General features: G+C 42.7%; 3 protein-coding genes across 4 annotated transcripts; 2 read left to right on the forward strand and 1 right to left on the reverse strand.

Annotated features, from left to right (window-relative positions):
* The first annotated feature begins 8,516 nt into the window (after positions 1-8,516).
* Positions 8,517-158,046, forward strand: rgs11 (regulator of G protein signaling 11). The gene is made up of 18 exons (XM_041206915.1): positions 8,517-8,576; positions 9,105-9,201; positions 31,009-31,059; positions 52,556-52,662; positions 58,541-58,592; positions 60,506-60,564; positions 63,682-63,758; positions 74,415-74,496; positions 99,018-99,086; positions 116,407-116,411; positions 118,110-118,137; positions 121,997-122,058; positions 126,116-126,229; positions 128,461-128,576; positions 130,766-130,853; positions 143,014-143,152; positions 157,300-157,382; positions 157,929-158,046. Exons 1-18 carry the CDS (start codon positions 8,517-8,519, stop codon positions 158,044-158,046), a joined length of 1,407 nt encoding a protein of 468 aa, XP_041062849.1.
* A 43,536-nt stretch (positions 158,047-201,582) lies between these two features.
* On the reverse strand, positions 201,583-249,263 carry pgap6 (post-glycosylphosphatidylinositol attachment to proteins 6). 2 transcript variants are annotated; one of them, XM_041206809.1, is made up of 14 exons: positions 248,973-249,104; positions 239,946-240,120; positions 230,738-230,915; positions 230,214-230,421; positions 229,174-229,307; positions 228,820-229,088; positions 226,827-227,149; positions 224,721-224,817; positions 215,579-215,702; positions 212,890-213,032; positions 211,318-211,496; positions 209,362-209,508; positions 208,031-208,147; positions 201,583-205,802 (listed from the first exon to the last, which is right to left on the reverse strand). In XM_041206809.1, the coding sequence occupies exons 2-14, from the start codon at positions 239,962-239,964 to the stop codon at positions 205,506-205,508; spliced, it is 2,235 nt and encodes a 744-aa protein (XP_041062743.1). In that variant the 5' UTR covers positions 239,965-240,120; positions 248,973-249,104; the 3' UTR covers positions 201,583-205,505. The 2 variants fall into 2 exon arrangements, with proteins under 2 accessions (XP_041062743.1, XP_041062742.1); XM_041206808.1 differs by lacking the exon at positions 239,946-240,120 and having other exon boundaries at positions 248,973-249,263.
* Positions 249,264-273,684: 24,421 nt separating this feature from the next.
* LOC121288363 (protein PERCC1) lies at positions 273,685-281,701 on the forward strand. Its single transcript, XM_041206917.1, has 4 exons — positions 273,685-273,757; positions 274,745-274,860; positions 274,919-275,117; positions 280,812-281,701. Exons 1-4 carry the CDS (start codon positions 273,685-273,687, stop codon positions 281,699-281,701), a joined length of 1,278 nt encoding a protein of 425 aa, XP_041062851.1.
* The last annotated feature ends 6,657 nt before the right edge of the window (positions 281,702-288,358 follow it).

The raw sequence follows: 288,358 nt of genomic DNA on the forward strand, positions 1-288,358 counted from the left end.
GGGAAAAGGAAAATCTTTATAATTTATTGGAAAAAAAAAGGAAGGGGGAAACAGAAAGGGGGTGGGGATGGGGGAGGGAGCTCACGACCTAAAGTTTTTGAATTCAATATTCAGTCCGGAAGGCTGTAAAGTCCCTAGTCGGAAGATGAGGTGTTGTTCCTCCAGTTTGCGTTGGGCTTCACTGGAACAATGCAGCAAGCCAAGGACAGACATGTGGGTAAGAGAGCAGGGTGGAGTGTTAAAATGGCAAGCGACAGGGAGGTTTGGGTCATTCTTGCGGACAGACCGCAGGTGTTCTGCAAAGCGGTCGCCCAGTTTACGTTTGGTCTCTCCAATGTAGAGAAGACCACATTGGGAGCAACTAATGCAGTAGACTAAGTTGGGGGAAATGCAAGTGAAATGCTGCTTCACTTGAAAGGAGTGTTTGGGTCCTTGGACGGTGAGGAGAGAGGAAGTGAAGGGGCAGGTGTTGCATCTTTTGCGTGGGCATGGGGTGGTGCCATAGGAGGGGGTTGAGGAGTAGGGGGTGATGGAGGAGTGGACCAGGGTGTCCCGGAGGGAGCGATCCCTACGGAATGCCGATAAGGGGGGTGAAGGGAAGATGTGTTTGGTGGTGGCATCATGCTGGAGTTGGCGGAAATGGCGGAGGATGATCCTTTGAATGCGGAGGCTGGTGGGGTGATAAGTGAGGACAAGGGGGACCCTATCATGTTTCTGGGAGGGAGGAGAAGGCATGAGGGCGGATGCGCGGGAGATGGGCCGGACACGGTTGAGGGCCCTGTCAACGACCGTGGGTGGAAAACCTCGGTTAAGGAAGAAGGAGGACATGTCAGAGGAACTGTTTTTGAATGTAGCATCATCGGAACAGATGCGACGGAGGCGAAGGAACTGAGAGAATGGGATGGAGTCCTTACAGGAAGCGGGGTGTGAGGAGCTGTAGTCGAGATAGCTGTGGGAGTCGGTGGGTTTGTAATGGATATCGGTGGACAGTCTATCACCAGAGATTGAGACAGAGAGGTCAAGGAAGGGAAGGGGAGTGTCAGAGATGGACCACATGAAAATGATGGAGGGGTGGAGATTGGAAGCAAAATTAATAAATTTTTCCAAGTCCCGACGAGAGCATGAAGCGGCACCGAAGTAATCATCGATGTACCGGAGAAAGAGTTGTGGAAGGGGGCCGGAGTAGGACTGCAACAAGGAATGTTCCACATACCCCATAAAGAGACAGGCATAGCTGGGGCCCATGCGGGTACCCATAGCCACACCTTTTATTTGGAGGAAGTGAGAGGAGTTGAAGGAGAAATTGTTCAGCGTGAGAACACGTTCAGCCAGACGGAGGAGGGTAGTGGTGGATGGGGATTGTTCGGGCCTCTGTTCGAGTAAGAAGCTAAGGGCCCTCAGACCATCCTGGTGGGGGATGGAGGTGTAGAGGGATTGCACGTCCATGGTGTTTAGGAAGCGGTTGGGGCCAGGGAACTGGAAATTGTTGATGTGACGTAAGGTGTCAGAGGAATCACGGATGTAGGTGGGAAGGGACTGGACAAGGGGAGAGAGAAGGGAGTCAAGATAACGAGAAATGAGTTCTGTGGGGCAGGAGCAAACTGAGACGATCGGTCTACCGGGGCAGTTCTGTTTGTGGATTTTGGGTAGGAGATAGAAGCAGGCCGTCCGAGGTTGGGCGACTATCAGGTTGGAAGCTGTGGGAGGGAGATCCCCAGAGGAGATAAGGTCAGTGACAGTCCTGGAAACAATGGCTTGATGTTCAGTGGTGGGGTCATGGTCCAGGGAGAGGTAGGAGGAAGTGTCTGCGAGTTGACGCTCAGCCTCCGCGAGGTAGAGGTCAGTGCGCCAGACAACAACAGCACCACCCTTGTCAGCGGGTTTGATGACAATGTCAGGGTTGGACCTGAGAGAATGGAGTGCAGTAAGTTCAGAGAGACACAGGTTAGAATGGGTGAGAGGAGCAGAGAAATTGAGACGACTAATGTCGCGCTGACAGTTCTCAATGAAAAGATCGAGAGAAGGTAAGAATCCAGAGGGAGGGGTCCAGGTGGAGGGAGAATATTGGAGATGGGTAAAAGGATCCGTTGAACTGGGAGAGGACTCCTGCCCAAAGAAGTGAGCCCAGAGACGAAGACGGCGGAAGAAGAGTTCAGTATCATGCCGAGCCCGAAATTCATTGAGGTGAGGGAGTAAGGGTATGAAACTAAGTCCTTTGCTGAGCACATTTTGTCATTGCTGGAGGGGACCAGGTGCCTGTTTCTGTCAATTCCCACCTGCTCGTTCCATCCTTTATAGAACAGGGTCAGTCTATTTTTCTCCCTCCTTTGCTATAGTGATTCCCATTCCAAATCTTTGTTCAAGGGTGTGACACTGGTGTATTTCCCATACTAATTCATGCAACACATCTTTGGATCGCTTCACGCTCATTTATATCTCTTGTTCCATAAGGATCCCACACGCAACTTGAACATTCCAGGATTGGATGAGTAAATATTTGGTAAGCTATAACTCTGATATTTTTGTTGCAACACCCAAGATTCCTCCTCAGAAATCCAAGAACCCACTTTACTTTGGATGTTATCTGCTGTATGTGAAATCCTTATTGAAGATTGTTTTTAATTTGAACCTGCAGGTATGGTTGTGTATTTACCTGTTGGGGAACTTAATCACAAACATAAAGCCATCAGGTAGATATTTTTTGTTGATAATGCACATGATCTAGCATTTTTTGGCATTCATTGCCACCCCCCATTGGCCCTGATATTTTTGCAATTCCAGAAGATCATCGTCCAGTGAACTGATATGATCTTAAGCTTTCCCTGATGCGTAAACCACCCAGTCAGCTGCAAATAGTCACAGCCTGTTTTTTAACTTGTTAGGAAGCTTGTTTATGTAAGTCAAGAACAGTAAAGGTCTCGACACTGTTACAAGTAAAAAAGGGGGTGTTTGTTCCAATTTAACTGTGCACTGCCTAATACTGGAACCCCAATTGCCCTTTTAAACTGTTAGAACTCAACAGAGGTAAAACAATCAGGCAAAGACTCAGACACCATACCAGTAAATAATATTCAAGTTTATTGATTATAAGTAAGTTTTAGAAACTTATCAACTAACTAACAGAGGCAGAATATAGGTAAAGTATACTTACCAATGAAACTCTACCAACTCCACGTCTTCAAATGGGTGATCAATCAAAGAGAAGTGGACAACAGCTCCTCACGCCAACAGAGAAACAGTTACTGCCTCGGAGAAGCACTACACCTTCCTGGGATTTCTACTGGCAGGGAATCCATCACTGAACCAGTCCCAGTATTAACCACTCATCTGTCCTGAAGTTTATTGGAAACGACCTTTGCACTGATACAATATTCAACTATCCCCGAAGATCTGAACTAGTTCTTCCACACTTGATGTGCACACAGATGATTCCCACAACCCCTATTTTTATACTCAAAATATACTCTAAGCCCACCTTAGCCAAGTTGTTGGAAATGGATAATTGGTCTATAATTTGTGATAAGAGTTAACTCCATTGGTTCTAGCTAATTACGCACATTGTCTTAAACTTAGGACAATGCCTTCCTTCAAGATGTCTCTTATCCTGATGTTTTTACAGGAGCTCCATTCGTTAAGACAGACTCAACAATCAAGGGCAGTGCGTGTTCCAGATAGGGTAGGAGTCCAAGGCATGTGTCATTTGTTCCCCAGCTCTTACAGCGCTTTAATTTTCTCAAAAGAAAAGCTAATGGAGAAGTACAGAAATAACAAAGTGACTTCTACTTAACTACTGATTATTAATTACTTATCTTTCAATTGTAACTTAATTGAGGTACACTATTTGGTCAATCATCTGTTGCTAGTCAGTGACTGCTTCATAATACTGTTTTGGGTTAGCTGGAAAAGGTTAACAACAACAAAATAGCTTTTTATCCTTGTTAGCACAAAATGGTGTTTAACCTTGTTATAAAAACAAAAATAAAAACAAAAAAACTGCGGATGCTGGAAATCCAAAACAAAAACAGAATTACCTGGAAAAACTCAGCAGGTCTGGCAGCATCGGCGGAGAAGAAAAGAGTTGACGTTTCGAGTCCTCATGACCCTTCGACAGAACTTGCAAGTTCTGTCGAAGGGTCATGAGGACTCGAAACGTCAACTCTTTTCTTCTCCGCCGATGCTGCCAGACCTGCTGAGTTTTTCCAGGTAATTCTGTTTTTGTTTTAACCTTGTTAGCTTATTACAATGAATATTACTTAAATTAATCTGAAAATGGTTGGGTTACACTAAAACCTATTACCCAGACTTATTTACAACACAGTTCCTTGGGGCATTCCAAAGAGAGCATCTCTAGGAGTGGGTGATTCCCCATTACATACCACTCTTTGTCTTCTGTTGGTAAGGAAGTGCTGGATCCAATTTAGTAACGTCCCCCGATTCCATAGTAATGAACTTTGGACAAGAGCTCTTCATGAAGAACTTTGTCAAAAGCTTTTGAGAAATCTAGTATTGCCATGTGAGTACTTTAATCTCTTTTGAGACTTGAAGCTAGGTCATCAGCAGTCTGTAAAAGCTATGTTTTGGTAGATCTTTTCAACCAAAACCATGCTGACTATCTACCAGGATGCTGTGAACTTCAAAGTGCTTCGTGACATGATAACGAACACTATGTTCACGCATATCTCCTCTTCATCTTCTCTTCTCCAAGGAGAATAGTCCCAGCTTCTCCAATCTATTCATATAACTGAAATCCCTCATTTCCCTGGAACCATTCTTGTGAATCTTTTCTAGTACCCTTTCTAATGCCTTCACATCCTTCCTAAAGTGTGGTGCCCAGAACTGGGCACAATTCAACAGTTGAGGCTGAACCTGTGTTTTATATGGGTTTATCATAACTTCCTTACTGGTGTACCCTACTCCCTTATTTATAAAGCCCAGAATTCAATGTGCTTTTTCAACCCGCCCTGTCACTTTCAACGATTTGTAACCACTATGGTGTCTTTATCTCTATTTTCTTCTGGGCTTCTTTTAACAATGACTACAAACATCCCAAGACATTTCACAGGGTACGGGAGAAATAATAAATGTCTAAGCAAATCATATATTGGAGGGTTGTCCAGAAGCTTAGTGTAAAAGGGATGTTTTAAGGAGGGCCTCAAAATGGGAGTAGGAGGTGGACATGTAATCATGAGGGAATTCCACTTTGTGATGCCTGGAGCAAAGAGAGCATGCATTAGAGGCAGGAATCAGAAGAGGGAATTCTGGAAGGAGGGTTGAGGGACTGGAGGAGGTTACAGAAATGAAGGACTATGATGAGTTTTAAATGTGAAAAATGAGAGCTAAATTTGGGAGGAAACACATGTGAGTCAGCAAGGACAGGTGTGTTGGATGAGCTAAATATGCAGGATAGGATGCTGGTAGCTGAATTTTGCTTGTAGTTACACATGGTGTCAGTAGAGAGACTGGGCAGGAGAACACTGGAATAGTATTATAAAGAGGTGCAAAGGTATAAATGAGGGTTTCAGCATCAGATGAGCAGAGGTCAGGGATGAGGGAGACGATGTTACACAAGTCGTTTTAATGTTGGAGTTGCAAACAATCTCAGTCAGTCTGAGACAATGGTCGGGAGGGGAAATTGAAGCTGATGGTGGGGGTACAGAGTTTGTGACCAGGATCAAAGACATTGGCTTCAGTCTTCCCAATGTTTAGCTGGAGGAAATTGTGGCTCAACCATAACCGAAGTTGGACAAAGGCTAACAGCGCGAAGGCAGTGAAGGGATCAAGACAGGTGGTGGAGTACTGGAACGCATGTGTACAAATGAAAGCTGACCCTTTGTTGTGAATAAATTTGTCAAGGAGCAGCATGTTTATAAGAAGAGGTGGATCAATGATGGAGGCTAGAGAATCTCCTGAGATGACAATGAGGGCAGGGGGTGAGGTTGGAGTAGTGGCATGGCAAGAGAGCTATAATAGAGATACTCTGGTGACAATTGAAGAGATAAGAATGAAACCAAGTGAGGCAGTCAGAATGAGTTGGACAATGGAAGGGAAAATTTTCAAGAGGGTGATGTGGTCAGTTATACCAAAGACTCCATTTGTTATGGCTGATTCTGTACTACGGGAAATGCAGAAACTTAATTGGAGGGATTCAGTCAGGGAGATGTAATAGAGATACACAAGAATCTGGGAGGTGGCAACTCATTTAAGGACTTGAAGAGGAAGGGAAGATTAGAGATAGGCAGTACTTTGCGAGGACAGAATGATCATGGTGGGGATGTTTGAGAAGGTTGGTTTAAAAAGGGAGCAGAACAAAGGCTGAGGTGAAGGAATTATTTAAAATGTCAGTTACCCTTGGAGCCAGCTTGGCTAAAACCTAATCACTACCTAGTTTTACTCATTCCACTTTTCAACACTGAAGCTATCCTGCATTATGGCTATGCCCTTTAACCAGGTTTCTCAATAAAAATAATAGTGTATCTGTATTTATCTCAAAATTTACACTGTATATAACAATAAAACTTCATTTCTGAGAATAGAAAAAGAAAAATGAATGAGTTTATGTAATGCTTTCATGTCCTCAGGACATCTGAAAGCTCTTCACAGCCAATGAATTGATTTCATAGTGTAATCACTGTAGGCAAGAGTCTGACAACTCACACACTTAAAATTCAGATATTACCCAAAAGGGAAAGGAAGTCCTGGGAAATATTTTTAGCTGAATGCATTTCCCTTCTAAGTAAAGAAAATAAAGCTTATCAGAAACTTCTTTGGCCTTTTTAATAAAAAGGCCAATTTTCTTGCTGACAAGCAGCCTGTTAGGCTTCTTCATTGGTGTCAATTGCAGGAATGCCCAGGCGAGTCCCAAAGTGTATTCCTAACCAACATGCTGGCCTCCCAGTATTGGTAATTCGGGAGCATTTCTCAGACTGGTTTGAAGTTCATAAAATAATGAGAAGAATTATTTATAATATATCCTCCCAGAAAGAACTCACCTGGTTTTCTATTTTATTGATTTCAATCAAAAAGAAAATTGAGTGAGCTATAAAACAGGTTTGCTATCATCTGTTTACCATCTGGTGCTAAAAGTTAGAATTAACTCTTTGTGCTTGAATTAACTTTCATCTCCTTTATTTTGTTCAATTTATTCAGTAACTTCTGAGCCCTCTCCTCAGATTCCCCTGTCCTTCCCAGTTTGGTATCAACTGCAAATCTGACCACTTCCATTGAGCATCTGAATCCAAATCACTTATGTGAATTAGAAACAATGGCTATGACAACATCAAGCTGAGGCACAAATTCAGTACTTCCACCCACACTTGCATAACTTCTGAGTATTTGTTGCTTTCTATTAAACACCCTCATACTTATAAGTTTATCTTGGCTCCTGGTTAAATAACTCCTCTATTTTAAAATTCTCACCATAATTTCAAATCCCTCATAGCCTTGCCCCTCCCATCTCTATAATCTACTCTACAAACTACGTTCATCTGAGATATCTGAGCTTCTTCAAATCTAGCCTCTTGAGTCTCCTCAATTTTAACGGCTCCACCATTAGTGGCCATGTCTTCAGCTGCCAAGTTAGTAGGCTCTGGAATTCCTTCCTTAAATCTCTCCTCCCCTCTATCTCTCATTTCTGCCTAAAGATGCTCCTTAAAACCTAACCCTTTGACAAAGGTTTTGGTCATCTGTCCTAATATCTCCTTAAGTGGCTCGGTGTCAAACTTTCTCTGATAACCCTCCCGTCAAGCACCTTGGGATATTTTCTTATGTTAAATGCAAGTTGTCATTGTTAGCAAAACTGTCAACTTTCAAATTTGCTGTATCCATAAAACACTTCAATGAAAAAATGAAGTTGGGCAGGGTGGATAACAGGCAGTGGTCCATTACCTAGTTCTGTTGAAGGGTCATGAGGACTCGAAACGTCAACTCTTCTTCTCCGCCGATGCTGCCAGAACTGCTGCGTTTTTCCAGGTAATTCTGTTTTTGTTTTGGATTTCCAGCATCCTCAGTTTTTTGTTTTTATCATAGTGGTCAATTACTGCCAGTTTCTCACGTAGGCCAAAGTAGAAGGTCTTTATCAACTGTCTTTTGAAGCCTTTTATATATAGCTCACCTGGGTTATTATTTCTGGAGGTGGGTAAAAGCCCTCCTATCCTCCTCACTGCTAGTTGCCGTGGCCTGATTCCCCTAATAAAAGAATACATTTTTTCAACAATAGCACACATTTCTGAAAATAGTTTTTAAATATAGAAACAAAGAAGCCCTTTGGACAAAAAATATCGCCCTTGGACTTTGTGGCGTTCAGAATGATTGACCACAAGGGCGCCCACTTTTTGTCAGCAATAGCTGAGTGACACTTACTGATGCAAACCGGCCGAGTCACCGAGAGGTAGAGGCGGGGTTGCCAGCTGCTGAGCGCTTTGGCAGGAGGTGCTGGAATATCCCGGGGTGAATCGGAGGGAGTCGCTGCGGAGCAGGCAGGGAAAGCCGAGAGGTGTTGATCCAGTCCCGCTCTTACTATGACAATACACACCACTCGAACTCACACAGCCAAAATACAGATGGCATGTCTGGCCAAGGTAAGGGTTTGCAGAACAGGCTATAATGGACTTGGGCTTAATTAAGAATAAAGGTACTTTCTGAGCAGTAGAGAGAGAGAGAGAACCGTTTGCAATTGATTTCTATTAATGCATCGGGAAATTCTTTACCCAGCAAGAAAATTAAAAGGATCTGGATGATTTTCATTTTATGTAACTACAATAAATCAGTAAAAGTTGTTTAAATGCAACAATCTGACCATTTAAGCGATGCAGTGAAAGGTGGGGGGGGGGGGGGAATTTGGTGATTTAAAATTAGAGATTAGATTCGAGCTAACAAGGAAACCCACGGAGAAAATGAGTTACTCTTAGGTCGATGTGCACGACTCTGTCCGTAGAATTCACCCTATCCCGTTGTGGATTGACCTGGAGCAGAGAACTGCTTGCGTAGGAAAACAAATTGATGTCGTGTAATATTCGCACAAGGGTAAAGCTGTATCAGATTTCGACTTTGCCATTTAAAGATTCATTTTTCTTGTCTCTATGTTGTTATTTGCTATTACCTTGCAGATGGAGAAAGTGATAGTAACAATGCAAGACCCGGACATAGGCATTAAGATGAAATACCAAAAACTTCTCATTACTGCTATCCCCCACGCAGTGACTGGTAAGAACTTCTGCAAATATGGCATTAACTGTATGGGTTCATTAATGTGCACCAAGGCTCACCTATGATGGTCCTTAAATGTGGTTTGAATTATACCGCTCTCTTGAAGAATGAGAAACACAGCCATATCTCATAAATGCCTGGAACCGTTCCAAAATCTATACCCGTGTCTAGGTTCTTGGGGAGAATTCTCACCTTCACCACTTAAGGAAAATTTGCATTTACATAGCGCCTTTCCAGACTGCCGGATGTCTCAACGCGCTTCACAGCCAATGAAGTATTTTTGAATGTAATCACTGTGGTAATGTGGGAAACACATCAGCCAGTTCACACAGAGCAAACTCCCACAAATAGCAATGGGATAATGACAACATAATTTGTATTTTGTGTTCTTGAATGAGCAATAAATATTGGCCAGGATACCAAGAATAACTTACCTCTTCTTCTTTGAAATTGTGTCAAGGGACCTATTACATCCATTTAAGTAGAAAAATGAGGCCTTGAATTAATGTCTCACCTGTGACAGCATCTCTGACAGTGCAGTGCTCCCTTAGTACTGGGTTGGAATGTCAGCCTTGAGCTTTGTACTCAAGACCTGGAGGGGAAGTTGAACCAAGAATCTTGTGATTCAGAAACAAGAGTACTAGGATCTGAGCCATGGCTGGTAATTTGATAAAGTGGACCTCCTCCCCATGTTCACTTTCCCTCGCCCCCTTAATTGTAGAACCTGTCTGATTTTCATCCCTTTAATTTCAATGAGAATTAAAATTGGGCTGGTCCTATATTGGACTGCTGATTCGCTAGACCAGTTTAATGCCTAAACCAGAAAGGCAAAATTACACCCTTATGTTTTATATGACAGACAAAATGACTTCTGCAGATTCTTATCAACTTATTTAATTTTATTTCATTCTATCAATAAACTGAATTATGAATTACTGTTGGAATTGACATAAACCATTTTTAAGTGAATGTTTGTGCTTATTAAAATGAGGAATGAAACACCTTATATTGTCAACATTAAGCTCTCCCAGGTCAGGTGCAGCACAATTACCAGGCATTTTTATGCTATGAGTGTTGGTGCAAAAAAGCTTAGACGTCAAATTTGCTTTTCACTCGTGGGCAGAATTTCACAATGTCCTGCACCAGGCTGGGCCATACATTCAGCCAATGGCTTTTCAAAGAATTGATGGTGTCTCATCCAAAATTTTCTACCTAATAATGCCTGCAGACAAAAGATGGCAAACAGCACACCTACAATTTTCTGATAAGCCATCCGATGTACATGTGACTCAGAGTCTCGCAAACTCTGTCCTTGCAGAATAAATTGAGTGTTAAAGTTGAACTGCAGGAACTCTCAAATGACAACTGAAAATGATGGAAAAACTCAACAGGTCTGGCAGCATCTTTAGAGAGAGGAAATAACTTTTCAAGTCATTGATCTTTCATCAGGCACGCACACTCTGCTTTGCTCCCAGTATCAGATTGGGTCCTAAGTTCACATTTTAGGTTGGATTCCAGTGCTACAGGAACACATGAGGGGTTATATTGAATAAACCCTGCAAACAGCCACAGGAATCACAACATGTAATTAACCAATGACCGTAGATTGAAATGCAGGAAGGAGGCAAACTTTGTGGTCCCTGAACAGTTGCATTATTTCTGTGTGTGTCAGTGGTCCCTACACTGATCATTGACTCCATTCTTTAACAGGAGCCCAATATCTTGAGTGCCTAGCACTACTTAAAGCTAGCCTACACCTCCTGAAGGGGAGGCACATTGAGGCTGCTGGTGCTACTGAGGTAATTCTGAATATTGCGCTGTGGAAAACTTAATACTGGTTGACCTTCAGAACATGCACCATGGTTTTCAGATGCTGTACTAGAAGTTTTGGTTGAAGGATTGGGAAGAAGAAGAGATATTATTATGTATCTTTACAGAGGCCCAGCAGACAATTGCTCAGAAGTTAGTGACAAGCGATAGCAGTGGATGTTAATGCTAGGACTGTAGTGCCAAGAAGCTGCATACATTGAATGAAAAAGTTTAATGCTCCCATGTGAGTTGTTAAAGTCAGGACTGTCAATGCCATACCCTAACAACTGCAGCACTAGTCTCATGCACTGCTCAATTAATTACACCCAAATCACTCACCTACCAACAACCTCTATCAACCAGGACTCAAATCTAACATTCATACTGCCCATTCTCACAGTCTTAGCACTGTTGCAAGCCACATCTCACAACTTGCACACACTGATAGTTATTTAACCATAACAGCTACATCATCCAAATATCACAACCCCCATTGACACACTTCCCTCCTTGTTGCAGGAGAAGATGGCAACAACAGGAGGCAGCAGGAATTAATGTGAGGGGGCAAAAGGCACACCTGCATGCTTTAACCCCCAAGGAGGAGACAATACTGGCCATTATGGGAAGGGTCATTGCTGAGAGTCTTTCTTCCCCCTCCCCTCCTTCCTTGTCCTGCTCTTTATGGCCTCTTCTTGTTCTCCCAGTCATCCTCAATGCCAAGAGGAAGGCCTGTTAAGGCACCCATATCTGGGACCAATTGACTTGTACTGATTTAAATCACCAAAAAAGTACTTCATTACCAGTTTATACACTATTGAAACTTTAAGTAAGTATGGAAAAGCACCCAAAATGGATAGAATTGCAGCAACAGCCAGAAGAAGAAATCCTGCAACCAACCTGCAAGTAGTTGATAACCCTTAAGTAGCACTGGTGGGGTGTCCTTCATGTCATTGAGTGTGTGATCAGCCATGCAAAGTTAAGTTTAGGCTGGAATATGGAACTCCAAAGTAGCAGTATTGACATTAAATCAGCATTGTACCCAGATTAGCATCATGATCTACCTGCTCTGCATGCATTAGGTTGTGCACACGCAAGCCCTTTTAACAAATATAGCATCCTGCACACTTCCCATCAGGAGTAAGCATATATGTAAGGGATGCCATTTTGGTAGTTTAAGAGCACCCAAAACAATACAAAGCTCAGTTTCACTTCCTATAAATCCCAAATCTACGTTTCAGCCCAAAACTCTGAAGAACATTCCATATTGTAGCAGTGCGACACTTTTCCTTTCACCACAATAGTCAGTGCCTTCTGTGCATGTGATTAGGTCGTCTTAAACTGTGACCCATGCCTGCTGGGAAAAGGATTGAAACTATCAAACCCATTTCACCATAGGACATTTGCACCCACCAGACAGAGGAGATTTTCACTGGGCTGATTTTGGTCTCTGTAACCCAGAAATCTTTTTTAAAAATTATTTAACAAAAAATTACAGAAGCCCTCAAAAACTTAATCTATGATTTTATGTGAATAGAAAACTATTACATCTTGCTGATAGCTTTACATATAGGTATAACTGGAGGAGAGCCATGTAACATTCTTGTGGAGTACAGTTGTACTGTACCGTTTAGAAGTGTTAAGTGGATCCAAGCCAGATGGTGAAGTATGAAACTATATACAGATCCTTTTCTTGATAGTTGGTTTATTCGCAGAACAAGCATTACATATAAATAAAAGCAAAATGCTGAAGATGCTAGAATTCTGAAATGAAAACAGAAAATGCTGGAAGAACTCAGCAGGTGTGACAACATTTGTGGGAGAGGAACAGAGTTAACGTTTTTAGTCTAGTATGACTTTTCATCAGAACACATCCTGATGAAAACTCATATTAGACTCGAAACGTTAACCTTGTTTCTTTTCCTACAGATGCTACCAGACCTGCTGAGTGTTTACAGCGTTTCCTGTTTTTATTGCAGCATTACATATGTCCCAATGCCCAGCAGCCCCTTTTTATGAACTCTTTTGAAAAACAAAATCAATAAACTAAACTAAAAATCTGAAGGAGGTGTTGGGGGGGTGGGGTGGTGACAGCCGCTGGTGGGGCACTGTAACTAAAACAAAAACATGAAAGGAAACTTACAAAATCAAATCAAATCAAAATGTCATTTGCTGGGATGCACCCCAGCCCCTGCGGTGCCCACCAATCGCGGAAAGCCTCTAGCGTACCAGCGGGCACTGCTGCAGTTCCTTTTTATATGTGCTCAAGACATTTAATCAATCAATACCCTGCATCTGTTTATCCTTAACCTTAACAATGTAATTAACATAGCATTAACAAAAAACAGTGTTAAATTCGAGGGTTGCAGGAACCTGAACCAGTTTATTTGTACTGTAATTGAACCAAGAATGTGATACTAACATAAAAACAAAAAAACTGCGGATGCTGGAAATCCAAAACAACAATATTGTTGTTGACATCTTTTGATGATCTGCTTCTATCACTGCTTGTTTGTCCCTACAACCACACCCTCCCTCCACTTCTCTCTCTCTCTCTCTCTCTCTCCGCCCCCCCCACACACCTTAAACCAGCTTATATTTCAACTCTTTCTTGGACTCGAACTCAAGTTCTGTCGAAGGGTCATGAGGACTCGAAACGTCAACTCTTTTCTTCTCCGCCGATGCTGCCAGACCTGCTGAGTTTTTCCAGGTAATTCTGTTTTTGTCAAGAATGTGATACTGTTGTTTCAGTGACACCATTTTCTACAACAACAAACCAGTGGCAGAAATTATCACCAAGAGTAAATTGGCGTTTGTGCATTCCATTTAATGCTTCCTGTAGGGTTATATAATGAAATATTCTAATTTAGAGATGACTATCTTATATTTTAGAAAATATAAAATCCACCTGTAACTGTGAATTCATTCCTTTTCTATGTTAGGGAACTTTTTATCCTCTAGTCTTTTCTCTGCCCTTTGTTTACACCAGTGACTCATCATGTTAAGGTGCAGTTCCACAGATGGCTGTGGCCCATGTGTCTTGATGAGTATTGTTTATGCATGAATCTGCACTGAATGTCAACAGAATAGAGGAGAGGGAGAGGGAGGAGGAAAATTTGTCACAGCTAATCCTAATCCTCTCCTTCAATCAATATCGAAATGCGAGCCCAGAGCCCAGAACCATAGGGATCACTGATAGCTATCAGGAGCAGGAGCTTGAATTTATTCTTCAGTTTCCTATTCTGAGAGTTCTCAGGCCACTTATAGAAGCCATCACTTCTACACTAGCTGAGGCTAACTCAAAAACTCAGATCAAGTCTGGACTTTCTTTGGCTGTGAAAGCTTAGTGCATTTATTTAGTGAGTCATGGAAGGAGGAGATCTTTCAAACTGTAAGGCTAAATAATGCTTATAATTGTGTGCTGTGGATTACTTTCCACCTAATAGCTATCTTTTACTTAACAATCCCGATTTTTAAAAACAGGCTGAAAGCATGATGGCAATTTAATTTACTTTCATCACAACATGGAAGAACCAGAAATAATATCAGAGGCTTAAAATATTTTACAGAATAGAATTAATAACGTGATTATTTTTGTATTTTAACAAATTTTAACAAAGTCTTTTTCATAAGTTTGAGGTAATATGCTATCCTGCAACATGGCCTATGAGCAGAACTCAGTGGCGGCAACATGGGTCGTGCTCACTGGTTGGAGAACTGGTGGGAGCCCCACATCGCCTTTCCACAGAAGGCCCGACATTAGCCCAAGGAAATCAGGAACTTGCCTGGACAGTGTTGGGTTCTCCCACTGAATCAATGCCCCAGTAGGGTGGATAGCCCGTCCACGAGAGCTGCTGGCCAATCAGAGGCTGGTTGTTCTGTAGTACTGTCAGTGCCTCTGGGAGGAATGGTCACTGCCAGTATTGCACTGGGGCCTGTATACCCAGAGCGTTGGCGATGGATCCTATGGGGACAGGTAAGTGGGATGGGGTTCCCAGGGAAGGGGTTTGTGGGGGGTGCCAGCCAGATTGAGGGAGGGGGGCACCAGCTGGATGGGGACAGAGTTTACTGGGCAGTGTGTGGGGGGGTGGGGGGAGGTGTTGGTGGTGAGGGGTAGTTGGCAATGGTGCATTACTTGATATTCACTCCTGTTGTTGGAAAATTCGACTAAGTTACCAGGCTTCTAGAATTAATGAAAAAACTTCTCCCCTCCTCTCACTAAAACGGTCTTGGTACTGCAGCCATGTGGCCATTGTGTGAGTCTTGACAGTGGATATCAGCAAACTATTTGCCCAGGAGGATATTGTAGCCAAACCCAGCATTCAATCATATGTACTTCCCTACTTCCAGTAGGGGTCACTAGATAGCAATCAGAAACAGCTTGGCTGGAGCATTTTCCCCCTTCACTAACCAAGGCAGACAAAACCAATTGTAGTGCTCCAACCACTTTGTACACTGAGATCAGCTAACTCACATTAAGGATTCAATCTGCGGCCTTCAGTTATATATGACCAAACTACTCGCTAGATAAATTCACTTATTGCCAATGAGCCTCAAGGATTTACATATGCCATATATAGGAGAGACTTTTACTCTAATATCTGGTGTTCTATTTTATTGTAAGCAAGTACAGTGAGTATACAGGGGTGATCTTTCTCAGATTGGAACAATTCTCATATTTTATGCCATTTAATGGAGCTAACATGATTTCCCAATATTCACACTTTGCCAGACGAGGCTGTATGCTAAGAGGGCACATTTGGAAAATACGCCCAATAGTCGCCACATTGCCATATATTTGAATATATTTCATGCAGAACAAATTCTTGAAGTCATGTCAGTTTAATTAAAAGCTGTTGGATTAGCACGCTGAACATGGGTAACAATGGTGAGCAACAGGAGAGACATTAGAAAATTGGGAAATATTTATGCTAAATGTTTCCTCTTTGGATTATGTAATCTCAGCTAGGATCTCTCTGGGTAGATGAATTAATATGGGCCGAATGGCCTTCCTGATCTTTAATTATCTTGTGATCATGACATCACAAACAACAAACTTTAAATTTAAATAAAAACTGCCCAGGTAAACTATTCATGTGTTTTATGAAATTATAGAGGAGAAAGTATTGGGGACCAACTTTCAAATGTGAGAAAGAAGAATATGTATTTTTAGTGATAATCCCTTCATTTTATATCATCCTCTACGTCAAATGCTTATCAGTTCTTCCTTTAAAAATGCTCTCAGTTTTTGTGTTTGTTTTAATACTGAACATTTATTTAGTTCAGCCTCATCGATACCATATGCAAGTGAAAAATGTGAACCTTGCAATCTGAATTGCACTTTTTTTGTACACTATCTAAAGAAATAATAGCATAAGCCACCACTTTACCAAAGGAGAGGAACTTATGGTGAAGACAGATGCAAGTTATTCATTTAGTACCACAGCCATGCCCTCTGCCTCCAGGCATAGATCTCCTTTCTGGTCCCTAATTGCAGCCCCTCCCCACCCCAACTTGCTACACTTTCACTACTGATATGACTTTGGATTCCCGTTTATGTTAGCTGCCAGTATCCTCTCATACTCTCTCTTTGCCTCTCATTTCTACTTCCCCTCTCAACTTTCTATATTCAACCTGGTTCTCACTTGCCTTATCAACCTGACATCTGTCAGGTGCACCCTTTTTAAGTTTCTTTGTCATCCAGTGGGGTCTGGCTTTGGTTGTCCTACCTTTCCTCCTTGTGGGAATGCACCTTGACTCTACCTGAGTAATCTCCTCTTTAAAGACAGCCCATTGTTCTGTTACAGTTTTGCCCACCAATTTTTGATTCTAATATACGTGGGTTTTAATTTACCTGGGATTCCAATTTATTAGATCTGTTCTCACCCCACTGAAATTGACCCTTCTCCAATTGAGTACTTTTACTCAGGATTTCTCCTTTTTCTTTTCAGTTGCCAACCTAAATTTTATGATACTGTGATCACTGTTCCACAAATATTCCCCTGCTCACATTTGATCCACTGGCACTCCCCAGTACCAGATTCAACAATGCCAATTTCCCCATTGGACTGGAAACATGCTGATCAACAAAATTCTCCTGAATACACTTCAGAAACTTTTCCCCCTCTCTGTCTTCTACACTGGTACTATCGTAATCTATATTAAAAGAATTAAAGTCCCCTATTATCACTACTCGATTGTTTTTGCTCTTTTCTATAATTGCCATGCAGAATTGCTCCTCTATATCATTTCCACTAGCATATGGCCTTTAGACCACATCAAGCAGTTTTTCTCTTGTTTCTTAACACTAATCGAATAGATTCCGTCATTGCCCTCCACCATCACCATCGTCCCCAACACACAGACACAGACACACAGACACACAGACGCAAACAGGACATCCTCTCTCCAGCACTGTAATACTCTCTTTAATCAATACCGCCAGCCCTCCTCCTTTCTTTCCTCCCCTATCTTTCTTGAAACCTTGTATCCAGGAATATTTAGTACCCAGTCCTGTCTTTTTTTGACCTAGATCTCTATTATCACTATGATATCATATTCCCACTATGCTACCTGCACCTGCAACTCAGCAATCTTATTTACTATGCTCTATGTGTTTATATACATGTACTGCAAATCTAATTTAGACTTTCTTGCATTCTTTCTTAATACCTGAAACCTTACTATTTCTTACTCTAGTGCTATCAGTCTCTCCCAACCCTTTGTGCACCTTGTTTCTCCTTTATGATGCTACATCCTACCATCCACTTGCCAGGTTTGTTTGAACCCTCACCAATAGCACCAGCAAACTTCCAGGATATTGTTCTCCGTTCTGTTGAGGCACAACCCACCTGGCCTGTATAGGTCCCAGCTCCCGCAGAACTAGTCCCAATGTCTCAGGAATTGTATTCTTATTTATTCATTCGAGGGATGTGGACGTCACTGGCTAGACCAGCATTTATTTCCCATCCCTAATTGCCCTTGAGAAGGTTATGGTGAGCCGCCTTCTTGAACTGCTACAGTCTATGTGGTGCAAGTACACCCGCAGCGCTGTTAGGAAGGGAGTTCCAGGATTTTGACCCAGCAACAGTGAAGGTATGGCGATATATTCCCAAGTCAGGATGGTGTGTGGCTTGAAGGGAAATTTGCAGATGGTGGTGTTCCCAAGTGTCTGCTGCCCTTGTCCTTCCAGGTGGTAGAGGTCTCGGGTTTGGAAGGTGCTGTTAAAGGAATCTAAAGACCTTCCCCCTTGCACCAGTCCTCCAGCCATGCTCCTGTTCTATGCTCCTATTTCTATGTTCACTAATTTGTGGCACTGGGAGTAATCAATTACTACCTTTGAGGTCCTGCTTGTTAGCCTCCTTCAGAGCTCCCCAAAATCTGCCTGCCAGACTTCATCCCTCTTTCTACCTACGTTATTGATAGCGATATGGCTGTTCACCCTCCCGCCTCCAAGTTCTTTGTAGCTGCTCAATGAAATCCATGATCCAGGCACCATGGAAGCAGCATGCCATCCTGGAATCATATCTGAAGTAGCAGAAATGCCTGTCTGTAATCCTAACTATAAAATCCACTATCGCTATTGCTTTTTTAATCTTCCTCCTGCTCCCCAACTCCCCAACCCCATACAGCTGAGCCAGCCATGGTGCTGTGGACTTGGCTCCAGGCTGACCAGGTCTCCCAGAGAAAATTAAAGGACACTCTGTCATAGGGATCCATTAGAGTGGGGGTGGGGGGAGAGGGGATGGTTACTGCCAAGGCTGTGAAAGCGTGCTAACAGGAGGAGAGCGGGTACTGTGCCTGCATTATTTAAAGCACCGAATTATGGGAATGACAATGTCCTGGGAGCATTCGACCCAGGATATGGGACAGTGGCCTTAAATATGGGACAATTCCATAAAATAAGATATGATTGTCACTCTGCTTGGCTTTGGCTACACTCCTCCAAGTGTCCTTCTTTCTTAACTGTTCATTTTCTTAACTGCCTTATCAACTTGTCCTGCACCTTCAAAGGTTTGTAAATGTGCAGCCCCGGATCTCTCTGCTTTTGCACTCTGCTCAAAATCATCCATTTAAATTATATAGCCTCTCTATTTTGGATCTTCCAAAGTTCAACTTGCACACTTATCCGGACTAAGTTGCATCTGCCAAGCGTCTGCCAATCTGTCTGGGTCCTCCTGAATACACTATTCAATTTTTACTATGTTGCCAAGTTTTGTTATCATCTGCAAACTTCAAAATTCTACTCCCCATAGCAAAGTCTAGGTCATTTATATCTAACAAGAAAAACACTGTCTCTAATAATTATCTCTGGGGGAATTGCACTTTATACTTCTCTCCAATCAGGAAAACATCTGTTCACCACTGCTCTCTGCATCCTATACATTACCCAAATATGTTGCAAATTACCATTGTTCCTTTAATGCCATGTGATTCCATTTTCCTAATAAGTAGGGAATCTATCAAATACCTTTCGAAAGTCCACATATATAACATCTACAACATTACCTTCATCAATCCTCCTTGTTACTTCATCAAAGAAGTTAATCAGATTAGTCGAAATGATTTACCTTTAACAAATCCATGCTGGCTGTTCCTGATTAACCCATGTTTCTCAATGAGAATTAATCTTGTTCTTGACAAAGGTCTCTAGTAATTTTCCCATTACTGATGTTTGACTGATTGGCCCGTAGTTGCTGTGGTTCGCCATTCCTTTTTTGAACAGGGTTGTAACATTTACAATCATCCAGTCTCTGGCATTATGCCCATATCCAAGGACATTGAAAAATTATGGTTAGAACTTCTGCTTTCTGCACCCTAGCTCCCTTCAGCCTAGGATGCATCCCATCTGAACAAGGTGACTTGTTAACTTTGGGTGATGCCAACCTATTTAGCACCTCCTTTCTACTATTTTTATCAGATCCAATATCCCTACTTCCCCCCTCCTCCATTGCAACATTAACTTCAACCTCTTCTTTTGATGAAGAAACTCATCCAGTCATGCCCTTGCTCCCTACAAGAAAATTTCCTTTGTTATCCCTAATCAGACCAACCATTCATTTAACTATCCTTTTACTTTTCATGCATTTATCAAAGATTTTTGGTTTCTATTTATGTCACCCATTATGTTTTCTCACACTTTCCCTTTGTTTTCAATTCCTGCCTGGTTTTTGACTGTATCCTGTACAACATTTGTCTTCTTCAAATGCACAAGCTGGTTATGGAGGCATATTTAGCAGCCCATTATGCTCAATGCCTCTTTCTTGTGGGGGAGAAGTTCCACTCCCATTATCCTCATGTTGTATTTCTTTCACGAAATGGCCCATCTCGTGCAAAGTAGATACAGTGTATATGACATGACAGTCCCACTCAACTTATCAGAGAAGTGGAAATTATACTCATTTTCTGCATACAGATGCTAAAATTAATAACTGACTCTTGAGTTGGCAGAGGGTTTAAATGGGTTCATGTAGAGTGCCCTTTATCATATATTACCCAGTTGGGATGCCATATATGTACAGAAACAGGGCCACGGACACATCCACATCCATGCAGTTCCATTATGAGATATGATGATTATGCTAAGATATATGCTGTATGGCTATATGTTAGCTGTACAATATTTACTAGGGTAGGTGAGGTACTTACCTTGATTCTCTGATCAAATCATTAATTGTTTTCCTGCCCTTTATTGCTGAGTTGTACAAGTGGAACTAACTTCAGCATCTCCTTCTACTGTGCCTTCAGAACGGCCGAAGATGACCTCTTAATTGTCCTCATAATTTCCAGTTAAACACCCATTGCTGCTCCTCTGAAATTAGAAGCTCTGTTCCTGGAGACTTTTTGACTGCCACTCTGTTCCTCTCCCATGCTGCAACTACTGACATACCCCCTTCAAGATGCTCCAGGCCCTTAAATCCTGTAGCACTTTTGCAATTTCTGACAAATAACTACATGGATCCAATTATTGGCAGTTCTGAAATGGGAGACCATTGTTCAAGGAAACCCGCCATGCTATGCAGCAGCTCCAAAGATTTGGTCAGAAATGCACACCTCCTGCACTTTAGGCGATACCAACGCACACCAGGAAAGCCAGGGTGAGGTTATTTTGTTTAGTTTTGCTTTGGTGCCTGTTTCTTTAAATGAAGCCACAGTACAAAACCTAATTTGAAGAAAAACACTTGACTGCAATTTGTATTCATGTTCCTCAATCCAATAAAATATTGCATTCATTGGTCACAGGCTGGAGAGAGGAATCACTTAAAGTTATACCATGTTGCCTGACTGGATCAGTTTGTATAACATCTTGGCTGAATGCTCAGAAAGTCAAAATTCAAGAAGTCCTAATAACTCTCTTCTGAGATGTTATAAAATGTGATTGAGGCTAATCTTGACATTGGGTGCTTATGTAAATTGTGCAATATTGGAGCGGTCACACCTCTCCTGTTAAACACCTCTCCTGTTTTTTGTTTGCAATGGCTACCATGGAAATGCAAATAAGGAGAGGCGCATCTGGCTGAACCAATATCACTTTTTGACGTATTATCAAAAATCAGAATAACTCCCATTGTGTCTGAATTCAGGAGTCAATCTGAAAATTCTGAGAGGAGGAACCAGTTCTGAGAGTGAGATTTTACATTAACACAAACTCCTGCAGTGGTTAAAAAAAATGTGAAGAAACACTGTTTAAATACAGGAATTAATACAGAGCTTTTACTGAGGAGTGCATAGCAAAATGTCTACTCTAAATGTGTAACTGTTACATCACTTATTCATTTGGTTTTCTTCGTTAAATAATTTTGCTCGCTAGCTTTAAAATTAAAACAAGGCCTGAAGATATGATGCACTATTTACATGGAGTTAGATCTCTGTGGAAAGATCCAGTAGCTAAAAATAATTAACAGACAGTATTATACTATTCATTTCCTGAGTATGTTACTGAAAACTTCAGTCGATCTCAGAAATAGGAAGGATTCTTTCAAAGGTACAGGGAGTTAGCAGTTCTCCATGAGAGTTATCTAAGGTACAAGCATTGATAGAATCTAAAATAGGAAGAGTGAAATGTGAATGCCTCCATGCTAAAGCACAGGCAGCAAAGAATCATCTTCAGATGTGCCCAAGCAGTCAGTTGTAACATATTTATGAAGCTTGGGGAAGGAAGAAGGGATGGGTAGCTGTACTAATTACAGACAACATAATGGTAAATGGTAATTTTAAAAAAAGAACATAACTAACAATAAGATAGAAGCAGCTTCAATGTACATTGATATAAAGGATAAGAAAGGATTGATCACACTAATTGGATATTCGACAGACCAGCTAATAGTAGAACAGAAGTGGAAGATGAAATACGTAAGCAAATCTAAGAAAGCACTACATTACTTAGAAAAATATTCATAGAAAATTTCAAATAACATGGCAAGAAGAAGTAGGGAAAAGGAAATTACTTTTCAAGTGTGTGCAGGACTCCTTTGTCAACCAGAGTGTAAGAAGTCCAGCAAAAATGCTGGATGTAGTAATAGGAAATAGAGCAGATAATACAATAAAGTGTGGTGGAACATCAAGGCAGTGGCATTCACAACATATTAAGATAATGATTGAGAAAGACATGAGGAAAAAAATAGCTTTAAGGGGATTGGAATCCAGAAAAAAATTTGACAAATGAAGTAATAAAATGGGAGAAATGTTTAAAATGGTGATCAATAGAGTTCAGGAGGAATAGATTCAGCTAAATAAACAATCTCGACAACAATGGAACACCACGGATGAATAAAGAGTTAAGATCAAAACTGAAGCTAAAGAAAAAGCAAAACTTACAGAAGATAACCTTGCCCACTCCCCACCCTACTCCACTCTGCATGGATTGCATTTGTGCATATTAAAAGAAACAAGGGAAGAGGTAGCACAAGTCCAGTGAATTTGGACCAGCTAGATTAACATTAGTGCTGGGAAAAATAAAGATAATTAGATCTTCACTTAAAAATCATAGCACCAATGAATGACACAGAAGGAAGTCATTCAGCCCATTGTGGCTGTGCTGACTCTTCAGTGGAATTACCCACTTAGTTCCACATCTCTGCTCTTTCCCCATAGTCCTTCAATGCATTTACCCAAATCTCTTTTGAAAGTTACACTTGAATCTGCTTTCACCACTCTTTCAAGCATGACATTCCAGATCATAACAACTCTGCATGTAACAGAAAAGCATCTGGAAACTGAAAATATAAAGAATAATCTGCACAGATTCCAAAAGTAAAGGTCATATTCGACCAATCTTATTGAAACCTTTCAAGAAGCAACAGAAAGGCTAAATAAGGTTAATATAGTATATGTAATAGGACAGGTTTTGTGGCGCAGTGGTAATGTCCCTTCTTGTGGGCCAGAAACTCCAGGTTCAAGTCCCACATTGGAACTTGATGGCCATGGAAAGTGTGTCATAAGATGACCAAACATGTTGATTATCAATCTTTAATTCCCTCTAATACATCGATGGCAATGGTAGGTGATGGGTGGAAGAGTTTTCTGGTCAGAAGGAACTGCAAACCACTGCAGTACCTTGCCAAGTATACCCATGAACCAATCACAGAAGTGCACGGTACTTGAAGAAAGGGAGAGTATACGTTAAACAGTGGGATTTTCATTATGCCTTTGATAAAATAACACTTGGCACAATTATGACTAAGATCAAAGCAAGTGGAGTCAGTGGACAAGTAGAAGAATTGTATATAACCTGGTTACAAACTGTAAACAAAGTGTAGGGGTTAAAGGTATTTACTCAAACTGACAAGATAGAAAGTGGTGTTTCATTGGGACCACTTTGTTCACCATTTAGATAAATGACCTAGACTTGGAAATTGGAAGTACAAACTCAAAATTTGAGAATGATAAAGAATTGGATACAGTTAATACCAAGGAAAACTGCAACAAAATACTAACAAATATTAATAAACTTGCAGAATGGGTATGCAAGAAAGAGTTGATGCATATTTTTATTTATTCATTCATATGATGTGGGCATTGCTGACAAGGTCAGTATTTATTGCCCATCCCTTAGTGCCATTGAGAAGCTGGTCATTAGTCATTTCCTTGAACCACTGCAGTCAGTATGTTGCAGGTACACCCACAGTACTGTTAGGGAGGGAGTTCCAGGGTTTTGGCCCAGCGACAGTGAAGGAATGGCGATATAGTTCCAAGTCAGGATAGTGTTTTGCTTGAGGAGAACTTGCAGGTTGCAGTGTTCCCATGTGCCTGTTGCCCTTGATCTTCTAGGTGGTAGAGGTCATGGGTGGGAAATGCTGCCAAAGAAGCCTTGCCATGTACTCCAGAGCATCTTGTAGATGGTACTCACTGCTGCCACTGTGCTCCAGTGTGGAAGGAATGAATGTTTAAGATGGCAGATGGGATGCCAATCAAGCTGTTTTTTTTAATTCATTCATGGGATGTGGGCATCGCTGGCTAGGCCAGTATTTATTGCCCATCCTTAATTGCCCTTGAGAAGGTGGTGGTGAGCTGCCTTCTTGAACTGCTGCAGCCCATGTGGTATAGGTATACCCACAGTGCTGTTAGGGAGGGAGTTCCAGGATTTTGACCCAGCGACTGTGAAGGATTGGTACTCAGGATGGTGAGTAGCTTGGAGGAGAACTTCCAGGTGGTGGTGTCCCCATCTATCTGCTGCCCGTGTCCTTCCAGATGGTAGTGGTTGAGAGTTCGAAAGGTGCTGTCTAAGGAGCCTTGGTGAATTTCCACAGTGCATCTTATAGATAGTACACACTGCTGCTACTGTGCGTCAGTGGTGGAGGGAATCAGTGTTTGTGAATGGGTGCCAATCAAGCGGGCTGCTTTGTCCTGGATGGAGCTGCACTCATCCAGGCAAGGGGAGAATATTTCATCAAACTCCTGACTTGTGCCTTGCAGATGGTGGACAGCCTTTGGGGAGTCAGGAGGTGAGTTACTCAGTGTAGGATTCCTAATCTCTGACCTACTTATGTAGCCACTGTATTTATATGGCTAGTCCAGTTCAGTTTCTGGTCAGTGGTGAACCCTAGAATGTTGATGGTGGGGATTTGACAATGCTAATCCCAATGAAAGTTAAAGTGAGGTGATTAGACTCTGTATTCTTGGAGATTGTCATTGCCTGGCACTTGCATGACACAAGTATTAGTTGCCAATTATCCTTATGGAGGTTGCCCAGATCTTTCTGCATGTAGGTATAGACTACTTCATTATTTTGGTGGCAGGAATAAGGAGGCCACATACTCCTTGGAAAATAAGAGGTCTAAAAAATATAAAAGAGCAAAGGGATTTATTTATAAATCATGTAGAAGTAGCAATGCAAGTTAACAAGACCATCAAAAGTGCAAACAGGGAGCTGAGGTTCATTTCTAGAGAAATAAAATTGAAAAGCAGAGAACATATATAGAAACTTTGCTAGACTGCGCTTAGGCCAGAACATAATGCTCTTCAGGCGGGTGCCCAACCCCACCAAATGTAAAATGATGCGCGAAGATGTATGACGAGCATCCCGAAGTCATTGCGCACAGGCGCGATATTTCGGTCAGTGGGCACATGCAGGAGTTGGCAGTGCGCCCACCGGCTATTAAAAGGCCTAATAAGGCCATTAAAGTTAAATTGAAAGAAATTTTTCGCTGCCGGTCCAACCTTATGATTGACGGGCAGGCAAAAAGGCCAAGCAGCTTTTACATTGTTTAGGAAACCTCATCCACGGGTGGGATAAGGTTTCCAACAGCAAATAAAAATAAAATAAAAATTTTAATATTTCATTAATAACGTGTCCCTGCTCATGTGACAGAGTCACATGAGGGCACATGTTTTATAACATTTTAAAAATCTTTATTTTTAATGTTCTAAACTCTTCATCTCACTGAGGCAGCTCTGTGCCTCAGGGAGCTTTTCTCAGCGTGCACCTGCGCTCATGCGCAAAGTTGCGCTCTTGCCCTCCTCCCCTCACACAGGCAGCGCTGAGCACTGCCACATGCTTTACACGCTGGGCTGGTCTTAATTGGTCCACAAGCATGAAATCGCGGCCTGGCCCCGATCACAGGTGGCAGTCAGCTTCCCAACAGGGGAAAAATTCCTCTCCTTAGAGCACTGTGCACAGTTCTGGGCTCAATATTGCAAGAAGGATACAGAGGTACTGGGGAAGGTGCGAAACAGATTTAAAAGGATGGTACCAGAATTGAAGGGCCAAAATGGACAGAAAATATTGAACAGGCTGCGGTTCTCTTTTTTTTCTCTCCAGAAAAGCAAAGCCTGAGCAGGACTTAATAGAGGTCTTTAAAACTCTGAAGAGACTTGATAGGGTAGACATGGAGAAGATGTTTTCACTGGTGACTGAGGTCATAAATGCACCCCCAGAACAAAGGCAGGTGTCTCCTGAATAGAGCCTTGGTCTAACAGCGTCACATGAACCCTGAAGGGATTTTAACTGGGCTGGTAGCTGTATTTAATGGGGCACTCGCCTGAAGGCACTTGACATTAGGAGCTATGTGCATTCTATGTATTGCACTTCAAAGCCAGCTATGGGTTTCCAGTTTGCTTCATTTGATTTATTCCCTCTTATCCACCTTCATTAAACATTCACTGCTTACTGAAGGGATAAACTCCCTTCATTCCTTTGGATTAATGAACAGTTGGAGAAAGAACAGCAACAGCTGCCAAGATGAGCTGTAGATTAAGCTCTTAAAAGGTCTTACCCAACCCACAAGGCCTACAGGGCAAGATCAAGCTTCTTGAATATTTCTGAGGAGCAGAACAATAAGGCTGAGCTTCACCAAGGCAGGCAGTTGCTGATCTGCTGGACCACCAGCTCTGAAAGTGACCACCGCCGTTAACTTTTCCATCACAGGCTCCTTCCAGGTTGCTGCAGAACACAACTGTTTCACACAGATTACCAGTGCCCTTCTTGCCTGAGCAAACCAATTACTTAGCTTGGCATTGGATGCCCCCAGCAAAGATGAGGGAGCTCTGTGATTTGCAGCAGTGGCCACTTCCCTTGTGTCCAAGGTATAATAGTCTGTACTCAGGTCATTATTGGGGCACTAGGAAATGAATCATCCGCTGAAGTGATCAGGAAAGACTTCTGCTCCATCAGCGTTCAACTGGTATGTGATTATCACATTGCAATGCTGCACCAGTTTCATTGGCTGCTGGTATAATGCTTTAATTCTGCAACACCCATTCATCACTCATGTTCAGGATGTTGGAGTCTGACTGCTAAGGGACAAGAAAGTTGGAGGATGCACAAGAAGAAGAGACAGCATCGGACTGGGAAAAATTAAATGCAGATAAGAGAGAACCACAAAAAGGAGGAGCATCATTGGAGTTAGACAGGCCAGGGAGCAGTTGATAGAGCGACACTTTTGATGACCTTCTCAATCCTCTTATTTCACAAATCAGCAAAAAGCCCATCAGTATTAACTACCATTGTTATATCTTCACTATTCCCTTCATTCTGCACATTCTGCATTAGAACATTGAAACCATTCATCCAGTCACTATGCTAATGAAATTGTAGTAAAGCTGTAATGACAGGAAACTATAGACCAAAGCTGCAAATGTGATAAAGGTGCTGATGTGAATTCCAAACAGATTATTGTTTTGAATTATTTTCTCATCCAAGTAGTTAATCCTTAATTATTTTCTTAAAAGAAGATTTACTAAATCTACTACTGTTATGGAGTGCTTCCTCAGTGACTCCAGCTGAGCTGGTTAAAGGCTGCTGTTGCTTATGTGGGGACCCATGAAATGTCTGTGACTTCTGGGAGCAGCAGCCTCTCAGGGCCTGGATACAGACTGCAGCACTTCAGCTGCTGCTGGGGCAGTCTGGACCTTCCAACTTTCTAGTACCATGATTGGTATTGGTTGAGGGAATTGTAAGGAAGCTGACATGCTGGCACCTCGGACAAGGACAAAACATGCTGCTTCCAGTGTACCACTATCACTCCCATGGGGCTGGGTCTCAATGCTCCACTGATCTATGGGAGAACAGATTGCAGATGGCTTGAAAGGCGCCAATCATTTGCTGCAACAATTTGCCCAAGTTAGAGATAGATTTCCCTTCACAAGGTGGATGCCTGCCTCTCCAAGGCAGAGCATAGCTTTGAACCCACAGTTTGCAAGCTTCCACTTGAGCAGTGAAGGCTGTGACCGTGGACTCTTGAGGTCAGGGCTTAGCTACAATATCCTAGAGATGGCCACGCTCCCCATAGATTACAAAGTGATGATGCCATGCGAGGTGAGGCCATACAGCCTGGAAATGGACTCCTCCACACTTTGTGCCATAGTGTTGAAACCCTGGCAGCCCTTGATATAACTGCTACCTGATGTAACTGCTTTTGTGGAGCAAGCAGTTTTTTTTTTCTATTGCTGGGCCCGGAAGTCACCATCTCTATCCTGTTCATCAGAGCATGGGGAGAACCTTGCCCTTTGACAAGCTATCTCCTGGGCTGCACATGCCACCAGTTCTTACTGCTTTCACTAGTGTAACATGTTCCACCACACGCAGAGCATTCTACATCACTCTCTAACCCATTGTTGCCCAATCAAAATTGCTGACTATCCAGAGGTGTCATTGTTTTCTCAATGTGTAATTATTTCAGTAAAAAACACCTTATATGCAATTCAGGTAAGTACTTCATCTTTATATTTACTGAGTGAACATCTACTACTGTTCAGTGCATAAACTTCATTCTTCCTCGGCAAAGTTAAATTCTGGCACAAATTGATTGGACAGAGCAGGGCAGGATTTTCAAATCATGGTCTGAAACCTGACACCAGATGAATTCTGTGTCATAACCCTGCCCATGCGACGATATTTTTCAGTAATTGGTCAGGTCCAGTTAGTGGCACTGAGCATCCCCAGATGGTAGGTGGTGCCTGCCTGATGCCAGCAGCAAAGGCAAGTGGCAGTCATAATAGCCTGCGTTACCTTGCCAAAGAGAGCAGGCAGCTCCTCAGAGGGCCATTAGCAAAAAGGCATAAGTCTAAGCGCAAACGTGCGAAAGCGAAGTAATGTGCACGATCCGGCACAGGATAACTAAGGGACCTTTCATTTTAAACATCAGAAAAAAACCTTTCCTTTCGCTCTGCAGTGAACCCAACAGCCTTACACTAATATGCACCAGACTGTTCGAACCCATCAAAATCTCAGTTGAAATTTACAGTTCTAACCTCTCCAGTCCATCAACAAGCCCCTAAAGGAGCTGAGTGAACTGTTCATTGGAGATGAATGGATTTCCCATCCTCCCCCCCACCCAACTTTGAAAATTACAGACCATTCCCTGAGGCCTCGGCATCCAGAGAACACCTCTGGGTCCACAGTTTTTAAATTGTGTCTGCACCGGGTCCCAATCTCACAGCCAATTGAAAATCCAGCCTAGCGTGTCTTAGTGTAGCTTCTAGGGGCTGCATCTTCCAGTCAGCGAGCAGGGGTGGGGCCCGCTCGCCAACACATAAAATAATGTGGGGTGATGTCAGTCGAGCGTCCCAACGTCACCCCGCGTCATTTCCATTCTCAGGTCGGCGGGCACGCAGCCAACTTGGCTGCATGTATGCCAACCTGTCAACGGTTTATTAAGGCCATTAAAAAAGTAATTAAAATCATTAATGGACCTGCCTGTCCAACCTTAAAGTTGGCAGGCAGGCCAAGAGCCCTGGCAGGTGGGATGAGGTTTCATGAGGGTTTTAAACATTTCAGAATATTTTAAAATATAAGTTATGGACCTGTCCCAATTCATGTGACAGTGTCACAGAGTGGTTGCTGAGAGTGTTAACTCTCACACCATGTGCAAGACATGCTCCTGCTTTCCATTCAGAAAATGGTTGGATGTTGTTTGCCCTTTGCCATGACAAGCCTTTTTTGAGATCCTTGTTATTGGTTGGTTTGCCTTCTGCCAGCTTGGAGTGATTATTCTGATTTGTTGAGTTGACCACAATGACAGCTCCCCTCTCCATATGGTGTTGTTGGTAATTCTGTGCCCTATAGCCTAATGTTTTGACCCATGTTACACATAATTTTTGTCAGATAACCAATAAGCAATAACCAATGAAGTAAAGTGCGCACAAGAATCAAAAAGCCTACACAAAATTTGTTTTTTATCTTACCATTTTACCAACAAATGCACAAAATGGTTACAGTGCACATGCCTACACTGTGTAAAAATATTTATTTTTAAAAATTTAACTGATCATCAAAAAAGCTACCATGGTGACCATGCAGCTACAGGATTGTTGTAAAATCCCAGCTGGTTCACTAATGTCTTTTAGGAAAGGAAATCTGCTATCCTTCCCCAGTCTGGTCTATATGTGACCCCAGCCTCACGGCAATGTGGTTGACTCTTAACTGCCCTCTGATATGGTCTATTAAGTCACCCAATTGTAAAGGAGTGGGCAATAAATGCAGATATCTTCTTCTGGTCTCTTGCTATTGAAATGACATAAAGGAGACAGAGAAAAAAGACAAGACTGGTTTGGAGTTAAAATTGGACCACCAAATGTCAAAAATTAAGTAAACTATCTGTAATTTGTAGGGTTATGGAGTGACCAGCCTGGAGTCTTCCCAACACTCATTTTAGATGGGCACAAAACAAATTGGCTGCATAAACCTACAGTCCCCTTGGCGTCAGGAGTTGGGTGTTGGGTATATTCAGGATTATTGCCAATTCCACTGGTCTTGCATGCTGCCAGTTGCAGAGCCAATCTCTGAGGTTAGCTTTGAGAAGTTGGCTGGTAAATAGTACGAATAATAGATAATGCTCCAGGAATGCTCCAGTGTAAGTAAAATGTTACTTTTTGTAACACTGTGATTGTTAAAATGCATGTTACGTAAAAAAAATGTATTAAAAATAATCGCATTGAAATAAACTGATCAAAAATATATGCAATCATTTTTATAAACTATAAATGTAATATTTTGATCTGCTTTTGGAAATTTTTAATGTTTGCAGTGAAAATATTTCATTTCCATTCATTTTTTTCCAGGCAACGATATTGTTGAATGGCTTCTTCAAAATTTTTCTATATCTGAAGAAGGTAAGGGAAATTGCTTTTCTGAATTTGATTCATCAATTTTTTTTTGAAAGATTGGACAGGAAATCATTTTTTTAGGTTGAATGTAAACTATTGTTCCATTAACTTCCATTTCATGTTCATTAAAATAACTTGTCTACTGCTACACATTACAAGTCACAAAATGACATTTTAATGGGGTTGCCCAAGTGCTTACTGGTTCACTGTGCAAGGCAATGGAAAATGAAGGTCTGCAGCTGCAGTTCCCCTCCTAATGAGTTTCTGATCTCAGTTGGATCACTGAGGCAGATGAGGTACTTCCCAATAAAAAAGGAAAGGAAACTGGAATCCTATCCCCATATGCTGCTCTTCAGAGAGCTGGCAATAGAGAGTGGCTCATGGATTGGGGTATATAAAAATCTAATAAAACAAAAGCCAGATGGGTGTACCACTTTGAATACATCTTAAAAATTGTTATTTTTTTCTGTGACGCATTATAACCAAGTCAGTTTTCTCTAAAATTTCTGGAGGTTGATTTTTATAGTTTATGCAGTGAATATGCAGATAAACCAGTGCTCATTTTCTTTACTCATCCCCTTTCTATAATTACGAACAACTTTGTAACATTGTCTATTGGTAAATTACGGCCGTGAATTTCTTCAGATTTTGTTCCTGCACATCCATAGTTTGTTGGAAGCTCTTCCCATGAAAGAATGGTGACGTAGTGGCCGAAAGTCGAATAATAATAGGGGTGAGAGTGGTATAGTGGTAATGTCACTAGGCTAGTGATCAAGGGGGCCCAGGCTAATCCCCTGTGGGCGTGGGTTCAAATCCCAGCATGGTAGCTTGGTGAAATTTAAATTCAATTAGTTAATAAACCCTGGAATTGAACACTAGTCTTAGTAATTGTAACCATGAAACTATCATTGATTTTCATAAAAACCCATTTGGTTCACTGGTTCCCTTTAGTGAAGTAAATCTGCCATCCTTACCTAGTCTGGCCTACATGTGATTCCAGATCCACAGCAATGTGATTGACTCTTAACTGCCCTCTGAAATAGTCTAGCAAGCCACTCAGCAAATAGGGAATGGGCAACAAATGCTGGCTTTGCCAGTGATGTCGATACATTGCTAAATTCACCATGAGACAGAGTTAACATAACATTGTAATAAGATTGTTTTGAAGATTGGCTCTGCGGTGAATAAAGTCATTTGTAATGTTGATAAGATTTTACATTGAAAGCGTGCTGGTAATCAAAATGTTTTATAAACCTCCCTGAGAAAGCTGGCAGTTTCTGCAATTGATATAGAGTGCTGAATTTTATGCTGATCAGGCGGGCACATGCCCATCTCGATCGGGCATGAAATCACGCAAGATGGTGTTAGGCGAGTGTCTTGACATCATCCCGCACTCGCATGATATTTCAGTTGGCTGGCGCGTGTGGGTGTCGGAGCTGCATCAGTTAAAAAGCCTCTTAAGGCCATTAAAAAGGTAATTGACCAAATTTCATGTTGCCCGTGCGATTTCGTGCTTGTCACACGGGCAAAACAGGCAGGCGGCCATCTGACATTTTGCAAAATCCTTATCCAAGGGCAGGATAAAAAGGATCAGTAGCATTGCCATTGTGAATAATGAGGAGTTTTGGAAATAGTTTGCTGCTGGTTGCTTATTGGTACTTGGCAGCTTCATCTCTGTTCGGGGCTTCATTCTTAGCATTTCCAGGCTACATGTGAGGACTCATTGGTGTCTCCAGGATCCCAGGAGGATTTTGACCATGTGGACCCTTCCACGTATCAGACAGCCTTTTGTAACCCTGGTAATGGGGATTGTGGTCTCCGCTGGTGCACCTCCCCTGAGGAGGAAGAGGAGGGCAGAAGGGAGAGGAGGTCAGGTAGGTGTCCCAATGCAGCTTTCAGGGGAGGGACCTGTGGGAGGAGAGGAGCAGGCACAGGCACAACGGACGCAGGGCCAGCAGGTAGTCTAAAGCGGAAGGGGCTGCAGAAGACACCACTATCCTGCTGCCAAGGTTTACAGGCAGCGATGCAGCTACCTCAACATGTCTGAGGTGCGATGCCAAAGGTGGCTCTGCCTCTCAAGGGAGACTGTCACCTCCATTTGTGATATGATTGGGTAACAGCGGCCCTCAGCTTCTATGCCTCCGGCTCTTTCCAGGGCTCAGTGGGGGATCTTTGTGGAGTCTCCCAATCAGCTGTCCACAGTTGCATCAAGCTGGTGACAGTAGCTCTGTTCCTGCAGGTCATGACATTTATTCATTTCCGTATGTACGGGGCCAGCCAGGCTGAGCGAGCCAAAGGCTTTGCAGCCATTGCTGGCTTCCCCCATGTCCAGGATACAATAGACTGTACACATGTGGCTATCAAGGCACCAGCAGGTGAGCCCAGTGCCTTCGTCAACAGGAAGGGATTCCACTTCATGAACGTGCAGATTGTGTGTGATCACAAGATGCAGCTTCTGCAAGTCTTTGCAAGGTACCCAAGCAGCTCACATGACGCTTACATCCTGAGACACTCCCAGATGCCAAGGCTCTTCAGTGCTCTAACTCAGCTGGATGGATGGCTGCTGGGCGACAAGGGCTATCCGTTGAAAAGATGGCTTATGGTGCCTCTCTGCCAAGAACAGAGGCAGAGCAGCATTATAATAGAAGTCATAGGTCTTCTGAAGATGCACTTCCAATGCCTGGGCCATTCAGGGGGAGCACCACAATACCCCCGAGAGCGGGTGTCACTGATACTGGTTGCATGCTGCGCTGTCCACAATCTGCCACTGGCAAGAGGGGACCCACTGGAGGAAGAGGATCTTGAGGCAGCTGCACAGGCCACTGAGGATGAATCCAGTAGTGAATCAGAAGAGGAGTATGGTGAGAAGAACGCTGGGGTCATGGAGGCAGACCTCTGTAACCTTCAAGGAGGCAGGTGCACCAGGGACGCCTTATCCAACGCTCCTTCAGCTAGGCTGCCAAAAATTCACTGCTACCTCATTCCAGGGCTGCTGCCTCCATCCAGGATGTCTGAAATGCCCCTGTCACATAAACCCAAAGTCCACTCAGTACCTGTGCAATAAACTTTAGAGCCGCTCACATCCGGCATTACATACTGGTGTACCCTGCACCAAAAATAAAAGGTGAAGCATACTCACAACAACAAATTTAATGTTATCGTCACATTCAACTCACACTGACATGACCATTACTGGTGTTGATGCCCATATCATTAGATATATAAACCAAAATAACTGATCAGAAGATCACTCGTGAACAATCCCTCTTGTGTTCATGGTACCTTAAACTGACATTTACAAGTGCTCTGTCTTGGTGCTCCCTCTTCACTGGCACCGGCATTGGAGACAGCCTGCTGACTCTGCTGTCTTGTTGGCTTTGATGACCTTGGCAGTCGTCCCCTGGCCAGTGGAGCCTGTGCTGGCCCCGCCAAGGAGGGAGCTGGCATCTCTCCAGTCATCGCAGTCTCATCAGATGCCACAGTCACTGGCAGAGGGGCGGAGGAGCTGTTGCCCTCATTAGGAGTGCCTGAGAGGAGCCCACAGAGGTGGCAAGCAAGTTGTGCACCAATGTGAGGTCAGTCTGGAATCCCCTGCTCGCCATTGATGGACAGGCACCTAGCTGGGATACTGGGTGCCTCATCCATCTCCCACACTGGCACAGACCACCTGAGGTCATCGCCTGTGTGAGGGCTTGCAGGTCTGAGAGCAACACCAGGAATCCCCGATTCTGTCTCTGTAGTTGCCTCTCCATGAAAGTCACCACTCTCTCAGTGGAGGAGGCAGTGCACTCAGCTGTGAGGGTCAACGCAGTGCTTATGATCGACATGGACTCCTCCATAACAGAGACCATGGCACACATATCTTCATGGATCTCCGCCAGATCCTCCCGCACATCCCACTGGACATCCAGGATCTGCTGCCTAATGAATAACAACAGAGGCTCATCATCTGCCTTCGATCCAGCATCGTCCTGGTCTCCAACTGCTGTCGCCCTGAGCACTCTCTGTCTCCACCTGCATCTCAAGTGACTGTGAAGTGCCCTCATCAATGTGCACCGACAATATAGCCGACAATCTAATGCCCACCAAGATGCTGGTATCTGCGCTGGTGCCTGGTCAGAGTGCAGGTGTGACGCAGGTGCAGATGAAGTCCGGCAGTCCTCTGGTGTCAGGGGTAGCCTCCTGGGTCCTGAGAATGAGTGTGTGCTGCCGAATCTAAGGAAGAACAAGGACATGTCATTAGTTAAAGTCATCACTCTGTCACTGTGCGTGCCAGGCACCTTGTTGGGACAGTGGACATCTGCATCACGGTACCATTGTCTTTCAATGATCAATGGGGCATTCAGGTTTGAGGCTCCCATCAATGAAGAGACTACACTAGAATGGTTGCACATGCCAAAACTCTCACCTCTGTGCACTGCACTCTTACCTTCGTCTGACACCCCTGCCTCTCCATGACTGGTTGCACGGGTGTGTGCCAGCTCTCTAGCTCCAGGGCATCCTGCTTGAACCTGGTTAGCAGCAGCAGGTTGGGCAGGCCTCTGCCTTTCCGTGATCTTTCCAATTGGTTATGGCTTGTCTTCTCCTGAAAAGACAGAGGAGCATTGATTAGTCCACTCTCTACCTGCAGCGCCATTGCAGTCTGGCCAACCCCACCTGAGGAACACCTTGCAAGGCACATTCGAGTCGTGGCCCTTGAGCCGCAAGGCACTCAGTCCAAGATGCCAAGGATCACCCCCTCGGCCAGCAACATTGATGGTTGCTACTCAGACTCTAACACCCCTGAGATCCACGGGGGTGGGGACAGCCAGCCCTTAATACTTCACCATGCTGATCCATGCCAACATGGTACTCACCCTGCCTGAGCACAGCAGGTCATTGAACCTCTTGCGGCACTGCATCCATGTGCGCCGCGCAACATCGTGACTGCTGAGCTGCGCTACCACCTCCTCCCACGCTTTCTTCATGAGGTGTCGTGACCTCCTCCTTCGGTCCCTTGGTACAAGGGTGTGTCTCCTGGCAGCCACCTCCTCCATGAGGGCCGCGAGGCACTCATCCGAAAAGCCGTTGGCCGAGTGCCCACCCGACCTACCCTCCCACCTGGCGTTTCCAGCCGCTGCCGAGGCCAATGTACCTTCTCTGTAACGCAGACTGTATGCTTCTTCACCAGCAGCCTTCATTGGACCCAGCGGCTGACAGGCCCCCGCCTTGCCTTGCGCTTACCGACCATTGGGAAGCCGTGTTTCACGTTGGGCGGGTCTTAATTGGCCAGTCAGCATGAAATCGTGGTCGTGGGCCAATCGTGGTCAGGAGCCTGTTTCCCGGCTGCTCCCAGGCCTGCCGGTCATGCCCACCTACCGAGCTGAAGATTCAGCCAGAGTGTTTTGGCTCTACTTGAATTTTAACCTTTCTTACTTTGTGGGTGACCTTTTTAACTGGAGTAACAATAATTTGGAGGCTGACAGAGTGAATTTTAAGGAATGAATGTTTCTGGATTCTGCAATTCACTTGTATATTGCCTGTGGTTATTCACAAAAAAGAGGTGCTAAGAGTTATAATGGGCCAAATATTTCTATTGGATTTATACATTAATACCACAGTGCGGCATAAACATGCCATTATTTTGCCAGCAAGGTTTAGCCCAATATTTTTTTAATCTTCTAATTGCTTGCACAAGTGCGTACATTCAGTGATTTTATTAAGGGCACAAGGCCATGGACAGGATTTTCCCCCCATCGGGGGCAAAGTTGAATGGCGGTCCGATCGGCGCCCCCAATTGGGGCGCGGTGCCATTTTATGTGGGCAGGCCAATTAAGGCCCGCCCAGTGCGACGTCCGCAGGGAAGTGCTGTGCGCTCCCTGTGCGGGAGGGGGGGAAAATCCCTAAATCGAGAGTCCGCTTTTTTGCGCATGCACATGAAAGAGCACGCTCGTCTCCCTGAAGCTAAGTGCTGCCTCAGGGGAATCGGCTGTTCTGTGACAAATATTAAAAATAGGAAAATAAGAAATTCCTGACATGTCACCACTGTCACATGAGTTGGGACATGTCCATAATTTTTACAAAAACTGTAATAAAATTTTTAAAAACCTACATGGAACCTCATCCTGCCCATGGATGAGATTTCATGCTTTTTCTAATTCCCTTGAGGTTGGACGGGCAGGTCCATTAATTAGCCAAATGACTCTGTCAATGGCCTCAGTTGGCCATTGACTGGTCGGTGGGCGCACAGCTGATTTTGCTGCGCTTCCACCTACCGGAAAATTTAAACCGTGCCCCATTTAAATTTTCCGGTTGGGCAACTATCAGACGCCCCGGACGGCCCGCTTCTACTTCCTACCCAAAATCCACAAACAGAACTGTCCCGGTAGACCGATCGTGTCAGCTTGCTCCTGCCCCACAGAACTCATTTCTCGTTATCTTGACTCCCTTCTCTCTCCCCTTGTCCAGTCCCTTCCCACCTACATCCATGATTCCTCTGACACCTTATGTCACATCAACAATTTCCAGTTCCCTGGCCCCAACCGCTTCCTCTTCACCATGGACGTCCAATCCCTCTACACCTCCATCCCCCACCAGGACAGTCTGAGGGCCCTTAGCTTCTTCCTCGAACAGAGGCCCGAACAATCCCCATCCACCACTACTCTCCTCCGTCTGGCTGAACTTGTTCTCACACTGAACAATTTTTCCTTCAACTCCTCTCACTTCCTCCAAATAAAAGGTGTGGCTATGGGTACCCGCATGGGCCCCAGCTATGCCTGTCTCTTTATGGGGTATGTGGAACGTTCCTTGTTCCAGTCCTACTCCGGCCCCCTTCCACAACTCTTTCTCCAGTACATCGATGATTACTTCGGTGCTGCTTCATGCTGTCGTCGGGACTTGGAAAAATTTATTAATTTTGCTTCCAATCTCCACCCCTCCATCATTTTCATGTGGTCCATCTCTGACACTTCCCTTCCCTTCCTTGACCTCTCTGTCTCAATCTCTGGTGATAGACTGTCCACCAATATCCATTAAACCTACCGACTCCCACAGCTACCTCGACTACAGCTCCTCACACCCCGCTTCCTGTAAGGACTCCATCCCATTCTCTCAGTTCCTTCGCCTCCGTTGCATCTGTTCTGATGATGCTACCTTCAAAAACAGTTCCTCTGACATGTCCTCCTTCTTCCTTAACCGAGGTTTTCCACCCATGGTCGTTGACAGGGCCCTCAACCGTGTCCAGCCCATCTCCCGCGCATCTGCTCTCACACCTTCTCCTCCCTCCCAGAAACATGATAGGGTCCCCCTTGTCCTCACTTATCACCCCACCAGCCTCCGCATTCAAAGGATCATCCTCCGCCATTTCCGCCAACTCCAGCATGATGCCACCACCAAACACATCTTCCCTTCACCCTGCCTGTCGACATTCCGTAGTCCACTCCTGGTCCACTCCTCCATCACCCCCTACTCCTCAACCCCCTCCTATGGCACCACCCCATGCCCAAGCAAAAGATGTAACACCTGCCCCTTCACTTCCTCTCTCCTCACCGTCCAAGGGCCCAAACACTCCTTTCAAGTGAAGCAACATTTCACTTGCATTTCTCCCAACTTAGTCTACTGCATTCGTTGCTCCCAATGTGGTCTCCTCTACATTGGAGAGACCAAACATAAACTGGGCGACCGCTTTGCAGAGCACCTGCGGTCTGTCCGCAAGAATGACCCAAACCTCCCTGTCGCTTGCCATTTTAACACTTCACCCTGCTCTCTTGCCCACATGTCTGTCCTTGGCTTGCTGCATTGTTCCAGTGAAGCCCAATGCAAACTGGAGGAACAGCACCTCATCTTCCGACTAGGCACTTTACAGCCTTCCGGACTGAATATTAAATTCAACAACTTTAGGTCTTGAGCTCCCTCCTCCATCCCCACCCCCTTTCTGTTTCTTCCCCCTTCCTTTTGTTTTTTCCAATAAATTATATAGATTTTTCTTTTCCCACCTATTTCCATTAATTTTAAATCTTTTATGCTCCCCCCACCCCCACTAGAGCTATACCTTGAGTGCCCTACCATCCATTCTTAATTAGCACATTCGTTTAGATAATATCACCAACTTTAACACCTATGTGTTCTTTTGTTCTGTTGTCTGTGACATCTTTTGATGATCTGCTTCTATCACTGCTTGTTTGACCCTACAACCACACCGCCCCCCTCCACTTCTCTCCCCCCACCTAAACCACCCGCCACCGCCCCCCCCACACACCTTAAACCAGCTTATATTTCACGCCTTCCTTGGATTCACCTAGTTCTGTTGAAGGGTCATGAGGACTCGAAACGTCAACTCTTTTCTTCTCCGCCGATGCTGCCAGACCTGCTGAGTTTTTCCAGGTAATTCTGTTTTTGTTTTGGATTTCCAGCAACCGCAGTTTTTTTGTTTTTATCTATGTTTTTGCCTTCAGATGATGTCACCAAGGGGCAGCACGTAGCTGAAAAATAGGAGGGGGGCCAAGTATAGTTCCGGAGGAGTCTCCAGATGTAACAGTGCAGAAGCTGGAAGAGAAACTATTGCTGGAGATTCCCTAGCTAAGAGTGGAACCAGCTTAGGACAGTTCCACTCAGCTGGATAATAATGGGCAGGCACTGGATCTCTGCCATGTGGTGCTTAGTTGTTTCTTTATCATGCTTGTCACTGATATCTCATTATACAAGATTTCCCCTTTAAATACTGTGTGCCTTATGTTAGTGTGTGCAATAAACGATAAATTAACATTTCACTCTTTTTCAAACAAAATGTACACTGAGACAATAAGGTGAATTTCCAAAGGGTCCTCCTGCTTATCCATCATAACTTAAGTGGGGGATCTGCAGAAACTGCAGAAAAATGACATCTTCTGCCAACAGAGATGAGTGGAACTCCTGCAGAAATTCATTTTTTACCTTTAACATCCAATTATCTTGTCAATTTACTCTGTTCCTCCTGCCTCCCATTCTTTATCTTTTCCATCAATTTTTCCCTTCCGCTTGTTAATGTGTTGACTCCTTGCTTGGGGTATGATTGCACAGGCACTTGTAAACCTCTGAGACTTCATTATGCTGAGTATTATATTTACATGTGGTTCATCTGCAAAAATATTGCAGCTCAGCATGATTTTGTCTAGAGCAGGAGCCCTAATTGATTTCCCTCCTCCATTACGCAGCAGTACTGCGGCCAACTGTGGTATCTCTACTCCTGCACTGGCTGTAAAGTGCTAACTCACTATAGGCCAGGGTTCAGATCTGTGTGTGAGTTCAGCTACTCTCCAGTTGAGCCACCTTATCATCACTTTTAATTAGTGGTTGTGGCCTCTTTCCAGCTCTCTCACTTACTTGTCTCCCTCTTGTCTCCAATTGTCTGTCAGTAAGACCAAGTATATAATATTCAGTGGGTGCATAGCAATATACCTCAAAGAGGATGGCCAGAATAACTGCGGAGTGCTGCAGAATACTGCAGTGGATTGGGGCCTCACCTTGGAAGATGTTGAGGAGCTGCCACAAGCATCAGCAGGAGTGGGAGGTTGTTGCCTTGTAACCACCATCAGCCAGAAGGCTGAATTGTGAAGCTTCAGTTGTACAGTGTCCATGCTCTTTTAAATAAAAACATACGAACAGAAAAAATAAGAGCAGGAGTAAACCATTTTGCCTCTCTCCTGCTCCACCATTCAATAAGATCGTGGCTGATCTGATTGTGGCTTGAACTCCACCTTCCTGTCTGCCCCCTGTAACACTTGACTCCCTAGTAGCTCAAAAAATCTATCTAACTCGGCCTTGAATATATTCAATGTCCCAGCCTCCAGTGCTCTCTGAGGTAGAGAATTTTAAAGATTAATGACCCTCTAAGAGAAGAAATTTCTTCTCATCTCTGTCTTAATGGAGGGACCCCTTATTTTGAAACTGTGCCCCCTAGTTCTAGATTTCCCCATGTGCATCTCAGCATCTACCTTGTCAAGCCCCCTCAGAATCTTAAATGTTTTACAATGAGATGGTTTAGTACGCTAATTGAAGCTTGGGCTCTCAGCCAAGAATACATAGTGAAGCTTGGCTGAGAGCCCAGAAATCCATTAGGCTGTTGAAACAACTGAGCCTCAAGAAAAACACTGCTTGATTGAGAGCTCTGGCTCCCTGATCTATGCTGTCAATTTCACAATGTTTATTTATACAAGATGAAGTGGTGTCAAGTGGTTGTGCTTTCAACTATTGAAACTTTAAAGGGTCTGGACCATTGACACTCTTGTTGCCTTGCAGTAAAAAGTTTTTTAAGCAAGTGCAAAGTTATAAATGAATGACCTTTTTTTTAAATGTGTTGACTCCTTGCTTTTTTACATATCCTACTGTCCCTATAAGGTTCATTAGTTCTATATAGTGTATGTAGGTGAATAGGTGTGTAAGTGTCATAATTTGGCATAGGGGTTGTTGAGGGACATATTTTGGCATGGGGGCATGAGGAGCCATATGGGGTGGGTGGGGGGCATGAGGTTGCATGCAAGGGGCATGGGAGGTGAGGGGTGAGGGCTGGGGGCTCTTTCTGTTTTTATTTTAACACCAAGGTCGACCTTTTAAACAGCTTGTCCCAGCACCTGGCAGCCCCTGAGGCTGCCTCTAAACTTTTCACCAGCCCGCACCTACCCTGCCCCCCTGACTCCCCGCCCACCCCCCACCCACGCACACACACACACACACACACACACACAGTGAAAATGCCAACCCTGTGGATACTCCCTCCTGAGGCAGGTGGGCCGAGGCAGGAATTTTCCTGACCTGCTACCCATCTTGAGGATGCAAATGCAGACCTAAGTCTCCCAAAGTCTCAGAAAGGTGTTGAAGGTACCTGGTTGTAAACAATTATGCTGTAAGCTGTCAATTTAGTTCTAAGATGAAAGAAAGTCATGGTTTAAGATAGAAAATTAACAGTTCTACCAGAATGCAAGGTTACTGTGTTTCACATTGCCATTTTGGAATGAAGCCATTTTGAGATCAGGTTACAGGCTTCCCCACAAATCCAATGATTATCACAGACAGACAGCAGAGGCTTTGTCTGGTCTGCAAAGAGAAGAGGCTGCTTGGCTTTTGAGCTACCACAGCCAGATGCAGAAGGGAGGTGTCTCTAGTTGAAGAGATGCATCCTACAGCCATTTAAGGATTTCAGGAGATTTCGTCCTGGCATGGCCATGGGAAAAAGAATCATTGGAACAGACTTTGCTGCTGGTGGCAGATTTAAAGAACTCTTCAAAAACTGAGGAAAGCACCTGGAGATTGTCATTCAAAGTTACCTCTCGGTAGAATGGGGATATGGAAACCCATTGAAAACTGGGCGCAACTGTGGACTGTTTGCTACAAGGACTGTAATTCCGTGGAGAGTGCTGCAGGTGATAAGTATACAAGGGGAATGTTCGCTCTGTAGTTTAAAATGTAAGTTGCCTAAGGAAAGTAAAATACTGTTTAATTGGTCATTTATTACATTAAAAGTTTTAAAACATTAAACCTTATGTCATTATTTCAGCTAATAACTGGAAGTTTGAATCTCTTTATAAATTATTGGTCCCTGTGGAGATCGTAACATATGTTTCAATAAGATCACAGCTCATTCTTCTAAACTCCAATGAGTAAAGGCCCAAACTGTTTCATCTTTCTTCATAAGCGAACACCTTCATCCCAGAAATCATCCCAGTGAACCTTCTCTGGACTGCCTCCATTGCGAGTATATCCCTTCTTAAATAGGGAGACCAAAAATGTACTCATGGCGTGGACTCACCAATATCTTGTACAGCCAAAGCAAATCTTCCACAATACAAATTAACCGACTAGGACTACCTATGCAATATCACAAAGTTGTTGTGCGATGACGTTAGAATGTTTCAGCACATAACTACAGAAAAGGATTGTTCAAAGGTCAGTAATTGGGTATCTTTATTTGTATAATAGTGTGTGTCATCATTTGGATTATCATGTAACACCGCTGTGCTGATCCCTCATGTATCGTAGGTACCTCTGAAAATCTGTGAGCCAGTCCTAAGTGGATTCTGAATGCAAGAAAAAGTATATTAGATGGCTGTAAACTCCTGGAATTGGGATGACCTGTACTTCAGATCCAGAATATCTAGTATTTGCACATTTGTGCTTTGCCTGTAGGTTTCCTGTCACCTATCTTCCCTTTCTCAGAGACAGATGATGCCATACAATTGGCATTCATAAAGTCTATTATTATTACATCCAAACATGATGTTTAATAGTGATGTATCACCAGTACCTTTGGCCTTGTATGATTTTTAGAATCTTGTCTGAGGCTCTTATTTGCAAAAGCCTTCTTTTATAGAGCTGCATGGGCACTGATGTCAATCTAAGTATTGATTTGTTTCTCTACATGAGCAATTATTCTAATAAATCAAGCTGGCAATGTTTGACTAATTTATGATACCACCACACTGGGTTAATCCTACAGGCAAACTGAAAATTAAATTTATCCTAGAGTGCTATACCCCATTTATCTAGAGTATTACAAATAGCCTTTTGTGGCCTGATTAAGCTTTGATTCTAAAGTGGAGATAACTGTTCACTGTACCAATATAAACATTATCGCCCGTTCCTGGAGCAATTTCTCCAGAAGTGATTGTTGGTGGTTTTCCGAATTGTTTCAGTTAGATCAGGGATTAAACAGGAATCAAATGAGATCGCCTCCTTCAAGAGGCAGCACATGCTACTTATCCCTGAAGAAGATTAATTAGTGAGCAGTGCTTTTCTTCGCTAATTAGGATTCCAATCATCAGCCTGAAGGGCCCTACTGCCCCTTCTGACTCTACAAATAAATCAAGATAAATTTAAACTTCCCTCTTGGGGCTTCCCCTGGTCCCAGTCCAGTTTCTTGCTGGGTAGGCTTCGTGTGAAGCTCGGTGCCATTTCATGATTAGGCCGACTGGCAAACATCTTAGTCAGGTCATGATGAGGTTGCAGGATATCGATTTGGCCAAGCTTGAGTGTCCTTTCCCCCAAGCAGTGAAAACCCTGTTAGGCCTGTTTCCAGCAGCAATAACTGGTCGAGGAGATTATAAATGCTTGCCTGCCTAATTTCCATTGAGCAGGTAGGATTAAATCACCCCCACCATGCTCAGAGTGTTCTTATTCAAGTCAGATGAATTAGTAGCCAGCTTTAAATTTGCATTGATATTTCCTTTTTGAAGAATTGCCTTTGGGGGTTGGTGAGAAATTTCCAAGATTTTTTTTCGCCATTTCACAGAATCACAGAATTGTGGTGGTGCAGAAGGAGGCCATTTGGCCCACCATTTTACACTGGCTCTCCGAATGAGCATTATTACCCTGCCTTTTCCTCGTAATCCTGTGCATTGTTTCTATTTAAATAATCATCTAATGCCTTCTTGAATGCCTCAATTGAAGCCTCTACCACACAGTGCATTCCAGACCCGAAACACTCGCTGTGTGAAAGAATTTTTTCTCACTTGCATTTGCTTCTTTTGCACATTACTTTAAATCTGTGCTCTCTCATTTTCAATTCCTTTTACGAGTGGGAACAGTTTCTCCTTATCTACTTTGTCCAGCCCCCTCATGATTTTGAATACCTCTATCAAAATGTCTCTTAGCCTTCTACTTTCCAAGGAGAACAGTCCCAACCTCTCCAATGTACCTTCATAACTGAAGTTTCTCATTCCTGGAACCATTTTTATAAACCTCTCCTGCACTCTCTCCAATGCTTTCACACTCTTTCAATAATGTGGCATCCAGAACTGTACACAGTACTCCAGCTGAGGTCTAACTAGTGTCCTATACAATGACCTCTTGTACTCTGTGCCCCTATTAATAAAGCCAAGGACACTGTATGCTTTATTAACTGCTCCTTCCACCTGTCCTGCCACCTTTAGTGACTTTAACAATTGAAATTTATGATGTTTATGTCCACAACCTTCCTATGCTCTCTGGATATGAGGCTGATTCCAGAGGACCGGAGGATTTCAAATGTTACACTCTGCTAAAAATAGGGAGTGGGATCAATCTGACAATTACAGGCTAGTCAGCCTAACATCAGTGGTGGAGAAATTTTTAGAGCCAATAATCCTGGTTAAAAAAATCATTGATGCTTGGAAAATTATGGGCAAATGACTGAAAATCAGCATGGAATTGTTAAAGGCCATTTGTGTTTGACTAACTTAATGGTGTTTATTGATTATGTAACGGGAAGAGTTATGAGAGGCATGCGGTTGAAGTTATGTATATGGACTTTCATAAGGCATTTGACAAAGTACCACATCATATGCATGTCAGCAAAGTTAAAGCCCCTGGAATTAAAGAGACAGTGACAGCTCAATACAAAATTGGTTAAGAAGGAGGGAGGAGAGAGTGGTGCTGAACAGACTGCAGGGAATTGTACAGCGATGCTTCAAAAGATTTGGTATTAAGACCACTACTCTTTTTGATATATATTAATGACCTGAACTTGTGATATACTGGGCAGAATATCATAATTTGCAGGTTGGACAAGATTCGGAAGTGTAATAATCAATAAGGAGGATAGAAACAGACTTCAGGAGGACATAGGCAGACTGGTGAAATGGGCAGACACGTGGCTGATGAGGTTTAATGCAGTGGAATGTGAAGTGATACATTTCAGTAGGAGGAATGAGCCGGGATAATAGAAAATAAATGGTACAATTTTAAAGGGAGTGCAGGAACCTTTGAAGTTGGCAGGACAAGTTGAGAAGGCTGTTTGTGGGATCCTTGGTGTTTTTAAAAGTGGCATGGCAAGTAAAAACAAGCAGTAAACTATCAGTCTATAAAACACTGGTTAATCCTCAACTGGAGTGTTATGCTGAATTCTGGATGCCACACTTTATATCAAGACCTTGGAGAGGATGCAAAAGAGATTTACTAGAATGGTATCTGAGATGAGGGACTTCAGTTATGTGGAGAAGCTGGGGTTGTTCTCCTCAGAACAGAGATGGTTAAGAGAATATTTACTAGAGATGTTCAAAATAAGGAGAATCTGTTTCCTGTAATGGAAAGGTCGGTAACCAGGGGACAGAGATTATGGGATAGGCAAAAGAATTATGGACAACGAGGAAAATTTCTGTTGACACAAAGAATTGATCTAGAATATACCAATGCGCTGCCTGAAAGGATGCTGAATTGGGGGAGGTTGGAGGGGGAATGAAAGCAGATTCTGTAATAACTTTCAAAAGCAAATTGGATAAATACTTAGAGGGAAAACATTTGTCGGGGTATGGGGTAAGGGCAGGGGAGTAGGACTAGTTAGATAACTCTTTCAGTGAACTGGCACAGTCCTGATGAGCTGAATGGCTTCCTTTGGTGCTGTATATTTTTGTGATCCTATGGACTGTATTTTACACTCCCTACCGGTGGGTTTGAGGGAGGGGCGGCATGTAAAATCCAGCAGGTAGTTTTCCCACTACCTACATGCCCACCCTCAACCTGCCTGAAATTTCATGAGGGGATGGTGGGAGCCCAATGGCCACTTAAGGGCCTCATCCTGCTGCCACCAGTATTTTACCCTCAGTGTAGGGAGGCTCACTCTATGTGGGATGTCTGGCAACTTTAGTTGCCTCCGGGTGTTGTAGGGTAAGGATGGGGAGACCTCCTTTGTGGGCCACCTGGAGGCAGCACCCCCAAGGTCACTCACCTCTTTAACCCTCCCCCCGGCCACTTGAACTCAGCCCCCCACCTCCCTCACCCCTCTCACTGAGATCCCCTGGACTTATCTGGACTTCTTGGCATGGTGGGACTGCCTGTAGTTCCAGCAGTGGCCATCACTCCTGGCTGGCACTGTGGAATTACTGCCATTACCTAGAGGCAGTCTTCCAGTGGCAGACAAAGGGGCCATCAATGCTCCTTTAAATCCCCTCCTTTTGGGGCTGCAGACATGAGGGGACCACAACCACAGCTACAGGCCCCCCTCTGGAGGTGTCTCCTTCCATAATGATGGCCTGGCAGCTGTGGCCACACTTACTTTCAACAGTTTTAGAAACCCTAAGAGGGTGCCTCCATGCTGAAGCTCTCTAAGTCGCCCACCTACATCAACAGCACCCACCTCTCTCAGAGTAGGTGCCGGCCATCCATAACCTTAGGCTTTCCGATCGGCTCTCCACCCACGCAGCCCATTCCCTGTCTTCAGTTGGACGGAGCTGCTGGAAACGGAATGTTAACCAGCCACCTCCGGGAAGATCGTGCAGGCAGATGGGACTCAGACACCATCAAGGTGAGGGTCCCAACACACACAAGAAAATTCAGATCAAAGGACTTCCTTAACAATTCCTGCCTTTTCATTAGGACTAAATGGCAGTTCAGGGAGCTGTGGGCCAGTGTTTGCACCTGTCCCTGTTGGATGAAATTTGCATGTAGTATCATAGGACACAATTTGCATGTACTTCACACTGCTGTTTTTCTTTAATGCATCTACCAGAAATGGTATAGAGGAAGTTTTGATGCAGTGCTATCTAGGAAGTGAATTGGAAACATGGGCCGGGATTTTCTATTCCGGGCCTAAGTCCCGTGGTGGGGGCAGGAACTGGGATTGTTTCCCTCCATGGAGCCTGGCGGGAATTCACACCGAATCACATGATACTGGGCTCAGTAATTATGCAGTTGTGGTCTCCTGCCTCCACCCCTGCTGCAGATGTTGGGGCAGTACCTAGAAGAAGTGGTAGGGATTGCAAGATTAAGGAGATATGATTTCACATGTGGTTGCACGGCTGCACTATAATTGTTAATGTTCATACACTTTTGTAAATAGTCTACACTTGCACTTTAATGAGGTTTGATGTGGTTTAATTGCGATTCGTAGTCTTTAAGCCTGTGTGCTGCCACCCTCGCCCAACCCCCCCTGCACCATGCCACCTTCAGGGGGACACCCCGGGCTGTGACCATGTCCCCCAGAATCAGGCATGTGCAGGGAGGCAAGAATCTTTGCCAAGGCCCTTGTGAGCCATGTGCACACTGAGCCTTTGCTCTCCATGAGCTCATCTGTTGAAATGCCTTAGAATTGTCAGTGCTGTGCATTGGGGTTGCCCTTCAATTGTCCAGTTGAGTTGACCTGCTGCTCTGCCCACTCCCATACAGCATCTCGAGATCTCCACCTCGAGGCTCTCAATAGTTGCAAGCGGCCATGGTGCATGTGACTTTTCAGGTTGAGTCCAACACCTTCCAACTTCCCCGCGTGACCCACACCCACCCCCAATAACTATTGACGCTCCTGGTGTGAATTTGACCTCCCCACAGTCACCCTACAACCCTCCCCTATCCCCCTCCGTCCCATGCAGGTGAATGTCCATGTTCCCTACCTTCCTGAGGAGCCAACCCCCCGTGACAATAGACATGGTCCTCCTCATACTCCAGTTTTACTTCTGTGTCCCCTCCAGCAACGGTCAGTGGCCCTTCACCCATCATTGAAGGACCCTCACCCTCCCACCCTACCGGCTCCCACTGCTCCTTTTAACCCTGAACATCCCTTCTTATCTACAGTTTCCTCTGTATGTCCCCCAGGATGCATCAGTTGACACCACAGACCCCTCCCTCTGAACATCTCTTCCCCCCCTGCATGCCCGTTCATAGCTGCACCCAATCCCATGCCCGTTCACACCTGCACACCATCGCGCGCTCCCCTGCCTGCCCTCCAGCACAGCCTGTCTCACCTTCTCGCTACATACCACCTCACCCATTCAATGACCCCTGCATCATCTCTCTCTCTTTCCCCTACCACCCACAACCTTCCCTGCCCCCCTCTAGGCCTCCATACCCACCTCACCTCTTTACTCTTCTCCTCCCTAGCTAATCCCCGCCCGCACAGAGCATCACCACCCAACAGTACCTCAAGCAGCCGACCATTTTGTGAAGATCTACATCCTGGAAGCTCCTGCAGGGCAGTGATCAACATGGTTGATGCTCCACCCTCCCACTGCCGCACGTGGTATTCCAGGGTTCACAGTCGCTGGAGGCCTCCACCTTCCAGTCTCCGCAAGCTGCCCAAGGTGCTCTTCCAAATGAGTCCTGACATGTAGCACCATGTTGGTCCGGACATGTTCTGGACCAGCGTGATATCCTGCTGGCAGTGTGGATTACTTGACAGTGGGGAACAATTCTGGTCAGACCTTCAGCTGCATCCATTAATGGGATGGAAAATGGCCCTTGATGGGAATGACTACCTGCCATGACGGGCAGGAGCGCACATTCCCACCGTCATGTCACATCACGGGAACTTTTTATCAGCTCCCTCTGCACTCCCCCGCCCCCCCCCGCCCCAAACACCAGCCCTCCCAACACCTGTCTTTATACCTGTCATGTTGGGACTGCAAAACCCCGGCCATGGATTAACACCAACATTTTCTCTGGATGCAGCCACTTTCAGGTACTATTTGGGAGCAGAAGAGAAAAAATATCTGAACAAAATAGGAAGTGTGTCTACCAACTACCTAATTTCCTCAATAAATAGGGAGGGAAAAGGTGAGTCATCCCATTGTAATTCCTTCTTCTGCCTGATGAGCCTTGTGAACTACCGTGTTTTGGAGAAACAGTCATCCCCTGAGTTCCAATAATGAACACTGAGCAGCACTTTAATGAACAGCTCTGTTCCTGCTAGGAAATAATCATCAGACAGGCAGGCTCGGTACCTCCTGAAGGAACAACATCGCTGGAGCTCAGGTGACTTTTACATCTCATTTACCCAAGATGCTTAATCTACTTTGGATTTAATATTACCATAAAACTCCCCATACTCGTTTAAAAATACTTACAAAAGTCCTTCGAATTGCTGTTACAAGATATGTATTGTGCAAAATAAGGAATCCACCATTCCTGTAGATTTCTTTGTATATAGCAGCAGCAGAAAACTGGAACTGCAATTTTAACTTTATGAACGTCAACTATACAGTGTACATTAGGCAGCTTTGAGCAAGAAATACATTGATATAATGGAAACATTGTAGATATTTCACTCCTGCTAGCCCTTTGTGACCCAGGCACAGGCTTGAGCAGCAGAGCATGCTGTCAAGTGCAGGGAGATTTGATGCAACGTTTTACACTGGATCTGACGGAAACTGATTAAACTGTTCCAATGTTCTGGAGTATGTTTAAAAACGGACATTTAATCTACCTGTATATAACTTTCTACCCTAAAGGGAGTGGAAATTACTGAGCCAGAATTGATGTTTATTTTGTCATTGTGCACATTTGAGATTTCTATATTAATTGGAAGATGTTTGACTGCAATGACTGGTTCCTTTATGGTTCCACAGAAGTGATTAATTTTCTACAGCAAACATCTTGTAAACTTTATTCTGGCTCAAGGAGAAGCATTTGCAACCATCTTCAGCCAGAAGTGTCGAGTGGATGTCCCATCTCGGGCTCCTTCTGAGGTCCCCAGCATCACAGATGCCAGTCTTCAGCCAACTTGATTCATTCCACGTGATATCAAGAAATGGCTGAAGGCACTGGACACTGCAAAAGCTAAAGGACCTGACAAAATCGTGGCAATAGCACTGAAGCTCCAGAACGAGTCACGCCCCTAGCCAAGCTGTCCTAGTGTAGCTACAATATTGGCTTCTACCCGACAATGTGGAAAATTGCCCAGGTGTGTCCTGTCTACCAAAAGCACGACAAATCCACCTCCTCTCAATCATCAACAAAGTAATGGAAGGTGCTGTCAGTAGTGCAATCAGGCGGCACTTACTCAGCAATAATTTGTGTTCTGCCAGAACCACTCAGCTCCTGACCTAATTACAGCCTTGGTCCAAACATGACCATAAGAGCTGAAGTCAAGAGGTGAGGTGAGAGTGACTGCCCTTGACATCAAGGCAGCACTTGACCAAGTGTGGCATCAAGGAGCCCTAACAAAACTGGAGTCAGTGGGAATTGAGGGGAAAATTCTCTGCTGGTCGGAGTCATACCTAACATAAAGGAAGGTGGTTGTGGTTTCTGGAGGCCAATCAGTTCAGTACCAGGACATCACTGCAGGAGTTCCTCAGGTTAGTGTCCTAGGCCCAACTATCTTTGGTTGCTTCATCAATGACCTTCCGTCCATTTAGGGTTAGAAGTGGGGATGTTTGCTGATTATTACACAATGTACAGCAGTATTCGCATGTCCTTGGATACTGAAGCAATCCATGTTCATATGCAGCAAGACCTGGACAATATCCAGGCTTGGACTAATAAGTGGGAAAGATCTGGTGGTGCAGTAGGTAGCATCCTTGTCTCTGAGCCAGAAGTTCTGGATTCAAGTCCCACCCCAGGACTTGATGACCATGGAAGGTGCATTCATAATGTTGCCAAAAAGATTGATTATCAACCTGTAAATCCTTCCATTACACCTATGGTGTGTGGCAAAAGCAAAATAGTTTCCTGGTCAGCCATGCGTGATGCAGAATGGCGCCCTTAAGCTGTAGCCTCTAGTGACAGGCTGGAGACCTGTCCCAGAAAAACTAGCTACAGAAACAGATATAAGCATCTGCTTTGTCTGCCTCATGCGTCACTAGATGCGGGAAGCTTCTATCCCTAAGTCTGGTAAGTGGCAAGTAACATTCACACCACACAAAATCTAACCATCTTCCCTTGACATTCAATGGCATTACTATCACTGAATCCCCCACTATCAATATCCTGGGCATTCCCATTGACCAGAAACGGAGCTGGACTAACCATATAAATACTGTGGCTACAAGAGCAGGTCAGAGACTGGGATTTCTAAGGTGAATAACTCATCTCCTGACTCCCCAAAGCCTGTCCACAAGCTCCAAGGCACAAGTCAGGTGTGTGATGGAATACTCTCCACTTGCCTGGATGAGTGCAGCTCCAACAACGTTCAAGAAGCTCGACACCATCCAGGACAAAGCAGCCCCTTCTACGCGTTTCACCAGCTCAACTACTCGGGCAAAGTTAAAATTGACCTCAATATCGTTTTACTTTGAATGGTAGTTGCAAATAACTTAAACTTCAGGCTCATGTCTTTACGTTGATTTAGTAGAAAACTTGCCTTTGTCCAATGCTGCTTTGTGTTTTTATGTTATGGTATATTCAGAACCGTTATCCAGTGTTTAATTTTAAAAAAAAGAGACAGGTACTATTTTCCTCAGTAAATAAAAAGTCTTGCTATCCTTAAAAGATGAAATAAAATATATCATTAATTATAATTTATGAAGCATTCAAAAGATAAACACAGTTTTCTTCACAGTCAATTCTTAAGAACTGTATTGAAATGACATGACAATTGTGAAATCATAATTAAAGCCTAGAAATTACTGTGCACAATGTTATCATACAAATTCTCATGCATTCATATCAATTCCTCTTTCAACCATTTTAATAAATGTATTAATTCATTTAAAATAAACAAGTCCTTGCCTGTGCTTAAATCACAGGCCATGGAGTTTGATACCAATTTACTGTGATTATACGGTAATATGGTAATGAGTAACATCAGGGCCAATCGTTTGTATCACTAATGACCTGTAATTAATTAGGAAGTTCCGTTTCTCTACTACAGAATCTCTTCATCTTGGTGACTTAATAGTAAAGTATGGCTACATTTACCCACTGAAGGATCCAAAGAATTTAGTTCTCCGGGCAGATGATTCTCCTTATCGTTTTCAGGTAAGACCATGTGAAGCTAATAATTTTACATTAAGAGAAATTGTGCCATTATCTTTACCTGTTGGGTAATGAATGTATGCTGATGTAGGATGATTTCTGCTTTTTACATATGAAACCCTTTCCTGTATAATGATGGGAATCTAGTTTACAAGTTGCAGCTTTAATCTGTCATAATGTAAAATCCTGAATTTCAACATCCTCAACAGATGTAAATATTTATCAAACTAAATAATGTTCAGTGAAAAACTGAAAAATGTGATTTATTTTAATATTCAGGGTTTACTTTTCAGTTGTATGTTACTCTGTACTATTTAAATAAAAGATACAGCAGAACGTACATTTAAACATAGATTGGACATGTGAGTTACGTACACTCCTTAGCCTAACCTGGGTGGGAAATTTAAGTGCCACTAATCTCCCTGTTTGATGATGCTGCTTCTGAATTTTCATTCTGGAAATGGCAGGGGGTGAACCGTATGTGTGTCAATTTGGTGATGATATTATAATAATATGCAGATAACTGAAATACATCACTTGCACCCCTTGTTGTTCTGGATGCTTGGGATAATGTAAACTTTCAGTGCCCCAAAAACCGATGTCTGATCAATTGCATAGTTGGCCCACGTCCAAAGAAATGCAAACAACCTATGGGATAGAAGTCCTGCTAAATAAAACCTTGTGGGATTGGCTTTGCAAGCTGACTGATATGACTGGAAACCAGATTTAAAGGGGCACTCAAGCTTCAGAAGCACAGCTCATTAGACTTGAGTGCTATTATGATTAATGGATTTCCAAGAGAGTTCTGAGCTTAGAGACTGCTTTTTTCTGTCTTTTTTCTCTTACCCTGATTAACACTGTTTATCACTTGAGCTATTTTTGAATCCTTGCTTTGAGTGGGGGAACAGTTGGAAAAAGTAAAGGAGTAGCAACTGTTTTATCAATGAGCAGAAGCTGTGCCTGTGAAGAACACTGCGGTAAAGAGAACTACTCGTAGAGGGCTATACCCATTGCCCAAAACTTACTTTCAGGGATCCTGGGGTGTTCTCTGCCACCAGCTCAGAGGATGCCATACTTCAGCACGCAGACAGATGCTGGTCTATACACCACACCATTGGTATATTGAAGCAAAGGAGTCAGTGACTCCTTAACCCATGTCCATTGCTCCTGATGTAGGCAGCATGCCAGCTTTGTGCCAGCTGCTAATTTGTGCAGACCTGTGTGTGAAGTGAAAGCCACCATGGTTCTAGAGGACCATAAGCTACTCCTTCATTAAAGAGAGACAACTGGTGGTGAGTTTAACCTGAGAGTCACTACACCTCAGGCAGGGGGCAAATTTGAGAAGGCAAGGTCTTCATGGATGACCTCAGCCAATATAGGAATTGAACCCACACTGTTGGCATAACTCTGCATCACAAACCAGCTATCCAGCCGACTGAGCTAGGCAAAGGTACACAGAAACCAAGGAAATGCACAAAGGTGATTTGTTTGTATGCAACATGGAATGATTTAATTTATAAATTTGGTATGGAATTAGTTTTCATTTTAGCATTGTGGCCAAGCAGATGAGGTGACAGTTAGTGACAGGGCAGGTAAGGCACAGAACTATTGGTGAACAGGGAACTGGGGTTGAATTTACTGGTATCATAGTTGTATGAGTCAATCATGTACAGCCTAGGCAAAAAGGGACTCCTCTTCCTCATCCTCTTTCCTCTCCTCCTCCTCCTCCTCAGCTGATCCATATAGCTGGTGGCAAGAAATGTGTCCTCACGATAGCAGTGTGGGCAGCATGCAGCAGATCATAAAAAATCTTGAGGTGTATACTGCCAAGTTTTATAGGGTTCCTCCAGCTTGGTCCAGTCAGTGGAAGCATTGCTTCAGGAATCTAGCGGGTTCACGCTACCACATCTTGTTTAAAAGCATGCCTTTCATTGTATGCATGCTGCCTATGTGTATGGACCGGATAACCCTTGTCACCCAGTAGCCACCCCCCATGTTGCCTTGGTCATCCAAATGCAGACGACACAGACTGCTACAGAAGAAAGGAATCATGACTGCTGCCAGGCTACCAGTCATGGAGCCACATGATTCGCTGCCTCTGGTTGCATCCCAACTGGACATTGAGGTAGTAGAATCCTTTCTGGCTGCAGTACATCTGCGAGTTGACATGCGGCACCCACAAAGCGGCATGCATGCAGTCAGTGGTGCCCTGCGCCATGGGGAAGCTTGCAATCCTCATGAAGCCACGCACTCAATCCTTCTACTGCACTCTGACAAGAGAAAATGAAATATGTTCAATTCTGTTTGCAAACTGGGCCTCAGTGACCCCTCCTTCTGCAACACTAGATTGCAAACTAGGAGATGATGCAAATGTTGCCTGCTCCAACCTGGAAGACACCACCACATAAAAAACCCATGGCCACAGTTACCTTCATAACCACTGGCAATGCTACCCTCACCTTACTCTGAGGATGCAGCTGTGGCAGCAGCAGATGGCAGGTTTCAATGAGGACAGCTTTAATGAAGCAGAAATGTGGGCACACTGTTCCTTGCTGAGGTTCAAGTAGGAGAATTGATACCTGAACACACTGGGCAGATATGGCTTCCTTTGGAGTGCCCTTCTCCCCCTCCTCCCTCTTCCAGCAGCATGTCCTGTTCTGTGTGACCTCTTTTCCTTCTCTCTGTCATGCTGCATACCAAGGGGAATTCATACAACAGCACCCATGTCTGGTAGAAAATAGTTTGTGCAGAATGCTTGAAGTCAGTAGAAAGTCCTTCAGCACCGGCCACCCCACTCACTATAGACTTCAGCAGCTTTAAAAGAACTCTAAAAACCACCAAACATTTCTAACAAATGCAGCAACACCCAGCAGAAATTAATCAACAACTGACCTGTAAGTAGTTAATGACCTCTTTAAATAGCACTGGAGCTGGGGTTCTTCCTGCTGCTGAACACATGTTCAGTTATGTATGTTTAACAGACAGTACTAGCTGGAGTGTTGAGCTGCAAAATGGCAGCACTGGCCTCAAATCAGCATTATACACTAATTGAATCACCATTTCCCTGATCTGCAATTTCCAGTGGATGCTTCCTGCGCATGCGCTCGTGCCCTCACCAAAATAGTGTCTGCCATGGCTTGCACCATGAGCGCGTACACACAAACTGCAGATGGCATTATTTGAAGTCAAAACAGCACTCGTAAAGCTGATAAAATTGGGAGCTGGTGAGCCAAACTTTGTGGCTCTGTGTGACCTTATTGCTTTGGGAGCCCAGGCAAACCAGACTGATTCATGCAGCACAACTCACCAGTTCAAAAGTATTTTGAGTCAGAGGAGAACAACAATAAGAAAGGGCATCATCAGACAAGGATTAAAGTGAGGGAAAAGGAGGAGAAGCACAATACATTACTGCTAAAGAGACCAGGGAGAAGTTGCTGGAGCAGCCCTTTTCATGACCTGTTCAATGCTCTTTCCTGAAAAGTAACAAAGGTACCATTTACATTAACAATCCCTGCTGCCTTTTTTGTTACAACTTTCTTGATTTTGTTAGAGAGCATTAAAATCACTCACCCAGCTTGAATCATATTCAGACAGTGCAGACTAGCAAACTACATTGAAAATAAACTACAGATCAAAGTCCCAAAAGCAATAAAACTGATGAATATAAATCAAAACACAATATTAAAGTGAATTGTTTTGTTGCCTAAGTAATGAACCCATACTGCTTTTCTTAAAAGAATGTATACTAATTCTACTGCTCCTACAAGCAATAGTTTCAGCAGAATCTCCTTAGTCCATATGGTTCAGTACCATGCTGGCCATTGTGTTTATCCACTAAGTCATCACAGAAGCTTGTTTATTTGTGTTATTTTGGAATAACGCTAGTGTGCCTTTGCACGAAAATCCACTTCTCTGAGGAATAGCAACAGGGCAAAATTAGCACCAGCTCCTACTGTAGTTCGTGAATGATGGTGCTCCCTAAGGATAAAAGCATTCCAAAACAAAATGATTCAATTAAGACAACTGCATTGTATTTTACTAGTTAAAAAAGTGTTACATCACACTGTGCCAATATCAGATGGCGCCAGCTAGGAGTTACTAAAAAAGCATCAATCTGCAGTATATCCAAATATTTAGCTGTAATTTTCCTGGCTTGTTTTTAGTTGAAAGTCAATGGACTGTAATCAATTAAAGAAAAGCCCATGTGTGTCTGTTCCTGAACTACACTACAGGAAGTGTACTATAGCACAATCCCTTTCACTAGATCTAATGTCTTATCTCGAGCTATAGATTTGACTGAGATACTGTTTTAGATGTTTAAGGTCACCAACTGTTGGCAAAATGGTGCAGTTTTGATGTTGGTAGTGATTATATGATTAGTGTCTATTTTACTAACCAAAAAAACTAAATGAGTTGTGCCTGCCACCAGCTTTATATTGTAATGAAACAGTATATTGTATTGTATTCTGTGCTACTGTCACCCTTTTATACACACAATAACTCACATTGTGCTATAATAATGCACTAAAGCTTCCTTTTTATTTATATTATTACAATGATAGTGAATTTATTCTTTACTTGTGTTAAAAAAATGAAATAGTGGGTGAGCTAGCCATTACTTGGAAATGTGGTTTACTGGTCGCAAGAAAACTAATAAACATTTTAATATCTAGTACATGGTCCAACTGAAATATGATCTAGTCGTTTGGTAGTTCAGAACTTGAGTATTGCTGAAAAAAGACATGGAGCTGCCTCAGGGAGATTAAGCTGATTAAAAAATTTTGTTAAAAATAAAGTACAAAATTATTTAAAATGTCCTCTCATGTGATAGTGTCACATGAGCTGGGACATGTTTTTATATTTAGGAAAATTTTTTACTTTAATTAATAAAAGCTTTCGGAAACCTCATCCCGCTCATGGATGATGTTTCCTAAAAGATGTGAAGGCTTGGGCTCTTCACCTTAAGGTTGGACGGGCAGCATTGCAAACAACTTTAATTGGTTTTTTTATGGCCGTTGACAGTTCAGCTGGCGCACAACCACCTCTGGCACTCACCTGCCGAATGAAATATCTAAATGACACATGATGATGTCAGGACACACGCCCGACGTCATTGCGTGTCATTTTGCACATCGGCATTTCAGGCCCCGCCCCTGCACGCCGACGGCAATATTCTGGCCATGTTGTCGAAACTTTTCCATCTTGCACTCATCAGGACAATTCGCAAGAATGCAAAGGGAACAACAATTTATACTGTATGAGAAGAGAGTGCTGAATGGTTGGCAAATGGACTCTGATTAGTAGAGGCATTGCCATGGAGAATGCACCAGTTAACTGATTACTGACAGTTGAAATTCAAACCAGTGTTTCAACAACATTTTTTTTTCAGCAATACTGAAATATCATCATATGTAATGCAAGACAATAGTGCTGTGGTGCTGTCTCCAGAAGTGCAGTGTTTCTGTAATTTGATTACTTTGATTTATAATAGAGCAATATTTCTACATCTAAACCATTTATGCACTAATTAAGGGATAACACTGGTGCATATTGGCTTGTACTTTGACCACTGCCTCCGCAGATATAAGATAAACCATCGTATATATCATAAAAAAAAATGATTTTATTTGAATTTCTTTATTTTTCAAACTATATTAAGGGCAACCACAGATACCCATGTTAAGGTTTTTTAGCACTACATCACTAAACATGTGGTAAAATACCACAAGCTATTGGATATTGGCATAGGCGCCATCAAGCCAAATTGTCATTTGGGAGGAAACAAAGGATGTCTGAACATGAAAACACCCAATAGTTTAAACCCACATGAGATTACTGTGAAAGTCATTATAAATAATCTCTTTCCTTTCCATCTTTCTAGACCCCTTACTTCTGGACTTCATATAAATGGCCTGCGAGAGAGCTTGATTATGGTAAGTGTGCATTCAATTTGTAACTATATATAATAGAATTACATTTTTTTTTAAGTTTAAGGTATATATTTTCAGGTAAAGTGTTTAATTGTTACAATTTTTAAACATGTTTTCAACAACAGCTTGCATTTATATGACAGTCTTCATTTAAATAAAGGAGGTGCTTTACTTGGACTGGAGAAAAACATGAAAGCATAAGGAACAAAGGACTTAGGAACAGGAGTAGGCCATTCAGCCATTCGAATCTTCTGTGCCATTCAATAAGATCATGATTGATCTGTGGTTTCAACTCCACTTTCCTGTCTGCCTCACACAGCCCTTGACTCACTTGCCTATCAAAAAGCTGTCTAACAGTGCCTTGAACAAATTTACTGGGCAGAATCTTCGGCTCGGCGAGCAGGGGCGGGGCCCGCTCGCTGAGGCATAAAATGATGCACGGTAACATCGGGCGTGCGACCCAACATCACTGCGCATCATTCAGATTTTCAGTTCGGCAGGCACGCCGAACTGTCAAAGGCCCATTAAGGCCAGTTAACTTTCAATTGAAACAATTAACTGAGCTGCCCGTCCAAAGTTGGCGGGCAGGCGAAGAGCCCAGGCGGCCTTCCACGAGCGGGATGAGGTTTCTGGAAGGCTTTTAAAGTCTTGTTAAAATTTTTAATAAAATTAATAGACATGTCCCAGCTCATGTGACAGTTTCACATGAGGGGACATGTATTAAAATTTATTTTTTCTTTATTAAATTTTTTTGAACTTAAACTAATCTCCCTATGGCAGCTCTGTGCCTCAGGGAGATTTCAGCACAGGCCCCGACTCAGGCAATTTACCCCCACCTGCACATACTAACTACCCTAGAAGGAGACGTTAATAGGAAATGAGAGAACTTTGGGGGAGGAAATTTTCAGAGTCAAAGTAATTTTCAGTGACAAGGATTTAAAGGGTAAAGACCAACTTTAACAATGCAGCAGCAGTACAAGGAACAAGGGATAAGGGTTAAACTGAGAAATGGGCAGCACTGGTTGAGGTAAATGGTTGCCCCAGAGGTTTGAAGTGGACGAACTAGAAACCATTTCAATACAGTTTTCAAGAGACATGTATTTTCTGTTATGAGATGGTACATCTTTTATTGAGTGTCCAAAGTATAACATAAAATTGAACGTGAAAAGCCTAGTCAATTTCTAAAATAAATACTCTTATCATAAAGGGCCTTTCAATTAAAATAAGATATTTTAACATTTGAGTAACGTATATTAAATAGTTATCTATTGAAGGACAAGGGCTATCGCTGCATGGGAAAACCATTACCTCCAAGTTCCCCTCCAAGTTGTACACTAATCCATCGCTTGGTTAAAATTCTGAACTCCTGCCCAACAGCAATGTGGGAGCACCTTCACCACGCAGGCTGCAGTGGATCAAGAAGGTGGCTGCTCACCTTCACAAGGGCAACTAGGGATGCAAATTAAATGTCAGTCTTGCAAGTGACTCAAACATGTTGCGAAGGAATAAAAAAAAAATTGCCTCTTAACACTGGGGTAAGGGAACGTATAAACAAGTTACTCTGGAGGTACATTTTAACAATTTTCTTTTAACAGTTTCTTAAGTGTATTTAAGTAGGAAAAATGTTTCCTAGTTCAGGTATTTGTATTTTCTAGAGCCTTCCTGTGCGACCTATATTTGTGTTAAATCCTTCTGAACATAGTTCCTCATGTGATGTGATGTTCACGCACTTTCAAAGTTTTGGAAAGCCACACTTTGCAGTGGGTTGTTATGGAAAAATAGATCTATTGGGCAGATGTTCTGATACATAATAGATCTTGTATTTTTATTTTTGCGGAACATGACATCAGTGGGAATGTAACATCTGCAACCCTCAAAGCTACTACATTGTATCTTATGAATCTTTTGCTCTTTAGCCATTTATTTGGCAAAGAAGAACATAACGAGGCAGGGAGGCTTGCTTGACTACGAAAAGGTAAGATAACTCTTTCCTTAACTTGAATTTGAGCAGAGTCATTTTGTCTGTCACAAGTACTTGTGTCTTTTGTATGTGTGTGGCTGCTGTTGGGTGTCGCAATTTTATTAACAGTCCAACAAACTTCAAAAAGTGTGAAATAAATGTAGCCCTCTTAAGACATAAATGAGTATTGAAATTGCCTATCAAAAATGCATGTCATTTAAAATATTGCTTGTAACTAGTTGGGGTTTAGTTGAAACAGAAATGCAGTTAACCTGCTCTGTTCTAAATTGAAATTTTACAGGGAAAATGGGTACTGCTAACAGATGTTATCCTGAAAGCAGGTCACTAAAATCAGAATGTACAACTATTGCATTACCATTCTACTGCCTTTATCTAAAAGCCATTCTTTCCCGCTTTGGGCATTGTATGTTCCTAAAGAACTGTCCGGTTCCTGCTCAGTCAGGCACATATAAACTAAAGGCTGAAGTTTTCCAGCCTGCAGGAGGGAGAAGCAGCTTCCTTTGAGCTCACCAGACGTTAACTCTACTGCCACTTATTTTTGGGACTATTTTTAACACTTCTGCAAAGAGTATTGCACCTCAAACTCCTAGATCATGTATTTAGTTTATACCTCAGAGATCTGTTAGTGACTACCCTTGATAAAGCAGTCTTATGCTAATAAGTCTAGCCATTTCTTCCAGCCAGATTTAATTTATTTGTAATTGAAGTGCCCTGTTGTGGTAGATATGTTGGAGAACCAAGATTTGTTTTAAAGCTTATTGTATGTTTAATTGGACCTTGCTCTACCATTCATTAAGTTTTACTTTTCTGATGCAAAATATTCACAGGTGAGTATAAAAATAATTACTGATTTTAAAAATAGCACATATCACCATGTGGAGAGGTGGGGGAGAGGTTCAAGTGGGAGTGCACCCCCACATCAAACATATGACTGAAGCACATGTGAGCCCTGTATGAATCAGAATAAGTAATGCTTCACCTCTGCCTAGCTCTGAAGAGACACTAGTCAGCCTGGGGACCAACTGGGAAGAATCAATCTGCATGCACTACCCCCGTCCCAACACAGTAGACATTCAGTGTCACAAAGGGCAGCCCCGTCAATCAACATGACCATAATTATGCTGCATCTTTTCCCACACTACCTTCCCTCCCTCCCACACATGATTAATTTCCAGAAACCAAGACAAAATGACTGCTCCAAACCACACTGCACCTAATGCAAGCACAGTCATACTAGGAATCTGTATGTATCCCACAGGCAGTTTGTAATCGGCTAAAGTCTATATTCTGCAATATTTTATTACTTATTAGTGCATTATCATTATTTCCCTGAAATATTACTAGGGAATCAGATTTATCTGCAATATATTGATAAACTCAAATAGCCATAAATATTGGTAATCTGCTAGAATTTACATCAAAATGTAAATATTAAGTACTTGAGAAATAATGAGGTAAACTCCAAAGCAACTGTCAGAACGATTCTGTTAAGAACAGAATTTTATAGTAGTCACTTTTTATAATGTATTTCTTTACGTTGATATAATTTTCCATAGCCTTATCTCCAACAATGATTTTACCATTGTCCATCCCTGTTTTTGTCACGGGAATGGCCCCCGTGTTTCACTGCCTCAAGTCTGAGAGGTATAAAAGTACCTAGTGAGCACTGGCTCAGCCATCCATCATCACACCCTACATGAGGGCATAAAGCCTTGTTCAGCTCTTCCAGAAATGCTCACAACACTAATATTATCCTGGAAAACTCCTTTTCTCAATAACCAACCACCTTGCTTAAACTCGTCTTCCCTCCCCCTTTCGTCCTCAACTCTAACGGCAAGGAGTACATCACTGTGAAGTAGATGTGGCAGCATATTCAATAAATGTCTGCACAGAACTGCCTCTCAGTTGATCTAATTTACAAGGTAATCATTGTGTTTTTGTTGCTAATTGAATATTGGAATTGGGTGCTGTTCTGGCATTGGATGTCAGTTTAATAGATAATGGCCATTAATGCATAGCTTTTCCGCATAGTCAGGGCTATTTTTTTTATAATATATGTTCAGTCATGGATTGTGGGTGTCACTGGCTAGGCCAGCATTTATTACCCATCCCTAATTGCCCCTGAGAAGGTGGTGATGTGCTTCTTCTTGAACCGCAGTCTGTATGTTGTAGGAACATCCACAGTGCCATTAGGAAGGAAGTTCCAGGATTTTGACCCAGCAGCGGTGAAGGAATGCTGATACAGTGACAAGTCAGGATGGTGTGTCACCTGGAGGGGAACTTGCAGCTGCTGGTGTTCCTATGCATCTGCTGCCCTTGTCCCTTTTAGGTGGTAGCCGTCACAGGCTTGGAAGATGTGAGTGACTAAATACTCAGAAATACCTGTGTCTTAATTATTACTGAACATAGTAATACAGCTGCAGCTGATTATGTAACCTGAACTAATAGGGGTAATTTTCCAATGAAGTATTACTTGTCTGTTGTGTATCTCGGAAATTTGGGCACATGGTACACAAGAAATTGGGTATAGTAGGCACCTGAATTTCCGATCTGTGCTCAGTGCCAATAGCACAATGGTGTAAATTTACCTTAAGTATGTTTATCAAAAGCTGAATTGAATATTAAAGTATATTAAAACCAAGTTTGAGGAAATTGCAGACTCCTGGAATTTCCCATCAATAAACTGAACAACTATTTGTTTCTCTGATTACATATTTATTATGCATTTTACTTCAGTAATGAGGAGGCAGTCACATGAAAAAGAAAATAGGTCATTCCATCTTTTGTCGACTGTTTTATCACCTCTAGAGAGTACTCATTATCTTTTTAACTGCACCTTGCCCTCTGGAAACAAGCTGCAAACCTATCCTAAGCTCTCTGGAGAAGGACGTGTTCATAATGTTGAGTAACCTCCGTTTGCATTCTAGTTGTATAGTATAATTGGGCACATGTTCACAGAGGATCATGCTGTTAGCTATAACAGCACTATTTCATATATTTTGAAAGCAGTACATACAGACGACATCACTGCATATGCATCTTTATTTTCAAACTGGCTGTGCTTTAGAAAAAATGTTTTTAAATCCCTTTCAAAATGTTTAATTCCTACAGGACAGTTACAATCTACTGCACAAGAGGATCAATCATACTTGGGATTTTGTGGTAATGCAAGCCAGAGAACAGCTCAGGTTAGTTCGATGCTTATTCTTTATACTATTCCTGTTTGCACTGTACTTATAGTTCTAAATAATTATGTTTTTATTAATTCTATCTACTTATATGTTTTTGGAATAAATTTTGTGAAAAACACTAATAGAAAAGCTTAGTAACTGTATTTTATCAGTATAAAAGTACATTGTCTTAATGCGTACAGAATAGTTTAACCTGAAATTGTTACAAATTTATTGTACTGCTAATATAGTTGCAGGTTCAGCATGTCATTGCTATGAATAATTAAGGAACATATGGTAATCCATAGCACTATAAATAGAAACGGAACTATAGAAATGTAACTCAAAAACAAAATATTGTATGTTTATATCAACCACTTTCTTTTGTATGACTTGTATTATATAAATGTAATTTACATCTATAATGATATAGATTAAAGAAAAAATATGAAGTCCTAGTATAATTCAGACACATTTAAATTATTATTGTGATAAGATGATATTTTCTTTTTAATATTTCACTGACTAGATGTATTTCTAACACTATTAATAACTGAAAAACTTGAATTTTCAATTTTTTGTAATTCAGAATGAATTGATTTCAGTTGAAGATTAGAGTTTTTTTGAATGTATGCTTGCGTACGGTGAAGGATAGGAAAATGCATTCAGATGTGACACATTTTCACAATTCCCTGCTCTACCCAACTACTTTGTGTCAAAATTGACAAATACTTTTCACTTTTTTCCTGTATCTACTAAGGAGGGTGAAAGGGAAAGAGAACTGGAACCAGGGGGGACCTGTGTGGTTGCAAATATCACACTGCAGGATTTTAATTGAGAAGCTCTGCTTTGGAACATCATTGCACAAGTGTGATTGCAATATGTGATCCAAGCAAGCAAGATACATTTAGTCAGCAAATCCTGTTTCCAGGGGGATTATTCTTAAGAGTAATGCAAATTGTTCCTGAAAAATAAAGTGTAGATTTGTCTGCTATGGTATTGTTAACATTTAAATTATTAAATGTTTCATATTAATGCAGTACAGAGTCAGAAATCAGGCCTTTTTTTTTGCACCCTTACACCCAAATAAAAAATGTGTTAGCCAGCTACCGTGTCTTGTTTGCTAGATCTGGGACTTTGTATTATTAAACTGTTGTGTAGTTGTTACACCTAAAACAAGAGGCAGTGGACTCGCTGGCTCGCAAATCAGTATACTTGCTGTTCTTGCTGGGTAGTAGTCGTTTTGCAGTTTTGTATGTAAATATAGCTGCTTTGGAGACTTCTATGTGTTGCGGACTTTAGCTCAAATCACAGTTAAAGGAATGTGATTCTTGTTATACCTAGGAGAATACAGAATCTGATACATAATTCAGGGCAAGAACACACATATCCTGTAATGATATTGCTGTTGGCATTTACAAGCATTTACAAGCTTAAACCCAAGAAATGCCTCAGAGTTCTTGATATTGCAGAGTGACTTTTCCTGTTTTGTTGCTGTTTACTGCTTTGAGCCTGGATTTTTTTGGCTAGTGAGACGTGAGGGCAGATAGTGACAGATGGCCGGATCCAGCCTGTGTATCACATGGTTAGAATAGAAGTGAAATCAGCATTTATTTTATTTGCTGAGGCAGGGAATATACCAGCTTTATTTCCGATGGGCAGAATATTTGTTATTTAGTGGAGTTTTTTAAAAAAAAGTGAGCAGCAGCTACATCACCACAGCAGTGATATAAAAGCCCAAATTACTAAATTCCCATTTATAGCTGCGCTGCTTTGGGGAGGAATTGAAGGGAAGGTTTCACTGTAAGCGAAATTCAGACGAGGATACATCAACATAATTAGATATCTTCTGCATTCTGAAAAGGCGCAGAATAGTTTAATGGCACGGTGAAAGCAAAGCAAAACTGAAAAGATGGCTGCAAACTTTACAGCAAATAAAAAGATGCGGCAAAAAAGCTCCAATTTCAGCAGCTATGAAAGATCACAAAAATTGGACATGGGGATAAATTGGACAGTCCCCAAAAACAGAAGCAGGAATTGTCATGCACAATTAATCCACATCCGTTCAATGCAATACAGGCCGTGTGCCAGCTTGGTGCTTCCTGAATGATTTCTGCATGCAGCCAGTGCTAACCACATTGTTCATTGACTGCATGAATCACCAAGCAATTCAAAATTGTGCCTTGCAAGCATCAATTAAAGCTAGCCTGCACAGCTTAAGGCCAGCATGCAACCCAAGCTGCAACATCAGCCATCAGACACCAGACAGTGCATCATGGTTGAGTCCGCAAGTGTGGCACGTGGAGTCGACCACTACTTCCATGCTGGAATGGATGGACTTCAAGCTCTGCGCATAGCCAGTGTCATGTTGGTGCTGGATTCCTCCATGCTCCTCGACATTTGTTGCAGGGCTTCTGGCAGGTCTTAAAGGGTAGACAAATTGTGGCTGGTGCTGGAAGTCATACAGGAAGTGAACCTGACCTGGAATACAGTGAAAAATAGAGCAGTATGGGAGACAGTCGGCTCCAAGGTTTTAGGTAGAATGGGTGGAAGTAGGAGAGGTGATGGGAACTTCCTGCAAACCTCTCACAAGTGTTTATAGTCCTTTTTTATAGTCACAGACGATTTGAACATTCAACAAGCGGAAGCTGCTTCTATTCAGAAACTTGAGGGGGTTTACAGTAGCAACTCATAATGATGTCTCCATGCTATATAAAGCATCCTGTACTTCGTGGGCTCAGCAATAGAATAAAACTATCATGCTGCTGTTTAACTGAATGAGGTCCCTAGCTGTGGGATAAGTGACTTAAGTTAGCCAATGAATACATGCCCAGACACTCAGGTTGCCAACCCTCCAGGATTGGCCTGGGGTCTCCAGGAATTGAAGATCAACCTCCAGGACACTGCTGTGTGCAACCCTGGAGAAAAATCATTGGGACATTAAAAAATATCATTATTTTGCCATTTTCTTTGAATATTTCTCTTTATCAGATATAAAAACATTGAAAATGGGGAACAAAAGCCATTTGTCAAGCATCATCCAATTGGATAATGAGTCTTTTTGCTTTCTATTTGGAGTAGGAAGACACTAGGATGGATGTGTTAGCCGACTAATAGTAAGAGTTTGGTGTCAAGTCATGTGATGAAACTTTCAGGAATCCATTTAATCACAGTTGGCAACCATGCCAGACACACTGGGTGATAGTAAAAAATGCCTCATGGCTACGCAAATCAACCACTGGCAGAATTGAGTGGTAATAACTTTCACAGTCACAGGTGGAGCTGTTTGGGAAAATGATCGTGAATGCAGGACATCATGCTGGCTCATCTGACCGATTGGCTTTTTGATGTAGCTCAAGCAAGGCTCCTTCTTGAGATTTTCATAGCATCTGCAGAGCCTGTAAATCCTTTGAAGGGCTGCTTAATGCCTTTGATGCCCATCCTTCTCAAATGCTGTTAACAGTCTCCTTTCCTCCAACCTGCACTGTCTCCTTCTGCTACCTTAAAATTGTAGACAAGGGGATGCCCATTGAGAATCTGACTCCTGTGCTCAGAGCCTCATACCGTGGACAGAGGGACAGATTTCCCAGTGACCTCAGAGGCCCTCAGTCTTTCGGAGCTATCTCTGTCCAGGTGAAAGGCAAGATAATCTAGTTTAAAAGTTCTTCTGTAGCTTCAGCAATTTTGCATGAAAGTTTCCTCAGACAATGTGTTGCAATGAGTCTCAGCTCCCCACAATCTTAACTTACCTGAATTCACACAAGGCAAGGCCAGCGGCCCACTCCATAGCAAGGAGTACCTAAGTTGGTAGTCACATCACTGGAACATCAGTGGTTTGCATACACCTTCTAAATGTAGACCCAACAAAGTCTACACAGTCTGAAAAGCAAAATACTGCAGATGCTGGAAATCTGAAATAATAACAGAAAATGCAGGAAATATTCAGCAGGGCAGGAAGCATCTTTGGCGGGAAACAGAGTTAACGTTTCAGGTCGACGGTGACCCAGCATGTTCGATTTTTATTCCGCACTGACTCAAATTTGTCAGTGGCAGCTGTTATCCAGCAGAATCCAGGACACAGCTGGCCCAGATAATTTTAATATATTTTAAGCTTTTAAATGTTTGTACAAGGATCCCTTGAGCCTCCCCTGCCCATGCCCGCCACCTGCCTCCCCCTCTGCCCCTCACCTCTAAACGTGAACTTTACTGATATGTCCAGACCACCTCCACTTACATTTCAGCAGACTGTCCCTGGTGGTGGACTGATCCCTCTCAATTATCAACTTGTGTCCACGGGCAGTGGTGTCATTCCTGCTGGTCTCAGGATGGAGTCAGTATCTGAGGTCAGATAAAGCACCGCCTGCTTGGACCCTGTAATCTTAATTCCAACCCGGAATTAAACTGTGTCTCCTGATGGCAGGGCCCGGTAATTAAGAGAAAGGCAAATTGGATACACAGGCCTAGAAATTTGTTGGCACCATGCCTCTTTTACAGGCATACAATGGAAGTCTAAGCATTCAGTCCAATGGACAGTGTGCAGGCACACATTTTGTGCCCGATATGCATCACCTGTCATATTGACAAAGACCCTTATATAGACATCCAGGCATTAGGTGCTTTCTACATTCAAATAGTGGGGACACACCCTATTCGAGACTCCCTTTGCAAATTCTTTGGACTGTATTTTATACGGTGTAATGGTCCCCAACTCCCAAGTAAAATGACGGTTGGGAGCCCATCCATGAAAAAGTGGCTGCCTTGGTGCCATTTTATTCTGCTTAGGGTGTTAATTGGCTCAGGGCAAACTTCTGCCTTTATCTGGGGAGTTAGTCCCACCTTAGAGAGCTGCCAGCCAATCGGATTGGCTAACAGCTCCGTGGCCCCACAGCACTAGGTTCAAGTAACAGCCATTGCTGGGACTACAGCAGTCCCTGAGGAAGAGCTGGTTATGGAGGCTGGACACCAAGGTAACTCCAGGTATTGGTGTACCCAGCTAGGGGAGTGAGTGGCATGGACGCCAGGTTTGAGAGCCTGCGCTGTAATGTTAAAGGGGGAAGGATGACCTGGGGGAGGGAGAATACTTCCGATGGGCAAATGGACCCCCCAAAAGAGGTCCCCCCTCCCTTGGCCAACACCAAACTGCACAGTAAAAGCTGCCAGGCTACCTGTTTGGCAGAGGCCTCCTCCTGCCATGGGCACAATAGTGTTGTTGGGGCCAGCGGGGGCGGGGGGGGGGGGGGGGTGGTAGATGAGGCACTGAGGTGGCCATTAATTGGCCACAAGGGTCTCAATAAGCCCAAAGGTGAGTCATGGGCTGGATTTTACGATCCCCCCACCCTGCCACCTTCAAATATGCCAGTGGAGGAGTGTAAAATCCAGCCAGTTAGTGCCTGGCTGTGGGACGTGCCCTTACTTGCCACTTGCCATCCAAGCTTGGACATCCCTTAAATCCTACTTTAGGCTTGCATTTGTTGCTTCATTATAAGAGGAGTTGAAAATGGAACTGAAAGCTGCAGAATTGTCACCATACTGCTCAATTTCTGGCCTTAAGATGGAGGAAAGATCATTGATGACATAGCTGAAGATAGTTGGACAGACTTTCCCCAGGGGAAATCGTATCCCTCTTTGGAAACCACTGGAGTACACCTTTATAAGGGGTAATTATCAAACAGCTCAAGTGCAGAGAGAAATGATATGGGCTGATTATTGACTCTTTTGAAAGAAAAATCTGTCTTCCGCTACCTGCTGTGACAACATTAAATAATCTGCTAGCAATTTGCAGCTAGAAAGTAATCTCCTAAAGCTTCAGTAACACTTGAATAATACACAAGAACATCAATAACTTTCAATACATTGTAGCCCTCTTGGTCAGGTACTAAGGACAAAAACTGTGATATTAGCAGAACTGCAGGTGGCCCAAGACTATCCATTGAAAACCTGACCCATTCTTGTGTATGTTTAACAGTGAATTACACTTCAAGGAGTCCTTGAAGTGATGTCCTGGAACTGTGATGATTGGCCTCCAACAAACACAGCCATCTTCCTTTGTGTCAGCTATGACTGCCACCATGGGAGGATTTTCTGCTTAGATTTGCAATAAAATGCTCTGGACAAGTAACCAATGACCTGACGTGCCTTGTTAACAGCCTCATGTTGACTTAATACTTCTAGAGTAATGCTAGGGAAATCCATGGACGAAGAATATCCAATGAAAAGATTTAACAAAATCCCACATCTGAAGCTTTTAAGGAAGCTATATGCACATGGAATTACAAGTAAAAAGTTAAAAGTGATGACAATGGGAAATGCATTTTTCGGGACAATGACCATTGGAATTTCATTAGTACCTCATTTGGGTTCTACCTTGCTTGCATTGTACATAAATAGTATAGAGATAGATACTTCTGGTAATGTTATATTTGCAGATGATACCAAGCTAAATTAAGGGAGACTGAAAATTTTCGAATGGCTGCAGACAAATTAGGACCAATATCATTGGAAATTTGTGGACCAACACTTCATGGCTTCCTGTCAGCAATCTTGTTAGGCTGGAAGTGTGGTATTATAAAATTGGCCCTTTTAAGCAGATAGGTCACAGAAAGGCAAACAGAATTTAAAGAAGCAAAATGTGATGCCATGGTGGAAATGAGAGAAAAAATGTAATTCACTGTTGAACATACACAAGAATGGGTCAGGTTTTCAATGGATAGTCTTGGGCCACCTGCAGTTCTGCTAATATCACAGTTTTTGTCCTTAGTACCTGACCAAGAGGGCTACAATGTATTGAAAGTTATTGATGTTCTTGTGTATTATTCAAGTGTTACTGAAGCTTTAGGAGATTACTTTCTAGCTGCAAATTGCTAGCAGATTATTTAATGTTGTCACAGCAGGTAGCGGAAGACAGATTTTTCTTTCAAAAGAGTCAATAATCAGCCCATATCATTTCTCTCTGCACTTGAGCTGTTTGATAATTACCCCTTATAAAAGTGTACTCCAGTGGTTTCCAAAGAGGGATACGATTTCCCCTGGGGGTGCAGCAGATGTCTCTATATTGTCTTTATTCATTGGTGGGATGTGAGCGTCGCTGGCGAGGCCGGCATTTATTGCCCATCCTTAATTGCTCTTGAGAAAATGGTGGTGAGCTGCCTTCTTGAACCGCTGCAGTCCCTGTGGTGTAGGTGCACCCACAGTGCTGTTAGGGAGGGAGTTCCAGGATTTTGACCCAGCAACAATGAAGGAACGACGATATATTTCCAAGTCAGGATGGTGAGTGGCTTGGAGGGGAACTTCCAGGTGGTGGTGTTCCCATCTATCTGCTATCCTTGTCCTTCTAGATTGTAGTGGTTGTGGGTTTGGAAGGTGCTGCCTAAGAGGGTTTGGTAAGTTCCTGCAGTGCATCTTGTAGATGGTACACACTGCTGCTACTGTGCGTCGGTGATGGAGGGGATGAATGTTTGTGGATGTGGTGCCAATCAAGCAGGCTGCTTTGTCCTGGATGGTGTCAAGCTTCTAGGGTCTCTCGGTGGTAATTTTCTCTTAATTATGCAATGGCAGATTTACAGGGATGAGTCTTTTTTCCCAACCTCCATTTCCCCCTCTCTGGTGGTCATGTTAATGTGCCGCCACTCACCTTCCTGCAGCTTGCTGCTCCTCCAGTCACTGGTTGTTTCTCTCCCACGCTTGCTGCCAATAGACACACTAGTCAGATGCAGCTGATATATTTCTCCCAACTTCAAGTGCTTATGGTCCAACAAGCAAACTCATCCATCACGTTAATGGTAAGTAAAGAATTATTACAGGCATATGTTTTCCTGTAATGTGTAATTATAATGATTTACAAAACGTGTGTTCATTAGAGGTGTAGGTAAAAATAGAAACTTAGTGTACGGCATATGCAAAAAGTTGGTAAACCTGAATAGGGGGGGTACATGACCAAAAATGTTTGGGAACCATTGGTGTATACTACTTCTAATGTTCATCCAATTACTTGCAAAGTAAAAACAATATATAATGCCAATATATAGATTTTCATAGGCTTTCCTTGAAGCCAGTTTGCTTGGTTATCTATAGGGAGGAAGGAAACTTCCCTCATTGTTCAAGTATGTCTTATTAGTGGGAGTGGAAAGATTACAAAGAAAAGCATTGACAGAGGCTGCATTATCCCATCAACAGGTGTCAACAGTATAGAATAAACGGGGAAAATATTACACATGTTGAACAGTCAGCACTGCCTACAACGAAGCATTGCATGGATCCCAATTCTGGAGATCTTGTTACTTATCTTGACATTTGTTGGCTACTTACTCTAGAAGAGATCTTGTTGGAGGCAATGGACTTTTGTTCAAAACATTTACTTACATGCTAACTATTTTCAAAGATTTAATAAGATCAAGACATAGCTGGAGCTACTCTCTGAGATGCGTCACACTCATCTCCTCTATTGAATGACATCACTATGACATTGTTTCTTTTGCACATGCTTCGTAGCTATCATTAGAGTTAGCCTTTTGCTCTACACCTCCCCTGAGTCTTTATCCCATACTATTATACACATCCCCCACACCTTCCTCTCACAGTCTCTGTTCTGTGGCATCAATCTCCAACTGTGCTCTCGCCTCTCTCTGAGGATGTACAGGACGTATGCTGCCCAGAGGCTTCTCCTTGGAAGGCACCGACCTCCTCAGACAGAGATTTCTGCTTCTGGTCCTCAATATAAGGCTGATGAGCAGAGAATTCCCTTTCCTTCTCTTTTATCTTCCCCTTCTTCTTCATACTTTGGGAAAAGTTGCTCTTGCTTGAAAGAATGAAGCTCATCCAGCTCCTGTGAAGACTTGTACACTGTAGAGGGTCTACAAACTTCCACTGCTGCAAAGAACAAGGTATTATGTAATGCCTCATCCATGAACGAATCAGACGGATGAAGAGAAGGACGAAGAATATTCGGAAGAAAAATTATGATTGTCCTTGCTAATACTGTAGGAATTTATTTTTCTGAAGGCAGTGGTTGAGCTTGCAAACTTTGTTCGGTGTGAGTTTGTTCCTCAGTGGGCCTGAACAGCTCTGGAACTTCATCAGAATGTATGCTGTCTTCAAAAAGTAAAGCAAGGTTCAGGATCTCCTCTTGTGTCAAATCATCGATACTAGCGGCATCTTGGTTATCATCCTCTTCCACTCTTTCCCGAAAGAGCAAATTAATGTCTAGAATGTCATCTTATGGCTGGTCACCTTCACCCTTGGTGCAACCGTCTCCCACTGTATTTAGCCTCACCTTGAAAAGAATTGAAAGACCTACAATATCCTCCTGTGGTTGTAGGGATGGGGTTTTGTTTATGAAGACGGATTCACAGCATTCTGAGGGAATGAATTGAGTTTTTTGAACGGAGGTTCCTTTAATAGATTTCTCCTTCTGTCATGTAAACACGGAGTTCCTGGAATGGTGGACCACTTTAAAATGGCCTAACTTGCCACACCCAATTCAGGCAGGGCTTTGTTCCCATCTGTGAACCTTTTTCCCGCCACATTGTGGACATTGGAAAATGGTGGTTGGCATGTTTGCAGGCGTTTCCTGATTGCCACCTTGTCTTATTTTTGGTTTTACAACTCACAAACTGAACAACTTCATTGGACTGTTCTCGGGAAATTTCCCTTGCATCTCTGACAAAAGCCTTATTCTATCTCAACTCTTTGCCCAATTGTATAGCTGGTCTTTATTCAAAAACATTTATTTACATGCTAAGACCAAGACATAGCTTGAGCTACTTTCTGAGATGCTTCACACTCATTTCCTTTCAGTGAGTGACATCACTGTGACACAGCTCCTTATGCACATGCTCAGTAGATATCATTAGAGTTAACCCTTTACTCTACAGAGAGGAGACCAGAGGAGAAGGATCGGAGGGTGGGAGGCTGGGGTGGGACTCGGGGAGGATAGAGGGGAGGGGAAAAGATCGGGGCTAGGACTTTACGGCCCCTCCCATGAGATGGAATATTATGGTCCTGCCGAGTTGAATGGAGATTTAAATGGCTCGCCTCATCCGCTGAGGGGAGACATGCTGTTGTGGGGCATAAAATCCTGACCCAGGAGTCTGGAGAGGAATCCAGGATTGGTAGTGATCAGTGGTGGTGGGGTAGAAGCAGTGGCATTGAGCTTTCTTTTATATGTGAGACTGGGGCGAGCACTCCACCTCTGGACGCACCATTTGGCTATGTCATTGTGAAAAGCTGATTTTGCAAGGACTAAGCAATCCCAAGGTTTGGCTTTACTGAGTGCAGCCAGTGGTGGCGGCCATTTTCAGGGCAAACCATTCTTGAAGTGGGGGCCTCAGACAGACTTTGGGACCCTTATTTTCATATGCAGGGGGTCTAGTGCCTGTTCCAGCCATGGGATACTTTTCTTTCCTTTTCTAATATACAGAGCATGTGCTTCCTGCTTGCTGTTTTAGCTAATAGCAGAGATACATTTTAGGGGAAGCTTAATAATTACTTGAAAGGGAAAAGGATGGAAAGATTAGGTGAAGAAGGGTAGGAGGAAGCTCAAGTGGAGCATAAACACTGCTACATACTGGCTGGGCTGAATGGCTTGTTTATATGCTGTAAAGTCTAGGTAACCGATGTACTCAGATATAGCCAAGTTGTTAAATTGATTCATTTCTTCCTATCTATGTTAATCAACAGGGCAGCTAAGCAACGGAGAAAGTCAGACCGTATTGTACTGGATTGCCAGGAGCAGGCCTATTGGTTTGTCAACAGACCTCCAGTAAGTCATATTACTCACCAGCTATAAAGTTATTTTAAAGACCATTAATTGATGATGGTAAGATGGCTGAGATTTTCATGGACATTCGCATTGCTGATTGACCTGTTGCTGATTGGACAATGTTTCTTCCCAGTGGATTAGAGCTAACATTTCCACATGCTCTTGGGAGCTTGTTGGTAGGGTAAGGGTATGGAAAATTGTCTATATTGTATGTCAATGTTCTTAGCATCCAGTGTTTGCTGAGACAATGAAGACAGGAAATGGAGCCTATGCCGTCAATCTTATCACTTCATTTAATTGTGCCTTTATCTGGGTGGGTGCTTTCAATCTCCAGCAGCAGTGACATCAGAAAACTGGAACAGATGTGAAAGTAGACAATGATCTAGCATAAGGAGACCCTGCCCAATTTTTTCCTCTCTAGTACTGTCATTAAACTGGTAGAAAGGCAGCCTGATAAGTCAAATCTTGGTCTTATTACTTGTAGTTCTGAGATGTCTTTGTTTTTGGAATCCATGATCCCATCCATTTTTCTGTGAAGACAGAACACCAGTCACTACTTTAAATTTGGAAAGGTTTGATATGTATTAACACCCTCCTCACCCAAACCACTCCCTCTCATTTTGGGGGGAAATTCAGATTCTGTACATCCCCAGTGCCTGGTGCTAACAAAATGCACTAAGCTCTGTAAAAACTCTCTCTGTAACTGCAAATATCCTGTTTACCACAAGTATGTGGACATAACAAAAAGCCCTCCTCAAAAATTTGGAATACTGGGTTTATCATTTAGTCATTAACTTGCTTAGTATAAACTGTGTAACCTTTGCCGTTGATTGAATTTTGTTCAGGTGGGAACTGATCCCCATAAATCTGAATGTTGCTTCATTTAAATTTTGCACTCTTTTTCCATTCTGCAATGCATTGTTTGAATTGACCCAGTGAACATGACCTGATCTGCACCTCTTGACCTGTCTGAAATGAGAAACGCATTGAATGTAGTAACTGTCTTTACCTAATGTTTGCACATTGCAGAGCTCTGCAGGTTGCCCACTGGAACTGCAGCCCTGAAAGTGGGCAAGTTGCCCATCACCAATGTGATTAATTGGACAAGCCACCAATTATAAAATGATAAGGCCCAATAATTAAAACCAGTCAGGCCTTACGCTGATACCTGCCCCAACACTCATTCGATTGGTCCCAGTTAATATCTACAGTACAATGTGGGTGCCACATGTTTTGCCCGGGACAGAAACCAAATTTGCAACAATAATCGGCATCTTATTCTTGCCATTGTAGGCAAGTGATCAGAGGCCCATCATTAGGACTCTTTCACACTTTCATCGGAACAATGTTGGCAAAGGACCTTGCAAGGCACCCTCTTGATTAGCAACGGTAACTGGCAGTGGGTGACCCAAGAAGCAAGAGGAGAAAATACTATTAAGAAGACATTGGTTTGGAAGTTCATGTGGGCTTTCCTGATAGCCGTTCTAATTTCAGCAGGTGACTGACTGGCAGAGCACCCAGGAAATGGCATAAAAGGTGATTTGAGGCACTTACACAGTTTCTGCAGAGGTTCCACTGGAATCCCAGAAAGATTACGATAAGGGACTGGAAAAATCCCATGAAATTTCAAGGCCAATGCCTAAATTTTGTAGAATTCTATCAGTATGAGTTTCTTTAACAAAAAAATGCATTACCAGTGTAATTGCACGGATAGCTGTTCAATTATATTACAATGAGGCAGTCTATAGAGCTTTATCAGGATGAGTTTCTTCAAAAATATATACAAGCTATTTAAAATGTATTGTTATCTGAAGTTTACCTCTTTCAAGAGGTTTAATTGTTCTGTTAATATAAGCATAGGGCAGGATTTTATGTCCCGCAGGTGGGCGAGCACCCGATCCAAATGGGCATAAAATAGCGCGAGTGTCCCGACGTCATCGCGCACTCAAGCGATATTGCATTCGGCAGGCACGTGTGAGAGTCGGTAGCGTGCCTGCCGACAATTAATAGGCCGATAAAGGCCAGTAATCCATTAATTAAAAGCTATTTTCGCTGCCCATCCAACCTTACGGTTGGCGGGTGGGAAAATCGGCCAGACGGCCTTTGAATTTTTTAGGAAACCTCATCCACAGGCAGGATTAGGTTTCCACAATTAAATTTAAAAAATATATGCATTTTTGGGCAGAATTTTTAATCTGTTGATGTTATTGCGAGTGAATCCCATGTCAAGACATTTTTTTCAGATTTTAACATTCTTTATTTTTGTTTTTAAATTCCTTCAGCTTCCGGAGGCAGCTCCCCGCCATCAGGGAGCTGTCAGTGCGCTCTCCCCCGCGCACGCGCAGACTCTTGCGCTCGCACTCCTCCCGCCCCCACCCTGGCATCGCTGAGCTTCTCAGCGCATCTCTCACCAGCCAGTGTGAAATCGCGATCGGGGGCTGTTCGCGGGCGGTGAATTGTTTCCCAGCCACTCCCAGGCCTGCGCGCTGTGCCCACCTGACGACCCGAAAATCCTGCCCATAAAAAAATTAAGGAAAGCGAAACGTTGACTGGTTCAAACGCTGAGCAATGACACTAAAGCAATTTGTTTGCTTTTACCCCTAATTTGGAAGCATGAATGTTGTATTAGCAGCCACGATGTCCTGTGGAAATCAAATTCTGTGGGAGGCATCTCAGTTTAGTACGGCATTACATTGTCTGACCTGGAGCAGATTAACCAAAACTCCCATTCTGGGCAGGGAGGAGCTTCATTATGGTTATAATTAACTTCATTATAACTTGATTATAGAGGATGCTTAAAAATGTGCCCTGAAATTCCTTGGGATTTTCTCAGTCTCCCATCGTAACATATGAACAAGGAGCAGGAGTAGGCCATTTGGCCCCTCAAGCCTACTCTGCCACTTGATGAGATCATAGCTGATCTGATAGTAGCCTCAAATCTGCACCCCGCCTACCCCTGATAACCTATCGCCAAGATTCTATGCACCTCTGCCTTAAAAATATTCAAAGACTCTGCTTCCACTGCCTTTTCAGGAAGAGAGGTTCAAAGACTCACAACCCTCTGAGAGAAAGAATTTCACCTCATCTCCATTTTAGATGGGCCACACCTTATTTTTAAACAGTGACTCCTAGCTCTAGATTCTCTCACATGAGGAAACATCCTCTCCACATCCACCCCGTCAAGACCCCTCAGGATCTTATATGATTCAATCAAGTCACCTCTTACTCTTCTAAACTCCAGTGGATACAAGCCTAGCCTGTCCAGCCTTTCCTCATAAGACAACCCGCCCATTCCAGGCATTAGTCTGGTAAACCTTCTCTGAACTGCTACCAACGCATTTACATTCTTGCTTAAATAAGGTGACCAGTATTGTGCACGGTACTCCAGATGTGGTCTCACTAGTGCTCTGTATAACTGAAGCATAACATCCCTACTTTTGTATTCAATTATCCTCGCAATAAATGATTACATTCTATTGGCTTTCCTAATTACTTGCTGTAACCTTTTGCGATCCATGCATTAAGACACCCAGATCCCTCTGCATCTTAGAGCTCTGCAATCTCTCACCATTTAGATAATATGCTTCTCTTTTATTCTTCCTGCCAAAATGGCCAATTTTGCATTTTCCCACATTATACTCCGTTTGCTAGATCTTTGCCCACTCACTTAATCTATCTATATCTTTTTGTAGCTTCCATTTGTCCTCTTCACAACTTACTTTCGTACCTATCTTTGTGTCATCAGCAAATTTGGCAATCATTCCATCCATCCCTTCATTCAAGTTATTTATATAAATTGTAAGCACTGGACCCTGTGGCACACCACTTGTTTCACCTTGCCAACCTGAAAAAGACCAATTTATGCCTACTCTCTGCTTCCTGTTAGCCAGCCAATCTTCTATCCATGTCAATATGTTTCCCCCTGTACCATGAGCTTTTATTTTCCGCAATATCCTTTAATGTGGCACTTTATCCAATGCCTTCTAGAAATCTAAGTACAGTACATCCACCAGTTCCCCTTCATCCACAGCACCGTTACTTCCTCAAAGAACTCCAATAAGTTGGTTAAGTATGATTTCTTTTTCACAAAACCATGTCGACTCTGCCTGATTCTCTTGAATTTATCTCAAATGCCCTGCTACAGCTTCTTTAATAATAGTTTCTAACATTTTCCCTATGACAGATATTAAGCTAAGCCTATAGTTTCCTGGTTTCTGTCTCCCTCCCTTTTTGAATAATGGAGTTACATTTGCTATCTTCCAATCTAATTGAACCTTCCCCAAATCTAGGGAGTTTCAGAAAATTAAAACCAATGCTTCAACTATCTCACTAGATACTTCTTTTGAGGCCCTAGGATGAAGTCCATCAGAAGCCCTGCAGAAACAATGTAAGTGGCTGAAATCACCTTTTATGCCATTTCCTGGGTCGGAATTTTCCGTGCCCGTTGGCATCTTATGTGCTTGGCAGCATTAGCGGACAATATGGTGTAAAGACCGAAAATCGGTTTCACAATACTATAAAACCAGTTTGCTCAGCCCGTTGATGGCAGGCCACATTCCCCACCATTGGATGTCGAGAATCTTATTGTAATATATCTGAATATCATTATAAAGCCAACCCGCCAGATTCATCCCCTCCCGCTGGATCATCCATCCATGTCGGCGTGCTTGCACACCGGTGCAGAACATGTCTTGACAAGTGTGATATGCAGAAGTCGGGACTTACTGCACATCTGCGGAGCAGAAGATGCTGGAGCCCTACACCAACAGCACTCTGGAGGAACGTCCATGGCATGCTGGGGGGATTCTCATAGACATGCTCTGCTGCAAAGCTGCCCATGGAATTTGGAAAGGCACCATTGAGGGTCTGCTCACAGCAGATGATGGTTGAGGGGGAGGAGAGGAAAGTCCAGCTGTGTTTTGAAGAGGAAGATGTACCCAGGCTTGGGAGAGGAAGGTCTATGATTGACTAAGAGAGGAAAAGGTGTCAGCATGGGGTGAGATTGGGGGGAGGGAACGAAGGAGTCAAGATAGGGTGAAGTTCGGAGTGGGGAATGAAGGTGTCAGGATGTATGAGGTTGGGAGAGGGAGTAAAGGTGTCGAGGGGAAGTTGGGGTGGGGAGTGAGTGCGGGGGAGGAGGGGGTAACAGAGGAGCAGGCAACAACTGGGGAGGTAGGTGTAATGGGGACGGAAGGTGTAAGAGAAGGAGTTCAGAGGAGGAAGGAGTGTGGAGAGGTGAGGGAGTAAGGCTGGAGGAAGATGCAAGGATAGAGGAAAGAGTCGGGAGGGGGAAGGACTAAGGGTGGCAGAAGAAGCAAGGGTATCTGAAGGAGTCAGGAATGGGGAAGGACTAACCGGGGCTGGACTCTAAGGGGTGTGGGGGGGTTGCCAAGGGTGAGGGAGTCCGGGGGGGTGGGGTTGGGGGTGGGGGTGGGGGGGGGGGGGGGGGGGGGGCGGGTGGAGGGCAAGGGGTCCAGAGGGGGGAAGGGGTTCCAAGGGGGGAAGGGGCCTGGAGGGAGGGATGTCCAGGTGAACGTGTGAGGGAGGGGTCTAATGAGTCCATGACTGCCTCCTGAGGAGCAAATTGAGTATGGTCATGGAATGAGAGAATGGTGAGAATGACCGAGGGCAGAGTGAGGCGGTCGAGCAGGTGGGTGAGGGATCAATGGTAGTGGTAGAAGGGATAGCAAGGGGGATTGGTGGAGACTCAAGAAGCAGACATGGATCCTGGGGGTGGGAAGGAGGAGGTCGGGGAGATGAATGTCAATATGGGTGGGATTTTCGGGAAGGAAGGGAATGTGCATGTTCACCAGGACATCCCTGAAGAAAAAGGGTTGTGGCTGTTGGTCATGGAGGGAGGTAGAAGCAAGCACTGTGACAGATCTTCCTGGCTGCTTATTTCCATCTCTTCAATGGAGAACGTGTCCTCTTGGCTGGAGGTGAAGACCTGGATGGAGCTGAGGACTGGCTGGTTGAGGGTGTCAGTTGCTTGGCAGAGCTCCCTGTGAATAAAAGTAGAGATAATTAGTGCATAGCAGCAGGGTCAAAAGCAGGAGAGAGAGCACTCACATTTGCATTAAGAGAGGGATGATGTGCTGCAGGATCCTCACAAGGGTGTTCATCGCTAACCTCACCGTCATCACAGGCATGGCCCATGTCCTCACCAGTCAGCGCGATGGCACACTCCTCAAAGTGAGTGAGGGGCCTAATGTGGGCCACTCCACTCCCAGTCTAGGACCTCTCCCTACAGATGTCAACAGGCTTCTCCTGTGTGGAAACAGAAGGAGAGAGTGTGAGCGCACGTGGCACTGTGTGGAATGCTTGTGAGGTGAGCAGAGCCATGGACACGATGAGGACATGAGCTCCAGAGGATATGAGCCTGATGGAGTTGTGAGGGTATGTGTGAGAGTTAGTGGTGTTGTCCCTTGAGGTGTGAGATCCCTGTGGGTGTGTGATGGGTTTGTGAGTGTGTGAATTGAGAGTGATGAGAAGACTGAGTTACCCCAGCAGAATGAATGAGACCATTCATCCTCTTTCTGCACTGAGTGGCTGCCCTCTTTTACAGGGCATTGGCGCTGACCATCGCTGCCATGCTGGATCAGTGATGCAGTTGCCCCTCCTGTGGCTAGAGCAGGGGTAGAGGACATCATGGCGGGCCTCCACGGTGTTCAAAAGGCACTCAAGGAATGCGCCACTGAAGCGGGGGGCTGTATTCTTTTTGCCTTTCAAGGCCATCCTGTCTCCTGTGTGGCGTCCTGGGCTGGAAGCACTGAGAGGTGTGCGCGTGGCTGCACTTTAAATGTGGCGCCTGGCGTAATGAAGCAGCGAGGTGATGGCGTGGCGGTCAAATGAGACCCCGCCTGCCATGGAAACGGCGTCTTTCCCTGGAATGCATAATGAATGCAGAGGGATTGGGACGATACAAGGTGAGAAACCCCCATTGTGGCCGATGGGTAAAGCATCATTTTACTCGCCTGCTACTGCACTTAGTGCAAATCTGGGACAATTCCACATCTGGGTGCTCTGCCAGTCAGTCACTTATTGAAATTAGAGCGGCTGATCAGGAAAGCCCACATGAACTTCTAAAGCAATGTCTTTTTAAGCACATCTTTCAGCACATCTGGTGGGAAAGAAGCTCTGTGCAGGCCCCAGGCCTTTAAAAGTTGTACAGATTTCTCAAATAAGTATTTCAGAGCTTTAAAAGGCTCTTCTTGTAACTTTTTTCTGTTTTCTTTTCGACTGTGGTATTTAGGTATTCATGGATCTTTTATTCCAGTTGTCACTATTTATTTATTTTTGCCCCTTATGCCCTTATTGGGATGGACAGTGGGGATCTGCCAAGCTCCTATGTTCAGAGAAAGGTGAGGAGCCTAATGGAGGGGTACCACTGAGGTCAGGCTGCCTGAAGGAGCTTTCACTCCCTCTTCCCTCTGGATCTACAGAGGTTGCTTTGACAGAAACTATGTTGCTGGGTGTTCAAATTATTTTCAGACAAACCACAATCACAGCAGGTTGTGCTCGATGCTCCTCTGCTTGACAGATGATGAGCAAATTACATCCTTGACCACGTCCAGCGAGACGCTATCAACTATTTCTGTAAACGTAATCAGAAATGAACTGGAGATCTGTCTTCTTGGGATCTGCGTTAGCAGAGAGGCAGTTGCCCAGGTGTACCATGTGCTTGTAAGGATTTGTGCATGTGTGGGGGTGATACAGTCAGCTATGGCCTGAAACTAAGCTATACCTTCTTACAGATACACTGTAGTGCTGACCCATACAATGGTGCTGTGGGGTGGCACAGACGGTAACTTTCTCCACAAGCAGCTCTTGCTGCAAAACTTCAATATTATCAACCATTAAACTGAGGATAATATGCTGAGCTCTTCTGTCACGTGTCTGTGGACTCATTCCTCTGCATCTAGCGTTCCATTTCTATTAATTGTTTTCCTGCCACGCCTTAATTGCCTGTCCCTTCAGCTTTGGCAAAGTTTGCTTGTATGTCGAGTTAACCTTTAAAGTTCTCCACAAGTTTTCTGAAAGTTTGCCCCTGCATTATGACACTGGCCTTTAATTTAACCTTTAAATTTCACTTACACATAGGGCTGGATTTTTGCGGAGTTGGGAAGACTGGGTGGACCAATGCACCATTAAAAATGGTGGGCGGGGCCCAGATGTGGAAGTCCCATCCCCATTTCTGACACACCCAATTTTTGCCATCAGGGGAAAAGGGTCAGTGCATGTGTCAAATAGGCGGGAAACCCAAACTCAGCAGGGCCGTTTGAACTCACTGCTGAGTTCAGACAGACCACATTTTGGCTGTTACAAGGGCTTTAACCCACAATGTGAGGGCCACAAATTGATGCAGCAGGTGGAAATGCTCTTGAGCAATGGTTAAGCTCTGTTTAAGTGTCATGACCTGAAGGTTTTTAAATCCCCCACTTTTTAAACATGAAAAAAACAGATTTAAGTTGTCAGTGAGAATTTAAAAAAAAAACCCTCTGCTGGACTGCTTTAATTCACAGGACATCTTGGGTAGGTTAGGAAAAAAGAACTAACATCTGGTCAAAAACGAAAACAGAATTACCTGGAAAAACTCAGCAGGTCTGGCAGCATCGGCGGAGAAGAAAAGAGTTGACGTTTCAAGTCCTCATGACCCTTTGACAGAACTTGAGTTCGAGTCCAAGAAAGAGTTGAAATATAAGCAGTTGAAATTAAAGCTTATATTTCAACTCTTTCCTGGACTCGAACTCAAGCTCTGTCGAAGGGTCATGAGGACTCAAAACGTCAACTCTTTTCTTCTCCGCCAATGCTGCCAGACCTGCTGAGTTTTTCCAGGTAATTCTGTTTTTGTTTTTGTTTTGGATTTCCAGCATCCGCAGTTTTTTTGTTTTTAACATCTGGTCATGCAATTTCAATAATTTGCTGTTGACATTTCTTCAAGGATTATTGTTGAGGTGAATTTTACACCCCCTTCCCCAATGGGTGTGTTTTCAGTGGGGCGGTGGGGTGGTGTGTGCAAGTAAAATAGGCCAGGTGATTAGCCCACTGCTTTCCCACCAACCCCTGACCCTTTTCCCAATTAAAGTGGTGGGTAAGGCACCCACTAGGACACCCACCCTTAGCTCCAATTAAGTAGAAATTAAGGGTCTCATTCCGCATCCACTGTCATAATGCGCTGGTCGATGGAAGGCGGATAAGAGTGGAAGCCTGCTCTTCACCATCTGAGGTGAAAAAGCTGGAAAAAAGAGGGGGTTACCTCCCCTGGGGAGGGTACCCTGTGTGCATCAGGGACAGCCTCCAAAAGCCCCCTCTTTGTGTCTCCCTCCAAAACCCAACCTCTCCCTCCCATCCCTCCTTAGAGTGCCTGAGCCCTCTCCACCCAAAAGGTCCGGACTCAACTCACTCCGGTGGCCATGCTATCTTCATCCAGATTTGCCTGCAGCACTTGAGAGTGGGACTTCCTTCCACTGAGGGCCAGAAGTCCCATCCTCAGCTTGTTAAGGCCACCTGCAGCATAATATTTTTGCAGGGCAGCCTTTTTTAAAGTTGTTCAGTTTGTGACCGACTTTTCTACTGGAGGGGACAAGCAATACGCCCCCCCCTCCCCCACCAAAATTCACCCCATTAAGCCTTGACGAAGTGGAGAAATCTGCCAGGGGGCTCTCCACCACGTTGTATTTCAAGTCTGCCCTCACTGGTCAATATATGCATTGGATTCTTACATTTCCACACGCTATAAGCTTGGTCTTATTGGCAACCTTGTAAATAGGGCCCGAACCATTTGCTCACCATATAAGGTTAATGCTGAAATAAGGCACATCAAAGGCATCATGCAGGATAATAGCTACCCTGATCAGATCATTTTATGTTCTATATCACACAAACTCATGAATGAGCCTAAGGCCCTCACTTTTGGCCCTGAAAAGTGTCCAGTCTACCGCTACCTTGAAGGCTAAGGTATCTCAAAAATTTGAGCAACAGGTGAAGCTAGCTGTTCACACTGCTACTATGCAGTAGCAACACGAGTGGTGTTTGCAACTAACAGGATGCTGCTGTCAAGCCAAAAAGACATTCTGCCTGTCACACAAATGAGTAATGTGGTATATGAATTTCCGTGCCAGTGTGATGCTAGGTATGTAGGCCATATGTCTCAAAGACTGGCGGATCATACCAAAAGCATGTGCTCGCCGCTGTTCGCAATGGGCAAGGTGCAGACTCTGCCAGCCAACCTGTGCTTGCAAAACTCAAAACACAGTGTCCGACATTAGATGTGATTCCATGATGGGACAACATTTGCTAAATAATCCTCAGTGTGCTAAGAATTACACTGACAACCAATTTAATATTGTCATTCGGACTCACAGTGTGGTGCATTTGCCTGTACTGGAAGCTACATATATACACAGGGCCCTGTTCTTTGCAGACAGAAAGAACATGTATGCACATTGCACTTGTTTCAACAAAACAAAATAAGTGACAGCCATTCACTGACTTATTCCTCAGGGCAATGTCTTGACTAATCACAGTCAAGCTGCCTAGTTTAAATTTCAAAAAATACTTGGCAGTTAACTGTAATTCACCATAAATTGGTGCATGCTCCATGGCAACAACTCTACCATTCAGACTTCACCTGCCAACCAATCAGCACTCTCTTCTCATAGAGTAAATTGTTGTTTTCCCGTTATATTGGTATCCTTGTAATTGGTATCCTTGTAAAGTGTCCTGATGAGTGCAAGATGAAAAGCTTTGACATGTCTCTTTTTTCAGCAATACTCAAGCTCTGTACTACAAAACGACTAAAAGATTAATTTTTATGTTGATTTAAAAAACTCCATTTTGAACCTCACAAATATAATATGGTAATATACTGGTATACTGATCAAATCTGTAGTACCAGAGATGTTTTCTTGCATAAAACTAAGCACCTGTTACCCTTACATTTCAAATCCCAGGAACAGAGGTGATACAAAGGAACAGAAAATATAGACATCACCATGCTCTCGGATCAATATGGTTTCCTCTGTGGTTATTCACAGAACTGAATAAGGGTACTGAGGGTCATGTCCTTAATACAGTGCTTCCTAGTTTCAGGCCAAAAAACTGAAAGCATTAAAACAGCTTTTATCCAGAGCTAAATAGGTTACATTGCCCAATGGGCGGTAATGGATCAAGAGCCACCAGATTAACAGCCTGAATGTGCTGGCAGAAAAACATAGAGCTGTCCCTGGAGGTAACAAAGTAAGCTGCTTTCATGCTGAAAGCTAAAGCTTTTATTGATTGACTGAAAATATAAGTGATATATCCAGATAAATCTGCAACTTAGGCTCTGTTGTAGATAAAGCTGTAATTTAGTGCAGTAGCTAAAACATTGTGTTTTTTATGCTTATTGAAAAAGGACAGATGGACAAAATAAAATTCATATTGCTTTGTGCATTAGTAAATGACCTTTCTCTATTTTGTCAAAACGTGTTAGGTAAATTGCACAATGAATTACAATAGTACATTTCATGCCTCATGAAACCGCATACAAGAAACATACTTTGATTTCAATTGTATCATATCTGTAAGAGCTTTGTACGCAGAATCTAAAGAGAAAATGTACTATACATTAACAGAGTATAATTGTTACTGTGAACATTGATACAATCATAGAATGCCACAGGTGGAAATAAGCCATACAGCCCATAGAGCTCCTGCCAGTGCTTTTTTCTGCACATACACGAAATACATAAAAGTTATAACATGGAAACATTCAACCCAAGCACTCCGTGTTGGCATTTACCCTCCTTGCAAGCAAAGAGTTCTCAGACATTTACCCACACCTTTCCCACATCTCTTCATCCCTTTTTTCTCTAGTTCACCTATCTCATCTTGAACATTGGCATACTTTCTTCCTCAACTGCAGATCCGAGAAGTAAAATCCACAGCCTGGCAATTTTCTGTGCAAAGATGTTTGTCTTGATCTCCATTCTAAATCTCTTACAATTAACTCTTGTATATTTGGTCCTTTGTTCGATTGCTCTCACAGCCATTTGCTTCTATCCTCCCTGCCGAATCGTTTCACAATTTTAAGCACTCTCAACCCCTCACCCCATAATCTGCATTTTTCTCTAATGAAAAGACAACGGAATTTTCCAGATCCCCCTCCCGGCCCCGCGACAGGTCCAATGGTGGGCACGGGGACAATGCCACGGGAACCGAAAAGTCGGTTTCTCGCCGGCGGGAACATGCGCCAATCCCGCCAGATGCCAGTGTGAAACTGTCTTACATTCCGCCAATGGGATGCAGACGTAGGCCAGACTGGAATCACCCCCCCGTACAACGCACACCGCCCACCTCCAACCCCCTGGCCCCGCCTGCCACATCATCCATGCTGGCTGCCAGTGGGAAATCATGCCAATCCAGCAGACATCTGAAGAAGACCTGGGCCAGCCTGCAGAGATCGGATGGTGGCCTCCAGCGACCGTGGACCCTGGAATACGGTGTGCAGCTGTGGGTGGGTGGAGATTCAACCACATGGATCCTCTAACTACAGCAACTTCTGGAAAGTGGATCTCCAAGCTGCAGGTGGATGGCTGCAGGAGGTACTGTTGGACGGCTTTGGTCTGTGCTGGTTGGGATGGGGTGGTTGGGGGGGGTGGAATTTGACAGGAAGGAGAGGAATGAAGAGATGGGGTGAGTGTGGAGGTCCAGAAAGGAGTGGGGGAGGTTGAGGGTGTTAGGGGAAAGAGAGAGATGCTGCGGCGGCAGTCAAATGGGTGAGGTGGTATGGAATAGGAGGGTGGTAAGGGCCATGCTGGAATGTGGGTTGGGGGGAAGGTTGGATGTGTGTGCAGGTGTGAACAAGCATGGGGAGGGGGGGGTGGGGGGGTACACGTGTGAATGGGGATGGGGTGGTGTGCAGGAATGAATGGGCAAAGGGGATGTGCAGGTTTGAATGGGCATAGGGGATGTGCAGGTATGAATGGGCACAGGGGATGTGCAGGTTTGAATGGGCAAAGGGGATGTGCAGGTGTGAACCGGGATGGGGGAGGGGAATGCAGGTGTGAATGGAGATGGTGGGGGCTGGGGGAGAGGGGAAAGAGTTTCAGAGGGAAAGGCCTGTAGGGTCAATTGAGGAGTCCTGAGCAGCAAACTCAGGCAATCAGCGATAGAAAGGAATAGTGAGGGTTAAAGAGGGCAGTGAGAGCTAATAGGGTGGGAAGGAGAGGGTTCAGCGATAGCATGTGAAGGAGCACTGAGGGTTGTTGGAAGGGATGCAGAATGAGAGGCAGGTTTACGGGGTCAGCAGAATGAGTTGGGGCTGATCTGTCACCGGGTTGGGTTCTTCAAGAAGGTAGGGGGCTTCACCTGTACCTGAGGGTGATGGGAGAAGGTTGAAGGGTACCCATCAGAAGGCTAAATGTTGCACCGGAGAGGGGTGCAGGGGAGTCAGTGGTTATAGGTGGGGGGAGGTGTGGGTTACATGGACGGGGTAAAGTTTTTTGACTCGTGATGAAGGTCACAAAAACCATGCCTGCTCCAAACTATGCAGAGCCTTGTGGAGATCTCAAGATGCTGTATGGAAGTTGGGTCATCAGGGGTTGGCGGAGTGGAGGTCCCAGGGGTGTCCAACAGCCACTCCTTCTCCCTTTGGGTACCCGAGGGCCCCTGCCTCACTCCTTGAGGGGAAGGGGCACCTGGAGGGAGGTCAAGGTTCCCCTTCCCCCTTTCATGTAGCCACAGCAAAAGTTCACCCGCAATTACAGTGATGGAGTGCAGGTCTGCGCGCATCTCCAGCAGAAACTGGGCATTCTGCTGAACCAAGTTCTCCACGGCGTCTGCCACCCTCCCTATGGAGACCTCAATGCGCACACATTCGGTGCCACTTATCAGAGAACAGACAGGCAGAATCCTCTATCTCACTTGCCACTCTGCCTGGTATTCCCCTGCCTCTTGTAGCATCCCCAGCATCGCATGGGCATCGCAGATGCCTTTTCTCCAGCAGTCCCCGGAGTGCCAGTGAGCTTGGCTGACCCTGCTGCCTCCTGCTGCAGACACGTTTCTGTGCGGTGACCACCAGAATGTGAGACCCGGGCTGAACTACATCTAGTACCCACCAAGGCGTGTGTCTGCGCTGGTAGAGGGTGGAGGTGACTGCTGTGATGGTTCTACAGGTGCACTTGCTTCCTCCTCCCCAAGGTCCTCGGTCCTCTGTGGGCTGGACGAGCTGCTAGTTAGGGTCTCCTCTTATTCCCTTCCCCTCTTCCTGCTGGCACCAGTAAGTGAGAGAAGAGAGTGCGAGCGACTGCATGAGCTGATTATGACATGAAGGAACGCATGAAGCTTAGGTTTCTGTACGACATGCATAGATCCTTACTGGATGGAGGCCGCCTACTGACCAGGCCTTGGGCACTGACCTCCTTGGAGATTTTCTTCCATGCTGGGTTGGTCTGATGGCTCGGTCCCCACCTTCCACCTTCTGGGTAGGGAACAGACGTCCTGGCCTCCACTGCATTGAAAAGGACCTCCAAGGATGCATTACTGAATCTGGGAGTCAGAGTTCCCTGTGATTGGCGGACCATCTCCTCCTTCAATGGCGGGTAAGTGTGATGTCCAGTGCTTTTTAAATATGGCACCCAGATATGATGCCGGGGCATGCCATCCAACCTGCTCCACTGTGAGAAGCGTTGGGAAACCCCTGACTGCATAATTAATAAAGCCGGCATCACGTGATATGGCGCAAATTCCCACCAGCCTCCACAGCGGGAAACACTCCCGGTTCCCACCTCCGCCATCGGATATAGCCCTGGAATTGCAAATTCCTACCCACCATTTTTGAAATCCCTATATTTATACTTTCTAATATCAGCTAACATGCTAGTGAATCTATCCTGTTAACTCTCAAGCTTTAATGTCCTTTCTATAGCGTGGACCCCAATACCACACGTAGTTCTCTAATTGAGGTCTGAATAAGGTCTTATACACACTTTTCTTTTTCTTCTGTTTTTCATATTCTACACCTCTTGTGATAAAATTTAGAAATCTGTTAGCTTTATTATGATCTAATCAACCTGAGATCCTGTCTTTCAGGTCCTGTGGACCTGAACCCCAGAACCTCAGCTCTTCTGCAGCATCAAGGTACATCCATTCATAGTAAAATTCCTGTTTCTTTTCAGCAAAATATATCATCTCACGCTTACTGACATTAAATTCCATTTACCACTTTCTATCCCATTCCTTAGCTGATCAATGAATTCACTGTAACTCCTATTTTGATGTAATCTGTGAATGTCAACATCACTTCCTGTAGGTCCAAATCCAAATCATTGATATATACAGTTCCGTTTCCCTCTACCATGTCTGTTCCTTCCCAAAGAATGCTAAGAAGTTTGTCCAACGTAATTGCTCCTTTTGAAATCTATGCTGGATACTTCTAGGTATTTGCTCTATCTAGATTCACGGTCATTTTCACCCTTAATGAGTTCATTAGAGTAATCCCACCCTCCTACTCACACCCACGGTCTTTAATATTGCTGTTTTTTACACAAATTTCCTTTGAAAAGCATTTATGGGCTCTGTTTCGACAGCAGTTTTGGCAGAGAATTCCAACAGAAATATCCGTGGCAAAAATATGAGGTTTGTTTGCCAATGTGTTCAGGACTATTTTTTTTTAGATTCATATCCTGCCACTTCAACGAGATTCACCACTTGAAATAAAAATAAAAGGTGCTGAAAAAATCGAGCAGGCCTGGCAACTGTTAAAACAGTTCAGAAGAAGAGTCACATTGGACTTGAAACATGAACTCTGTTTCTCTCTCCACAGAAGCTGCTGAGTTTTTCTGGTACTTTGTGTTTTAATTTCGGATCTCCAGCATCCACAGTATTTTGCTTTTGTTTGAGATCCATTACTTCACCTGGTTCTGAGTAAGGAAGCAGAGCAAGTAGACAATTTAAAAGTTGGGCAACATTAAGAAATCAGAGCTATAGTGTCATCAGATTCAGTGTAAGAATAGAAAAAGGAAGATTGAAGGCAGGAATAATTGACTGAGATAGATCAAATAACAGTCATAAAAAAAGCATTAGCTAGATTAAGTAGAAGGCAAAATAGTAAATAAAGCCACAAATCAACAATGGGAAATATTTAAACAATAAGTGGAAAGAATACAAAACAAGCACATTTCATTGCGGAAGAATGGGAATAGTAAAGGATGGGGGTTTCATGGATTTAGATCCAATTTGAAACTGACATGTCGAATAAAGAAAGAAAATCAGGATGAATGAAGGAAGGAAGGACACACTAAAGCATATTAAAAATTTAAGAGCTAAGAGAGAAAGTTAGTAAAAATACATAAGAGCAATAAAACACTTTCTATAAGCATGATAGTAGAGAGAAGATAATCAAGGCAAGGATGAAGGAGGCAAGTTTGTAATGGAGATGGAGAGAATGATGGAGAGAATATTAGGTAAGTGTTTTGTCTCAGTTTTGTCAGAGAAGGTAAATATTGAAATTTTAGAACAACCAAAGGTGGTCATTATTAATGGAGGCAATTCAAAGGGAAATAGCACTATAGAAATTGTTTAAACTTAAGGTACATAAATTACAAAGATCTAATGGATTATGTCAAAGGATCCTGGGGGAAAAGTGGAAGAAATAACAGAACGTTTGACTACAATTTTCCAAAATTTTGCAGAGAGGAAACCTGCTTAGAGAGCTGTAGAGTGGCTTTTTTTTATTCGTTCATGGGATGTGGGCGACACTGGCTAGGCCAGCATTTATTCCCCATCCCTAATTGCCCTTGAGAAGGTGGTGGTGAGCTGTAACTATGTTTTTTGTTTTAAAAAAGACAGAAAAACATCGCGCAAAAAGGGCCAATCAGTTACTTCAAATTACTGCAGTAATAATATGGCAAGCAATTACTAAGCCCTTAGAGAAATAGGAGTAAATCAGAGACAGTCAGCATGGACTTCTAAACAGAAGGATGTAGGTATGGGATGTAGCTTACACGGATTTGAAATGATACATTTGATAGGGTACTTAAGTAAGAGATTTATGGCAAGTATAACACACACACAGGTATGTGGCCATATAGATAGAGAAATGGTTGGAAAATGGAAAGTTAAAAGGCAAGAACAAAATAGATTTTCAACAACTGAAAAGATTTGGTGAATGGTAATTTACAGAGGTTTGTGTTGGTGTCTCTGTTATTTACTGCAACATAAATGCCCTGGACTTACAAAATAAGGCACCAATGTTGAAATTTGCTGAAGTTACCAAATTGTGTCAAGGACAGTGAAAGCCTGTAGCATGGTTTTATGCCAGTGGGAACAGAGAGATAAAGTTTTTACAGTAATTTTAATCGCACACCGTTCATATTTTATTTCACTGGAGCCAAGAAGGTGGTTTGATAGACGTAAGTAAGGGTTATGAAAAGGTCACAGGTTGTGTCTATTAGTTGAAAAGACTGGGAAGCAACAACTTGTATTAAGTAGCACCTTGAACACAGTGAAACATTGTAAGATGCCTCACAGCAGCATTATCAAATGAACATTTGACACCAAATCAAGGAATGAGATATTAGGACACTGATCAAAAGCTTGGTCAAAGAAGTAGGTTTTAAGGAGAGTCTTAAAGGTGGAGAGAGAAATAGGCTGGGATTTCCCGGCCTCATCACAGGTGGGACCTGCCTCGGGCGAGGCGGCGCCCCAGCCAGAAGTCCATTGACCTACGGTGGGACCGGAAGATCCCGGCGGCGGGCAGGTGCGGAAAATCCCGCCCATAGAAAGGCAGTGAGGTTCAGGAAAGGAATTCTAGAGCTTAGGGGCTGGGCAGCTGAAGGCACAGCCTTCAGTCCAATGGTGGAACAATTAAAATTGGGGATGCGCAAGAGGTCAGAATTGGAGAAGTGCAATGGTCTCTGTTGGGCTGGAGGAGGCTACACAGGTTGGGAGGGGTGAGGCCATGAAGGGATTCGAAAAGAAGGAGAACTTTAAAATTAAGTACAGGGTTGATAGGCGAACAGGATTTAGTGAGAGCAGGAGAGTTCTGCATAATTTCAAGTTTTTGGAACATAGTAGATAGGAGGCTGACCAGAAGAGTATTAAAATAGTTAAGCCTAGTGGTAACAAAGGCACTGGTGAGGGTTTCAGCAGCAAATGGGCTAAGGCAGAGATGGTCAATGCTATGGAAGTTAAGTCTTGGTGATGTAATTGCTAGTTCATCTATGAGTTAAGGTTGCGAATGGTCTAGCCCAGGTTCAGACAGTTGACAGGGAGAGGCATGGAATCGGTGGCTAGGGAGTGAAGTTTGTGTTAGGGATTGAAAGCAGTGGATCTGGTTTCACACTATTTAGTTGGGGGAAACCTTTACTCATCCAGTACTATATGTCAAATAAGCAGTGTTATGAATCAGAGATAATGGACGGGTCAAGACAAGTGATGGTGAGGAGATAGGGTGTCATCAGCCTGATGCTGTGGATTGGAACATGCATTTTATGTTGCCTTTTATTTTTGTGAAGTTGGAAAGATGGTAAGTGATAAAGAAAGACAAAGGAGCTTGGGACTGTTGGTGAATGAGGAGGTATGGTTGAGTTTGCTAGTATCACTCATTAACTATTTCACCATGCAGAGGCAGAAAGGAGTTGTCTACAAGGAAGCTTTCATTTCTCGTTCTGATTCTCCACTTCCTGTTGCTCTTCCTCCTCTTCCACTTCCTCTTCCTCCTTTTTCTCCTCTCCCTCATAAACCTGCTCCTCAGCTTCTCAGCTGATAGGTGGAGGCAGAGGCTGTTACATGGTCGCCCAGGCAGCAGAGGTGTTGCTCAAAGATGCCAATGGTGTGCTCCATAATGTGCCTTGTGGCAGCAGGACTCACATTATAGACTTGCTGTACACGTGACCATGGGTTCCAGACCAGAATCATGAGCCCTATCATGAGTAGATAACCCTTGTCTGCCAATAGCCAACATTTGACTTGCTCTGGTGGGTCAAATAGGGTGGCATTGAGAATTGTCACAGGATGAAGGAATCATGTACTGCCAGAATAGTGGGCATTCACCTGCATGAACATGATGTACTGCCTGCGTCCGTACATCAACTGCATATTGAGATATTGGAACCCCTTTCAATTCACACAAAGTAATGAGCAAGTAGGCAATGGCACCCTGAGCATGGAGATGTCAGCAATCGGATCAAACCCTTAAGCTCTCTGTGCCTGCTTGTCTCTAGGAAGAGGGAATGAGATGAATCTGTCTCGTTTTGAATAGATAGCCTCAGCCTCACTGCAGTGTATTGCAAATTGCAAGATTGTTATGACACAGCAGTTTGTAAAGACTGAGTCATTTAAAATCCCAGAGAGAAACTTTAAACAACTGTCATAACCTATATTTTCAATTGGTATATTTTGAGCTGCAGCTCTAAATTCAGGAATAAGATCACCAGTTCTCGAAAGGTGTTTATATCAAACTAAATGAAACATTTATCAACATACAACCAATTAAACACATGCACATGGCTACAAATTACTACTATCATAACTTTTAACAAGTACCCAAATTAATCTCCACGAAGGCAACACATCTCAAGCATTGGTCGTTGTTGAAGTTAAGAAGATTGCTTCCGAGAGATCTTTGGTAGATATGGTCACCTGTTGAGACCCCCTCTCAGAATTGAATCAGAGAATTGCTACAGCACTGAAGGAGGCCATTTGGCCCATTGTGTTGCACCGGCTCTCCAAATGAGCAATTCCCTTAGTGCTACCCTCCAACCTTCTCCTCGTAACCTTGCACATTCTTCCTTTTCAGAAAACATTCTAACTCCCTTTTGAGTGCTTCAATTGAACCTACCTCCACCACACTCTCAGGCAGTGCAATCCAGACCTTAACCATTTGCTGTGTGAAGAAGTTTTTTCTCATATCACTTTTGCCTTTTTGCTAATTACTTTAAATCTGTGCCCTCTCCTTGACCCTTTCACAAGTGGGAACAGTTTCTCCCTATCTACTCTATCCGGATCCCTCATGATTTTGAATACCTTTATCAAATCTTCTCTCAGCCTTCTCTTCTCCAAGGAAAACATTCCTACCTTCTCCAACCTATTTTCATAACTGAAGTTCTTCATCTCTGGAATCATTCTCCTGAATCTTTTCTGCACTCTCTCTAATTACTTCACATCTTTCCTAAAGTGCATTGCCCAGAACTGAACGCAGTACTCCAGCTGAAGCTGAATAAGTGTCTTATACAAGTTCAACATAACCTCCTTGCTCTTGTACTCTGTGTACTCTACGCAAAGTGTATTTTTTCTGTTAACAAAGCCCACTTACATGGATAGAAATAGCACATTATGCAGGTGAATTGGTTGGTGCTAATTGCAGCAAGGTTTTGCATTTTTAAAGTTGGAACTGAAACCAGGAGTCATGCACCAATAGAATATATCACTGTTAGTTCAAGATATTTTCACTTGTACAAAGGAATGTTGTTTGCGGTGCTTGAGGTTCAAGTGTTTTGGATATTACTGTCTAGTTATTAAATAGGGCCAGGTTCAAACAAGCAGAACTGGTTGCATAAATATGAACAATCAAGTTGTGTGTAATTGTCTGTCAAAGCCTTGGTTGTAAAGTACTGAAACCTGAGCTTTCTATGAGATTTATAAATAGAGGCATAGAGTACAAAAAACACGGAGTTTTGCTAAACCTTTATAAAACAATTCAACCCCAATGTAACCATGATTCCCAATTCTGGGCACCTGAAGGATGTGAGGGAGAGGGTTAAAGGTGGTGGGGGGAAAGATAAAGGGCCCAGAAACAGGAGAAGTGCCAGGGCCCATGATTTCTCTCCCCGGCCCTGCCATTAACCACTACTTTGTGTTTCCTGTCACTCAGCCAATTTCATATACATTCTTATTCTCCTCCACCCTCTTCTGGTAGCTTGCCTACTCTGCATAGCCTATCTTCCTTCTACCAGTCATGCACAATTGGAAGAGGAAGGCCTACCAGGTCACCCATGTCTGGAGAAACTTATTTCAGCACAAATCTTTTAGCCACAAAAATCATACCATGCCACCAGCCAGACCACTCCCCGCAGACTATTGAAACTTTAGACGAGTATAGAAGAGCTCCAAGAAGCACTGGATTGCTCCAATAGCCAGAAGAATTAATGAAGCACCCCACCTTTAAGTGGTTCATAAACTCTGCAAGTAATGAATGTGGCAAGCACTTCATAGTGTATATTGATATCATGATCTGCTGGTTTTTTATGCCGCCAAAGATCGTCTGCATGCTTACAAGCCTCTTTGCCAATAGAGCGTCCAGCACACTTCCCACTGGAAATATGCAGACACATCTTGGAGGCTATTTTCAAAGATTGGAAGGCTGATTAGGCCTAAAAAAAAGGATGCTTCTGAACCCAGTTTATCACCCTATAAGTATTAAAGAATTCAATAGTTCCTTCAAGAAGGGAAGTATTGAAAACTGAGGAGTAAATCATGCAAGGGGATGAGATTAATTGGTGCATTTGGAGAATTATGCAGAAAGATTTAAAAGGCTCAACAGTTTGTTTTTGGTTTAAGAATACATGATTCTAATTTTACATTCTAAATTTAGTCAGTGTAAGTAAATGCAGATTTAAAATTTAAAATGCAGATTTCAGGTTACTATCAGATCAGCCATGATCTTATTAAATGGCAGAGCAGGCTCGAGGGGCTGAATGTCCTACTCCTGCTCCTTGTTAGGTGTGTTCGTATAAATCTTCCCTAACTTTCTCTTTTGGTCCCATTTTGATTGTTAAACTTGTGCCCACTCATTACTGTCTCCCCAACCAATGACAATTAGCTTCAATCTATCATAGTCTGATCTCTACCAATTTACTGCTTTCTGAGCACCAGTGAAAAATGGCCTAGCTAGAATTACAAATCTATGGTACATTCCTATTATTTGGGTACAAAGCCTTATTATTTTGACCTTCCAGATCCTTTCCTGGAGCATTAATGTTGCTCTGCTTTGCCTAAATGACTTACTGGATAAAGGTACGACCCATTGTGCACAAAGGTTACAGATCCCATTTCTGTGGATCTCAGACAGGATAGCAGTTGGAACACTGTAGTTGGCCTCAGTACCATTGAACTGGGAGGGGGCTAAGGATGAGGGGGTGGGGGAGGGGGGATTCAGCCAATGCCTCATCTTCTGCTTGCTGTCCCTTAACCCTCCATTTGGAAATGTGCATGTGGGTGCCTGGTGATCAGCTCAAATAAATAACCTGCTGACTCTTGTCATCTAAATATAAACTCCTATTCAGGAATGGCTACTTGAAAGAGCTGCCAGAGAATTGCTAGGTTTTGACAAGTTGCTACTGTATTCCAGCAAGAGCCAGGGCTCAGAAGAGGAAAGGGGATAATCGGAGTAAAGAGTAGTTTCTCATTTGTGAATAATGTCTTGTGAAATTTTGAAGAACTGAATGGCTTCTTGCTCTAGATTTGTCAGGAAAGACAACAAAAATGATTCCACAATATAATTTGGATTCTTGATAGAGTACTTTGATGAGTGAAAAAATATAATTCCTGTTGTTGCAGTGTTTTATTTGTTAATAACAACATTAATGTTCAAATCACCTTAAAAACATTGTTTATGATGTTTACTGTCTCACACCCGACAGTCATGTACTCCTGGCTCACACCTTCATTCCGAACAATTCCCATCTCAGTGCCACCATCTGTCTGAATCACTCTCAAAACTTTGAATGGATTATTCATGTGGAATGGAAATGTGGAAACTAAAACATGGAATGGAATAACTTTGTAATATTTATTGGCAGGGGAATATTACACACCACCGGAGAATACACATCATGCAACAGGTCATAAATTAATCTCTTCATTTGTGCCTCAAACCAGAGATCCATTGCCTATGTACTGTAGGGAATAATTTATATGGTAATAATTAATCCCTTCTGTGAAAAACATCTCATCTGCCTCAAAGCACCGATCAGCGATAGCATTCATTTAAGAGTCCCTGGGCCACAGACACTCGTTAAACCAACAAAACATACCTTTTTTTTACTGATCAGGTTTGTCAGAAAGTTATCTGTGTTATGAAGTTCATCATTTGAGTGTAGCTATGCTTTTTACTGATCTGACATCAAAGCCCATTTGAGGACTGTTATGCCAAAAAGAGCCCCATTTAAAAAGATATATTTGAACAGTATTGTTTCTTGCAACTATGCCAGTTCATTCACGCCACCAGTGTACAGATTGATGAGCATTAATTTTGCCTCATTTTTTTGCCTGTCTTTCATCAGCCAGTTTCCATAATATATTGTCAGCCATAATATATTGTTTAGCAATAAGTTTACCTCAATTTTAAATTTAAAGTCAAATTATTTTCTAGTTTTCAGGTTTCTCTGCAAAGGAAACATGGCTGATCAACTAAAAAGATTTTGGAGTTCAGTGACATCATACTGACATCAGGGACAGAAATTTTATGTTGGGACCCCTGCATCGGGGTCAAATGGGGGTAACAACCCTGGAATGTGTCAGGAACAGTCACCTGACAGTGAGTTTCCCTGAATTAGCCAATTAATGGCCAGAGGACATATTTGCCATCCTTAAGGATGATGGATGGACTCTCAAAGCTGGAGGGCTAATAGGAGGCCCTTCAGCCTTGGAGCAACTGTAAACTGCCATTACAGGTAAGGGAGAGAGAGGGGGCCTCCATCTTCAGGCTTCCTTTCAGCATCTTTAAAATAAATTGAAATACAAAATGGCCACAGCGAGGCCTGCAGCCATAGATGTAATCAGGTAGGCATGAAGAGCCTCAATGGAACACAGACTGCCACCCTGGTCTGCCATCTGGAGGCTGCCTCCAGGCAGCTGATCTGTCTCAATACTGGGGGGGGGCCCGCAGGCCAACTGGAAGATGCCAGTCAGCCCCTGATATTTGGCCTTAATTGGCCCTTAATTTACCTTAACTTGCTACTCACCTCTTTCAGGCAGGTAGCTCTTTTGCCCCCAATCCCGCCTCTGGGGAAAAAAGCCCGGGAGTGCGATGGTACTGGCAAACAAACACACTGGTGGCACAAAATTTTGCACCACCTGCCTCTCTTCTGATCCCCATATCAGACAAAATTTCAGCTCCAGTTATGTTGTGACTGACCAACATATGGTCATTGGTAGCGATAGATTGCAAAGGTGGAAAACTAAGCTTGGAGCTTGATCAATATGAAATTAAGAACTGATATTGGAGCTTAGGGTCTGGCAAAGAGGTGATCTTCTACGTGCTTTCAAACCTCAAAACAGTGGATTACTACTATCCAGATTTTCCATTCTAAAATGCCAAAATTAAGTCCAGCTCATGATTTTGAACAACTTCAGCTTCGCTGTTGTGGTTTGCAAAATCCCATGAACCCCTTTCTTTTACTTTTGTCCAATATCTCCCAGATACACATATGATGTTCACATTACTAAGCTAGTAGTTTCGATGTTGAAAGAACAAATGTGCTATTTAGTGTTGTATTTAAATTGGTTTTCTAAAGACACTTTTATATGTGTATTTCTAGCCTGGAGCTCTAAGTATCATGGAATCTGCCCCCAAAAGAAATAACATCCACAGAACAAAGGTCAAATTGGTAAGTATTTTATCTTCTTCAATATTCTTCTAAATTAACATTGTACAATGGCTTTTGAAGTTGCTCAAGTATGTATCCAGTTCCCTTTGGAAGTTACTATTGAACAGCTTCCATCACCCTTTCAGGTAGCAAATTCCAATTGTAACGTACTGCATAAAAACATTCTCATCTCCCCTGTTTCTTTTGTCAATCTGTGTTTTTCTATGTCCTTTGGTTACTATAGTTTCTCTTTATTTACTCTGTCAGAACCCTTCATAATTAGAACAGCTCTATTAAACCTGCCTTCGCATCCTCTACTCTGGAGAGAACAATCTCAGCTAGTCTTTGCACGGAACTGAAGTTCCTTATTCTTGGTGACACGAATAAATCTCCTCTTCACTCTCCATTAATCTTATTTTTTTTGCAGGATTTCTCCATACATAAATATTACTGACCTTAAATGATGCCCCAATCCCAGACAAACCTGCCAAGAGTGCACCAAAAATATTTTAAAATTAAGCCTTCCCCAAACTCCTCAAATTCTCTTACATCTTCTCTCCTCTTGTGATATGAGGTACATGTACCTTTAAGGAGGATCTTAAACTGTTGTCAGTCACTACCACCTTGACAGGATATGTGATGAATTAGTCCCATGTCTTATACTCAGTCTACATGCAGCAGGAGTAGGAGTCAGATGCATCTGAATCTTCTGGCCGGTGTGTGGGGGTGTGCCCCACTTGCCATCACGTAAAATAACGCACGGTAACGTCGGGCATGCGTCCTGACATCACCGCATGTCATTCAGATCCTCAGATCGGTGGGTGCACACTGGAGTCGGCTGCGCGCCCACCAAACTGTCAAAGGCCTATTAACGTCATTAATAATCTAATTAAGCTGGTTGTCTGGGCTGCCCGTCCAACACTAAGGTTGGCGGGCAGGCGTTTGGCCAAGCATTTATCATGAAACCTCATCCACGGGCAGGATGAGATTTCATTAAGTGATTATAAATTGAATAAATTTTTTTATTAAAATTCATTGACATGTCCCAGCTCAAGTGACACTGTCACATGTGGGGACATGTCTGAATATTTTTTTTTTTCTTTATTTTAAACCTTCATAATCAAACTAATCTCCCTGAGGCAGCTCTGTGCCTCAGGGAGATTTCTGCGCTCTTTCACGCACATGTGCGAAAGAGCACAGGCCCTGACTCAGCCTCATCCCCTGCCCGCACAAGGAGCGTTCAGTGCTTCTGGGTGTGCGCCACGTTGGGCAGGCCTTAATTGGCCCACCCACGTAAAATAGCAGCGCGCAGCTGAGCACAGGCAACAATTGGGTGCACACCCGCTTGTTCCTGCTCAGCCCCCCCAACAGGGAGAAAATTCGCCCCATAGTCTCCCAGTTATCTCTACTTTACATAGTCTTATCTTCAAATAAAGAACCCAAACTATTGTTTCCCCAATCCTTGCTGTGTGATTGGTACATTTACATTGAAGAGAAGAACGTTACATGGTGGCAGTATGATTTTTGAAAATTTGACTGAGAACTATACAAGCCTCAACCCTTCACATGCAGCAGAAGAAAAGAACTGATGTGAAAATGAAACAGGTATCAAGCTTCACTGTGTGTAAGTGATTATGCAGCTCTGCATGAATCCTATACCCGATACCTTCATTCTGGGATATTGTTGCACCTCACAACCAGTAGACACAAGATCCTGGTAAGATTGTTCGAATTTAATTAGTATAAGTCTATGAGTTGCAAAGTTTAAGCAGGAACAGAAATTAAATAGCTGACTCTAGGAAGTCTCACTTTAAGCAGAACTCAGAAATGGGAGAGACTCTGTTGCGGCTACTTGCTGCCCCTACAGGAGGACCGGGGAAGTTAAATGCTAAAGACTGGGCTGGGAAAACAAATCCATCCAGTAGCAGCTCCCAACAGCCAGAAGAAGCTATAAAAAAAGCTTTTTTCACAGTTTAATTGTACTTCTGAAGCCTGCGGTTCACTTTCTTGTCTAAATCACTGCTTTGTGAGCAGAGCTTAGAGGTCACTGCCATAGAGTTCAGCAGCGCCACCATTGCAGTCAAACAGTTGCATATGACCAGCTAAGGCAGTGGCTACTTAGGGTACTTAACTCAGGACCAAATTAACTTTCGAAGAGCTGTCAAAAGTTCGCAATAGCATTAAAATTCCTGCAAAAAGCTAAAAGATGACCACAAAGTTTCCAACACTTAATTGGAAGCAGCAGATCTCCTATCTGAGTCTACCAGTAAGCAATGTGGTCGCTGTGGCCTCATTCATGGACCCAGAAATTGCCCAGCTTTTTCCAATGTGTGCAAGGCATCTGGCACCAGAGGACATTGGAAGTGCCAATGCAGGAATCATCAGTTGGAAGAAGTGGTTCAACATCATAAGATGCCACACCCAAGAGCACATACCGAATAGCATCAAGACAAGATCCACATGTCGAACCAAGCTATGCGGTCAAATGATGAGGATGACAAGCATATCAATACACAAAGTGAGCCGACATTCAATATGGTGAACATCAAAAATGTATTGGCACAGTAGGACCAAGCCTTTGTCACTGTCCAAATTGAATGCCAACAGATGTACGTCCAGCATAACCTAAATGCAAAACTGGATGCTGGTGCAAGTACCATAGTATCCATAGAAATGGCAAGTGATGGTTCAACCAATCAATGCCAAACTCATCACGTACCATGCTCGGAATTATTACAGTCATGTCGCTACAACAATTCACCCTGGCCAGCCAGATATTTTATGTTTTGGACACCATGGGCAGAATTTTATGGCCCGGTTTCAGTGGGGACAGGGCCGTGAAAAGCGGCGAGACATTCTAAACCCCATTAGCTTTGACAAGAAAGTAAAATCCCACTGCTGTAAAATTTTGCCCCATGTGTCCAGTGACCGCAGGACAGCAAGGCAGGCAAGGACCTGTCCTTGATCACCATCCATGGTATTGTCAAGACAATGACGAGGACCTCAGACCACAAGGAGCACTATTGGAAACCCTATGCTTACACTGGGAGAAGACCAACTGTGTAATATAGGTCATTAGCCAACAGGTTGTGTGGCAAAATGTGAAATGAATATGTATACCCATTACGAATGTGCGCATTTCATCGTACTGCAGAACCAAAGCAGAATTACAAATTGGCAGTCAACACTGCCCAGTCGCCATTTGTCGGAAACCCCAGGAGTACAAGATGCATTACTCGAAAAACAGGGGAAGGTGAGAGACGCCCATGTCGAACCAAGCTATGCGGTCAAATGATGAGGATGACAAGCACATCAGTACACAAAGTGAGCCGACATTCAATATGGTGAACATCAAAAATGTATTGGCACAGTAGGACCAAGCCTTTGTCACTGTGTCACTGCAAGTAATGAGCTACTCAACCTGAACTTCAGACAGAAACTGATGGTACACAGGATCCAGCAGAAATTATCAGCATATACGAAACTAAGATCGTATCAAATACAAACATCAAATGGCATGACAGTGCGACAAAACAGATGCCAAATCAGAGTTAATACCACAGCCAGAAACACCAAGCAGGTCTGAGTTGCAACACAAACAAAACACCCCTAACCAGCATTTTAAAAATGTACAGCAAAGATCGCTGTAACTAAATCTGGACAGATAAGCAAACGGCCGATATGTTTCAGAGGTTTGTAAATTTATTGCATTGTATGATGGTTTATTCAGCCTCAATGGTGGAATTTTCCATGCCCGTTGGGGTCGAGCGTGTTTGGTAGCATGAGCAGGCAATATGGCGAGAAGGCTAAAAATCAGCTTCACGCCGTCATGGAATCAGTATGCAATCGTCTGTTCAGCCCATCAGTGACGGGCTGCGTTTCCCGCCATTGAAATTCAGGGACCTGATTGTAATCCATCTGCATGTCATCATAAGGCCAGCCCACTGGAATCACCCCCACCCCACCCCCCGCTGGATCGTCCACCAATGTGTTTCACAACAGCATATATAAGGCGTGCACTTGGCAGCCAGCACTTTGAGGGGAACTCAGGTTAGTGCACAGTAATGTTGCACGGTGCTCATGAGTGTCGCCTGTTGGACTCCAAGGTTGAGGCAACTTGGGGTGGGGGGGCAAGGGCTGTCCTGTGGTTGAAGGTAGTTCACAAGCATGTGCAAGGTCAGGGGGTGGAGGGGGGTGGTGGGGGAGGGGGGTGGGGGGGGGGGGCGGTGGTGACGGCGGGGGGAAGCGGCCACACATTAGGGAAACCTTATATGAAGTGACCATTCATCTGCAGCTGAGACAGTTAAGGCACAGCCACACTGACATGTGTGGAGTTGGGTCTCTAGCTTATCTACTCACTCAAGCAATGCAGAGATCTGAAAGTACCACCAAGTGCTGCAGACCTTATCACCCCTCATGCACAGACTGCAAATGAATGAGTGTTTTAGTGGGCTGCAGAACAGTCGGACGACTGGGCAAGTTGTACAATCTCCTCGCTAAAGCTGGCCGTGGAGCAGTCACTGGTGGAGGCACTCACAGCCCCTTGTGATGTCATCATCCTGATTTGGACCAGTCTCTCCCATGGTTCAAGCTAACAGTGCAGCCTTGCAGCGCAGTTTAGGAGAATGCCTGCGCGTGAGATCACAGCATGCAGTGCAATGGGTAAGGCTGCTGCCAATCGGTCAGGTGGGGTGGGGCGGAGGTGGATGGGGTTTCGGACAGTCATGCAGTACACTAATCTTTGGCCATCCAAGTGGTGGCCTGCACTCTGCAGGGTGCATTCAGGAGCCTTCAGACTTAACCTGGAGACATTCTTAGAACACCCAAGATAACTCACGCGTCTTTCGCTTTCATTCTGCTGGAGGAGTACATCAGGACCATGGAACCCGGTGAACTAGCTGTATGCCTCTTGGCCTACAGAAAGTGACGACGATGGAGAAGAGAGTGACAGAGGTGCCTGGCTGCACACAGGGAGGAGCACAACCCTCAAGAAGAAGGGGTGTCTGGGGCCACAGCGAGCCATCGCTGGTTGGTGCCAAGCTAGACCCAGGGTGTCTAGACGCCACCTTTCATTCTTGCAGATGACCGAGAACCAGTGTTGTTGAAGACTGCACATGTCTAGGGAACTGATCAGTCACATCTGCCAGCTGCTGCAGGATTTGGTGCCACAGGGAAGGGTATCCACTGCCCGTGACTGTGAAAGTGACCACGGTGCTCAGTTTTTACACCAGTGGCTCCTTTCATGGCTCCACAGGTGACCTCAGTGGAATCTCACAAACCTCCACCCACAAATGCATCCATGAGATCAGGATGTCATCCTTGCAAGAGCACACAACTTTGTACATTTCTCCTGGGACCAGGGCAGCCAGGAAGCAAGACCGATTGGATTTGCCCAGATCTTGGGTTTCCCAAAGGGGCAGGTTGTGATTGATCGCACTCAAATGACGCTCAGACCACTATTGCAACACACGGTCAATTATATCAACCCCAAGGGCTTCCATTCATTGGATTTGCAGCTGATGTGAGACCACCACAAAGGCACCCTGTAGGTCAGCGCACAGTTTCCAGGGAGTGTCTACGACTCCTACATTTTCAGTCAGTCACAGATCCCTGACATCTTGCAGGGTCCACAAGGGCTGCAAGATTGGCTTCTCGGGGACAAGGGCTACCCACAGAGGACTGGCTGATGACACCTGTGCAGCAGCCTCAGACTGTAGCAGAGTGAAGTTATAATGAGGCTCATGCTGCAGCTCGCAACTTGGTGGAGCAGACCAACAGGATGCTGAAAATGAGGTTCCAGTGCCATGGACCAGCCTGGTGGAGCCCTGCAATATAATCTACAGAGGGTGTCATGCATCATTGTCGTCTGCTGCGCCCTTTACACCCTGGCGCTGCAAAAGTGAGAGGAGCTGGCTGAGGAGGAGATGGAGGAGCTTGAGGTCTCCTCTGATGAGAAGGACACCGACAGGGATGAGGGTGAGGAGGTCCTCAAAGGCAGTGCTGACGTTGAAGCGGCCCTCGCACCAGCCAGACAAGGTAGGTGCACTAGGAAGGCCCTTATAGCTGCTAGATTTGTAGAGTGTGATGACGACATGCTGTGGGGAGACACCATAGATCCTCATATTGAAACTATGAACATCTGGTTCCAGTCTGGCTTATGGCAGAGCACATACCCTCTGTGAGAATGCTCCTGTCATGGAGATGCAGTGGAGGCCCTAAGAGTCGCTCGATTGCAGGAGGATGATGACAACCTGCAATGAGGACACTCCATAGATATTCACATAGCCTCTGTGAATGTCTGACTCCTGTCTGTCCAAAGGCAACTCGCTTGCGCTCTGTGATCCGGGTCATATCATGGAGATGAAGCCATGAAATTTCAAAAGCACCAGATCCTTTGCCCATCTTCAGCACCTGACCCCTTCAGGAGCACAACGTCACTGGTCACTGATACTGAAATGATGGGGCCAGCCTCCCCTTAAAGGTGCTGAAGGCTGCACAGAACACAGGGAAGAGGCCCTTGACTGAGACACCTGCCTTTATCTTGTGCAGAAAGGTTTCACACCTGAGTGACATGAACACTGCTCATCAGAACAAGGAGCAATAGGCAAAGAGATATTCTTGGGAGTTTATTTACAATAGTGAACATTATTTCTTAAGTGATTAACACCCATGCCCAGGCTGTGCAACGACATCTTCTTAACCTTCCTAACCCTGCCGCTACGTCTTGGTGCTCTCCAGACATCCATAGTGGAGGTGGAGGCAGCCTGCTGACTGCTACGCCCTGTCTGTGATGACTTTGTTGGGTGTTCTCTGGAGGGCCGAGACCTGGAGGGCCCCGGCCTGCATTTGGGGTCCTGCTGTGTGGCAGTGGCACCCTCCTCGGCCTGTGGAGCTGGAACTGTTGAGGTCACAGGAAGAGAGAATTCAGATGGGCTGGACACACCCTGAGTCACCTGGATAGATGGGCCCAGAGTGTCCACCTGCTGATCCCCTCCCTATGGGTGCCTGAGGGCCCCTTGCTGACTCCTTGAGGAGAAGGGGTAGCTGGAGTGAGATTGAGCTGCCCCTCACCCCTCTCACATACACACTGTTGGAGGCCAACTATGGCATCAGCAATGGAGTTCAGCCCGCGCAGCAGTGCAGGAGCAACTTCCTGAACTAAGGTCTCCATGGCGGCCGCTGTCCAACCAGTGTTGACCTCAGCGCGTTGGTATGCTGGCGCTATCACCTCAACCTGAATGCAAACAGACTTCACAATCATGCCTTGCAATCTGAGGAGTGCAGCGGACATCCCTTCCTGATGTTCTCAAGTTTGCCTTTGCAGCTCCAGCAACTGAGACATGACCGAGTTCAGAGGTTCATATTTTGAGTCGGCCTCAGCAAATTTCTGGCCTCCAGCAGTCCTCCGAGTGGCAGGCACCTGGGAAGTCCTTGCTTCCACCTGCAGTGGATCAGACAGTGCGGTGTGCTCACCAGATTGTGCTCCTGAGTCTACTGTAAAGCTAGGTCCCACCAAGGTGTGTGGCTCTGTACTAGTGGAGGGTTTGGGTGAGCGCTGTGATAGAACTTAAATGAAGGTGCCTCCAGAGGTTTTTTCAGGGCTTAATTGGAGGCTTTGGTTTGTAGACTCCGTCGGCTGTTTCCCAAGTGTGCCTGCGAAATGTAAGCAATGCATGGCAGGGGATTATGGAACAGGACGCATCACTCACAGCATGGTTGTCTGATGGATGTTGCTCTGCAGGATCGTCACTTGGTAGAGCACCACTGACCTCATCATCAGCACAGGACCGGTCCAGATCCTCACTGGCCAGCTGGATGGCTCTGTTTTCAAAGTCTGTGAGGACCTTGATATCAGGCATTCCTCCACCAGTCTGCAACCTCTTTCTCTTGTTTTGTGCCAGCTTGTCCTGCGTGAATAGAGATGGAGAGAGCATAACAGGATGCCTGCCAGGCCAGATGATAAATATGCCTGGCATGTGTTTGTTGGAGTGGTCTCATGGACAGGATAAGGACAATGAAGGCTTGTGGGAGAGAGTGAATGGTGATGTCCCTTGAACTGGCAGAGTGAGGTCCCTGTGGATGAGTTTGTGAGTGTGTGAGCTGAGAGTAATGAGAAGGGTGACTTACCTTGGTGGAACGAGGGAGATCATTCATCCTCTTGCGACACTGGGTGGCTGTTTTCTTTTGCAAGGTATTGGTGCTGACCCCACCTTCCACCTCCACTTCCTTGCTGGATTGGTGCCCTTCCTGCGGCCAGAGTGGACGTAGAAGATATCACGGTGGGCCTCCACAGTGTCCAGAAGGCGCTCGAGGAACACATCGCTAAACTGGAGGGCTGCAGTCTTTTTGCCTTTCAGGGCCATCCTGTCTTCTGTGCAGCAGTCCTGGGTTGGAAGCACTTAGAGGTGTGCACGCAGCTCAGTTTAAATATGGCGCCTGGCATGTTGATGTGGCGAGGTGATGCCGTGGTGGGCAAATGAGTGCCCACCCGCCATCGAAACGGCATGTTTCCCAGGAATACATAATTAATGTGGTAGGTTTGCGAACGATACGGTGTGAGAAGTCGCCATTGTGGCCAGGGGGTAAAACATCGTTTTCCTCACTCACTACACTTAGTGCAAACCTGGGATGATTCTGCCCAATGATTCTTTAAAGGTAAGCCACAGGTTAGAAAAAGGGAGGATGTTGTGATAAGAGGTACATGTACCTTTAATGAGGCATAATTTAAACAGTTGTCAATCACTATCACCTCCGTTGGATGTAATGTATTAGTCCCATAACTTGTACTCAGTCTACAAGCAGCAGGAGTAGGAGTCAGATGTATTACATATGCTCTCCCAGTTAACCCTATTTGTATACAGTCTTATCTTCAAATAAAGAACCCATATTATTATTTCACCAGTCCTTGTCATGTGATTGATACGTTCACATTAAAGAAAAAAGCATAACAACCTCCCAGTGAGTGGTCCTTAACCACATGACCTCCCAAGTCTCCTTCTTAAATGCAATGCACTTATGCCTCCCAGCCCAAACTTTCGCTCAATCCTATGCAGTTTCAATCTCCTCTATATTCACCCCAGCCTCACCAAAAACATGTATACTAGAATTTTTGTAAGTTCTCCCAATTTCCCACCCTAACTTAGGTAGGAATTGTACCGAAAAGGGGTAAGCAACTGTTTGAGCACTATCTCAAGAGTTCATCTTCAGTGTTTACACTAATCCACCACCACAGGAGATTGGAAGAACCCTTGTGGAAACTCCACCCCATGACCCCAAGGTGCAGAATGCAGGCAGAGCCCTGGACTGGAGGAATGTCTTACTCAATAATATAACTGAACTCTTTCCTTAGCAATCAGACATCAAATCTGTCTATAAATGTCAAAAAGGTAGCACTAGGAGCAGAGGTCTGTAGTGCACTAAGACACACTAAAACCTCAAATGGTGTGCCTTCATGAGGGAAACATGAAAATACGCTTCACCTCTCACTGCTAAACCATTTATATTTTATTAGTGAGCAACACTAAAGGAGATCACGTAATTAAAAGGCTTATCCTGCTGGTATCTGTTTGCTGTGCCTGGAGTGCATGAAGCAGCATGTTGATTATCTCAAATTTAATATTCACTTAAAAGCGGCCAATTTAACATCACATAGATACTTCTTTTATTATGTCTCAAAAATAAAATCTAATTCTTAAGGCAAGGAGGCAGTGATAAAAGAAATGTTGAAATCTTATCAGTGGCACCGTTGCTTATCTCATCCACCTGCCCCTATATACCCCTAAAAATTAAACATAAAGAAAAGAAACCAATCGTTCTTTAAAATAAACCTTAAAATTTAATTGGCCAGATTTTGCTGTCAAAATGATGGTTCAGCTAATGGTGCTCACTATTATTTATGAAGAAATGGTTCAGCAACGTCAGGTGAGAGGCAGAAGCATAGTTAAACTCAAATATCCAAAGAATGCTTAGCCTTTTCAGTACAGTTCCTACCTAAATCCTGCTGCACTGTGAGTGAAAGACAAATAGAAAGACAGAAAGGGGGGAATAAAAAGAAGTGAAAAGAACGAGCGAGATAGTTACAAAGAGGAACAGTTTTAAAAACATTACATCCAAGGGACATAAATTTGTATTTAACATGCTTCTCCTCAAGCGGATATTATGCCAGCATCTCAACTACTTTGTTTGACTTCAATATAAAATGTGAGATAGTTCTCTTTGGTGAGTGGGAGAAAGAGGAAGAGTATGATCAACTGATTGGAAATAATTCCTGCTTTTCCAGAGGACCCTGAACACGTTACCTTAGACATTTCCTTAACAGGCCACTTCACAAATTAAACCATAATCAAAACACTTTGGTTTATCTCTAATAATTTATGGCCTTTTATAACCAGTTTATTTCACATTTTTAAGTAAATGATCCACATACACAGTTTCACAATGTCAGCAATTTCACAGGAATGAAAATGAAATTGGAAGGATTTTCTTTCTTTCCTTTTGCAATTCTTTGTACTTCCTTCTTTATTTTGCTAACAATTAATGTGGGAAGAGCAGCAATGGTTTATCCTTGACTCACAACCTCTGACAGAGCGGCTTGGCAGCTACTGTGAAGTACCATCAACAGATGAGGGAATGCAGGCAAATGTAATGAATCTTAAACCAATCACCATAAAACATCAAAGAACATAACCTTTAACATCACAATAGATAATCACAACTCAATTTGTTACATAAAAACTATTAAGTATTGCCAAAGGAAGCGGAAGAAACTCAGATTTGATCTAATCACTTTTCAGCTTGTTCCTCTCTCTTTAGAAATATTTCTCTCTTATTCTGGCTGCTGCACCTCTTTGCCTCTCATTCTGTCCCACCTACCGCTTGGGGGTACACTTTCAACTTGCCATCCAGGTGATCAACTGGCATTGCAGAGCAGTACTCAGTATAGAAATCAACTAAATTCTAGACTCAGAAGCCAGGAGGATAGTGCTGAGGCCTAAAGACAAGGGGTAAATTTTCAACTTGGGGTGTAAAATTAATGTTGCAGATTGGCTGTATGTTATAGAAACCACCTGATTTTCATTCTGACTAATGCCAATGGAAATAAACCTGAACTACCTACTTCTCTTCCCAGATTTTATTACTGTGCTCCTGGCTTTTGTCCTGCATTTTATCAATTGTGTTTTTGTATACTTGTGCCCGTTCATCATCTTTGTAAATTCAACTGTCAATGTAACCCAAGTCCGGCTACTCCACAACACATTTCTAAGAACAATATCTGGAATATAACTGCATCCAAATATGAATATAAAACTACTTCATCTTTCTAACAATTGAACATTGTGAACAACTAAGCAAGAAATGACTCGGTTTTGAAGGGGGAAGTAAAAAATGTTTCAATTAACCTGTATTTGATCATTTCTGATGTTTAGTCGATGAACCAATTTCACCAAAAGAATTAAAACAAGTTTAAAAACTGAATGTTTAAAATTTATTGGAAATGACTTAAATTACATAGAGCTTATTGGTGCTTTTATAATCTAGATTACATCACGTACCTAAAGTTATTAGCTAGGACATATTAGAAAACTTAAAATTTTTTTTATTTGGAAGTATTTTCAAGTTTTGATGGCTAAACAACAGTCTTTTTGTTGGTGGCCTTCATACTCCTGATAAAGTGCATAAAGCAAGCAGGTTTTAAACAGAACAAACTCTTCCTAGCAATTTGGCTTTGATAGTAAAAAGAAACATCCACCTTGAAACTTCATAATATAAATAACATGACTAAAAATGAATTTTTACTAGAAATGAAATATTGGTGGAAGGTTCCATGTATTCAGTTAACATTAATCAAGGTCTAGATTTTACTTTAAAAAGTATGCTGTTTAAATTATAACCAAAGCCTTTGCCAAATACGCCATATGTTCAGCTGTGCTAAAAGGAAGTCAAGCTTCTTCGCATCTCATTCTTTTCAACCAGCAGTACATTCCTTCCGGCAGTACATCCTGTTTAGAACTGCTGTGAACAGCTTGGAGTCAAGAGTTGTGTTGCATAACTTCCCACAGAATATACTTTATATTTGTCCATATAACAGTGTATTGTTTAATTAAGCTAATGGTTATTGATTACAATTGCCAGATTTTTCAATGTGATGTTCCCTGATCCTCATGAGGATGAGGATAACTCATGAAGGTCAATGTTCACATACAGGTGCAGCTTTTAAATTGTTAAACAATGGTGAAAATCTCAGCAGAATTTATTAATTTCTTGGATCAGCCTTTTATATAATATCATTATGAATGGTTGGGGATGGGAGTTGGAGCAATAAATTGCATAAAGGGAATTGAACAACTAATAGGAAATGTCTATCTAGCTGGTCGGAAATTCATACTGTCTTTGCAAAGCTCAAAGGGTAGTTTCAATGTATTGGCAAACCTTGCCAAAGATGAAGGGTTAAAGGGCTAAGGTGTTTCTGTCAAAATGAAGGAATAGGAGATCCAATATATGCAGGCATCAGTCTTCAGGCAAGTGACAGAACAGTCTAGATCATTGATTGAGGACTGCTGAAGTGGAGGAAATAGTTGAAATGCATTTGCAAGCTTTGTTGCACTGACAATGGCAATGAGTATGGGGAACTATCTTCATAGAATTGTGTCAGAAAAATTCAAATGCAAAGTATCTGTTGATAGCATCCTTGCAACATTAGGGCTGGTACAACCAGTGACAATTGGTGATAAGCTGTAGATCTAACCTACCTCTGTCTCTTTCTAGGATACAAGGGGATGGTATCCAAATTGTAGCATACCTAGAAAGAGACAGAGGTAGGGTTGAGTCTGCAGTTGATCACCAATGTCACTGGTTGTACCAGCCCTAATGTTGCAAGGATGCTATCAACAGATACTTTGCATTTGAATTTTTCTGACACAATTCTATGAAGATAGTTCCCCATACTCGTTGCCATTGTCAGTGCAACAAAGCTTGCAAATATTGTGGCATCGTGACAGGTGTGGTCACTCAGGCCATGCCTTCTTTCTTGCAGCGTCACTGAAAGCACACTATAATGCAATTGGAATGCCTCTGATAATGTGTTCAGTCAATTGAGCATTCATGTATCTTAGTGGTGCCATCAGTCCTGCAGTTCTAGTTCTGTTTTGGAATTGGAACAACTGCATGCGCTATCTACCAAAGTGAGATCCACTCATCTCTGTCCACAGATGCAAGTGTGTAGACATTAGCAGATGGCCGCAGAACACTACTCATGCAGCAGGACCTGCCTGGAATCACTCTTTTACATCTCTCCTTGGTCCAAACACTTGAAGAAAATTGAATTCCCATTGGCAAACCCACTGGCGCCAGTAATCAATTTCATCAACAGACACAAAGGCTTATTGAGAACCTATAAATGCTTACAGAAAGAAAAAGAAAAAATACTGCCTTAAACTTTTGAAGGAATTTTCTTACAAGGGTTTTTAATGGACCACAGTATATAGCATAATCCCTAGGAATGATGCATGCCTATTATAGATGCAGTGGATTTTTGCTTTGCATTAATCCAAGTGATTGCTGGAAATTGATACAGGAAGTGTACTTACATCATTTTTACATCATTGCAATATTATCAAATTCTCACTGGAAATGTGAATCTTGCACAGAAGGAGAATCGCAACATTCAGGATCTCCTCCCAGTTTGTTCTATGTTATTAATCCATAAGACCATAAGACATAGGAGCAGAAATTAGGCCATTCGGCCCATCGAGTCTGCTCCGCCATTCAATCATGGCTGATAAGTTTCTCAACCTCATTCTCCTGCCTTCTCCCGTAACCTTTGATCCCCTTACCAATCAAGAACTTATCTATCTCGGTCTTAAATACACTCAATGACCTGGCCTCCACAACCTTCTGTGGCAATGAATTCCATAGATTCACCACTCTCTGGCTAAAGAAGTTTCTCCTCATCTCTGTTCTAAAAGGTCTTCCCTTTACTCTGAGGCTGTGCCCTTGGGTCCTTGTCTCTCCTACTAATGGAAACATCTTCCCCACGTCCACTCTATCCAGGCCTTTCAGTATTCTGTAAGTTTCAATCAGATCCCCCCTCATCCTCTAAACTCCATCGAGTAGAGACCCAGAGTCCTCAAACGTTCCTCATATGTTAAGCCTTTCATTCCTGGGATTGTTCTCGTGAACCTCCTCTGGACCCTCTCCAGGGCCAGAACATCCTTCCTGAGATACGGGGCCCAAAATTGCTCACAATATTCTAAATGTGGTCTGACCAGAGCCTTATAAAGACTCAGCAACACATCCCTGCTTTTATATTCTAGTCCTCTCGAAATAAATACCAACATTGCATTTGCCTTCCTAACTACCTACTCAACCTGCAAGTTAACCTTAAGAGAATCCTGGACTAGGATTCCCAAGTCCCTTTGCACTCCAGATTTCTGAATTCTCTCCCCATTTAGAAAATAGTACATGCCTCTATTCTTCCTACCAAAGTGCTTGACTTCACACTTCCCCAGATTGTATTCCATCTGCCACTTCTTTGCCCATTCTCCTAACCTGTCCAAATCCTTCTGCAGCCTCTCCGCCTCCTCAATACTATCTGTCCCTCCACCTATCTTTGTATCATCTGCAAACTTAGCCAGGATGCCCTCAATTCCTTCATCTAGATCATTAATGTATAAAGTGAAAAGTTGTGGTCCCAACACTGACCCCTGCGGAACTCCACTCGTCACCAGCTGCCATCCTGAGAAGGACCGCCTTATCCCCACTCTGTGCCTCCTGCCAGACAGCCAGTCTTCTATCCATGCTAGTACCTTGCCTCTAACACCATGGACTCTTATCTTACTGAGCAGCCTCCTGTGTGGCACCTTGTCAAAGGCCTTCTGGAAGTCCAAGTAGATAACATCCATTGGCTCTCCTTTGTTTAACCTACTCATTACTTCCTCAAAGAATTCTAACAGATTTGTCAGGCATGACCTCCCCTTGAAGAAACCATGCTGAATTTGTTGTATAGACCTTAGTGAGGCCACAGCTGGAGTACTGTGTGCAGTTCTGGTCACCACATTATAGGAAGGATGTGATTGCACTGGAGGGGGTGCAGAGGAGATTCACCAGGATGTTGCCTGGAATGAAACATTTAAGTTAAGAGAGGTTGGATAGACTTGGGTTGTTTTTGTTGGAGCAGAGAAGACTGAGGGGCGACCTGATCGAGGTGTACAAGATTATGAGGGGCATGGACAGAGTGGATAGGGAGCAGCTATTCCCCTTAGTTGAAGGGTCAGTCACAAGTGGACATAAGTTCAAGGTGAGGGGCAGGAGGTTTAGGGGGGATATGACAAAAAACCTTTTTACCCAGAGGGTGGTGACAGTCTGGAATGCATTGCCTGGGAGGGTGGTGGAGGCGGGTTGCCTCACATCCTTTAAAAAGTACCTGGATGAGCACTTGGCACATCATAACATTCAAGGCTATGGGCCAAGTGCTGGTAAATGGGGTTAGGTAGGTAGGTCAGGTGTTTCCCACGTGTCGGGGCAGACTCGATGGGCTGAAGGGCCTCTTCTGCACTGTGTGATTCTGTGATTTTGACTGGAACAAACTGGTTGGTGTAACCTGTGAGAAAGCTTAAGAACACCTGAAAAACTATTGCTTGTAACTAATCTCTGCCTTTCGTTCTTTTGCATCTTTTCCTGTCCAAGTGAGTATTGATGCAGCATTAAACACACTATTGTTAATGCATAGTGACTGCTAAATCTCTTAGGATTTCATAGTACAGGTCAAGTATCCTTTACCCAAAACCTGGGGCCAATTGCGTTTCGGATTTCAGACAATTTCAGTTTTTGGATACCACATATAGGACTAAGCCTACTCGCATTACAATGGCCGAAGTCTAGGCTATCTATAGTCTAAAGTAAATAAAATGGCTAGAAAAGTAAGATGTACCACTAAATAATAAATACAGGGTGCCTGTAATAAGTTCCCACCGGTGGCACCATCTGTGATTCCGCTTGTAGGAGAGGGTTCTCAAGGTAAACAGTGCAGTCAAACAACTGGACTTCCCGTGTTAAAGGTTGGGTGCAGTTGGCGAGGTTCCTGCCAGCTCGGGTCGTGCCGGCTCATGTCACAGACTTCCCGCGTAAAGGTCGATGAGGTTCAAAACAAGTGTGGTTTTTGGATGGGTTCGGTTTTCAGATTTATGGATAAAGGGTACTCAACCTGCAGTAGAAAATCTTTTTCATAATAAAAAAGTAGCTATAGAGGGACAGCTGGATTTATTATTGCATGCTTTGTTGATCATGTGCCTGCATTTGAAAGAAATTGACACAGCTGCACGTTACTTGAGATACCACATTGGCCCCAATTTGCAATATTTTTGGAGGTCTGTTAGAGTGTAGATTTTGGAACCTGCCTGAAAATTCCCAGCAAATTGCTGAATTCATATCAAACGTACCGGAAGTAACTTTTATTGATAAATCATTGAACTACAATGACTTTGTAAATTAGCACAATTGTCACATAAAGATATTTCACCTGCATTCTAGGATAAGAAATCAAATATAGGACAGCTATCACTTACTTTTTGATTGATGGAAATAAATAACTTTAAACAATAAAAGATTTTTAAAAATTCAGTGCATCTAAATTCAGTGATGTATCTAAATCTCCCTATCCCTAGGTTCTGAGCACTGAGGGAAAGCTCTCAAATGACTTTTGAACTCTCTCTGCAGCAGAACACTAGTTACAACCAACAGCCTAGATTGAGTTGCCTGATTTCTCCTTCTTCTAAGAGAGTGGCCTGAATTTTCGTTCCTGGGTCAAGAGCGCAGAGTTGGGAAAATTCCCAGCTTCATAAACCCGACTCAGGAGGAAGTGCCAGAGAGTTGGATTTTCGTTCCAGCAGGGCAGGTTTTACCGGGAGTTGTGTCAGTTAGGAGTCAGCACAGGGACTGCCAGGTGCAGAAGCAGGCTGGGCAAAAGGCCAGCCTCAGTGATCCGGCACTTTGTCCCAGTTGCAAAAAAAACAAACAAAAAACAACCCTCTAGCCCTCACCCCCTCACACACTCCCCATGCCTCATCTATGCCATCTCATGTCCCCTAAGTGTCTGCTGATGAATGCACTATTTAAAAACAACACTCTGATTGATTGAAAACCCATTTGCTACATTTAACTTCCTTCAGCCACTTAATCCCTTATAATAACAAGCATTTATATTTACAGCCCCACATCAAAGACTTTATAACCACTTGAAATTGTCAATCAAATGTTGACCTGACAGGCACCCCACTGTGATATTGATAGGTTGTGAAATTAGCCTGTAGCACAAATCCTATGATGACAACCCTTACATCAACAGAAAGAGTGAACTAGCAAGCACTGATTTTTTTAACCAGCAGACTTCTTTTTTAGGATTTAAAGGTCAGGAGATTTCAATCCTTGACAGCTTGACAGTACTAATGAGCTTTGACAGCTTCCTTCACAGGTCTCTTGACAGCTTAACAGTTCCAATGAATTTATCCACTTTTTACACACTTTTGTGTCCACTTTTAACAATCTCAAAGGGCACTTGACATCTCCCACAGGGCAAATTGTCTCTACCAAAGGTATCCCTGGACCTATCCAAAAGGGTACTCTACCTCTCCAAACGGGTACCCACCCTCTACAAAAATAACTTTAGACTTTCTCCCGAAAGGTCTGAATTACACAGGTCGTGTTTTGGACACCCCACCAGCAAAAATCGGATCTGACTGAAGGCAGTTGCATTTTAGTGTATGCAGCTGCCTCTATGAATCATTCCTCACCACCCGCTACAGCAACCCCATCCTCCCAGTCCCTCTGCCCTCCCTGTGAAAATGGCACGTGCCAAGTTAAGGGACAGGACCCCTGAAATCATGTCATTGCGAAAATTCAGGCCAGGGTCTCTGTTTGGAATCTCCCCATGATAGAAACATCTATAATTTGCTTATATGAGGCCCATAGTCCAAAAGTGACACTAACTCACTGGCAAACCCAAATCACCCACTAGATTTATAATAAACATAAAAGAATTTGCCTTGTGTTTGAGTTGGTAGAAGTAGACAATTTAAAAATCAAGACGACAAAGCGAAGGCAAAGGGTTTCCTTTTCCATGCACTTGTCTGTGATTTTCCTCCTCATCTACTTTAATGGGTGAAAAGTTGCAGGCTGCTAATCACAGAAACAGAAAGCAGCAGGGCCTGAATTTTTCCCGCTTTGGGCAGGCTCAGTGGGAGCAGGCGGGGGAGGTCGCAGAGCTGATCGCCACCCACGATCAGCTACACACCTCCATTTTATGCAGGCCAGCCAATTAAGGCCTGCCCAGCGTAATACGCGAGTGGTAGCACTGAGTATTACCTGTGCGGGCGGGGAGAGGAGGGAGAGTCGGTGCCAGCGCTCTTTCACACATGCGCGTGCAAGAACACAGAGCTGCCTCAGGGAGACTGACGCGCTTTTGGAAAACAATAAATAAAATCAATAAAAATTTAATGAAACATGTCCCCTCACGTGACTGTGTCACATAAGATGGGACATGTTTTTATTTTTCAGGAAAACTTTTATTTAATTCATAAAAGCTTTAGGAAACCTCATCCCGCTTGTGGATGAGGTTTCCTAAAAAAACGTAAAGGCCACTTGGCCTTTTCGCCTGCCCGCCAACCATGAGGTTGGACGGGCAGCATAAACTTGACATTAGGTATTTCGTTAATCGTCCTAATGGGCCTTTTAATTATCGGTGGGCATGCAGCCGACTCCGGTGCACGCCTGCCAAACAAAACATCGTGAGACAGAGCGATAACATCAGGATGCACGCCTGACATCATCGGGCGTCATTTTACATGCTGGCATGTCGGGCCTGCCCCCGCACGCTGACTGAAAAATTCTGGTCCAGGTTATTGATTAAGAACATGGAGATATTTTGAGATAATAGTTCAGTATACTTAGAGAAAACAGATGCAAACTTAAGTCCATCAAATCAACTAATAACATAGTTGTATGGTTGAACTTGGTGTTGATAGCAAATAAACTGTTCTTTATTTTTTACAGAAAGAATAGTGCATTCTACAAAAGAGAGGTAAGAGCATAAAGAGCATTTGTTCAAAATGCCTGTATTGAGATTTTCTAATGCAGACAGAAATGGTTTATAATTCAGTAATTTATTGTCATTGATTTAGCTAAGCAAGAGCTATTTGACATAAATTCTTCTTCATTCACTGTTGGAATGCAATAATGTAAAATGAAAAATGCAATGCTAGTCTCCTGATTGGGCATCCATTAAAATTATATGCATGGCAAGGGTTGGTGGATCAGATTTTTTACCCCTTAGAGTTTAAGTAATCACTTTAGGCATAAGGCCACTTCTTGGTCGGTTTTGTTTCATCATCATACTGACGAGAGTCCAGCAGACAGTAGCATCACAGAGCAGGTAATAGGCCCTAGCATTAGGCTCATCACTAACAAGGAAAGGAAACAAGGTAGATTGGGGGGGTGAGTATGTCAATACCTCAAGTCCAAAATTAGAATTGGGCACCTGCACATGGGAAAGGGGCTAATCAGGTCCCCTAAAAATCAGATAAAACCTCAAAAAACTCAAATTATAGTACACAAGAAAATTGGTAAAATCTAAGTAAATGTGGTTGAAAAAGCAAAATGGCAAGTAGACCTGGATGTCTCACACAATGGTAAGATTAATGACAGGTGACTAGTTTTATAGTGTGCCAGGCAATTTTGATATAGGCTTTTCTCATTCTAAAGTGTTGACCCCCCCGATGCAAGATTCTCCCATAATGTCTCAGTGACAGAAAAGGGGAAATTTTACCCCTGCCTGGCAGGCAGGAAATTAAAACTCCCTGGGAGACCCACCCACCAATGATTCACTCCGTCCCCAAAGTCTTCAAATTTAACCTACTCTTCTGAGCAGGCAACAAGGACACCTACAGGAAGCTGGGAGGGTTCGTCTTTAAATATGCAGATCAGGTTATGATAACATCATCAAGTCCCAAATGCAATTTTAACCAGTGGCTTGAGCAGGGAACCCATTGTGACTTTTCAATCAGATGAAACTAACTGGAGGAAGATTCAGGGCCACGAGAGGCCCGAAGAGTTAAGTTTTTTAAAAATAGTTTTCACTTTCCTTCTGGGGCCAAAAGGGGCAGGATTGCCCCTTCCCAATGGTGAAACCTTTACAGGGCAATCTCCCCTCAACTTACCTTAGAGTTGGAGACCGTTCCTTCAGTCCCGACCAGTGGCCTCCTGCTGTACAGCGTTCTGCTCCTGCCTGCCGGCCGGTGAGCTGGCCTCTCCCTGCCAGCTTTGGGTAGGCAACTGACTGGAGACATGCCAATGAGGCTCAGGTCTTAACATCTCCTAGGCCTCGAGTTGCTGAGCTCACTGGGTTTGCCATTTGCTTTGACCCCTGCCCACCCAATTCCTGCTCCCAGTTAGAATTGGGGTTAATTCAAGTGCGATTCAGAAATGGCAATACAGAAAGCAAGGTTAATTGTGGGGAAGAAATATGTGCAAGAGTTTCAATGTAATGCTGGCACATATCATGGCTTAGTTCAGAGCAAGTCAAAAGATACACTCAAGTGTGACAGTGATAGGAAGCAAATGTGGCACTTTATTGTGTTCTTTCAGCAAGCTTTATATACGTACTGGGCCGAATTCTCCAGTCGGCGAGCGGGGGCAGGGCCTGCTCGTTGACGGGTAAAATGACGCACAGTGACATCAGGCGGGCGTCCCAGCCTTGCCGCGCATCATTTAGATTTTCAGTTTGGCGGGCTCGCATCCGAGTAAGGCCTTTTAAAAACTAATTTAAATAATTAAATGAGCTGCCCGTCCAACCTTAAAGTTGAGGCACCTCTGTGCCTCAGGATGATTTCTGCACTCTTTCGCACGCATGCAGGGAATCCTCCCTACCCACACAGGGAGCGCTCAGTGCTTCCGAGCGAGCATCAGGCTGGGCGGGCCTTAATCGGGATCGCGCTCGCTCCCGCCCACCCCCGCACAACCCCCCTGATGGGGTTCAAAGTTCAGCTCACTGAATTTGGACATAATGGGACAGATATCAAAGTTTGTTGATAATATCAAACTAGACAGAGCAACAATTGCAAGTAAAACAAAGAAGACTACAGAAAACAATAAAAGAGCATAAATCAGAAAATAATTCTTTTGAAGATGGTGGAATATTGATTTTTGTGAAAATATGTGATATTTCTTGTGCTAGAGTTATTTTTTAACAGTTTAGTAAAAGGTTCCTTCAAAAGAAATAACAGTGGAATTATGACATGGGATTTGCATTTTGCTCTGAGGAAATTGAGGCCTTCATGTTGTTTAAGTCTGCTGTTTGAAACTTTCCCTAGTAATGTCAGATTTTATTATATCTAAGAAGCCAAATATATAATTACAGTCAAAGGATCTGGTACCTAAAGGGTTAACGTGGGACTGCCCTCATGGTGATGTAAGAAGGCACATGACCTAGAGCTAAGGCAGTCTAGAGATAGGTAGCAACATGTAAGGATCTAGTGTGGGGTCCTCTCCATACCTTTACCCTCTGCTGTAATTATGTACATTGTTCAGTACTGTTAATAAAGTAACTTCAACAAGACTGTTTCATGGTGCCCAAGCAGCACACATCACAGGTAGCAACAACAGAACAGATCATGGGATTGAGAAAAAATATTGATTTCTTTTGGAAGTGATCTATTTCCAGCTTCACACATACTGTTTATACAATGATTGGATTTCTACTTTTGACCTGGAATGGAATCAGATTTGCTTTTTACCTTATGTTGTGCACGAGATTTCTTTATTACCTGTGATAACAACAAAATCTATCACTCCAACGTCTTCAGTAAAGTGCTTGGGATGTTTTTATGTTAAAGACACTGGCCAGAATCTTCTGCCCCCATAAGAGGCGAGAAAGGAGGCTGGCACTCCTGAGAATCTGGAGGAACCCACCTCCGCTGGAAGTAAATTCTGGGCTGGGAGGTCCATGGTCAACCTCCCGACCCTGCTTCCACTTGAGTCCCATAAGTAGCTAATTAACGACTACTTAAGGACCTCTTCCCACTTCCCCTGCAATCTTCCTAGCTCCAGACGAGCCTGCTGACATGCAGCCTACACGACTGGTAAAACTGTGCATGTCAGCTGGAGTTGGGTGGGGGTCCCTTAATCAGTAATAATGTGTGTAGGATCGAGGGCATGGACATGGGGCGGGGGGCGTATGGCTGCTGACAGCCACCCCCTGTCCTTTCTGCTGACCAGCATGGACTCCTTTTTCTGCATCCCACACCCCGTGAGACTTCACCCTCCCTCCCAACAGCAGCTTCCTTTTTCCTTGGTGACTTCACGATTCTGGGACTCTGGGGAAGTGTTGTTCCGGCAGCATCCATGGCATCCTCGATAGCACTACAAAGCGCAAGAGCTGCCTGTCTCTGATAGACCAGCAGCTCTTGGTGGGGAGGGCAAGAAGCCATATTCTGGGGTCTTCAGTCTGGAGGAAGGCCTGCCTTTGGGCAGAAGATATGGCAGGCCTTGCTCCTCAGTCAGTGTGCTGATTAGTACATGGCATAGTTATTTTGCAGTAGCTTTCCACACCGTACTAAAGGTGTATGATAAAGGGAGGAATTTCCACATGGGCTAGAGGACAACATTTGAAATATTATCTGGTGAAAGTAGTGTTGCTACTAAACTATAGTGAATATTAATCATGATTTCTGTTATTTAAAATTATCTGTTTATTGATACTGTCTTACAATAGGAGCAGCAACTACAGCATGCAACTTGTTGCAAAATAAAGCTTGAGTATACAGAGCAGTTTGCATCTAAAATTTGTTAAACTTTTTAATTTTGGATCTGCATGAATATTAAAACCTGATTGAATGACTCATTTTTTTCTCTTTTTCGCTGCAATTGTCTCTTTGGACAACCAGATTGAATATTACAAAAAAGCATTGACTAGATCAAGAGTCAAATCGTCACTGACCTTGGAAGGGTATGTTTTTTTTCCATAAAATGTATTATTAATCTAACATTGTAATATAGATATATTCAAGGATTTTTCTCCAGTGTTTATTTGCTTTTTCATCTTTGGTAATGTTATCAAGATGTTAATTCCTTGTTTTGATTATGCATTTGAAAAGTGTCTGTTACTTTGTGAATACCTCACAAATGGTCATTATTCTTGTATCAGCCTTCACGTGAATGTACGTAGGCTATTCATGGGGTTTTGGAGCCGATACAGTCCTCATCTGAAATTTGAATACATATACTTTCAGCAAGAAACAGCGAATGGCAGTCAAGGGTCGGATCCTGGGATGATTTTTCTCATCTGTAGCACAGGGACTCTGAGGCTAATTGTGTTGAGTTGATGTATCTTCTAGGATGAAATATGGTGCCCCATATCCCCAATGTGCCAGAGGCACGAACTCAGCACAGAATGGACTGGTCTTGGGCACATTCCTGGCCTTATGGCTCAGCTGCACAGCAAACAAACTCATTGATCCATCAAGCTAATAATTACTTTGCTTTATGTCTATTGGTTTGAATCAACAAGTTGATTACCTCACTGTCAGCAATATCATATCAGTTTGGAGATGATGGTTTTACCACTGAAAACAGAAGAATGAGCACCTTGTTATAAGAACGTTCGTACAAAGCAACACACTTAGTAAAAGTTAGCCTAAGAAAGTCTCACTAGGTCATGTGTCCACTATTTAATAATAGTGACCCCTATTTAATAATTGTACCTGAATAGTACATGATAAGGTTTAAGGTTATATAGTGGAGATCTAAGATCACTGCATTTGGAGAAGGAAGCAACATTCTCCAAATGCATTTGGATTCTTGTGTCGAGATGTGTCTTCCCTCACTCAACATTAGTACAAGCAAGCAGTCCACTTGTTGCACTTGGTGTCATATAGCTGGACATGAATGAAATAAATCATACTGGATGAAAACTAAATTCCTACCTGCCTCTGTTCATTTTAATTCTCCTTCTCTTTTGAGATATCCTAGAACCACAGATGATCTCACCAAACTGAGTGGGAAGGCAGTCTACAATCTAAGACCTTTGGAATAGGACATTAAGCCTCTCGAACCTGTTTCATCATTCAGTTAGATCATGGCTTATCTGTATCTTATCCTTACCCATCTTGGTTCCATAACCCCCAATGCCCCTGACGAATAAAGGTCGATCAATCTCAGTTTTGAAATTTCAATTTCCAAAACCTGTCCACCATCTAAAAGGCAGAAGTCATGAGTGTGATGGAATACTCCCCACTTGCCTGGATCAGTGCAGCTCCAACAAGACTCAAGAAGCTTAACACCATTCAGGACAAAGCAGCCCACTTGATTGGCGCCCCATCCACAAACGTTCACTCCTTCCACCACTGACGCACAGTGGCAATAGTGTGTACCATCTACAGGATGCACTGCAGGAACTCACAAAGTCTTCTTGGACAGCACCTTCCAAACCCACAACCACTACCATCTGGAAGGACAAGGGCAGCAGATAGATGGGAGCACCACCATCTGGAAGTTCCCCTTCAAACCATTCACCATCCTGACTTGGAAATATATTGCCGTTCCTTCACTGTCGCTGGGTTAAAATCCTGGAACTCCCTCCCTAACAGCACTGTGGGTGTCCCTACACCACATGGACTGCAGTGGTTCAAGAAAGCAGCTCACCACCACCTTCCCAAGAGCATTTATGGTTGGGCAATAAATGCTGGCCTAGCCATCAATGTCCATATCCCATAAATGACTTTTAAAAAATTTAGGTAGCCAGAACAGCTTTTTGGGAGACAGTGTTCCAGATTTCAACTTTGAAGAAAGAGATGCTTCTGTTGAAGTATTGACCATTATTGAACAACCTGGTTCTAATTTTATTATTCCCCCTTGTTCAGGACACCCCAACGGAGGAAATCGTTTCTTCCCATCAAGTCCCTTAAACATCTTAAACATCTCAATTAGATCGCCCTTTTTCTTCTGTACTCCAAGGATACAAGCTTAGCCCATGCAACCTACCCTCACAGTTCAACCCTTCTATCCCAGTTACCATTCTGGCTGAGCCGTCTAAGGCAGATCTTTTACAACGGATGTTACAAAATGTTACCATTGAGCTCAGCTTATCTATTAAGGTGTCAAATTCACAGAAAGGCAGAGCTGATTCGCCTTTGGATAAGGTATCTGAACCGGCATACTGCAAACAATAAAAATCATTGAACATTCCAGTGTTGCTCACATGCAATGCTACTGTAGCAACACCATTCATTTGAACTCAACGGGGTCGTTGCTGAGTTAGACTGATGGATTCTCCTCTTAGGTGGGGGTGGGTGTTGTGGGGTGGGTGTTGTTGTGGAGGCGGGGCGATAACTGGCTTGACTAAAGCCAACACTAAAGTCAAGCTTTTTAACAGAGAGCTGCAAGGGCAGTCAGGCTCTGTTCAAGGGAAAGCTGTGTAGCTCTTTGCTGAAGTGAAGAAACGAGAAGTGCTGGAAAATGGGTAGAACATACTGGTGGAGAATTTCCATAGAAATATCCCAATTTTCTGCTACAACCTTGGCAGAAAACCCAGAGAAACAGCAGAAACTACAATTTCCAATCTTTTACTGGATTTATGACAGGACATCAGGAGAACCCACCCTTCCACTACCCCCCCCAGCCCCTCCATGGATATCCTACCTCATTCTACTTAAGTCACATAAGGCTGTGGGAAAATGTGATGTTTTCTTTATATTATTCTTGCCACCACTAAGACTACCTATTTCCACCTCCATAATATCGCCCAATTTTGCCCCTGTCCCAGCTCATTTGCTGCTGAAACCCTGATTCATGCTTTCACTACCTCTATACTTGACTATTCCAAAGAACTCCTGGCGGGTCTTCTGGATTCTATCCTCCATATTCCTGAAGTCATCCAAAACTCTGCTGCCATGTCTTAGCTTGCACTAGGTCCTATTTCCCTATCACCCTTGTGCTAGCACCCCGTCAAGCAACGTCTTAATTTTTAAATTCTCATCCTTGTTGTCGAATACTTCCATGGCCTTGCTTCTCCCTATTTCTCTAAACTCTTCCAGCTCTACCACCTCCTCAGATATCTGCGCTCCTCTAATTCTGGCCTCTTGTGCACCCCAATTTTCATTGCTCCATCATTGGTGCTTAGACTGTGCTCTGGAATTCCCTCCCTAAACCTCTCGGTCTCTAGCTCATTTTTTAGGATATTCCTTAAAACCTACCTCTTTCACCAAGCTTTTAGTCATTTGATCTAATATCTCCTCTTTGGTGTCTTAGTTTGTTTCATGTTGCTCCTTGGGAAGTTTTATCACATTGAAGGGGTTATATAAATGTAAGTTGTTGTTGATACATTATACTGATTGAGCAAAGATGGTGATTGCTCTGTATTTTCACTCGCTGTGAAGTGGAAGTAAATTCATGGTGCATATCAAGTCTGCCTTCACTAAATGTTTGATTGGTTCACCTTCAAAGATACTGGAGAACGTGTGCTTGAAGACATTGGGACGCATTAGAATTATTGCCACATTCCAGGTTAGGCTATTGTTCAAGCGGGTATAAGCCAGTGAATCAACTCCCGTAAAAATTGAATTTCACAGCTTTAAACATTTTACACTATAATTAACATACTGGGGGCTGAGCAATATAATGAGCTACAGTTTAATCCTTTAGGACCAAATTCAAATTCTGTACATCTTGATAATTTTCTCTCTGCTAAGTATAATGTCCTATGTAAAATAAGTCTGTCAACCCAGTTTCTAGTGGACATGAGCCCACAGCACAAGATTGTTCATAAATTGTCACTACAGTGACAAACTTACACAGAACATAAAGATAGTTGGGGTGAGAAATAAAAGTGTCACAGTGGTATAAGCACTCTCCTATGACTCATTCAACCTTAAATTGACACTGCCATGAGGCAATATCTTTGGGCATTTATTTTGATAAATGCCATCTCCTTTCTGCTATTTCAGTCTAAAGGTATCTGATAAATATCTGCGATTATGACCCGCGGAAGTCTACTTTTTTATTTGCAGGTTTGTGAAGCATTGTGAGCAATATCTTCCGCATGATCCTATCATGTCTGGCTGTCTTCCCAGCAACCCTTGGGTTACAAGTGGCACTTTGTACTGGACAATGAATGCTGATTTGTAAGTGTTAAAAGTGTTTTATTATAAGAGTTGATAGATCATTTTCAAAGCACAAAAGTAATTGGGATGGTCATTCTGACTGGAACACCCAGAAAATACCAGATTCATGTGTGTTCCTTCCAGCCACCACAGGATACCTTACAAAATCTCAGAGGGAGGAACATCCAATTAAAATGTTTCAGAGTATGCCCATCCTCTTCTTCTACCAGGTTCTCATCAGGCTACTATGGCTGGTCATACATTTCCAATCACTGTCAGGCATATTTAGAGATGCAAATATGCCAAATAGTGATTTTTGTTGTTCTGATGTTATCAGACAGAAAGATCAACTGCCCAATGATAGAGACAATGAAAAGGTAAAAAACTCAGGGAATAAAACTTAAATTTCAGATTTAACTTAAAGGAGACAGATTAGTGCAGATTATCTGTTCCTTTCACCAAAGAGACTGATGTGTTCTTCAGAATTATCATTTCAAAATATTAAAGATCTCTTAGGTTCAGTATCAAGGTACCTTTTCCCAGCACAAAGCATTTTCATAAACTGTCTGTCTATGATCACACCATATCTCAGGATGCATGCCCATACTTATGTAATTAGCTCCACAGAATTCTTGTAACAGCCATAAAACAGAACCTCAGTTTAATCAAGGATTTATAACCAATTATAAAATCATAGAATGATACAGCATAGAAAGAGGCCTTTCTGACCATCATGCCTGTGCCAGGTCTTTGAAAGAGCTATTCACTTTGTCCTATTTCCCTGCCCTTTCCAATATCCCTGCAAAAATTTCCTCCAATTATTTATCTAATTCCCTCTTGAAAGTTATTATGGAATCTGCTTCCACCACCCTTTCAGACACTGAAAATTCTAACCTTTCTCCTCATTTCATTTCTGGTCTTTTGCCAGTTGCCCTAAATTAGTGTCCAATGGTTATCAGCCCTTCTGCCACTGGAAGCAGTTTCTCCTTATTAACTTTATCAAAACCTTTCAATGATCTTGAACGCCTCTATTAAATCTCCCCTTAACCTTCCCTGCTCCAAAGAGAGCAACCCCAGCTTCTCTAGTCTCCCTACATAACTGAAGTCCTGCTCCTAGTAAATCTCCTCTGCACCCTCTCTGAGTGCTTAAAGTGTGATGCCCAGAGTGGAAACAAAATTCCAGCAGAGGCCTAACCAGTGATTCATAAAGGTTTAGCATAATTTTGTTGCTTTTGTACTCCATGCCTCTGTTTATTGAGACAAGGATCCCAAATGCTTCTTAAACTCGACTGGTCCTGCCACTTTCAAAGATCTGTGTACATTCACCCCGGGTCAGACCTAAAAGTCCTGGACTTCACAAGCTGGCAACAGGAGACCAATATGGTAAAGGACAATCTCCTAAAGCAGCCTTTGACACAGTTGTTAGTGGTACCAGGACTATCCCCATCAGGAACTTGGTGGTGCTAGTCCATCTAGCACAGTCAGTGCAGTTGAAAAAGTAACAGATCATTGCCCGTTAGAATCATCCTCAAAGCCACATATCCATTATTCATCCCTCCTGTTCCTGTGTGTAGAGATATAGTTAGCAGTAGGGGAAATAAAAACAGGCTGGTTTCTATAAATGGGCAGCTTATCCATATCACCAGCCTTATGCATGGATGGCAAGTTGAAAATCTAGACTAGCGATTCTATACAACAGTACCTATCTGCCATGGCACAAAGTGTGTGTGCACACTTGGAGGTGGGGTATGGGAGAGGTGGGGTGGTGTGGGGAAAAACTGGTCTTAGAAAGTATGACAAAATAGGTGATAGTCAGTTGCCCATTTAATAAGCTGCCCAATTACCTGTTGCATTGGTTTAAATGGAAAAGAAAACTGATGGAATATGAAACAGGCTGACAAGACCAAGACCACGTTTACCCACTTGGCTGCTTGAGAAACCATCATGTTGGACCATACTACTAAGGTGTGTGAAAGATCATGCCAAAAATGATGGGAATACATCCATCAAACCTATCATCCTTTCTTCGTCATAGTAAAATCTGCTACTATTTTTTGACAAGATAATCTCACAGAAGCAGGTCCAAATATTCGGATTTGAAATAGCCAAGAGCATTGCTGAAGCATTTGATTCTAACCATATGACCAAACATTGTATATCCATGCAGTCTAATCTGGATAATAAAATATTATTTCTATATTAATAAACTGTTGATTAAAAGTTGATTGTCACAGATTTCTCTCCAATAACAGAGTGACTATTCCAACAAGGTTACGTGTAGAACGCTGGGCATTCAATTTTGGTGAATTGCTCCATGATCCCTTTGGTCGGCAAGAATTAAGATACTTTCTGGAAAGAGAGTTCAGTGGTAAGGACGACTAAATCAAATTAATATAATTTTTTCATGTTTATAATATGTGATACTGATTATAGAACTATTCATAAAGGTTTTATCATTTGTTTAATTAACTTATTTTCCATCCCCCATTTTTATCTCCTTGATCAACCTAGTACATCATTCTCCCACTGCAAATGGATGAGTGAGGCCCTGCCCTGTGGCTTCACTAAGATTTTACAGAAAGATGCTTTGTTCCAGTGAATGGGCAAAGCAGTCCAAGGACAGAGGGGACACAGTGAAAGATTCCATCTTTCAAGCTGGAATGCAATGTTTTTCGCTACAACTTTTCCCCATAATTGACAGCATTTACCGACCTGAACTAAGCAATAGTGATAGACAGTCCAGAGTCTGATATCCATTGTTTTCGAGTTGTGAATCAGACTTCTGCTGAAGCATCCTTTATCTAAACCAATTGTGGCCCATTGTTGACATGTGAGGCCTAGCTGCCATGAAGCATCTGCACTTCTATTGTTTGCTCACTTATTTATCCTGTCTGAATCTTGTGGGCACTGTTGTTCTAATCAGTATTCATATTTAGTGCCAGTTTAATATTTCTACAGTGATCAAAGTTAAAGCACTTTTAAAAGAAAAAATTGGATCATACAATTGATTTGATGAAAAATATGCAGTGGTATACTAATTTTGTGACTTTACATAGCTCATCATAGCAGCTCTGTTAGAATCCACAGGCTAAGCATCTGTATTATGAACCAGGATTTCAGGATAAAACCATATTTATTTCATAAACGTTTTCACCTATCTGAAAAATCTGAGTCAACATGGAATAAGGGGCCATGGGAAGAGACACACACCAAACCATATCTTGGAGCATTACTGGGGAGAGTATTGTTCAAACTACAGTCTGAAGGCTGTCAATCTGGCCCTTGAAGCCAAAGTGACCTGGTTCTTCCACTTTTATTTCTTACTGGTCAGTTTGCCTAGTTTAAATGTCATGGCCTATGGATTTAGAAATCCAAATCTGATTGGCTGATGAACCCTAAATCAGAGCATCAATGTAAGTTAAATTACTGTAGTTTTCTGTACAAACTCTCACTTTAAAAACACAAAGACTTCCTGGCATCTCTTGCAAACTGCAAAACACATAAAAAAATGAGATTTCTTACACAATACATGTACCTAAAAATAATTCCAATTTTTAATATGCATGCAGGAGTTTGATTGCTAGCATCCAATTATGCAACAAATCTTAAATTTGATCCACAAATAACTCTGTGCTAGGATGAACCACAGTGAAATCTTCCTTGCTTAGAACAAGATAGTAGGGTTCAAGTACACCATGGATTTGGTGTATGCAGTGTCACAACATACCACATGCATTTTCTGAACAAAAGTGAATGATGGTCTGAGAATGTGAACCAAAGTGAATATACCAGAAGGAATGGGCAGGATTTTTGGCCCAATATAAGGATGAGTACAAAGGCAAGTGGTGGGGAGAGGGGGGTAATTTTGCATCGATGGTTGGCATGCCAGTTTGTGGGCAAGATCCCACCCCGAACCATTTTTTTCGAGGCTGGTAGCTAAGATAATTTAACGGCCAATTATCAGGGGCCAACTGGAATTTTTCAGTCAACCTGCAGGTCTCCACAGTGCTGGGAACACCACAGCTACCTGGAGATGGTCTCCTGGCGAAAGGCTGAGGGCCCAATACTCCAGAGGCGTTAGAGGCCGTTTCCACTTACTTAGCTACAGATGTGGCTCCCCTCCACAATGGTGTCCCGACTGCTATTTTTCATTTCAAATGAGTTAAAGTTACTGACAGGGCCTCTCAAGATGGAGGTACCCTCTCCCTCTTCCTTACCTGCAATGGCAGACTGCAGCTCCTTTTGTGCTCCTGTTGGCGCTCCAGCTTCGAGAGCTGCCTATAGTCATTAATTGGATAGTGAGTCTGCCCTCTAGCCACCAATTGGCCAGTTGAAGCAAAATCACTGTCAATGACTGCTTCTAACACAGTTTTGGACTGGGGCCTCTATTTGATCCCAACATTGGGTTTCAGACCCAAAACCCAAAATCCTGCCCAATATCATGTTTACTGAACTGTAGAGGTAATTAAGAGAATGTAAAAATCAATGTGAAATAAACTTTGGCTCTAAGAATAAGACACCAGTTTCTATAATAATTAAATGTATTTCAAACACTAGCGGAGAATCTTAGTTTCTGGGAAGCTTGTGAAGATGTTCAATATGGAGAACAGTCAAAAGTTGAAGAGAAAGTAGAGGCCATCTTTGAGTAAGTTTATCACTTTGTACATAAAAACTGCAAATAACTATTATCTGTTTTATAAGTACTTTAAATCTATAATAGTAACAGTTTCAAAAATAATTTTCTGAATTTTGAGAAGTGAAATAATCAGCAAATATAGGCCTGAATTTTCGCTCCGAAGTTGGGTGCGCAAAGTCAGGAAATTTCCTGATTCCATGAACCTGATTCGGGAGAAACTGCCGCGACCTGCCGGATTTTCATTCCGGGGGCACGGTACGAATTGGAGTCAGGTCCACCGCAGCCAGAAACAGTGTGGAAGCAGCTACAAGGGCTGCTGAGTGCTGAGGCAGGCTGTTTAAAAGGCCCACCTCAGTCATCTGGGACTTCATCCCAGTTATGATAAAAACAGTAAAACAAAAAACATCCCTCCTAGCCCTCATCTCCCAGTCTCCATGCTCCATCCATGCCAACCTATGCCTGTCTACCCACCCTAAGGCCCCTCATTCCCTTTATGCCACTCTACCCACCCCCTCATCCTCCATGCCAACCTATATCCCCCTACCCACCCGCCATGGTCCTTCATACCCACCATGCTAACCTATGCCCCTCTACCCACCCCCATGGCCCCTTATTGCTCCAATGCTAACTTAGTGCAAACCCATGCCAACCCATAGCCATCCCCACTCATCCACCTGGCCCATTATAGCCCCTATGCCAACTTATGTCAACCAATGCCCACCCACCACCCTTTGCAGTTAAATCCTTCATGTGAACTCACCCAGTATCTACCATAATGCAGATTTCAGGAACCATGCTGAGATGAAATAAAATGAAGTTCTAAGTATCCAACACAGACTTCACTCCATATGAAAGAACTCTCGTGGATAAAAGCCCATTCAATGCATTTAAATCTCTTCAAGCACTTAATCCTTTATATAAAAAAACACACGTTTGCATTCATGACGACACATCAAAGCCAGATAACCCATGTATAACCATTAGGAGCTATCAATCAAACTATGAATTTACAGGACCCCACTGTGATAATCATGGATTGAAGCAGTCAAGCAGCACTAATACTCTAATGCCAACCCTCAGGCTTATGTCAACAAACTGTTATTGAAATTGCAATGACTGATTTTTTTTAACTGAGAGACACAGCAGGCTGTTTTTCTTCAAAATTTAAAGGACAGGGGATTTAAATAACTTGACAGCTTGACAGTTCCATAGACCACATCCATCTATTTTGCACATTTATGTCAATTCTTAATGATCCAAAAAGGCTACCTAACCTCTCCAAAAGGGTACCTGACCTCTCCAAAGAACTCTGGTAGGTTTAGATCAATTCCACAAATTGATAAAGAGATCAATAGACCCCATGAATCATATTTCAGAAATCTTGGTGACAAAAATTGCTTCTGAGTGAAGAGAGCTGCATATTTAAATGTGCATTGCCTCTGTGAACTGCGCATGTATGAAATGTGTCCTTCCTCCATTCGCCTTTGAGCACATATAAATAGGGGATTAGGTTGTGTGCTAGGAGAGCTGTGAGACTGAACAAGTCAATAAACTCTCTCAACAAAGAAAAGCTCTGTGTCTTGGTTTCAGCTTTAACAACTAGCTTGGATCCTATTGACGAGGGAAGTGGCATCTGATGGTGAGGAGCTGAGGGAAGGGACATTGTCAGTAGGAAGCCCACCTGCTCCTCCTGGCCCATAAGGACCACTGTGTAGGCACTTGCCTTCTCCTCAAGACTGTCCTCATGGCTACACAGCTGATGAGTTTACAGAGACCCAAAAAACTTGGCCCCAGGCTAGCCACTCTTTAAATTTGTGATGCGTTTTTATGACCTTGTTCACTTTTAGAATGTTTCAACATTTTTCTCACATTTTTGAATTTGAATTTGTCGCATATTTTTCTCATATTTTTTGCTCTTTCGATTTTTGCTGGCCTCTGGGGTGACGGTGAGGGTGAGCAGAGCCGGGGGTGCAGGCTGTATACCTGCTAGGAGCAGTCCTCAATAAATCTGCCTAAAATTAGGCTATGTTTACAAGCTGACAGGTCCTGGGCTTCCCCAGAGCCCAAAAAATCACGCCACAAGTTCCAGGTTTGAATATAAGTGGGCTCTCTGGAATGTGTGGTTCCATTGCAGCTCTCAATATCGGCGAAGGTCTCAGCATTTGTCGCTGTTTGGGCCACAAGGTACAATATGACTCTGTGACACACTAGAACAGGGGTTCCCAAACTGTGGGTGGCAACCCCAAGTGGGGTCTCGGGCCGAGTTTTTGGGGCCGTGAGATCTGAGATAGCAATAGCGACTGTGGAGTGACAGCCCCTTTAAATGTGCCTGATGCTTTTGCGGTGAGCATGGCCTAATGAAATGAGCTGTGAGGCCTGATAACTGACAGCAGCAAAGCCTGATAAATGGTAGGTCTGATGTTATCTTTGTATGCCTGTACCCACAATGCTCAAACTCCCCAACTACCCTCTCCCCAACCCAATCAGTTACTCACCCCACCCACCGCACCCCCCCCCCCCCCCCACCCCCACCAACCCCAGTCAACAGGTCTTTCCCCCACACCCCACAATTTTCACTCTGGGGTCGCACCAAGTGTAAAATTTTAAAATAGTGTCACAACAGGAGAAAATTTGGGGAACACTGCACTAGAACTAGGACCTGCCAATAGAAGCGAATAGGCATTAACCGAGCACCACAGGTGGCCCAGCAGATCCCAGGAAGCCCACTGACTGAAAGCGAAAGAGATCATCCTGATTTTACTTACGCAAATATTCTGGAATATGTGCAGCAGATTCCTGAACTGGACACAGAATTTGCAATAACATTAATTACATCCCAGACTTTCAGTGGAGTTTGTTCCATGTTTTGTAACTGCCACCAGCCGTTTGAGGCTTTCCAGTTGGGTAGCAACAATAACACTATGGCATCGCCTGCCAGAAAAACTCATTTCTATTGTAAATTCGTGAAGCAATCCCAGAAAGTCGCTGCTGGCAATGTAATGTAGATTAAAGCAAGGTGAAGAAGGACTGGTGCTTTGATATTTTTAAAAGGTCGAGCAGCTGGCAAACTGTGCGGTACTGTGGCCTGGGGAGTAGAAATCTAAATATTTGGGTCCCAAGCAGACGGGACAGAGACAGTCCAATTCTTGCAGTAATGTCCAGACAAGATTTGAACCTCAGCAAATTGTATGAGCCTCCTGATCTCGTAACAATGCTGTAACTGCTGGGTGTGCTTCAAAGGTGGCACGAAAAGGCACTAGCATTTGTTACAGTCTGTTTTTGTCGTGATCCTCTCATTGAATAAATTGCATGTCAAGGAATGGCTAGATCTACACCCTAATGCAAATTAACCTGATTGCAGCCATTTAGGGCTTGTAATTAATAGGGACATAGAAGCAGGAGTAGGACCATTCAGCCCATCGAGCCTGCTCCACCATTCAATACAATCATTCTTTTTATTCGTTCATGAGATGTGGGTATCGCTGGCTAGGCCAGCATACATTGCCCGTCCCTAATTAAGTCACATTGCTGTGGGTCTGGAGTCACATGTAGGCCAGACCTGGTAAGGGCAGCAGATTTTCTTCCCTAAAGGATATTAGTGAATCAGGTGGATTTTTACAAAAATCGGCAATGGTTTCATGGTCAGCAGCAGACTTTCCGTTCCAGATTTTTATTGACTTCAAATTTCACCATCTGTCGTGGTGGGGTTCGAACCCAGGTCCCCATTACCATGGGTCTCTGGAATACTAGTACAGTGACAATAGCACTATGGCACTGTCTTCCCAGCCTCATGGCTAACCATTCACTTCAATCCATTTTTCCACACTAGCCCCATATCCCATTATGCCATTGGTATTTAGTAATGTTGTAAGAATCCTGTTAACAATGCGATTTATGGCCTTGGCATACAACTCAGTATTGGATGACTAGAAAGGGAGCAATGATTGAGTCAGCTGTGGCTCAGTTGGTAACACACTCATTGCTGAGCCTCTAGGTTCAAGTCCCACTCCAGGCTTGAGCACAAAATCCAGGTTGACAGTGCAGTTCTGATGGAGTGCTTCACTGTTGTAGTTGCTGTGCTTCAGATCATATGTTAAGCTGAGGCCCCACCTGCCTGATCAGGCGGATGTAATAGATCCCATGGCACTATTCGATGAAGAACGGGGGAGTTATCCCTGGTATCCTGACCAATATTTATCCCTCAGTCAACATCTCAAAACCAGATTATCTGGTCATTATCACATTGCTGTCTGTGGGAGTTTGCAAATTGGCCACCACATTCCATGCATTACAACAGTGACGACACTTTGAGACATCTGGTGGTTGTGAAAATCGCCATATAAATGCAGATTTCCTTTTGTTTCAATGGGCAGAATCTTTTGTTCCCTCCAGCAGCAGGAATCGTGGTGGACAGTGCCACGTAATTTGTAATGAATGAAAAAAATCAGTTTCCCATCATTGAAATATATCGGGTACCTGTAGCACAAGCTGCACCAAGGCTGGGCATGGGAGGCACAACCAGTGTGGAGGGGTGAGACAGAGGCAGGACTTCAGGAGAGGGAATGGGGAGGACCAGAGGGGTAGGGTGAGGTGGAGACAGGGCTTGCTGGGGTGGGGGGCAGGAAAGACCAGAGGAAGGGTGAGATGGAGGTGGGCCAGAGGGGAAGGGTGAAAGGCTGCCCGGGGGCATATTTATGACACTGTCCTGGGAATGAAGCCACATTGTTGGGGACATGTTTAAGATACTGTCCTGGGAATGAGGCCACACTCTCAGGGAAATATTTAAGAGGCTGTCATGTGAATGCAGCCATAATGTGAAGACCACGTTAGAGGGCTATGCATGGCACACATGTCTTGGTCATGGTTTTGGGTGGGGAAAGGCCTCTCTGGGCTGTTAGTTGTGTGCAGAATGATGTGTCGGACATGGTCAGTCAACTAAGGCATTTACACCTGGAGGTTCGAGGCATGGTATTGGGAAGCAGAGGGCAAAGTTATATTCAGGAGAGGTATCTGGATTCGGTACGTCGGCAATTGTTATCTCATGGGGGTGTATTGGATGGACTCATGGGGTGGGTCTCAAGAAAGGGATGGGTCAAATCAGCAAAGGGCATGGGACATCAACATTGAGGGGATCAGAGGGGAGAACAGGAATAATCGTGAACAGTGATGTGGTGAAAGGTAATGGGGGAGGCTGAATCAGAACAGGAGGAATGGTAATTAAGAGGTAGTGACTGTGGAGAAGGATGGAAGGAACTTGGCGGGTGACAGGGGGAGGTTGGGAGGTGTTGGTTGCGTTCACAAAGGTTAGGAGCGCCATCTTCACTGTTAGTTAGTAATGACACAGTTTGAAAAACAAGCTTGAAAAAATGATATGGGAGAGGTCTTCAGGTGTGTGGGTGGAGATTACAACTACTATTTTGGGCTGATTAAACATTCCGCCATAAGGTTCTTGATAGAGATAATGATTGGAATCCTGAAGATGCAAGTCCAATGTTTGGACCGGTAAGGTGGGGCTCTCCAATACTCACCTCAGTGTCGCTTATCATTGTTGTTTGCTCCACCCTGCACAACCTTGCCTTGCAAAAGGAGGGAATGTGTTGCCTGAGGGAGAAATAGAGGGACGAGATGTCTCCTTGGAAAAGGAGGACATTTAAGTGGATGGGTCTGAAGAGGGTGAAGATGTAGACAAACCACAAGAAGAGGCCATCGCATGGGAATGACATGGCAGACGTGCCTGTGACAACCTGATAGCTGCAAGAATCTGGGGGAGTAAAGTGCTGACAAATTCTCACAACCACTTGTTTCTTTAGCCTTTGCCAACTGGAACACCCCATCACCTTCAATCTCAGCAAGAAGATACCCCAAAAGCTCAGTGCTCTCACAACGATTATTGAAATATCAGTACTCACTGTAAGCCCTACTGACGGGATCATCCTTGGAATGGATTAAACAGTGGCGAATAAGCCATGGCAACATATAGCTGCTGTGGAACCTGAAAACACTCTCTTCTCACACATCCTTAAGCACCTCCACATAGCTTAGCCCTTTCACCCATGGCCTCACCAAGTCAGTGTGCATGGCAGCTTAGAAGCGGCTGCAATTCCAAATTACACAGGGATGCACTCATGTCGGTCTGACACCTGCTGAATGAAGCAGCCTGACCACACACATCACTCTTTTAGGCATAACCGCAAGGGCGCTTCAATAGGGAGCAGCATCATGACAGCACCATTTGTCCTGTCGCCAGCTCTCAACAATGCAGAATGTTGAGGTATCATCTTGCTACTGCCCCCCAATTGTCATTCGCACATGATTTAGCAGCAATTATTAACATCTAGATCATGCAGTAAAGTCTTGAGGAGTGCTGATTTGTCCTCACAGAGAGTGTCTCACCAGGACAATGGTTTGCTGAAGTGCAGCCACTCGGGACCCTGCAATTATTGGAAGCCTGACAAGTCGCTATCCTAGATGACCTTTGCATTAGGGTTAAATCTTGAGCAGTCATTATTGACACAACAGCCAGTGACCAATTCTTTCCTTCATGGACCCTGCTGAGGTCATTGGAGAATTACATATGCATCTCTTTGAGAATATGACCGTTCTCCACGTGGTACAGCTCACAAGACCATTCTTGATATATACATCTTAAGTCAATGAGAGCCCTGTCATGCAATGAATTCCACATTGGGTTGAGTGCTGTGCCTTTAATCAGGGACCACTTAAAGCCTCACTAAGCAGCCGTGAAAGTCCAAATAAAGATCGTCGGAAGAAAGGAAACAGCGTCGTGAAGATGAACTCACACCTCTTGCATCACACACTCACCCCTCTTGCAGTCATGTCTGAGGTTCACATTGGATCCTGACGTGCCTAGTTTAGCATCATGCATGCAGAGAGTAAGAAATCGCCAAGGAATGCCATTCAGCCTTAAACGCAGGCTCTATATCTTCCTACAGAGAGGCATGGAAGTCTATGGGCTTTGAAGTTTTAAACTACATTTTTTATAAACTGCTTCTCATAAAATAAAGGCCATTCTAAATGACACATTGGACATACTTATATAACATGAGTTGTGATGACTACTCCTGCCACCCACATACAACAGACATCAGTGCAACAGCAGCAGCTAAATCAATATCCTCGAGGAGCACTTCTCCTGAGGCCAAAGCATGGTCTGAGATAATAGGCTGATAGACAGTGCATTAACCAGGCATCGGTGGCATAAATGATGTGCACTGCCTGATGTTGCAGATGTGGAATTATAGACGACTCACTGTGATGGGAATGTGTGAGAATTTATATAGCTGAAGATCCAGATGGGATTTCATTGGGGCGGGGTGGGGGCTACATTTTGGATCCTTAAATGAGCGCAGAACATTGAAGCCAATTGAATAGAACTGGAATCCATGAGACTTGAAGAAGGATAGATTAAGCATAAATTTGCATAAGTGAAAGGTATACACAATGGGGGGGATTTTCCCCTCGTCGGGTGGGCGGGCCCGGGAACTCCTGAGAGACCAATTGCTGTCTGCGGCCAATTAACAGCCAGCCAGCCTGAAAGGCGTGCTAAGAGCATCAGCGCTGCCACGGTGGGGGCGGGAGGAGCACCAGCGCTGAAGTCTGCGCGTGCACGGGGGAGCACACACTGCGGGGTGGGGGGTGGGGGGGGGGGGGAGGCACAGAGCTGCTTCTGGGAGCTGATGCATTTTAAAATGAAAAATAAACTTTTTACATATGAGATAAATATGTCCTCACACGTGACTCAGTCACGTGACGAGGGACAATTTTTAAAAAATGTGAAACATTTTTTATTGTTTTTTATTTTGGTAACCTCATCCCACCCGTGGGTGAGGTCTCGTTAAAAATGCAAAGGCCGCCTGGCCTATTCGCCCGCCTGCGGGACGCTTGCCCGATGTCATCGCACACTATTTCCCTCCCATTCCCGCACGTGGGCACATGCCCGCTGCAGGATGGAAAAGTTCTGCCCAATGAGTTAACACCTAAGCCATCAGTGCACATTCAATATTTTTTAATCTTTCTAACCCGACCACTACTCCCAGGTGCAGCCCCAGCATTCGCAGCGGAGGTGGAGGCAGCCTGCTGGTTGCAATGACTTGTTGTCAGAGATGACAGCAACGAGCGTCCTCTGGTGGCCCGAGGCCTTGAGGGCCCTGGCCCCCAAAGGGTCTCTTGCTTAGGTGCAGGTGCATTCTTCTCGGCCTGACCTGCTGGAGTTGATGGAGTTACTGGCAGAGGGGAGTTGGAGCAGGAGGGCACCATTGGAGTGTCCTGGGTGGATGCCCACTTGGTGTCTGACTGGTGTTCTTCCTTCCTTTGGGTGCTTGAGTGCGGCGAGAGGTGCCCTGTCCCTCTCTCAACTGGCCACTGCTGAAATGCACTCATGGCTATAGGTCCAAGCCCAAATCCGGCAGAATCTGCAGGACCTGGGTCTCCAAGGCGGCCACCACCCTTCCCATGGAGACTTCGATGTGATCGCATGCCAGAGCCACCACATCAGACAGAATGTGGACTGACTCCTCCATCCTTTGGGCCCAGCCTGCGGACAGCCTCTGACAGCTCTGCCTGATGTTCCTCTGCCTGGTTGCATCTCCAAAATGTCTGTTAGGGCCTTGTCTAGAGGCATGTCATCAGACTCAGCAGGGGCCTGGTCTCCAGCCATCCTTCGAGTGTTGGAGACCTGGGCTGTCACTGCCTCCGCCAGCTGTGGACACGTGTTTGTGAGGTGATCACCAGATAGTGAACCCGAGCCTACTCTAGAACTAGGTTCCACAGAGGTGCGTGTATCTGTGCGGGTGGAGGGTGCAGGTGAATGCCTCCTCTGGGGATCCTCAGGGTTCCTCCTCAGTGGTGGCCTGGAGGCTGGGGCTCTGTCATCCGGAGGCCAACGCCCTCTTTTTCTTGCTGGTACCTGGAATAGAGAAAAGAGAGAAATACTGATTGACTGAGCAGGCACGTATATTAAAGATCACTCACAGTCATTGCCCGCATCTTGTCAATGTATACTGGATGCATCCTCACTGGCTTGTTGGGGAAGGCTGATCTCGCCTTCTGCGCAGGAACGAGCTTTGTGGCCGGTTCCTTGAGAGGGTTCGGATCTCAGGGTGCCACTTCCAGTCTTGGCATGTTCTCTCTTGTTGTGGGCAGCCTTGTCCTGCAGAAAGACGGAAGAATTGACTGTGATTGACTGAGCAGTGCTGAAGCATGCATGCCTATTGTATCTGCTGATCCCTCCCCAGTAAGTGATTAAGAAGCCATTTGTTCAGCAACTTATTTGAGATGGTGAGCTTAAAGTGGTTGGCACACATTCGGTAATGATGACCCATCTGGTGGGCATGTGGGACACCCCTGTGGACTCTAACCCTTAGACTGCCTGATGCCCTTATGAGAATGTGAGGTTGAAGCGGGTAGACATTGTGCTTACCCTGGCGGATCACAGCAGATCATTCACCCATTTACTGCAGTGCAGGGTGGTCCTTTTTTGGGTCCCATGGACAGTACCTCCCCAGCGACCTTCTTCTAAGCTGGCACGATCAGGTGGTTTTGAAGGGGTGTGGGGGTATTCTCCTACTCCCTTCCTTCAGAAAGAGGACTCCCATCTTTCCTGGACGGCCTGAAGGAGAATTCCCAAGGAAGCCTCGCTGAAACATGGGGCCGAAGATTGCTCCCTTTTGGGTGCCATAGTGGACGTCTTATCTGCAGCATCTGGTCTGTTGTGAGTGAATGCCTGTGCGAGTACAGTTTAAATATGGTACCATTACCCCATGAGGTAACAGCGGGGCGGGTGACTTCCTGCCCACCCTGCCACGAGATTCACCGAGCTCCTCGCTGATGCATAATTAATGAGCTGAAAAACAGAAGATTACACATGTTCAGCCATCCAGCAGGAATCACACCAACTTCCCCATCCACCATTGGGCTTAGCCTCTCGAAGGAAGATTTCGCCCAATTTGGGTTTTAAAGTTTCTTTCCTAATCTATCTTGGCAGTAGTTTAGTGTCGGTCTTGCTGACCACACTCTTATTAGTTGTATCATGCCACTACCGGGGTGCTGAAAGGCAAACTAGATGCACCTTGGTCTTTTCTTACAATCTAGCAAGTCCTATGTTCCTATGAAAGCAGTTCCATTGTTCCTATACTTAATGCTCACCCTGGTCCAATACTACATGGCTCAAGAATGTTGTACACTTTGCACTTTGACCTTGACATTTACTCATTACTTCTGAAGGACTAATACAACAATTCCAAAGACAACTGGGCTACAGTGTCTTCTTCTGCTTGTTGTTCTTAATTTTTTTTATTTTTCTGTCTCTTTATTCTCTCGCTCCTTTTCTTTCTCTTTCTATTTAATTTGACTAATTCACCCTATTTCCTCCCCCCATTGTTCGTTCTATTTCTTTCTCTATCATTTTACTATTTAGTTTTGTTGATTAAGGAAATAAATCATTGGGCATTGCATTCGAAAGGTCCCAGGTACAATGTTATCATTATGTCACCCTGATCAATTTGCAGTTTTATCTATTTATGGACCAATTCTTCCTTCATTGTAAAGACCGTATGCCCTGATCTACCGTGAACAGTGCAACTTGAGGTCTTCTCATCTCTTGTGTCTAGTGCACAATCATTACATTTCAGATGTTATTCTTTCAGGGAATTTTTGTTGCCAGTTACTAAAGTTATTTTAATACAGATGTTACCCCATTAATCTGGTGTAACTTCTTGAAACAAAGCCTGGCATTTTATCCTAAGAACTTCAGCCTGGAACCAATAATTTGCAATTTATTGATCTCAACATATTTACAAACAATTTCCCACAGCAGTACTTAAGCCTCAAAGCGGCCTCAAAGGAACAGCAAGGTTAACATCACTACAATGATCCTTAGAGCAGACCAGCTGTGAACATTACCATAAGACATCCGCAGGTATTGAGATAAAATTCTGTCAATTCTATTAAAGGAGCTAAGAACATGCCAGGACTCTGATATATTGGGTTATTTGATGTTGTGAAATATGATTTATTATTCCAATATTCTTCCCCATGTTTTTCCCATTTTTCTCTGTGTTTTCAGCATTGCATCATCTGCAGCCAAGATACCAATTTCCAATCCTTCACCAAAACTGCTTTGAACTTTGCAAGAACAGTTCAGAGGCCTTCTTCCTTACATTTACCTTCCTTCTTGGGCAAGGCATTTGAACCCCACCCACCCCCCCCCGCTCCCCTCTCTACAGTGACTCTCCACAGTGATTTTTTAAATTCATTCTCGGGATGTGGCCTTTGTTGGCAAGGCCATCATTTATTGCTCATCCCTTAATGCTCTTGAGAAGGTGGTGGGTGAGCCACCTTCTTGACCCAGTGCATAATGTGTGGTGAAGATATTCTCACAGCGCTGTTAGGGAGGGATTTCAAGGAAGCAGAATTAGAAAACAACATCATTCACTGGAATGGCTCCCTGAGCTTACAACACATCACAACCAAACAGTTTTATCCCTAAAAGTCACTGTCAACTAAAGGAATCATGCTGTGAACCACTGTTATAGATTTGCGCTATTAGTGCTCAATTGATCTCACTGAAACAAAGGGCAGTAGGAAAGAAAACATCATTTCTGGGACTGTAAGAGGACGTGTGAAGGGTTGTATTCTATCCCTGATGGTGTACTCTGTTTTGCTGTAGCCATCTTTGGTAGGAATCTAATGTGGCAAATAGTGTTCATAATGTTTCAGTATATAAAGGCCACGTACAACTGGACACATGGGCGTACCACTGTAGAAGCAGTCTTAATCTAAAAGGAATGTCTCACTTATTCAAAGCATTAATGAAGCAGTAAAGTAAAAATGTCACATTTTGCAGGCTCAGAATTGCTGATTACACAGCATTTGGGAATCTTCGTGTCGTGTATCTCTGTGCCCCTTTTCACAGCCTGCCTGGTAGTTAGATACCTCCACTGCTAAGATCCAATATTTTTCCCCTCCTCAATACACTACAGTGAGAAAAACCAAGTGACTCCTACTGGCAAATATATTTATCCCACTGTTGAAATTACAGTGAACAGGCTTTCTCAAAAAATCTGGCTTAATGAGAATTAGCTCCAGACTCTATTAGAATGTTGACCTTTTGACTTTATTATTAATTATACAAGATTTGTGTTACTTGCAGACAGTTTCTGGCAGCAGGAGCCAGCAAATGGGTGAATATCGACAGTAAAACAATGGAAAAGACCCTCGATGGATTACAAATTCCTCATCGCTATGTCTTTGAAGATGCACAAATGCATATTTATATGCTAATGAAAAAGGTAAGTGGACTTATAACATATCAAAGTTCTTTTGTGATCTATATAATATATTATACATACATATATATGTGTGTGTTACATCCTACATTGTATCTCATAGATGGTAGATAAGCTTTGGGGAATCAGAAGCTGTGTTCCTCACTGCAGAATTCCCAGCCTCTGACCTGCTCTTATGGCCACAGTATTTATGTGGCTGGGTCCAGTTAAATTTCTTGGGAAAGAAAATTACATAAAAAGGGCTTCCATTATTTTCAAAAGCACAAAGCTCCTTAACAAATGTTTCATATTTTTTTTTATTCATCCACATGGGCATCTCTGGCAAGGCCAGCAGTTACTGCCCAGCTCTAATTACCTTTGTTCACAGGGCCTTTAAGAATCAACATTGCTGTGGGTCTGGAGTCACATGTAGGCCAGACCAGGCAAGGACAGCAGATTTCCTTCCCCAAAGGGCATTAGTGAACCAGATGGGTTTTTGCAACAGTCAGTAATGGTTTCATGGTCATCATCTGACCCTTAATTCCAGATTTTTATCCCACCACCTGTTGTGGTGGGATTTGAACCCAGGTCCCCAAAGCATTACCATGGATCTCTGGAATACTAGCCTAGTGACAATACCACTATGCCATCCCCTCCATATCAGGAACTTGACAACTATTGCTATATATTTTTAACAAAATGAAGCCACACAACACCGCCCACATTATCACCAATTTAGCTGTACTAAACTGGGGTCTTACCTGCATTGTTGGATAGGAAGCATTATAATAGCATTATTTTAAATAAATAAAAAAACCTTAATGTGGTATTTTCAATATCAAAGAAATTATTCACAAATACTCGCATTCAGAGAATACAATGTTAAAACAGCAGGACACTAGGGCCAGGATCTTTAGGGCAGGGCCCGCTCGCCAACGTATAAAATGATGCGAGATGACGTTGGGTGGAACTCCTGACCTCCCCCCGCTTCATTTCAATTTTCAGGTCGGCGGGGGTGCAGCCAAATCAGCTGTGCACCCGCCGACCTGTCAACAGCCTATTGAGGCCATTTAAAAAGTAATTGGGATACTTAAGGGACTTGCCCGTCCAACCTTAAGGTTGGCGGGCAGGCCGGGAGCCCTGGTGGGCTTCAGAAAAAGAATGAAACCTCATCCACAGACGGGATGCAGGTTCATGAGGGTTTTTAAAATTTTAATAAATGTATGCTTTAAAGTGATGGACATGTCCCAACACATGTGACAGTGTCACATGAGGAGACATGTCAGGGAAATTTTATTTTTGCCCCTTCACCATTTTTAAATTTGGTGCCAATCTCCCTGAGGCAGCACTTAGCCTCAGGGAGATGAGTGCGCTCTTTCGCCCGCCCGCATCCGCTCCTGCACTCTCCCCTCCCACCCCCCCCCCACCACCCCCAATGGGGGGAAAATTCTTCCCTAAGAATTGTAAATTTTGTGTAAAAACTGGTTAATTCCACTTGTTTACTGCAACTAATTTTAACTCCGTATTTGCTAAAACCATAAATCTTTGCCATAGGGAGTAAAGGGCTTTAAACACAAGATACTTGTGGAGAATGTTGAAATGACAAAGTAAATTTAGAAATTTTCATCAGCGTAAAGGATTAATAATTAACACATAAGTGATCATAAAATTAGGAACGTGGCTTAGTTTTTTGGTTTCTGACCATTGACCACTCCGATCCATATTGCCGGCCGTGAGAGACAGATTCTAAGCCCTATGGTGAACAATAGGCAAAGGATTAATTAGGAATATTGATATTGTTATAATTGTTGGTTGAGATGAATGAATAGTAATACTCTGGTTGAACATCATGTTATGTAATGATTTCGTGGATCCCCAGAATTCACGCCTTGGGGCTGAGACCTCATCTGCAGCATTGGGAGTTGCCTAAGGAGCAGTGGGATTTCACAGCAGTCAGGAGTATACAGCAAGCAGCTGCATTGGTTGTTCTGTACACGCAACCCAATAGGGATTTCATTCAGTACTCCCTGGCACTGGATGTAGATTTTAAAAAATTAAAAACACAGGTAAAGGCTATGAGGGATGTCAGATGGCACAAAAGGCACAGGACCAGATTTTGCATCCCAACATGGGGCAAACACATGTCAGGTGGGTGGGAAAAGAGGCAGCTGGGATCCGATTCTAGGATTCCCACCCCCATTCCCATTGTACGGTATTTTGAAGGCCTGGAGAGGCCATGGGGGGATATGGGGGTACAGGGGGGGCATGGATGGCGTGGGAGTATATTGGGAGTGAGGGATGTAGGGGTGTGGAAGGATATGGGGTTATGGAAGGAGGGGTGGGTGGGTGGTGGTGGGTGGGAAGGAGGGGCAAGGGCTAAGATGCCTAACATTCAAGTACAGAACTTGGGCCAACATCCAAGTGAACAGGGACAGGCCTTCTAACCTGCCTGCTTTGGCATCCACCCACCTCCATTCACCCAATCCTAATCTGTGAATCTCCTGCTGTCCTCTGACCACGAGAATAGAATCATGCAGGTCAAGGGTGAGGTCCTGGCACCTCCCAAGCGCATTTATTTTGTGTGATCCTTATTTGAAGGGCACAATAGTTTTCAAGGATGACTCCAGAAAACACAAACAACTCTGAGTGCAGGCTAAAAGTAGCCTTTTGCCAATCATTGATCAATACAGAATTAAAGGAATTTACCTCCTGCATGTAAGATAATGGCAGAATTTTCTGTGTGGCTGGCGTTGGGCGTGAGTGGACAATATGGCACAATTGGTTTTACGATGGTGGGAAACCAGTTTGCGATTGTTGGTGGGCTGCATTTCCCGCCATCAGACGTCAGGAACCTCACTGTAATACAGCAGTGTATCATTATCAGGCCAGCCTGCCAGAGCCGTCCCCACCCCATTGGATCGCCCGTCCACATCGGCGGGAAAGCATGCTAACGTGTTTCACAACAGCACGTAGGTGACATGCACTTGGCAGCCTGCACTTTGAGGGGAACTCGGAAGTGAGTGCAGTAATGTTGTGCAGTGCTTGCCAGGGTCACCTGTTGGACTTCAAGCTTCAGGGGCGCGGGGTTAAGGGCAGCCCTGCTGCTGAGGCGACTGGTGGTGGGGTTGCAGGCAAGTGCAGCCCTGCTGCTGAATATAGCGCACAAGCTTTTGGGGTAGGGGGCAGGGTGAGCAAGGGAAGTGGCCGTGCATTAGGGAAACCTGTACAAAGTGACCATTCCTCTGCAACTGAGACAGATCAGGCGCAGCCACTTTGATATGGTTGGGATCGGATTTCTAACTTATCTGCCCACTCAAGCAATGCCGAGGCATCAAAGTGTCACCAAGTGCTCCAGGGCTTTTCATCCCCACTTCCCACCCCAACACAGACTCCAAACTCATGAGCATTTTAGAGGACAGCAGAACAGTTGGACGACTGCACTCCTTGTACAATCTCCTCGCTAAAGCTGGACATGGAACAGTCACTGGTGGAGGCGCTCACAGACCCTTGCAATGTCAGCATCCCAGTTTGGACCAGTCTCCCCCATGGTTCAAGCTAACAGGGCAGCCTTGCAGTGCGGGTTAGGAGAATGCCTGTCCCTGAGCCGAGACCACAGCATGCAGTGCACTAATCTCTGGCCGTCCAAGTGGAGGCAAGCACTCTCCGGGATGCATTAAGGGGCTGTCGTACTTAACCAGGACAGGTTCTTAGTACACCTGTGCTAACCACCTGTCTCCCTCTCTCATCCTGCAGGAGGTGAACATCAGGATCATGGAGCCTGGTGAACCAGCTGTATGCCAGATGGCCTACAGAGCGTGAAGATGATAGGGGAGAGAGCGATTGAGGCTCCTGGCTGCGTAGAGACAGGAGCAGCAACCTCAGGAAGAAGGGGCACTGGGGTTCCCACACATGCTGCCCAGGAGCCACAGCGAGTTGTCACAGGCCGGTGCCTAGCAACACCCAGGGTGCCAAGGGGGATGAGGGTGAGGGGGTCCTCAGAGACAACAATGACAAGGATAAGGCCCTCACACTGGCCAGATGAGGCAAGTGCGCTCAGGAGGCCCTCATAGCTGCTAGATTTGCGGAGGATGATGATGACATGAGGTGAGGTGACCCCATAGATCCTCACATCACATCTGTGAATGTTTGACTCCAGTCTGGCTTATGGCAGCACCAATACCCTCTGTGAGAATGCTCCTGTCATGGAGATGCAGTGGAGGCCCTAATAGTTGCTCGATTGCAGGAGGATGATGACGACGTGCAGTGAGGACACTCCATAAATCTTTACATATCCTCTGAGAATTTTGAATCCTGTCTGGCCAAGGGCAGATCACTAGTGCTCTGTGATCGGGGTCATATATTGAAGATGCGGCCTTGAAACTTTAGAAGCATCTGATGCTCTGTCCACCTTCAGCACCTGAGCCCTTCAGGAGCTGGAGCACAGTATCAGTGGTCACAGATGCTGAAGAGATGGGGGCCAGCACCTCCTTAAAGGTGCTGAGAGCACACCGAGAGAATGAAAGAACTCTGTGGTGCCTGCCCACTACGTTCTGGCAGTAATGATCAGCACTGCCGAGGTGCAGGCATCAGTAAGGTTTCCAGGGAGTGTGAGGCTGGACCATCGATTTGGAGCACAGGGAAGAAGCCCTGGACTGAGACACCTGCCTTTATCTTGTGCAGAAAGGTTTCACATCTGAATGACAAGAACACTGCTCATCAGAACAAGGAGCCATAGGCAGGGAGACATTCTTGGGAGTTTATTTACAATAGTGAAGATTATGTATAAGTGATTAACACCCAGGCTGTGCAACTAATTCTCCTTAACTTTCCTAACCCTGTCGCTACATCTTGGTGCACCCTGGACATCCACAGTGGAGGTGGAGGCTGCCTGATTACTGCTACACCCTGTCTGTGATGACCTTGGCAGGTATCCTCTGGAGGGCCGAGATTTGGAGGTCACAGGAAGAGGGGAGGTGGACGGGCCGGAAATTCTTGGAGTCACCCTGGATGGATGGATCCGGAGTGTGCACCTGCTGATCCTCCTCTCTATGGATGCCCAGGCTGACTCCTTGAGGAGCAGGAGTGAGATCAAGCTGCCTGGCATCCCTCTCGCGTACTCACTGTTGGCGGCCAACTGTGGCAATATCGATGGAGTTGAGCCCACGCAACGGTGCAGGAGTGACATCCTGGACCAAGGTCTGTATGGTGGCCGCCAATCCTGCCAGTGTTGATCTCGGTGCGTTGGTATGCCAGTGCTATCACCTCAGCCTAAAGGCTGACAGACTTCTCCATCGTGCTTTGCAATCTGAGCAGCGAACATCCCTTCCTGTTGTTCCCGAGCTTGCCTTTGTAGCTCCAGCAACCGTGACATGACCAAGTCCAGAGGCTCCTCATCTGACTCAGTCTCAGCAAAGTTCTGGCCTCCGGCAGTCCTCCGAGTGCCGGGGACCTGGGCAGTCCCTGCCTCCATCTGCTGTGGATCAGGATGTGCTCACCGGATTGTGATCCCGGGGCTACTCTAAAGCTAGGTCCCACCGAGGTGTGTGTCTCTGAGCTGGTGGAGGGTGTGGGTGAGTGCTGTGACGGGACTTCAAGGAGGGTGCCTTCAGATTCCTCTTCAGAGGTTTCTTCGGAGCTTGATTGGAAGCCCTGGGTCATGGACTCTGTCGGCTCTTTGGCAGATGTGCCTGCGATAGCAAAGGGAGATAATTAGCGCATGGCAGTGGCCTGTGAAACAGAACACATCACTCACAGTATGGTTGTAAATGGATGTTGCACTGCTGGGCTCTCACTTGGTAGAGCAGCGCCGGCCTCACCATCAGGACCGGTTCAGATCCTCACCGGCCGGCTGGGTGGGTTCTGTGAGGACCTTGAATTTAGGTATTCTGCCACAGTCTGCGACCTCTCTCCCTTGTTGTCCTGCATGAATAAAGATGGAGAGAGTGTAAGCAAGATACCTGCCAGGCCAGATGATAAGTATGTCCAGCCTGTGCAGGTGGTGAGTGGTCCCATGGGTGGGATGACGACAATGACGATGAGTGTGAGAAAGTGAATGGTGTTGTCCCTTGAACTGGCAGTGAGTGAGGGCCTTGTGGATGTGCAATGGGCTTGCGAGTGTGTGAGTTGAGAGTGATGAAAAGAGTTACTTACTCTGTCAGTGTGGGAGATGGATTGGGCACCATGTATCCCAGCTCGGTGCCCATCCATGAATGGTGAGCAGGGAGGTCCGAAGTGACCTCACGTCGATGCAGCAGCTGCCTGTCATCTCTGTGGGCTCCTCTCAGGGTGCTCCGGATGAGGGTAACAGCTCCTCTGCACCAGCGTCACACCATCTCTGCCAAGCAGGCACCAGCGCAGATACTAGCACCTCGGTGGGAAGTAGATTGTCGGTTAGCATCCTGGGACACGACGGCGAGGGCACTTTGCACTGGCTTGAGATGCAGGCGGAGACAGAGAGTGCCCAGGGCGCTGGCAGTTGGAGGACTGCAGGGGTCCAGGCACATGCTCAGTCGGTGGCTGATGATATGCCTCTGGAGTTGGCCCTGAGGCAGCAGATGCTAGAAGCCCAGCAGGGTGTGCGGGAGGATCTGTGGGAGATGCATGAGGGAATATTTTGCATGGTCTTCATGATGGAGGAGTCCAAGTGGAGCATCAGCAATGCAATGAGTCTCATGGCCAAGCGCCATGCTTCTTCCATGGAGAGAGCGGTGGCTCTCGTGGAGAAGCTCCTCCAGGAGAACAATCAGGGCTTCCTGGGGATGCGTTCGGGAAATGGATTGAGCACCCAGTATCCCGGCTCGGTGCTCACCAATCTACGGTGAGAAGGGAGGTCCGAAGCGACCTCACATAGGCACGTGAGCTGCCTGTCGTCTCTGTGGGCTTCTCTCCATAGAACCATAGAAAGGTTACAGCGCAGAAGGAGGCCATTCAGCCCACCTTGTCCATGCCAGCCCGAGGACACCCAGGTGTCCTTTCTAATCCCACCTTCCTGCACCCGGCCCATGGCCCTGCAGCTTACAGCATTTAAGCTGCAGATCCAGGTACTTTTTAAAAGAGTTTAGAGTTTCTGCCTCTACCACCAACTTGGGCAGTGAATTCCAGACACCCACTACCCTCTGCATAAAAAAGTTCTTCCTCATGTTCCCCCAAATCTTCTGCCACTTATCTTGAATCTATGTCTCCTGGTACTTGAATTCTCCACCAAGGGAAACAATTTTATCCTGTCCATTCTATCTATTCCCCTCATAACTTTGCACACCTCAATCAAGTCACCTCTTAGCCTTCTTTGTTCTTAGGAAAATAACCCCAACCTATCCAATCTCTCCTTGTAACTACATTTTTCTAACCCTGGCAACATTCTTGTAAACCTCCTCTGCACTCTCTCCAGAGCTATTACGTCCTTCTTATATGTGGTGACCAGAACTGCACACAATACTCCAGTTGTGGCCTTACCAGTGTTTTATACAATTCCAACGTTATATCCTTACTTTTATATTCTATACCTCTGCCAATGAACGAGAGCATTCCACGTGCCTTCTTTACAACCTTGTCTACTTGAACTACTGCCTTCAGGGACCTGTGTACTTGTACGCCAAGATCTCTCACTTCATCTACCCCTCTTAGTATATTCCCATTTATTGTGTAATCCCTGTAACTGTTTGACCTCCCTAAATGTATGACCTCACACTTCTCCATGTTAAAATCCATCTGCCAATTTACCACCCACTCCACCAACCCATCTATATCATTTTGGAGATTATGGCTATCCTCTACATTATCCACTACTCGGCCAATCTTTGTGTCATCTGCAAATTTCCCAATAATGCCCCCCATGTTCACGTCCAAATTGTTAATATGTAACACAAACAGCAAGGGTCCCAACACTGAGCCATGTGGAACACCACTTGAGACAACTTTGCATTCGCAAGGGCATCCATCAACCATTACCCTTTGTTTCCTGTTACAAAGCCAACTTTTTATCTAGTTTGCCACATTACCCTGAATCCCATGGGCTTTTACTTTCCTGACCAATCTGCCATGTGGGACCTTGTCAAATGCCTTGCTAAAATCCATGTACACAACATCCACTGCACTACCTTCATCAACCCTTCTTGTCACTTACTCAAAGAATTCAATCAAATTTGTGAGGCAAGACCTTCCTTTAACAAATCCATGCTGACCATCCCTGACTAGTCCATGCCTTTCCACATGACAGTTAATCCTATCTTTCAGGATTGATTCTACTAATTTGCTCACCACCAATGTAAGACTAACTGGCCTATAATTGTTTGGCATTTCCTTTGATCTCTTTTTAAACAATGGAACTATGTTTGCATTTCTCCAGTCTTCTGGTACCTCCCCTGTATCTAGTGAAGATTGGAAAATCATCCTCAGAGCATCTGCTTTCTCCTCCCTGAGTTCCTTCAGCAGCCTCGGAAACAATCCATCTGGCCCTGGTGTCTTATCAATTTTCAAGGATTTCAACCCTTCTTCTTTCTTTATGACTATCCTGTCCAATATCTCACAGTGTTCTTCCTGGACTACTATATTTACATCCTCCCTTTCCTTTGTAAACACGGAGACAAAATATTCATTTAAAACCCTTCCCACAGCCTCTGCATCTACACACAAGTTTCTATTTTCATCTCTGATAGGTCCCACTTTTTCCTTAACTAACCTTTTAGCATTACTGTATTGGTAAAATATCTTTGGGTTATCTTTAACTTTACTTGCTAATCTTTTTTCATGCCTTCTCTTTGATTTCATTTTTTACTTCGTCCCTGCACTTCCTATATTTGTCTAGGCTATCTGCAGTGCTTAGTTCTTTGTGCCTATCGTACGCTTTCTTTTTTCTGTTTGATCTTCCCCTGTATTTCTCTGGACAACCAGGGGGGGTCTAGATTTGGCAGTACCACTCTTTATTTTTGTAGGGGACATGTCTACTTTGTACAATTAGGATCTCGCTTTTTAGTGCTTCCCACTGGTTTTCCACTGTTTTATCCTCCAGCAATGTTGTCCAGTCTACCTCAGCCAAGTTCCTCCCCATTTCTGCAAAATTTGCCTTCCCCCAGTTCAAGACTTTTACCCTTGCCTTGTCTCTGTTCTTTTCTATTGTAGTGCTAAATCTAACTGAATTGTGATCACTGTCCCTGATATGGTTGCCAACTGTCACTTCACCCACTTGCCCTGCTTCGTTCCCCAAGACTAGACCTAGAATTGCATCTCCTCTTGTTGGGTTTGTCACTAATTGGTTAAAAAAAATTTCCTGGACACACTGCATGAATTTTTCTCCCTCAGTGCCCCTTATATGTTTGAATCCCAGTTGATATTAGGACAGTTGAAGTCTCCTACTATTATTGCCCTCTTGTTCTTACAAGCAGAAATTTCCCTACACATTTGTTCTTCTATCTCCCTTTCACTATTTGGGGGTCTGTAGTATACCCCCAGTAGTGTGACTGCCCCTTTTTTATTTCTAAGCTCAATCCATAAAACCTCGTTTGTTGACCCATTTAGTATATCATTCCTTCTCACAACTGGGACTGATTCTTTAACCATTAGTGCTACACCCCCCACCCCTCCTTTTTTATCTCCTACTCTATCGTGTCTAAAGACTCTATAACCAGGGATATTAAGCTGCCAATTTTGTCCCTCCTTTAGCCAGGTCTCCGTTATAGCGATGACATCCTGCTGCCATGTGTCTACCTGTGCCCTTAACTCATCTACCTTGTTTGGAAGTATTGTTTGGAAGTATTCCTTGCATTGAAGTATAAACAGTTTAACCCTGTCAATTTCCCTTGCTAGACACTTTGTAAACTTTGCTTCTCCTGTAACTCCATGTCTATCACAACGTCCCTAACTAATGTTCTACCTCCAATTTTCTGATCTGAATCTGACCTGTCTGATCCTACTCCTGGGATCCCATCCCCCTGCCACACTAGTTTAAATACTCCCCAACAGAACTAGCAAAAGCCTCCACAAGGACACTGGTCCCAGCTCTGCCTGGGTGTAGCCCAATCGGTTTGTACAGGCCCCATCTTCCCCAGAACCAGTCCCAGTGCCTCAAGAATCTGAATCCCTCCTGGCTACACCATCTCTCCAGCCATCTCCCAGGGCGCTCTGGATGAGAGCAGCAGCAACTCTGCCCCCCTGTCAATGACCGTGGGATCTGATGAGGCTGTGGTGACTGGGGAGATGCCAGCTGTAGAACTGGCCACTCCCTCCCAGGCGGGGCTATCAAAGTCTCCACAGGCCAGAGGACGCCCATGGTCATCACCCGCCAAGGTCATCGAGGCCAACAGGACAGCATAGTGAGCAGGCTGTCTCCAATGCCAGTGCCAGCGAGGGGGGAGCACCTAGACTTTGCACCTGAAAACATAAACTTAAGGCACCTTAGACACACCGCGGGTTTCTCACTGGTGGTTTTATGTTGCCCCGGTATTAGTTGATTATAATTTGATGTGCAGTCAACACATTTGAATTGAGTCGCTTTTCTGTTTTATTTATTATATTCATTAAACGCTTTATTTGTGAACATGCCTCAGGGTGATTCCTTACTTCTGAAGGTGGACGGAAACCCATGATGTTATGAGTGAGTTATTTGTCATTGAGCTTTATTGACAAGGCACATAATTAATGTTCTTAACCAGGTAGATGTTGCTGTCAGGTATGGAGCCTGCAGCCCTGCCATGTGTTGGAGATCCATCTGTGGTGTGCTAGCTGAAGGCTCATTGGATTAAAGCCTCTGGGGTGTCCCTGCCTCCCTGGAGTATGCCCGAGTCAGCGTCTACCCCCTCAGTGTTCTCCTGTGCATGGTCATCCTCGGACTCACTGCTGGACTCATCGTGTGCAGCTGGAGCATCTGTGTCTATGCCTTCCTCATTCACTATATCGCCCCTTTCTTGCGCCAGATTGTGGAGAGTGCAGCATGCAACCACTATCAGCGATACACGATCTGGGGGGTATTGGAGTGTGCCCCCTGAACAGTCCAGGCATGGGAAGGGCACCTTGAGAAGACTGATGGTTCTCTCCATCACAGCCCTTGTGTGGCTCCTATTGTACCGCTGCTCAGCCTCTGTTCTTGGATGGCGGAGAGGTGTCATGAGTCACCTTCTTTCACCCAGCAGCCATCCATCAAGCCAGGCTGGAGCACTGAAGAGCCTCTGCACCTGGGAGTGTCTCAGGATGTAGGCATCGTGGGAGCTGCCTGGGTACCTTGCACAGACTTGTAGAATCAGCATCTGGTGATCACACACTATCTGCACGTTCATGGAGTGGAAGCCCTTCCTGTTGACGAAGGCACCGGGCTCACCCGCTGGTGCCTGATGGCCACATGTGTACAGTCTATTGCACCTTGGACACGGGGGAAGCCAGCAATCACAGCGAAGCCTCTGGCTCGCTCTGTCTGGTTGGCCTCATCCCAGCAGTAGTGGGTGAAAGTCATTGCACGCCTGATCAGAGCGTCTGTCACCTGCTTGACACAAGTGTGGACAGCTGATTGGGACACTCCACAGAGATCACCCACCGACCCCTGGAAAGAGCCGGAGGCATAAAAGTTGAGGGCAACCGTGACCTTCAACGCCACTGGCATGGGGTGTCCACCCACACAGTTTGCGGAGATCTCAGGGCCTATCATCTGACAGACGGAGGTGACTATCTCCCTTGAGAGACTGAGCTTCCTTCGGCACTGCACTTCAGACATATTGAGGTAGCTGCTTCGCTGCCTGTAAACCTCGGCAGCAGGATAGTGGTGTCTTCTGCGGCCCCTTCCACCTTGGACTTTCTGTTGGCCCTGCGCCCCTTGTGCCTGCGCCTGTCCTCCCACAGGTGGCTGTCCTGGAGGCTGAATGTGGACTCCTGGCCTCCTCCCCGTTCTGGCCCTCCCTTCCTCATCAGAGGAGGTGCCTCCTGTGGAGAGCACAACTCCCATCCCCAGGCCAAGGGAAGGCTTCCTGACACCAGCGAAGCCCCAAAAATGATGTTTACGACAGAGTCCTGACTTGAAGCCTGTTACTCCTGTCCAAGCAGCTGTGAAGAGATTTGGAGTTGTCCTGTTCGCACAGGCAAGTAGCAGTAAGGTTAAACATTTACTGTCTACCAAAGACCACTCGTGAGCCCACTCAGCCCTCTTATCCCGCCCATGGATGAGGTTTTTAAAAACGTGGCCTACCCGCCTGCCCGTTGCACCCGTGCAACGACCTGAAGATGACATGAACCCCAGGAAGTAAATCAGTTAGTGGCTCAAGGGCCTTAAATGTCCTGTTAATTAATGGCGGGCGTGTATCGGAGATTATCACACACCTGCCCACCGAAATATCATGATGGCGCACGGGGACATCGGGACGCATGCCCGACTTCACCGTGCGTCATTTTATGCTTCGGCGTGTGGGGCCCGCCCCCACATGCTGAAGAGAAAATTCTGCCCCTCAAGGTGCTGAGCAGCCCATCATTCAGAGATTTCTAGACTATAACTGTAATTAGAAAGAATTTTTAATAATTTAATTCAATAATGCAATACATCCCTTGTTTATATGTTCCCAAATCCAACTTACTGATTTTCCAGAATAAAACAGCACCAAAGCAGAATTTGGGCAATGATAACAATGGAGGAAATGCTGAGGACAGCATTGCAGACAGCATTTTGGCAGGTTTCTTTGGTGCATGTATGCACCGTATAGAAGCTAGCGTAGGCACTTAGCTAACTAAAGCTCGCATTCGTAGCTGACATACAAGTGTTACAAACTTCTACCATTGAGCCTGTTTATTTCGAGTAGTTCCTAATTTAAGTTGGTAAATCAGGAATGGGCATGAAGTTATAAAACCAGTGATATTTCATTCAGGACTTAGGTACAGATTTATACTGGTTAAATTTAAACTATCTTAGCAGGAATCCACCAACATATTTCTGACTTTTTTAAAAGTCCATGAGATTTATACCCAAGTTCAAGTCTGCACGAAAATCTCTTCAAAGCAGTTTTACAAACACATCAAGGAAGTTTCAATCTTGAGCCAGTATAGAAACAAAAACTAACTTACTTTGATTGAAGAACTCAGAAGGTTTCAGGGAAATTTAATTCGGATTGTTAATTTTCCGGAATATCTCTGTGAGATGCCAAGCAACCTACACTGTTTGAAGGTGTGCTATTTTAACGGGATGAAAAGGGAAACTCACCCTGGCATGTGGAGATGAGTCCCGCAATTCTGGACATCAACCACGGTATCGCCCACATCACAGAAACCATTATAGTACACCTGCTGAGCTCTTTAACATCAATGGTTAACCTGGTTGGTGGTACACAGCAGGAAAAGGAAGTTCAAAAATGAAGCTTTCAGTAATATTTAAATTTACATTAATGAATAAAAGAGAACATTATGAAATGATTGGCATTATAACACTTTTATCTCAAGCTAACAAAATACTGTACTTGACCAATAACCTGACCCTACCAGGGAATTTTAACCTAAATAAAGGGCCAATTTGGGTAGAGGCGTTAAAGTTTTAAAAATCAGACTCCCAGCCCAAACCCACTTCCAACCCATCTGTGAGCCTCACTGCTATTCAGGTCTTAAACTTTAACTTTGGTGAACCATGTTTCCCCTGCCTCAGGGAGGCTGGCAGCTATATCCAGGAGAGGATTTGGCAGATCCAGGAGGTGAGTTCCTTTGCACCTACCTCCTGGACCCAACATCCCTACCTGAGAAAAACCTGCAATTGAGCAACCCCTGCACCCTTCCACCCCATCGCCAGGCTTCCAGTCCCAATCACAGGCCTCTGGTCTCCTTCTTCAGGCCCTTGACCTCCCCCTCCAAGGTCTTCCTACATAAACAACGTAATCGAGTGCCGCTAGCTCATGTCACTGATACTGGTGGCAAAACTGGAGTACTCTTCAATTTCCGGTAAAGGGAAAATTGATATAGAAAAATTACAAAACATGCAGCTTCAATTGTGATTCTGACAGAGTTGTCATTTAAGGCTTTTTTCTATTCAGCAGTTTAAAAACATAAAGCAACAATTCCAATATTTCAATCTGGGTATAACCATCCTTCAAATAAAATCAAAAAGGTTAACATTAAGAAGGACGATATGACTTGTGATTGCTACAGAAAGAGAAGGTGCTTGTGCATATTACTGGCACCCTAAAGTTACTGATTCCTTGTTTATATAATTGCTCCAGGACTCGTATCCACGTTACTTAAAGTCAGATATGTACAAGAATATTTTAGCAAGATCCATTGTTCCTCAGGAACCCAAGAAAAGGTATGTTATCAGATGCCTCATTTGGAAAATGCTTTGGGGTAAAAAGTTGATCTGCTAAAGGTGGCATCAGTGAGTTGTTTTGCTTTAGTTTCAACCAACCTTTAGAATGAATAACAATATATAATGCATATAGATATGTTAGTAAGTTATAAATACCTATAGTTTTTCAATAACAAAATCAAAGAAGTGTAAATTTCTGCCTACGTAAAATAACATTTATTTGTGGGAGTAAAAGGAAAAGTTTAGGGCAGTGAAAAATGCTCCTTAGCTTAAGAAATTACTCTTTAGGCAAATATTTCTCACATCGTGTACAATTCTTCTAGCAAAATTAGACTTTATGGTCTCATCATTGAAGTCTGAAAAAAGTGAATGCATGTATTATTTTAATATTACATAAACCTATAACAAATGGATGCAGAATTTTCAGTAGCAGAATCTTCTCAGTTACTGATTTCCAAAGAGAAAAATGCACCATGGCCTGTTTAGCTTCTTAATACAGTCTTTTGTTTAAAAAAAAAGGTAATTTTTGCATCTGTTTTTGTCTAGTATGGTTCCATTCATGAGGTGGCATCGTCATTCCAACCCAAGCTCTGTACAGATGTTATACTCAAAGGACAATGACGGAAAAGGAAAAGATGCAACGGTTTCACAGGTTCAAAACTAAACACAGCATATTAACAGCAGTAACTTTCCTTTACCCTGTCACAATTTTACACCTCTTAAAATTATCTCACATTTTACACAAAATCATGTCATTGCTGACTCCACATCACGATTTTGAACACGCCAAACTTTTGCACGTCAACTTTTATTCAGGGAAGTAAAAGTTTGATTCCTTGTTGAAAACCAACTGAACTAAATTCTCAATTTCTCCTGAATGCCATTTTTGAATAACCCAAGAACTTAGGGGGAAAATATAGATTGCTGTATCCTTCAAAAATGCTTTCAACTGCTCTCTGTTATGGGATATGTTTGGCCTTAACAGTATACCATTGAAATCCATGTGAAGTATTAAATTATCTGCCATTAACATTATTTGACCTTTAAGTTCTACCTAAAGACCACAAGATTAAAATCTCTATGTTAAAGATGGATGTCGTAACATGTGCCAAGGAGTAGGAGAATGTGGGTTGATGATCTTAATTCCTCATGTGGTGAGTTCCTAGTCTCAGCTGTAAAAATTGGGGAAGGTGCTTCGAAGGGCTAAGCATTCTTTCACATGGAGGAAAGAAATTGGAGGGTCATACTCCTCCTGACACCTGCTACAGGTTAGAATTAAAGCTGATGCAAAATGGTCCCCGGTCTAGTTGCTTAGTTGGGGTGGTGCATTCCAAATGGAAACCCATAAGAAGAGAAAAAATATAACAAAAAGAAAACCTGGCAGTATATATTTCAAATGCTACACACTCAAGGGCATAACCCACTGATGGTGGGGAATTTGTACAGAGTTCCCAATAAATTAGCTTTCCCACCTTGACAGTTTCAGACTAGAAAGATTCATCACTGTTAATTGTCCTACAATTTACTGATGTCCACCCTACTTGCCAGTTCAAAATTTGGTAAAATGATCCTTGATGTCACCTATTCTTCTTAATGCAATATGCATAAAACTATAATGTTATTAAACCATATTTGTGTTTTTAGCTACGCCCTTAATATTAAATATTTTGTGTTTTCACAGTATTAAACCTCATATAAAGTGTTTATTGAAATAAATGTACTTTATGACAGCTTGGTGTTTTTCTCATTTATAAAATCACATTTTCTATCTGCATAACATCTTCACTGCAGAACAAATGGGAGTTTTTTTTATATATAGAATGCTTTTTCCAAAAACTGTATTTTGTTTATTATTGCATTATAGCAAGACATAAACATGTAAAGTACAAAAAGGCTTTTCTATCCATTAGTAGGTACAATTTAGTATTTATAGTAGCTTCTTATTACATTGCTGTACCTCAAAATACTTTTCCTTTTTTTATCCCTACAGCTATGTCGATTCTCCCACCCTTTGGCAAACCTAGGAGTGTTCACTGGACCAAATATCCCAATTCATTCCGAGGATGCACCTTCCTGGTCCCAATCCAGCCTTCCCTCATTTTGCCCTGGAATCCTTCCTGCTGCAACCTCCCCTTCCTGTAGCTGCACGGACCCTAAGAGGTTCTCTGTTTGTTCCTCAGTTCCATTGTCAGCATGTGATAAGAATATTACTATGTTGTGTTTTGGCTCTTCTAAATTCAAACCTCCTTCACTTAATGCAAGAGTAGAACCATGGCATTCCCAAGACCTGATGAAGTAAGTCATTTTTTTACAGTAAGTACATGAATTTTTACATATACATATATATATACATATACAGCATATTGTATATACACCAATGGCGCACAAGGAACTGAGAAAGTATCACCATTAATCTAAACAATAAACTAACAGGATATGTTATTTTCAGTCTTTTGACAAATTTCAGTTATTCACCAGCTTAGAAAATAGTTGACCAAGGGATTTCAAAGGAAAGTTGTGCACTAGTTATATGCTACCACTAGGTGTAATAATTGCATTTATTAAGCAAGAGTCCTAGAGACAATAGCGATAGTGTTAATAAATGGGCTTTTAATCCCAAGAATGTACTTTGAGTGATCCAGATGATGTCCGATTATCTTGTGACTTCCATTCTTAGTTATGAACAAGACAGCTTGTCCTATCTTAAAAGGCTCCTTAATTGGAACATCAAGTATGAAATGTTTGCTTGTAATACTTTGTACATTTTTGGTTACATACACTCATACGTAGTGTGTGTATATATACATATATATATATATATATACACATTACAGACATACTAACAATAGAATTTAAAAGAAAAATTCAGAGTTGAAAGAATAATTGTTGAAGTTCAAAACTGAATTTTTCAGTAAGAAATTCATCATATATCATAGGCCAGAATTTATTGTAGAAATCACTAGCTGTTCATTAGACTTGCCCTCACATGGCTTCTCCACTATAAGTTGCTGTTATTGGGAAATCAAAATGGTGCTGCACCCTGCACAGGGCATCTGAACCTGTGCGAACAGGGCAAGCAACTGTCTGTCTACTTAACCAATCTCATTGAAGAATTGTGAATATCTTGCACAGAATCTGAACCAGGAACTGTAAATTTGCATAGTGAATTTAATGTCAGTCAGGTACAGAAAGCAAAGTAGAGAGCCAGAATGAAAGATTGGATTAAGAGAGAGAGAAAAGAAAGGAGATGGAAAGAGTAAGTAATAAATGATGTAACTTAACTTTTAAATGTTGTTGGGTATTAAAAATAGCCGGAATTAGACTGCACATTTGTAAAAGTGAATTTTAAGGTCCAGCGAGGTTGTTTGGCAGTAATTCCACCCCATTCAATATATTTGAATGGGGAGCCAGACAGTGAGTTACCATTTTCATGCCATTTGCAGAAGAGCAGCACATCTTGATCTTTGCATTTAACTATACATCTGCACTTGCCTGAATTTGCTGTCAGATTTGCACACAAATAACAGTTAGGTCCATTAGCCTCATCACTATTCCCTTACAGTAAGTTCTGGTCCTGTCACTTCTGATAGTTTAAACAATCAGGAACAACATATTTAATGCGACTGGAACAAAAAATCCTGAAAACGGTTCACATCTTCTTGCATTCTGGTAACAGGCATACAGAATAAATGGAATATTCTGCAAAGCACAGGGAAACATTTAGAATACTCAGCTCTAAACTGACATCTCTGCAGCATTCAAAAACTTCTGTTTATTTGATTCACAGGATAACCCTGACAGTTTCTCTGTACTTTGTGGGATATTTACATCCAGATTCTCAGGGGGCATCTTTTCCTTGCAGTTCCTTTTTGTAAGAATTAAGGAAACATCTCGTACTGAATTAGGCTTAGCCGTCATGTGCTGATCAGCCAAAGGGCAGGTATTGTGACTATAAAGGTAATAATAGCGCTATTAATATATATACCTGCAAAGCCCCAAGGACATTTTTACCACTGATCCTTGCAGGGGGTGAGACACTGGAATAGAGGTGAGTCTATGTCATTTTTCAAGCTTTTATTTGCTGTTAATGGACGGTAATTTATTAATGGTACAAGTTTCAAACTGCCGTAGGGCAAAGTAATGCAAAGTTGCACCACGAAAATGCTTACATGAAATAAGCTTCCTGCTAAAGTAGACAAGATTGTGTTGATCGGTAATTTCACAAATAAAAACTTATTGAATATTTGGTTAGTGATAAGAAAACGGACTGCAGAAAGCAAAGATAACTAACCTTGTTGTTCTCATTCAGCAACCAGTGAACCAACGTGACGTACTATCATTCTAGTCACAACAATGTTGCAAACTACTAAAGTGGATTGCACCATGATTGGTTTTATACAAATGCTCTTACATAAAAATATATAATTTAACAATGTGAATTAATGTTTATTGGTGTAAGTCTTGCTAGATGCAATATTAAGATCAACCCTGATAAATCCAGCTCAGAACATGGATAAAGAAAGAACTAATTCTGTGTGCTTTGCAATAACCTGGACGTCGAGGGATATACAGGATTGGATAAAGAGAAAAAAGGAGGCTTATGGCAGATACCAAGGGCTCAAAACAGTGGAAGCCTTAGAGGAGTATAGAATGTGTAGGTAAAAAAGGAAATTAGGAGAGCAAAAAGGGGGCATGAAAAACACAAAGGCAGATAAAATAAAGGAAAATCCAAAGTTATTTTACAAGTACATTAAGAGTAAGAGGATAACTAGGGAAAGAGTAGGGCCAACTAAGGACCATAGTGGTAATTTGTGTGTGGAGCCGGAAGACGTAGGTAGGGTTCTAAATGAATACTTTGTGTCGGTGTTCACAAGTGAGAGGGACGACGTGGATATGAAAATCAGGCAGAAGGACTGTGATATAATTAAAGAAATTAGCATAGAAAGGGAGGAGGTTCTAAGTGGTCTCACAGGCTTAAAAGTAGATAAATCTCCAGGCCCGGATGAAATGTATCTCAGGCTGTTGAGTGAGGCAAGGGAGGAGATAGCAGGGGCACTAGCAAAAATTTTCAATACCTCTCTGGCCACAGGAGAGGTGCCAGAGGACTGGAGGACAGCCAATGTGGTACCATTATTCAAGAAGGGAGGAAGGGATAAACCAGGGAACTACAGGCCAGTCAGTCTAACCTCTGTGGTGGGGAAACTATTGGAAGCAATTCTGAGGGACAGAATTAATCTACACCTGGAGAGGCAGGGATTAATCAGCATAGTTTTGTTAAGGGGAGGTCGTGTCTGGCCAATTTGATTGAATTTTTCGAAGAGATGACCAGGTGTGTAGATGAGGGCAATGCATTTGATGTAGTCTACTTGGACTTCAGCAAGGCTTTTGATAAAGTCCCGCATGGGAGACAAATAGCAAAGATAGCAAAGCCCATGGGATCTAAGGCAATTTGGCAAATTGGATCCAGAATTTGCTGAGTGGCAGGAAGCAGAGGGTGATAGTTGAGGGGTGTTTTTGTGACTGGATGCATGTGTCCAGTGGGGTTCCACAGGGATCGGTGTTGAGTTCCTTGCTATTTGTGATATATATAAATGATTTAGACTTCAATGTAGGAGGGTTAATCAGTAAGTTCACAGTTGACATGAAAATTGGTGACGAGGATAGCCTTAGATTACAGGAGGATATAAACGGGCTGGTCAGATGGGCTGATCAGTGGCAAATGGAATTTGATCCAGATAAGTGTGAGGTGATGCACTGGGGCAGGACAAACAAGGCACGGGAATACACGATGAATGGTAGAACCCTGGGAAGTACTGAGGATCAGAGGGACCTTGGTGTGCATGTCCACCGGTTCCTTAAGGTAGCAGGACAGGTAGATAAGGTGGTTAAGAAGGCATATGGGATGCTTGCCTTTATTAGTCGAGGCATAGAACATAAGAGCAGGGAGGTTATGCTGGAACTGTATAAAACGCTGGTTAGGCCACAGCTAGTGTATTGCGTGCAGTTCTGGAATCCGCATTTTAGGAAGGATGGGATTGCACTAGAGAGAGTGCAGAGGAGATTTACCAGGATGTTGCCTGGGCTAGAGAGTTTTAGTTATGAGGAGAGATTGGATAGACTGGGATTATTTTCCCTGGAACAGAGGAGATTGAAGGGGGACATGATTGAAGTGTATAAAATTAAGAGGGGCATAGATAGGGTAGACAGGAAGGAACTTTTCCCCTTGGTAGAGGGATCAATAACCAGGGGGCTTAGATTTAAGATGAGGGGCAGGAGATTTAGAGGGGATGTGAGGAAGAATTTTTTCACCCAGAGGGTGGTGGGAACCTAGAGCTCAGTGTCTGAAAGGGTGGTAGAGGCTGAAACCCTCAACATTTAATGAGTATTTGGATGTGTGCTTGCGATGCCATGGCATACAAGGCTATGGGCCTAGTGCTAGAAAATGGGATTAGAGTAGTTAGGTACTTGTTTGACTGGCGCAGACTCAATGAGCTGAAGGGCGTTTTTCTGTTCTGTATACCTCTATGACTCTAATGTCCAGTGAGTCAGCAGTGCTTCTCACGTGCTAAAGCATTATGCATTCCAAAAATAGGTTAATACACCAAATAATCACTTTTTCTCCCAAGTGTCGAGATGAACTTCTCTTAGCTATTTGCCATATCCTCAAAAGCCTCAAAATAAACTGAAATACTTTTTCGAACATTCGAACACTGTTTCAGTTGTATGGTGTTCAGTGCACAAATGGCATGGATTTGACTATGAGTAAATTCATTTAATTTTTTTTATTCCCCAACAACTTTTAAGGAGCAGAGTAACTTGAACATCCTGATTTTCATGTTTACTGGTCACTGGGAGTTGTTATCCGATTTGCATATAAATAACAAAGCCTTAACATTATTTTTACAGCAAAATATCAGATTGATGGGAATCAAGATTGGTTACTTTGAATTAATTTCAAACTGAATTTGAATGCAATGTTGCAAGAGTTTTTTACTAGAGCTGAATGCTGGAAATATTCAGCAGATCAGGCAGCAACTGTGGAGAGAGAAACAGAATTAAAGAGCGGGGGCAGGTTTGGATGCAGTGGGGGGGTTGCCATTTAATCAGGCAGGAAGGCATGGGGGGGGAGAGCCTGTCACCTGCCCAACTCCCCACAACTAAATCAGGATGGGGAAAATCAAATTTGGCCTTCCCTGCACCTAGGCCAATTGAGGCCCTTAAGTGGTATTCCATGGCGGGGTGTTGGGGGTGGGGAGTGGTTAATGTGTTGTTAACCCCTCATGAGCAGGCCACTAGCTATACGCTGAGGGCCTACCTGTGGGCTGGGGGGAGCCTCCTGATTGGGAACCCTGTGCCCAGCAGAGGGCCCCACCAGCGGCAAAGGCTGCCTCCGCTATAGACCCCAACCCTGTCCTCCACACCAATCACCCTGCCCTCCTCACCTTCACCAGGGCCTGTCTGACTGGCCCCAGTGTGGCTGTCCTACTTACCTCTCCTCCAGGGCCCCCATGGCAGCTCCCCATCCCAGGCCTTCTGCGGCACCTGGGGAGTGCCGCAAGTTCTGAGGAGCTGCCAGCCTCTGATTCGCTGATAGCCTTGGAGGCAGCTCTCTCATCCTGAAGGCCCCAGGAACCCTGATGGCAGGCAGGTAAGTGCCTGATTGGGATCAAGTATCAGTGGGCTCACGGAAATGCCAGGCTTGCCACCAGCTCTAGTAGATGGGGCCACCGCCACGGCTTTAAGATTCGGCCCAAAGTTTCGGGTTGGTGAGCTTTTGTCAGAACAGGGAAACAAAATAGAGTTGTAACAGGTTTTAAGTTGGGAAAGGGGGGGAGGAGGAAATTACCAATGGGAAGATCTGTGGTGGGTGGAAGATAGGAGAGATTAAATGAGGAAAGAAATGATGATGCCAGGCAAAAGATGATATGGGACAAGTAAAGAAAGAAAAGATGGGTCTAGAGAAGCTCTAACAGGGAATAATAAAATCGCAAACAAACAGTTACTATCTGAAAAAATATGGGGGAGGGGTTATGGTTTGAAATTGTTGAGCTCAATGTTGGGTCCAGAAGGTCGGAAAGTGTTTAATTGCAAGATAAGGTGCTGTTTCTCAAGCTTATGTTGAGCTTGGATCAGTGTAGCAGGCCAAGAACAGAGGTCAGAGTGGCAATGGGGTGGAGAATTAAAATGACAGGCACCCAGAAGCTTGGGGTCAGATGCACAGACTGGACGTAGATGTCCTGCAAAGTGGTCACCCAATCTGTGTTTGGTCTTCCCAGTGCAAAAGAGACAGCATCCTAAGCAGTGGATACACAATAATTATCAAGCTGTGCAGCCGGTCTTATACCACCGGCTCTGGATTACTAACATTAATGCCAGCTGCGATAACCCGTTCATTTTACAGCAACTGAAAGTTCAATCATTCTTTGAAGAGTCATATAAGTGGATGAATGGCTGCTCGTGGGCTATTTACTGCAGTCACAGTTGTTTACCCCATTGAGGAACCCATGGACAAGAGGGAAAGAGTATTACAATGAGATGCATGCTGCATTTGGCCAACCCCATTTAGAAACTGAGAAATGAGGTTCAGATCTGTAATGACCAGAGGATACGCAGCAGGACAGGCACCCATAATTATTGTAACCAGTTGTATTTTAATTGACATCAACCTACAACGAAGTCTTGCTGTACCACAGGCTACCAAAAATACCAACTAATTACAGAAAATGAGCCTGATGATATATCTGCTCAAACAAGCAGACATTCAGCCAGGATGACAAGATAGCCTCCCATAAAAAACACAAGAAGACATTTTCGCAAATGCTCAATGCCGTAGTCAAACAACATATGCCCTGAGCTTATCACGTGCTCTGAATACATTCCTCACTAACCACCAATCTGCCTCATAACAAAGTAGTTCTCAGAATACAGTGTAGTATGAGTAACCTCTAATCATTGTAACTAAGCATGGTGTAGGTGTCCTCAGTGAATTTTGCCCCAGTGGGCAGACTCTTTTGACAGTGTATAGTGCATGTGTGCGTAGTTCCTAACTGTGTGCTCTAAAGTGTTTCCAAAGTGGGAGAAGGAAGTGAGATGGGTAACTGCTGCCTGTCAATGGCCACATTCAACTCATTGGGTAAACTCTGTACACTAGGTTTGTGGCTGCCTGGGCCTCTGCATTATGTACCGCTGCTTTACACACATGTGCGTCATCTGTACAGTTCCAGCTATTTCCTTTCTGCTAACCACTCCTTCAGTGCACTGGGAGGTCTGCCAGGGAGTAATAAGCCGTGTGATTATAGATTAATCGTGTACAATTTTTCTCCCACTGATCAGTGCACAGAAGAAACAATCCCCATCTATAAAATGTTAAAAAACAATTAGCATCAACAGATAAAGTGGGATTTTTATGTAAGTATAAAAGGAGTTTCAGCTTAGAGATGTCCACACTACAGCCCACACTGTACTCCATTGTCTCACTGATGGATAATTGCTAAATAAGAACACCAAGAAATATTGGTATCCACAGTTTGACACATTTGTAAGTTAAGTGGAACTTGGATTTAAAGTTTATCTGCAGTCTCCAAGGACTGGGTTTTCTCTGAACCCTGCATTAGGCTCAAATTGAAATCATAAAGCCAGCACAATGTGGGAAATAGTCACTCAATGTGATTTTCCCCAGAGGGGCCAATCAGAGGGCGGACTCATTGCTCAATGAAGTTGGGTGTGCAGGTTCTCAAAGCTGGAGGACCAATCGGAGACCTTCCAGTTTGAAAACAGCAGCAACAGGCTGTGATGACAGGTACGTAAGGGCAAGGATGCTTCAAAATGGAGGTGACAGCACTCCAACTTTTTGAAATCTAAAATAAAGAATTGATTTTGCAGCCAGACCATAACTGTCTGCAGGGCAGCATATTTATGGCTGCTGTAGCATCCAGGCAGGCAGGGAGGCTAAGCTTCACTGGAGTGCTGGCGACTTGGTCTGCCAGTGGTAGGCCTCCTTTAATTGGCCTTGGGGCCCTCACAAGCCAGGTTGGCTACCCACCAGTTGCAGGTCAGTACCCCTGCCACCCAATCACCCCATCCTATCTTCATGAAACTAGCTCAAAGTGGGCTGCGGAACTGGCACACTGGCCAGCAACAACACCCAGCCCCGGCAGGGGCTAATAATCACGCCAAAGCTGCACGTTATATACCTAAATGGTTACAAAGACTAAAAGCTTGTATGTTCCTGCTGAAACTTAAAGCATACATAGCAAACTTGGATTTTTGGGGTCATTTGGTTAAGAGGTCATGGTTTGGTGACTCATTAGCAGGTGGCTAGACATTTTGTACTATTTGACTGCAACTGTTAGCTTGCCATTTGCCATAAAACAATAATGCATTTGGAAATGCTCAGTGCTTCCATGCCATGGACTAATGTCCCTTCAATGGGATAGATGAACATCCAATCAAGGAATAAAACTCAAGTGATGGACATGAAGTTCAATGTTTTCTTCAACACAATAAAATGGTTCAAGGCACCTGCCTGTGGAAGGCTGGGGTATAAGGTAGGTTATTTATGAGAACGTTTTATTCTGTAGCTAAAGGTGGCAAAGGAGTCGGGGTTACATGAGATGGAGCATGTATTCTGTGCTAATTGGTGATCCTGCAAGTAAATTGTGAAGTTTTACCAGAGCATGCTTATGGTGAGCACATGGCAGGGACATATTTCTGGCCTTGATAGAGGTTGGTGATGCCTGATGCGTTCTTGAATTAATAAGGCCACAAAACACAAGAAATGCTGAAACAAGGTAATATGTAACATAGTTATCTGCAGACACAGAGAACATAGCTCTGCAGCATCTGACATGCAGCATAGATTTTGGGCAAGAGAGTAATTTGCTGGACATTCAAAAGAAACTATATTTTCTACAATTGGAAAATATTATGAAAAGGAGCAAAAGATGCAACTTTCTTAACATTAACTCGTGAAATTTGATCATCAAATGCAAAGCTCTAATTCTTCAGTGATTAAAATGCTAGACAATAATGTTCTTTCACTGCTTTTCCTAGTCTCTCTCTGACTGCAGATGAAGTCTCCCTGGAAACTGAAGGTTACCTGAATTTGAAAGATGCAAAACATTCAGAGGACAAGAAGGCTGAACCTGAAGATGATGAATTTGGATGGACAACAAGATGTTAAAAACAAAGCCTAGACAATAGAAGATTTTTTTCTTTTTATTGTGAAGTGCCTTTATTTATATATTTAAAAATTGCACTTTATAGTTTTACTTTAGAGCATGTTTCACATAGCTTCAACATTACCCTTAATAATTCAGAGTACTTTTCATAATTTTATATCAAATATTTGAAATATTAGATGTATATGCATTTAATTTACACATTCCTTGTCATACAGTTCCATAGCTATTGTTTGTTTAATTTATAAAAGTTTGGTATAAACAAATTGTCAACTTATAAACTAAAATGTACCCTATCCTTTTTTTTTAACATTTACTTGCTTTACTGTGTTTCGTTCTCTCAAATATCAAAAAATAGTTACATTCAAATAGGTCTCAAATTCCTTGAATCTTTATATAAGGCACAATAAGACTAAGGGGGTGTGGGGAGGAGCTGAAGGGATGTCCTTAGTGTAACTAAGTCATACATGTGCCCCTTTTAAACAGATTTACAGTTAGTTGCCATGCAGAGGAACTGTTTTCTAAGTAATATGTTAAATTTAGTAATTTAACTTTTAGGATTTTTGAAGAAAACATGTTTTTTAATCAGAAGATCAAGTTGATCTACTGATGGTTTGTCAGAAAGGAGAACAAATTTGCTTTTATCGAGCACCTCAGCAATTCCTTGGGAGGTTTGAAAGCACTTTGCGACCAATTACTCATAAAGTGCAGTGACTGTTCTGTGGTCCATTGCATCAGCAAAAGCCACTTAATAGTTAGCTGTCGGAATGTTCGCCAGAACATTTGTAAGAGCTCCTGCTCTTCTTGAAATAATATAATAGTGTTCATCCAAATGATGAAATTTCCAACAATACACCGATGTATCAGCACTGTGCTGAAGGGTCTCGATTGCAGACTCAAGTCCAGCAGTGAGGATTGAATCCAACAACCTTCTGACTCCAAGGTAAGCCAAGCTGACACTTAAGAGGACAGATAACATTGATTAAAATCCTGTCCTCATTATGGGGATGGTAAATTGGAGTCAGGTTCAGAAGGAGGCCTTGTCTCTAATTAGTTAATTGCCAGACTTAGTAAATCACAGCAAATTGAATTCTGACATTTTTTAAGTACAAGAGAACTAAAGTAGGTAAGCATTCACTTGAAGCCTTTCTAATGCAGATGAATTGTTTATCTGCCCCAGATTAGTTGCTTAACTTACATGTTAGTTCATTAAACTGGAATGTAAGTGGTCATTTACCACAATGACCCACCTTACATCAGGGCAATGTAATTCACTTACTCTTGCTTTTGTTGCTGACAGTGAAATAATCTGCATTCTCTTTTTAGTTTGAACAGGTAAAGGGTGAGAGCAATGTTTTGTCCAGTTAATATGTGCTGCTATCCTGAATACTACCAGTTCTTTCACAATTACTAATCATAACCATGGCCACCAGCTTGTGTTTTTCACAAAAAAAGAGACTAAATCATATAAGATGATTCACACAATATCAATAAAAATCCTGGGGCATGGAACTGGTCTTAGTAGCGCAAAATGGGTGACAATCGACAGGTCTTTTCACATCCCATCCCATCTTCTCCACTGATTTCATGGATGTCAAATGAACTGCTGCTCACCTTTTGTTTTATCCTGCAGGTAATATTGATAAATAGCCAAACACATGCTTAAAAGTACTGTAATAAATTAAAATGTGTATATATCAAAGGAAATCTTTGATCTATTAAATACTGTTGCATCAAAATATTAAGCGTGGTTAACTAAGGGACTCCAGAGGTATTAGAAGTAAATAATTGACATTGGAGTACAAATACCAGCTGAGGCCTTAAGACTATAATTGGTTAGCTGTCCTCCAGCCTATATGTGACTCAATATGGTCTGGCCTATATATTGCTCCACAGCAATGACTCTTAATTATTATCTGAAATGGTCTGAAAAGATACTCAGTTGTATCAAACCACTACAAAACAGTCTAACGAGAATAAAACAGAACTAACTTCCTTACTTCAACCCAGGTGCTGTACATGACAAAAGCACACCTGGATCAATTGACCCTGTAAGTCTTCCTCACCAACATCTGGAGACTTGTACCAGAATTGGGTGAGCTGTCTCACTGACTAGTCAAGAAGCAGCTTGATGTAGTCGTGCAGAATCCTTACTTTCAGCCAAAGGCCATCACCGTCCTTGCTGCACCAGCAAGGCAGAGCCAGTAGAGATGGTGACACTGTGTGATATGCCCAGACCATCCATTCTCAATAGCAACGAATGCTGAGATATTATTGCTGGCTGCAACAGAATGGAACGTTCCGGGGAGCTCATTTACACTTGGAGCTGCAAGTTGTGTTCCACCAGAAGTGGTTCTGTGGGAGTCCACACTGGTGGTCCCATCGGGACCTGCCAGCATGTAAACCTGGGTTGTTTGCCCGATACTTCCACTGTTTTTTACCCAAAGCCTGTTTAGGAACGCAGTCTCTAAATCAGGTGAACCGTGAAAGTACTCCAGCAAATTAAAATTCAGCATTTAGTGTCTTTAAGAGCTACAGATAAGCTATGAATAATACTTCAAACGGACTTCCTCCCAAGTTGACAAGCCTGAGACTTTGCAGTCCCACCACATCCAGTCATGAATGGTGGTGGACAATTAAACAACTCACTGGAGGAGGAGTCTCCACAAATATCTCCATCCTCATTGATGGGGGAGCCCAGCACATCAGTGTAAAAGATAAGGCTGAAGCTTTTGCAACAATCTTCAGTCCGAAGTCCCGAGTGGATGATCCATCTTTGCCTCCTCCGGAGGACCCCAGCATCACAAATGCCAGTCTTCAGCCAATTCGATTCGCTTCACGTGATTTCAAGGAACAGTTAAAGGCACTGGATACCTCAAAGGCTATCGACCTTGACAACACCCCAGCAGTAATACTAAAACTTGTGCTCCAGAATAAACTGCACCCTTAGCCAAGTTGTTCCAGTACAGCTACAACACTGGCATCTACCCAGCAATGTGGAAAATTGCCCAGGTATGTCCTTTCCACAAAAATCAGGACAAATCCAACCTAGCCAATAACTGCCCCATCAGTCTACTCTCAAAGGTGGTGTTGACAGTGCTATCAAGCAGCACTTACATAGCAATAACTCGCGCACAAATGTTCAGTTTGGGTTCCGCCAGAGCCACTTGGCTCCTGACCTCATTAAAAATTTGGTCCAAACATGGACAAAAGAGCTGTACTCAAGAGGTGAGGTGAGAGTGACTGCCCTTGACATCAAGGCAGCTTTTGACCGAGTATGGCATTTGGACCCCTCTGGCAAAATTGAAGTTAATGAGATTCAGGAGGAAAGCTTTCACCGGTTGCAGTCATACCCAGCACAAAGGACGATGGTTGTGATTGTTGGACGTCTGTTATCTCAGTTCCAGGACATCACTGCAGGAGTTCCTCAGGGTAGTGTCCTGGGCCTAACCATCTTCAGCTGCTTCATCAAAGATCTTCCCTCCATCACAAGGTCAGAAGTGGGGATTTTTGCTGATGTTTGCACAATGTTCACCATTCACAACTTCTCAGGTACTGAAGCAGTTTGTGTCCATATGCAGCAGGGCCTGAACAATGTTCAGGCTTGGACTGATAAGTGGCAAGTAATGTTTGCACCACACAAGTGCCAGGCAATGATCATCTCCAATAAGGGAGAATCTAACTACCTCCGTTGACATCTTCTCAATGACCTTACTGTTGTTGAATCCCCCCTATCAACATCCTCGGGGTTACCATTGACCAGAAACTGAACTGGACCATCCATATAAATGCTGTGGCTACAAATGCCAGTCAGAGGCTGGAGGTTCTGTAGTGAGTAACTCACCTCCTGACTCCCCAAAGCCTGTCCATTATGGCACAAGTCAGGAGTGTGTTGGAACACTCCCCACTTGCCTGAATGAGTGCAGCTCCAACAATACTCAACAAGCTCAACACCATTCGGGACAAGGCAGCCCAGTTGATCACCACCCCATCTAGCACCTTAAACATTCCTCCCTCCACCACCGGCACACAGTGGCAGCAGTGTGTACCATCTACAAGGTGCACAGCAGCAATTTACCAAGTCCCATTTGCACTTTCCAAACCCCCATCCTCTACCAACTGGAAGGACAAGGGCAGCAGGTACTTGGGAACACCACCACCTGTAAGTTCTTCTCCAGGTCACTCACCGTCCTAACTTAGAACTGTATCACCGTTTCTTCACTGTCGCTGGGTCTAAATCCTGGAACTCTCTTCCTAACAGCACTGTGGGTGTACCTACACCCCGTGGACTGCAGCGGTTCAAGAAGGCAGCTCACCACCACCTTCTCAAGGGCAATTAGGGATGGGCAACAAATTCTGGCCTTGCCAGCGACACCCATATCCCATGACAGAATATTTTAAAATTGCATTAAAATGTCCATTTAAATTTAAATTCTGCACAAGCAATAACATACAATAACTTGGAGTTTGTTGTGCAACATAAGAAAATCTCCCATGACTGCAACATAGATCCATCTCGTCTTTTACAATTTGTATTCGTCGTTTCATCCTATGTTGTCCAGTAGGTGGCAGTAAAAGATTATTTGATGGGTTAGTTGTCGCATCTATATTTTAAACAAATATATCTTTGCTTCAGGGGCATTGATGTGTAGATGATGCATCAGAAGAGGTCATGTGATAAAATTCATATATAAATGGACTGATCTAGTTGTGGTCTGTGAATTGTGGTCATCGCTATGATACTAATAAGCTTGCACCTATATTCCCTACATACCAAAGCATTGTGAGAAATTAAAATGTTCATTTTAAACTGGAGCTAAATTAACTTGGTTACAGTAATCCAAGTTACCTTTGCAGAATCCTATAGATCTGCTCAATTTGAGACTCAATTACAGACTAAAACAAGCTTTCACCATTTAAGAATACAAAAATCTGGTTTGCTGATTATTGCTTGCAGCACATTGCTCAGAATCAGTTAAAAATTAAGGGCATCAGTTACATAAATGTAACTAGGTATAGAAGTGCGGTGGTCGGAGCAGTTTCTGTGAAGTTTTCATAGAATAAATATGTAGAAATTACAACACATGAGGAAGTTATTCATTCCACCAAGTCCATGGCACTGCTAGGTCATGGAATGGATTGAGGAGAACTACAGGCAACAATTTATTGGGATTTCACCCACCACAAGGAACTATGTTTGAATATAATGTAAAGACCAACATTAAGTCTAAAGTTTGGGGCAACAGTGCTGGGGAGACAGCAGTTTTGTGGTAATGTCACTGGGTCAGTAACTCCATGACCCAGGCTAATGCTCTAGGGCCATGGATTCAAATCCCACCACACAGCGCCTAGTGGAGTTTAAATTTAACTGATTAAAAATTCTGGAATTGAAAGCTAGTCTCACTACATGAAATTATCATTGATCGTCATCTGGTTCACTAATGTCTTTTAGGGAAGGGCATGTGCCATGCTTACCTGCACCGGCCTATATGTGACTCCAGACTCACAGCAATGGGGTTGATTCCTAACTGTTCTAAAGGAATGGGCCACAAATGTTGCCCTTGCCAGCAATGCCCATTTCCTACGAATGAATAAAAATGTTAGCATAGTGGCAATTATCAGAAACCTTAATCACTGAGGTTATTTTAACAGTCGATCAGATCAATTCAAAGATAGTTAGCGAAAAGTTATTCCTTGTTGTAAAGTTTAAATACAATACAGGAATGTTTTTTATTTATTCTTTCACAGGGTGTGGGTGTGCTGGCTGGGCCAGCATTTATTGCACAATCTTAATTGCCCTTGAGAAGGTGGTGGTGAGCTGCCTTCTTGAACCGCTGCAGTCCAGAGTGCTGTTAGGAAGGGATTTCTAGGATTTTGACCCAGCGACAATGAAGGAACAGCGATATTGTTCCAAGTCAGGATGGTATGTGGTTTGGAGGAGAACTTGCAGGTGTTGGTGTTCCCAGGTGTCCGCTGCCCTAGTCCATCAAGGTGGTAGAGGTCATAGGTTTGGAAAGTACTGTCAAATGAAGGAGAGTTGATGAGTTGCTGCACTGCATCTAGTAGATGGCACACACTGCTGTTACTCTGTGTAGGTGGCACACACTGCTGTTACTCTGTGTAGGTGGTACACACTGCTGTCACTCTATGTAGGTGGTACACATTGCTGTCACTCTGTGTCGGTGGTACACACTGCTGTCACTCTGTGTCGGTGGTACACACTGCTGTCACTCTGTGTAGGTGGTACACACAGCTGTCACTCTGTGTCGGTGGCACACACTGCTGTCACTCTGTGTAGGTGGTACACACAGCTGTCACTCTGTGTCGGTGGCACACACTGCTGTCACTCTGTGTAGGTGGTACACACTGCTGTCACTCTGTGTAGGTGGTACACACAGCTGTCACTCTGTGTCGGTGGCACACACTGCTGTCACTCTGTGTAGGTGGTACACACTGCTGTCACTCTGTGTAGGTGGCACACAGTGCTGTCACTCTGTCCGTGGTACACACTGCAGTCACTCTGTCCGTGGTACACACAGCTGTCACCCTGTGTAGGTGGCACACATTGCTGTCACTCTGTCATTCTGTGTCGGTGGTACACACTGTTGTCACTCTGTCAGTGGTGGAGAGAATGAAAGTTTAAAGTAGTGGATGGGGTGCAAATTAAGTGGGCTACTTTGTCCTGGATGGTGCTGAGCTTTTTGAGCATTTTTTGAACTGCACTCATCCACATAGGTCCTGCACTCATCCAGGAGGGTCATTGATGTAACAGCTGAAGATGGTTGGACTGAGGACACTACCTTGAGGAATTCTTGCAGTGATGTCCTGGAACTGAGATCACTGACCTTCAACAACCACAACCATCTTCCTTTGTGCTAGGTATGACTCCAAACAGTGGAGAGTTTTCCCCTTGATTCTCATTGACTCCAGTTTTGCTAGGGCTCCTTGATGCCACACTCAGTTAAATGCTGCCTTGATGTCAAGGGCAGTCACTCTCACCTCACCTCTGGAGTTCAACTCTTTTGTCCATGTTTGGACCAAGGCTGTAATGAGGTCAGGAGCTGAGTGGCCCTGCCGGAACCCAAACCGGGCGTCAGTGAACAATTAATTTCTGAGTAAGTGCTGCTTGATGGCCGTGTCAACAACCCCTTCCATCACTTTATTGATGATCGAGAGTAGACTAATGAAGCGGTAATTGGCCGGGTTGGATTTGTTCTGCTTTTTGTGGACAGGACATTCTGGGTAAATGCCAGTGTTGTAATTGTACTGGAACAGCTTGACTAGGGGTGCAGCTAGTTCTGGAGCACCACTCTCCAGTACTATTGCCGAAATATTGTCAGGGCCCATTGTCTTTACAGTATCCAGTGCCTTCAGCCTTTTCTTGATATCATGTGGAGTGAAATGAATGTGCTGGCCTCCCCCATCATTGAGGATGGGGATATTTGTCGAGCCTACTTCTGCACTTGATTGTTTAATTGTCCACCACCATCCTTGACAGTATGTTAGAGGACTGCAGATCTTAGATCTGATCTGATGGTTGTGGGATCTCTTGGATCTGTCTATCACTTGCTGCTTATGCTGTTTGGCATGTAAGTAGTCCTGTGTTGTAGCTTCACCAGATTGACAGCTCATTTTTACATATGCCTGGTGCTGTTCCTGGCATGCCCTCCTGCACGCTTCATTGAATGTGACATTAATGCTTAATCTGCCTTCATGCAATTGTGAATTATGTTTATGTATTGAAAATTTACTCGGTAAGATTTCTAAAATTTACAATCATGCTCATTTCAGAAGGATATAGCATTGGTATTCGAAGTACTCCATTAAATTATTTTTGAAATATTAAAACTTCCTCCACATGATGTATCTGGATTTTGCCTTGAGTTCCTTATACGTGCCAGGAACACAAGTTAGGAAATTGCAATCAGCTAGAGCAGAAAATCTCCCTAGTCCTACTGCTGAAACCGAAGAATCATCGGGCCGAATTTTCGGTGCCCACTGGCGTGGGGCGTGTTTGGTGATGTGAGCAGACAATATGGCAAGAAGGCCAAAAATGGGTTGCACGACATTGTGAAGCCAGTTTGCAATCATCTGCTCTACCTGTCAATGTTGGGCCGCTTTTCCTGCCTTCGGATGCAGGGAATCTCATTGTAATACATCTGCATATCGTTATAAGCCCAGCTTGCCAGAATCATTCACCACCACCCCACCCTGGGTCACCTGAGCACACAGGCGTGACTGCACGCAAACGCATTTCACAACTGTACATAAGTGACGTGCACCTGGTGAGCTGCACTTCACTCGGGACTTTGAGGTTTGTTTGTCTACCTTGCTTCAGGAGGCACTCACGGTCATCAGCGCCAGACTTCGCAGGCAGTACCACAGCACTTTTACAGGGGCTCTTGGACCAGTCTCTACCTACCAGACCAGCCATAAGGTGGGGGTGGCGTTTAAATGGTTACAGGGCAAAGTCTTGCTTGAGGAAGGGGGAAAAGTGGCCTCAGGCAAGAGAAGAGGCTGCAGGACAGGGCTGTACTGGTGAAGAGGGGTATCCCAGGATGTGTGTGGATCTGTGTAAGTGGCCTCAAGATGGTGGGGGGTGAGGAGATGAGGCCAGACGGAGATGTGAGGGTGTGTGTGGTGATGTCCCTTAAACTGGCAGTGAGTGAGATACCAGTGAATGTGTGATAGGCTTGAGTGTGAGTTTAGAGTGATGAGATGGTTGCCATACCCTGGCTGCATGAATGAGATCATTCATCCCCTTTCTGCATTGGATGGCCAACCTCTTCTGTGCAGCATTGGCACTGATTACCACTGCCATCGCCTGCCAAGCCAGAGTGGTAATGTTGCTGCCCCTCCTGCGTCCAGAGCGGGGGTAGAGGACATCACAGCGGCCTCCACGGTGTCCAAAAGGTGCTCAAGGATATGTCACTAAAGCTGGGGGCTGCAGTCTTCTTGCCTTTTGGGGCCATGTTTTCTGTGCAGCAGTCCTGGGCTGGAAGCCCTGAGAGGTCTGCGTGCGGCTGCACTTTTAAGTGTGGCACACGGCGTGATGAAGCAGTGAGGTGACGGTGTGGCGGGCAAATTGGAGACCGCCCACCATCGAAACGGCGTGTTTCCCAGGAATTCATGATTAGTGAGGCGGGATTGGGACTATATGGTGTGAAAAGCCGCCATTGTGGCCATTGGGCAAAACGTCCTTTTTCCCACCCGCTGCAGCACTTAGTGCAAACCTGGGATGGTTCTTGTCTTACGTTACAAGTGCTTCTTTACAGAAAATAAAGCTTTTTTATCTCATGACACCACATTCAAAGTGGAGCAGAAGGGTGAAGAGAAAATTGCATATTCTAGGTCTTTATTGCAAATCTGTAATTAAATGTTATACTCATCTAGCTATTGTGTCTCTATTATCTTCTAATGTCATAGCTTTTTATATTCACTCCAACTCAACTGAACATATCCAACAATACAGCAAAGGAAATGAGGATTCACAAGATGCAAGAAGGATGTGGGGATGAAGGATGCAAATTTTAGGTCTGGAGGAAGTCACAGAGATAGGGAGAGATGAGGCTATGCAGTCATTGTTAACAGGAGGATGAGCCAATCAGGTCAGTGAGCTTTGGCATGAAGGGTAGGGATACTTGCAGCAAGATTTTGGGTGAACTCAAGTTTACAAAGGGTGATATTTGGGAGGGGAAAGCACTGGAATAGTCAAGTCTGGAGGTAATGACAGCGTGGATGAGGGTTTCAGCAGCTGATGGGCTGAGTTTGGGACAGACACAGGTAATATTTCAATGGTGGAAATAGGCGACCTTTGTGTTGAAGAGGATATTTGGTTAGAATATCAGCTCCAATCATGTATACTTAAGAAAATATTTAGGTATTTATAAAACATATACTCCCACAATGTTGGAAAGTGCACCAAATTAAATGTTAAAAATGTAATTTTCTGGGGGTGGTGGGAGAAAAGGGAGGGACAGCTATGTATTAAATCCTAAATAATTTGTTTGGACATCACCCGTTTATGCAGTACTTGCCTTCATGCCCACAGGAAGAACCTCTCCTGTTATCTGCAGGTTTCTTTCCAGCAGATGCCATAGTTGCATGGCAACCTGCTTTATGAAGCAGAGCCATTGTAGAGAGTCCTCCTCTGATATGCTCAGAAAATGCAGCCTGAATCTGTAAGCATAGAGCTCGGGGCAAGGACAGCCGAACAGAAGTAACTAGTGGAATGGTAACTAATACATACAGCAACTAATAAAGTTCCTCCTGCAATTCAGAGGTACCACAGGAACCCCCAAAGGAATTCCAATTATGACCACACTGGGTCAAGAAAGCTAGCAGCTGAAACCATGTCAGTTGTAGAATCACAAAGCACAGAAGGAGGCCATTCAACTGATGATACATGTGCAGGCTTTTTGAAAAAGCCAAATAAATCATCCCAATTCCCTCAAACTCTAAAATTTTTCATTTTCGTGTATATACCCAATTCCCTCTTCAAAGTAATGATAGAATCTGCTTCCACCTTCCTCAGGCAGTGCATTCCAGATCATAACAGCTCAGTGCACTGTAAAAAGAAATTCTCAACTCCCTCCTGGTTCTTTTGCCAATTATCTTAAATCCGTGTCCTCTGGTTTCCAAACCACCTGCAAGTGCAAACTTTCTACTTGCTCTATGGAAATCCTTTATAATTTTGAACATTTCTATTAAATCTTCCCTAAACTTCTTGGGAACAAAACCCAGTTTCTCTTGTCCATCCACATCACTGAAACCCTTCATCCCCAGCATCTTTCTAGTAAACATGTGGACACATTGATAAGCTGAAGTAAATGGAATGAGGGAAGACCTTTTTTGGATCATAAATGCCATTAAAATTCAATTGGGCCAAATGGCCTGTTTCCATGCTGTTAAATTTTATGTAATTCTAAGTAAATCTCCTCTGCACCCTCTCCTAAGCATTCTTCCTAAAGCATGATGCACAGAACTGGAAACAATAGTGCAGCTGAGGCTTAACCAATGATTTAACCATGTTTGCCTTTGTACTCTGCCTCTGAAGCCAAGGACCCCATATACTTTATTTTAAAATCTTATTGACTTGTTCTACCACCTTCAAAGATTTAGGTATGGAATAATTGGAGCTAAAAATGCTCCTGTTGTAATGCTAAAAAATCAGTTTAAACCTAAAAATTAAAAATTCAGATGAAGCAAAAATATAATTTCCCTTCAAAATATTAAAGTAGAACGTTAAAGAAGTCTTCCCCTATCGGCAAGGCTGTCCAGAGTGCTGTAACAGTTTCAAATTGGTGAGTACAGTATTGACACCAAAGTACTGAGATACAATCTTAGATAAATTAATATAATATTTAAACATTCACTGATGTTTGTGTAGGTTACCAAAACAGCCTTGAAAATTCTAGCAGTTTTTGTCATTATATACAGCGTAGAGTTAATTAAGTATGCTAACCTTTTCCCCCCACCCACCATGTCACTGACTCCCCAAATCACCTCACTGGCCCTGAAAACCCCACTTACTGATCCGCCAAAGGCCCCCCCATGACCCACTAACCCCCATCACTGAACCCCTAAACAGCCTCACTTACCCCCCAAATTTTCTCTCACTGACTCAAACCCCTCACTAACCCCCAAAAATACCCCTTAGCCCCCCAATCACACCAGCCACTTACTGATCCCCAAAAGCCCCAACGACCCACCACCTTCCTACAAATACCCAAAACACTCCAAATCACTCCACCACCATCTGACCCCCACCAAGCCCCCTCTCACTAACCCCCTCCAAAGAACCCATGACCCACCAACCCCCCCTTCACTGATCCCTCCCGAAGACCCCACTCCTGTCAACCTCCATCACTGATCCTCCCCAAGATCCCATGACCCATCAACTCCTCTCACTGATCCCTGAAGTCCTTCACCGCCAGCCCCCCGCCCCACCCGCCCACTCCCATTGTGTCTGTACCACCAACAGGCCTTGCAACATCTCTTTAAAAATGAAAATGTTGGAGAAGAATACGAGATTGATTCAGTAGAACAGCAACTTAAAACAGAATACAGAATAAAAGACCGGTAAGAAAATCAGGGTGGGCGGAATTAAAGCATTTTAATTTTATATCTCAACATTTTGTTTTCTGAATATATTTCAGCCCTATGGAAGGATAAAAGTCTACATGTGAATAGCATCTTTCACAGCATCAGCACATTTACAAATCAAAGCAATTTACAGCCAAAAACATACTTTTGTCCCCTTCTGTAGTCATACAGAAGAAAATTATCCCTTAAAAATGTTATTCCTGTTATTCCAGGTTAGGACACTGATTTCAAATAATTTACCAAATAAAGTAATTATGCAACATGCCTCTCAGCAAGCAATTCCTAATCTTTCACAATCTACCTCTACAGTGATTTTGTCAATGAATCAGCAGCAAACCTAGCAGCAACAGCTGACAACAGGGATAAATAGCGCTTGTGGATTACTAGCCATAATACAACAGCTCTTCTGGAGATATAAAAGCACAGAAAGTACATAATGGAAAGCAAGCAGTGCTTTTGTTATCACTCATAATTGAAGGGATTAGAATTCATTTCTAGTTTCTGGAAGTTCAATTTCTACACTGGATTCTCTCAAAATACAACACTGAATATCCAGCACTAGCACGTTCATGATTGTATTTTTTTAGAATTTCCCCTTTTGTAAAGATAGCAATTCATATAAAAATAGCATTGCATCATCAGAACATTTAAGTAAAATTATTTGAGTAATGCCTTTTCTTGTAGTGTTTGCTCTGTATCAATAATGCTCTTGTCAACTGCGGTTGACAGGGCCCTCAACCAAGTCTACCACCTTTCCTGCAGTTCTGCTTTCATCCCTTTGCCTCCCTCCAAAAACCATGATAGGGTTCCCCTGGTCCTCACCTTCCACCTCAACAACCTCCATATTCAATGGATCATTTTCCACCATTTCCGCCACCTCCAGCATAATGCCACCACCAAACATATCTTCCCCTCCCCTTTCAGCATCCTGAAGGGGCCATTTCCTCTGTGATACCCTGGTCTATTTCTCCATTGCCCCAACATCCCTTCCCCTTCTCATGGCACCTATCCATGCAGAGCTGGAGATGTAACACCTGCCCTTTTACCTCCTCTCTCCTCAACATCCAAGGCCTCAAACACTCCTTCCAGGTGAAGCAATAATTCACATGTACTTCTTTCAATTTAGGATACAGCAGTCGCCGCTCACAATGTGATATCTTCTACACCAGGGAGACCAAACGCTGATTGGGTGCCACTTTTCAGAACACCTCCATTCAGTCTACAAGCATGTCCCCAGTCTTCCCATGGCCTGTCATTTTAATTCTCCACCTTGCTCTCACACTGACACTTCTGTCCTTGGCCAGCTGCCAAGTTCCACTGAAGCTCAAGATAAGTTTGAGGAACAGCAACTCATATTGGACACTTTACAGCCTTCCAGACTCAACATTGAGATCAACAATTTCAGACTGTAAACTCTGTCCCCCCATTTTCTTTCCTTTTCTCTACTCATTTTGGTTTTTCTCTTATTTTTGCTTTCAAGACAGTAGCACACCTGCAGTGGGCACACCTTTTGTTTCTTTGTTTCTTTTCCCTGCCCCATCACCATTCCCTTTGGCAATGTAAGACCAACTATTCTGTCATTCAATCTCCCCTGTCTTCTATCCTATCACAAACATTGCTTTATCCTTGTCCCACCCAACCCCTGCTCAAAACCTATTACATCTCTAACTTTTCCCTAATCTGATGAAAGGTCATTGACCTGAAATGTTAACTCTCTTTCTCCCTCCACAGATATTGCCTGACCTGCTGAGTATTTCCAGCATTTTCTATTTATATTTCAGATTTCCAGCATCCGCAGTATTTACCAATAAGCTGCTTGCAGCTAATTTACTTAGTGACAACAGTAAAGACAAATACAAGAACACTCAAGAAGCTCAATTCCATCCAGGACAAAGCATTCCATATCAAAAACAAAAATAAAAAATACCTGGAAAAACTCAGCAGGTCTGACAGCATCTGCGGAGAGGAACACAGTTAACGTTTTGAGTCCGTATGACTCTTCAACAGAACTAAGGAAAAATAGAAGAGAGGTGAAATATAAGCTGGTTTAAGGTGGGTGGGACAAGTAGAGAAGGATAGAGGGCCAGTGATAGGTGGAGATAGCCAAAAGATGTCATAGATAAAAGGACAAAAGAGGTCTTGAAGGTGGTGATGTTAGCTAAGGAATGTGGTAATAGGTGACATTAAGGTTAGAAAGCAGGACGAGCAAGGTACAGATAGCCCTAGTGGGGGTGGGGTGGGGGGAAGGGATTGAAATAGGCTAAAAGGTAGAGATAAAACAATGGATGGAAATACATTTAGGTGAGAAAGAAAAATCTATTTAAATTATTGGAAAAAAGGGGGATCAGAAAGGTGGGGATGGAGGAGAGAGTTCATGATCTAAAGTTGTTGAACTCAATATTCAGTCCGGAAGGCTGTAAAGTGCCTAGTCGGAAGATGAGGTGCTATTCTTTCAGTTTGCGTTGAGCTTCACTGGAACATTGCAGCAGGCCAAGGACGGACATGTGGGCATGAGAGCAGGGTGGAGTGTTGAAATGGCAAGCGACAGGGAGGTCTGGGTCATGCTTGCGGACAGACCAAAGGTGTTCCGTAAAGCGGTCACCCAGTCTGCGTTTGGTCTCTCCAATATAGAGGAAACCACATTGGGAGCAGCGAATGCAGTAGACTAAATTGAGAAAGGTGCAAGTGAAATGCTGCTTCACCTGAAAGGAGTGTTTGGGCCCTTGGACGGTGAGGAGAGAGGAAGTAAGGGGGCAGGTGTTGCACCTTCTGTGGTTGCATGGGAAGGTGCCGTAGGAGGGGGTTGAGGTGCAGGGGGTGATGGAGGAGTGGACCAGGATGTCCCGGAGGGAACAATCCCTGCGGAATTCCACCGGGGGAGTGAAGGGAAGATGTGTTTGGTGATGGCATCATGCTGGAGTTGGCAGAAATGGCGGAGGATGATCCTTTGAATGCGGAGGCTGGTGGGGTGATAAGTGAGGACAAGGGGGACCCTATCATGGTTCTGGGAGGGAGAGGAAGGTGTGAGGGCGGATGCGTGGGAGATGTGCCAGACACGGTTAAGGGCCCTGTCAACCACCGTGGGTGGAAAACCTTGGTTAAGGAAGAAGGAGGACATGTCAGAGGAACTGTTTTTGAATGGCATCATCAGAACAGATGCGATGGAGGCGAAGGAACTCAGAGAATGGGATGGAGTCCTTACAGGAAGCGGGGTGTGAGGAGCTGTAGTGGAGGTAGCTGTGGGAGTTGGTAGGCTTGTAATGAATATTGGTGGACAGTCTATCATCAGAAATTGAAACAGAGAGGTCAAGGACAGGAAGTGTCAGAGATGGACCATGTGAAAATGATGGAGGGGTGGAAATTGGAAGCAAAATTAATAATTTTTTCCAGGTCTAGATGAGAGCATGAAGCAGCACCAAAGCAGTCATCGATGTACTGGAGAAAGAGTTGTGGGAGGGGGCCAGAGTAGGACTGGAACAAGGAATATTCCATATACTCCATAAAGAGACAGGCATAACTGCGGTCCATGCTGGTACCCATAGCCATACCTTTTATTTGGAGGAAGGGAGGAGTTAAAGGAGAAATTGTTCAGTGAGAGAACAAGTTCAGCCAGACGGAGGAGAGTAGTGGTGGATGGGGATTGTTCAGGTCTCTGTTCAAGGGAGAAACAGAGAGCCCTCAGATCATCCCGGTATGGGATGGAGGTGTAGAGGGATTGGACATCCATGGTGAAGAGGAGGCGGTTGGGGTCAGGGAACTGGAAATTGTAGATATGATGTAGGGTGTCAGAGAAATCGGGGATGTAGGTGAGAAGGGACTGGACAAGGGGAGAGAGAATGGAGTCAAGATAGCAAGAAATGAGTTCCATGGGGCAGGAACAGGCTGACATGATCGGTCTGCTGGGACAGTCCTGTTTGTGGATTTTGGGTAGGAGGTAGAAGCGGGCCGTCCGAGGTTAGGAGACTTTGAGGTTGGAAGCTGTAGAAGGAAGATCTCCAGAAGAGATGAGGTCAGTGACAGTCCTGGAAACAATGGCTTAATGTTCAGTGGTGGGATCATGGTCCAGGGGGAGGTAGGAGGAAGTGTCTATGAGTTGACGCTCAGCCTCTGCGAGGTAGAGGTCAGTGCACCAGACAACAACAGCACTATCCTTGTCAGCAGGTTTGATGACAATGTCAGGGTTGGACCTGAGAGAACAGAGTGCAGCTTGTTCAGAAAGAGACAGGTTAGAGTGGGTGAGAGGAGCAGAGAAATTGAGATGACTGATGTCACGCTGACAGTACTCAATGAAAAGATCAAGAGAAGGTAAGAATCCAGAGGGAGGGGTCCAGGTGGAGGGAGAATATTGGAGGCAGGTAAAAGGATCTGTTGAGAACTTCTGCCCAAAGAAGTGAACACAGAGACGAAGGCGGCAGAAGAAGAGTTCAGCATCGTGCTGAGCCCAAAATTCATTGAGATGAGGGTGTAAGGGTATGAAACTGAGTCCTTTGCTGAGAACTGAACTTTCAGCATCAGAGAGGGGAAGGTCAGGGGGCTTGGTGAATACACAGCCGGGGCTGGGATTAGAAGATGGGATGGGGACTGAGGGATGGGCAGGGGCGGAGGGTCCTTAATGGGTGTTGGTGTCGATGAGTTGTTGGAGCTTGTGTGCCTTTGCACCTGAAAGAAAGAGACAAAGTTTCTTGTTGAGGCGTCGGATGAGACGAAGAATAAAATGAAACTGGGGGCACGGGCAGCTTAGAAATAGGGTGCTGCTGGAGGAAGAGGTCGAGTGTGTTCATGTGGCGGCGCATGACACTGAGTGTGGATCTCAGGATGCGACGAGAACAGCAGTCTGAGGAGCGTTGTATGCCCTGGAGATAAATTTGATTGGCACCCCATCTGCCAAATTAAATATTCATTCTCTTCACCACTGCTGCACTATGGCTGCAGTGTGTACAATCCATAGAATTTATTGCAGCAACTTACTAAGGCTTTTTCAACAGCAATTCCCAAACTCACAACCCCCAAAAGCTAGAAGGACATGGACAGCAGATGCATAAAAACACCATGGCCTCAAAGAACCCCTCCAAGTATCACACCATTTTGACTTGAACATATATTGTTGTCCCTTCTTCATCAATGGATCAGAATCCTAGAACTCCTAACAGCACTGCCTGTGTTCTATCAGCTGCAGTGGTTCAAAGTTGTAACACAACAACAACTTATCAAGGGCAACAAGTGGTGGGCAATAAAAGTTGTATTTACTCAAGGTGCCCTAACCCCAATAATGAACTTATTTTTAAAAAGACCTTGAGATTTATAACTTTCTATTTATATGCAAATTTAAAATGATAAGGTAAAACACAAACTCAAACAGAGTAAACCCCTGATCTAGATGGATTACCTAAGTGTATTTTAAAATAATCCAGCAGAGAGATAGCAGAGACATTACTACACATATATTTAATAATGCTTTCACCACAGGTGTGCTGCCAGAGGGCTGGCAGATAACTAATGTAATTCCGATATTTAAGAAGAAAGGCAGATCAGGCCCAGGAAATTGTAGGTCAGTCAGGTTTTTGTTTTATTTATTCTTTCATGGGATGTGGGTGCCGCTGGATAGGTGACATCCCTATTTGCCCTTGAGAAGGTGGTGGTGAGCTGCTGCAGTCCATTCCATGTAGAAGCATCCACAGTGCTGTTAGGAAGGAAGTTCCAGGATTTTGACCCAGCGACAATGAAGGAACGGTGGTATAGTTTTACGTCAGGGTTGTGTGTGAATTGAAGGGGAACTTGTAGGTGGTGGTGATCCCATGCATCTGCTGCCCCCGTCCTTCTAAGTGGTAGAGGTTGCAGGAATGGAAGATGCTGTCAAAGGAATCTTGGTGAGTTACTGCAGTGCATCTTGTAGTGGTACACACTGCTGCTACTGTGCGTCGGTGCCAAAGCGACTGAATGTTTAAAGTCATGGAGGGGAGGCCAATCAAGCAGGCTACTTAGGCCCAGGTGATATCAAGCTTCTTGAATGTTGTTAGATCTGCACTCATCTGGGCAAATAGAGATTATTCCATCACAGTTGTCACGAACCTATAATATTATTGTAGGCTTATAGGGGTGAGTGTGGATGATTCTATCTGTGTGACTGATTTAAATGAGTTAGAGTCAGATAGATTGCAAGGTTGAAATTATCAAAGAGTTAGGTTTGGAGTAGACTTTTGAAATGGAGATGGGCAAGCGAGGTTGAGGATTCCACAGATAAGGTGTAACGAAAATTTGCATTTTTAGATAAGTGTTTGATTTTCAAAGGGATGGCAATATGTTTACAACCAACAAGATAAACAGGACAAGATTATTATGCATATTTTTCCAAAAAAGGAAAGAGGCCATATTGACAACATGAGAAACTTTTATTTTATGGGAAAAGTAATTTTCCAAAGTAGAACAATGGGATTTTACACATTAAAAAGAGAGAAACATATGTAAAGAAGGATGGAAGGTTATGTGGGGGGTGGCTGTATAACATCTTGAAAGCTACACCTTGTAAAGCAGGCCTTGGGGAAAAGTCTCAAGCCACTTTTACAGCTGTCTGCTGCATCCAGTAACTAAAGTTATGTTAAAAAGCATTTGGAATTCCACTGTCAAGTGGGTGCGTGTGGTAACCTTGCTGGATTGCATATTTAAATTTAAAACCTATTTTGGGCTGTTGCCTTAAAGGGGGTGTGTAGTTGGGAGTCAAGTTTATTAGAAATTTTGGGATTTGTTATATTATCATGTAACTGTAATTTCATGTCTGTGTTTGACTTTTTTTTGTTAATAAATGTTTTAATTTTTTTTAAATCTCTAAAGTTGTTAGTGGACTCACTACTTCTGAATTCAGTGCACAAATCTTGTAATAAACACAAATTACAAAACGGTTGTGTTAACATGGCCAAGTTGCCCTTGTGAATTTGGTCCACTGGCACATATACCTGTCACATCATAACACAGTCCTGACTTGTATCTTGTAGATAGGCTTTGGGGAGTCAGGAGGTGAGTCGCTCGCTGCAGGATTCCTAACATCCGACCTGCTCTTGTATCCACAGTATTTATGTGGCTAGTCCAGTTCAGTTTCTGGTCAATGGTAAACCCCACAGGGTATTGATTGTGGGGGATTCAGCAATGGTGATGCCATTGAACATCAAGGGGAGTTGGTTATATTCTCTCTTGTTGGAGATGATCATTGCTTGGCACTAGTGTTACACAAATGTTATTTGCCACTTATCAGCCCAAGTCTGAATATTGTCCAGGTCTTGCTGCATATGGACACATACTACTTCAGTATCTGAGGAGTCATGAATGGTGCTAAACATTGTGCAATCATCAGCGAACTTCTGACCTTATGACAGAGGGAAGGTCATTGATGAAGCAGCAGAAGATAGTTGGATCCAGGACATTACTATGAGGAACTCCTGCAGCAATGTCCCAGGACTAAGATGATTGACCTACAACAAGCACAACCAGTTCCTTTGAGCTAGGTCTGAGTCAAACCAGTGCAGTTTTTCCCCTGATTCCCATTGACTTCAGTTTTGCTAGGACTCCTTGATGCCACACTTGGTCAAATGCTGCCTTGATGTCAAGGGCAGTCACTCTCACTTAACATCAGTGGCAGGAAAACCAATGGAATCCCCACTAAAGAAGAAAATAGAAGAACATGGAGAAACAAAAAATATAATAATGAATATTCAGCATGGATTGGAGGAAGGCTTGTAGTGGAGTTTCCTGGCGATCAGTACTGGGATCCTTGCTCTTCCTGATATATATTAATGACATAGATTGTGGTGTTCAGGGCATGATTTCAAAGTTTGCTGATGATACAAAGATTGTAAACTTTGTCATCTGTGATGAGGAAAACCCTTGAACTTCAAAAGAACATAGACATGTTGGTGGATTGGGCAGCCAAGTAGCAGATGAAGTTCAATGCAAGGAAGTGTGAGATGAGATTCATTTTGCCGGGAATATGGTGAGACAGCATAAGATAATGGGAGAACCTCTAAAGGAGGTGCAGGAACAGAGGGACCTCGATGTATATATACATAAGCCATTGAAGATGGCAGGGCATGTTGAGAGAGCAGTTAATAAAGCATATAGTATTTTAGGCTTTATTAATAGGAGCATTGAGAACAAGAGTAAGGAAGTCATGTTAAACTTGTATAAGACATTAGTTAGGCCTCATCTGGAGTACTGTGTCCAGTTCAGTGCATCATTCTTGAGGAAGGATGTGAAGGCGTTGGAAAGAGTACAGAGGAGATTTACATGGATGATTTCCAAGATGAAGAACTGTAGCTATAGGGATAATTTGGAGAAGTTGGGACTGTTTTCCTTGAAGAAAAGAGGGGTGGGAGGAGACGTGCTAGAGATATTCAAAATCCTGAAGGGTATGAACATGGTAAATAATGTGTAACTGTTCCCACTCAGGAGAACAACAAGAACTAGAGGGCACAGATTCAAAATAATTGGTAAAAGGTGCTAAAGTGATATGAGGAATTTTTTTTCACCCAGAAGGTTGTTGGAGTCTGGAATGAACTTCCTGAGAGGGTGGTGGAGGCAGGTTCGACCAAGGTATTCAAAAGGTAATTGGATTGCTATCTGAAAAGAAAGAATTTGCAAGTTTATGGGGATAAGGCAGGGAATTGGGACTAGGTGGAATGGTCTTTCAGAGAGCCAGTGCAGACTCAATGGGCTCAATGGGCTGAATGGCCTCTTACTGCACTGTAGAGGATTCTGTGAAGACTTATTACTTGGAATGTGCAAGCCTAGGTGGGGTAGAGGAACAAAGGGATCTCAAAGTACAAATACACCAACCTTGTGCCACAGGTTAACAAGGCCATAAAATAGCAAACCAAGCACCAGGCTTTATTTCTAGAGAAGTAGAATTGAAAATTAACAAAGTTATGCTAAACCTAAATCAAACCTTAGTTAGACCACGCATAAAGTACTGCTTACAGTTCTGGTTGTCATGTTCTAAAAAGGAAAAAGGATGGAGAAGGTGTAGAGAAGATTTATAAGAGTGATACCAGAAGTGTAGGTGCATGCATCTCAGGTAAGGATTGACAGGCTGGGCCTGTTTTCTCTTGAAAAAAGATTGAGGGGCAACTTAATAGAGGTGTTTAAAATTATGAAAAATTTTGCTAGGGTAAATACAGAAAGGATTGTTTCCTCTTGCAGGCAGGAGCATAACTAGGGGCCATTAATATAAAATGGTCACCAAGAAATCCAATAGAGAATTCAAAAGAAACTTTATCCAAAGAGTGGTGAGAATGTGGAACTCAGTACCACAGGGAGTTGTTGAAGCAAAAAGTATTGATGAATTTAAGGGGAAGCTAGACAAGCATATGAGGGAAGAGAGAACAATGGTTGATTTTTAAGAGGAAGACAGGAGGATGCTCAAGTGGGATGGTTGGGCTAAATGGCCTGTTTCTGGGCCATATAATGTCTTTCATCCAGAAAGCTTTCTTTCAACTTAGGCCATTTCCACATTCTGAGATATAACTCAACAGGCTATGGTTTCGGTTGAGATGTGGTTATCAGTCTCCGTCTCCACAACCACAGGAGTTTAAAGTTCAGTCTTTTACATTGCATTTCTTCCTTTCAAGTGTCACTGCCCGAAGTAGGCCTCGACACCTTTTTAGGTCCAACATTCCGTTCTCTCTGGACTAGTCAGTCAAGTATAAACCACTTAGGAATTTTCCAGAAAGTGGTTACTTTACATTCTCAGCCAGCTTTTGCTTGTATGTCTTTTTAAAAAGCACATTTTCCTTAAAAAGTTCAATATGCCCATAAGTAATTCAGGGCTGTGATCCACTGTTGTGACACTGTACAGTGTGTAACAAGATATTTTTAACAAGTTTACGATAAAGGCTTGTTGCAAAAAAATTGTAAAGAAACCTTCATTATAGTAAAGCTTTATTTTTCCTCAAGGGGTTGGGGAAGTATGATGGAATCTCTCTCTTTAAATTGTGTTTCTTCGGGGCTCTGTTGCATGCACAGTGTGTGGATGGGAGACAGACAAGGCATGCTCTATTTCCAGGTTTATTTCAACAGTTGCTTAAAGAAACTGAAGTGTTCGGCCAGACACAGTAAAAGTTGCTCAGGTGTCCAGGGTTTTGGTGAAAAAAACATGACCATGGGACCTGGGAGGAGGGGTGGGGTGATGTGGTAGATGCGAAAACTAGCCTATGACAAAAGGATTCGAGTGAACAGTGGCAGTTGATAGTTCCATGAAGCTGGGGCACAGAAGGCTGGCAGTCGTCGCTTGGTGCCACTGGGAGCTGGACACAGAAAATCCTGTGAGCAGTAATTGTCTATTCAGTGCGGCTAGAGTGCTGGGGTACAAAAAGGTCTTTGAGCAGTGATTAGATACATTTGCCTTGTTCACTCTTGTATAGTAAAAATTATTCTGTTTGTTTAAAACTATGGCCTTATGACCTTATTTTCTTAGTAAATACCTGGGATTTCAAATTTCAGTGACTTTACAACAAAAGTTACTGGTCCCTAGCCAGGTTGTAACATTATGCTATTGGCCAGATAGATGTTATAAGTATACCTGCCCAATCTGACAAATAAGGGATGGAATTGAAGAACTCTAATTTGGAAATAGATTTTTATTTGAAAATTTGTAAATCCCAATTAAATGTTATAAATCCTTCAGAATCCATTGTACTCGAAAGTGAAGTTTCTTAAATATGTTCAGAACAATTTTCTCCATCAGTGTTTCCAGCCCAACAAGGAAGGAAGTATTACTGGACCTGGTTCTGGGCAACAGGGTGGGTCAAGTGGATCAAATGTCATTAGGGGAACATTTAGGAGATAGTGATCATAGTACCACATGGTTTAGGTTAGCTATAGAAAAGGACAAGAGAAAAATAATTAATTGCTAGCGGGCCAGTTTCAATGGAGTGAGAACAGATCTGGTCCAGATAAATTGGAATCAAAGATTGGTAGCCATAACTGCAATTAAATAATGGTCTGCATTTAAGCAGTAGGGGGTTTGGGTAAGTTGAGGTACATTCTGGACAGAGTAGATGGGGAGAACTTATTCCTATTGGAGGAAAGGTTGAGAACCAGGTGACTCCGATTTAAGATGAATGGCAAAAGTACCAAAGTGAAATAAGGAAAACCTGTTTATGCAGTGAGTGGTTAGAATCTGGAATGCACTGCCTAAGAGTGTAACTCTTTCTAACAAACACGCTTCCATCTGTTCCTAGTCAGATGAAGTTACATTGTTTCATAGTTTGCCATTGTGAGATTTGAACTCTTGATCTTGGGGTTACAAGTCCAGTACCATAACCACTTGGCTAATTAGGCCAAGCAAAATTAAACCACCCTGATCGCAGTGATATGTGCACTGCTCCGGGCGCATTGCTAGGACGCACTGTGTGTTTCATAATTTGCCATGGTGAGATTTGAACTCTTGATCTTGGGGTTACAAGCCCAGTACCATAGTGGAAGCAGATTCAATCATGGCTTTCGAAAAGGAATTGGGTAATTATCTGAAGAGCAAAATTTGCAGGGTTATGGGGAAAAGCCAGGAGAGTGGAACAAGCCGAAATGTCCTTGTACAGCAATGGTAATCTTCTGCTTTGCAATCATTCAGATTCATTTCTTTCACACATTCCCCAATGTGTACCTCACTAATCTTTTCAGATATGGACCAATAAACTAATTGGTAAGACATCACCAGATAAAAATCCTTAAGCAACTTTATTTCATACCAATTCAACATATATAAAGTAACAGAATCAGTTTCAACTTGACATTACACAATACAAAATAAAAAGTGCACTGCACTTCATGTCAGTGAGTTATTCTGTTCAATTTAACCTTCTGGCAGCAAAAAGTTGTTCTGGTGACAAGGGCTTGGGTGAAAAAAACCTGACCATGGGACCTAGGGGGTGCAGCTTTCTGTTTCAAAATCTGTCGGTATTTCTGTCCCTATTTTTAGTTCACAAACAGGTTAAATGATCAATACCAATCAATCGTTGCTGAATGGGAAGGACCAATGATTTAAAATAGCTCTTGGAAAGTTAGATCTTATCTCAGCTGTGTTGGAATACAAAGGCTTGGAAGTTGTGTTATAATTATATAAAGTTAGACTTCATTTAGAGAATTGTAATTAGTTCTGGGTAACACTTGCCAGGAAAGATATATTGGCTTTGGATAACTGGGGTGTTTAGAATGAATAAACAATGTGACTGGGTGGACAGAAACTATTTCCTCTGGTCTATAACATTAAAATTTGAGTGAGGCCATTCAGGGGTGATGTCAGGGAGCACTCCTTCACATCCTATGTGACTAAGTGTCAACTCTCCCTCCCCGAGCTGTCCGCAGTCTTGACATGGTTGACCACACCTCCTTCCTCCAATGTCTCGCCACTGTCATGCAGACGGATGGGGCTACTTTCACCCTGGTTCTATTATTATCTAATAATAACCAGAGAATCACTTGCAATGGCTTCTCTTCCTGCTCCTCCATCGTTATCAACAACACTCAAGAAGCTTGTCATCATCCAGGACAAAGCCACCCACTTGATTGTTTGTGGATGGGGTGCCTTTCACTTGCTCCACCACGAACGCACAGTGACAGCAGTGCAGGAACTCACCAAGACTCCTTAGACAGCACATTCCAAACCCACGACCATTACCATCTAGAAGGACAAAGGCAGCAGACACATGGGGACACCGCCACGTGGAAGTTCCCCTCCAAGCCATTCACTCTTCTGACTTGGAAATATATCATCGTTCCTTCACTGTCACTGGGTCAAAATCCTAGAACTCCTTCCCTAACAGCACTGTGGGTGTACTTACATGACAGGGACCGCAGCGGTTCAAAAAGGCAGCTCACCATCACATTCTCAAAGGCAATTAGGGATGGGCAATAAATGCTGGCCTGGCCAGCAACACCCACAACACATGAATGAATAAAATAAACTTCTGGTGTCCCCCAAAGATCTATCCTTGGTCCCCTGCCATTTCCCACCTACATGTTGCCCCTTGGTAACATCATTTAAAAGCAGTGTGAATTTTCAGATGTGCACTGATACACCAAGCTTTGTCTCACCAACATCTCTAATTCATCCACTGTTGCTAATTTATCAGACTGCTCATCAGGCATTTAGTATTGTGAAAGCAGATATATCTTCCAATTAAATATTGTAGACTGAAGCCATTCGGTCCCTGCTCCAAACTTCCCCAGCTACCAACCTCTTAGACTGAGAATAAACAACTCTGTTCATAATCGTGGTGTTGCATTTGAGCCAGAAATGACTTTCTGACCTCATATTCATGCCATCATTAAGACCACATATTTCTGTAACATTGCTCAACTTCACCTGTCTCAGCTCATTTGGTGAAACCCTCATTCATGCTTTCATTACCTCCAAACCTGACTATTGCAACACACTCCTGGCTGGTCTCCCATATCATTCCACTCTCCATAAACTTGAGGTCACCCAAAACTCTACTGCCCGTCTTAATTCGCACCAGTCCTATTCACCTATCACCCCTGTGAATGCTGAACTACATTGGTCTCGGGTTAGAAATGTTTTGATTTTAAAATTCTCATCCTTGTTTTCAAATCCCTCCATGGCCACATCCATCCCTATCTTGGTGATTTCCTCCGTCCACATATCTATCGGAGATATCAACGTTCTTTTAATTCTGGCATCTTTTAATTGCCCCATGGCTGGTAGCTGAGCCTTCAGTTGCCTACACCCTAAGCTCTAGAATTACCTCCCTACCTGACTTTCCTTCTTTAAGACACTCCTTAACACCTACTCTTTGACCAAGCTTTTGGTCATTTGGCCTAATGTCTCCTCATGCAGTTTGGTGACATATTTTGTTTTATAATACTCCTGAGTGTGAAGTGCCTTGGAACATTTTATAAAATTAAAGGCATTATATAAATTGTTGCTATAAAAAGTAGTGGAAATCTGGAATAATCTCCCTCGAAGCTGCTGAGGTTACATGAATTGAAAACTTCAAAGTGGAGATTGACATTTTTTGGGGGTAAAGGTACTTTGGGATATAGAGTCAATGAGGGTAGATGGAGTTGAGATACAAATAGGTGATGATTTAATTGAATGGCAGAACATGCTTGAAGGGTTCAATGGCTACTCTAGTTCTACTCCAGTTACACAAGAAAAGCATTGTTCCTGCAATCGGATCATATCCCCAACCTGAAGGGGTGAGCAGACTAAGGTTTCCCTTTCATTTGAGGCTGCCTGCAACTTACTTGAATCTACTGACATTTCACCAGGGATTGCTCACAAAGAATTGGCCTCATGGAACGTGACACTGTAGTAGGCTTAACAAAAAGAAATGAGAACATCCGAGCTAAACAATGAAACAAAAAAGTAAACGGAAAGACAATTTTTAAAATGGATAACTGTAAGGGCCCTTTAAGTATACTAAACTTAATGCTACATAACAACTGATATTTATAACATACTCTATGACAATAGCTGTGTTTCACCAGAGTATATGAGATGTTGGTTTGTGCTCACAATTTAGATACAAAAAGCAAAAAGAGAAAATTCTGAAAGAGAGTCAGCATTTGCTACTCCAAAACCTTCTTGAATCAGTTTAAAAAATAGCATTACTTAGCCACCCTTTCAACTAGGAAACGGTATCTTACATAATAAGGGGCATGGGGAAGATCCAAAATATTATTTAAATAAAACTACCAAACCTTCAAATTTAGGTCTTTACATACTTGAGTAAATGATTCACTTCTGATTTTCTGAGAGCGTTCTTTGATTTTTTTTAAAATGATAAAATTGTTTTATTACAATGTAATGTTCACATTGTAAAACTAAACATTTCCCCATCTTCTGAAAGTATTGATGGCTTGCTTTCTGGGAAAAGATTCCACTATTGCCAGTCACTCTCCTCCAAAATGTCGCCAAAGCGACTATTCTACATGCTAGTCTTAGATAGTGGGTACTGGCATACTATTCAAACCTTGAAATGTCTTTGGTAAACCCAAGACTGACCTCACCAATGTCTATGCTTATTCATTTCCAGCAGAGATCACTAAATAATTAAGAGTTGATTAATAATCTGGAACCATTGATGTCAATTGTAGGGTTCCCACTACTGTCCAGGAATCAAACTTAGGACCTTTCTCTTCCGTATGGCTCAAATACTCACAACATTAACCAGCTGGCAACTTATGAATGCTAGACTATTATTCAGGTAATTATGATCAATTGTTATGAAGACAAAAATGGAAATCATCAGAGCTATAAAGTAATTGTTGAGTCTTCCCCATGCAAAACAATCAACTGCATTTTATTACATTAATATTTAAGGATGCATCTTAGGCATCTATAGCTCATCTATATGCACATTGCTTGTTCATTAAATTATTTCCTGTCATAATTTGTCCCTTTTTAGGTCAATTAAGCTTGAAATTGCCAATGCAATAATTTAAGTAGGATTTGCCATGTGAAAACCCCTTTAACACGGTTCTTAAATATTGTTGAATTCTGTATTTATATGCCATTACGAGAGAAATAAATGCTTTGGCATTTTTGGATTTTACCCATCAGCAATATCATGGGAGATTTGTTAATATTAAACAGTTGGTTTGCTTACCCAAGCTGAGCATGACATCCCCTCCAAACTCACTCTCTTTATATTTCCCTTGTTATAATTACAATTTTAAATAGGCTAGGTTTTTGTTTGGCTATTTTTCCATTCTAATCACTTTCCCTTCCTGTCACTTTCATGACATCTTTAATTTAATTTGCAAGTTTTGCTTTTCCCATCCTGACCAATCCCTATTCCAATCCTTCATTAATTCTCTGACTTGGTATTCCCCTGCCACTGTTTGAAAGTAAGAAACTTGAAATTTGAAATTCTCAATTGCCTAGCCTTTGGTCCTCCATTTGGCATGATACTTCTGCAGTCATAGATCTGCTCAAATGTTCCTTCAACTCCACCTTTCTTCCCAAGAAAACATTTATTCTCTCCCGTCCTGATCATTCCCTCAGCCCCCATCTTTGCTTCAAGTTCAAACTAGCATACAACTGGTTTTAACCAGATTTGGACAGGTAACATCAAAAGCTGTCTGGCTTCACTCTGTTCATCCTTTATTCCAGGATCAACTTGGAAAGCAAAGATAATGATTGGCTTCTCTTTTCCCACTACCAACCAAATCCTTGAACCCCTCTCCCCTGCCCCACCACCCCTCCAACAAGTCTAAGAAGCCCATGGACTTTGTTACTAACATTGAGGCCATTCTTTCAGCTGTCCCTGCTGCCTCCTTTTCTTTCCCTTGTCCATCAAACTAAACTTACCCCTAAGTAACCCAATTCCAGCCTTGACCCTTCATTTTTGTCTCGTTTTTCCATTTCTCCCTGTGCCTTCTCAAAGTTAACTTGTCCAGAGGACCCATTTCCTGGTTCCAGACCCCATTTCCAATAAACTGCTTAGCTTCCAACTTGCCTACCTGGCCTCTCATGCTAGCAGATATTATAAATGGCTTTTGCCTCAGGTACTGCTTCACTGCTTTTCAAAACCTGAGTCACCACCCTCACCACAAAAAATCCACCATCAACCCACATGTCCTCAGAAACTATCTAACGACCCTCACTCTCCAACATCCTTAAACATGCTGTCACCTCCCGAGCCTGTGATCACCATTGCCAAAACTTTGTGTTTGAATCATTCCAGTTAGGTTTGCACACTGTTATATGAAATGGCTTTCATCAAAAGTCACAAATTACAGGCTCTATAAGCCTTGGTGCATTATCCTTCCTTAACCTCCTCAACCTCTCTGCAACCTTCAGCATGACCACACTGTTCTCCTACTATGTATTTCCTCTGTTGTCTACATTAACAGGAATGAAATCAGCTTTACCCAGATCTTGAATCTTAGTTGTTTCAAATTTCATCTTTTCAAATACTAAGTTGAACTTTATCATATGATCACTATTAGATAAATGTTCATGCACCATGAGGCTGTTAACTAAATCTGTTTCATTACTCATTACTAAATCTAATGTGAAATGCCTCGTTGGTTCTAGGATACATTGCTGCAGAAAACGATTCCAGACATACAATAAATTCCCCATCTTTCTGGCATGTGCTAGTCTGCTTATCCTAATCTATATGAAAGTTCAAATCCCCCATTGAAACTGCTCTGCCTTTGTTATGTGCTTGTCTAATCTCTGCATTTACACAATCTACCACTTCATTGCTATTAGCATGGGGCCTATACCCAACTTCAAGTACATTCTGAAACACTTTGCTATTTCTTAATTCTACCATAAAGTCTCCACCTAGTCACCTCTCATTATATTCTCCCTTACCATTTAAGTGATTTTATCCATAATCACTGAGGTGACTCCACCCCCTCTACCATTTTCCCCATCTTTCTTGTAGACCTTATAACCTGAGATAAGTAGTTCCTGGTCCTGACTGTCATACAGCCATGTCTCAGTTAAGGCTACCATGCACCTGCAATTCATTCAATTTGTTCCTTATGTTCTGGCGTTTCCAAAAAGAACTTATATTTTGACCACACACCTTAACCTGTCCTTCTGTTCTAATGTGTACCTGTACAAATCGAACAGGCTGCACCCAGGCAGAGCTGGGACCAGTGTCTTTGCTGGGGCTTTTGCTAGTTCTCTTGGGGAGTATTTAAACTAATGCGGCAGGGGAATAGGATCCCCGGAGTAGGATCAGATAGGTCAGACTCAGATCAGAAAAATGGAGGTAGAACATTAGTTAGGGATGTTGCGATAGACATGGAGTTACAGGAGAAGCAAAGTTTACTAAGTGTCCAGCGAGGGAAATTGGGTTAACCTGTTTATACTTCAATGCAAGGAGAATTACAAACAAGGTAGATGAGATAAGGGCACAGGTAGACAAATGGCAGCAGGATGTCATTGCTATAACGGAGACCTGGCTAAAGGAGGGACAAAACTGGCAGCTAAATATCCCTGATTATAGTCTTCAGACACGATAGAGTAGGAGATAAAAGAGGGGGGGGGGGGTGGTGTAGCACTAATGGTTAAAGAATCAATTCCAGTTGCGAGAAGGGATGATATATTAAATGGGTCAACAAATGAGGCTTTAGGGATTGAGCTTAGAAATAAAAAAGGGGCAGTCACACTACTATAGATGTACTATAGACCCCCCAAATAGTGAAAGGGAGATAGAAGAACAAATATGTAGGTAAATTTCTGCTTGTAAGAACAATAGGGCAATAATAGTAGGAGACTTCAACTATCCTAATATCAACTGGGATTCAAACAATATAAGGGGCACTGAGTGAGAAAAATTCATGCAGTGTGTCCATAAAAATTTTTTCAACCAATTAGTGACAAACCCAACGAGAGGAGATGCAATTCTAGACCTAGTCTTGGGGAACAAAGAGAGGCAAGTGGGTGAAGTGACAGTTGGCGACCATATTGGGAACAGCGATCACAATTCAGTCAGATTTAGCATTACGATAGAAAAGGACAGAGATAAGGCAGGAGTAAAGGTCTTGAACTGTGTACATGGATTTTAGCAAGGCATTTGACAAGGTCCCACATGGCAGATTGGTCAGGAAAGTAAAAGCCCATGGGATTCAGGCTAATGTGGCAAACAGGATAAAAGGTTGGCTTTGTAACAGGAAACAAAGGGTAATGGTTGATGGATGCTCGAATGGAAAGTTGTCTCAAGTGGTGTTCCACAAGGCTCAGTGTTGGGACCCTTGCTGTTTGTGTTATATATTAACGATTTGGACATGAACATGGGGGGCACTATTGGGAAATTTGCAGATGACACAAAGATTGGCCGAGTAGTGGATAGTGTATAGCATAGCCATAATCTCCAAAATGATATAGATGGGTTGGTGGAGTAGGTGGTAAAGTGGCAGATGGATTTTAACAGGGAGAAGTGTGAGGTCATACATTAAGGGAGGTCAAACAGTTACAGGGATTACAAAATAAGTGGGAATATACTAAGAGGGGTAGATGAAGTGAGAGATCGTGGCGTACAAGTACACAGGTCCCTGAAGGCAGCAGTTCAAGTAGACAAGGTTGTAAAGAAGGCATATGGAATGCTCTCCTTCATTGGCAGAGGTACAGAATATAAAAGTAAGGATATAATGTTGGAATTGTATAAAACACTGGAGCCACAACTGGAGTATTGTGTGCAGTTCTGGTCACCACATATAGGAAGGACGTAATAGCTCTGGAGAGGGTGCAGAGGAGGTTTACAAGAATGTTGCCAGGGTTAGAAAAGTGTAGCTACAAGGAGAGATTGGATAGGTTGGGGTTATTTTCCCTGGAACAAAGAAGGCTGAGAGGTGATTTGATTGAGGTGTGCAAAATTATGAAGGGGATAGAGTGGACAGGATAAAATTGTTTCCCTTGATTGAGAATTCAAGAACCAGGGGACATAGATTCAAGATAAGTGGCAGAAGGTGTAGGGTGGACATGAGGAACAACTTTTTTTTTACGCAAAGGGTAGTGGGTGTCTGGAATTCGCTGCCCAAGTTAGTGGTAGAGGCAGAAACTTTAAATTCTTTTAAAAAGTACCTGGATCTGCACCTAAAGTGCTGTAAGCTGTAGGGCTCTGGGGTGGGTGCAGGAATGTGGGATTAGAAGGGGCACCTGGGTGTCCTCAGGCTGGCATGGACAAGATGGGCTGAATGGCCTCCTTCTGTGCTGTAACTTTTCTATGGTTTTACTTATATTACTTATTTTTCTCTCCTAGTTTAATTACTTTACATCTTTTACTTTTCCCTTTACCTGTGGTGCTTAAAGCACAATTTCTCTCACTCCCTTTCAGTTGTTTTCAAACTATTATGTCTTCTACCTTTTCCATCCAAGCCCCCCACACCATTTACTAGTTAAAAGTCCTTGTGACCACCCTATTTATCCTTTCCAATAGGGCCTTGATTGCAGTCCAGTTCAGGTGGAACCTGTTCCAACAGTACAGTTCCTTCCAATCCCAGTGCTGGTGGCAGTGACTGCTGAACCTCTGCTTCCCTGCACCACTCCTTCAGTCACCTGTTCGCTTATTTAATCTGCTTATTCCTAAACCAATTTGCATGAGGTTTGGGTACTAACCCAAAGATTATAACCCTTGTGGTCCTGTTCTTTAATTCTTAGTTCCTGCTACTATATCTTGCCTAATCTATGTTATTGGTCCCAAAATGGATCAATGATTAGATCCTCCACTCACACTCCAATGTCCTTTAAAGCAGGTTCAAGAAGTCACTCACTTGGCACCAGGCAGGCAACATATCATGTGGGATTCAACATTGCAACCAGATTTTCCAGAATCAGCAGGAAAAAGGAGTATTGCATTGACAATCCATTAGCTTTCAAGTAACATGTTAAATAAGAGGCCCTGACTGCCTGTTCAGATTATGGCACTTTTTGAAGAGCAGGGTTTTCTCCCAGTGTCCTGACTAACATTGCTCTCTCAACCATCATCACTAAAACAGATGAACTGATTATGTGTTTGAGAGATCTCGTGTGCTAATTGATATGCAGGTGGCTGCAAAGTAGTGACTGTGCATCTAAAGTAATTATCTGCAAAGCACTTTGGAAGCTTTGCGCTGAGGACATGACAGACATTATATAACACAAATTAATTCTGTCGTCTTCTAATAACTGCATATTCATCTATTAAAATTTCATGTATTAACTTTTTAATATAGTGCCCACCAGAGCAACACAATCTTAATCATCTAAATATTTCCTTGCTTAGAGTGGATATCCCCCTGAGGGCTATTCCTGCTCTTTCTTGTTCCTACCGGCTGTTCCTATGACCTTCTGGTTGGAAGTTGACTTCTCAACTGTTTTAGCTACTAGTCCACCTCAAAACAAGAGCATATTTAAAAGAAATAATTTTAGTACAGTCATCTATTAAGATATTGATCATATTACAAAGTTTCAAAATAAGATTTATTACAAGCTAGCATTTCATATTATCAATTACATGATACAAAGCTCCCATCATTAAACTATGTCCATGCACAATTATAAATTTAAATAAATTACTCCAAAATATAAAATCCCATTAGAGGCAACCTAAATGTGCACAGCGAAATATGCATCCCATTTCTTTTAATGTAACAAAATATATAACAGTATTGTATATCAGAATAAATTAAAACAGCCCAATAAGAAATCTTTCCCACCCACAATTTGTAGTACATAGAATCTTTACTATTATATATATATACAAAATATCATTGTGACACAGGAAACACATGGTTTCCACAGATTTTTCTTTTTAAAAGCTGGGTTTTTCTTCATGCTTTATAAAAAGTAGCAACTTCTGCAATCCTGCTTCTAAACGCTAGTTCGTAGTCCTTACAACATATTGGTCTGTCTTTAATTTAAAAGATCAACTAGAATAATTACTGAAACAAATAAAACCAATATAAAAACCACAGTAAAACTCAATATTTCAAGTTTCTTTTTAAAAATTATCTATTCATTCTGTGAATTTATGAGACAATTAAATAATCTGAAGCACTATGATGTTATTTCGAAGCTGGTGATTTAAAAAAAAGTTTAAAGAATGGTTCAGGAAAGAAAGGTGAGCTACCATGACACCATGAACTATGCTACAGGAATATAGAAGCTGGTGAAAAGGATCGAGTGTGTATGTGACAATGGAATTAACCTGGATTGTATTGATTTAATTAAATGTTATAGACTGAACATTTTTAAGGAAAACGATTATTTTAGAATATTTCATTGATACTCACCAATGAATAGAAAAAGGCTTGAGGTGAAGAAAAATGTGTCAGGAACTGAAATCATTTCCAATAAATAGTAAGCCTTATAAGGAGACAGTAATTGGAGAAATGCTCTGTGCATTTTTTTTTAAAGCTGCATGGTACTTTGAAGGAACATAGGGCATTTTCCACTCCTAAATAGGAGAATGGTACCAGAGAAAGGTTTTATTTTTGGACATAAAGCATTAAGAATGCCAACAACCTTAACAGATATACACTAACATTGAGTGCATTGGCAGTAGAGGGAAAAAATAATTTCTGCATCACTAGAAGAAAAAATAATATGGCTATACTGGAGAACTGGTAAGTTTTATCCTGAGATTAGTTTCAATATTTTATTTCAGCACATGTACTTCAAATCAGAAGTCTTGAGCATCCTTTCCTCCAACTCAGATGCAGACAATTTAGCTGAAAGGCCCAGTTATACCCCATAAAGTTTTCATTTACAAATTGGTATTTGCAAATATACCATGTAAGGATTTAGTACCTTCCCTGAGACAAACCAGGGCAAATTTTCACCTGTTTACACGCACAATTCAAAAGAATGGGAATGCTAAAATGGTGTAGAGCAAAACAATTATCTTACAGAACACTCGCTCTGCAACAACTGTATCATGGGATCAAACTGGTTAAGTACTGATTTTCTGCTAAAAGAAAAAAAGAGATCATATACCAGAGCCTAAAAAGGAAGAAAATCCCAGATATAGAAGATGGTCTTAAAAACTATTATGGAGAAAATAAGGTTTTTCAGCAGCAGTCTTGGATTCCAGCCCTTCAAGAAGTTAATTATCAAAAAGTCACCTGTATATTTTGGTGATAAACATTTAGTAAGAGTTATTGTAATGACATGTAAGCATGCACATTTAGCTACTCAGATAATAGGACTGAATTTCCCCAATTTACCCTATTGTCTGTTAATTAACAATTTTGTTTGTCTTTAATACTCAATTCTGAGCAATATTTTAGTTAAGCACTATTAACATGATAAAGTTAACAGTATGACAGTGGTTCCCTAATTAGAATTTGAATATGCACAAATCAGTTGTGAGGTTCTTATTTATGTTGGCAATCTACTATGTCAAAAACCGAAACATCTCTTGAAAATTCCTCACATTTGCAGTTGTGTCCAAGTAAGTCCTAAGTGACTTTTTAAAACTTCTGTTACTTTTATCAGATCTCATATGCTGTTCCCATTAAAAATAAAAGCAAAATAGTACATGCAATTGAACTTGTTCCTCCCCCTCCGCAGCATGTAATTTTCTCCCAGCCTATACTGCAGGTTACTTTGTTCCATAGACAGCAACTCCCTGATAACTCTGTCAAGTGACTATGTATAAACACAAAATCAAAATACTATGAATTCTGGAATTTTGAAATAAAAGGTTATTAACCTGAAACGTTATTCTGTTTCTCTCTCCACAGATGCTGCCTTACCTGAGTATTTCTAGTATTTCTGGGACTACACACCAAAACACAGGCTGTCAGAGGTGCTTAACCCTAGCTCAATCAATCCTCATCAGCAATACACATACTTTTCAGGGATCGTGAGGCATGGAGGTCAATTGTGGCAGTCTACTGCCAGTTCAGCTCACTCAATACACATCAGCATCAAACCTGGGGCATTCTTAGTCTGTTTGCAACTAAGCCTTACTCCAGAGAAAATTCAGCCAGAGAGCCATCAGAGAAAAAAAATTCATGCAAATAAGTTTCAATTGCATCAGGTCCTTTTGTACCCCAACTGATGGGCTAAATTGAAGAATAAACCACCACCAAGCTTGGCACTGAATCCAAAATCATCACTGTCAATACTTTGGTGAATAGGGAGAACTAGCTTGCTTATTAATTAGGGTAATAAACTATTGGCTATAACTTGAATGCAGTTGTCTTTTAAACTACGTATTATAAAATTTTCAGTACACAGCTATTTTGGTTACTGAAAAGAAAACTTTTAGATTGGCCACAAAGTTGGACCAAATGATCTCTCTTCTGTGCCGCAACCACGCTATGATTCTATCTTCCTCTAGTTTGAATAACAGAAACTAAGGCCAGAACTTCCAAGGAGTGACAATCACAGTCGGATTGCCACTCCACTCCACTCCTTTTTACTTACACTAAAATGCAGCTGCACCTTTCTCACCCTACCTTCCCACTTGGGCCAGGTGAGAAATGCGCAATGCAGCAGGTTCCCGGGGCTTTCAGAGCAGGCCAGCAGGGTCAGGGGGGAAAAAGACACACCCTTTTTTTTTACAGCACTAGCTGTCATAATGCAGGTAAGTATAAAGGTCCCAGCCACTTTGAGAAGCCGGGGAGAAGCTAAGTGTGTATGGTGAGTGGCTTAGATGGTCAAGTGGGGGAATGTTCATTGGACGATCATTGGGGGGGTTGGATAATCAGGGGGGGTGCGGGGGGAGGGTTATCACAGGGTGGTTGGGGTTTGGTCAGGGAATCCCATGGGGAGTTCGTGGGTGGAAGAGAGTCAATACCACAGCCACCCAGCAGTTAGAAGTGGTTTTAATTTTTCTAACTTTTCCTGGGTAACTATTCTGGTAAGACAGTTGGAACCATCCAAGTCTCTGATCCAAATCAATATCGGATGGTTCCCATGCAGTGCAGGGTAATTGCTCATCGGAAGTTTGAACTTCCTGTGAAATTCCTATGCAGTCCTTATGTGTGCATCTTCCTGGGTAGATCTGAGATCGGAAGTTATGGGCCTAAAATTAAGATCAAGTTGGCTATCTTGTCTTGATCATAATTATAGACCAATTAAGTGCATTAATTACTTTTAAAAAAATCTAATGCCCATTTATTGTGTTATAAAAATCTCTGCGCATCCCTCAGTAAAGAAAATCTTAGTCAACGCAATAGAAGTAAATGACTGTCATTTTTACAGATGTTCAAAATACATTTCACAATTGCTATTTCTTTTATCACTGCCATTAAATTATAATAGCTGAAAATTCAAGAATACATTCCTCCAAGGGGGATATATATATATATCTATATATATTATTTATATAAAAATAATCTGTTTACTCAGATTAAGTAAATCTAGCTAAACTGGTTCAATTTAACAAACAACGTACAAGTCTTCTTTTACATCAGAGCAAAGCTGGTATCCACATGTAAATTTCTGCGTCCAGATCCACGGGCTTATGTGCTTTTTACCTGGTGGTAACAAAAAAATCACACTTCCAGCTACAAGAAAATGCCAAATGCTGTGTGTGTAATAATAGTTCTCCTTCGTTTCCAGAAAACCATAAACGGCAATAGCAATTAGTGCTGCACTTATTCCTGGCAATAAGAAAAACATCCAGCGCTTCCACGTTGGAGGATAGCAGTGTCGGCGTTTCACGCCACGAGACACCTAAAGGGAAAACAAAAAAATTATTTTTCCTGTTCACTCACTAGTAACTGCCAAATTTTAAAATTAGAAAGCTGCAAAAATGAGGATCTTGTCTCACACAGTATCACTTGTACCTAGATTTATTTTCAAATAAAACCTATCAGCACAGACCCAATGGGAACACCACCGCCTGGAAGTTCCCCTCCAAGTCACTCACCATCCTGACTTGGAAATATATCGCCGTTCCTTCACTGTTGCTGGGTCAAAATCCTGGAACTCCCTCCCTAACTGCACTGTGGGTGTACCTACACCACATGGGCTGCAGCAGTTCATGAAGGCAGCTCACTACCACCTTCTCAAAGGGAAATCAGGGATGGGCAATAAAGTGCTGGCCTAGCCAGCGACGCCCACATTCCATGAACGAATAAATAAAAACTGCCTTAAGATAAATGGTAACTGTTGCCCTCCCACTGCCCTCAAAAGTTCCAAAAATAAATTTATCACTTACATCCACTCAATACCACAAGGTAAAGATGCAAAAATATGAAATGACTTTTAAACAGTAGAAATAACTTGCCTTCACATTGAGCCTTTATTATACTAAAATGTTCCAAGGTGCTTTAGAGAACAAGGACAAAGAGATGTTGAGGCAAACGAGGAAAGATTAGAATGTATGGCCAAAAGCAAAGAAAGAAAAGAAAGCAAAAAGCAACGAAGTGGGTCTTTATGCAGTGCTTTAGGGGGCAACTATAGTTATGGAACTATAGTTATATACCCTTATAGGTCAGCAAGAAAAGGAGTGAAGAGAAAGTGCAAAATAGGATACAAATAGCTGAATTTGTGGAAGTTGAAGTTTATGGGGTATTGGATATAGGAAGCTGGGCAAGAGCATTGGAAGAGTTGAGTTTGTAGGTAAAAAAAGAAATTGAAGAGTTCAGCAGTTGATGGGCTGAAGTAGGGGCAGGCAAGCAATGTTACAAAGATAGAAGTAATGGCTCTTTATGGTGAGGATAGGTGGTCAGAAATTCAGTTCAACATGGAATAGGATATCAAAATTAGTCCGCTTCTGTAGGAGAAAGCAGTCAGGGAATGGGATGGTGTTGGTGGGGAAGGCAGAGTTTCATGTGAGTTTCAAAAAGGAGAGTTTCATCTTCTCAATATTTAGAGAGAAAATTACAGCTCATTATGATTGGATGCCAGACAACTAGTCTGATAGCGGAGCAGCAATGCAGAGATCAAGAGAGGTAGTGAGATGTAAGGCTAGGCATCAATCAACGCGAAAACCGATCCCATAATTTTCCAAATATTCCCTCACCTCAAATATTGGCCCATCCTCAAGAGCACCATCTCCCATCATGTTCATTTCCTTTATAGCTGCTATCTTTACTCCTTCAACAGCCAAAATTTGAATGAATCTAGCACACAACTGACTTGACCAGGCTGAGTAACTGTCTCACCTGTCAAATCCACCTACTGCACCAGAAAACAAGGATATAAAGAAGAGATCCAAAATGGAATTGGAATTATTATGATGACAGTAGAGATATCACAAGAGATAGTAAGGGCAATAGAACAGTGGCTGTAGATTAGGAGTTTACATGGGAAGCGAGCATTGAGTTAAAAGGAGAAAGTCAAGGGGACTTGGGATGGGGATTGTAACCACTGAGGATGTGGAGTCAGTCACTCATTGCAGAGTCCGAGAAGAGAAAGCAGGAAGGATACCTTGGGTAGAAACCTGTAGTGGAATGATAGACAAGGGTTTGAAAATGAAGAGATAAGAGAAGTAAACTAGGGTAAAGTGTTTAAAGGAGGGCAAGGTGCCAGGGAAATGGGAGATGATGCCACCATGTGAGTCAGAAACAAGGGCCATACCATCACCTTTGCAGCTTGGCCAGGGCTGGTGGTAAAAGGTATAGACTGGCAGAGGGTTTTTAAGCAAAGGGCAAGGTGCCACCACCCAGGAGACAGGTTTTATAGTTAGGATTCAATAATGAGGATAAGGTCATGGGGAAGGGGTTGGTGGGGATAGCCTGGTTTGCAAGTTAGAAAACATTTTGGAAGGAAATGGCAGTGGAGCAGTGATCATTCACCCATTGACAGAGTCCAGGTGCAGTAGTTTATAATAGAGTTCCGTCTGCTGATGGCATGAACTTCTCTTAAGTTAAAAAAAATTGAGATTTTGATCCAAGAAAAAGTTAAAACAAAGCTTTAGTCATTTACAACATTTAGATATGCACTTTTGCACTCACCCATGCAACTACCATGATGAACAGAGCAACAAGGCACGGACCCACTAAGTTCCAAAGACCACGGCGGTCTAGTTGCATTGACATGGCAATCAATAAGGAGCCAAGGATAAAAAATACCTTCAAAAATGCAAAGAAGAAAAAGGGTGGTGTAAATATATTACTTTCTACAATAAAATATCTAACTCATATTAAAATGTTAATGCCAATTGTTAATCCGACCCCAAGCTAGTTGAAGTATGAAACTAGACACCAATACTTTTCTTAATAATTTCATTCACAGAATACAGCATTACACATACCCGCTTCCTACCAACCAACTGTGTCCCAAGCAGTCTCTCTTTATAAGTGCTTTAGATACTTAATTAAATAATACCCTTCACCTGTGTATCTTACCAATATCATTAACACTAATCTAAACCATTGATCCACAGGTTCAAAAAAAAGTTTCAGGATCAGGGTTTCTTTTCTTTCTCCCGACTTCCCTTGCAGTTTTAAGTTTGTTGTAGTTACTCTCTCAGGTTAAATGACATTACTTACTTCAGTAAGAGGACAAAATATCTTTCTTTCATAGGAGTTGGCTCGCACTATCCTATACTGCTTATTAGATAGAGCTACCCAATCGTGTGAAATTAGTATCCCCTTGGGATCTGAACTAAGGATATTCATGTCTTTTGCCTTGTGCTTCTACAATCTCTCGGAAGGCAGACTGCACATGTATGTGGTGAGATATGGCCAAATACAAGTCAGCAAGTACGGTGAAGATGCAGGAGAGTCGCTACAGTCAACCTAATTACTTCAACCCATACAAATTATCATTGCATAATTATACAAAAAACAGATGTTTTCTCAAACACACCCCAAAATCAGAGGGTTGCTTTACTTGACTTAAACAACATAACTTCTGGCTAACCTTTTGGGTCAAGGAAAGCCTTCAACTTTTGTGAACAAGTCTGACAGCTTTCACAGCCTCCCTGCTTCAAAAGCCTAACACTTGTGTCTAATTCCTCTACTTGTTCATGGCCAGAAAGGAAGTGCTGCCAGGACCCTTGCTGAGCAGCTAGAACTAGTCATGCTCCAACAAATTGATAAGTAGTTTATTAGTTACCAAAGCAAGCTTAAGAAACTACTAATTAGTCAAAGTCCATGGGGAAACAATCCCACTTATTAGCACTTTAAACTCTTATATGCTCAGAGATCCTTTTTTTTCAAAAAAAAAAGTGAATGCACTGCACCTCAAAACATTTTTAAAGGTAACTTGACATTGAAGACATGGAAAAATGGTCAAAAAAATCCCAAAACAAGCCCTATGGAAAGGAATTATTAATACTTACATATTTAAGGAGAGATTTTAACCTCGCCATACACAGAATTGTAACCCACACAGATACAACTGAGCCAAGGAAATCACAGTATTGAAGTGTATCATATTCCATAATGCACATGACAGCAATTCCTGGTTGATCACATGCATGATAAAACTGTAAGGAATAATTTTTTATATTGTCATTCAATTGGTGATTAAAAATGATCAGACTAAAAACATATTTTAAATGGCAGTATCTTCACACCATTTTTTTATTTTTATATAATAGATAACACGGGTTTGTTGCCTTGTTGACATGGTCCTACACTTTGAATCCAGAGTCATGGGTTCAAATTCTATCATGACAAGTGGATAAAACGGAATTAAATCTGGTAGTTTCTGGGCTAGTAACAGAAAATGACCATGGGAGTTGGTGGACTGTCACTGAAATCAAACTGGTTTGCTAATGTTCTTTGTGAATGAAAAAAGACACTTCTACCTGATCTGGCGCAAGTCACACACTGCATGATTGATTCTTTTTGCCTGACATATAAAAATGCCGGACAAGACCCACTAATCCAACTAGCCTATACCATCTAGTTGCAATGCCCAGTGCATCACAATACAGACACTCCCCATGCTACCGAGTTCCCGACTCTAGTTTGATATATTCCTGGTCTCTCCCCACCTCCCCACTTGTTTAAAACTGTCACAACCTGTAACTTTTCCAGCTCTGCCAAAAGTCAATGATCCAAAATGTTAACTGTTTCTCTCTCCACAGATGCTACCTGACCTGCTGAGTGTTTCTAGCATTTCCTGTTTATGTAAGAGATTTCCAGCATCCACAATATTTTGTCTTTGTATAAATTAGACCCTCCTGCACAGGCGTAGAAAGCTTCCTCATGTGACACCTTAAAAGACTATTAACTATGCCAACATTACTTACAAACCTCTAAGATTTTCATTAACTTTACATTGGTTTTACAGTATAGACATGCTTTTTTACTTTCAGAGCAGCCTTACCAACAGAAGACAGAAAGAGTTTGCAACAGCCCATGAACTTAACTGAAAGGGAAGTTCATGCCACATCATACTTGACCCATTTCACATTTGATATGAGAAAAGAAAGATGATCTAAAATTTTCAGAATTGAAAATTCAGATTTAAATCAGAAAACCCAATCATTATTTAATGCCCATGTACTTAACTGGACCAATCACATAAGTATTCTAACTACAAGAGCAGGTCAGGGGCTGAGTGTTCTGACTCCCCAAAACCTTAGCAACATCTACAAGACATAAGTTGGGAGTGTGTTGAATGCAGTTCCAGCAATACTAAAGAAGCTTCACATCATCCAGGACAAAGTAATCCACTTGTTTGGCACCCCATCCACTATTGATCATTCACTCCCTCCATTCACTGGTGCACCATGGCTGCAATGTGCACTACCTACAAGATGCACTGCAGCAACTCACCAAGGCTTCTTTGACAGCACCTTCTAAATCAGTGACTTCTACCAACTAGAAGACAAGGGCAGCAGGCACATGGGAACAACACATCAAAGTTCCCTCCAAGTCGCACACTATTTCGACTTGGAAATAGATTACCACTCCTCTACCCTCACTGGGTCAAAGTTCTGGATAGTTAACAGCACTTGGGCGTACCTACACCATACAGACTGCAGCAATTTCAAGACAGTGGTTTACCATGTTCTCAAGGACAATTGGGGATGGGCAATAAATGCTGGCCTTGCTAGCAATGCACACATTCCATGAGCAATTAAAAAAATTGGGACAACATATTTATTGATAGGTAATACTTTCTCAAAGGAAAAATGTCAAAAGTAACATCTGGTTGCCCTGGGAATGGCTTACTATAACCTTATTATAGTAAAGACAATCTTAAACGAATCATTTGAACACACTCATCAAATGGGAATTAAGGTGTTATTAACAGTGAGGAGCTCTATTGCTCTTCAGTTTACCGTTGAGAAAAACATGGTGAAGAGATACACAGAAGCCTCTACAAAATAACAGCGATGTATAGCAATCACAATCGGTGGGATGAACATGAGATTACTCAAGGTTAACAAGAGCGTTGCCAGTAATTGCCGTCTGTATGACTGGGCATTGGTATCATCTGTACAGCTCCATCCATTCCAGCCTAAGGAATTTACATATGAGAAAAAAGTCATTTTTCCACTTGAAGGAAGCATAAAGTGTGGACAATGCGCTAACAAAATACCTATAAACAATAGTGTTTTATAGCAACATAAAAATTTTAACTTCAGATGAAGTTTCATAATTATAACATACATACACACTAGAATCATTTGAAGTTATTATATTACCATTCACTGGTTGCAGATTTAAAACTAGCATCAATAGCTACTTAGACCTAATCGTCCTCACTGGTCAGTTACAATATTAAGCCATTCCTGCATTGCATTATATATGATTCAGTGTACATAATACAGACACAGCAACAGATAGGAAGCCTGCTTTACGGGTGATTTACAGATGATTTAGGGACGTCATTCTGGTGAGCAATACTGGCAAATAGATATATTGCTGCACTGAAACTACTTAATCATCTTCATAATCCATGCAGTGGCAATGAATTTAGACAAATGCCAGCACTAAAATTTGAATTCAAACTTCTAGTTAGGAATTCAATATCACTAGAGCTAAATTTAGCACTCTCTCCATCCAAGTTTCATTTTTCCAAATAACTGAAGCATAATTATCAAAGCAGGATTGAGCTCACACTCAATACTAGTTTCCAAAAGTGAATGAGAAGCAAAATTTAGTTAGAAATTTTTCATTCGTAAAAATGGTGACTTCTCCAATTACATTCTGCGTCGATATAAACAAAGTCTGTACATCTTTAGAAAACTGAGTGTGAACAGAAAACTAGGATGAGGGAACTTACTGGTAGGGACTAACATTTTGACCAGGTATCTTGGACAGGAAGCTTCTTGGTCAACATCTCCTTAAGGTAGTGTCTCAAAACTGGCAACCTCAGGACCAAGGCCGCACCACACTGCGATCTTGCTGGACTTTGGATCAGGCAGTTCAGGCCAAGTTGGGTCAGGTGAGGTCAAGGGTCGCTCAGAACGCAGGAATAAACCAGAGCCCAAGCGGCAATGTGGATAACTAGTCCAGCGCCACACCACGCCAATGCAGCACCTAACCAAATTGTCCAGGTAAGTTAGTTTTTTTTTATTTTACTCAATTAAAATTGATGCATGGCACATTCTAAAAATATCCAGTTTTTGGACAACCGGATTTGAGACACTGCAGTGACCTTTAGACACCAAGTTATAAGACAATAAGATTCTATTCCATAGGACAAAAGTGAAATAAAAATTGGATTGTATAGGAAGTTTAAAATAAGCATTTTGTAAGGGACTATACAATCTAAGTTCTTAAGGCCATGAAAGAGCGATTTCCACTTTCAGGCAGATGACGGCCATGAAACTACTGCCCCAAGTTATTTGCAGCTTTTAACTGCCAAATCAGTGACACACTCCCTCCTCCTGTACAGTCATACCTACCTGCTTTGCAAACACATGCAGCATAAAGATATCCATGAGTTTGAAGAAGTCTGCACTCTCCATAAACACCACAATCCTCAATACAGGGGCTCAAAACAGTTGATATAATTACCCGAGCAGAAACCTTTCCACAGGTTTGATTGCTAAAAGACAGAAAACTCTGATTAATATTTTTACTTACTGCTGTTAGCACAAAAATGATTTTTCCCCTTTTCATGAAGCAGTAATTAATAATAAAATTTTAGAAACAGGAGCTATTAAGAACAGTAGGATTCATGTTACAGTACCAAACAGGATTATAAAAATGCTAAACTTAATACAGCTCCAGTGATGTCCTTGTTTGGGGACAAAAGGACAGAGAACCATGTCCTGGAATCATTAGTTTTCTCTGAACTCCTCCAGCTATTAACTTGCATCATGTTGTTCCATGCTTTTGGGTCTGACAAATTAGTTTATATGCCTCAGCATTTTTAATGCTAAGTTTATATGTGCTTCAAGCATTTCTCAAATATAAAAATTCAGGGCTTGTAAGTCTCTCCTCATAATTTTATAAGACCCAGTGAAAAACAGAGGTGCTTTCCTTGTGTTCTGGCAAATAGTTACACTTCCACCAATCCCACCACAACAAATTAACTGTTTATTTATTTGATTTATTAATTCTGGGACTAAGCTGTACACAAACTGATATACTTACCCATATATCAGTGACTACATATCAAATGTAATTCAGTCAATTAAGTACTTTAAAATCTAAGGACATGAGCAGCCCATATAAATGTATGCTTATTTTTTTGATTAGACTGTTGACAGAAACTCACATTGAATGGATACATGAGATGTATGGTTGAGAAAAACCCACAACCAACACAAGAACACATGAATTAGGAGGAGTAGGCCATTCAGCCCCTCGAGCCTCCTCCATCATTCGATAAGATCATGGTTGATCTAACTGTTGCCTCAGCTCCACTTTCCTGTATACCTCCCCCATAACACCTGACTCCCCTTTGCTCAGGAATCTAACTCAGCTTTGAATATATTCAATGACCCAGCCTCCACTGTTCTCTGGGGTTGAAAATTCCACAGACTAACGACACTCAGAAAAATATTCTACTTATCTCAGTCTTAAATGGGAGATGCCTAATTTTTAAACTATGTCCCCTAGTTCTAGACTCCTCCACAAGGGGGAGCATCCTCTCAGCATCCACCCTGTCTAGCCCCCTCCGAATATTATGTTTCAATATTCTCTCATTCTACTAAATTCCAATGGGCGTAAGTCCAACCTACTCAACCTTTCCTCATAAGATAACCCTTTTATCTCAGGAATCAGTCAAGTGAACCTTCCCTGAACTGCTCCTAATGCAATTATATCCTTTCTTAAGTAAGGAGGCCAAAACTGTATATGGTACTGCAGATGTGGTCTCATTAAGGTCCTATTACAGCTGTAGAAACACTTCCCTACTTTTATACTCAATTCTCCTTGTAAGAAAATCCAATATTCCATTTGCCTTCCTAATCACTTACTCTACTTGCATACTAACTTTTAGTGATTCATGTACCAGGACACCCAGATCCCTCTGTACAACAGTACTCTGAAGTCTCTCTCCATTTAAATAATATTCTGCTTTTCTAAACTTCCTACCAAAGTGGACAAGTTCACATTTTCCCACATTATACTCCATGGGCAAATTTTTGCCCATTCACTTAACCTATTTAAAATCCCTTTGTAAACTCTCTATCCTCTTGACAACTTATTTTCCTATCTGGATGTCACCAAATCATTCTGCCTCTCAACATTTACCGGAAGACAACTATCCACTGTATATTTCAAATACTTTATATTTATTCAAATTAAATTCCCTTTGTTGCTCCTTTGTTTCAGTTCAATGTTAGCACCCTCACCTGAGTCAGAAGGTGTGTTCAAGCCCCAATTCATAGATACGAGCACATAATCTAGGCTGACACTTCAATGCAATACTGCGGACTGCTGCGCTGTTGGAGATGCTGTCTTCTGGATGAACCTTTTAAATATAGGCCCTGTCCGTCCTCAGAATTGGGCATTAAAGATCCCATGGGACTCAATAGTCATTATGGCACAAAAGGAGGTTATTCTCCCCACTGAATCCATGCCAGCTCTCTGCAGAGCAATCCAGTCAGTCCCACTCCCCTGCTCTAGCCTCATAGCCCAGCAAGTTCATTTCCCTCAAGTGCCCATCCAATTTCTCCTTGAAATCATTAATCATCCACCACTTTTGTAGGCAGCAAGTGCAAGGTCATTACCACTTAGAGCAAGGGAGTTATTCTAGTCAAGGTTCAATTATCACTCAACATCACCAAAAACAGATTATCTGGTAAATTGATTTCATTGATATTTGTAGCCCTGGAGCTGTATGAAAATAGCTGTCACATTTCCCTACATTACAATAGTAACTGCACTTCAAAAGTTGTTGTAAAGCACTCTGGGACGTCCTTAGGTCTACAGAGAAACTAAAGAAAAGAACTTTGATCCTTTTTTTTTAAACTCTATGGCAGCAAGAATTCTATTACTTTTTTGGACAAATTTATTCAACCTACCTTTGAATTCCTGAACACATTAAAACATTTAAATATTGCATTGCCATGTATTGGTCCATTTAAGTCAATTGGAGATTAGATTTTAAATGAATTATTTCATCATCAGCAATAACCTCACCCTTTATCATTGGGGCACAGGATTTGCAAGGTGAGGTACCAACGGTCAGTTTCTGGATAAGGAACATGGAGGGATCTTGATAATATTGATGAATTCATTTTAAGCAGGTATCCCCAAGATAAAGCTTTGAAAACAAAAACATACATTATAAAGCATAAAAACCAAATCTGAAAAAAATGTTGTTTTAAATATGCAAGTTTAAGCAATAAAAAATCATGGGGTAGACCCACGCATTTTGTCTTAAGAAATTATCTATTTTTTCCCCCCAAAAATGAAAATTCCTCCACATCTGTTTGACCTTCACACTAGCAAGCATCGTTATACAAAAGAAACATGTGAACTGGGACCCTGTAGGTCTAATGTTTTAGACTAGCCCAGAGCACTGCCATACTAAAACACTCTTCACTCAAGTATTAATTTGATAATATTTTATCTGAACTGCTTCAGGTAGTCACTGTTTGAATAGATTAGGCTCCACTTTTACATAGAAAGAAGCAAGAAATTAGGAAAAACCAATGTTAAAGTATACAAAGAAGGTATTAAAAGGAGTCAGATAGAAGTTTAATGTTCATGAGATTCTTTAAAGTCCATCCTGGCAAAAAGCTACTGCCCATTTTTTTTTTTTTACATTTATTGGCCTTCCATATTTAAAGAATGAATTAAAACTATCTTTCTAGCTTGTTGAAATATATATTTAGTCTGAGATACTGCTAGTCTGAAACGATTCCAGAGCCTGGATTCTCAGGTGTTCAGACACCATACCCATCGAAAGGAACTTTATGTAAATTCTGTAATCCAATTGGGATCTCATTTCGAGCACCTGACAGAAGTCTCAGAGACTTAAGTACTCCCCTGAAATTAATTTCAGTGAGATATTCCACCTGCAGACTGTAAAAATTAAGCTAAAACTGACCCTAGGGTAACTGCTTCAACCAATGATAAACTCTGGCTACAACAAAAGCAAAATACTGTGAATGCTGGAAAACTGAAATAAAAACAGTGAGCTGGGAATACTCAGCAGTTCAGGCAGCATCTATAGGGAGAGAGAGAGAAAAAAAGAATTAACGCTTCAAGTCAATGACCTTTAAACAGAGCTGTAAAAAAAAAAGTTAGGAACATAATAGATTTTAAGCAATTACAGAGGCAAAAATGGTGGGGGAGTGGTGGGGAGAGGGGGAAGAACAAAAGGAAGGTCTGTTATAGGCAGGAGACATTAAATCACAAAACAGATGATGGTATAAGGCAAAGAGGCATAGTATTGGGACAAGTAAAGAAATGAAAAGTGGGTTTAGAGGAAGTATGAATGACAATAGCAGAATCATTTCTAATAAAACTCAGCAGGTCTGGCAGCATCGGCGGAGAAGAAAAGAGTTGACGTTTCGAGTCCTCATGACCCTTCGACAAAACTTGAGTTCGAGTCCAAGAAAGAGTTGAAATATAAGCTGGTTTAAGGTGTGTGTGTGGGGGGCAGAGAGATAGAGAGAGAGAGAGGTGGGGGGGAGGTGTGGTTGTAGGGACAAACAAGCAGTGATAGAAGCAGATCATCAAAAGATGTCAACGACAATAGTACAATAGAACACATAGGTGTTAAAGTTAAAGTTGGTGATATTATCTAAACGAATGTGCTAATTAAGAATGGATGGTAGGGCACTCAAGGTATAGCTCTAGTGGGTTTTTTTTTTTATTTTTTTTATATTTTTTTTTAAATAATGGAAATAGGTGGGAAAAGGAAAATCTTTATAATTTATTGGAAAAAAAAGGAAGGGGGAAACAGAAAAGGGGTGGATGGGGGAGGGAGCTCACGACCTAAAGTTGTTGAATTCAATATTCAGTCCGGAAGGCTGTAAAGTGCCTAGTCGGAAGATGAGGTGTTGTTCCTCCAGTTTGCGTTGGGCTTCACTGGAACAATGCAGCAAGCCAAGGACAGACATGTGGGCAAGAGAGCAGGGTGGAGTGTTAAAATGGCAAGCGACAGGGAGGTTGGGTCATTCTTGTGGACAGACCGCAGGTGTTCTGCAAAGCGGTCGCCCAGTTTACGTTTGGTCTCTCCAATGTAGAGGAGACCACATTGGGAGCAACGAATGCAGTAGCCTAAGTTGGGGGAAATGCAAGTGAAATCCTGCTTCACTTGAAAGGAGTGTTTGGGTCCTTGGACGGTGAGGAGAGAGGAAGTGAAGGGGCAGGTGTTGCATCTTTTGTGTGGGCATGGGGTGGTGCCATAGGAGGGGGTTGAGGAGTAGGGGGTGATGGAGGAGTGGACCAGGGTGTCCCGGAGGGAGCGATCCCTACGGAATGCCGATAAGGGGGGTGAAGGGAAGATGTGTTTGGTGGTGGCATCATGCTGGAGTTGGCGGAAATGGCGGAGGATGATCCTTTGAATGCGGAGGCTGGTGGGGTGATAAGTGAGGACAAGGGGGACCCTATCATGTTTCTGGGAGAGAGGAGAAGGCGTGAGGGCGGATGCGCGGGAGATGGGCCGGACACGGTTGAGGGCCCTGTCAACGACCGTGGGTGGAAAACCTCGGTTAAGGAAGAAGGAGGACATGTCAGAGGAACTGTTTTTGAAGGTAGCATCATCGGACAGATGCGACGGAGGCAAAGGAACTGAGAGAATGGGATGGTGTCCTTACAGGAAGCGGGGTGTGAGGAGCTGTAGTCGAGATAGCTGTGGGAGTCGGTGGGTTTGTAATGGATATTGGTGGACAGTCTATCACCAGAGATTGAGACAGAGAGGTCAAGGAAGGGAAGGGAAGTGTCAGAGATGGACCACGTGAAAATGATGGAGGGGTGGAGATTGGAAGCAAAATTAATAAATTTTTCCAAGTCCTGACGAGAGCATGAAGCAGCACCGAAGTAATCATCGATGTACCGGAGAAAGAGTTGTGGAAGGGGGCCGGAGTAGGACTGCAACAAGGAATGTTCCACATACCCCATAAAGAGACAGGCATAGCTGGGGCCCATGCGGGTACCCATAGCCACACCTTTTATTTGGAGGAAGGGAGAGGAGTTGAAGGAGAAATTGTTCAGCGTGAGAACAAGTTCAGCCAGACGGAGGAGAGTAGTGGTGGATGGGGATTGTTCGGGCCTCTGTTCGAGGAAGAAGCTAAGGGCCCTCAGACCATCCTGGTGGGGGATGGAGGTGTAGAGGGATTGGACGTCCATGGTGAAGAGGAAGCAGTTGGGGCCAGGGAACTGGAAATTGTTGATGTGACGTAAGGTGTCAGAGGAATCACGGATGTAGGTGGGAAGGGACTGGACAAGGGGAGAGAGAAGGGAGTCAAGATAACGAGAAATGAGTTCTGTGGGGCAGGAGCAAACTGAGACGATCGGTCTACCGGGGCAGTTCTGTTTGTGGATTTTGGATAGGAGATAGAAGCGACTATCAGGTTGGAAGCTGTGGGAGGGAGATCCCCAGAGGAGATGAGATTAGTGACAGTCCTGGAAACAATGGCTTGATGTTCAGTGGTGGGGTCATGGTCCAGGGAGAGGTAGGAGGAAGTGTCTGCGAGTTGACGCTCAGCCTCCGCGAGGTAGAGGTCAGTGCGCCAAACAACAACAGCACCACCCTTGTCAGCGGGTTTGATGACAATGTCAGGGTTGGACCTGAGAGAATGGAGTGCAGTAAGTTCAGAGAGAGACAGGTTAGAATGGGTGAGAGGAGCAGAGAAATTGAGACGACTAATGTCGCGCCGACAGTTCTCAATGAAAAGATCGAGAGAAGGTAAGAATCCAGAGGGAGGGGTCCAGGTGGAGGGAGAATATTGGAGATGGGTAAAAGGATCCGTTGAACTGGGAGAGGACTCCTGCCCAAAGAAGTGAGCCCGGAGACGAAGACGGCGGAAGAAGAGTTCAGTATCATGCCGAGCCCGAAATTCATTGAGGTAAGGGCGTAAGGGTATGAAACTAAGTTCTTTGCTGACCACTGAACGTTCAGCATCGGAGAGGGGAAGGTCAGGGGGTATAGTGAATACACGGCTGGGGTTGGGATTGGAAGAAAGGGTGGGGATGGAGGGACAGGCAGGGGTGGAGGGTCCTAGATGGGTGTTGGTGTCGATGAGTTGTTGGAGCTTGCGTTCCTTAGCACTTGAGAGAAAGAGAAAAAGTTTCTTGTTGAGGTGTCGGATGAGCCGAAGGATAAAATGAAACTGGGGGCACGCGCAGCTTTGAAAAAGGGTACAGCGGTGCTGCTGGAGGGAGAGGTCGAGTGTGTTCATATGGCGGCGCATGGCACTGAATGTGGATTTCAGAATGTGATGGGAACAGCAGTCCGAGAAACGTTTTATGTCCTGGAGATACCTGTAATCCTGGGTGGGTTCGAAACATGAGGGGTGGAATTTCAGTTGAAATCCACGTGGGGTAAGTCGGAGATGGAGACAGTCACTGAGAAAGGAGATATGGCTGTGAAAGCGGGTTGTAGTAAACACCTTGTCAAACACCAGGAGGGAAATGGAAAGCAAGGAAGGTGAGCAAGACAACAGAGAGATACGGAAATCTTGTCGCAGAGAGGAACAGAACTTCTTCAAGGAGGCAGGCATTTCCTGAAGAGCAGTGGCAGTCAATTAAACACAGAGATAAAAACAAAAAAACTGCGGATGCTGGAAATCCAAAACAAAAACAGAATTACCTGGAAAAACTCAGCAGGTCTGGCAGCATCGGCGGAGAAGAAAAGAGTTGACGTTTCGAGTCCTCATGACCCTTCGACAGAACTTGAGTTCGAGTCCAAGAAAGAGTTGAAATATAAGCTGGTTTAAGGTGTGTGTGTGGGGGGCGGAGAGATAGAGAGAGAGAGAGGTGGAGGGGGGGGTGTGGTTGTAGGGACAAACAAGCAGTGATAGAAGCAGATCATCAAAAGATATCAACGACAATAGTACAATAGAACACATAGGTGTTAAAGTTGGTGATATTATCTAAACGAATGTGCTAATTAAGAATGGATGGTAGGGCACTCAAGGTATAGCTCTAGTGGGTTTTTTTTAAATTTTTTTTTATTTTTTATATTTTTTTTTAAATAATGGAAATAGGTGGGGGTCGGCGCGACATTAGTCGTCTCAATTAGTCGTCCCCAGGACTGTCACTGACCTCATCTCCTCTGGGGATCTCCCTCCCACAGCTTCCAACCTGATAGTCGCCCAACCTCGGACGGCCCGCTTCTATCTCCTACCCAAAATCCACAAACAGAACTGCCCCGGTAGACCGATCGTCTCAGCTTGCTCCTGCCCCACAGAACTCATTTCTCGTTATCTTGACTCCCTTCTCTCTCCCCTTGTCCAGTCCCTTCCCACCTACATCCGTGATTCCTCTGACACCTTACGTCACATCAACAATTTCCAGTTCCCTGGCCCCAACCGCTTCCTCTTCACCATGGACGTCCAATCCCTCTACACCTCCATCCCCCACCAGGACAGTCTGAGGGCCCTTAGCTTCTTCCTCGAACAGAGGCCCGAACAATCCCCATCCACCACTACTCTCCTCCGTCTGGCTGAACTTGTTCTCACGCTGAACAATTTCTCCTTCAACTCCTCTCACTTCCTCCAAATAAAAGGTGTGGCTATGGGTACCCGCATGGGCCCCAGCTATGCCTGTCTCTTTATGGGGTATGTGGAACATTCCTTGTTGCAGTCCTACTCCGGCCCCCTTCCACAACTCTTTCTCCGGTACATCGATGATTACTTCGGTGCTGCTTCATGCTCTCGTCGGGACTTGGAAAAATTTATTAATTTTGCTTCCAATCTCCACCCCTCCATCATTTTCACGTGGTCCATCTCTGACACTTCCCTTCCCTTCCTTGACCTCTCTGTCTCAATCTCTGGTGATAGACTGTCCACCAATATCCATTACAAACCCACCGACTCCCACAGCTATCTCGACTACAGCTCCTCACACCCCGCTTCCTGTAAGGACTCCATCCCATTCTCTCAGTTCCTTTGCCTCCGTCGCATCTGTTCCGATGATGCTACCTTCAAAAACAGTTCCTCTGACATGTCCTCCTTCTTCCTTAACCGAGGTTTTCCACCCACGGTCGTTGACAGAGCCCTCAACCGTGTCCGGCCCATCTCCCGCGCATCCGCCCTCACGCCTTCTCCTCCCTCCCAGAAACATGATAGGGTCCCCCTTGTTCTCACTTATCGCCCCACCAGCCTCCGCATTCAAAGGATCATCCTCCGCCATTTCCGCCAACTCCAGCATGATGCCACCACCAAACACATCTTCCCTTCACCCCCCTTATCGGCATTCCGTAGGGATCGCTCCCTCCGGGACACCCTGGTCCACTCCTCCATCACCCCCTACTCCTCAACCCCCTCCTATGGCACCACCCCATGCCCACGCAAAAGATGCAACACCTGCCCCTTCACTTCCTCTCTCCTCACCGTCCAAGGGCCCAAACACTCCTTTCAAGTGAAGCAGCATTTTACTTGCATTTCCCCCAACTTAGTCTACTGCATTCGTTGCTCCCAATGTGGTCTCCTCTACATTGGAGAGACCAAATGTAAACTGGGCGACCGCTTTGCAGAACACCTGCGGTCTGTCCACAAGAATGACCCAACCTCCCTGTCGCTTGCCATTTTAACACTCCACCCTGCTCTCTTGCCCACATGTCTGTCCTTGGCTTGCTGCATTGTTCCAGTGAAGCCCAACGCAAACTGGAGGAACAACACCTCATCTTCCGACTAGGCACTTTACAGCCTTCCGGAATGAATATTGAATTCAACAACTTTAGGTCGTGAGCTCCCTCCCCCATCCCCACCCCCTTTCTGTTTCCCCCTTCCTTTTTTTTCCAATAAATTATAAAGATTTTCCTTTTCCCACCTTTTTCCATTATTTAAAAAAAATATAAAAAAAATAAAAACCCCCACTAGAGCTATACCTTGAGTGCCCTACCATCCATTCTTAATTAGCACATTCGTTTAGATAATATCACCAACTTTAACTTTAACACCTACGTGTTCTATTGTACTATTGTCTTTGACATCTTTTGATGATCTGCTTCTATCACTGCTTGTTTGTCCCTACAACCACACCCCCCCTCCACCTCTCTCTCTCTCTATCTCTCCGCCCCCCACACACACACCGTAAACCAGCTTATATTTCAACTCTTTCTTGGACTCGAACTCAAGTTCTGTCGAAGGGTCATGAGGACTCGAAACGTCAACTCTTTTCTTCTCCGCCGATGCTGCCAGACCTGCTGAGTTTTTCCAGGTAATTCTGTTTTTGTTTTGGATTTCCAGCATCCGCAGTTTTTTTGTTTTTATTTGTTTGAATCATTTCTAATGTCTTGTCTAAAATCATTGGGTAAGGTGGTTAATTGTGGAGCTCAACGTTGAGTCTGGAAGACTGTAAAAGTAGTCCCTGGCTTTGGCCTCCAAGGACAATACTCAATTCAATCAGCATTGGGTATGGATGATGTTCAGTGAAAGATGAGGGACAACACAACTGCAAATGTGGTTATGAGTTATGAGTCTCAGACCATGGAAGGCATCAGATCAACCTGCCCACGAAGACTGATTTTAGGAGGCACTTCATGTCTCCACCCAACGTGTCAGGTGGTCAGCAAATGGATAGTTAAACTAGGCATCCCATTATAAAAGTATTTCCCATCATATGAAAGTGCAGTAGTCTAAATCTTCCTTTAACTTTCATTAGAATAGTGTTGGAGACCAAGGACAGAGAGATCAGATAAGGTGTAGGGTGGAGAATTAAAATGAGAAGCACCCACCCTAGCTACATTTTGTCTACCCGGAGTAGTGGATACTGCATCATGAGCAGTAAACACAGCGTTCCAAATTGAAAGGAAAACTAGTAAATTACTGTTTCATCTGGAGAGAGCATTTGGGTCCTGGATGACGTGAAGAGAGGGGGTAAAAGTGCAACAGTTTTATCTCTTGGACTTGCGTGGAAGGGGGTAGGGTGTCAGGGATGATTGAAAAGCAGTAAGAGTGCTGCAGAGGGAACAGTCTCTTTAGAATGCTGCTTGGGAAAAGGAAGATATACTTTGTGATGGTGGAAATAGCAGAGGCTGGTGTAGTAGAAAGTGTGGACAAGGGGATCCTAGTATTGTTCCAGGATAGAGGAAAAGGAGCATGAACCTAAGTGCAGAAAATGGGATGGACTGGATTGGGGGAAATCCTTAGTTGTGAAAAAAGCTATACAGATTGAAAGGACTGGTATGGAATGTGGCATCATGAGAACAGACGTGACAGAGACAGAGAAACTTGAGAAACTTACAGAAGCAGTATGGAAGGAAATATAGTTAAGGTACTTGTGGCAGTCAGTCAGGACTTATAGTTGATGTTAATCAACAGCCTATCCTCAGAATGAGAAGTAGGGAAGTCGAGGAAGGGAAGAGTCAGAGATGGAGCACATGAAGGTGAGGGAAGGGTGGAAATTTAAAGCAAAGTTGAAAACATTTTGCAGTTCAGGCAACAGCAAGAATCAGTACCAATACAGTAACCAGTGTACTGAAAAAGGAGTTGGAGGGAGAACTGAGGTAAGATATGGGTAGGATTTAAATATGAAATGTTCCACATATCCCACAAAAAAAGGGAGGCATAGCTTGGCTGTTGGCAATACCTAGTGTCTACTGGGAGATTGGTGTCATCAGAGGGGCTAAGACTACAAAAGATTTTCTATAGCTGAACAGTCAGGTAAATTTTCCTCCTAACCAAGAGCTCCATACACTGGAATGCACATTAGGAATTTAGGAGCACACCCCCACAATTTGTAGAGAGGAAAAGATGAAAGTGCACTCTATTATGTTCAGTTATATAATCTACCTCAAAGGAAGTAGAGCGTTGTGATAAGCTGTTGGAAGTTAAATTCAAAAGATGTTCCAAACTAATACAAAAAATGCAACGACGTTCAAAAAACAAAGCAAATGCTTTTAAAGCTCAAATTCTGCACAAACAGCATTGAGATTAGAGGAGAATTCAATGGGATTTTATAAAGGAATACAACATAAAAGCAACTGAAAGCAAATGTAAACCTGAGAAGAGATTTATAGAATTTTCATATACCTTTATTCATTTTTAAGATAGATTTTCAATTAAAGTCAAATACTGAAAAATTACTACAAATTCAAGACTGAAATATCAAGGTGCATTAGATAATTTCTAGAATTCCATTGTACTTGGGAACTAATGTGTACCTTCTCTGCAGCTTGTGGAATTGACATCTAGGGACATCACAGGAGACCCAGCACTTAAACAGGCAAACACGGTTGCATTTTCATTGGATAATGAAGTCTAAAAGATTGAAAACAATTTTCTTACTCATCCCTCAATGATAAATCATTTATTTCTATACCAAACAAAATACTAACAGCTGAAAATGTGTCCTGGTATTTTCAAATTCTCACTATAAAACAAGACCAATCTCAAATACAATTGGTATTAGCCACAATGTACAGAGGAAGGCAGTTAATAAAGGATGTCACAGACATAAATAAAGTTATTCAAAGCTAGGCAAGTAAAACTCAGATCATTACTTCAAAGTTTGCTAAGAAAAGGACCAGAGGACATACACAGGGATGAGAAGAAAAGTAAATCCAGAACAGATGGAAAACTTTCTTATACCAAACATGTGATCACTGCTTTCGTGAACTTAAAAAGGTAGTCAAGATAGCAAATTGAATATTATTCAAACGACAATTAAATGCTGTCAGAGAGCTAGTTTATTTGAAGACTAACCTTTAATGGATCAAATGGCATTTAAGCAATCCTGACCTTTTTCTAACAGATCCAGAATTACAATATTTCACATCCTATTAATTTAGTGCGAATTTTTCTAAATATATAAATCTCCAATTTTAGTCTTGTAGACAGGGAAAACATAAAGAGTATATTGCATTTTTTTGTCACAGTATGAAATCTTAACTGCTCTACAGTTGAGCAGATGCTAAAACTCACGATCAGATAAAATCCCATTTCTAATTACCAGCTTTTTCTCCAGCATAAAACAAAAAAATTCTGGATGTTGGAAATCTAAAGTAGAGATAGAAAATCTGGTTCTGATGAAGGGTCTGAATCCAAAACTTTAACTTTCCCTTCATCTCCAAGATACTAACCAACCTGATTAGTGTTCCAAACATGTTTTACTTTTGTTTCTGATTTCCAGCATCAGTTGCAGAAATTGTTACCGATGATTCAAATATCAATTTTCAATCTCAAGAAAATATAAAACTCGGTATGGATTTGTTACAAAATGAATAAATTAGGGCTTAAAACTTCCAAAGTATGAAGGTGGTGTATATGACATCAAGCAAACATTTAGATTATTCATGTGTTTAATTGTAAAGTAACAGTTTACTGGAACTAATGGGCCAAGCTGCTGAAAGAGCAAGGTGATAATACTGTATCAAGGGAAACAGAACATCAAAGAGCTGAGTGCAAGGAATGCGCATCTCCTTAACCAATCAGACTGAAGAATTAAGAAAGTAACAGCACACGGAACTGAGAAAGTGTAAATTAGAGTGGGTGAATTTAACGTCAAATCAGTTAGAGAAAGAGAAATAATGGGAAGGAAAGAAAAATTAGGCTGAGGAAAACAAAGTAACAGTTAAAAAAAATTAAAAATCTCTAACAACAATTAAAAGCAGATGGAATGAGATTCCACACTTCTAATTTTTTTGTGCCAGAGAGGGTGACAAGCACCAGTGAGCACATATTTAAACCTTACTTAGACTGAAATGAATGATACTTAACTTTCTGTGGGAAGTTTAGTTCATAACTACCATGCAAATACATCAACTTCATGCAATTCAATGCATTTCAATGATGAGGCAGACAGCAAGATGTTTTTTGCAAAGCTAATCGCACAGCAGTGCAACTTGGACAGCAAGTTTTAGATATTTCAGCTTAACTAAATACATCTGCACCCTCACCTGAAACTGCTGTGCCATTTTGCATGTAAATAACAGCGAGTGCCATTAGCCTCCGCATTATCTTGACAGTAAATTATGGCTCAATAAAATGTCTCTCTCCCACCCCTCCATTTCCTGTGGTTGATTGTACTCAGGAACATCTGATTTCAAAGAAATAAGCTGCACCATTTCTCACTCAAGCTGTAGCGAGACATATCTGATAGAATTTTCCAAAATTCAGGGGAACTGAAAAACGTAGAATACAACCATTAAAAGGCTTTGATGCAAATGCATCAGTAAGTCCAAAATTAAATTTGCAGCTAAATTAGTTTGGTAAGACACCTCAAGGATGTCATCTGGAGAAGATACCTCACAACAAATATAAAACTATACCTTATTTAACTGTAAATTCAACATGATGGTTCCACCATTGTCCCTTCCTGTATTCAAGTTCAGCAGAAGAATTGTCGGGTATTCAGAGGTGACTGATACATCCGGTCCATTCAAAACAAAAAATCTCACAGAAACAACATCCACAGCTTCTCGAAGGACCGGTTGATTACGAAAACATGATTTGCCACTGTTACTGTGTTCAGTTTTATTTGGTTTTATGTATACTCCCAACATATCCAGGTCCTTCATTACTGTGCCATTGCTTGACAGAGTGAAGTTATTAAACATTGCAAGAAGGGATCCAGCATCGACAGGTATACATACTGCAAGAGATAGAACATTCAAAAGCTTGTATTTAGATGTCTTTGTAAAATGTAGACAATACTACCCTGAATATTGCAAACATTACATCTATAACAAATTATATCTAGTTTCTTTTGAAAAAAAGAACCGCAAAAAAAAAGTTCCTTATCTGGGCCATAAGAGAAACCACAACCAGAACATCTGTAGTTAGTTCAACAAGAATGCAATGCAAAAGCAAAGTGAGGGTCAATTGGTTTATTAAGATGCATTTTCAATTCCTCTCATGTGCAAATAGGCTATTGGTAGGTGCTCAAACTTTATTTTAATAAAGGTTAGTAAGGAGGAATGACATTGCTCCAAAATATTCCACCATAAATTGGCCGAGAACTGATATTCTACCAGTTACTGAAAATTCCTCATTTCATCTGTATCATTGCAGGGTGTACTAAATGATATCCACATAGTTCCTCATAAAGTCACAAAATCTAAACATTGGGAAAACCAAAGACATCATTTTCATCCCCACCCCATCCCAATCACAAATTCCATAACTATGTCAATGATTTCACCAGTTTCCTAGACATTATCTCAGATTGAACCAAACTGTGGCATCCTACTGACCTCTCAACAAAGCATGCTTTTCATAAAACAAAAATCTGCTTTCACACCTTTAATACCATCCGCCTCCTAGCCTTAACCATGCTTTTGTTATGCCTAGGTTAAACTATTTCAATGCTCTCCCAGGCTACCTTTCATCATCCATTTTCTGAACAGTTCGATATCACTCTCTGTAATGCTGAATCCTATTCCTCACCAAGCCCTGCTCACCCATAACTCTTCTTACTCCGATGCCTCCAAATTAATATTCTCGTCCTTATTTTCAGATTGTGACTCTTCTATATCTCTAAAACCTCCAACAGACTTCCAAAGGTCACCCCAAACCCAGAATTATTCATTTAATCAAATCTGGAATTTCTCCCCTCACCCTTATCATTGTTAGATGTACTTTCAGCCACTTTAGCCACCTCCTGACTCCCCAAAGCCTGTCCACCATCGACAAGGCACAAGTCAGGAGTGTGATGGAACACTCTCCATTTGCCTGGATGAGAGCAGCCCCTACAATACAAGAAGCCTGACACAATCCAAGACAAAGCGTCCACTTGATTGGCACCCCATCCACCACAAAAAACATTCACTCCCTCCACTAATGACTCACAGTGGCAGCAGCGTGTACCATCTACAAAATGCACTGCAGCAACTCACCAAGGCTCCTTCGACAACACCTTCCAAACCCGTGACCTCAACCACCTAGAAGGAATAGGGCAGCAGATGCATAGGATCACCACTACTTTTAAGTTCCCCTCCAATCCACTCACCATCCTGACTTGAAACTATATCAACTTGTTGGGGACCAGGTATGCAGTGGGTTAGATACTTGTCTTTCACATCTGTGATTAGATTTCAAATCCAGCTAAAACTGATGCTAGCTGCTAATGTCCTGTATGAATTGAATTTGGACAGACTCAGTGCACAGTAGGAGGTAGCCTTCTAAGTGCTGTAACAGAATGATAGAGTCTTCGCTCAGGTTAATTGTACCATATATTCATTGTATGTGCTGACAGGAAGGTGCTCAATTTCCTATTATTAGCATTCTGCGCCTCATCAACAATTTATTAAAAACAGAACACACCTGTTAAATAAGCTTCAATCTCAAAGGAGATGATCCAGTTAATGTTGATACTTTCAACAGCAAGTTGCAACCATTTCATCCATGGTGGAGAATCCAGTGTTTTTCTGCATACTACACTTTCACTGCAATTTACAATCTTCACGTGAGAGTTAGGTAATGCATTTGATCCTATTAAAAGGAGGACAGGGCAAGGCTCTACGGGCCGGTTGCTGACAGCACAGTTTTTAAGATGAATGACCAGTTCCACAGTGTGTTCAGGAACAAAAATTCTGAGGAGAGCCAAAGCAGATTTTGTATTTGTGTAAACTTAATACATTTTAAACAATCTTTCTACGGATTCTAACTGAGACTTACTTCAAGTGTGAAACCTGATCAATGGGAGAAAGAATCAGCCCAAGTGAATTATTTGGTTCAAGAACAGGCACATTAATCAATCGCTGAACAAGCATCTGAGGCTGAAATATGTAGGAGCACTTAGTCGTGAAGCCCTGTGAGAAAAATCAAATGCATATACCTGTAAATCTGATGTACTTGTGCATCAATCAATACATGCATTTTAATGGGTATAGCAGTGTACTGTTTGGCTACTGAACTCATAATGCTGAAGCCTGGACTAATAATCTAGAGAATATGGGTTCAAGAGACTGGAAGTAAAAAGGAAATGAAATTTGACTATGAAGTTGTCAGATTTCCTGTGAAGAAGAAACCTTGCTGGTCTGGCCTATATGCAATTCTAATGTCACACCAATGTGGTTGACTCTTAACTGCCTTCCGAAATGACCAAGCAAACCACAGCCACCTTTTCAAGGCAACTAGGGATGGACAATAAATACAGGCCCTGCCAGAGATGTTTAAAACCCATAAATGAAAAAAACAGCCAATAATTTTTTTCTATATTCATTGTGTCAGCATCACAATATTTTTCAAGAAAACTAGAAATAGTAGTCTTCTAGGGTCAGCAAATATATTTTGGTGTTCAGAAAGTTAGGCAAGTGTTCTGTTTCGAACATGCAATGTTAACATTACAAGGCAATGGCAAAAAGCCACAGAGCGAAAAGGTATACTAGCATAAGTTATTAAATAGGCCATTGTTGAAGAAGCATGATGCGATGAATTAACGTGTAGCAACCACAATTCTCAGAGTGGAAGAGTGCTCAGTCACTATGAGCATGTGCTAAAGACCTTTGCTACAGGAAGAAAACAAACAAATTTTAATGCCATAACACAATGCAGAAAGAAATAATTTTAGTACAAGTGTTAGGAAGAAATTCACAAGCAGTGATGCATAATGCATTTTTAAAGTAATGCTAAAAATGGCCATCATTCCAAGAGTCAATTTTAACTCGAAGGTTTTCAGACAAGAATTCTACACCATTTAGCACATGATACTATACCTTTACTTCAATTTTACCATCATCTTTTGGTAGGTGTGCAGCTACAAACCAGTCACCCGAAACAGGGTTGGAAATATTTAAAAAAGTATTACTCTGGACTTTGGACATCAGTGGGATGCTGAGGTTGAATGAAGGAAGAGCAACTGTATTTATTCCAAACTTGGTTTGTAACGGATTAATTATTGGTGGGGCGCTTGCCCGAAAATGGCTGTTGAAAAAATATATGGAGTAAATTAGATCAAAAAAGTCATGCAAAGACATAACCAGAGATTATCTGTACTTGCCTATACACTTTGGCTACAAAGCATAATTTTTAAAAATATTAAGTTGCAAGGACAATGTAGTGATTCATAAATTTCTAGGCCGTTGCTTCAAATTAGTCATCAATGCAATTGCTAATTAGGTATATCATGAATTGCTTTCTTAATCTGCCCTTTGAATTTTTTGGTTCTACTTAATAGTCACTGAGCAATTCGGTCCATTTGAAACTTTTATCAAATTCAAGTTCATAAAAATCCACATACACAGTGATATTAGTATTTTGGCACTCTGGCCCCTTTCCTTTCGAGGCTTGCAAAATCCACCTCAGCAGCACAGTATTTTCTGGCACTCGGAAGACAAACATACGTGCATTTCCGTACCAGCTGTACAAGGAAAGTTTTTGAGGAGCTTGAGCGTAATATTCAGATACGTAGGTTCGACCTGATAAAACAAAGTAAATACATCATATTCACAAGTAAATTACATAATTTCAAATATACGGATATACAAGGCAGCCTTAAAGGGATTTTCGGTGAAAAGAGGAGGGCAAAATAACTGAAAGAAAAAACCTTTTGTTTCTTCATCATTTAGAGCAAAGTGCTTCAGGCTTTTCCAGAAATTAGACTATAAATGGCCAGGCGGCAGATTTGAAGCTGGCTTGAAACCGAGATAACTGGGGTCCAAAGCACCAACACAACTGATGGATTCAAAAGTAACCAGAAGTGAAAGGGCTGGAAAGGGATGGGGAATGCATAAAAAAAAGTTAATGAGAAATTGATACTAGCGATGGGTGGAAACTCTAAACCCTTATGAAGTTTAGCTATCAGAAATGACAGCCGAATAAATGGCTAAGAGGGAAATACACTCAAGAAAAGGGTACAGTAAATCCAGCACAGGAGATAGATTGGAGAAGGGGAATACAGGACTGGGGAAGGGGGATAGAGAAGATGTAGTTAGTCACTGGAGATATTCTAAACAAAAAAAGCACATTTTCTTTAATTTTCAGACAGCCTTAAGCTTTGGCTCCCAGTTTCAGAACTTCACCAGTCTTGGAATGTACTGCAAACTATACACAGAATTCCAGAAGATCATGCCACGTTATAGCTCTAGTGCTGTCTGCAAGAAGACAAATATAAGAACCAGATGCCTTAAACTTTTCATTCAATTCAGAGTTGGACTATTATGAATATTTTCTCAATATCTCTTAAAAAAGAGATATTGTAAAACCAATATTTTACACCTCTTGATGTAGATTAGTCACAAAATATGCATAATCCAACTAGGCTTCCAGGTAGAGAAAAAAGGGACTTCAAAACATCAAAATTTGTGCACACTGTTTTACAAAAAAGGTATTTCTTGACATCGCAACATTAAGGAGAGCACTCCCTGCACATGTGCAGCTGAAGAATTGACATCATACTCAGCGATGTCCTACCAAACTGAGTTTTGAAACTGGTTCCCTTAATCTTACTTCACTCACTTTTCCAGAACTGCTTCATCCAATTCAGTGTCATTGGGAGCTGGAGCCTATCCCAACAGGCAATGAGCACTAGGCGGAGTACACTGAGGACGGGATGCCAGTCCTCTCACAGGGCACATAAACACGCACACTGGGGGACAATTTACCTTAGCCGATCCACCTAACCAAAACCTCTTTGGGTGGTGGGAGGAAACCAGAGCACACGGGGGGAAACTCACCCAAACACAGGGAGAACATGCAAACTCCACACACAGGGTCCCTGGAACTATGAGGCAGCAGCACTAACCACTGCACCACCGTGTCACCCCAGTTCCCTTAATCCTTACAGACAAAATAAGAAGCAAATGTAGCAGGATTGGGGGAAATAAGAGTGCAGTGGAATTACATTTAAAAGTAAATAACGAAGTAAGAAAGTTATTTAAAAATCAATAACAAATGGATCTTGATGCTGGTACTGACAAAGAGGGATCTCAAACCTACCTCAGACTTTCAATTGATAATCTTTTAATGAGTTAATAAAAATCAATAAAAATGTACTTAGATTTTTTTCATAAAAAAATATTTTATTCAATCATCCAAAATGGGGGTTGAAACCACAACCTTGAGATGAAATGTCTCATTATCCACAAAATGAACTAGCCAGGCTATACAGAAACCCCCTCACACACTGGCTTTCCAACTTGTTCACCAACTTTATTACGCTTTATGCGCTCCATGGTTAGATAAATGAACTATGTGCCACTTGGATATCTTTATGCACTAGTTTTGTGCTCAAAGTGGTTTAAAAAAAAAGCTGATTTTTCATTCTTATTATCAAATCTGGAACCAAGAGAATTTCAGAGATTACATGGTCATGTATTTGTGCTGTTAAGCTGGGGAGAACCAAATTTCAAACCAAAACACTGAACAAATCAGAAGAAAAAAATTGGTTAAAACCTGACAGTTGACATTCTATTTATGTGGTTAGAGTGTCAGCCTTAAACTGGTCTGGGAACAAATGGCATAGACCTTTCAACTTGGCAGGAGAAACTGCACGTCAGTGGCTGCAGTGAGGGCCTAGCATGCATTATGACCCCAATGGAGACCAATAAACCAAAAGATCCAAATTTACAGGATGAGAAAAACCAACGGACAAGATTTTACTTTTTAATAACATTTACTTAACCAATCAAACCAAAATCAACATAAATTAAACACGTATGAGCAGGCAAATTGTGGTCACTATCAACTCAAAATTACACATTAAATAGCAAATACATCTAAATCATAGATCTCAGTTTACTGGGCAGTCCACTAAACAATAATTTCAGCCACAAAATCATTCAAAGCTCTGAACTTCCTCAGGCAGAATTTCAGTCCCTTTTCTTCGAGGATTTAGCCACCAATCCTCATCCAGCGGAAGCTCCCAACCAACCTGAGTTCTCCAGGCATGGTCTTGACCAAAATGGTGCACTTCTGCAGAACCTCCACAGCTTTGGTCATGACAGTCTTGTCGGCGTGAATCCACCAGAAACACCTTATTTTCCTTTATCTCCGCTCCCAGATCCAGCCTTCCTGTTCCTTCAGGCTGCCTGCTCTGCAACACAGGGCAGGGCCAGGGAGAGAAATCCCGGGCAAAAATAAAAACACCTGGAAAAACTCAGCAGGTCTGGCAGCATCTGTGGAGAGGAACACAGTTAATGTTTTGAGTCCGTATGACTCTTCAACAGAACTAAGTAAAAATAGATAAGAGGTGAAATGCTGGTTTGGGGGTGGTGTTGGGGGGGGGTGGGGGGGGGGGGGGGTGGTGGAGGGTGGGACAAGTAGAGCTGGATAGAGGGCCAGTGATAGGTGGAGATGGCCAAAAGATGTCATAGACAAAAGGACAAAGAGGTGTTGAAGGTGGTGATATTATCTAAGGAATCTGCTAAGGGTAGAAAGCAGGACAAGCAACGTACAGATAGCTCTAGTTGCCCTGCTTTCTGTAAGCATGCAGGTGCAGCAGGCAGTAAGTGGTATGTTGGCCTTCATAGCCAGAGGATTCGAGTACAGGAACACGGGTGTCTTGCTGCAATTGTACAGGGCCTTGGTGAGAGCAGACCTGGAATATTGTGTGCAGTTTTGATCTCCTTATCTGAGGAAGGATGTACTTGCTATAGAGGGAAAGTTTACCCGACTGATTCCTGGGATGGCGGGACTGACATATGAGGAGAGATTGAGTCGATTAGGATTATATTCACTGGAGTTCAGAAGAATGAGGAGGGTTTTCATAGAAACCTATAAAATTCTAACAGGACTAGACAGGGTAGATGCAGGAAGGATGTTCCCGATGGTGGGGGAGCCCAGAACCAGGGGTCACAGTCTGAGGATATGGGGTAGACCATTTAGGACTGAGATGAGGAGAAATTTCATCACCCAGAGAGTGATGAGCCTATGGAATTCATTACCACAGAAAGTAATTGAGACCAAAACATTGTATGTTTTCAAGAAGGAGTTAGATATAGCTCTTGGGGTGAAAGGGATCAAAGGGTATGGGGAGAAAGCGGGAGCAGGCTATTGAGTTGGATGATCAGCCATGATCATAATGCATGGCAGAGCAGGCTCGAAGGGCCAAATGGCCTACTCCTGCTCTTAGTTTCTATGTTCAGCACCATTTGCGACTCCTCAGATACAGATGCAATCCATGGCCAAATGTAGCAATACCCAGGCTTGGGCTGACAAGTGGCAAGTAACATCCATGCCAAGCAATGGCTATCTCCAACAAGAGAGAATCTAACCATCGCTCCTTGACATTCAGTGGCATTACCAAGATTGAATTGCCCACTATCAACATCCTGGGGGTTACCACTGAGCAGAAACTGAACTGGACCAGCTATATAAATACTGTGGCTACAAGAGCAGATTAGAGTCTAGGAATCCTGCAGCGAGTAATTCACCTGATCCACAAAAGCCTGTCCATCATCTACAAGGCAAAAGTCAAGAGTGTGATGGAATACTCTTCACCTGTCTGGATGAGTGCAGCTTCAACAACACTCAAGAAGCTCAACACCATCCAGGACAAAGCAGCCCGCTTGATTGGGACCCCATTTACCAACATTCACTCCTTCCACCACCAACGCACAGTGGCAGCAGTGTGTACAATATACAAGATGCACTGCAGAAATCACCTAGCCTCCTTGGACAGCATCTTCCAAACTCATGACCATCTTTAAGGACAAGGGCAGCAGATGCATGGGAACACCACCACCTGGAAATTTACCATCCTGACTTTGAAATATATCACCGTTCCTTTACTGTCGCTGGATCAAAATCCTGGCACTCCTTTCCTAATGGTACTGTGGGTGTACCTATGCCACACGGACTGCTGTGGTTCAAGAAGGCAGCTCACCACCACCTTCTCAAGGGTAATTATCGATGGGCAATAAATGCTGGCTTAGCAAAAAATTCCCACATTCCATGAACAAATAACAAAAATTGGCTGTAAAGTGATTTGGGACATTGTGAAAGGAGTTGTATAAATGTAGGTTTTGTCTTCCTATCATTACACCTACATGCAGTAGGCAGAGTGACTGTAGCAATGGTGAAATTGGAGGCCCAATGCGGAGTCTCTAAGGATAATTAATCACAGAGTAATCAACTGATGTTAGGAAAGTGGCTACAAAGAAATCACTACATTTACAAAATAATTCAACTCTGTCGAAGGGTCATGAGGACTCGAAACGTCAACTATTTTCTTCTCCGCCGACGCTGCCAGACCTGCTGAGTTTTCCAGGTAATTCTGTTTTTGTTCTGTAATATTATCATTCTGACTTCTCTGGTGCCAACCACTGTCATACAGTTGTGTTGTACACTGAATTTACAGCCTATCCACAGGTTCCATATAGTGTTGCAGCACATTTATACTAAATAAATGTGCAAATAATATATTTTTAAAATTCTAATTGTTTGAGATGCAAGAGAAACAGGAAAATTAATTAGAAAAATGTAATTAATAAATAAGAAACTCCCAACAGCAGAAAAAAAGTGAGACAGCAAATCCCAAGAGAAATCATTTCTAGAAGCACTTAAACCATGGGGTTGGATTGAGTTTCTATAAAGACCCTTTATGGTTAAAATCCCTTTAGGCTGTTTCTCTGTGATTTCAATGGATTTTTTTTGCCAAAGTTAGAATGCATGATTGGAAATCCACACCCCCAGAAAAACTTTAGTTCTGCAGTGAGACCACCTTCGGCTAGATTTTAAACAGGATGGTGCAGGGTGTGGTGAACCTAGGTTGGAATAGAGATTTGCTAAACCTTTCTTTGAGCAATATCCTGGTGGAAAAATGGGGATTTTATTCCCAGACTTTGCAAAAGTAATAAAACGGGTGATAGTGAGTCAACGCTGTTTTGCATCAAGCCTGGTTTTTAGTTTCTTACGTTTATTTTGATGAGGCCTAAGATTCTCAAACCTCTGGTACATCAACACAGCATGTCATCAGAATTGTGCCTACTTTGGGGCATAAAAAATTTAGACTGCTATTTGTCTGTTGGTTTAAATTCAAAACAGAATTTTGACAAGTGTACAATATTTAGTTTTGTGGCACTAGATCTTAAAAGTGACCTTCCATAGGCCCCTTCCAACCACCACCCACTCTTCTCCCCAACCCCAACTCCCCTCCATCCCGCCCAACACCCACCCCCAAACCCCTCTCCAGCCTCCCCCCAAACTCCCCCACTGGTCCTGCAATCTGTGGATTCCATCACAACAGCCTGGCCAGTCAGCTTCAGGAGTTACAGTCTATTAAAAAAAAACACACTGTTGGGGCCCCAAGTAGAAGAACAAAAGGCAGCAGGTGCATGGGGGAAAATACAAAAGAAAAAAGACTTGCATTTATACAATCTTTCACAACCTGAGAATGAAGTGTTTTATAGCCAATGAAGTACTATTGGTGTGTATTCACATTCTAATTTAGGAAAGATGGCAGCCAATTTGAACACAGTAAAGTCCTAAACACAATAATTTAATTAATAGTGGCCAGATAATATACTTTTAGTGATGTTAGCTGAGGGGTAAGTATTGGCCAGGACACAAGGGGGCTGTTCTTCTTCAAAATAGTTCCGCAGAATATTTTATGCCCACCTATTGGGGCAAAGCCTTGATTTAGCATCTGAAATAAAAGAAGTCACCTCCTACACTGTAGCATTCCCTTAGTATTGCATCAGAGTAACAACCTTTATCTCGTGCTCAAGTTCTGGAGTAGGACATCAAGCCATAATCTTCTGGCTCAGAAGAATGATACCCCTGAGCCACAGCTAACCTCCAAGTTCCCCTCCAAATAACACACATCCATCATGAACTTGGACATAAATTGCCTGGAATACCACAGCTGATAGTGTTCAAAATGATAGTTCAAAATGGTGGCAATTCTCAAGAGCAATTATCAACCGGCAATAAATTCTCCCCTTACCAATGCCACCCATATCAAAATAATGAAATTTTTAAAATCTTTAATTCATTATTCATTGTAAAAATACAAATCAGCATTACATAATACCCACCAAGCAAATGTTGAACCCTAAGCATGAATCTGAACTTGCTCAAATCAATCTTTTATGAAATAATTAGGGTGCGTCTCAGTTTAACCAGATTTATGTATCCACAACATTGGTATACACAGTGGCTGAAAACTCTTCCAGGTCAGTAAAGGCAAGGAGGTCTGACATTATTATTACATAATATATAGGAACAGAAGGTCTGAACTGTCCATCTCCTTGGGAGACAGAGTGAAAGCTAAACAAAAAGTGGTCTAATGGTGAATGTATACATCTGACCCCTAGTGGTCTAATAAATAAGAGGACAGGTTTATGACGAAGGCACCCATCTGAACCCTGGTAATCTCTCGGAAAACAAGTATGCCGTTTCAGGTCCAAAGAGCTACCCGAGTTGTTTAGTGTGCACTGTGAAGCAGCTATATAAAAGAGCTGCTTCATTAATCCAAAAGGACATAAATAAGAACAATATATTTAAATAAACACCAAGTAGACATGAAGGTCCTATTTCACTTTTCAACAATAGGATCTGAGTTTCAGATTTCAAGGGTCCAAATTTCAGAGCTCTTGAACTGAATGGCTCTATTATTTCAATTTCATTAGATTCATAATTCATGGAAGGTACACCTTCAATTTATGAATGGGCTATTTAAACAAACAACAAATGCAAGAAGAAAATTAAAAATTTATTTTAACATTTAGAAACTTATTCAAGCTACATTAAACTTTTAGCGACATTTTTAAAAATTGCCAAAGCAATTAAGATACTGAGTTTCATTAAAATTCAGGCTGAAAAACAATCTTAAGAGTGAGAGTAATTCCTTCCAGTTATCTCAGCACTAGTAATCATAATATGCAACATTACATACCTAACTATATTGTGTGTCTATTAAAAAAATGAACTTAAGTTGCTGCTGGCTTTCTGATCGCTAGCCACCTCATAGCATCATGCACAGATTCCAAAGCCAACACACAAAATGGAGCAATTACACCCACCTACCAGTATTACCAAACATTGTAGATTGCAACTCCAATTCACCTAAGAAGTAACACCACTGCAAACAGGTTGAGTGCTCCAACTAAGACAGCTGGCAGCTCACTCACTGTTACGCAGATAAATCAGTTGTAGCTCCTGAAAGTTTTTTTGTGCAGCATGACTAAGGTTTCCCTATTGCTAGCAGGAATAACCACATTCCAAAACAGCAGTTTCACCAGCTCATTGAGCAAGACAAGATTTGCCAATGAGATTTAAAAATAACGAACTACTTTAAAGGAAGTAAAGGAAGTAATCAACTCTAAGGGTTCAGATAGTACAAGCTTTAATATCCAGAACATCACAGTTATGCTCCTGTAATGAACTATCGTTGTGATTTTGGCCAAAAGCCTCATTCAATTCCGACACTTTCTAACAGCCTGTATGAAATCAGGATACCTTTTGTTCTTTTCTCCCCTCATCCCCTTTCTCTGTACCTGGTACTTGTTTGAAACCCAATACATCTTAACATTTACAGAATTATCTGGAAAAACTCAGCAGGTCTGGCAGCATCGGCGGAGAAGAAAAGAGTTGACGTTTCGAGTCCTCATGACCCTTCAACAGAACTGAGGACTCGAAACGTCAACTCTTTTCTTCTCCGCCGATACTGCCAGACCTGCTGAGTTTTTCCAGGTAATTCTGTTTTCGTTTTGGATTTCCAGCATCCACAGTTTTTTGTTTTTATTTTTACGTCTTAACATTTTCCAGTTCTGATGAAAATCCACAGGCCTGAAACATTATCTGTTCCCCTCTCCACAGATACTGTCTGACCTGCAAAGTATTTCCAGCACTTTCTGTTTATCTTCCATAACCCTCAATCCTTTCCAGTCCTTGTTATGTTCTACTAGCTCCAAGACTCCCCTTCAGTACTTTTAAAAGCTCCATAAAAACCCTTTTCTTCAATGCCTTGTCACACCTCTATGAAATTTCAATTTTTCCACTCACACAACATCCACCAGCTTTGTCACCTGCTATGCAGCACATGCTGACAACTTCCTGTGCAGCAGAAACTCCATATAAATTCAAGTTGTTGATAGATCTCAAGCACTATGAACCTTTTTAACAATTGTATTATTTGTCCTAAAGCACATTAAGTTAAAATTGTTCAATAAACACTTTCATCCATTTAAAGGTCAGTTACCCCAAGTACGTGGAAGGCATGGACTTCAAATCAAGTCCTCAAATAACTTTCTTAAAAACAAAAAGCTCTGAATTGATTGTTATCCTTCAAGCACCATCTCTGACCTCATAATGCAGGCCACTCCACTGACATAATGGTAAATATCCCATATCTTATATTGAAAATGTCCACCTGGTCCACTACACTTCTAAGCATCACAAAGTATATTTCATACTTGCAGTTATTTGGCTCAAATATACTCACGAACAAATTCACAACTAAACTAGTTTGAATCCTATGCAACATCTTAAGAAACCAAGCTTCTTACCAACAATTAGCCTCAGCATTGCTTATGTATAGAACTACCCCACAGGGAATAGCTGAAGAGATGGAAGGTTTGTGCTCTTGTCACTTAGGCTATGTGGTTTTTCAAGAGTCAGGCCAAATTAAACACAGCTACACCCGAGTAGCAAACAGTTTTATTCAAGGCAATTCTTTTACACCTATTAGAAAAGGATCAAAGTGAAAACGCTCAAATCACACGTCATGCATCACATAACAATACTGCTGTAATTATGAAACAGCATATACTCCAACTTAACAGAATAACTGTACCACTGCTATATGCACAGCGAGATTTGTCAGTTTATCAAAAAAGTCATCCATCACAGGTGGCACTTATTGAATTATGCAGTCAACACAGCTCCAATTATTTTTATACATTACTTGTCCCAAGCACGTATCCTTTGTATATTTACTGTGCTCAAATCATTCTTTAACTTTTATATCTCTCCAGCTCAGTAGATCTGAATATATAAAATATAAAAGACATAAATGAGCTGACATATGACACATGAAATTTGATAGACAGAAGTATGAAGTGATACATTTTAGATGAGGGGATGAACATAACCTAAATGGTATATTTTTAAAGGAAGAGACAGACTGTAGGCTCACATCCCCCAACCTGTGAAAGTGGCAAGACAAGGCAATTGAGTTGTTACTAAGGCATTTGGGATGTTTGGCTTTATAAATAGAGGCAAAGGGTACAGAAGCCACAAAGATACAATAAACATTTATAAATCATTTGTTAGGCCTCAGCTGAAGCAGTGTGTCTAATTCTGAGACCCATATTTTAGGAAGGAAGTCAGGTCACTGGAGAGGTTGCAGAGGAGATTCAGTGTGATGCCAGGGATGAAGCATTTCAGTAACAAAGTGAGATTAGAGAAGCTGGGATTGCTCTCCTTAGATCAGAGAAGGCTGTGGGGAAAATTAATAGAGGGTGCTCCAAATTATCTAGGCCTTTGATAGAGTAGTACATTGAAAGTATGCATAAAAAGACCTTTGGACCAACTAGTCTGCATTGGTGATTACACGCTACATGAGTCTCCTCCTATTTTATGTACCTCATCTCTGCCTTTCCACATATCTTTCTATTCCTCTTTTCTATCATGTACTCATCTCGCTTCCTTCGAAAGCATCCAAGCTGTTTGCCTCAACCACTGTGGTGGAGTTCCATAACCTAACCATTTTGAGTAGAACAAATCTTTTTTCCCTGTTGAATCAATTATCTTGTATTAATACCTACTAGTTCTGGATTCTCCCTCAAGAAGGAAATGTTCTCTCCACGTCAACCCCATCCAATCTATTCATAACTTTAAAGACTTCAATCAGGTAACCCTCAAGTCTTCTTTTCTAAACAAACAACCTCATCATGTTTGATCTTTCCCTGTAGCTATAATCTCAGTTCTGGCATTATCCTTGTAAATCTTTTTTACAGTCTCTAGTGCTTCTATGCTCTTTTTATTGCATTGAGACCAGAATTGTGCACAGTGCTTAAGAGCAGCCTGATCAGGGCCTGAAACAAGCTTACTTAAGTTAAATGCCAGTGCTTTGGGAGCAAAAGGGGAAAGTAACATAGTGGTAATGTTACTGCAACAGTAATCCAGAGGTTTGCACTAATAATTCAGAGACAAGTTCAAATCCCCACCAAAGCAGCTGGGGGAGTTACAATTAATTCGTCAATCTAGAATAAAATGCCGGATTGTTGTAAAAATCCATCTGGTGCACTAACGCCCTTCAGAGGAGGAAATCTGCTGCCCATCCTCTGTCTGGGCTAAATGTGATTCTGGTTGTCTCTTAACTGCCCTTTGACACAGCCTAGCAAGCTACTCACTTGTATCAAACTGCTACAGAAAATTAGCACTTTGGGCTTACTACACTGCAGTTGTTCAATGCAGCAGCTCACCACCACCTTCTCAAGGGCACTTAGGGATGTGCAATAAAGACTGGCCTTGCCAGGATGTTCAAATCGCAAGAACAAATAAAAAAAATTGCTTTGCTAGTCCTGCAATGCTGCTATTAATGCTCGATACTAATCTGAAACTTATATTGTGGTCATTACTACTTAGATGTTTTCCTATTCTTACTTGTCCTATATGATCTGGCTCATTACCTGTTACAAAATCAGCAGCACTTCTTGTTATATTTATGTACTGAGTGAGAATGCAGATCTGTATAAACTGACCATTTGTCACTTCTTCCTGCCAATTTATTGAAGGGTCGCTGAAATTTCCTATGATCATTGTTTTGTGTCTGCTACTCACCTTGTAAATTTATCCAGGTGTTTCTTCCTCTAATTCCCTTCAACTGTTTGGTGGTCTATATATCCTATTAGGTGATGGATACCTTCTGTATATTAACTCAATCTATAAGTATTTTGTATCCATCTTATTGTTTGTTACATCCTATTTTTCTACTGCTAATATGTGTTATCTTTAAGTAGTACTGGCTATCTTTAAGTAGTGCTAGTACTTAATGTGGCACTACTTCAAATATCAGGGGGCTTATCCCTAGTATTCTGGCCAATATTTATCCCACATTCAGAATCACATCGATGATCTGGTCATTTATTAGATTACTGTTTGTAGAAGCTTGCCGTGCACAAATTGGCTGCTCAATTTTCTACATTGTAACTGTGACTACACTTCAAAAGTACTTAATTAGCTGGACAGTGCCAAGAGACATCTGGTAACCTTGAAGGGTACTATATAAATGGAAATATTTATTTCCTTTAGAACTGGTACTAACCTCCCCACTTCCATCCTAAATGTTTAATGTCTTGCAATATTTAGTTACCAATCTTTACTTATCCTTTGATAAGGTCCTACACAGGTTAGTTAGCAAAATTAGAGCAGATGTGGAGAATTGGTTATCACACAGAAAGAGTAGGAATAAACAGGTCATTCTCAGGTTGGCAGGCTGGGACTAGTGGAGTGCTGCAAGGATTAGTGCTTGAACCAGCTATTCACAATCTATATCGATGATTTGGATGTGGGGACCAAGTGTAACATTTCCAAGTTTGCTGATTACACAAAACTAGGTGGGAATATGAGTTGTGAGGAAGATGTAAATAGGCTACAAGGGGATTTAGACAAGCTAATTGAGTGGACAAGAACATGGAAGATGGAACATAATGTGGAAAAATGTGAAGTTATCCATTTTGGTAGGAAAAACAGAATGCAGAGTACTTCTTAGATGGTGAGAAATTGGAAGCGTTGATGTCCAAAGGGACTTGAATGTCCTTGTTCATAAGTTACTGAAAGCTAACATGTGTACCATCTACAAGATGCACTACAGGAATTCACCAAGGCTCCTTCAACAGCACCTTCCAAACCCATGATCACTACCACCTAGAAGGCCAAGGGCAGCAGATGGATGGGAATACCCACCATCTAGAAGCTCCCCTCCAAGTCACTCGCCATCCTGACTTGGAAATATATTGCCATTCCTTCACTGTCACTGGGTCAACATCTTGGAACTCCCTTCCTAACAGCACTGTGGGAGTACTAACACCATGTGGAGTGCAGCAGTTCAAGAAGGCAGCTCGCCACCACCTTAAGGGCAATTAGGGAAGGGCAATAAATACTGGCCCAGCTAGCAAAGCCCACATTCCGAGAATGAATATTAAAAAAAAAAGGTGCAGAAAGCAATTAGGAAGGCAAATGGTATGTTGGCCTTTATTACAAGAGATTTTGGTTACAGGAGTAAAGGAGTCTTGCTGCAATTGTATAGAGCCTTGGTGAGACTGCACCTGGAATTTGGTGTACAGTTCTGGTCTCCTTACCTTAGGAAGGGTCTACTTGCCATAAATGGAGTGCAACACAGGCTCACCAGACTAATCCCGATGACAGGATTGTCTTACGAGGAGAGATTGAGTCTATATCTCATTGAAGTATATAAAAAATTTTTTTACAGGGCTCAACAGGGTAGATAGAGGAAGGATGATTCTCCTGGCTGGGGGGGTTCTAGAACTAGGGGATGCAAATTCAGAATAAGAGGTAGGCCATTTAGGACTGAGATGAGGAAGAATTTCTTCACTCAGAGGGCGGTGAACCTTTGGTATTCTCTATCCCAGAGGGCTGTGGAGGCTCAGTCATTGGGTGCATTCATGTCAGATCAATAGATGTCTAGATATTACAGATATCATGCGATTTGAGGATAGTGTAGAAACATGGGCATTGAAGTAGAAAATCACCATTAGCCAGTTGAATGGCAGAGCAGGCTCAAGAGGCCAAATGGCCTATTGCTACTATTTCCTACCTCCCTAATCTTGTCCACTAAATAGCCATGTTTCAGTCACATTCTATGAATTTCGCCAATCTCTGGCCATTCATGTTATCTATGTTATCCTTGAGTTTGCCCTTTGCTCTCTTCCTGACTCTTTCATTATTAGGTTTGAGTAATGTGTCATAGTTCTTTCCCCCTATATGATTAGTTTAAAATCTTATTTATAGTCCTAGCCACCTTTCTGCAAGGATCTTAGTCCCGGCCCAGTTCAGGTGCAGCTCATGCCAACAGGACAGGACCTCTCTGTAGTTGTGTGTGAATATTATGGGCCTGAACTTCCGTGGGATTTCACAGGTAATAATCTGTATGAATACATTTCTCAATTTCTGGAGCTGTATAGACATGTTCAATGATGAGTCAACATCTGATGATGCCTCAATTGCTTAATCCACAGGACTCATCACCTGCGCAACCGGAAAGCTCCATGTAACATCAAAGGGAGCTAAAGGTTCTTCAAAAACTGAGTTCTGCTAGGCTGTACCTTCTGAGCTTCAGGCAGTGTAACTAGGGGATACCCCAAAGAAGTGCTGGGGAACCCCCACCCCCTGGAGGTTCCCAGGTAAGGTTTTCATGGCAATTGCCTGGGAAGTGCAAACTGGCCAATTGCCCTGCACTGGGAGCCATCCAAATATGCGATTTAAATCGCAAACTTTGCGTGGTTTTGACTGGGTTACATCAATAGCTACCCAGAAAAAGTTACAAAGATTAAAACCACTTCTGGGTAACTATGGTACAGACCCACACCGACTCACACTCCAGAGTCGAATTGTCACTTTCCTCCTACTTTTTTACCTGAAGCCTTTTCCGATCCTATCTCACCTGACCTTCCAACTCAGGCCGGGTGAGATCCCGACAGTGTAGCGTGTCCCCAGGGCCTAGCGTCAAGTGCAGCTCTGTCAGACGTAAGGATGCATTGCCCCCATTGTTACAGCACTAACCTGGTGTTAGGCAGCTAAAGACCCAGCCAATCTTAAAGACCCTTGACAGGCCAAAGAGAAGAGTGTATGAGGTAAGGGGATAGGATTTGGAGTTGGGGAGGGGAGTGGGGGGGGAAGACAGGGTGAGGTGTAGGGTCAGGTCTCAGGTTTGGGGGCAAGGGTCAACTTGGGTTGGGCCATGGGTTTGGGGGAGAGGGGGGGGGGGGGAGTGAATCCCTTTGACAGAAGGGGGGAGAGGGTGAGTCCCCCTGTGAGAAATCCTCCTTGGGGAGAGTAGGGGGGATAACCTGATGGAGGGATAACCTGATGGAGGGGGAGGGAACATCCCATTCGGGGAAAGGGGATATCCTGTTTTTGATGGTGGTGATGGTGGTGGTGGGGAGGGGGAGGAGAGGATATCCTGTGGGCGAAAGAGCAGGATATCCCACGGCAGGGGGGATATCCCGTTTGGGGGGCAGGGGGAATAGACATGTGGGGGCAGGAGATAGACATTTGAGGGAAAGGGGGTGGGATACCCACGGGGGTGGGGGTGATATCCCGTGGGGGGTGGGGAGAGGGGAGTATCCTGTGGGATGGGGGTAAAGGGAATGTCCCATGGTTGGGGTTGAGATCCCATCCAGGTGGGGTGGGGGCAGGGGGAATCCTGTAAGGTTGGATGGGGCCCATGGAGTCCCCATGGTGGGGGTAACCGGGAGAGCCCATGGATAGGTTGGTGTAGGTCTGTACCAGAAGTAGTTTTAATCTTTATAACTTTTTCTGGGTAGCTACTGATGTAACCCAGTCAAAACCACCCAAAGTTTGCAATTGAAATCACATTTCTGGATGGTTCCCAGTCGAGGGCAACTGACCAGTTTGCACTTTCCAGGCAATTGCTATGCAAACCTTACCTGGGAACCTCCGTTTGGGGGGGGAGGTTTCCCCCGCGCTTCTTTGACTCATCATTGAACATGTCTATACAGCTCCACAAATTGAGAAATGGACTCATATAGATTATTATCTGTGAAATCCATTTAGTTCCTAACTCCTGATACTCATTTAACATCTTACGTCTGACATGGACCACAACTGGATCCTCCCCCCTCCCTTTCCAGGTTCTTTTCCAGGGTTGAGATGTATGCCAGCATGCCATTTGGGGCTCCCTATCCTGACTGCAAAGTATGCCACCTTCCCCGTAATTAGAGAATTGCCTGTAACTGCAACCTTTCTATTGTGCACCTCCTCCCTTTAGACAGCTTGGACATCCATGGTGCTTTGGTCAGCAATCCGGCTGCCCTGCGCACTGTCTTCGTAAGAATTTCCGCTGGCAGGAAAGTCGGTAACAGAGATTTAATATGACTAACACAAAAACCTTGGGGGGGAGATGAGAAGAATTTTTTTATGCATCAACCTGTTCTGATCTGGAATGCACTGCCCAAAAGGGTGATGGAAGCAGGTTCAAGTGTAACTTTCAAAAGGGAATGAAAAGGGCAAAAAAAAACAAGGCTGCTGGGGGGGAAAGCAAGGGAGTGGGAGTAATTGGACAGCTCTTAGACCTGGCAACACTCACCATGAGCCAAATGTGCTACATTATTTAATGAGTCCATTTCTTGCACATTATATTGTACATCCCTGTAACATTAACATTTTAAAAGAAATCTTAATGTACAAAGTAAAGCACCATGCTAACACCATACTCTATAAATACAAGCTGTTATTTAAAATAGCAAAACATCCCAAAGAGCTTCACAGAGGCAAAATAAATTTGGCAAAGAAAGAAACATTAGGTCAAGTGACCAAACGCTTAGTCAAAGCTGTCAGTTTTAAGCAGACTTAAAGGAGGAGAGATGGCAAGCCAGAGGCTTGGGAAGGACAATCCTGAGCTGGTGGCTGAGGGCTGAGCCACTAATTGAGGGGTCAAGAAAATGGGATACACAAGAGGCTAGAATTAGAGAAATGTATATACTGCAAGTTGGAGGATTAGAGAAGGCTTCAAGGATAGCAAGGGAATACATGGGCTGAAATTTGAACACAAGGATGAGAATATTAAAATCAAAGCATTGGCGGACTGGAAGCCATGTTGGTCAGCGAGCAAAAGGGTGATGTTTAAGCAAGGTATGGCATAAGTTAGCACAAGGGCAATAAAATTTTGGATGAGTTTGAAGAAGTTGGAAGATGGGAGACAGGCCAAAAAACGAGAGTCTGGAGATAACAGTCTGGGTGAGTTTTAGCAGATGGGCTGAGGCAGGAGATATTACTGGCAATATCACGGAAGTGTAAGTCGTGGGGCAGTGTTTGCGACGGAGAGGAAATGGGGTCAGATGCTCAGCTCAGAGTAAAACAGGATGTCAAGATTCCAAATAGTCTGATTCAATCTGTGACAGTAGTGAGGGAGTGAAATGGACTCAGTAACTAGGGAACAAAGTTTGTGGCGAAAGGCAAAAATACTGCAGATGTTGGAAAACTGAAATTTAAAAAAACCAGAAAATACTGGAAACATTCAGCAGGTCACTTAGCAGCTGTACAGAGAAAAACAGAATTGACATTTCAGGTCAATGACCTTTCATCAGAACGCTGATGGCAGTTACGATGAAAAGCCATTAACCTGAAACATCAACTCTGTTTCTGTCGCCACAGATGCTGCGTGACTTGAGTATTTCTAGCATTTTCTTCTTTTACCCCAAAGACAATGACCTTGGCCTTCGCACTGTTTAAGACATTTCAGCTCATCCAGGACAGCATGTTGGACAAGCATTCTGGAAACACAGAAGCAATGGAGGCTTGAGAGTCTGGAAAGGTAAGAGCTGAACCAGAAGGCAGTCACACCAGCTGGACAACAGAGAGGTGTTGAAGGTGGGTGGTGTCAAAAGCTGCAGACTGGTCAAGAACAAAGAGGAGCAATGCAACATGGTCATAGTCGCAGAGGATGTGAATTTGATGAGTGCAGTTTCAGTGCTGTGGTCAGACAGAAACCAGATTGGAGGTTCAAAGATGGAATTGCAGAAAAGATGGGCACGAGTTTGGGAAACAACACAGTCGAGGTCTGTAGATGAGAGAAAGATTCAAAGAAGTTTACTTGTTCAGATCTGCTTTTCGTCTGTCATCCAATCATTGGTAATCCCTGTCTGGAAAATGGCAACTTCCCCCAAAAGTGTGCATTTATTTGAAAAGTTTACACTTAAATTGTGTTTTAAATATTGAGAGAAAAATACAGCAAGCACATGTAAACTGTTTAAATTTAAGTGCGAATGTGCATTCAAGTTTTTCTAAAACTTAATTATATAGCAAAACTACGATTGATGCTTAAATAGCTCTACAATAGCACGGTATAGTATACTATAAAACTACGAAGTTTTACAGTGTAAAACTGTAAAGTAAAAAATCAGTTAGCGTAAAGAGACAGAATTTTTCATCAATCTGAAACGTACAATTCTACCAGTTGCCACTTTGCTAAGTTATCATACATCGGGAGCTGGCCATTCAGGTGGTTACTGATTTCCACTTCACAACGCCACATAGGTGATCTTATATGTCAGTGGAGTCAGGGAGTCACCTTACAGCCGGGGTGCTTGGCATTGCAAGAAGTACAATCCCAATGTGGTGTTGGACTGGATTTAAAGTGCTCAGGGGGGGGGATTCTCGGGCCAACTGGATATTTTGAACGAGCTGCAGCAGAAATGTTGCCTACTGGTGTGAAAGATACCAAGCGACAGTGCAGAGCCAGTGCACAAAGAGCCCAGTCCCCGCCGGCTTTTCAGGCTCATACCGCGGCTGCCGCTGTTTACTAAAGGTCGGCGGATCCGTCCCCTTACCAGCGGCTCGAGCCCAACCGCACTCCAGCACAAGGAGCAGGAGATTCAGGAAGCAGCCCGGCCCCTGCGGCAGAAGCAGCACCATTGCTGTCCGACTGTCACTCCGAGCTGGTGTCGGGGCCTGGGCTTCACCACATCGGCCCGACACTTCCGTCAGCCGATCCGCTTCCTCAGTCTCTTGGGGACCGGCTCGTTTCTTCCTTCCATCCCCGCCAGACGCAGCGGCGCCGTGACGCCACGCAATATTACGACACCGCGCAGCGGGGGTCAGTGTGACGTCACGGGAGTGTAACGACAACTCCTGGGCTGGGTTTGTGTGACGTCACGGGAGGATTGCGTCACCGCGCACCCACCTGGCGCACCTGACGTTTGAACACCTGCAGCAGGAATGAGGAAGGTCACCAATGTTTACTCTGCAGTGGGCTCCAAGTATTCAATCAGCAAGCAAGCAAGATGGATCGATGGAACAAGGTGCTACACTGTTTAAATCCATAGAGATAAAAAGGAAAGGTTTGAATGATTAAAATGTGGCATTAAAAACTGGAAATGCTCATCAGATCCCAACAAATTTTCAGCTGGTTATTGCCTTGTGCATTTTCTGTGTATTTTTTTCTGATCTCAGTTTAAATTTACCTCTAGAATCAGAGTTTATATTTATAAGCTTTATACTGCAGCCCTGTACAACTAAGGTAGAAAGCGTTTAGGTAATTATTGTCGAACCTTGTCACAGCAGCCCCTGGATCACAAAAGTAAAACGTTGGAAATCTGAAACATAAGCAGAAAATACTCAGCAAGTCAGGAAGCAGCTATGGAGAGACAAACAGAGTTAATGTTTCAAATCAATGGCCTTTCATCAGAACTGGGAAAAATTGGAGATGTAACAGAATTTATATGTGCTGGAGCAGGGGTGGAGGACTGTTGGAGAGAGCAAAAGGCAAGGACTGAAATAGAGTTGAAAGTGGAAGTAATTAAGGGCTGAGGGTGCAAGGCAAAAGGAGATGTTAATGGGACATTAGAAGAGAAGACAGGCATAGAGGAGGAGTAAATATAGTGATCATGTTACAATTTTTGCTGCATGATACAAAATATATGCAGTATTTCTAAAAACAAATTTCTTCAAAAGTAAGTTGTCTCTAATCAGAATTGATATATTAGGAGACTTAAGGAGGGAAAAGAATCAACAAACCTCTGGATATTGGCATCTGCACTCCTGACTCTTGCCTTGCTTATGCTCTGTCATCTGCCATTTCCTAAGGCAGCATTCTCCTAGAGAGGGCACTGGTGAGAAGAGACTGAAGCCTTCTGGGAGAAGTCACCTCAGCCACTGCGACTCAGGAGGGAATCGAGGAGGACCCACTGTCAAAGAACTGAATAGCCCCAAACATTACATTGCTGTAGTGTTTCCATCCCTCCCTCCTCTTCAAACCTAAAAGAAAAGAGAGAGAGGAAGAGGCAGTGCCTTCAGGAGTGCACCAGACCTGTGATGGACACTCATCTGAAAGTGGATTTTAAAGAAAAAGCAGCTGATTGGTGAGTAAATTCTGGGAGTAGACTCGGAGGGAGGAGCACCAGAGTGGTGACATCAGGGCACAGAGTAACTGAAGCCAAAACTGAAAAAGTGACATCACAGGAAAGCTGTGACCTGATTGGTTGGTAGGAAAGCTGCACCAAATTTGAAAAAAAAACACTGCAAAGCTAATTAATAAATTAATTATCTAAGTTAAGATGGCTGGGCAGGTGTATGATGTGGGAGCTGGCAGATCCCACTACGAGCTGCAGTGACCACATCTGCAGCAAATGCTGGTTGCTGGAGGAACTCCGGCTCAGAATTGATGAGCTGGAGTCCGAGCTCAAGACACTGCAGCACATCCGGGACTGGGAGAGTTACCTGGACGCTTTGTTTCAGGAGGCGGTCACACCTGGTAGATTAAGTACCTCAAGTTCAGTCATGGTCAGGGTCAGCAGGGTGTGACTGCAAGTGAGGCAGGTAGAGGGATCCTTTGTTCAGGAACAGAGGAGCCTCAGCTCTTGACCTTCTCCAACAGGTAAGAAGTACTTGCTCCCTGTGTGGATGAGGAACAGGGCTGTAGGGAGGATGAGCCAGCTGACCATGGCACTATGGCACAGGAGGCCATTCAAGAGGGGGGAGCAAAAAGATAAGTGCTAGTTGTATGGGGATTCTATAATTAGGGGAATTGATAGCATCCTTTGTAAGCAGGATCAAGAGTCCTGCATGGTATGTTGCCTGCCTGGTGCCAGGGTGAGGGACATCTCTAACCGGCTTGAAAGGATATTGGAGAGGAAGAGGGAGGGGGAGGATCCAGTTGTTTTGGTCCACGTCAGGACAAATAACACTGGTAAGACTGGGAAAGAGGACCTGTTTGGGGATTATCAGGAACTAGGAACTAAATTAAAGAACAGGTCCTCAAGGGTTATAATCTCCGGATTACTACCCGAGCCACATGCAAATTGGCATAGGGATACGAGAATAAGGGAAGTAAACATGTAGCTAAAGGAGTGGTGCGGGAAAGAGGGGTTCCATTTCGTGGGGCACTGGCTTCAGTATTGAAACAGGAGGGATCAGTACCGTTGGGATGGTCTCCACTTGCACTAATCTGGGACCAATGTTCTAGCGAGAGGGGTAAATAGGGTGGTCAACAGGACTTTAAACTAGAAAGTGGGGGGAGGGAAGAGTAAAACTCCAAGAACTATGAATAATGGGAAACAAAGCAGCAGGTTAGTGTGTGTGTGGGGGGGGGGAGGGGAGGGGGGGGTGGAGGGTGGTGGTGTGGGGTGTGGATTCAACTTCATGGAAAATTATGAAAAAACTGAAAAGAAAGGAGAGCCCAGGAGAGGCTATTAAAGTCTCCAGAACACAAAATAGGACAGAGAGTTTGGAAAGGGCTAGGAATCTAACTTCAAGCACATCAGATAAAGGGACGACAATGAGAAAGGGGACGGGAAATACAGGACTGTAGGTGTTGTATCTGAATGCACGCAGTATACGAAATAAGGTAAATGAGCTTGTAGCGCAGATTGAAATTGGCAGGTATGATGTGGTGGGCATCACGGAGACATGGCTGCAAGGGGATCAGGACTGGGAGCTAAATATCCAAGGATGTACATCCTATCGAAAAGATAGGCAGGTTGGCAGAGGGGGTGGGGTAGCTTTGTTAGTAAGAAATGAAATTAAATCGATAGCAAGAAATGACGTAGGGTCAGATGATGTAGAATCTGTGTGGGTAGAGTTGAGGAACTGCAAAGGTAAAAAAGCCATAATGGGTGTTATGTACAGGCCTCAGAACAATACTCAGGATGTGGGGCACAAGATACACTAGGAGCTGGAAAAGGCGTGTAAGAAAGGCAAGGTTACAATGATCATGGGGGATTTCAATATGTAGGTAGACTGGGAAAATCAGGTTGATAGTGGATCCCAACAAAAGGAATTTGAGGAATGTCTACGAGATGGCTTTGTGGAGCAGCTTGTGGTGGAGCCCACTAGGGAACAGGCAATTCTAGATTTAGTGATGTGTAATGAGGCAGATTTGATAAGGGAGCTTAAGGTGAAGGAACCCTTAGGAGGAAGTGACCATAATATGATAGAATTTACTCTGCAATTTGAGAGGAAAAAGCTGGAATCAGATGTAACAGTATTACAGTTGAATAAAGGCAACTACAGAAACATGAGGGAGGAGCTGGCCAGAATTGACTGGGAGATGAGCCTAGCAGGAAAGACAGTGCAACAGCAATGGCAGGAGTTTCTGGGAATAATTTGGGAGACACAGCAAAAATTCATCCCTAGAAAGAAGAAGCATACTAAAGTGAGGACGAGGCAACCATGGCTGACAAGGGAAGTCAGGGACAGCATAAAAGCTAAACAGAAAGCATACAATGCGGCGAAGAGCAGTGGGAAACCAGGGGATTGGGAAGCCTACAATGACCAACAGAGGACAACTAAAAAAGAAATAAGGAGGGAGAAGATTAAATACGAGGGTAAACTAGCCAGTAACATAAAAGAAGATTGCAAGTTTTTTTAGATATATAAAATGTAAGAGAGAGGCAAAAGTGGACATTGGGCCACTGGAAAATGATGCTGGAGAAGTAGTAGTGGGGAACAAAGAAATGGCGGAGGAACTGAATAGGTACTTTGCGTCAGTCTTCACAGTGGAAGACACGAGTAACATCCCCAAAGTTCAAGAGAGTCGGGCGGCAGAGGTGAGTACGGTGGCCATTACCAAGGAGAAGGTGCTAGGAAAACTGAAAGGTCTGAAGGTGGATAAATCACCTGGACCAGATGGATTATGCCCCACAGTTCTGAAGGAGATAGCTGAAGAGATAGTGGAGGCATTAGTAGTGATCTTTCAGGAATCACTGGAGTCAGGGAGGGTCCCAGAGGACTGGAAAATCGCTAATGTAACCCCTCTGTTTAAGAAGGGAGTGAGGCAAAAGACAGGAAATTACAGACCAATTAGTCTGACCTTGGTCGTTGGTAAGATTTTAGAGCCCATTATTAGGGATGGGATTTCAGAATACTTGGAAGTGCATGGTAAAATTGGGCAAAGTCAGCATGGTTTCATCAAGGGGAGGTCATGCCTGACAAATCTGTTAGAATATTTTGAGGAGGTAATGAGTAGGTTAGACAAAGGAGAGCCAATGGATGTTATCTACTTGGACTTCCAGAAGCCCTTTGACAAGGTGCTGCACAGGAGGCTGCTCATTAAGATAAGTGCCCATGGTGTTAGAGGCAAGGTACTAGCATGGATAGAAGATTAGCTGTCTGCCAGAAGGCAGAGAGTGGGGAAAAACAGGGTTCCTTCTCAGGATGGCGGCCGGTGACTAGTGGAGTTCCGCAGGGGTCAGTGTTGGGACCGCAACTTTTCACTTTATAAATTAATGATCTAGATGAAGGAACTGAGGGCATCCTGGCTAAGTTTGCAAATGATACAAAGATAGGTGGAGGGACAGGTAGTATTGAGGAGGCGGGGAGGCTGCAGAAGGATTTGGACAGGTTAGGAGAATGGGCAAAGAAGTGGCAGATGGAATACAATGTGGGTAAGTATGAGGTCATGCACTTTGGTAGGAAGAATAGAGGCATAGACTATTTTCTAAATGGGGAGAGAATTCAGAAATCTGGAGTGCAAAGGGACTTGGGAGTCCTAGTCCAGGATTCTCTTAAGGTTAACTTGCAGGTTGAATCGGTAGTTAGGAAGGCAAATGAAATGTTGGTATTTATTTCGAGAGGACTAGAATATAAAAGCAGGGAGGTGCTGCTGAGGCTTTATAAGGCTCTGGTCAGACCACATTTAGAATATTGTGAGCAATTTTGGGCCCCGTATCTCAGGGAGCATGTTCTGGCCCTGGAAAGGGTCCAGAGGAGGTTCATGAGAACGATCCCAGGAATGAAAGGCTTAACATATGAGGAACGTTTGAGGACTCTGGGTCTGTACTCGATGGAGTTTAGAAGGATGAGGGGGGATCTGATTGAAACTTACAGAATACTGAAAGGCCTGGATAGAGTGGACGTGGGGAAGATGTTTCCATTAGTAGGAGAGACTAGGACCCGAGAGCACAGCCTCAGGGTAAAGGGAAGACCTTTTAGAACAGAGATGAGGAGAAACTTCTTTAACCAGAGAGTGATGAATCTATGGAATTCATTGCCACAGAAGGCTGTGGAGGCCAGGTCATTGAGTGTATTTAAGATCGAGATAGATAAGTTCTTGATTGGTAAGGGGATCAAAGGTTACGGGGAGAAGGCAGGAGAATGGGGTTGAGAAACTTATCAGCCATGATTGAATGACGGAGCAGACTCAATGGGCCAAATGGCCTAATTTCTGCTCCTATGTCTTATGGTCTTATGGTCATTCGGGCATTTAATACCCGTTTGACTTCTGACCAACTATTAAGTGGTCCTCTGAGTTTTCAAACTCATTCCCCCAACTCCATCTCCCCTCTTTTTCTGCTTGCAGTTTAGTTTTGAACTTCTTTCAAATGATTATGGTATTTTTCTGTTTTAAAGTTAAATTGCTGGCTATCTCCAGGCTTCCTGTTCCCATTTTGTGTCAAAACCCTTGGGATTGCCTTATACTTCCCTGATTACTCTCACAGCCCCACCCCCACCCACCTTGGTGTTCTTGAAAGGGGCTGCTGCCTCTTGTAAGATTTTGGTTTCAGGGGCCACAAAGATAGGCAGTTGAGTATTTTAAGACAGTTTATTAAGTTTGTTAAGAAACAACAGTTTAGATATGATGCATTAATTAATTAAACAGGAAAAGTATATGACTCATGACAGCTGAGAGCGGTTTACCGATCCCACAGGCCGAACGGAAGGTTGGCACAGAGTATGTTGATAGCAGAGTAGCTTGTGATAGCAGCATTCTGCTCTCTAGCTGATGTGTTTGGGAACCCTTTCCTCAGTGTTCCTCCTCTTGTCCATCTTCCAACTGAAGAAGGCAGCTGCCTGACAAGAACTGGGACATCACAAAAACTGACCCCTGTCTTGTTAATATACCCTTTTTCTGGGGGCTGATAGCTTACCCAATGTGAATCACCTATTTAAACCTTTCTATCCAATGGATATGAGACAGGTACCTCACCTCTCACCTGCTCGTCACCCTGATATAGGTCAGTTTTTTAGTTTACATCACGCTGAGAGTCATTTCTTGGCACTTTCTAAACACTTGCATAGATAAAGGGGGCAAACAAGACACCATCATACCAACTTAAAGAATATCAACATGGGAGCTTGAACCAAGTGACCCAGATGTTTCCAGGGATTGCTTAGAATTGTTGCCTGTTTTGATATTGCCTTTTCAGAGAGAGAGAATCAATGCTGTGTTAGTTAATCTCATAAGAGTTCTATACTATGCATAAAATCCCGGTTTATTAAAGGTCCTAATTTCTTACACTCTTGTTTGCTGGCCAAGGTCATCGTCACTCAACTCCTGCCTTGTGCATATCCTCGCATCTTTTCTCAGTTGTGTAGCAAGGCTGGAGTGAGCATTGGGAGATTTTGACTGGTGGGGAAAAGCAGCTAATGGAATAATTTCATCTGTTTGTATAAAGAAATCATCAAATGCAAAAGAACTGATTAGAAGTAGGGATTTTCATCCAGACTACAGCAGTTTGACTGCACCACAGAGATAAATGTGAATAACAGGGGAGTGGAATTAAGCGAATTTTCACATTTCGGGTGCCAACTTCAAACTGAACTGCCAATTATAAAAGTCACATTACCTAAAAAGCTCCATGTAATGACAAAATTAGAACCAGGAAAATTTCTCATGTCCTGGATTTTTCCTATGGCATGCAGGCTGGGCGGGGGCAGGCGCTGAGCCGATCGCAGCCCACGATCAGCTGCATGCTGCCATTTTATGCGGGTGGGCCAATTAAGGCTTGCCCAGCTTAACGCGCAGCCAGGAGCACTCAGTGCTACCTGTGTGGGCGGGGGGAGGAGGGTGAGTCAGAACCTGCACTCTTTCGCGCTTGCGTGCGAAAGAGTGCAGCAATCTCCCTGAGGTATGGAGCTGCCTCAGGGAGATTAAATGGTTATGAAAATTAATAAAGAATAGATTTAAAAATTTATTCAAACATTTCTTCTCATGTGACTGTGTCAGATGAGTTGGGACATGCTTGTAAAGGTGGGAAAATTTATGTATTTATTTTATAAAAGCTTCAGGAAACCTCATCCCGCCCGTGGATGAGGTTTCCTGAAAAACGTGAAGGCCACTTGGGCTTTTCGCCTGCCCGCCAACCTTAAGGTTGGACGGGCAGCATTCTCAACTACTTTAATTACTTCCTTAATAGGCTTTTGACATTTCATCGGGCATGCAGCCGCCTCTGGCACGTGCCCGCTGAACAAAATATCGAGATGACGCGCGATGACATTGGGACACATGCCCGATGTCATCACACATCATTTTATGCATCGGCATGTCAGGCCCGCCCTCACACGCCAACCGGAAGATTCAGCCCTATGAAAACTGAATAAATAAACTTAAATTTCTAGCATGGACGTGACAGGCCAAATGGCCTCTTCTGTGACGTTATGACTCTCTACAACCATACTCATTTAAAATGATTTCCCAGGCTAACACTGTTCATTTTAGATTGGTCATACATGACAGGCTGCAGCAGAGAAACCTATCCATTATCAAAGATCATTTCACTTTCTAATTGGAATTAATTAGCCTTGACTAAAATGTAGAGTGTTTTTCTAATAAGATATTTGCATCATATATGAAAAAAAATGCTAAACTTTTAGATTATTTATTTTGATGATTGTTCCCACAGGTGGAATTTCACAGTTTACTGTAGTCAGATACATTATTGACTTTTAATATGAGCTGTGGCTGAGCTTTTTTGTAATCAAGCCCTCAGATCCACAAATATTTTTGCAGTTAACAAAGATGCTCCAGTATGTTAAAAAGATGCACTGGATATTCAGCAAATGATAAGGCGATACCACAAGGAAGATCTTCAAGCAAACAATCAATATGCTCAAGCTAAACCTCCTCAGCCTGGACCATTAGAGGACTTTGCAGTATATCCAAGTGGGAATGAAGATGTCATCATCTATTGCATTGTAGATAACATTGCCTATTACTCATCTAAACTTCAGTGGATACAAGCCTAGCCTATCAAACCTTTCCTCATAACAGAACTCTCCCATTCCAAGTATTAATGTAGGATCCGTTGAGCCTGGAGAGTCGAAGAGGCAAACTTACAGGTTCTGACTGGAGAACCTAGTGGACAGATGACTCTTGAGAGGGATAAACTATCTGAAGTCATAGAACTACAACGTTCAACACATTTGAAGAAACCTCCAGAGAGACCGAATTTGTAAATAGTTTATTTATGTAAATAGTTAATATATTGTAAAGATTGTAAATTATACTTTTGAGTAATGGGTGAGGGATGTGGTAATCTGAGGTGCAAAACACCTTTAAGAGAACGTGAGCAGATTGACCACGAGACTGTATTACCCAATTGCTGTGTAGCGCGGGCTACAATGTTAATCAGTCGCTTAGAATAGGGCCTGGTTGGAGAAGCACACAGTGTTAGTGCTCTGTTACTTGTGTAAATAAACAGCATGTGCTTCATCTTATATTGGTCTCTGCGTCTGCAGAATATTGTTTGCCAACTCATCCACCAGTAGATAGGTATACAACCGTATTCGCAAGTAAAGCGACACAACAGAAGGAACATAACAGTTGCAGACTGCAACATCCCAGCATGGAAGTTGGCTGGCTGAATGATACCAGCAAAGGTATTGACTGAGCAAGTGGCAGGGGAGGCCATTATTTTAAGCAATGGCACCAAGTACATCTCCCATAGAGTGAAGAAAACTCCTGGGAAAATGCAGAAAACGGCACATGGACACAAGACTATGAGACATGGACTGAGTGAGGAATTGGAAATTTGGTTCAGGTGGGAGTTCAGTGCAGAGAGGTGCTCCTTTTTATTTTTTTCAACCTCCAATGATTGGTGAGTTTTTTAATTGTCTCCAAGCTAGGTGAGTGCAACTTTCTATGACTTTATCTTTGTAAATTATTAACTAATTGACTAATTAAATACATAAGGTTGGACAGAATTGACAGGGCTGCATGTGGGAATCTGTGGAATGCAGTGCAATCCCGGACAAGCATATCTGTAGAAAATGTCTGCAGTTTTGACAACTTCAGCTCCAAGTCTGAGTTGCGGACATCGTGGGGCATCTGGGAGGGGGAGAGTTACCTGGACACTTTGTTCTAGGAGGCAGTCACTCCCCTTAGGTTAGGCAGAACTTTAGAGTTGGTTAGTGGTCAGGGACAGAAGAATGTGACAGCGAGTCAGGCAGGTAAGGGGAGCTAGCATGTAGTGATGGAGGAGCCTGACTTTCTCCAATAGGTACGAGGTGCTTGCTACCTGTGTGGATGAGAAGGACTGCAAGGCAGATGAGTGGTCTGACCGTGGCACCATGGTGAAGGATGCCTTTCAAATGGGGGGAACAGAAGAAGAATGTGGTAGTGATAGGAGACAGTACAGTCAGGGAGATAGATACTGTTCTCTGCAATCAAGAGCATGAGTCCAGATAGCTGTATTGCTTGCCTGGTGCCAAGGTTCATGATATCTGCTCAGGGCTGGGAGAGGAACTTGCAGTGGGAGGGGGACCATCCAGTGGTCATGGTCCATGTAAATACCAATGACATAGGTAAGGCTGGGAAAGAGGTTCTGCACAGAGAGTATGAAAAGCCAGGCACTAAATTAAAGAGCAGAACCTCAAAGGTAAAAACTTTGAATTATTATCTGAGCCACATGCACATTGGAGTAGGGTAAATGGGAGTAGGGAGATTAATGCATGGCTCAAAGATTGATGTGGGAGAAACGGGTTTCAATTCATGGTACTGGCACCAATATGTGGGAAAGTGGGAGCTGCACCATTGGGATGGTCTACACTTGAACTGTGCTGGAGCCAGTGTTCCAGCAAATCATACAGCTAGGAAAGTAAAGAGGGTTTTAAACTAACTAGAGGAAGGAAGAGATCATGTAGAGGCAGATTGAGTAAATTAAACAGAAATGACAAGGCAATAGATCAAGGTAGCAATAAATATAATGATAATCAGAGAATGGCAGGAAGGGACAGGGATTGCAAACTTGGGTTTGTCAGAGGTAGGGCCAGAGTTTACAAAAACAGTAAAAAAACTGAATTAAGGGCTCTGTATCTGAATGTCCGCAGCATTCACAATAAAACAGATGAACTGTCAGCTCAAATAGAAATTCATATGTACGACCTGATAGCCATTACAGAGTCATGGCTGCAAGAAAACCAAAACTGCGACCTGAATATTGAAGGGTATGTGACATTCAGAAAGGACATGAAGCTACGAAATGGTGTTGGAGTAGCTCTGTTAATTAAATAGGGCATTAGTACTGTAGTGAGAGATGACCTTAGTTCTAAAGATCAAGACATAGAATCAGTTTGGGTGGAACTAAGAAACAGCACAGGACAGTGGGTGTTGTTTATAGGCCACCGAACAGTAGTGGTATTGTAAACCACAGTACAAATCAGGAAATTAGAGGTAATTACAGTAATCATGGGAATTTCAATCTACATATAGACTGAGTAAACCTAATTAGTACTACTGTTGTGGTGGATGAAATCTTGGCAAGTATGAAGATGGTTTTTGAGAGCAGAATGTCAAGGAACCAACTAGGAAATGGGCTATTTCAGATCTAGTATTGTGCAATGGAAATGGGTTAATTAATAATCTTGTTGTAAAGGAGCCTTTAGGAAAGAGTGGCCATAATATGATGGAATTTTACATTGTGTGAAAGTGATGTAGTTCAATCAGAGACTAGGACCTTAAATCTAAACAAAGAAAACATTGAAGGTATGAAGGGCAAATTGGCTATGGTAGATTGGGAAACTGTTAAAAAGTATGATGACAGACAGGCAATGTTGAGCATTTAAAGAACTAACACATAGTACACAACAAAAATACATTCCTTTAATGGACAAAAACCCAGCAAGGTAAGTGTTCCAACCGGGGCTATCAAAAGAAATCAAGAATTGCATTAGGTCAAAGGAAGAGGTGTATAAAGTTGCCAAAAAAATGGTAAGCTTGAGAATTGGGAGCATTTTAAAATTCTGCAAAGGAGGACCAAGAAAAAGAGTAAGAAAGGGAAAATAGTATGTGAGAGTAAATTAGCGAGAAATATAAAAATGGACTGTAAAAGCTTCCGTAGGTATGTAGAAAGGAAAAGTTGAGCAAAAACAAATGTGGATCCATTACAAGCAGATTCAGGATACTGGGTATTAGAATATTATAATGGGGAATAAGGAAATGGCAAAGAAACTAAACAAATTGTGTCTGTCTTCACAGAGGGAAATACTAAAAACCTCCCAGAAATAATGGAGAATCAAGGGACTAGTGTAAATGAGGAACTGCAAGACTTTAATTTTTTTTTATTCATTCATGGGTTGTGGGCTTCACTGACTAGGCCAGCATTTATTGCCCATCCCTAATTGCCCTTGAGAAGGTGGTGGTGAGCTGCCTTCTTGAACCGCTGCATTCCTTGTAGTATAGGTACACCCACAGTGCTGTTAGGGAGGAATTTTGCCCCAGCGACAGTGAAGGAACAGCAATATATTTCCAAGTCAGGATGGTGAGTGACTTGGAGGGTAAATTCCAGGTGTTGGTGTTCCCATCTATCTCCTGCCCTTGTCCTTCTAGATGGTAGTGATCGTGGGTTTGGAAGGTGCTGTTGAAGGAGCCTTGCTGAATTCCTGCAGTGCATCTTGTAGATGGTACACACTGCTGCCACTGTGCGTCAGTGGTGGAGGGAGTGAATGTTTGTGGATGTGGTGCCAATCAAGTGACTGCTTTGTCCTGGACGATGTCAAGCTTCTTGAGTGTTGTGAGAGCTGCACCCATCAAGGCAAATGGAGAGTATTCTATCACACTCCTGACTTGTGCCTTGTAGATGGTGGACAGGCTTTGGGGAGTCAGGAGGTGGGTTACTCGTTTCATTCCTAGCCTCTGACCTGCTCTTGTAGCCACAGTATTTATATGGCTAGTCCAGTTCAGTTTCTGGTCAATGGTAACGCCCAGGATGTTGATAGTGGGGATTCAGTGATGGTAATGCCTTTGAACATCAAGGGGCAATGGTTGCATTCTCTCTTGTTGGAGATGGTCATTGCCTGACACTTGTGTGGTGTGAATGTTACTTGGTATTAGTCAGCCCAAGCCTGGATATTGTCCAGGTCTTGTTGCATTTGGACATGGACTGCTTCAGTATCTGAGGAGTCGCGAATGGTGCTGAACATCGTGCAATCAACTATTAGCGAACATCCTCACTTCTGACCTTATGATGGGAGGACGGTCATTGATGAAGCAGCTGAAGGTGGTTGGGCTGAGGACAATACCCCGAGGAACGCCTGTGGTGATGTCCTGGAGATGAGATGACTGACCTCCAACAACCACAACCATATACCTTTGCTAGGGCTCCTTGATGCCACAATCTGTTAAATGCGGCCTTGATGTCAAGGACAGACAATCTCACCTCACCTCGGGACTTCAGCTCTTTTGTCCATGTTTGAACTAAGGCTGTAATGAGGTCAAGAGCTGAGTGGCCCTGGCAGAACACAAAGCAGGTTATTGCTAAGCAATGCCACTTGATGGCACTGCTGATGACCCCTTCCATTACTTTACTGATGATGGAGTGTAAACTGATGGGGCGGTAATTGCCGGGTTGGATTTGTCCTACTCTTTGTGTACAGGACATACCTTTCTGGCTTTCTAGGCCATTTCAGAGAGTATTTTTAAGAGTCAACCACATTGCTGTGGGTCTGGAGTCACGTGTAGGCCAGACCTACACGTGACTCCAGACCAGACCAGGTAAGAATGATAGATTTTCTTCCCTAAAGGACGTTAGTGAGCCAGATTGGTTTTTACAACAATCGATAATGGCTTCATGGTCATCATCAGACTTTTAATTCTAGATTTTTTATTGAATTCAAATTCCACCATCTGCCGTGGCAGGATTCAAACCCGGGTCCCTAGAGCATTACTCTGGGTCTCTGGATTACTAGTCCAGCAACAATACCACTACTCCATCACCTCCCCCTAATATTAGGTTAAAAGAAGTACTAGAGAAATTAATGGGACTTAAAGTAGTTAAGTCCCCTGGACCTGATGATCTACATCCCAGAGTGGTGAAAGAGGTAACTGTAGAGATGGTAGATGCATTGGTGGTATTCTTTCAAAATTCTATAGACTCTGGAACGGTTCCTGCAGATTGGAAGGCGGGAAATGTAACCCCACTATTTAACAAAGGAGGGAGAGAGAAAACAGGGAAGTACAGACCTGGTAGCCTGACAGCAGCAGGGAAAATGCTAGAATCTATAATAAAGGATGTGATAACAGGACACTTAGAAAATAGTGGTAGGATTGGGCAGAGTCAACATGTTTATGAAAGGGAAGTCATGATTAACAAACCAGTTGGAGTTTTTTGAGGATGTAACTAGCAGAATAGATAAAAGGGAGCTGGTGGATGTGGTATATTTAGATTTTCAGAAGGCTTTCGATAAGATCCCACACAAGAGGTTAGTAAACAAAATTAGAGCACATAGGCTTGGGAGTAATAAACTGGCATGGATTGAGAACTGGTTAACAGACAGAAAACCCAGACAAAAAAATGAATAAATGGGTCATTTTCAGGCTGCGACTAGTGGGGTATTGCAAGGATCAGTGCTTGGGCCCCAGTTATTCACAATCTATATCAATGATTTGGATGTGGGGGTTAAAAATAATATTTCCAATTTGCAGATGACACAAAACAAGGTGGAAGTGTGAGTTGTGAGGAGGATGCAAAGACACTTCAAGGGGATTTGGAGAGGCTAAGTGAGTGGGCAAAAATTTGGCAGATGGAATACAAGGTGAAGAAATCCACTTTGGTAGGAAAAACAGAATTACAGAGTATTTCTTAAATGGTGAGAGGCTGGAAAGTGTTGAATTTCAAAGGGACTTGGGTGTCTTTGTTCATGAGTCACTAAAATTCAACGTACAAGAACTGCGAGCGATTAGGAAGGCAAATGTTATGTTGGCCTTTATTATAAGAGATCTTGAGTATAGGAGTAACAATGTCTTACTGCAATTATATAGCACCTTGGTGAGATCACACCTGGAGAATTGTGTGCAGTTTTGGTCTCCTTACCTAAGGAAAGATATACTTGTCATAGAGGGAATGTAATGAAGGTTCACTAAATTAATTCCTTGGATGGAAGGATTGTCCTATGAGGAAAGATTAAATAGACTGGGCCTTTATTATCTGGAGTTTAGAAGAATGAGAGGTGATCTGATTCAAACATACAAAATTTTTACTGGGCTTGACAGGGTAGATGCAGGAAGGATGTTTCCCTGGGCTGGGGAGTCTGGAACCAGGGGACACAATCTCAGAAAAAGGGCAGGCCATTCCAGACCGAGATGAGAGGGATATTTTTTCACTCGGAAGGTGGTGAGTTTTTGGAATTCTCTACCCATGAGGGATGTGGAGGCTCAATCTTTGAGTATGTTCAAGACTAAGAACAATAGATCTCTACATATTAAAAACATCAAGCGATACTGGGATAGTGCAGGAAAATGATGTTGAGGTAGAAGATCAGCCCCGATCTTGTTGAATGGTGGAGTAGGCTCAAAAGGCTGAAAGGCCTACTCCTACTCCTATTTCTTATGTTCTTATGAGTCAGTGCCTCAGCGTTGCTAGGACTGTGCTGGAGAACAGAGTGCAGGAATGATGAAGTGCTCTGCAAGCCCTCTTCAACAATGGCCTCCAGATAAAGATGGCAGGCTTCTAAGCTTCCTTATGAATAGTGTAATTTAGCATTGTTATTTATTTCAAATAATTCCTCTGGAGTAAGTTGTGTTGACATGGGCACTGAATCCGGTGGTGTTCAAATTTTTACCTCCATTCTCCATATTCACATCTGAGTTTGTTTCTCAGCTTCCACTTAATCATTTTGTCTTTGCTACCCTAGTTCTCACTTGATTTAAGGTGCAACTGTGTTTTCTTTTGAGAATAGAGTTGTTCTCCAAGGTTACCAGCATTATCTGCCATTTTGTTACTTTCTGGCTACACCTTTCTGAGCTAACATGTCTGTTATCTCTTCAAAGAATTCTGAGGTTTGTCATTCATGATTGTTGTACATATGAACATCCATGCTGGTATATGGTCATTTTACCCTTGATTAAAAACTTTAAAATTTTCCCTACCAGACATGTTAGGTCTGCAATTATCCAGATTAATTCTATCTCCCTACATTGACCACACTCTAATTCTCCTGCACACATTCATACTCATAACCCTGAATTACAATTTTTAGGGCCATTTCCTCTCTCTCCTCTCCCTTGGGTTTCTAGGATGTATCTGTCAGATGCTCATGTTTTGTCCTTCCTTAACCTACTTTATCTAAAATTTTCCTTTTATCTATCTCACATCTCGCGCTCAACCACTTCAGGGATTAGCTCCTCTCTGATATCCTTCTCTTTAAGAAAATACTTCTTATATTTTTTTTCATCATCTACAGGTTGACAAACCTCTCTTCTGGGTCCCACCTTGTTTTTAACAGTTCTCTTTTTACTGGTAACTTTGTAAAAAAAAATTGCAAAATCTTTTCAAATTAAAAACCCCACTGTTGCCAATTTCTCCTTCCACTAGATGGCAAAAGTTGTCTAATTTTGAGATCATCTAAGGATTTTCAAGATTTCGATTTTTCCCTGAATTCTGGTGAAATAATAGGATGGAAATACTTGTGAGCAACTCCTTGCACTTTAGAAAAATTTTTCTGTAAAGGTTTGTACTCAGAAAAGTTTGGCTTTAATTAGCAAAACAATTTTGGAATCAATAAATATACAATTTCTGTTCAAAACAATTTGGGGAGAATGAATAAAATATTTAAAAGTAAATATAAACACTGAATTTTCTTCACACAAAGATTGATCAGTAACTGTATCTCAACTTCTCCTGTCCCATGGAATTTCATTCAGTCAGATTGTTCAATGTAATACCCAGTGCAAGTAATGTCCACAATGACTATATGACAGATATCTGTCAATATGCTCTTTCTTAATGCCGCTTGTCAGTCCAAATAGAAGATGAAGTGTTTCCTGTGCCAAATAAAAAGAAAGACATGAGGGGACATGAGGAGAAAACTTTTTCACCCAGAGGGTGGTGGGCATCTGGAATTCACTGCCTAAATTGATGGTTGAGGCCAAAACGCTCAGCTCATTTAAAAGGATTTGCACCTAAAGTGCTGTAACCTGCAAGGCTATGGGCCAGGTGCTGGAAAGTGGGATTAAAATAAGTGGCTATTTTCTATCTTTTTTCTTTTTTGACTGACACAGACATGATGGGCTGAATGGCCTCTTTCTGCGCCGAACTTTTTTATGGTTCTAATGTTCTAAAGACTTGTAGTGTTTTTCACAACCTCAGCATGTCCAAAAGTGTTTTATAGCCAGTGAAGTACTTTTCAAATATTGCTGAAAAAAGTCATGCTGTCGAAGCTTTTCATCTTACACTCATCTGGACAGACACATGAATGCAAAATTTCAAAGGGAGCAACAATTTATACTGCATGAGAAAAGGGTGCTGATTGGTTGCCTAGTTAAATCTGAGTGGTCGAGACGTTGCCATGGAGAATGCACCAGGGAACTATTATCCCCCACACTTTAGTTTAATTCAAAAAAAGGTGAAATGCCTAGACACGTTCCTTTTGCTTGCAGAGGCTGGGTCCCTGTGTCTGATAACATATAGTTTTGACCACGTGTAAGTGAGCCACATTGCCAGCCTGACTGATAATCTTAAATTGGTTGTTAGTGTAATTCTTAGCACACTTGGGATTGTTCGGAAAGTGCTGTCCAATTGCAGAATCACATCTAATATTAGCCATTATCTCCTGAGTTTTACAAGCACAGGTTGGCTGAACTGGGTCAGCACTCTGCAGTCAAAGTGATGTGCTGTTTGATACAATCTGCCAGTTGTTGGAAAGTACAACCTACATCCCTGGTCTCACACTAACACTGAAATTCATATATTTGCTATGGTTAGAGCAAAAAGACATTCTGCCTACTGCACAAATGAATAATGCGGTATATAATTACCCTTGTGGGCTCGATAATAAGGAGTGTAGGAAGATCGGTGATCGGGGATTGAGCTGGTAGTAGAGGGGAGTTTGCCCTTTGGGTCCAGAGGCAGAGGGTTGGATGGAGGGGGGGTCGGTAGGAGGCTGGCAGGAGTGATGACAGCTGTCATGATTGCTGGGGGAAGGGGTATTGGAGGGAGGTGCTAAAGGCTTAAAGGCCCATAAGGAGAGCTGAATAAAACTAGAAAAACCAGCAGCACCTGCCTTCTTTACACTGACCCAGGGAAAGCTGCTAAGCAGCAGTGTATTTTAAACTGGACTCCCAGTAGCAGTGTTGGAACCCAATTAAATATGCTAATGAAGTGTCTTGCAACTCCATGATGGGACATTTGGATCCCTCAATATTCGCATGTGTGAAAAAAGCAGCAGGCACATGCTTCACCTTGTGCGTAAACTGGATTTGGCCCAGCACAAAAATTTTGTGCTATGATGTCAATCTTTGAGCTGTTGTATATTATAAACCTGAGACCAAGCCATCAAACTGATGAGCTTGATTTACTTTCAGATGAGTGAGAGGTTTTGTTGAAATAGATTCTCACACCTCAATTCTACTGCAACTGTAGTCTATTTTTTTGTTCTATTTTATATAGCTCAGTGATTGATTATCAAGTGAAGATTTAAGGCATTTGCCAGGTCCTCACCTTTCCAGTTTGTATTTCAATCACTGTTGCAAATGCTTGGAAGAGGTAAGCAAAGCAATTGAAGATGTCAGGATGATTTGGGAACTCAATGGATTAGATCTTAACTTTATGCAATAAGTATAGCGAGTGGGCAACCTGTTTTACACCTCTCCTGATTTTCATTCCATTATGAAGGGGAGGTTGACGACTTACTATCAACTGTCTTACACTATTGCACAAAGTCAAGATCTACCCAAATTTTCTGTATAGTTTTGTTCAGAAAGAAAAATATATATTTTTCAGCCAGCTTTGGAGACCTGGTGTTTTCTATTAATTTTATATTTGCATTCAGATAGAACTTTTTTCCCCAGTGACTGTGTATCACCATTCCCCTCCCACATTATATTTGTTATACAAATATAACTTCATCCATTCAGAACCCCAGCAAATATGCTCTTGATTATTCCAGAGTTCAACAGAAATGCACTTATAATAATCTGTTCAGAATAGTGGTAAGTTAAGAAGAGTCAAGAAAACATAGTAAACTTTAAATCATGGTTGAAAACCAAGCAATCCAAATGGACATTCATGCTAGAAAATTATGAAAACTTTATGCTTCTATCAGCAAGGAATATTGAGAATGCATTTTCTCTCTTAGTTACTCAATTGTAAACTATTAAATTAGTAGCACGGATGTTGTCATGGAAGGGTGTTTATTCAAAGCAGACTTCTTGCTATAGTCAGCAAGGATGCATGGTGATGAGCAATTTGATTCCAAGGATAATTGAGAGAAATAAAAATGATAATAAAGGAAAATAAAATCTGAATAAACATCCCATTTTTTAATTTTCAGTTATACAAGTATCCAAGACCATTAAATTCATAGTTTTAACTTTCTAATAATGTTGGCAAAAGCAAAATCATCCCATCTCCATTAAGATCTAACAATATGATACACTTACATTTGAATCATATCTCAGTGGATTTTTCAAACTTAAATTCGCACAATGATAGACTGTAATACCATTATAACAAGAAACCTAATGCTCAATAAAATTACTGATACCTTTAACATTTGCTATACATTTATTTAATGTGTATAAACCTTTGCATTGGTCCTATATTACACCTAGTAAGTCATTCAGGGATATATATATATATATATATATATATATAGAGTAAAAACTTTTCATCTGAAATGGAAACCCTGTGGCCAAGGTATGGGGCTTGTAGAAAGGCTTGTGTAATTAATAGACCATGTAATTTATTGTTGCTGCTGAGTTCTGACAGTTTATTGCTATTGATTTAGATATGAGACAAATGGATTGTAATTATGCACACAACATATAATATTCAAGATGGAATAATCATTAAGAGATCTTTTTGGATGTTAATTACACATTTTTCAGTTCTAATAAATTAGTCAAAGTGAGGGAGATTATGGAAAGAAGACAGAAGGAAGCATTATTTTTTGAAAATTTCAAAGCAGTTTTAATCTGTTGATAGCTATGTTATGAAATAGGGCAGCACAGCACAACAAAAAACTAATTAATCAGATTTTCACTCCACTGAGTTTCTGATCTCAGCCACACTGTTGTATGGAGAGAACTGTAGAAGTAACATCAGAAGGAAGAATTATTTCCATGCCATTATAGCACTGTGGCCTCCTTGAGGCCAACTCAGTTACATTGTGAGAACACCTGAAGTAGATCACAAATCTGCCATTTTAGCCACATATGATTCATGACCCAGTAAGGCAGAGGGTTAAGTAAACAATAGAACACTCATAACTTTAGCAAAAAACATATGATTTTTGCATCTGCAGAATTCTCACAGTTTATGACAAAATAATAGCAGACTTTGTGAAAACTGTGAAATGAGTACATGAGAGTGTAGTAAGGTACAAATAGAGCCTACATGAGGGCAAACAAGGCAACACTTTTTTTAGACAAAGGAATATAGAAAGCAAAGTAGAAGGTTTAAGCCATAATCTGAAACAAAGATAAGACATGTGGCTCAAATGTCTCATTTTGTTATAAATACCAGGTATTGGAGAGCACATCCAGGGCAGCATCTGCTGGGACATATGCTCCAGCAAGTACATACTACGCTATTGGATCATTAGAGGCTTTATAGTCAGCAGATGGTCAAATATTCAGTCAATGACTACAGCTATACTTGCAGCAAGATACCCAAATAAAAAAGGTGAAACTTTAAATCATAAATACAAACGAATTAATGATGCTTAACTATCAAAAGAATGAAATATTTTACATATTTGTATGCAAAAAATAATTAACACATTTTCATTTTGATGCAACTCTTTCCAGAAATTTGCAACAACTCTGTAAATTGATGCAAAACAGCAAATGACTCACATTACATAAAAGAAAACATGTATTATGATGTACTATGAATGCACAGAGACTTCTAAAGTATAAATGGAATCAAATGGTACCAATTTCTAAAGGTAACTGGGTTAGCTGTGCATATTGTAAATTTGCTTTAATGTAGAGGTAATATCCTACTTTTGAACTCATAGATGTTAACTTATTACAGATCTTCAGATTTTTTACATTTTTGTTATACTATTATGTTTCCTGATTTTTGCATGTTGGTTTTCTCACCCTTTTCCTGGTATTTCCCTTTCCTCAAAAAGTTACTAAGCTCAAGCATCTTCATTTTGATGACTATTCTCCAAAATGAATCATTAACTGTGGCAGTTTGAATAATAAATGTGTGGAAATTGAAAGGGCATTGACTGTTAGGTCACAAATTTGAGAAGACTATGTTGTAAAAATAATGTCTTTATAGGGATATCCGATTTACTCATAATACTGAATGGAATGATCGATGTAGACAATGAACCTTATTGAAGTGATCTTAAATAGATATGAGGAAATATAGATTACATGAAATTAATAGAACCTTCAGTCTAAACCTCAAATGTAAAGGATTAATCTATGAATTGAATGCCAAAATCACTTTCCACACTGACTCCAACTTTTTGTTAAGTAGCTCCCGCCTATTACCCAATTTATAATATACTTTCTAATCACAAGGACCAAGAAATAATTGGGCCTGAATCTATATCAAAGCAAACAGATATAAAATGCCCTACTGCAGGGAGATGGTGGTGTAGTGGCGTTGTCTCTGGACTAGTGATCCAGGATAATGCTCTGGGGGACCGGGGTTCAAATCCCATCGTGACAGTTGATGAGATTTGAATTCAAGAAAAATCTGGAATGAAAAGTCTAACGATAACCATGAAACTATTGTTGTAAAAACCCAACTGGTCCATTAATGCCCCTTTAGGGGAGGAAATCTGCTGTCCTTACCTGGTCTGGCCTACATGTGACTCCAGCAATGTGGCTGATTCTTAAATGTTATCTGAAATGGCCTAGCAAACCACTCGGTTGGATCAAAATGCTAAAAAGCCTAAAAGAAATGCCGGACCACCCGGCATCAACCTGGGCACTGGAAATGACAACGGCAAACTCAGCCCTGTCAACCTTGCAAAGTCTTCCTTACTAACAGCTGGGGGCTAGTGCCAAAAATGGGAGAGCTGTCTCACAGACTAGTCAAGCAACAGTCTGCCATAGTTATAATAATGGAATCATACCTTACAGACAATGTCCCAGACATCAACATCCTGTACCCACCGTCAAGACAGACCCAGCAAAGGTAGCGGCACAGTGGTATACAGTTGGGAGGGGGTTGCTCTGGCCATCCTCAACATCAACTCTGGACCCCATGAAGTCTCATGGCATCAGGTCAAACATAGGCAAAGAAACCTCCTGCTGATTACCACTTACCGCACCCCCACCTTCAGCAAATGAATCAGTTTTCCTCCATGCTGAACACCACCTGGGGGAAGCACTGAGGGTGGCAAGGGTGCAGATTGTACTCTGGGTGGTGAACTTCAATGCCCATCACCAAGAGTGGCTCGGTAGCACCATGACTGATGAATTGGCTGAGTCCTAAGGGACCTAGCTGCTGGATTGGATTCTCACCAACCTGCCTGCCGCAGATGATTCTGTCTATGACAATATCTGTAGGAGTGACCACCACACAGTCTTTGCAGAGATGAAGTCCCGACTTCTGAAGATATCCTCCATCATGTTGTGTGGCACTACCACCATGCTAAATGGGATTGATTTTGAATGGACCTAGCAACTCAAGGCTGGTCAACCATGAGGCGCTGTGAGCCATCAGCAGCAGCAGAACTGTACTCAACCACAATCTGTAACTTCATGGCCTGGCATATCCCCCACTCAACCATTACCACGAAGCCAGGGGATCAACCCTGGTTCAATGCAACAACATTCAAGAAGCTGGACACCATCCAGGACAAAGCAGCCCGCATGATTGGCACAAACATTCACTCCCTCCACCACTGACACATAGTGGCAGCAATGTGTACCACCTACAAGATGCACTGCAGGAATTCAGCGAGCCTCTTTAGACAGCACTTCCAAACCCACAACCAATAGCATCTAGAAGGACAAGAGCAGCAGATACATGGGAACACAACCACCTGGAAGTTGCCCTCCAAGCCACTCACCGTCCTGACTTGGAACTATATTGTCGTTCCTTCACTGTTGCGGAGTCAAAATCCTGGAACTCCCTCCTTAGCAGCACTGTAGGTATACCTACACCAAATGGACTGCAACGGTTCAAGAAGGCAGCTCACCACCACCTTCTCAAGGGCCATTGACGCCCACACCCCATGAATGAATAAATTACCTCATGCAAGGCCAGTAAAAGGGACAAAATACCAAGTACAACTGCTCCATAATTACATAATAAACTCTACTTCTGTGGTGAGAAAACTCAAATGTTATACATGGCACTGTAAAAGTGGTGGAAACACATTTAAATCTTTAATGTGGAATGGAACTGTGCTAATAGTTTATTATATATTTTTAGATGGAATGGCTCATTTACCTGAAGGCAAATTTAATGGTCTGGGGATGACAGTTTTTTGCAAGCTACAAAGACCTGACCATGGTCATGGGGGTTGGGGAAGGGTGGTGGTGGCAGGAGTCAGAGAAATCATTTTGTTAATCTATGGCACTGTTTGGGTTCATTCCATTATGTGGTATCAGTCCAATATTTAATTTTAAATTTTGAAAATAACAATTCACAATATGCTCACACTTATTTTACATTATTGTACTCTGGATTAATTTAAACCTGACATTGGCATCACCAGAAAGAACGCAGAAGTAATTGCATGCTTACAGGATTGCATTGTAGAAAACTCAGTTATACTGAAAATAACATTCATAAAACTGCAAAAACAAATTCACAATTGGTGCATTGTAACTCGCGCCTAAACTAAACCAACATTTGATAATATGCCTTAAAGAGTACAAACGTTTTGGGAGAAATTTAAAACCCCCTCACCCCATGAAAATGCTGCTGAGGGCAGGGGTGGTGGGGGTTTAAGATTTGTAAAATCTAGCTTCCAGTTCCAACCTGCTATGTTCTCGACAGCAAGTCATGTAACCAACAAGTTTCTTGCTAAATAGAGGTGGGGCTGACTTGACAACATGAACTTATACTTATATAGCACTCTTAACATAGCAAACATCTCAGGCTGTTTAACAGAAGCAGTATTGAATAAAATTTGACACCCAGCCACATAAAGAGCTATTAGGACGTTTGGTCAAAGCCTTGGTCAAAGAGTTAGGTTTTAGGAAGGGTCTTGAAGGAGAGAGAGGGAGACGGGTTGTGGTAATCTGAGGTGCAATACAGCTTTAAGAGAATGTGAGCAGATTCACCATGTGATTGCATTACCCAATTGCTTTTGTAGCACGAGCTACATTGTTAATCAGGAGTTTAGAGTAGGGTCTGGTTGGAGAAGCACACGTGTTAGTGCTCTTTGACCTGTGTTAATAAACAACATGTGCTTCATCTTACGTTGGTCTCTGCATCTGCAGTATCTTGTTTATCAATTCACTCACCAGTAGATAGGTGTGCAACTGTGTTGGCTGAACAAAGTGACCCAACAGAAGGAACAGAACAACTTGCGAAGAGGCAAAACAGTAGCCTAATGACACCCAATGCACAGATTCCAAAAGCTTTGATGAGTTGGCAAATCTTGTGAAAAGCCACTTTCAACCGAAACCCTCAGTAACAAGGCAGCTTTTTAAATTTAATTTGAGGTGTCGTGCCCCTGGAGAGACAGTTGCTTGCTATGTAGCAGCCTTAAAACAACTGACAGAGCACCATGCATTTGGGACGTCGATAAACAACATGTTAAGAGACCGATTAGTATGTGAGATTAATGAAGGTGCCATTCAAAAAAGGCTGTTGTCAGAAACAAATTTAGACTTCAGCAAGGTGCTGGAGTTGGCGCTCGCAATGGAAAGTGTAGTCAGGGATTCAGAAGCAATCAAGGGAACACAAAATGGCGCCGTCCTTCACATCAGGAAAGAAGCGCCAGTTAGAAATGGCGCAGAAGCACAGGGGCCTGCAGAAAGGTGGGAAACAGCCACCATTAAAAGACCAGCAAAAAGCAGAAAGCCCACAATAATAATGGCAGAAATGGAACCAGGCAGCTTGCAAATGAACAACAATTTAAAATAATCAAGTGTTTCTACTGCCATCATAATGGGCACATTATGCGGTATTGTAAAGACACATTAAGGAAAAATGTTAAGCAAAAAGGTAGAAATCGTGAAATCCACATAATAAAGGAACTAGAAGAAACAGAGTCAGATATTTACTCACTACAGAACCTAAAAATGGGTAAAACAGAGCCAACCTATGTGACAGTAAAAGTCAATGGGAAACCCATCCGAATGGAGGTGGATACAGGGGCATCCATGACAGTTAAATGGGAACATGCGTACAAATATCTGAATGGAGACCACTCATTAAATCTGGAAAATTCAGATGCTAACTTAAAGATGTGTACTGGTGAAGATATACAAGTAAGAGATATATGCAAGGTTCCAGTACAGTATGGAAATCAGTCTGTTAATCTACCCCTAATAGTGATAGCAGGCAAAGGATCGAGTCTCCTCGGAAGGAACTGGTTAAAAGAGATTAATCTTGAGAGACTACTGAGATCTCAATCAGAAGCAGGAAATGTTACTGTTTGGAAAAAAGAGGATGTAAAAACTCAACAAAAGGAACTCGTAGAGGTGATGCTTCAGGACAGAGTTCGAGTTGAAGTCAGTAACCTCCAAAAAGAAAAAGAAAACCTGCTGAAGGACTTTCACATATTGCAAGATTCCCTCAGATCCCAATTCATACCACTAAAAAGGTATGAGAAAGAACAGAAAGAATTCAGCATATCTCTGGCCAAGATGAAGAATAAATTAGCCGAGAAAACACAACAATGCTTAATTCTCCAGAAACAACAAATAAATATAAAAAAGAAATGGAAGGGCTGAAGAATCAGCTATGTGAAAGCCAAGAAGCTTTAAAAATAGAGACTCCTGAGTTTTCAAAGGATCTGACAGGTGAGGAAATGCTGGAAGACTCAACCACTGAACCTAGTCTGGCCAATGGGGAAATTGAAAAGAAGGCCAAGATTAAAGTCATCGCTGCCAAAAGAAATCCCATCAAAAGAAGATGCGTAGGAAGAAAAAGCGGAATCACTAATAAGGCCCCGGAAATTTATTTTTGCACAACAGAAAGCTGATCATACCGTGTTGAATTTAGCTTTGCGCAACATCCTGATTTTGAAAACCTTCCTGACAGTTGACCTTCATATTGTTGAACTTGGAGGGGACGGGCAGCAGGAATGCATGCAGTTGGGCCCGAAAGAGGGTGAAAGCATTCCCGTTGGAGTCTACACATGTGGAAGGAACTCCACTTGGTTTGGAAGTGCCTGTAGGATCCGTTGAACCTGAGAGAATCAAAGAAACAAACTTACAGATTCTTAAGGAGAGCCTAGTGGACAGATGACTCCAGATGACTCCTGAGAGGGAGGCCTCGGATAAACCAGCCAAAGTCGTAGAACTACGACATTCGACACATTTGAAGAAGCCTCTAGAGAGACTGAATTTGTAAATAGTTAATACATTGTAAAGATTTTAAATTGTACTTTTGAGTAAAGGGGGAGGGATATGATAATCTGAGGTGTAATACATCTTTAGGAGAATGTGAGCAGATTGACCACGCGACTGTATTACCCAATTGCTGTGTAACGCGGGCTACAATGTTAATCAATAGTTTAGAATAAGGTCTGGTTGGAGAAGCACACATGTTAGTGCTCTGTGACTTGTGTTAATAAACAGCATGTGCTTCATTTTACATTGTGTCTGCAGTATCTCGTTTACCAACTCACTCATCAGTAGATAGGCGTGCAACTGTGTTAGCTGAGCAAAGCGACCCGACAGAAGGAACATAACGGGGGTGAAAAAGTTTAGGCAGGGAATTCCAGAGCTTTGGACCTAGCCTGATGAAGGCATAGCTGCCTGTGGTGGAAAGATTAAAATTAGAGATGCACAAGAGGCTAGAATTGGAGGATCCCATGGATCTTGGAGGGTTGTAGGGCTGGAGGAGGTTATAAAAATAAAGAGGAGTGAAGCCATGGAGGGGTTTCAAGGCCAAGATGAGAATTTTAATATTGAGGGGTTGCATGACTGGGAGCCAATGCTTGTCAGCAAACAGAGAGGGAAATGGATAAATGGGACTTGGTGTGAATGAAGTTGTGGGCATTAGAATTTTGGATAAGCTCAAGTTTTCGTAAAGTGAGTGGGAAACACTGGCCAGAAAAGCATTGGAATAGTCAAGGAAAGAGATAACAAAGACATAGTTGAAGGTTTCAGCAGATGATGACTGAGGTGTGGTGGAGTCTGGTGATGTAACAGAGGTGGAATTCACCAGTCTTAGTAATGAAGAAGGTGTAGGGTCAGAGGTTCAACTCAGGGTCAGATAGGAGACCAAGGTTGTGAACAGTCTGGTTAGGTCTCATGCAGTATTCAAGATGAGCAATAGAATCAGCAGCTAGGAAATAGAGTTTGCGGTGGAGACTGAAAACAATGGATTTGGCCTTCCCAATATTTAGTTGGAGGAAATTTCTGCTCTTCCAATATTGGATATCAGACAAGTAGTGTGACTTTTCAGAGGCAATGGAGGGGTCAAGAAAGGTGGCAGGGATAGAGCTGGCTATCAACAACCTGTCATTATGTTTTGTATTATATTGCCGAAGGGCAGCATATACAGATGAAGCAGTAAGGTTCCAATTCTCATTCAAAAGTAATGTCGCCTTGATGTCATCAGTGCTTCATGTCCACAGCAGGATGAGCCATTTGACTATAGAGGCCAAACTAAGTTTGGATCAGGAGGAGCAGGTGTAATCCCACGCAGAGTCCTTGGGCTTCCCCAGTCCTGGGCTCCCTCTCACTGTGTTAGACACCCCATAATGCTTACTATTAACATTTATTTCTGCTTTGATATTATTTCATATCTATACAATTAATATGTTTGATAATTAAACAGCATGTTAAGTGAAAATACAAATCCAAACAGATATCCAAACTAAAACATTCTTATATATTGCAAAGTATCTATTGGTTTTATTTTATAGTGAAGCTGCAGCACATTTTTGTTAAAAAAAAAATCCATAATTTTAAAATATGTAAGTTAATTAATTGATGGGAAGGTGGTGTAGTGCTATTGTCACTGGGGACCTGGGTTCAAATCCCACCACCGCACTTGGGATTTGAATTTTTAAAAATCTGGAATTAAAAGTCTAACAATGACTATGAAGCCATTGATGGAAAAACCCATCTGGTTCACTAATCCCCTTTAGGAAAGGAAATCTGCCACCGTCCTTACCTTATCTGGTCTACATGTGACTCCAGACCCACAGCAATATGGTTGACTCTTAACTGCCCTCTGAAATGGCCTCATGTTGTATCAAACCATTAAATAAAGTCAATAATGAATGAAACCAGATGGACCACCTGTCAACGACCTATGAAACGACAACAGTAAACTCAGCCCTGTCAACCCTGCAAAGTCCTCCTTACTAACATCTGAGGGCTTGTACAAAAATTGGGAGAGCTGTCTCACAGATTAGCCAAGCAACAGCCTGACATAGTCATACTTACGGAATCATACTTACAGATCATGTTCCGGACACCACCCTCGTCATCATCCCTGGGTATGTCCTGTCCCACTGGCAGGACAGACTCAGCAGAGGTGGCGACACAGTGGTATACAGTCACGAGGGAGTTGCCCTGGGAGTCCTCAACATTGACTATGGATCCCATGAAGTCTCATGGCATCAGTTCAAACATGGGCAAGGAAACCTCCTGCTGATTACCATGTACTGCACCCACCCTCCCCCTCAGCTGATGAATCGTACTCCTCCATGTTGAACACCACTTGAAGAAACCACTGAGGGTGGCAAGGGTGCAGAACGTACTCTGTGTGGGAACGTCAATGTGCATCACCAAGATTGGCTTGGTAGCATCACTACAGACCAAGCTGGCTGAGTCCTAAAGGACATAGCTGCTAGACTGGGTCTGCAACAATTGGTGAGGAACCAACCTCATGGCCCAGCATATCCCCCACTCTACCATTACCATCAAGCTAGGTGATAACCCTGGTTCAATAAAGAGTGGAGGAGCACATGCCAGGTGCAGCACCAGGCATACCTAAAAATGTGGTGTCAACCTGATGAAGCTTCAACACAGGACTACTTGCATGCCAAACAGCATAAGCAGCAAGTGATAGACAGAGCTAAGCAATTCCACAACCAACCGATCAGATCAAAGCCATGCAGTCCTGCCACATCCAGTCGTGAATGGTGGTGGACAGTTAAACAACTCACTGCTGGAGGAGGTTCAGTAAATATCCCCACACCCAGCTTGGGCTGACAAGTGACAAGTAACATTCACGCTACACAAAGTGACAGGCAATGACCATCTCCAACAAGAGAGAATCCAACCATCACCCCTTGGTGTTCAATGGCAGTACCATCGCTGAAACCCCCACTATCAACATCATGGGGGTTACCATTGACCAGAAGCAGAACTGGACTAGCCACATAAATACTGTGGCTACAAGTATTGGTTAGAGCTAGGAATCCTGCGGCAAGTAACTCACCTCCTGACTCCCCAAAGCCTGTCTACCATCTACAAGGCACAAGTCATGTGTGTGGTGGAATACTCTCCATTTGGCTGGATGAGTGCAGCTTCAACAACTCTCAAGAAACTTAACACCATCCAGGATAAAGCAACTTGCTTGATTGGCACCCCTTCCACAAACATTCACTCCATCCACCACCAACGAATAGTGGCAGCAGTGTGTACCATCTACAAGATGCACTGCAGGAATTCAGCAATGCTCCTTAGATAGAACCTTCCAAACCCATAACCACTTCCATCTAGAAGGACAAGGGCAGCAGGCGCATGGGGACACCACCACCTGGAAGTTCCCCTCCGAGCCACTCACCAGCCTGACTTGGAAATATATCGCCGTTAAAATCCTGAAACGCCCTCCTTCACAACACTGTGGGTGTACCTACACCACAGGGACTGCAGTGGTTCAAGAAGGCAGCTCACCACCACCTACTCAAAGGCGATTAATTAAAAAAAAGGGGGTACAATTCTTAAAGGGGTGCAGGAGCAGTGAGACCTGGGTGTATAGACCATTGAAAGTGGCAGGACAGGTGGAGAGAGCTGTTAATAAAGCATACAGTGTGCTTTGTTAATAGGGGCATAGAGTACAAGAGCAGGGAGATTATGTTGAGCTTATATAAGACACTAGTTAGACCTCAGCTAGAGTATTGTGTACAGTTCTGGGTGCCACACTATAGGAAGGATGTGAATGCATTGGAGAGAGTGCAGCCAAGGTTTACAAGAATGGTTCCAGGGATGAGAAACTTCAGTTATCAAGATAGATTGGAGAGGTTGGGAATGTTCTCCTTGAAGAGGAGAAGGCCAAGAGGAGATTTGATAGAGGTATTCAACATTATGAGAGGGCTGGATAGAGTAGATAGGGAGAAATTGTTCCCACTCATAAAAGGATTGAGAAAGAGAGGGCACAGATTTAAAGTGATTTGCAAAAGAAGCAAATGTGATGTGAGAAAAAACTTTTTCACACAGCGAGTGGTTCGAGTCTGGAATGCACTGCCTGGAAGTGAGGTGGAGGCAGTTTCAATTGAAGCATTCAAGAGGGCATTAGATGATTATCTGAATAGAAACAATGTGCAAGGGTACGGGGAAAAGGCAGGAGAATGGCATTAAGTCATAATGCTCATTTGGAGAGCTGATGCAGACACGATGGGCTGAATGGCCTCCTTCAGTGCCGTAACATTTTGAGATTCTGTGAATTAGAGAAGGGCATCCACATCCCATGAATAAACAAAAAAACAATTTAAAAAACAATTTGGTTTGCTTTATTTTGATGGATGCATGATTCCCAGACCACATTGCAGAGCATTTGATCATGCAGAAGTTTGTAAAATTATTACCACCCATCCTCTTTAAACACCGATTGTATGATAACAATTATGTTTCTTAAATGTGCCTACTCAACAAGTCAAAATACCATGAAATTCAATTTTACGCCTATTTGACTCACCCCAATTTGAGCATGAATCAGAAGAGTTGATAAGGGCCCTTTGCAGGCCAGTTTTACATCTGTGACTTGGAGATTTAATAGCTGAATTTACAGGAACAGCACTTGAAAATTCCCTGGCAAGCAGACCATTAAGCAAAAGCCTATCTTCCGCCCCTCTGATTTGCTTTCTTCAACACTCTCTGGTTGCTGGGTGCTAAAACAAACCAAAGCTCTGTTTACAAAGTCTACTATTACAATACTCCCACCAAATATTTGTCAAAAGTCAGTCCGTGCAAAACTATAAATGCATTAATCACAGGTGTGGAACTGCTATAGTAGGTAGCTCTTTGGTGTGCTTCTCCACTCTGAGTATATAATTCAGGTAAGAGCTTTGGAACAGCTACTACATTTTTACTATTTTTATACAAGATTTCCAAAACCATTAAAACTAAAGTAGAGCTCTCAAAACATTGTTGTTTTAAATTTATGGATTGACAGTAACATTAAGAAAGGATGATAAACATCATGAAGATTGCTAATTTCTAGAAGCTGTATTACAAAGACTTTGTGTAGTTGTTAGGAGGATATGGACTTTATAAAATCAAGTGATGAGAACTGAAGAAGAATCAATTAAAAGTAAGGTTAACGTTTCAATAGATTAATAGAATTGCAAATGTCTGTTTAAATTCTTATATTAAAAATTGTTTAAAAATTACATTTCGCTATTTTGAGATTACTTTACTCATTTAGAGAGCTTTTAGTGTTTTAAACTATTTGACTGCTGTTAATAGAACACAGAAGTAACTGATTTATTACACCAATTACCAGATTGTTGATTCTAATTTATTGATAATCAACTGTTCTACATTGAAACAATACTAATGGTATTCTAATAGTGGTTTTACCTTGTACGCTTTTTAATTTCAAGTTAATATCTGATTGATTAGTTCTTTCCCATGCATTGCAAAATCATTAAAATACTACAAGTAATTTTTTAATTGTGTTCAGGGGCTGACACAAGCAAGAACCAGAAGCAAGCTAAGAAAGCCATGGCAGCAGGTGTGATCAAGAACATGTCAGATTTTAGACTTGTTCCTACTTTTCAGCTTCCCATTCTAAATCTCACTGTTTATCAGGACATGGATTTCCAGGAAACATCTGAGGAAGAGGAAGAGTTGGAAGATGACAATGAAGAACGAGAACCAGGATCTGTCACCAAATGCATTGAAAGTGAAAACTGGACTGCTGCATGCCAGTCATTCAATCCTGTAGCAAACAGCACTGACACCACATCGCAGCTACTAAGGTTTACCGAGTTCATCAACAATGATATCCAGAAGTACTTTGGCAGAAGAAACAAAGATGATGATCCTGATGCTTGCAATATTTACGAAGACAGGTTTTCTTCTGGTAAATCAGGCAGAGAGCTGTACTATGCAGATCTAATAAGAATTGCACAAGACGGAGATCAAGAAGAGGAGGAACCTCATGTGCCTTTAACACTTTCCAGAGAAATAGACATTCAGACGTTGAAATTAATCTGTGACAGAGAAAGCATTAAAAAATTAGGACCCTTGGCAGAACTTTTTGAATATGGTTTGCACAAGTACATGAAACAAACCATCTTGAACAGGAGAGATAGCAAAAGACAAAAACTGGATAGAAAATATGCCAATATAATCCCAATGCACAGACGAAGGCTTCCTTTGTCTTTTTGGAGGGAGCCTGTTTCTCCCATTCCAGGCTGCATCCTTCATACCAGCACACCTGACTTCAGTGATCTTTTAGCTAACTGGACTTCAGAATCAAATGGACAAGAACTTCAGCAAGTTGGTCGAGAAATCTCAACTGAAATAAATAGACAGTCACTGGAATCAGAATCTTATCAGGTTGTATAATGCAAATAGTGTTTCTCAATAAATCTGCTATTAACCTTTTAAATACTGAGTCATACTGCCATCCTTTAAGATCTTAAACATACACATATCTATCAAAATACTTCCTAAGATGTTTGTTTTTGCTAATGTGCAAAATAATTGTAGATTTTGTTTGCAAGAATTTATCAAACGCATGTTTTAAAAATACATATTTTTGACATTGTAGAAAATTTGAGATTATTTCATAGAAATTTCTCTAAGATCAGCTTTGACATTTTAGGTTTCAAATTTTGCAAATCTTACTTTATGTTTTATATATTCATATCTTGACAAAAGTATGGAATTATAAGTGTTAATGTGACACATTTGTGTTGCTGATGTGTAATCACATGTAGTATTACATTTAATAAAACACTAATCATAATTGGGGTATCTTTCGGCAATCTGTATGTATAGATATAGCTAATTATTTGGTTTATTTTGTAATTATATCACATTTTTAAATTGCTATCCGTTTTTCAGTATTGTAGAGCTCTAATCATTTGGTGGAATCTGTCACAGTAAATGTAGGAATAATGGAGCACAGAAAATACTGGAAACAGCAGATCAGCAGTATCTGTTGACAGAACATAAATTGATCTTTCGGGTTCCTTGGAACTGGGACCGGGATTTTCCGGCCCTGTTGTGGATGGGATCCTCTGTGGGCAAGGTGGCGCCCCAGCCAGAAGTCCATTGACTTGCGGAGGGGACCAGAAAATCACGGCAGCGGGCGTGGGTTTAATACCCGAGACCTTATTGTTTCAGATTTCCTGCATTTGCAGAATTTTGTTTTTGGTACATCTATTCCTTTTTTAAATTATTTTACATTATTTTAAATTTACATTCTTATCTAAATATCAGATCAAACGCAAGGTACTTTGGGGTTAATTTGACCAAAGGGTGAGAACCAATAGGTGCAGTGCTCCTAAAACGGGCCTATTTGAAAGTCTGGATTTTGCCCACAAATGTGGTCCTATTTGCTAATTATCATAATTTTAACTTGCCTTTAAGTGCTAAACCAGAAACCTGCAGGTTAGCTTTCAAGTGCTGACTAAATGCAATTTTCACAGTGCAGCATATGTGAGATCCTCCAAATGGTGCGGAATGTGCTGGCTGACACAAAGCTCATTGGCTGACAAAGAGGTTGCAAAGGTTCCCAGATGCAGCACTGGCATTCCTGGTGGAGGAGGTTCAAAGGAGGAGGGATGTCCTGAACCAATGGAGTGAGAAGGGCACCACCTCCTCCTCCAGTCCCTATCTCCTCCAGCAGCTGTTGCTTCTCTGCCTGGTCTCGTCCTCCTCCCATTCCCGTAGCAAGATAGCCATGAACAAGAAGTTGCTTTCTCCTGGTGGAGTAACACAGCACATGCTCTTTATAGGTGGAGACCTCAGAAAATTTGCAAGACAAGCATTGGTAAAGTCTTAACATAGTGTCCCACTTTGACGTGTTTCTGAGGTCTTCTTCCCAGTTGCAATAAATATGAAATGGTTAATATCCCTTTAAGTGGTGCTTGAAATCGATATGAATGCCATGTTTACTCCCAAACGGTTGGTCATTGTTCAGAAAGGGCATTATGAAAAGTCCTAGCCATCAAAACTGTGCAACGTATGTAACGAGTACGAGCAGGTATTTGACAATCAGCTACTTATTGAGCCTCCAGTCAGCTATCTCTGGTAGTGCGTCAAATCCTTTACCGAGATGGCATCTTGTACTAAATGTGAGCTAAACCGTCATTTTAGTTCAAGGTTCCAGTTTAGAGGATCATTAGTGCCTGAATGCACTGGTGAAAATCAACCACCTTTTTTGCTTTAAGTAATTATAGCAGCATAATTGTTGATTGCAATAATTCAGTGCGATTTAGCAATTTGATTGCTTGGCCTAAATAGCCAAGTGGTTATGGTACTGGGTTTGTAACCCCAAGATCAAGAGTTCAAATCTCACAATGGCAAACTATGAAACAATGTAACTTCATCTGAAACAGATGGAAACAGGTTTACTCAAAAGAGTATCAAGAGTTCAAATCTCACAATGGCAAACTATGAAGCAATGTAACTTCATCTGAATAGGAACAGATAGAAATGTGTTTGTACTCAAAAGAGTTACATACTCTGGTAACTGGGCTCTCAAAATCACACCAAATGTTGCTTGGCCTAAATAGCCAAGTGGTTATGGTACTGGGTTTGTAACCCCAAGGTCAAGAGTTCAAATCTCACAATGGCAAACTATGAAACAATGTAACTTCATCTGAAACAGATGGAAATGTGTTTGTACTCGAAAGAGTTACCAATTTGATTAGGCAGTGCAAGGTATTCAAGCATTTCAAAAGTTATACACTTCAATATTCTTTTTTCTTTAATGAAGGCCTGGTTGAATAATATATTTTATGAAGCATTTAAGATCTTTTTTAAAAATGATATTTTAACATCCAGATGCAATGTGAATTTCTGGAAATGCAGTGATTGAAAACAATGGCTATTTAATAGAGAATATAAGTTTATTTAAATGGAAAACAACTCCTCAATTTGCAAATCCAAACCTTTTGTTGTGAAACAGGAAAGACATGATAATGACACTGATTACTTGAACAATTACATCTTGTTTATACAATATTATTTAGACATCTTCAGTCTGTCTCAAATGCTTAATAAACTCCAATCTGGAAATGACAAAAGATTTTACGATGGAAGGATCAATGAGTCATTTTTATTTTAATCTAGACAGATGCTGTTTAAATACATGTTATTTATATAGAATAATGGTTCATCAGGGGTTGATTACCTAAGTGTATGTGATGGTTCTAGGCTAGTTTATGACATTCAGGCATCAGTGAGGGATTGCACGCACACACATGCACATAACCTGTTTTGATCAAATGCTACTGTAATTATTTTGGTGATTTGAAACATTTTACTTATTTATGTTGCATAAATAGTGACACCATTTTACAAAAAAATGGTTGCAATGTTACTTATTATGAACTTTTCCTGTTCCTGATTTAAGTATCATCAAACTTAGGAACGAGGACATGCACAGTGTATTATAGCCACAGTGCTTTGTCCCAAGTTGTTTGGTTCCTCACTCAGTTGAGTTTCCTCTCTGAACTGGTTTCATCTTGTAAAGACACTATGCAGAAGCCACTGTGTGGGAGAGGGGGAAACATGATGGATGGCCACCTTGTTGCTCTTATACATTTGCCTGCAACTGACCAAATCCAACATTGATATCGGCCTGGTAATAGAATGCAGGTCCCAATTTCTTGGTTATGCAAGGGCAAGATGGGTATGTCATCTGGTAGGAAATAAGTTGTTTTTTGAGTTATTAACAAAATCATGGGCAAGACTACAGTTCAACTTTTATCTATCATTCCTTATTTAAGGATAAGTTTTCTTAGAGACATATATTAGCATAAACCGATGAGAAAACAAGCTCAGTTTTGGTTCTTGAGCAAAAGAAATATGGTATCTGCAGCAGATATTGCAAATGGAATGTTTCAGCACTTTCAGGAATGAGTTGACTGTTATTTAAATACTATGGCAGTTCATTCGGGTTCATGCATTCAATCATTAGGGCAGATATCAGAAAATTCATTTTCAGACACAGTGCAATTAGCACATCAAATGTACTCCTAAATAGAACCATGATAAAAAACCTGGAATCATTTAAAAACAATTGAATGATGCAATGAGGTAGTTAGGTCATCCCTGCATGGATGAATCAAGATGAGCTGAATAGCAATCCTCATCCATAGTTATCTTCTGATCTATGCATGCAGACGAGATCTGCACCATGCTTAGCAGGTAGATATGGGAATGCATTCCAACAGCAGCTCAGGAACCCACTATCAGACATTACAAGGTTACATCATTTATGTTAGCGAGCAGCATTTGCTGCAGAATTAAAATATATTTCTTGATACAATTCATTTTGTGCTTTTTGTTCTTGGAGACAAACCGAAAAGTTCCTCCTTCTACACTTTTAGCATCTATTATTTACTTTTCCTAACACTGCCTCAAACATATGGCATGGTCTGTCCAGTTCCTATTTGAGCCTCACCTGGGAAATAATCACCAATTAAAGAGTTTTTAATCCCTTAATTACAAATGTTCTGCAGAATCTAAATAATTTGTGCACATTTTGTGGATCCACTGATGCATTTTTGGCATAATTTGTTAAAACAATTTGTTTCACAATTTATTTCAAACTTTTAGGGTTACAGTGAATAATTTCTAAAATGTAAACCGTTTCAGGTGGCTATCGTAATGGAAATCATAACTCTTTTGCTCAAATCTCAAGGCATAATTGGGTTCACTTTTCATTAACAGGTCCAGGTGCAGCACTAAGCATGACTGAAAGGGTAAATTTTATTACATTTTATCTTGTTTTCGCAATATAGGAGCCACCGTTATCCCATAGAACAGGGTTAAAAAAACTGTAGCAAAGCAGATATTCAATTTCAGACATCATAACTATTTAAGAAGCTGAGATCAAACAAGTTTTATATGTTTTATTCATTAACTTCAGTCAAAGCAAGATACTCTTACATGTCATATATGTTACCTGCTAAAGTCGTACTTTCCTTTGCAAAAAGGCAACACCACTGGAGAGAAAAAAAGTTGCTTATATTAACCATCCGTTATACCACAGATGCCCTTGCAAGCTGTCAATTAAAATCTACCACATCTCCAAAAGCCTCAAACCTTTCCCCAGGCTAGCTTTTAGACATGGATGTATAAAACTCAATGCATATTATAAATGCTATTGTGTCACAGAAGTACAAATTTATTGGCATCCAGGTTCTTAGATGTACCACTGCTGTGCAAATAGTTATCCAAAGGAGTCTGCTTCTCCCAAAAGGAAGGTCTCTTCACTCTTTCTTTCTTCACAGGTTTATTCTATTGCCTGTAATTATTTTGGCTCAGAGTAATAGAGAAAAACCATCCAATATTTTCCCCTTATATCAAAAGATCAAGTTCAAGTGTTTGCAAGATGGGAGGATTGAGGTCACACAGATACATTTTCACACCTTTAATTGGCCTAGATCTTCTGGTCAGCAGCAATTTATCCTATAAAATATGGTAATTATAATGGACATCATTGCATGGAAACTGAATCCCAAACACTGGAATTCATTCTATTTGGCATTTAATAATTAATTACCTGAAAGGTAAAAAGTAATGAACATCATACAAGTCATTACCTGATGCTGTGCAGCAAACTGCTACAAGTAGTTTAGGACTATTTAGCCTACTGAAAATATATAAATTATCTTTGTCTAAGTAGCACATTCATGGTATTTTAAAATAAACCATAAGCAAAGCTATTGTTCTCAGCATTGTTCACTAAATTAACACAAGGCACATGCTATTGCATTTATTAGGTCAGGTTGCTTTAACTTATATTTTTATATTTTTCTTTTGAATTATTGAAACAGTTTGGTTGCCCCTAATTGCCATAATAATGTACACATTTATGTATGCAAAATAGGCATTTTTCCACTGTGTAAAGATTAACATTTATGTCTGTAAGATAGATTTTGGCATAAATCCACTGCTCACTCAAAATAAGCAAATCAGTCACTAAACTTTGTAACAGCAGCATGTTTATAGGAACAGCAAAAATGGCTTATTTGACACCAGTGTTATTTGGTCACTCAATCATGATCAAGTACTGCCCATCACCCTCTTCTTTGAAGTTTCCCTATTCCACTGCGGGGAAAAAGAATTGAGTAGCCCGCAGACAAATTTTGCTCCTTAATGTTGTGTCCTATTTCAAATCAGCTTTCTTGTCAGATGATGGCTCATTCCTTTGATTTTTTAACTTTGATGTCTGCATCATATTTTTTAGATTATTCTTCCATTGCATCCACCTAAAAACACAGATATAAATATATTTATAGCAGTATTATTTTAAATAAACACTGTTGGACTATTAGTGATTTAGTTTTACTATTTATTTTGCACCATTGTATAAAATAGCAATATGAATCAATTACAATGAATAAAATGTAATTTCTCAAGCAGTTTTTGCAACAGAAATACACCATACTGCAGAACAAAAATAACTTTTTAACCAACACAAAAGGAAAATACTGCAGGTGTTGGAAATCTGAAATAAAAACAGAAAAATGCTGGAAGTACTCAGCAGGTCAGGCACCAGCCAGAGAAAGACATAGGGCAGAATTTTATTCGTGACGCGCTGTTCCCAATGGTGAAACTGGAAGTGTTTCTCTCTAGCTCTTCCCCCCCATTTCCCACACAATAATTAAAATTTAAAATGCCTGCAGCGTGCACAGGAAGCAAGTGTGATTCCATGGCTGAGGAAGTTTTTCATTGGTGAAACCCGGCATCAGTCATCAATGCTGCAGGTTCAGGCTGGCTACAAAAGAGCCTTCTGGACAAACAGGGAGGCTCTGCATCACAGCCAAGACTTTTCTGCCCAACTCCATTGCCATTAACATAATTTGAAAGCACAAAGGTGGCATGGGTGTTGTTCAAATTTAAGTTTCACATTGGTTTCCCTTTATTCATGTGTGCATCGTCATCATCTCGAATACTGTACGCAGTTTCGGTCTCCTTATTTAAGGAAGGATGTAAATGCATTGGAGGAATTTCAGAGGTCCTTTACTAGATTGATAACTG

This window comes from Carcharodon carcharias, chromosome 15 (genome assembly GCF_017639515.1).
Source record: "Carcharodon carcharias isolate sCarCar2 chromosome 15, sCarCar2.pri, whole genome shotgun sequence".
NCBI classification, from domain to species: domain Eukaryota; kingdom Metazoa; phylum Chordata; class Chondrichthyes; order Lamniformes; family Lamnidae; genus Carcharodon; species Carcharodon carcharias.

Bases quoted from the DNA above. Each gene is read 5' to 3' on its own strand.
- rgs11 (XM_041206915.1), top strand. From the start codon at position 8,517: ATGACAATACACACCACTCGAACTCACACAGCCAAAATACAGATGGCA. The intron at 52,663-58,540 runs GTAAGACCATGT...CCATCTTTCTAG, and splicing joins ATTCTCCTTATCGTTTTCAG to ACCCCTTACTTCTGGACTTC. The intron at 143,153-157,299 runs GTAAGTGGACTT...TAATTGCTCCAG, and splicing joins TTTATATGCTAATGAAAAAG to GACTCGTATCCACGTTACTT.
- pgap6 (XM_041206808.1), bottom strand. From the start codon at position 249,057: ATGGTGCTGCTTCTGCCGCAGGGGCCGGGCTGCTTCCTGAATCTCCTG. The intron at 230,422-230,737 runs GTATGTGGATTT...TTTTTTCAACAG, and splicing joins CAAAATACTAATATCACTGT to CCATTTTCGGGCAAGCGCCC. The intron at 205,803-208,030 runs GTGAGTGCAAAA...TTTTCCCTTTAG, and splicing joins TCATCATGGTAGTTGCATGG to GTGTCTCGTGGCGTGAAACG.
- LOC121288363 (XM_041206917.1), top strand. From the start codon at position 273,685: ATGGCGCCGTCCTTCACATCAGGAAAGAAGCGCCAGTTAGAAATGGCG. The intron at 274,861-274,918 runs GTAGGAAGAAAA...TTTGCACAACAG, and splicing joins ATCCCATCAAAAGAAGATGC to AAAGCTGATCATACCGTGTT. The intron at 275,118-280,811 runs GTAGGATCCGTT...AATTGTGTTCAG, and splicing joins CACTTGGTTTGGAAGTGCCT to GGGCTGACACAAGCAAGAAC.